Source organism: Mizuhopecten yessoensis, unplaced genomic scaffold (assembly GCF_002113885.1).
Source record: "Mizuhopecten yessoensis strain PY_sf001 unplaced genomic scaffold, ASM211388v2 scaffold11183, whole genome shotgun sequence".
Taxonomy (NCBI): Eukaryota; Metazoa; Mollusca; class Bivalvia; order Pectinida; family Pectinidae; genus Mizuhopecten; species Mizuhopecten yessoensis.
Window position 1 is genome coordinate 1 of NW_018408921.1, and position 208,375 is coordinate 208,375.

Here is a 208,375-nt window from a genome sequence, read left to right on the forward strand (position 1 = left end):
ATTTTATGGGGGTGGATAGGTATTTTATGACTATAGTATAGGGTAAATGGTTATTTTATGGGGTTGGATAGGTATTTTATAACTATAGTATAGGCTAGGTGGTTATTTTATGGGGGTGGATAGATATTTAATGGCTATAGTATAGGGTTTTAAAGGAAAAGTTGACGGACGACGAACGCTGCGGTATGGCATAAGCCCACCATGGTCCTTCAGACCTGGTGAGCTAAACATCATTAGTATGACAGACAGCAATGAATCGCAATGACTATTCTGGTCAGCTGAGCTAAAAAGTTAGAGCCTGACAGACAACAAATGGACAATAGATGGAGCAAAAACATATAATCTTACTTGGGTTTTTTGGCAAGGCTAAAAATGTTGACGCCCGACAGAACTGATAAGCTAGACTGAACCCAAACACCGCACCATGGCATAGGAATACTTGCCTGAAGGGGAAGTGAGCTTATGCCATGGATCAGTGTTTGGTCTTTGCCTGAAGGGGAAGTGAGCTAAACATCAATATTATATAAACAACCATAACGTTTATTAGTGAAGTCCTTTGGATAATTGTCACTGAAACAATGGCTCTCCCACTTTAAAGGGTCATTCCTCTTAGTGTACTCTTTCAATCAATCTTTCTCACTATTGTATCAAATGAATATTACTTTATTTTTCCTGATCTATTCATTTAGATTTAAAATTTTGTTTAAAGAAAACATTTTCTTACCATATTCCATGATTGTCTGTCCAGCTCCTATGGGTTTCAGATTAGCGTCTACCGGGCACACCACAGCATACGCATTTGTCTCTGCGATGCTTTCCGAGACCAACATCAAGCATGGAGAGTTCTTGATCACCCAAGTATGTGATGGACAGGGTTTCAAAATTACCCTTTCCTTTCTCTTTGATAAATAACAATTGTTAGCCATCTCAAATTTCATTTTTTTGTTTTCATCTTCCAGAACTTCAGGAAGAAACTTCATTCTCAGACTTTCGTTCACTATGTCAACAACTCTCTTTTCCAAAGTAGATTTCACAATGGGAAGACTTTTCTCTGGTCCAGTAAGTTTTAGTTTCCTTTTGTTTTCAGATGATTCAAGATGCACATCATACTTCTCTTTCAGACTTCTTCGAAATATGAGCTGATTCTCCAGGTATTCACAGGCTCCTTCAGGCATTTCAAGACAGACTGATGTTTCAGTGTAAATCCATTTATCACAGTGTCTCATCACTGTTAGGATTTCCTCACAAGCATCAGCTGTTGCCACTAATGGTACCTCATCGCTTGTCAGGGATAAAATTTCAGCTTTCCCATGATACCTCTGCAGTACATTTTTGCAGGCTTCTTCTTGCAAAACCTTTTCCACTTGGTTGAACTCTACTCTTAGGGATATAACTGATATCATTGCAGAAACACTCTTCCCAGCATTCACTGCTTCTCTCTTGGTCTGTGCAAATATTTCAACAGTAGCACCATCATTTCCGAGCTTCCAGAAATATCTATGTTTTTTCTTTTGCAGTTCTCTTGTAATGTAGTCTTTGGTTTCCTGATGTTTAAGAAGAACTGCACAATCCTCAGTTAGACAGCAGGCTTCTCTATTTTCCTTGATCCCGGAAAGGATTCTTTTGATTTCTTCACGAACTTTGTAAGCATCACCTTCCGATGCCACTATCACAATTTCACCATTTCCAGTAGTACATTGTTTAAACTCATCAACAAACCCCAAAGTATTCCACAGACACATGTCAAGTTCAGAAACTTCCAAATGTACCTCATCTGTCTTTGAAGATTGTGACGGCTGGTGTTTCTGTACATCTACAGAACGCTGTTGACTTCTACTGGGTTCTGATTGTCCTGGATCTTCAGAGTGTACCCATTGTATAATACGCTGCATCACATCTCTGGTAGCAGCCACACGGACCTCGTCATCTGTTTTCTCTATGACAACTCTCTCAATTTTTGTTGGACTCAGACCTACTTCCCCGAATGACATCTCTTTTACACGTGGATACAGCTGTACAAGGAAAACCTCTTCTACAATGTTTTCCTTTATTTTGTGACGAACTTTCTTCAAATATTTTTTTTGACCAATCAGTAGAAGTTTTCCCTGCTTCTGAACATTTAATACACCTGAAATGTTGTCTGTCCTCAACAAATTGTTGATATATCTGCCTGTCTCAGGGTTTGAAAGCAGCTCTGTCTGAAGCGATGTCATTTCAAGTGGTTCTGTATGCAAAGTACTGAAAAAAGTTGCAATCTTTCTTCTGCATTCTCCAACTTCATCTCGTTTTCCTCTGTATGTGACTTTTGTGTTACAGTCGTGAAGATGAACTTCAACATCTGGAAAATCCTGCTTCAACTCCTTAAGAAAACTGAGAGATCTAAGCATCATTCCATGTGATTCAGACTCAATGGGGCATTCCATTGTCAACAGTTCATCATTTCTCATGTTAGCTTTCACTTTATAAAGAACTTCATCCACCTCTTGTTTAAATCCCACAATGTATAAACAGTCTTTGGCCTTGTCATAAAAAACATCAGCCTCACCATTTCTCCTATTAATAGCTGAAACGAGACGGGAAAGATATCTTTGAAGGGAACTCTTAGTACTGAAGGATGATAACTCGAACTTCTTTTCCTTCAGAGAAGGTCGATATTTTGCAATCCATTTTTGAACAATTGTTCTACTTTGTTCAAATGTATAATCAGTTGAAATCAAAACTTTCCGTATTCCAGTACATTCTGAATATTTCCAGCAATGCGCATCCAGCAAATCTCGTTTCTTGTGTTTGAACAAGAACTGCGTGAAATGAACATTATCTTCAAGGTCACATGAGAATGTGCCATCACTCCCTGTTTTCTGGATGTAGACTTTGTTTGTTGTCCAAACTTCATCAACAGCTTTGTTCCCATCAGCCTTCTTGGACAAATCTGGAAAATAAACATTTTATTTATAAAACTAATAAAATAAATGAACAACATATTCTGAAACATGAGAGCCACATAGGTAATATACTGTATACATCTATCACCAGGGGTAGCTTACAACTTAACAAGATATAATATTGTGAGCAACCCATAGAGTACCCCACCTCTGGACATACATGTAGTCTGTTTAAGAAAAAGAACAAAGGGCTGTACCAACTCTGCTATTGTCTGCAGACAATTGTGGGGTTGCACAACATAACACGATGTGTGCACAATCTGTGCATGATGTGGAAATTATGAACATCATTTGCCAAGGTTAACTTACCTAGGTCGTTTGTCATTTCTACATATTTCATAAAGTATGTTTGTATTTACCGTGAGTGAGTGGGTATGTGTGGTACTGGTTATATGTATTATTCTTAGGTAATTAAATTATACCGTGAACTCAGTATCTTTGTTGACTTTATACATTATCAGACACCATGACCACAGTCCTTCGTGACAAAGACATCATAACCTTGAACTTGACGGTTCTTCCATTATGGCATCAGGTACGTGAAATAAGGTGTAAGACAGAAATTTCTTACATCCAAGTCCTACCCTGGACAGTTCTATCATATAGGCACAGGACTGAAGAAGGTTTCGTGACCTTTATATAATGCCCAAAATATCTGTCATAGTGACCTAATTATGGTGCTAAGGTGCACTGAAAATGTCCCGAAATATCCGGTTTGGAGTTCTGACATGAAACAGTACATAAGACCGGGACAGTCAGGAGTCAAGGGTAATAAGTGGCCTAGAATGTTGCCCTAAGTCCAGAGTTTGCTTTTGCACAAAGATTCATTTTGATCTTGAACTTTTTAACCCAGAAATTATGTCTGAATTTTCTTAGTTTGCTATACCCTGTTAGTATTGTCACCTTGGTAGGATACTAGCTGCTTTCTACCGACTCAGCTAGGGAAAATTTCATTCGGTAGAGTGTAACACTAATAAACCAGAGGTCCCAGTGACTCCTAGAAGAGACATTAAACAAGAGATCCCAGAGGGATCTTGGCGCCCACCTTTGTACCATCTTCATTAGTTCTTTGTCAGTTCGATCTTTTCTCTTCTCACCTCTAATCTGTTTGATCGAGTCATGTTAACAGTAAATGCACCTTGAGGTAACTTTTGATCTAAACTTAATACTGATGTGTATGAAAGCCAACCTTCAAAGTGAGTTTGTCATTTCACATATTTACTAGTACAGTTCTTAATGTGAAAGAAATAGAATCGATCATTGCAATATGAGAAAGATCTGTTTAGTTCTTCTTTTAATCCATTTTGTTTTTATGATCAGTCTCAAAATATAACATACACAACGAGGGATCAAGGGGAACCTACATTTAAAATTTGAGAAAGATCCCTCCCGTACTTCCCGAGAAATAGCGATAACAAACTTTCACTATCAAAATCCAAGATGGCTGCCTGTCGGCCATGTTGTTTATCCGATCAGTCTCAAAAATTGCCCTGCACAGCTAAGGACCAAGGGGAACCTACATATAAAATTTGAGAAAGATCCCTCTGGTACTTCTTGAGAAATAGCGATAACAAACTTTCACTATCAAAATCCAAGATGGCTGCCTGTCGGCCATGTTGTTTATCCGATCAGTCTCAAAAGTTGCCCTGCACAGCTAAGGACCAAGGGGAACCTACATATAAAATTTGAGAAAGATCCCTCTGGTACTTCTTGAGAAATAGCGATAACAAACTTTCACTATCAAAATCCAAGATGGCTGCCTGTCGGCCATGTTGTTTATCCGATCAGTCTCAAAAGTTGCCCTGCACAGCTAAGGACCAAGGGGAACCTACATATAAAATTTGAGAAAGATCCCTCTGGTACTTCTTGAGAAATAGCGATAACAAACTTTCACTATCAAAATCCAAGATGGCTGCCTGTCGGCCATGTTGTTTATCCGATCAGTCTCAAAAGTTGCCCTGCACAGCTAAGGACCAAGGGGAACCTACATATAAAATTTGAGAAAGATCCCTCTGGTACTTCTTGAGAAATACCGATAACAAGAATTGTTTACGGACGGACCACGGACGGACCACGGACCACTGACGCAGGGTGATTTGAATAGCCCACCATCAGATGATGGTGGGCTAAAAAATAAGGACATATCTGTTACATTGGTGCTCACGTGATACTCGGGAAATATTGACAAAAATTCTAGTAATACTTTCACAAGAATCGCTATGACCCCTGGAAAATTCAGGACAGTTCTTTCCTGGAGTGTGAGTATGCCACCATGTTAGGAAACGCTGCTTCCTATTAACTTGGCTAGGGAGAATTTCTCTTCAGCTCATTCAGTAGAGTGAAAGACTAGTAAACAAGAGGTCCCGTGTTAGACTCCTTGCGGAGGCATTGAGAAAAAAAAGACCTCTGTTTCAGTATTGGTGTGAATATGCACTTGTACAGTGGCCGAGCCGATTTCTCTGTATGCTCACTGAGCAGGTCGACTCGCCTGTAGTTGATGAGCTGTCGTGCGAGACAATATCGAATGTAGTCTATACTTGGTCAAGCCGCTATATGGACGTTTTTTATCAAATTCAGTATCAAATGTAAATTTTCTTTTTCTAGTTCAGAAACAGGTTACTCACAGCACTGTGAATTTAACCTTTGTCATGTAAACAAAAACACATATTAAATGTGTTTCTCTTCACCCCATTTATAAGTAGTCTCCCTGTGCGGTCCCAGTTGGAAAGATATTCTAATTAGTAAAGAAAAACTATGTGACCTTGCATTACAGAGGCTTTATAGGAAAACACAAAATTACCTGTAATTCTTGATGGGTGTCGTTTGAATCCTTGGGAGACGTTATATAAAGGTTTCCACGCATCCCCATCTGCCTTTTTAAGTACAAATCTCTCTTTACCTTCAGCCATGACTAGTACAGTTCTTTAGAGTGCTGTAATACCACAATTCATCTTCACATCATGAAGAAATCTAAGCAAAGAAAATCTAACAAATGAAACCAAAAATGAATATAATTATAACATGGCTTTAGATATAAATTGGGGTGGTAGAGATAATGGAGGACAATATATATATCTGCATTTTCTTAACAAGATTGACTGGTATATCATTTACATGTTTTGGTTGATTAAATATAACATCTGTATCAGGATACATAGAGAGTAGTGTGCTTCCATAGGGGACAATAAAGTGTTTAAGCTCAGGTGACCTAAACAAATATAGTATGCTTAAATTTGTTTAAGCACATTATAGGTGGTATTTATTAACTTTTGACATAATTTCAGACTCCTATGGATGATTTATAGGATAATACAATATACCAGACACAAAAATATTTGTTTTTGTCACCGTTTTTATCATAAAACGAAATACATACGACAAAATATCATTAAAGAAAATAATAACTTCAACTCTGTCAAGTCTACTTTCGGTTTGAAAATAGAATTTGGGTGACGTGGTTGTGAAAATCCACGGAGCAGGAGTCTTTCGCTCTCTGCATTGTACCAGAAAAATACAAATTGTTTGGTCAGAACATATGAAACGATCACGTGTTTCAATTATTCCAACGGCTCACCATGAATTTGCACAGAAATATAGCGGTCACATCTTCGTCTTCGACTGAAACGAAACTAGAAATACCAGGGGCCTGTTCGTTTATGTGGAACAACCGGTACGGCCGTTTTAAATGTCACATTTCCGGGTATAAATCCTGGCAAACCAGCAAAAGTTTATGAAGGCCTTGTAAGGCTTTGTAAATGTTTGTCTGTAAGCAGCATCAGTTTACTAGGTCCGACCTTATTCCATTTACAAACTATCCTGATCAAACCGGTTCAACCGTTTGTACTGGTGTAACGTTAACTGGTACACACTCCCGGTCTGTACGCATGCGCATCTACTGGTGTACCCGGTCTGTACCTCCCGATCTGTAGCATATATGCGGGGCTACATTTGCCTGGGTGTTCCTTCCATGCGCGGTTAGGTCTTGATTTAAAAGAGTTTACAACTTCTGGTGCTAGATTGTTCCACAGATACACTGTGTGTACACCAAAGACTCGCATGTCCAATGTGAATCTCGACACATTAATTAAGTCCAATTTATCAAAGTACACATAGGAATCAATTAAAGCGAAGAAAGCTACATGTATATATATGTATAACCACGAAATTTATTTATTTTAGATATGAAATGTTTCAGTAAAAGAATAGCTATATAACAAGTGCAGAGCGTTGCTCGTCATGCTGGACTTGTCTGCTACATTTGACGACACCTGGAGTACTCAGTGTGTTGCCATTGGATCTACCACCTCGCATGCCGTATTTGGCGCAAAGCTTACTTTTTGCTCCGACGTAATCCAAACAGCGAGTATTACTCTGACGTAAGCGAAATACAAATGTAGCGAGTATCTGGATTACCCCCCGTGTGACCAGGGACGTGTAGTCCACTACACGTCCCTGGTGTGACCAGAGACCTAAAGTAATTTAGGTCTATGGTGTGACTAAGTACTAGATTCCGGGTTTCCTCAAGGGTCGGTGTTAGGACCACGACAATATTGCCTGTACTCCAATCTGATCGGAGAGATTTGTCGTCGCCATAGCCTTCGCTATTTTATGTACATGGTCATCAAACCACAGGACAGTTGGGATACAATTTCAGAAAATCGGGAAGCTTGTCTGAAAGACATCAGCAACTGGATGAACGCCAACATGCTAAAGCTTAATCAGGAAAAGACGAAACTAATCGTCTTTTCCCCAAAGTGTCAGCAAACAATGGCTCTCCAGCTCAATGTCGGTGCCAGAACTATTGAGAATGTCCCAGCTGTTAAAAACCTAGGAGTATACTGTGATAGTTCACTGAACATGGAGAAACAAGTGAACGCTATTGCCAAATCCTGTAACTACCTGATCAGGAACATAGGCTGTATCCGGCAGTTTATACCGGAAGATGCATGCAAGATTTTGGTGCATTCACTTGTTACCACTCGGTTGGGTTATGGTAACGCCCTGCTCTGTGGTATATCTGACAAACTAACTAGTCGTCTGCAGAGGGTCCAGAACAGTGCAGCACGGCTGGTTACTCGTACTCGAAAGAGAGAGCACATCACACCTATGCTTTATTCATTGCACTGGCATGGTTACCTGTACGATACAGGTCGCAGTACAAAGTTTTGGAGTACATATATACAAGCCACTGAATGGAACAGCTCCCCAGTACCAACAGGAGCGTGTTACCCTGTATCAGCCGTCACGACCACTGCGGTCGGAGTAAGAATCAGTTTTGTGTGTCCCAAAATCTCGTACTGTGACCTAACTTATAGATGAACCGGTGCTTTGGGAGGGTTTCGGTCACGTTGTGGAATAGCTTACCATCTGCCATTAGAAAGTCAAATATCCTGGCCAAATTCAAGATGGACATCAAAACTCATCTATTCACGTCTGCATTTTAGGCCCTTTGCAAAGACGTCATGTAAATACCACCCTTTATATATTCATTTATGTGCACATTACGATGATTATCTGCTTGCTTAATGTATAAAAGTGATTGTAAGCCTTTGTTTTTGTTTTACAATTATAACTAATACTTTTATCCATATATTGTAAAGCGCTTTAGAGATTTTTTACAAATCATATAGGGCGCTATATAAATGTTGTATATTATTATTATTATCATTGTCTTATAACGGGTGAAAAATCAAATTTTTACTTGATATACAATGAACGTATTAAAACACGTACCCGGAAAATAAAAACCACTGTCGATGACATATACCTCGGTATTGACAGCTTTTTGTTTTTGTTCTCCTAGCATCATCTGGTCGTTTATCATAATAAATTATATCTTCGTCTTCATCTGATTGACTTCCTCCGTCGATACCGACGATTACGGAAGTAGGGTCATTGTGCTATCGTGCGTTAATTATGTGCAGTGATTATTTTTTTTGGATTTTTTTGTTATTTGCTATAGGATAAAAACAGGTTAAAAGCATTGAGTAAGTGTTAGTTATGTTGTAGGTTTTGTATATGTTCGATTATGTTGTATGTGGTGCATGTCCTTAATTCTGCTCATGTATTTGATTGAATTATTGTTGTGGGTAGGAGGTTCCATTATGGTGTATGGAAAGAATGAGTGTCTGTATGTGTCTTTGGATGTGTAGATATGTTTGTAACTAAGGTCGTGTCCTTGACGTGTTCTGGTGTCTGCCGGGATGAGATTGTTAGTGTGTATTGCTACTTGTTGGTGTATTATTTTGTAGAGAAGAATAATACGTGTTCTCGTTCTGCGTGTGTGTAGTGTTGGCCATTGCAAGTTGTGTATCATAACTGTGACTGAGCTTGTGTTATGGTATTTGTTTAGGACATATCGTGCTGCTCTTCGTTGTACTTTTTCTAATTGGTTTACGTTATTTGTATAACGTGGGTCCCAAACTGAAGAGCAGTATTCGAGTTTTGGTCTTACAATGGCCTTGTATGCATGTTCTTTTATGTGTCTTTTATATAATGAACCAATATTGACTTTATTTGCTCACTGAAAATTATGTTTTCTTTCCTACAAAGTGACATTTAAGTCTGATATATTATCATTTTAATCGATTCAATAAGTGTGTAAACATTTTTTTAACTTTTATCTCGCGCACAATAAAAATATTTCTTACCGCACCGAAATGTCACATCGATGTTGTCGGCGCGGTTAGCGGGTATTTGGTTATATCGGCCCAAGGTAATATCGTCCAGGCCTAATTTACCCAAGTGAAATCGGCCCAAGTTAAAATCGGCCCTACTATGTATCTATATGTTAAATACATGGGATTTATACATTTATTATACATTAAAGGATTTATTTAATTACGTACTGTTGTTGTTGTTTTGTTTTTATTGCCTTACACAAACAATGATGTTCGCCTACCAGACTGTTGGTAGCTCATAATTAACTCTTGAGTACCTCAGACCAAATATGGAACAAATCCTTTCATTCCTACAGAAGAAGAAGGACTTTATAAATTCACTAAAATCCTTCTTCTTCGGTAGGAATGAAAGGATTTGTTCCATATTTGGTCTGAAGCATCCTTGGGGGAAGGGGAACCAATTTTGTATAAACCGTGTGTCTGGCCCCACAGGGGCCTGAGGGGCGGAGTCCAATAGGGGAAACATAGCAAATTCTTTAAAATCCTTCTTCTGTAGGAATGAAAGGATTTGTTCCATATTTGGTCTGAAGCATCCTTGGGTAAAAGGGAACCTATTTTGTATAAAACGGGGATCTGGCAGGGGAAATATAGCAAATTCTTTAAAATCCTTCTTCTTCTGTAGGAATGAAAGGATTTGTTCCATATTTGGTCTGAAGCATCCTTGGGGGAAGGGGAACCAATTTTGTATAAACCGTGTGTCTGGCCCCACAGGGGCCTGAGGGGCGGAGTCCAATAGGGGAAACATAGCAAATTCTTCAAAATCCTTCTTCTGTAGGAATGAAAGGATTTTTTCCATATTTGGTCTGAAGCATCCTTGGGTAAAGGGGAACCAATTCTGTATAAATAGTGGGTCTGGCCCGAGAGGGGCCTGAGCAGCGCGGCCCAATAGGGGAAACATAGCAAATTCTTTAAAATCCTTCTTCTTCTGTAGGAATGAAAGGATTTGTTCCATATTTGGTCTGAAGCATCTTTGGGTAAAGAGAAACCAATTTTGTATAAACAGTGGGTCTGGCCCCAGAGGGGCCTGAGCAGCGCGGCCCAATAGGGGAAACATAGCAAATTCTTTAAAATCCTTCTTCTTCTGTAGGAATGAAAGGATTTGTTACATATTTGGTCTGAAGCATCTTTGGGTAAAGAGAAACAAATTTTGTTTAAACAGTGGGTCTGGCCCCAGATGGGCCTGAGCAGCGCGGCCCAATAGGGGATACATAGCAAATTCTTTAAAATCATTCTTCTTCTGTAGGAATGAAAGGATTCGTTCCATATTTGGTCTGAAGCATCGTTGGGTGAAGGGGAATCAATTTTGTATAAACCCCTGGGACCTGAGGGGTGGGGCCGAAAGGGGTCAATTTGGCTATATTGATTTAAGGTTGTTGGAGTGTATTGATAAACGGAAATAGGAAGTACATCCCTAGTTGAAAATCCAATGAAGGGAGACAGTATCACAATTTCCGCATATTATAAAGTTTAATATTAAACTGGTGAATATTATATGTTTAGTATTGACAGAACATTGTGTTCTTTCATATGTGTATATGATTTTATTAAAAAATGTCAATTTTTAATCGTTTATAGATCATTTATTTTACACAATTTCAGCATTTATTAAATTGCTATACATTACTGCAATACTAATCTATGGCAGTATTATTTTTATTGACATTATATTGCAAACAATTGTGTCTTTCATTTTTGTGTCGCCTGCGAAAAGCTGATGACACATGCATAGGCATTGCTATGACGGCGTCGGCGACGTCGTCCGAACAGAGATTTTCGTGCGATAACTTGAGTTTCCTTGGGCCGATCAAACTCAAACTACATGTAATGCTTCCTTACCAAAAGTGCTTGCTTGGGATTTCTTTTCAGGTCCGAAGGTCAAAGGTCAAGGTCACTGTTACTATAAATAGAAAATCTGTTTTCGTGCGATAACTTGAGTTTCCTTGGGCCAATCAAACTCAAACTTCATGCAGTGCTTCCTTACCAAAAGTGCTTGCTTGGGATTGCTTTTCAGGTCCGAAGGTCAAAGGTCAAGGGCACTGTAACTATAAATAGAAAATCTGTTTTCATACCATAACTTGAGTTTCCTTGGGCCGATCAAACTCAAACTTCATGCAGTGCTTCCTTACCAAAAGTGCTTGCTTGGGATTGCTTTTCAGGTCCGAAGGGCAAAGGTCAAGGTCACTGTAACTATAAATAGAAAATCTGTTTTCATACCATAACTTGAGTTTCCTTGGGACGATCAAACTCAAACTTCATGCAGTGCTTCCTTACCAAAAGTGCTTGCTTCGGATTGCTTTGCAGGTCCGAAGGTCAAAGGTCAAGGTCACTGTTACTATAAATAGAAACTTCACTAAAACTGTATACTGGACGGCTTCGATCTACATGTACCACTTGACCCACCGTGTATACCTCTGAAATGCTGTCTTACTCCAAATGTTATTGACAACACTAACTGTTTAACATCATAATCCACAAGTTTATTCATTTATTTATGGGAAACCATCCGACAAATCATACAAATTAAACTTGGAATTGAGACAATGAGTATCCATAGCAAGTTCCTTAAAACGTAGAGTATTCTTCCCAGAATAACAGATTATATAACAAAATGATGCCATACAGAAACATAATCTATGATTATTGCTTACTTTTAACATTATTTCTTGAAATGAAAAGTGTACCTATTTCTTCGTAATCTCCAGCTTCCTGCGCAGGCAGGCGACACATCCACTTCCGTGGAATTCTTGTTTTTTTTCAAAATTCACTCTTTTTTACATAAATTTCCATTTAAAATCCTTAAAATTCTAACAACCTATTTTTTTTTGTGGCAGATAAAATTTTCTTTCCTTCAAAGCAATATAACTACAAAATTTGAAGAAATTCTACTGAGAAATGGTGACACAATCCTATTACCTTAAGGGACTCTGGAACTAAGAGATGAATATCAACCATATGTGACTGGAAGCATCCCTCGGTAGTGGAGATTCAAAATTGTACAAATGGAGGGGCTGACCCCCCCCACCCCCCCTCCCATACTAAGGGGTGGGGCCAAAAAAAGTTAATTACTTGGAAATGGTTGAGACCCCAACAGTATAACCATATATACAATTGTTTAGTATAAAGAGTAGCATGCACATTTGCTTCCAGGATGGCCTATGGTCTAGCCCCACCCTTTGAGACATAGTCCCTGGGTCATAACTTTGAAACGATTGAGATCCCCATCCCAGAACTATATATACAAATGCTTGGCATAAAGAGACAAAAGTAGTCATGGCATTAGAATAGACCCTGGGGTCTGACCGAACCCCTAGGGACCTAGTTTCTGAGTCACAGCTTGGAAACAGTTAAGATCCCCACCCCATAACCATACATTAAATTGCTGGGCATGAAAAATCTAATAGACATACTACAAGAATTGGCATTGGGGTCTGGTATATTCCCATGGATCTTATTTGGAGAATATTTTGTCATGATTGCTTAGATATCCAGGTGAGCGATACAGGCCATATGGGCCTCTTGTTAAAATGTGAACTAACCTGTAGTATTGAACTCGTAAAAAAGAAAAATGTGAAATTACAAAACAAATGGAAATGTCCAGAAATCACCAGAGACATTCTCTAGGTTGACAGTTTTCATAATAATTCTATGAACTTCATTTACTATTTGCAGGTAAGGATTCTGAACCACATTACATGGAAGACTGTGGCAGAGCTGGACCACTCACTTGTCCTGGAGACAAATAATGATGTTGTAAGTAGGAACATGATTGATTGATTGATTGATTGTACGTCCTTGTTCTGGGTTATAACTGACCCTAGGGCAATTGGTAGGAACAATGGATTGACACGGCACAAATAGGTCACACAGTCATACATGTGATGTCTCCTGATAGGACCGAGAGTATGACCTTCACCCATATTCAAGGTCACAGGGGTCAAATATGTTAAAAACTATAAACAACTTCTTCTCAATAACCAAAATGCCCAGGGTGATGATATTTGGCCAGTAGCATGCTGAGATGAAGGGCTACAAAGTTTGTTCGAATGAATGACCTTCACCCATATTCAAGGTCACAGGGGTGAAATATGTTAATAACTTTAAACAACTTCTTCTCAATAACCAAATTGCCCAGGGTGATGATATTTGGCCAGTAGCATGCTGAGATAAAGGGCTACTATGTTTGTTAAAGTGAATGACTTTGACTTATATTCAAGGTCACAGGGGTTAAATTTGTTTAAAATCCCTAAACAACCTCTTCTGAATAACCATGGGTCCCAGGATGTTGATACTTGCAAGTTGCATCCTGAGATGAAAGGCTATAAAATTTGTTCAACATAATGACTTTATTCGACTTTCAATCACAGGGGTGAAATGTTTTTAAAAAAATAACAGGGTCTTTTGAATGAATTTTAATCATAAATACTGATATTTTACCTGTAGCTTTATTTTAGATCACTTTTAAGGTTACAAGTGTGAGATTTATACCAAGTGAGCGATGCAGGCCCATTGGGCCTCTTGTTTTCACATACAAATTTAGCCCTTCATTTAAAATTGAAAGAACTTTCAAGGAAGTCTTTGTCGTTATGTTTCATTTTCAGCATTTTCAGCTGTTTAAATAACTGGAAAAAAACACATTTTTGAATTTTTTTCAGTCAAAATTTGTTTTAATTATTTTTTTTTATCATATTTTCATTTGCAGTTTTGGTTTGGGGCAATTTGTTATACCCTACCTATACCTGCTGGAGTGTTTGTGCCTGTATTCACCGTGGGAGCAGCTTTTGGGTGCCTTGTTGGGGAGGGCATGACAGCCTGGTTTCCAGAGGGTATTCCATCAGGAAATGTGATCAGAAAAATTGTCCCTGGCGGATATGCTGTCGTTGGTAAGTGTAACGTTTTCCTTTGTGGGTAGACTCTTGTGGTAAATGTTAGTGCCATAGGGAAATTTTACTTCCCTTTGTGGGTAAACTCTTGGGTTAATGTTAGTGCCATAGGTAAATTTTACTTCCCTTTGTGGGTAAACTCTTGGGTTAATGTTAGTGCCATAGGTAAATTTTACTTCCCTTCGTGGGTAAACTCTTGTGGTAAATGTTAGTGCCATAGGTAAATTTTACTTTCCGTTGTGGGTAAACTCTTGTGGTAAATGTAAGTGCCATAAGTAAATTTTACTTCCCTTTGTGGGTAAACTCTTGTGTTAATGTTAGTGCCATAGGTAAATTTTACTTTCCTTTGTGGGTAAACTCTTGTGGTAAATGTTAGTGCCATAGGTAAATTTTACTTTCCGTTGTGGGTAAACTCTTGTCGTAAATGTAAGTGCCATAAGTAAATTTTACTTCCCTTTGTGGGTAAACTCTTGTGGTAAATGTTAGTGCCAAAGGTAAATTTTACCTCGCAAGTGCAATTGCCCGAGAAAGGGGAGAAATCTACTTAGACAGCAATTATAATTGGACTGGTAAGCAGGATGGATTTCAATGCAGTTTGAAAACATTTTACATAACATATAACTTGTATGTGTGACTGTAACCATGTGTATAGAAGTGTTGTCCTTTATGTAAGTAGGGTATTCATTTATGCAAAAACGTCTTCACGTTAAGTTAGTATCATTTATTTCATGAAGATAATTAGCAGCATATCATTACACTCTGAATACCCAGTTCAAATATTAATTTGAAAGAAGGACAATCAGGGCATCATGGACACTAGCTTTTAGGTGGAGATGGTCATTTTTGGGGTCCACTTGCCTGATACATTATATATTTCACATTTGAACCCCCTGTAATTTAATGGGAACATATCTAATAGCCTTGCATCCCAGCAAGCTTCAGGCAAAATCCCATGACTAGGCATTGTTTTTTTTTTTTACCGAGGTTGTGTAGTTAAAATTTTAATCTTGAATGAAGGTGCACGTGGAAGTAATTTATTTGGAGAACTTGAACCATTCAATCTTACTAGCCACAGGCTAAATATCACGACAAGGTATTGCAGTTCCCAAGATATCCTTCAATTTTTTTACATAATTTTGACCCATGACATTAAATATGGATCATGAACAACTTCACTGAAGCAAGTCACTGGTCAGATATTAACATATAGGGACTTACAGTTCTTCAAAGGAATAATTAGATGTTGCATGAGTAGACGGCAAAAGCCACAAAGTAATTTTGATCAAACAGAATTTGCACACTTCAATTCAATTTCATCATTAATAATTTATATCACAATCCTCTTTTGCAATTTTATTTTCAATGAAAAATCATGCCTTTGGTTATAGAACAATTTATTATATCATAATAAGACACTGATTGGATTTAAGATTTGACTAGATACAATTTTTGAATGCCCAAAACGATTGCACTTTCATAGCATGTATGAAAAATTCTATGGATATATATATTTATTTATATATACAACATTTGATATAGCACCCTCTCTAGCTAACATAAGCCACTCTAAAGCGTTTTACAGTACATAGATAGACAATTTATACAATTAGGATATACAATTTTTGAGGAATTCGCAGGAGCTGCCTTATCAGGCGCTAACTACTAGTCCTATGCCACCTGGCTAATATCTCCCTATGCTTGTATGCCTGCATATGTGCTGGAGATGTATTGTGTTCTGTTTGTAGTGGGACCTTGCTTCCAACGGGATCTTTTATAGTGCCACCTCACTTGAATGCTACATCACAGATACCGCAACATCCACCCCAGACCATTTTATACTCCACCTGGGTTGTTGGAGTTGTGTGGGCAGGAGAAAAACACTTTCTCTGATATTACATGTGTGCGACGACTTTGGGGATCAAACCCTGGCCGCCTGCGTGGAAGGCCGAAGTGTTAACCACTCAACCAATCCGCCCATAAAGAGGTTCAAGTCCAAATCTTTTTCTCCCACAACATTCAGATAATGTATTTAGAAAACAATGTTTAAAGCAGTTTTGATTGAAATGAAAAAAGAAAACGAGGTTTCCGGGCAGTGAAACACGAGGACACAATCACTGATGATGATATGAAGAAACTGTTCGGTAACCTGATTGTTAATTTCAACATTTCAATTGTTATAACGGCCATGATATTGTGCAGTGTTAAAAACACTACCTTTATTGTTAAAGCTTGAATAGTTCACCTGTTACATTTGTTGATGAAAATACAATTTACATGTATTTGTTACTTTGAAAACTTTGTTAATTAAGGACTTTCGGTATAATAAAATAAATACTACACTCATTAGAGTGTGACAGTGCCTAGAGTCACCCCTCGGCTACACCTTGGGTGACGGGGATACTCTTGGGGTGACCCTAGGCACTGTCATACTCTAATTCATGAGTGTAGTATTTATATATCACTTGGGAATACATCATTCCTCAGTGTCCGCTCGGAGAAACAATTGCTTTGAACTATGACGTCACAATGGAAGATGACGTTGCAAAGCATTGTTACTCTACGCCAGTAAAGAGAAACACACACAACCACGGTGAGAGATCAAATGTTTAATGGCGGAAAACGTCAGAGCGGCACATACGTGTAACACAGAAAACGAAGCCCGGTCCGGGATCTCCGGAACCATAATAACTAACATACATTACACTGGCGCTACCCTCTTTTTCTTTGTAAATGACTTATGGCTAAGTTATTATGAATGATAAGGAAACATTAACCGCAATGTTGCAAACAACTATAAATGAACGTTACTAAATATGGTGACACAACAGTTCTATATGACTCACAGAGGCTGGCGGATCCCCACAGCTTTGTTCCTGAAGAAACTTGAGTGCGTTGCACAGGGCGGCACACTGGTGGCAACCATCGGTGGTGCGTTTGATTGCGGACTCTAGGTCAAGTGCGTAAAAATGGCGTTGGATGGCGCACCTGAGGTGGTGGTTTGAAGGATGGTCAAGTTTTAGATGTAAGGCTGTCAATAGACCATCGACGACCTGTCTGGGAATAATAATGCAGTCGGTTGAACTGGCAAACAGTGCGTCACATTTGACGACAAGGAGGCCGTCCCTAGAAAGAGAAGCAACGTTTAGGTAGCGTTTGACATCCTTGATCGTAGTTTGTTTCTTGGAGGGCCGGGTGCCCTGACACAGATGCGCGTGTGTTCTACGAAGGTCTGTACAATTGGATTGTATAGACAACCATTCGGACCGACTGGTGTACGGCAACTTGGACGATCCTGCTAGGATGTCATCGACGGACACTTGACCAACAACGCTAGCGACAAACGTGTTGACGAATGAGCAAATTTGACATGTAGGCTCATTGCACACGGGGGCGTTGCGGCTCGCGAAGTCGGATGGAAGTATAGCAGAGCCTGACACGTGTCGTAGCGACACTTGGAAGCGGCTCGCTGTGGACAGGAATGTTGAGGTTCGAGGGCTAGCAGAAAATTCTCCTCTGCATAATTTCTCAAAAGCTTGCACACATGGTTTGCTGTCAGTTAACACACAAGCCTTTGTAGTTGACTGGATGATGTATGGACTGAAATGTTTTATGGCGGACGCGATGGACAGAGCCTCGATTTCACACGGAATCCAATTGGTCTGGTTCTTACGCAGTTTGGCACTGAAATAGCCTGCAAGACAGACTTTGTTGTTACGAGTGACGTACAGTGTTGCCCCTAGTCCAGGGTCTCTGACTGCACCGTCTGTCACTATCCATAGTTGGTCAGTAGACGTGGGTAGAGTGATGGTGCGGTTAGAAGATAACGCCTTCTGGGCATTTGTAAAGTTATGGAGGAGTTCGTCGGTCCATTGGATGGTCTCCTTTGATTCGCGTCCACCTGCGACAACACTATCAAGCGGAGAGAGGAGTGATGAACAGCCTTGCACAACTCTCGCAAGTACTTTGTATGCTCCGATGAACGCACGTAAACCGTAAACGGTGTTTGGTGGGGGGCAAGAGGAAAGTGTCGCGACATGGTGGGGAGCTACATTTCTGTAAGGCCTGAAGGACGGATTTAAAGTTTTGTAGTAGTTCTTCAAAAGTCTGGCCACCGCAGTACAAGTCGTCAGCAAGTTTCGCTATGCATCAAGCTTCTATCAGGTCTCCGAGGACACGGCAAGTTATTTCCTCTAGCGCAGTTTCTGAGCCTGGCATACCCATCGCGGTACGGGCATACACCCGGGTGCCTTTGAAGGGGGTTACAACACCGCAGTACTTCATGGATTCCTTAGCAAGGAGAATCTGATAAAAAGCCTTTGTGAGGTCAGTGGCAATCAGATACTGCCACTGGGCGACTTGACGGAGGGTTGAGTCTACATCGGGCATCAGTGATGGCTGGGGCTTACTGTATCGCCCTACGTCAGCAAATGCTGTGACTAGTCGAAAACCTCCGTTAGGCTTTTTGACAAGGAATGATGGGTTTACGTATTCGACAGATATGCCAATGTCCTCTGGTCGACGAAACACACCTACAGACTCAAGTTCATCAAATTTGGCTTGGAGCTCTGAAAGTTGGTTCCTCGAATATTGAGGTGAGCGGTCTTTGCGCTGAGGGGGTTGAACTGGACCCATGTTAACGTTGGCTTTGAAGGGACCTACAGCGTCATTGTAACCTGTGAATTCTGGGTTGAACACTTCGTCAAACTCTGATAGTAGACTCTGGAACTTGGGCTTGATATTGGTCGGCATGAGTCCATCGTGGTCAAGGTTGACATTGTATAGGTCTTATGAAGGCGAAAGTTCGTAGAGCAGGCTGCCACCACGCCTAGAGAGAAACACACACAACCACGGTGAGAGATCGAACGTTTAAAGGCGGAAAACATCAGAGCGGCACATACGTGTAACACACAAAACGGAGCCCGGTCTGGGATCTCCGGAACCATAATAACTAACATACATTACACTGGCGCTAATAACGTCCTATTTAGAAGATTGACCTATGAAATCATATCCAGCACGTTACTCACTAGTGGGTAACCAAATATGTAATGAGTTGGGAGTGAGGAAATCTATAGTGTTTGTGGGAGATTTTTTTTTATTGTAAAACTGACTTTTATTGCAATGGGAGAATTATAGAAAAAAAACGTTGAACCAAGTGCAAAACATTTGATGCTTCTACCAAAGTTCAATTGTGTCATTTTAGTTTGTACAGTATTGCCCTTTATTTAGAAATAAACAACCCCCTTGCATATCTGTGACATGTCTTTAACTGAATGTCCATAGAAACCATCCTTAGCTATCACTTGTTTCCTCTTCCTTATTTAGCCATGTGAAAAACTGGACAGTTTGTCGCATAGCAACGCCCTTGCCCTCCTGCTCGTCGGGATCCTCAATCTTCTCCCACTGTTGAAAAGTATCCTCCGATACTATGTCCTCATCATATAGTGTTTCAAACAGTGTTCGTAAAACACCTGTAATGCAAAGTTTTTGAACCTATAGTGAATTTGAATTAGGTTTTAGATCTAAAGGGACCATTTGGTAGGCACTCTCAAACTGGGAAGTTTACTTGGTTTATAATTATGTTAAAGGGACAATTTAGTGAAGTAAGCTTTAATTTTTTATAATCTTGTTACAAAATTCTTCATGATAATCTAGTTTGAACCTCCTTATGAACAATTCATGTCAAGAAATTGACTAGACAATATTTTCTTGGCGTTTTTAATCAGTAATGAAGAAATCCTTAACTGTACAGCCGCACGTTTTAGCGGCAGCTGTTGGGGAATTTCTAGCTAAATGAATGTCTTTCCAGCCTAGGAAAGAATGAAATTCTCACTTTATCCACTTAGCCATTTTGGAGTACAAGTACATGCATGCATTGATTCTGAATCAAAAGCATCCTCCAACAACATCTCAAACATGGTTATTAATAGGTAGTCTCTATTACGTTTAAACCTATTATTATCATACTCTCTGCAGTTTGAAATTCTCCCCGCGGCACCCTCTCAGTGCGTGCATACTCTAATTGAACAGAAAATCTTATTAGAGGTATATAACATGATACTTATAATTCTTGCTTGCGATGTATTGTGTAAATTCAAGAATGCATTATGTGTGAACTCAAGACTCATAGCTGACACTGTGTTGTCGGTCGACAGGATAGTGCTGTACATGTTTACTTCTCACTGAGAGGCCCAGATATTGCGCTATTTCAGTCGTAGCTATTTTTAACATCGGCTTTTCCAAAAGTTGAAACTGACCACACTGGATGTTGGCTTCAGGACATGTCATTATTAACTACGTAAACTTTCGTTAGAAGATATATATTTTCAGTATCAACACGATTTTCAGGTTGTCATTTGACAAAATAGCCCCTTTAACACCTTTCTCATGCATAAAGTCATCATATCCTATGTATCTTACGCATGGCATTTCTGACAACGGTTACTATATATGCAAAATTGAGTCCCCTTGCCCCAAGGATGCTCCAAACCAAATTGGGATAAAACCCCTTAATCCCTACAGTAGAAGCAGGATTTTAAATGTTTTTCCTCTATTTCCCCACTACCCCCAGGGGGGTCACACCCACCCTTCATACAAAATTGAGTCCCCTTTGCCCAAGGATGCTCCAGACTAAATTAGGATAAAATCTCTACGGTAGAAGAAGGATTTTAAAGGTTTTACATCTATTTGCCCTATTGGGCCCCACCCCTCTGCCCCGAGGAGGACCACACCCACCAGCTATACAAAATTGAGTCCCCTTGGCCCAAGGGTACTCCAGACTAAATAAGGATAAAATCCTGTCATTCCTACAGAAGAAGAAGGATTTTGAAGAATTTGCTCTATTTGCCCTTATCATGCCCCGCCCCTCTGCCCCCCACCAGGTGGGCCAGAAGAAGGACTTTAAAGGTTTTACCTCTATTTCCATTATTTGGCCTCGTCCCTCTACCCCCAGGGGGCTACACCCACTGTTTATACAAAATTGAGTCCCCTTGGCCCAAGGATGCTTGAGAATAAATTAGAATAAAATCCTTTTATTCCTACGGTAGAAGAAGGACTTTACAGGTTTTACCTCTATATCCATTATTTGGCCCAGCCCGTCTGCCCCCAGGGGGGCCACACCCACCATTAATACAAAATTGTGTCCCCTTGGCCCAAGAATTCTCCAGACTTATTAAGGATAAAATCCTTTAATTCCTAAGGTAGAAGAAGGATTTTAAAGGTTTTACCTCTATTTTCACTATTTTCCCCCACCCATCTGCCCCCAGGGGGGACACACCCATCATTTATACAAAATTGAGTCCCCTTGGCCTAAGGATGCTCCAGACCAAATTTTGTCAAAATCTATTTTGCCATTCAGGACTAGTAGCGTTTTAAAGGAAAAGTTGACGGACCGACAACGCGGTATGGCATAAGCTCACCATGGTCCTTCGGAAGCACCCCTGCCCCACCCTCATTTTATTCTACCCCGGACTTAATTTTTGTTATTTTCATATTCAGGACATCAAATTGATGTAAATTAAACAAATTTGGTTTAAAAAAGTCAAGTAGGAAAAAAAATTGCTGAAACCCTTCATTTCATCATTATGGTAAAAGTGAAGCTCCCCTGCCCCACCCTTATTTTTTCTACCCCAGACTTAATTTTTGTGATTTTCATATTCAGGACATCAAACTGATGTAAACTAAAACAGATTTGGTTTAAAAAAGTCAAATACAAACAAGAAGCTCAGAGGGCCTGAATTGCTTACCTGGATATTTGAGCAATCATGGGAAAATATTCTCAATAAAAGTACTTTTGTAAATCTTTTCATATATTGAGTCTCCTTGGCTTAAGAATGTTCCAGACTAAATGAAACTTTATACTACTCTATCCCAGCATGCTACTGGTCAAATATCCTCCTGATATTGCGGAAGAAGTTGTTCAAAGATATTTACATATTTGACCCCTAGCCCTGTGACCGTGAGAGTAGGCCAAGGTAATTTATTTGAGGAAAGTTTAAAGCACTTCATGCCAGGTACCTACTGGCCAAATATCATTACTCTGGGTCTCTTTGTTATTTAGAAGAAGATATTTAAAGGTTTTAAACACATTTGACCCTTGTGATTATTAAAGTTGGTCAAGGTCATTTATTTGAGGAAAGTTTGTAGCACTTTATGCCAGGTACCTAGTGGCCAAGTATTTTTACTCTGGGCCTCCTGGTTATTCAGAAGAAGTTGTTTAAAGGTTTTTACATATTTAACCCCTGTGACCTTGAAAGTAGGTCAATGTCATTTATTTGAGGAAATTTTATAGCACTTAATGCCAGGTACCTACTGGACAAATACATGGCCCTAGGTCCTCCAGTTCTTAAGAAGAAGTCATTCAAAGAAAAAATTGATGGACAATGGACAACACGCCATATCAATTGGCACTTTGTGCCAGGTGAGCTAAAAAATATAAAAAAATATTGAAAAATAAATATAAAATGTTCTTTTGTCTATTTAAATAGGTTTTCTCTGCAAAATACAAGTATGATTATCACACACAACCAAGATGAGAGAAATGTGTGATATATTTTGAATACATGCAATAAACTTGTTTTGATGGAGCTTGGGTTTATTTATAGGTAGTGTATGTCTATAATACTGCACAATTCTTCTTAAACATGTACATCTTATGCACATTACAACTAATATGTGTATAACTTGGAAAATAATATGGTTAACATATATATACCCTTATGTCAATTGAATCAACCTCATATGATATTCTATATTATAGTTCAGCCCATCCTCGATACTCTAGGGGTTATGCTCACTTTCACTCTCTGCACCCCTGGGATATGTCTGTGTCATACCAAAATTGAAGGCAAGCAGCTAGTTATTTGTGAGGTTGATACCTGTCTTTTGTCATATTACAAAGGAGCGACACCAGTCAATTTTACCGTTATGTGATTTGAGAGATTCTTTTGAGAAAAAGATCAAACTAGTCTTCTTGTCTCATCCACAAGGTGGTGCTCACTAGTACCGAGCCTTCCATTTTGCTATGACATAATCATGGGGTGCACTAGAGCGAAAGTGAGCATAACCCCTGGAGTATCGAGAAAAAGTTCAACCTTCAAGAAAACAATATTACTACTGTCCTACATTATTCCATGTCATTGTAATAACAAGAGGCCCAGAGGGCCTGAATCGCTCACCTGGATATCTAAGCAATCATGGCAAAATATTCTGCAAATGAGATCCAAGGGAATATGCCAGACCCCAATGCCAATTCTTGTAGTATGTCTGTATTAGATTTTTCATGCCCAGCAATTTAATGTATGATTATGGGGTGGGGATCTCAGCTGTTTCCAAGCTGTGACTCAGAAACTAGATCCCTAGGGTTGTGGCCAGACCCCAGGATCAATTCTAATATCATGACTGCATTCGTCTCTTTTTGTCCAGCATTTGTATTTATAGTCTTGGGGTGGGGAGCTCAACCGTTTTAAAGTTATGACCCAGGGTTTAAGTCTGCAAGGGTGGGGCAGACCCAAAGGCCATCCTGGAAGCATATGTGCATTCATCTCTTTATACTCAGCAATTGCATATATGTATGGTTATAGCCCCACTATTTGTACAATTTTGAATCTCCACTACCGAGGGATGCTCCCAGTCAAATATGGTTGATATCTATCCCTAAGTTCCAGAGAAGAAGAGAAGTAGCTTAAATCAATATAGCACAATTGCCCCCTTTTGGCACTGCCCCTCAGGTCCCTGGGGGGCCGAACCCACGGTTTATATAAAATTGGTTCCCCTTCACCCAAGGATGCTTCAGACCAAATATGTAACAAGTCCTTTCATTCCTACAGAATAAGAAGGATTTTAAAGAATTAACTATGTTACCCATATTTGGCCCCACCACTCAGGCCCCTCGGGGGCCAGACCCACAGTTTATTCAAAATTGGTTCCCCTTTACCCAAGGATGCATCAGACTAAATATGGAACAAATCTATTCGTTCCTACAGAAGAAGAAGGATTTTAAAGAATTTGCTATGTTTCCTCTATTGGGCCCCTACCCTCAGGGGCAAGACACACAGTTAATACAAAATTGGTTCCCCTTTACCCAAGGATGCTTCAGACCAAATATGGAACAAATCCTTTCATTCCTACAGAAAAAGATGGATTTTAAAGAATTTGCAATGTTTCCCCTTTTGGGCCCCGTCGCTCAGGCCCCTATGGGGCCAGACCCACCATTTATACAAAATTGGTTTCCCTTCACCGAAGGATACTGAATACCAAATATGGAACAAATCCTTTCATTCCTACAGAAGAAGGATTTTAAAGAATATACTATGTGTTCCCTATTGGGCCCCGTCCCTCAGGGGCCAGACCCACGGTTTATAAAAAATCACTTCCCCTTCCCCCAAGGATACTTCAGACCAAATATGGAACAAATCCTTTCATTCCTACAGAAGAAGAAGGATTTTAAAGAATTTACTATGTGTTCCCTATTGGGCCCCTTCCCTCAGGCCCCTAAGGGGCCAGACCCCTTGTTTATACAAAATTAGTTCCCCTTCACCGAAGGATGCTGCAGACCAAATATGAAACGAATCCTTTTATTCCTACAGAAGAAGAAGGATTTTAAAGAATTTACTATGTGTTCCCTATTGGGCCCCGTCCCTCAGGGGCCAGACCCACGGTTTATAAAAAATCACTTCCCCTTCCCCCAAGGATACTTCAGACCAAATATGGAACAAATCCTTTCATTCCTACAAAAGAAGAAGTATTTTAAAGAATTTACTATGTGTTCCCTATTGGGCCCCGCCCCTCAGGCCCCTCAGGTGCCAGACCCCCGGTTTATACAAAATTGGTTCCCCTTCTCCCAAGGATGCTTCAGACCAAATATGGAACAAATCCTTTCATTCCTGCAAAAGAAGAAGGATTTTAAAGAATTTGCTATATTTCCCCTATTGTGCCCCGCCCCATTAGCCCCCAGGAGGGCCAGACCCACCATTTATATAAAATTTGTTCCCCTTTCCCTAAGGATGATTCTGACCAAATTTGGTCAAAATCTGCTCAGTCGTTTATGACTAGTAGCCGGACGACGTACGCCGCGCCATGGCAGGTGAGCTAATAATAAAAGAAAACATTAATTGTGTATTCAATCTTCCTTATTCAAATGCAAGAAGAGGAAAAAAATTGCTTTTAAACAACAAAAGACAATAAAGGTAACAGATTAATTTTGATTTTTATTACAAACAAATTTATGTGATAAAGATGACAGCACTTTAATGTACAGAATGGTATCCATTTATTGATAAAATCTTCTATCTTATGTTAGAGCACTTTGACATAGCATCACACTGATGTGTCCTCCACACGAAACACTTGTTCTTACAATGCTCCACTTCACACTTTCTTCTATGATGATCGCCAACCATTGATCATGCTCCGTTTTCACACACTGCTGATATTAGAGATTGATGGCTCGGAGCTCGGTTCATTGAAGTATGTCTACCTGACCTCAGTCACTGATATACAGGTAAGATCGAGCAAGCATGGTTTCTCACAAAAAGTGATGAATGAACTTTGTCCCATATTGAGGTTTGGTCTATGCTAAATTTCCGCAGGTTGTGCATGGTTTTAACATTGGCAGTTCCTGGACACCGTCTTTGTTAACAAGTCGCACTTTAAATGCTCGCTGGCTTATGATTAATCTCTTTTTTATCTGTGGACGTAAATCATTGAAAATGTTATTCATAAATTTCATAAACATACTAGCACTTTTCCTGATTTGGATTGGACAAAATCCTGTCATTCCTAAAGTAAACGGAGGGTTTCATAGAATTTGCTATGTTTCCCCTATAGGGCCCCGCCCCTCTGCCCCATGGGCATTCATTCCAACGGAAGAAGGATATTAAAGCTATTCCTCTATATCCCTTGTTGGGCCCTGCCTCTCTGCCCCCAGGGGGGTCATACCCACCATTCATACAAAATTAGTTCCCCTTCACCCAAGGGTGCTTCATATTAAATTTGGACAAAATCTTGTCATTCTTACAGAAAAAGAAGGATTTTGAAGAAAATGCTATGTTACCCCTATTGGGCACAGCTCCTCTACCCCCAGAGGGGCCACACTCACTGTTTATACAAAATTGAGTGTCCTTGGCCCAAGGTTACTCCCGACTAAATTAGAATAAAATCCCTTTATCTCTACGTGAGTAGAAGGGTTTTAAAGGTTTAACCACTATTTCTCCTATTGGGCCCAGCCCCTCTGCCCCAGGGTGCCCACACCCACCATTTATACTTATTGAGTCAATCATGCTCCAGACTAAATTAGAACAAGAGGCCCAGAGGGCCTGTATTGCTCACCTGAATATGTTTAAAATATTTGGTATGAAGTAAAGATATAGCACTCCATATGGTAGGTGCTGTAAGTACATATGAAATTTCAGAAAGATCCATCCAGTAGTTGAGATATAGCGAGAACAAACTTCAAACAGAGCCCCACCCCTATGCCCCTAGGGAGGCCATACCAACCAATTATACAAAATTAGGTCCCCATGGTCTAAGGATGCTACAGATTAAATAAGGATAAAATCACTTTATCCCTACGATAGAAGAAGGATTTTGAAGGTTTTACCTCTATTTCTCCTATTGGGCCCTGCCTCTCAGGCCCCTGGTGGGGCCTCATCCACCATTTAAACAAACTTAGTTCCCATTCACCCAAGAATACTTCAGACCAAATATGGACCAAATCCTTTCATTCCTACAGAATAAGAAGGATTTTTAAGAAAAATTTGCTATGTTTCCCCTATTGGGCCCCACCCCTCAGGCCCCTCGGGGGCCAGACCCACGGTTTATACAAAATCACTTCCCCTTCTCCCAAGGATGCTTCAGACCAAATATGGAACAAATCCTTTCATTCCTACAGAAGAAGGATTTTAAAGAATTTGCTATATTTCCCCTATTGGGCCCCGACCCTCAGCCCCCAGAGAGGCCACACCCACCATTTTTACAAAGTTTAGTCCCCTTCGCCTAAGGATGCTCCACCGACCAAATTTCCTGGTAGTCAAAATCTACTTGGCCATTCAGGACTAATAGAGTTATAAAGGAGTCCCCTTGGCCCAAGGATGCTTCAGTCTAAATTAGAATAAAATCCTAAAATCCCTACGGTAGAAGAAGGATTTTAAAGCTTTTACCTCTATTTCCCCTTTTGGACCCGCCCCTCTGCCCCCAGGAGGGCCACACCCACCATTTATACAAAATTGAGTCCCCTTGGCCCAAGGATGCTCCAGACTAAAAGAATACAAGAGATCCAAGAGGGATCTTGGCGCCCACCATTGTACCAGTTCTTTGTCAGTTCGATCTTTTCTCTTCTTTTCTCTTATCTGTCTGATCCAGTCATATTAACAGTAAATGCACCTTTAGGTAATTTTTGATCTAAACTTAATACTGATGTGTATGGAAGACAGCCTTCAAAGTGAGTTTGACAATTCACATATTTACTAGTACAGTACTTAATGTGAAAGAAATAGAATCGATCATTACATTGTTTAGTTCTTTTAGTTTAGTTTAGATTCAGAGCAAATTTGGTAAAAATCGTCGGTTTAAGAGGAGATGTGTTTTAAAGCAAATTTTGCTAAGTTCCCCTTCAGGGCCCCACCCCCCTGGCCACAGGGGTCGAACCGACCTCATTTATTTAAGAAATGATTGCACTCCCTTACTGATGCTTAAGAGTGAATTTGGTTGAAATCCTCTCTGGTGTTTAGGAGGAGATGCATTTTAAAGCAAATTTCGCTAAGTTCCCCTTGAGGGCCCCGCCCCCCTGGCCTCAGGGGTCGAACCAACCTCTTTTATTAAAGAAATTATTGCCATTCCTTTCTGATGCTTCAGACTAAATTTGGTTGAAATCCTCTCTGGCCTTAAGCAGGAGATGCATTTTAATGCAAATTTCGCTAAGTTCCCCTTCAGGGCCCCCGCCACCCTGGCCTCAGGGGTCGTACCAACCTCATTTATTTAAGAAATGATTGTCTTCCCCTAATGATGCTTCAGACTAAATTTTGTTGAAATCCTCTTTGGCGTTTAGGAGGAGATAGGTTTTAAAGAAAAAGTTGACTACGGACAATGACGGACGCTGCGCCAAGGCATAAGCTCACTATGGTCCTTCAAACCAAGTGAGCTAACAATAAAGGATAGTGGGGAACCTACATATAGAATTTGAGAAAGAATCCTCCAGTACTACCTGGAAAATAGCACTAACAAACTAACTGTCAAAATCAAAGATTTGTATATCCGATCAGTTTCATAAGGAAATATGCATAAATTCATAACAAGGGGAACCTACATAAAAAATTTAAGAAAGATCTCTCCAGTATTTCCTGAGTAATAGCCATAACAAAACTTCACTGTCGAAATCCAACATGGCTGCCTGTCTGCCATTTTGTTTATCTGATCAGTCTCAAAAGTTAATATACACGAGTTAGGACCTAGGGGAACCTTCATATAAGATGTGAGAAAGATCTCTGCACTACTTCCTGAGAAATAGCGATAAAAATCCAAGATGGCTACCTGTCAGCCATGTTGTTTATCCAATCAATCTCAAAAGTTGCCCTAAGGAACTAGGGACCAAGGGGAACATACATATACAATTTGCGAAAGATCCCTCAGGCACTTCCAGCGAAATAGTGATAACAAACCTTCACTATGAAAATTCAAGATGGCTGCCTGACGGACCACGAACGCAGGGTGATTTGAATAGCCCATCATCAGATGATGTTGGGCTAAAAATCCCTTTAGCCCTACAGAAGAAGAACGATTTTAAAGGTTTTACCTCTATTTCTCCTATTGGGCCCTGCCCCTCTGCCTCCAGGAGGGCCACACCCACCATTTATACAAAATGTAGTGCCCTTGGCCCAAAGATGCTCCAGACCCACCATTTATACAAAATTGATTTCCCTTCCCAAAAGGATGCTACTGTTCAAATTTGGTCAAAATACCTTCATCCTAATGGAACAATAAGGATATTAAAGCTATTCCTCTATATCCATTATTGGGCCCCCATCTCTGCCCCCAGTGGGTCAGGCTCACCATTTATAGAATATTGGTTCCCCTTCACCGAACGATGCTTCATACCAAACTTGGACAAAATCCTGTCATTCGTTTCCACTATTGGGCCCCGCCCCTCTGTTCCCTGGGGGGCCACACTTACTGCTTATACAAAATTGAGTCCCTTTGGCCCAAGGATGCTTCCGACTAAATTAGGATAAATTCCCCTAATCCCTACAGTAGAAGACGGATTTTAAAGGTTTTACCTCTGTTTCCCCTATTTGGCCCCAACCCTCTGCCCCAAGGGGGGCCACACCCACCGTTTATACAAAATTGAGTCACCTTGGTCCAAAGATGCTCCAGACTAAATTAGGATAAAATCCCTTAATCCCTACTGTAGGAGAATGATTTTAAAGGTTTTACCTCTATTTCCCCTATTTGGCCCCAACCCTCTGCCCCGAGGGAGGCCACACCCACCCTTTATACAAAATTGAGTCACCTTGGCCCAAGGATGCTCCTGACTAAATTCAGATCAAATATTTTAATCCCTACGGTAGAAGAAGGATTTTAAAGGTTTTATCTTTATTTCCCCTATTGGGCCCTGCCTTTCTGTCCCAAGGAGGGCCACAACAACAATTTATACAAAATTGTGTCCCCTTGACACATGGATGCTCCAGACTATATAAGGATAAAACCCCTTAATCCCTTCCAAATATGATGCTCCTGGTCAAATTTGGTCAAAATACCTTCATCCCAACGGAAGAAGAAGGAATTAAAGCTATTCCTCCATATCCCTTATTTGGCCCCGCCTCTCTGCCTCTAGGGGGGTCAGACCCACCATTCATACCAAATTTGGACAAAATCCTGTCATTCCTACAGTGGGGCCACACCCACCATTTATACAAAATTGAGTCCCCTTGGCCCAAAGATGCTCCAGACTAAATTAGGATAAAATTCCTTAATCCCTATGGTAGAAGAAGGATTTTTTAAGGTTAACCTCTATTTCCCTATTGGGACCCGCCCCTCTGGTCCCAGGAGACCACACCCATTGTTTATACAAAATTGAGTCCTCTCGGCCTAAGGATGCTCCAGACCAAGTTTAGTCAAAATCTACTTGGCCGTTCAGGACTAGTAGCGTTTTATAGGGAAAGGTGAGCTTAAAACAAGAGGCCCAGAGGGCCCGTATCCCTCACCTGGAAATGATTGCAAAATTGAAGTTGAAATAGAAAGATGTTGCTGTACATGTATTACATGGTTAGTCAAGGTTTATATTTATATGCAATTTTGGACAAAATCCTGTCATTCCTACAGAAAAAGGAGGAATTTGAAATTTTGCTATGTTTCCAATATTGGGCCCGGCCCCTCTGCCCCAGGGTGGTCATACCCACGGTTATATGGACATAATCCTGTCATTCCTACGGACGAAGGAAGATTTTAAAGCTATTTTTCTATTTTCCCTATTTGGCCCTGCCCCTCTGCCTCAGGGGGTTAAAACCCACAGTTTATACAAAATTGGTCCTCCTTCACCTAGGGAAGCTTTGTCCCAAATTTGGATAGAATCCCTTCATTCCTACAGAAGAAGAATTTTAAAGAATTTGCCAAATTACCCCTATTGGGCCCAACCCCTCAGGCCCAAGGGGGGGGAGGGGGGATTTCCCTTCCCAATAGGATGCTACTGTTCAAATTTGGTCAAAATACCTTCATCCTAATGGAACAATAAGGATATCAAAGCTATTACTCTATATCCGTTATTGCGTTATTGGGCCCCCATCTCTGCCCCCAGTGGGTCAGGCTCACTGTTTATAGAATATTGGTTCACCTTCACCGAATGATGCTTCATACCAAACTTGGACAAAATCCTGTCATTCCTACAACAGAAGAAGGATTTTGATGAATTTGCTATGTTTCCACTATTGGGCCCCGTCCCTCTGTTCCCAAGGGGGGCCACACTCACTGTTTATACACAATTGAGTCCCCTTGGCCCAAGGATGCTTCCGACTAAATTAGGATAAATTCCCTTAATCCCTACAGTAGAAGACGGATTTTAAAGGTTTTACCTCTATTTCTCCTATTTGGCCCCAACCCTCTGCCCCCAGGGGGCCACACCCACCGTTTATACAAAATTGAGTCCCCTTGGCCTAAAGATGCTCCAGACTAAATTAGGATAAAATCCCTTAATCCCTATCGAAGGAAAATGATTTTAAAGGTTTTACCTCTATTTCCCCTATTTGGCCCCAACCCTCTGCCCCGAGGGAGGCCACACCCACCCTTTATACAAAATTGAGTCGCCTTGGCCCATGGATGCTCCCGACTAAATTAGAATCAAATCTTTTAATCCCTACGGTAGAAGAAGGATTTTTAAGGTTTTATCTCTATTTCCCCTATTGGGCCCTGCCTCTCTGCCCCAAGGAGGGCCACACCAACAATTTATACAAAATTGTGTCCCCTTGGCACAAGGATGCTCCAGACTATATAAGGATAATATCCCTTAATCCCTTCCAAATATGATGCTCCTGGTCAAATTTGGTCAAAATACCTTCATCCCAACGGAAGAAGAAGGAAATTAAAGGTATTCCTCTATATCCCTTATTGGGCCCTGCCTCTGCCTCTAGTTGGTCAGACCCACCATTTATACAAAATTGCTTTTCCTTCACCCAAGGATGCTTCATATCAAATTTGGACAAAATCCTGTCATTCCTACAGTGGGGCCACACCCACCCTTTATACAAAATTGAGTCCCCTTGGCCCAAGGAAGCTCCAGACTAAATTTGGATAAAAACCTTTAATCCCTACGGTACAATTTCTCTGCCCCGAGGAGGGCCACACCCACGATTTATACAAAATTGAGTCCCCTTTGCCTAAGGATGCTCCAGACCAAATTTAGTCAAAATATACTTGGCCGTTCAGGATCAGTAGTGTTTTAAAGGAAAAGTTGACGGACACTATTGGCCCTCGCTATTCTGCCCCTGGGGGGTGCATATCCGCCATTTATAAATATTAAATTCCCTTTGCCCAAAGATGATCTAGAACAAGTTTAGTTAAAATCCCTTCATCGGTACAAAAGGAGAAGGATCTTTAATATTTTCCTCTATTTCCCCTAATGGGCCTAACCCATCTGCCACAAAGAAGGGGTCCCAAACACCTCATTTTATACAAAATTGATTTTTTTGTCCCTAAGCATGCGTCAGGCTGCATTTGGTTTTAAATCCCTTCACTTATATAGAATTAGAAAAAAAATCCTCTATTTCCCCTATTGGGCCCCGTCCCTCTGCCCCGAGAGGGGCCACACCCTCCGTTTATACAAACTTGAGGCTCCATTGTCCAAAGATGCTCTAGAACAAATTTGGTCAAAATCCTTCTATTGGTTAAGAAGAAGAAGATTTTTAAAGATTTACCTTTTTGGCCCTGCCCCTCTGCCCCGAGGGGGGCCATACCCTCTGTTTATACAAAACTAACAACCTGTTGGCCAATGATGCTCTAAACCAGATTTGGTTAAAATCCCTTCATCTGTCCCAAAGGAGGGGGTCCACACACCTCAGTTTATACAAAATTGATTCTTTTGTCCCGGAGCATGATTCAGACTGCATTTGGTTTATATCCCTTCACTTGTATAGTAGGAGAAAAAAAATCCTCTATTTCCCCTATTGGGCCCCACCCCTCTGCCCCCAAAACAAATTTGGTCAAAATCCTTCGATTGGTGGAGAAGAAGAAGATTTTTAAAAATTACCAATTTTCCCCCTATTTGGCCTCACCCCTCTGCCCCCAGGGGGGAATTAGTTTGACCAAAATCCATGAAAGAATGAATTGCTAAGTGTTTAAATTGAATCAGTTAATGATTTTCTATATATAGCCAGTGACCTTGGCCTTGACCTTGGAACCCTGAAACACAAGGATGTCAGAGGTATACCCATATTTGACCTTTGTATAAAGTTTTACCAAAATCTGTGAAAGAATGAATTTGCAAAATGTTTAAATTGAATCAGTTGATGATTTTCTATATAAGCAACAGTGACCTTGGCCTTGACCTTGGGACCCTGAAACACAAGGATGTCAGAGGTAAACCCATATTTGACCTTTGTATATAGTTTGACCAAAATCCGTGAAAGAATGAAGTTCAAAATGTTTAATATTAATCAGTTGATGATTTTCAATATATAGCAACAGCGACCTTGGCCTTGACCTTGGAACCCTGAAACACAACAATGTCCGAAGCATACTCATACTTGACCTTTGCATAAAGATTGACCGAAATCAATGAAAGAATGAAGTTGCTAAATGTTTAAATTGAATCAGTTGATGATTTTCTATATATAGCAAGTGTTACCTTTACCTTGACCTTGGATTACTGGCACACACTGCTGACCTTGGCCTTGACCTTGGAACCCTGAAACACAACAATGTCCGAAGTATACTCATACTTGACCTTTGCATAACGTTTGACCAAAAATCCATGAACGAATGAAGTTGCTAAGTGTTTAAATTGAATCAGTTGATGATTTTCTATATATAGCAACAGTGACCTTGGCCTTGACCTTGAAACCCTGAAACACAAGTATGTCAGAGATATACCTATGTTTGACCTTTATATAAAGTTTGACCAAAATACGTAAAAGAATAGAGTTGCAAAATGTTTAAATTGAATCAGTTGATGATTTTCTATATTGAGCAAGTGTGATCTTGGCCTTGACCGTGGATCCCTGAAACACAACAATGTCCGAAGTATACTCATACTTGACCTTTGCATAAAGTTTTATCAAAATCCATGAAAGAATGAAGTTGCTAAGTGTTTAAATTGAATCAGTTGATGATTTTCTACATATAGCAACAGTGACTTTGGCCTTGACCTTGGAACCCTGAAACACAAGGATGTCAGAGGAATACCCATATTTGACCTTTGTATATAGTTTGACCAAAATCCGTGAAAGAATGAAGTTGCAAAATGTTTAAATTGAATCAGTTGATGATTTTTCTATATATAGTAACAGTGACCTTGGCCTTGACCTTGGAACTCTGAAACACAACAATGTCAGAAGTATACTCATACTTGACCTTTGCATAAAGTTTGACTGAAATCAATGAGAGAATCAGTTGATGATTTTCTACATATAGCAAGTGTTACCTTGACCTTGACCTCAGATTCCTGGCACACAACTATGTCTGAATTATACTGATACTTGACCTTTGCAAAAAGTTTGACCAAAATCCATGAAAGAATGAAGTTGCTAAGTGTTTAAATTGAATCAGTTGATGATTTTCTATATATAGCAACAGTGACCTTGGCCTTGAAACCCTGAAACACTAGGATGTCAGAGGTATACCCATATTTGACCTTTGTATAAACTTTTACCAAAATCTGTGAAAGAATGAAATTGCAAAATGTTTAAATTGAATCAGTTGATGATTTTCTATATATAGCAACAGTGACAATGGCCTTGACCTTGGAACCCTGAAACACAAAGATGTCCGAAGTATACTCATATTTGACCTTTGTATAAAGTTTGACCGAAATCTGTCAAAGAATGAAGTTGCTAAGTGTTTACATTGAATCGGGAAAGTTTCAAAAAAAGTTTTTAATGAACAGAAACTTTGAATTTCTATCTTAAAAAAAAGCAATTCTGCTTTTAAATGTAGGTTTCTGTAAAGAAGTTCCATTTTTCATTGGCTAGTTTGATGTTATTTAGTGACACTAACATGAAGACTTACCTTTGGTGGCTGGTCCTGAGATTTAGGGTTATTGTGTTCATCTTTCCTTGGAACCCAGCGATTCTAAACAAGATTGCAATCAGTATTACAAACTTAAGGAAGGAAAGTGTCCCTACCAGTCAGTAATTGAATTTAAGGATCCCTTTATCTCTGCCATAAACTGTATTATACATTGTGCTTACATTGTCATTAAACTACGATAGAAAGAAGCAATCATGATGATGTTTTTATGATGACACGACAAAGCGCTCAAAAAATAAATTCCAATGGGGGTATGTTTCTCATGACGAAGTATTCACATGGTAAACATTCAACCTACTTTTATTTGTCAAAAATGTCAACTTAGCGCTTTGATGTGTCATCATAAAAACATCATATCAGTGACACAGGATTGATTGTACCGTGTTGTTGACAGGTTTGTTATAAGTGTCAAGTACATAATGTGATAGCTTCTCCCTACCATAGTTTAATGATGATGTTAAAAGCATAATGGATATTAAATACTCAAAGTGATAATTAAACAATTATGCACGTTATTTCTGTAGTTTAAATGTTTTTGTTGTAAGCAAATTTTGATGAGCAAGACTTGGAACATTTTCTGTAGTCCATTTCATGCCAGTCCCTAATGGAGCCCATGCTGTTTTTCCGAACAGTGTAAGGTTCTTTCTAACTATTTTGATGTTTCAAATCAAAGATTATAAATCTGGAAAAATCAACTGTAAAATAATTCTGATGCCTTTTTTGCAACTTACCATTCTTAATTCAATCACGTCCATTAATAAGAATCTCTCTTTGGGAGATCTCTTCTTATCTCTGGCGATCTTATTCATTACTTGAAAGTACTGCTCCATCCGTGGCTGTAAACAATAGCATCATGTTGACTTTGAATATGATTTATACAAGCTGAACATTCACAAAGATATTTTTTCAACATTATATTGTGCCATTTTAGTAAAACATCGGTAAAACTATGAATTTCCAATGAAATGTTTTTGTAGACACATGTCTGAAATGATAAAACATATAGAAAGGACTACATGTACGTATATATAGTTTGGGTCGTTTTTGGCCGCCAAATCCATCAAAATTAAAAATCTTGAATAAAACTTTCTTTAACTTTGAATACTTCCCCGGTCCTTTTATGTAAACATTTATTTGTGTTTTCAATAATGGCTACCATTGTAACCAGTTAATTTGCATAAATCAATGAAATTTGAATATTTAGTCAATTTTGACAAGTTTTCCCCTAGTGTTTCTCTTAGCTACCATAGAGGGCACTTTTGAACAAACTTTATATTTCTCCTATCTAATACAGGTGCCTACCAATTATTCTTTGATATTAAGTTTGTTCAAGCATGCGCTCTATAGTTTCCAGGAGAAAAACTATGCAAAATATGACAATATTCACTGAATATTCAAATTTATCTAATGTATGCAAATTTAAACTTGTTACCATGGTAACAATAATTAAAAATACAAATAAATATTTTCATGATAGTATCTGGTAATTGGAAAGTATTCAAAATCAGTCGTCTGAAAGTTCATTTAAAGCTTTTGAATTTTGATGCATTTGGGGGACAAAACATGCCCAAACCATACATCCTCTGGAAATTTATTCATGAAAAAATCATAGTTTTACCAAGGTTCTACTAAGGTTTGCTAATGTCCTGAATTTATAGACAGGGTCAGACTAAATAATTATACGTAAGAAAGATTATTCATCATTACAAGCTAGCTCATGTTCAACATTCATTATTTCCATACGCTCATTATCTATGAAAAATAGTTTCTGTTAATTTCAGAACATAGACAAGACAATGTCAATAAATTTGTTTATTACAATTTTACAGGTTATTTATAAGATGTGAGTTTTTATTACATTTCCATGCATATAAGATAGAGCTGTCCAGGGTAAGAAAGGGGTGTAAGAAAGGTGAGGTCAACATTTGGCCCTCGCTTCGATTTCTTTTGTTTTTTTCCCCCATATGTAGATACAAAAAAAATGAACAATAACTGAATAAATGATTATTCATTATTACTACACATAACCATAGTGAACCTCTTTACATAACACCAGGTTGAGTGACAAAATGACAGATAAATGTCACAGGCGAATGTTATTTTGAAAATTAATTATGATAACTTGTACAGTGTATAAAATTACTGTTATTTTGATACTAAACATGGCATATTGGTATACATGCAGGCTATTACCCAGCCACCTGTCTGCCTGTCTTTTGGAAGGGCAGTTTCTTAAAAAGGCCTATTTAGACGGGCAACTTCTCACTATATATCCTTACTATTGTACTTAATTTTGGACAGGCAGTTTTGTAAAAATGGACTAAATATCAGCTTTTTGGATAGGGTGGTTTGAAATCCTGGCTAAAAGCCTGTATACATGAAATAAGCGTAGTGATACTTTTAATTAGAAAAACATGCAAAATTTTCACAAAATTAAAAATAAAACCAACACTGTCAATTTGCCTATACATACTGTAGTTTCAATGGAAGTTTATATTTTATACTTCTTTAAAAACTTTCTATATGTATATATTCTGTCTACAGAATCATTTTTATGTAATATCAAAACCAATAAAGTACTTTTTTAGCATGCCAAACATGATCAATGCCTAATTTCACATAATCATGGAGATTTTACTATCAATGTTTATGATGGCAAATACTGATACATTTTCTGTTTTTGTATCATACTAAAACACTTTATTATATTATGCATTTTTTAAAGTTATGTCCAGCAGTAATAACTCATTAAATGGTATTCTGCCAAAGTAATCTTTCCTCTGGAGAACTACTTAGGTTGAGACTGTGTTAAATACAAAGATATGCATATAACTAAAGGCAATAAAATGATCTTAATAGTAAAAGTAATATACACTTTATTATTATTTCAGTTTGCCTATTACCCATTTATTAAACAAAATATGAAAGAACATTACATTATTTTATATCTTTAACTCAAAACAGATAGGGCAAGGAAATATATCCTTGTCTGACTCCCCAAACAAAAATCTTAATTTAGCATATTTGATTTTTGTGACTTTGAACGTAGGTCGAGGTCACCAATGCCCAAGCACCATTGGTAATGAAGAAACACAAGTTAAAGGAAAAGTGGAAAGAAAGAAATGTTTTTCGTTTTTTAAATCTAAAGTGTCATGTGACAAATTTACTGGTTGTCAATTTGTTTTAAATTCCCGATGTTGAAAGATATTACTAATAGCCAACTTTTAAGCAAGTATGAAGCCAACTTTTAAGCAGGTATGAAAAATAGACTCGTTTTAGAACTACACTGTACAATGTTTGTATTACTGCACCTTTAACACTCACACAGGTGTTAGTCAATGAGGTCCCATTTGTCATAAAATGAATTCTGAAACTAACTGTTCTTGATTTAAGATTCCTATACCTATACTTTTTTGTATTTATCATGTTTTGAAATTCCAAGCGGGGGACGACGCTAATGTTAAATCTTTATAGGCGTTGACCCTATCTTTCTATCTTACACCCTACTTCATGTGACGTGATGTCAGAATTGCTCAACAATGATGTGGCATCACGAACTTGGAAAACTATCAACAATGTATTTATCGTACACATTAGAAAGATGAGATTAATTTTCTGCGCAAAGTTTGTTTGTAAATATGGGGTATGCTTAATCTCGCTGACAGATTCGATCATTTTTGTCAAAAACGCTCTGGGGAAAATTGATATTTTCAAAATGGTGGCCAATCAAACCGCATTTTCATTGTTTCTGAGCTTATTTTGTTAGTTGGAATGAGAGAAAATACTCTTTCATGCCCAATGGTGTGGAATAGGGAAATTCCCTATTTCCCTATGTAGGTTAGGGAAATTCCACCCTTCAAATTTGAAAACCCCTCGGGTGGAATTTCCCTATCTTACACCCCTGGACATGAAAAAGTTTTCCTGCTGAATATTTAAACATTTTTCACAGAATATATCGATATTTTCACTTGTTCTTCACACTTGATAAAAAATATCTATATTCTGCTGTACTCGTAAAATAGTCCAGGTATATGGTATTCAACAGTTGGAAGTCATTAAATATCCTTATGTATTTTTGGTACTTCCAGTTGATGTTTATTTAAGAAATGTGTTTTTTACCTTGGCTTTATCCGTGTCCAATTCTTTTCCGATGGTAGTTAAAAGGACACAAAGGTTTTCTAGGCTTACTGAATCTTTAACTTTGAGCATTTTAAGCACACAATAATGCATAATGTTCTCAGTTAACATTTTCAATTTAAATAATTCCCCAATGAACCTGAAATAAGACACAGAACACATGGTTAATTGCAAAACATTTATTTTTTAATATCACATGTCATTTGTCAGAGGAAAATGTGATATAAAGTGAGATGAAATATTAACAGATATGACATTAACAGGAACTCTAGTTTCTATAAAAATACTCCAGAAAATACACACAATGCCAGGAGATTTCTTGAACAGCTAGGTACTTTTTTTTTTACTATTTTATACAAAGCCAATGTATTAAAAGGCACCTGAAGGGCATTGAGCAAAACAAACTACCATTGTTTTCATAGATTTAAGTCTGTGATTTGCTGGGCAAGTGGCATTATAAACATGACATTAAGAGGAGTTGATATAAAACAAGCTTTATATCATAGCACAGATTTAAGATTTTAGCTAATCCAACCTTTGATTATGAAATTTCAACTGTTATAACCTGTTTATAGTTATATGCATATCTGTTAGAATGTGAGTACATGTAATTTGGAAAGTTGTTAAATATAGCATTCATATTAAATAGCATTGTGACAAACATTGCAATACAGCAATATTTCATTTCTGTATTTCGATATTATATAAAGTATATTATATGTCTGTGTATTGTGATATACTGGCTTTCAGATATTTTATGACAGCCCTTCATGAAACATACTCTGAAACCCTATAGCATACAACTAAAACACTGACAGGTCAGTAAGGGCCCCGTCTTGTGGCAATATATCCCACATAATCATCAAGAAGCAAACTGCCCATATAGTTGAGCTTGACGTTTGACATTTGGACTTCAAAAAGAATCGCAAGGAAGCAAAATATACATTTTACATGTATTATGATGTGAGTCTTGTTTCCTTCCACCTCCATATTTGCTGGGCTAACAGAAATGTAAATACCGGTGCAATACTCAATTGTTAGCTTTGATTTGTTTTATTTCACCTTATATACCTCCTCCATCAAGAGCCAGGGTCAAAGTCAGAGATCCACTTTGTCTTTGACCTTTGTACCCAAATGACCTTGACCATTAACCCAGTGACCCTGATCTTTGGTCAGTTGACTTATTATTCAATTCCGACCAACTTTGCTTCTTAATATCATAACAAAATGTTAATCAGTAAAAAATACAAAACTTGACCTTGACCCTTTGGACCCCGTAACCTGGACCTAAGGTCAGTTGACTCTGTGTTAAGTTCTGAACAACATTGCTTCATGATGTCATAACAAAATGTTCATCAGGGAAAAGGTACAAAATTTAACCTTGACCTTTGACCCAATGACCTTGACCTTTGGTCAGTTGACTCCTTGTTTAATTCTCAACAACTTTGCTTCATCATGTCATAACAAAATGTTCATCAGTGAAAAGATGCAAAATTTGACCTTGACCTTTGAATCTAATGACCTTGACCTTTGACCTCGACTTTTTACCTCAATGTGTATTTTTGTAAACTGAACATCCTGACCAAGTTTCATGTACATCGGTCAATAAATAATAAAGTTATCAGCCAGGAACAAAATTTGTGGACGGACAGACAGACAGACAAAGTGATTACTATAGGGCACCCGTATCTCCGATACGGGGCCCTAATAAGAGGCCAAATGGACCTGCATCGATTGTTCACCTGGTATTAATCTCTCACTTGTAACCTTAAGGTGGAATAAAATCTATGAGTGTAAGTCATTCAAAAGAACATGTTAAAATATTTAAACATATTTGATCTCTGTGACCTTGAAAGAACTGTATAGCTCTTCGCATCTCAGCATGTAATTTGCCAAATATCACCACCCTAGATCATTTGTTTATTGAGATAAAGGTTTATACACTTTTGGCCATATGTGACCTTGAAATTAAGGTGGGTCAAGATCATCCACATGAACAAACTTGAGAGCTTAGCATCTGAACAAGCTACTGGCAAAATATCACCAACCTATGCTTTTTGGTCGTTCAGAAGAAGTTGTCAGAAAGTTTTCAACACATTTGATCCCGATCATCTGGAATTCATAAGAGCAATCTTCAAAATTTCTTATCTAAGCATGTTACTGTCCGAATATCATCACCCTGGGCCTTTTGATTATTCAGAAGAAGTTGTTTAAAGGTTTTGAACATATTTGATCCCTGTGACCTTGAATACAAATCAACGTCATTTATTTAAACGATGTTGGTAGCCCTTCATCCAAGCATTTTACTGGTCAAATAAGATGATCCTGGACCTTCACATTATTCAGAAGAAGTTGTTAAAAGGTTTAAAAAATATTTGACCCATGTGACCTTGACTATAGGTCAAGGTAATTCATTTGAACAACTTGGTAACCCTTTATCCCAGCATGTTACTGGCCAAATATCATCACCCTAGGCCTTCTGATTATTCAGAAGAAGTTGTTTAAAGGGTTTGAACATATTTGATATCTGTGACCTTGAATACAAATCAACGTCATTCATTATATCAAAGTTGGTAGCCCTTCATCCAAGCATGTTACTGGTCAAATATCATCAGTCTGGGCCTTTTGGTTATTCAGAAGAAGTTGTTTATAGATTTATACACTGGGTAGAGGTCATTCATCCCAGCATGCTATTGGCCAAATATTATCATCCTAGGCCTTCTGGTCACTGAGAAGAAGTCGTTTAAAGTAAAAAGTTGACGCCGGAAGACAAACGACGGACGCACGACGGACGCCGCACCACAGCATAAGCTCACTTAAGCTTGCCCTTATCTTCACTGGAATGTTGGTATATTTGATATTTTGTTAAAAGTGATTGTACTTGTGAAAATTGTTCATCCTCTTGTTTATATACAACTAAAACATGATAAACAGTTTATCTGTTTATTACACATGTTAGCGAAAAACATGAATAAGATACACGAAGAAGTACATGTATACATTATTAACATTTGGCATATCAGGGGCTACTCACTCTACTTGCTTAACATACCCTTAATACAACTTAAACTTAAAATTTAACATCAAGACTCCAAACAGACACCTAGAGAAGAGGCTTGACTCTGCCGAACTCCAGAGAAGCAACTTGACTCTTAAGTGTTTATGGAGAAGATGAGAAATAGAATACTCTAACCTAGAGAATAAGCTTGACTCTACTGAAACTGCAGAGAAGCAACTTGACTCTTAAGTATTTATGGAGAAGATGAGAAATAGAATACTCTTACCTAGAGAAGAAGCTTGACTCTACTGAAACTGCAGAGAAGCGACTTGACTCTAAGACTTGAAATCGAATAGACCTAGAGAAGAAGCTTGACTCTACTGAGCTGCAGAGAAGCGACTTGACTCTAAGTATTCCTGGAGATGATGAAACATAATATATAGAAGCTACTGACATAGTAAATGAATAGTATTTCAATTAATAAAGTATTGGGGGTAAAATTTAACGAAGTAAGTAATACAAATGAATATTGATTACTAATGAGTTGGAGCCCCCAATATGGGGTACATGGACCCACAGTTTTGTGAGCTCCTAAAGGAATACAGAGGTTGAAGAACACTGACAAAAACCACTGCATGGTGGCTGTCGCATCGACAAATGCTGGTTCTATGACTTGGAAATAATCTAAGAGATGTAAAATGTTAGCAATACTGTAGTTGGTTCTGGCAATCCAACAAACTGCTAACTTGGGGCTTGAACAGCTACCAAAAACTAGTCGTGTGAAAAAATAGAATTTATTTGCCCAACGAATACCATGATATGGCCACAGCTCTGGTTTGATCGGCAGTAGCTTAAAAGTGTCTGTAATGTCGGTTTTCTTTAACCAAGCATATTTACCCGCGGATTTGATAAGACGAACAGCATCATCAATAGTAACATAATGTAAAGAACAGGTAGTTTTATCGATCAGGCTATTGAGGCTAGGGTTATTCGCATCTTCGTTTGGCGCAGACAAATCAACATTAAGACGTTTCTTTTTTGAGTATTTGTGCTCTGCTAGTCCAATTGGGTTGATGCGGTATTCTGGGTAAGGTACAGAGCCAAAAGAACCGATTAGATAGCCATTATTTAGCTCTTTTTCGACAAGATCTGTCACACATCCCAGATCTTCTGTAGCTGACTTCAGATTCCTGTATATGATGGAGTTGACAGGTAATGACTGAAATCCAGTATCAAATCCGAAAGTTAATCCGTCGAGCAAATGATTTACAAAAGTTCTATCCAGATGATATCGAAGTTCAAATTCTAAGGCTGAGATGTTAATTGGTGTAGTGGCTACTGAGGAGCGAGTCAAGACTACTTTCTCTTTGCTGGAGGCTTCGGGCCATCTAAAGGGCAAGCAGACTTTGGGTGGCCTCCCTTACAGATCAGGCAAACATGGTAGAAATAACACACAGGCCTGCTGCAACCATTCTGTCCATTGAAATTGGTGTCAGACAGAAGCTGGTGGTGTGAAGGTACTGTTGCACACTTGGCAAGAAACTGGTCGTTGATTGGCAAATATGTTACAAAAGAAGGTATTGTCCCGAACAGACAAATCAATTGGGGTGTTGTTAAATCGAAGTTTGGCCGCTGCTCTCAAAGAAAATTGTCTGTGGTAATCACAAAATCCCACTGAGTATCATGTGCCCATTTCAACAATGTCCCTTTCGTACAAGCTCTATACGCCGAGAAGGGTGAGCAGTACACATAACGTGTTTATACACTCCGAAGGCCAAAATAAATTCACTCAGAGTTAAAGTCCTACTGAGCCTAGCGCCTGGTTTGTCAGAATTGTAACAACTTGGGTCACTCTGGTCGGTAAAGTAGGGAATAAGCAGAGCGGCCAAGTTGACATCCCTTCCTGAAATGATTAGCTGTTGTAATGAAGGGAAACCCGTTTCTACTAGCGGTAGTGATTCTGCTGAAAAGCCATATCTTGTTCTTTTAAGAAAACTCTCACCTTGTGATGCGTTTGTTTCTAGACTCCTGTATGCGGTCTCTACAGTGTACTCTGCTTGAGGTGGATTAAGGATCCCCGATTCCATGGCAAGTTGATTTTCGCTGCTGCAGGAGAAACTTGTCGCCTCGAAGAATTTGTCACGGAACTCAGCGTTGTGGCGTCAACAGCAACGGAATCACTTATTCGTCTTTCCAGTCTGACATAACTGTCCTGTAGTGTAGAAACACTCTCCAACAAACTAGTGACGATGTCGACCAACGTTGGCGTATGCAAACCATCCTCACGATTCAGAGTAACCTGGTCGCCATCTTCTTCTTCTTTAGTTATTCCCTCCGTTAATCTCTGGTATATATATACAGTATGTTTCCTACATTATTATTGCTGACCTATGTTCAATTATTACAGTTAGAGAGTATGCTACGGTCCAGTGATCGCAAGAACATTCATGCCTATGTACAGGTATATGCCACCACCTCAATAGCTATACACTTGTAAGCCGACATATAATATATATACACTTTCGGGAATGGGGAGAGAATTAGACAGTGTTGATTATATCAGTCAGCATGAAACAACGGCAACCGTGTAGTGTAGAGGCCTAAGCACATTGTCTATGCGCACAATTATAGCAACTTCACTTAGAGCAGTTGGTGCATAATCAGACATAGTAGGTCAGCTGTCCTGTGCTGCCAGTAGACTAGATCTTGCCAGATGAAGGTCATATAGCAAACTCCTACTAATTTTCTCAAAGGTAAGTCTCTGGTGTGAGTTCAGTTGTAGGTCATGGGCTGTGCTAGTAGATGTACATGTGTAGTCCATTATACACTGGAGCAGGATAGGATCACTGTGGGGGATCTTAGCTGCACCAATACTACCTGACCTATATGTGGAATTTATGATTAGCTTAATCTTAGGGATATATTTTATGTGCTTATGTTGGAGAATTGTACAGTGGAGAATAAAATGTTCTCTAGTTTCAGCTTCCTGTTTGCACGGAATTGTGGGATCGCGCACCTCTTGACCTCACATCTCTCAATTTTTTCATCAAAACCGCTTCTCGTTGGCCCTGAACGGTACCGTCGATCTTGTCAATTCTTCTCGCAAACGAGCTATTGTCCAATTTTCCAGCATTTCCGGATCGTACGGAACAACTCTAGTATTTCGCTTGCTATAATGTATAGGAAGTGCATCACGTCCTTAAACATGAAGTTGTAAGGTGGTATTATACCTAAAACAGTATACGCTTAGTAGGCTGCCTTACTCCCAGTGTGTAGCGTAGCCACATGCCACCTCAAGTCCAACAATCACGCAAAAGTAAACAAACGTTTCTCCTCGTACTGATCCACGTTTACAACGTAACAAACTGGCGAAAGTTAAATCCTACGGCGATGACTGTCACTGAGTAATCGTGGTGTAGTTCAAGTTAAATCCATTAGTGTAGTAAACACTTGAAAAGTCGAGAAAAGATGCATAAAATAAACGATGATAATCCGCCAAAAACAAAGAATGAATAGGATGCTGTCAATACTAATACCCCTCTAGGGGATAATGCTGATTGATCAAAATCTACCCCACTCATTAGCATAAATATATCAACAACTTGCATAGAGATGCATATGACGTACTAGCTACGATATCAAGATTGACACAACACAGGAAATAGACCTTCCAAAGCACATATATATATTCTTGTAATAAGCAACAAAGAAAAGATACAAAATGTACATGAACATTTAAGTGCATTTTTTAAACATAACAAATTCATGACTAAACAAAACATACACTATAAACAAGCCATGCATGTAGAGGTACATATACATGTAGTCGTATACAAACTATAATTTAACATTTAACATGTCAAATTATCATTGTAAGCAGAATACCATACCTACAATTTCCTAAAGATCGTTTCCTGACTTGACGTTCTTTATATTCTAAATCAGCCATCAGCTTTTCTTTGTCTTCCACCTGCAACTGAACAAGTGTCAATGCATTACTGTGGGGGAAATGTTTGCGGTATTGCAATTTTCACGCCTTTCACAGAAAGATTTAACCACAACTTCAACAATGCAAAGAGAATTTCCAGTTTCAAGAATTATTGTAAGATCTAGTTTGAGAATAAGATCATGCACTGACTAGTACTTTCTGAGAAATAGCCCTGATAAACGATATGTAACTCTCAAAACTCAACATGACTGCCTGTCAGCCATCTTGGTTTACCTATCAGTCCAAACAATTTATATGCATAACTAGGAACTATGGGAAACCAACATGTGAAATTTGAAAAAGATTTTTCCTATACTTTGTGAGAAATAGCAACAACAAATTTTGACTTTCAAAATTCAAAATGTCCACCTGTCAGCCATCTTGGGTTTTCCGATTGGTCCCAAGATTGGATATGCACAACTAGGAACCATTGGTAACTTTTGTTTGATATTTGTGAAAGAACCCTTAAGTACTTTCTGAGAAAAAGCTCTAAAAGTAACTGTTTAAGGACATGCAGGCGTTATGACAGACGGATTGACAGATTGATGGATGACGGAACAAGAGAAATTTGAATAGCCAACAATCTCATCATGGTGGCTAAAAAAGTTCCCTGTAGAAAATAAAATGACAACATAAGGCCATCTTGGTGAGTAATTGATCATTACAATCTTTTCTGTGTCCCAGTGGATTTTTTAGGCAAAGAGTTGATTGAAGCTCAGCCATCCTCAACCAAATTTACTGATTTATTTGTCAAACTGTCAAAACACAGGGCCAGATTTAACACTTCCTTTGATTTCAAGAGCTTACTAACATCAAGCATCTATTTGACCGAGTCAGGTTAATATATATATTTTGGAATGAGCTCAACAAAACAAACAGACAAAAAAGATTATCAACATTGGACAAAAATCGAAGTTTCTGGTGAAATATCTGAAATGCTTTCCCTCAAAAGCAGAAGAAAATCATGTCAGATTAATACATGTACACAAAGATATATTCAAGTCTTTATCCATTATATAGTATGGATCAGATTGGCAGATATTTCTCTACGAAATCATCTTATTGTGGAACAAAATAATGATAACAAACCTTGGCCTCCTTGATTTCTTTCTGCCTTCTTTCCATTTCCTTTTTGGTGTCTTCGTCTTTCTCAAACGCCTTCTGACATTTGGTTAAGAGAATTACACGGAAATTGACAAATTCACCTGGCTTTGTTTTGCTGGGTACTTTGATCTACAGGTATCAAAAAATATTTCTTATAATAATTGAATGAAGACTTATTTAATACTTGTGTTAATAATTATTTACATTATGTTTGTGTTAATAAGAAAGTACAAGTGATTTTAGTGTGCAGATATAGTTAGCATTTGAGTTACTTCCCTTTGTCTGGCAGACTTTCGACTATAGAGTTATCTCCTCTTATTGGTGTCTTATGGGAGAGGAATAAAACCAGATATTGAACCTTATATTACTTGCGTTTGTCTTCTATTTGATAAATAGTACATAAAACACATTAACACCATCTGAATGTTATAAAAGTTGCTTATTTTCATATTTCCTTTCCTTATTTCAATTCCTTTTTCCTCTGAAATCAAGTTGAATTGTACATGTCTGTTTTCTGTTTATAACCCAAAATATCAATTTGCTCTCATTGACCTTGATATTATGATGTCACAATCAGATGGCTTACGTTATCACATCATAATGGGTTTTTAAGTTGGTAAACTAAGGCAACATCATAAACATAATAACAACTGCACAAGCCTTCCTTTAATGTTTTTTTTCTTTTTTTTTCTTCCTTAAATGTCTTTAAAAGTCAGGTATACCATTCTTTTTCTAGTTTTCTCAAATGACCTTTGTGTTTATATCATCTAGAAATTGTGCATTCATCTTGTCTACATCATTTTTTTTACCCATGTTTAGGGTAAGAGGGCCTGTATCGCTCACCTGGATAGCAAGCAACCATGGGAAAATATTCTCATTAAATATGACACTGCAACTATTTCCAAATATTGTCTCTGTCTCTAAGCAACACCTGTCCCTCATATTCCGTCCCTAATTGCTGCCCCGCTGAAGCGTTGAAAAGAGGTTGAACTACCTAAATGATGGCTACAGAAAAAGGGACGCAGTGTTACAACAAAGTGAGTGTCCCAGATTGATGTACTAGAGGATATATGGGTGCCAATAAGAAATGACATTTCTGTTTTTGTGAACTACATGCTCATTTCATACATACCATTGCAAGATATCTGCACATGCTTGCGTAAGCTACTACAAATCTTGGGTCACCAACAGCCTAAAAGTACAAAATACAAATTACAACTAATTTGAACCTTGCCCCAGGAACGTAAAAGTTATTCCACAAGCCTGCCTGAGGCTCTTGAATCAGAATGGTTCTTTAAATTCAAGGTACACGGTTGGTATACCATACTTTTTTCTGCTTTTTCCATATATGGCTTTATTCATGTAAACGTTATCTAGAAATATTGCTATATTTGGTGTTGCATTTGCATTGCCCATGTCATATGTTTTACCGAAATTTCAGAGGTGGAAGAAAATGAGTCAATCATTTTTGGAGGGTGGTTGGCTAGTGACTGCAGATGGTCAGATGCCATAACTACTTGGCCACCCTGGCACCTGGACTACATATATAGGTGATGGGGTCTAAAATAACTACCAATACATATACAGTCAAGAATCCATGTCCTACTGCAGGCAAAACTCTAGAGCTTTCCAATATAGTTTTCCGTACATACTACTGTTGACCAGGTAGCTAAGTTGGTTAGAGTGACAGTATAATGATCTGAGGTGCAGGGTTCGAATCCTTGTCTAGTCCCATAGCATTTTTCACTCTGATCTTTAATATTTAATATTTTTTCATGAAAGGTCTGAACGCTACAGTTTTCTTTTCAGAAATGATTTACTGAATGCATAATCATGCCAAAAAAAGGGTTTCTTATGTATGGTGACAGTTTTCTGGCAGTGGTACAGGGATCTTCAAAAGACCACCAATGGAAGTCCAAACAGTGATTTCTTAACTCATTCACCCCTGAAATTACAGAATGAACTATTCAAACCTTTGAATTGGAAGAGTTCAAATGTGTCTTCAATGTAGAACAAAATTGTACTCTTAAATGGAGATGTAAGTTTGAGCAGGTTCAACTGTATTTATAAGGGTCCCTAGAAAACAAATGTTGTGGGGGTGAAGTGGTTGTGGGGGTTGGGGGCACCATAAAGACCTCTCTGCTCCCCTCAAATACTTATATTTGGAATTGCACTCAGGAAGTAATAACAGCTATTCATGAAATATTACCAAAACGTAAACTTGGTTTACGACTCCAAACAGCCTCTCCTCTGTGTCAATCTCCAGCTCACTCATCTGTTTAACCAGAGTTTGAAAATTTTGTCGAGACAACTTGTTCAAGATACCACGTACCTTTTTATACAAGACCTACAACAACAAGATGTGGATTAAGCTTATTTCTCACCACTCCATGTGGGTAACCCTTCATTTATACAACTATTAGTACATTTCTTCTAAGGGAGGATCCTTGTCTGCATTGCTTTAGCTCTGCAGGATTATAGGTTTTTTTTTAAATGAAAATTAAATTATGGATGTTGGAGGAACTAAAATAAATCTTTCAATTGTAAGCAGCTTAACAAAATCTTGTTAATCCTTTATGAATTACTTCTGTTTTCTTCTCTTCTGGATCATGTATCTTTTCTATGCTCTTCCTTGGTTTCCATGCGTCATCTGCCTTGTATAGTTTGTCGTTCTGTCCAGTGGTGTGTTTAATAATCGTATCACAAGGTCCACCTGTCTTGTGTCCACCCTTGGTCATCCTGCCCCCACCATCATGTTCAGTACCACCATCCTGCATTACAAAAAAAACATCACCCAATTCTATGTCACTGAATCATAGTCCAAAAAAAAGTTGGCACAAAAAATGTCCTGCATCAAGATAAGTTCATAACTGTCATATAACTATAATAGCATTATTGTGATATCACATTGCAGAGGGAAAATATGGGCTAGGGGATGGATTATTAGTATACTTTTCTTCAAAATTTCATATTTCTTGAATATATCCTTAGGGTGTTACATATTACAGGTAAAAACCACCAAATTGCCATTAGATGATTTTTCCTTGATGCCTTAAATTTGAATCACTTTTTGCCCATTAATGAACACCTGAAGGGCTGGGACAGCCCCCCCTCCCTCTATTGTTTTTCAATTCTCAATCAATGTCACATAGGGATACTCTCTGCTTAATATATTTGGTTGCAATCAGTCAAATGATGCTTGAGAAAAGCTGATAGAAGGTGTGGCTATAGACTTGTGCTTTGCTGTCTGTAGCTGACCGTGGGATTGAGCCATTAAATGGACCATGCTGTGTTTATCTTTTTCAAGTTGATAGCAGAAAACCACATCAACAGACTTATGAATCTGTTCGATAGTTCCTTTGACTTTTGGTTCCTCAGCTGGCGTGAAGGAGATGACATCTTTGTTCTTTACTTCTATGTGCTTAAACTTGCTATCAATACCAATTTGCATAGCCTAATCTTATCACTTCTTTCATTGCAAGATACCTGAAACATGCCGTCTCTGTAATTTAGAGCTTGTTGATACATTAAAGAGCCAGAAAGTCTTCCTCTGACATAACAACACTGATATCTGGTACATGTTCAAAGTCTTCCTGTGGAGAGCTGAAATAATCTCTAGTGTCATCAACTCTGAAGTATCAACTTTGTTCAGGTCACTGTCCTTCTACATATCTAAATGCTTTTGTATTTGTGTCTTCTACTAGGTAAAGTATTAAAACATAGTCAGATTCAAAATATTCTTCTTTCCTATGCCCCTTTTTGCCCTTTTTAGTTCTAGCATACACACAACAAACGAGAGAAAGACTCATTGTAATTCCATGGGACAACATTGCACCACAAAGGGTATATTTATCACACATTTCCAAAGGTAAAATAAAATGCATCTCAACAAGAATACATAAGCACTGTAAAACAGAAAATTATTACTGCTTTTGCATTTACTACATATGCATCAAACCTTGACACAAAATGTAATATGTTTGCAGCACAAAAGCCAATGACTGCAGTACCATAGCCAATGATTGTGGCATCAGCACCATAGCCAATGATTGTGGCATCACCACCATTGCCAACTGTTGCAGCACCATAGCCAATTATTGCAGTGCCAATGCCAATTTTCCATACTGTGAATAGTTTGACAATTGAATTCAAAATGCATATATTTCAACTTTTTATACTTTTTAATGACTTGTATGTTTGGAGTATTACTTTGTCACAGCTGCTAACTAAGGTCATGTGACAGTGACATGGCTAATGGAGGGCTGTTATTGTTTTAAGAAACCATTACACTGATATGTTAACTTTGACTTAGATAGTTGACCTTGAGGACCTAATAACAGTGCACTGCACATCGTCTTTGGATGATGCAGATATACTGCACGTTTCATATAAAGAAGAACCGGAAAAAGTGGAAGAAGAACCAGTACCAAAACAATGTGTCAACGTTCAAGGTCGAGTAAGGTCCAAACATTTTAGATATCTTGATGAAACTTGCTGTATACATGCATCACCTACAGACAATGTGTTGCTAAAGATCTCAAGAGAGAGCAGCATACTAGTTTTACAAAATCCCGAAGACATCTGGAAGGAGCTCCCCATTGTGTGGAAAAGTGTTGCGAACAATCACACCTAACAATTAAGCATCTTGTAGCCTGCAAGGGGGACAGACATAGAAATCTCAAACTAGTAAACATTTCTGCAGTAAATATAAATGTTACCTGATTCATTGTCATCTAAATAAACAAACCTTCGCTGAAGAGTCTTTTGTTGATCCCGCGACATCTGGGGATGTCACGACAACTTGAGCTTTTAAATCCTGCATCACCAATAAAAAAAATCAGTCACAAGTTTTCAAACAATCTCAGGTATCGCAATTAATACATATGAATAGGATGTTAATTATGAATTGTAAGTATACACTATATTTATAACTGCAGCAGAATATAAAAGAAATGTTCAAATGTATGGTTCAAAAGAGCAATAATAAGTATTTTTCTATTTAGAAAAGTGTTGACCATGCCCATCTCACCTGGAACATAAACTTGTTCAATTATCATACTTTGAATAAAAGTTGTTCAAATTGTTAAAGATATATCTCTTAGATAAATAAAGTCACTACAATTGATGACAAAGTTTTCAACATGAGATCCGAAAAGGATTTTAGCGTCCACCTAAAAAATGTCACATGACTGAACTACAGAAGAAGATTCATTTTGCATATGGCATCCGGAGACTTGTCTTAATAATGTTGTTATAATTAAGTATTTTACTGGGGAAAAAATGTGGAGTTTGATTTCCAACACCTTGAACTTAACCAGCATCATTAAAGGACACTTGGGGAAACTGGTAAATTTCTTCAATATTGTTTTATAATATTGTTATACAATGTTTGCTGTTAAAAAGATATCAAATGACCTTTATCACCTTGACTTTTGCGTCTTGACCATGGCACCTTCACTACTGATGCACTAATGGGTCATTTGTCTGGTGACATGAATATTTGCTTATAAGAACAAAACTTCCACAGGAGTTGGTGTGTCACCTTCAGTCAGAGTGAAGTTTTGAGGTTGATCGTCCTAAGGAAACTGGACTTATCGCACAGATACAGTTTTTCTTTTAATAGTAAAGGGGGACATTGATCTTTAACCTTCAGACCTGAAAATCAATCTCAAGCAAGCACTATTGGTAAAAAAACACTGTATGAAGTCTGAGCTTGATCAAATTTAAGATACTCAAGTTATCACATGGGAACAGATTTTCTATTTATAGTAACGGAGACTTCGACCTTCGGACCTGAAAAGCAAACCGAAGTAAGCACCATTGGTAAGAAAGCACCGAATGAATCCTGAGTTTGATCGACCAAAAGAAACTCAAGTTATCACATGGGAACAGATTTTTAACAAGGGGAACATACATATATAAGAAATCCCAGAGGGATCTTGGTGCCCACTTTTGTGCCATCTTCATTTGTTCTGTGTCAGTTTAATCTTTTCTCTTCTTTTCTCTTATCTGTTTGACCAAGTCATGTATACAGTAAATGCACCTTGAGGTAACTTTTGATCTAAACTTCATACTGCTGTGTATAAAAGACAACCTTCAAAGTGAGTTTGTCATTTCACATATTTACTAGTTCAGTACTTAATGATTAAGAAATAGAACTGATCATTGCAATATGAGAAAGATCTGTCAAGTTCTTCCTGCAGCGATCTTTTTTTAGGATCACTCTAAAAATAAAACATGCACAGCTAAGGACCAAGGGAACATACATATAAAAGTTAAGAAATCTATCCAGTTCTTCTGAGAAATAGCAATAACAAATATACTGTCAAAGTCCAAGATGGCTGTCTGTCGGCCATTTTGCTTCTCTGATCAGTCTCAAAATAAAACATACACAACTATAGACCAAGGGAAGTTACATATCATAATTGAGAAAAACCCTCCAGTAATTTCTGAGAAATAGTGCTAAAAAATGTTAACTCTAAAAATTCAAAATGGCACAAATAGCCACATCTTGGTTTACCTATCAGTCCCAAAATTTGATATGCACAACAAGGGATCATGCAGAACCTTTATGCTATATATGAGAAAGATCCATCTAGTAATTTCTGAAATAGTGCTAACTAACTTTTACTCAATAAATTCAAGATGGCGCCTATCTGCCATCTTGGTTTTCCGATCAGTCACAAAACTTGATATGCAAGAATGTCCAAGCAATTTCCTTGAATAAATCGAGTATGCTTGAGCTTTCTTCCTAAAGACATAACTGTTATAATTTAAATTTCAACTCCTTTTTAGTTTTTAAATATCAGTGTACTTACCCGTGCCTTAGCCAGAAAATTGCTCAGAATATTTCGAACCACCTCCTCCCAGGAAATGACAAGCCTATTGCTGTCCACCACATCCTCTGTTAACAGGCACTCCAGCTTCAGGTGCCCAGGAATGTCTCCTGGCCAATGTAGTTTTGTGTGATGGTCATTTAACTGTTTTTCCAGTTTTGTCATGTCAGATGACATGAGGTGCTGGACTTTATTTTGGTCAGCATCTTTAATAACCAAGGGGCAAGGAACCTTAAAGGTCGGTCCTGTGTGGCTGACCCTGTGGCCCAGCATTTCATGGTAAGTCTGCACAGTGAGCGTTTTCCCATCCAATTTGTGTGTTCTCTGGCAGACTCTGTCTATCACTGTAAGGAAAAGATGCATGGATATTGATTTTGTTTGGCAAACACTCACGCAAAACACACCACAACAGAAATGTTCCTTTTCTATGGTATACAACTCAGCTTAGAATCCTTACTTTTGTTACAATCCTTTGAATCTTTGCAGTAAGGTGTAAGTCACTATCAATAGCTAGCAGCAAAACGGTTTAGCAATGCAAACTAAAGGAACTTTTGGCGAGCTCACAAGATATACTCCTCGCTTGTGCTTAAATTTTAAGGGCCATAACTTTAAGAAATGAGATCCCAGAGGGATCTTGGCGCCCACAATTGTACCCTCTTAATTACTTTTATGTCAAATCGGTCTTTTCTGTTCTTTACTCATATCTGTTTGATCAGTTTGCCTGGGAACCATCTTGTTCTTCTGATCAGTCCCAAAACTTAACATGCACAACTACGGACCAAGAGAACCTTTATGTACATATCAAATTTGAAAAAGATCCGTCCAGTCCTTTCTGAGAAATAACGATAACAAACTTAAACTGTAACAAGATAGTTGCCTTGGTTTTCAGATCAGTCCAAAACTTTGATATGCATATCTAAGGACCAAGAGGAACCTTCATATAATAATTGAGAAAGACCCCTCCTGTACATTCTGAGACATAGTGCTCACAAACTTTAACTCTCCTATTCAAGAAGGCTGCCTGTGGGCCTCTTTGTTTTACAAGGGACCATGCATGGGGAACCCTCAGCTGAACTTTGAGATAGATATCTCTAGTATTTTCTGAAAAGTAGCACTTACAAGCTTTAACTCTCATATTCAAGATGGCTGCCCGTCAACCAATTTTCCACTTTGGCCAGCCCCTGGGATAGGTCAGGATATTTTGTTTTCTGATACTATTTGATTTCAATTTCATTATAACTATTCCAAGCAAATTTGAATAAAATGGACAAGATATAGTAAGAACTGTTATTCCCTATATAAACTAAGGAGAACAGATGACCAAAGGGTAATTTAACTAACAGGTTATATAATGCACCTAAGGGCATTTCCATCACAAATAGAAATTTGAATCTTGTACCATCCGAGTACAGATTTTTTTTTAAAATATCAGCCATTTTCCCCTTTTTGGCCCAACCCCTCCAGACCCTGGGGCAAGGACGATCTTATTTTTTCATACCGATAATGTACCGAAGAACCTTTTTATCCATGAAGAGTATTTGTTTGTAACACGTATGAGTCTGATGAAGAAGACTTTTAAAATATTGGTTTATTTTCCCTTTGGGACCCCGCCCTGGCCACTAGGTTTGGGGCAGGAATCCCAATTTTACAATTTGATACCATCTTCCTCCAAGGATTATTCTCATCAACAAAGAATAATTTCCAATTGAAAATTGACAAAATATACCCAAAAGTGTTATTTCCCTATATAAGCTATAGTAAACTTTACCCCCTACCCAAGGGAGAACGGATAGCCCAGGGGTACTGAAATTTACAATTTACATAAAGTCCCTGATGATCTTTCGATCCATGCAGAGAAATTGACTGAAGTACCTCTAAGTCTGGAGAAGAAGATTTTTGAAATATTGAATAATTTTCCCTTTGGGACCCCACCCTTGCCCCTTAGGTACCGTAGGAATCCTAATTTTACACTTTTGTAGCCACAGACATCTACCAAGGATAATTCTGGCCAAGTTTAAAAAGATTTGATCTTCTGGTTCTTGAGAAGAAGTCAAAAATGTAAAAAGTTTACACAAGACAGAAGACGGCAGATGGAAAGCGAACAGAATAGGTCACTCGAGCAAAGCTCAGGTGACCTAAAAACTGGTTCAGACAGGAGTTATGTTTAGATAACCAAAATTCAAAAGGCTGCTTGGCAGCCATCTTGTTTTTTCTATTAGTCTCAAAATGAAACATGCATAATGACAAAACAAACTCCTAGCTTTAGCAAGTTGCAATGAGGAAATCAAACCACAGAACAAGGTATTAATGAAACCAACATAATCTTTCAATTTTACATAAAATGTGATAAATTTGATAAAGTGTAAGACTCCTTTCTACATCATATTCTTACATGAATATGAGAAACAGTGGGTTCCATAGAGGAAACAAAGTGATTATCATGTTGCATGTCAATATACTACAAGAAGTCAGTGTTTATCTCTTGCAGGTTACAAAAGAAAAACCTGGCCTAGATGGTTTCATTTCTCTACTTTGTTGACCCAGGCGCTGATAGGGAGTTTTCTATTTAGAGGGGTTTAAGAGTACACATGTTCAAACAAAAGTGTCCTATCAAATCTGACCCATATTTGGGTACTCCGGCTCTCACTTATAGCCCTAAATAAAACAGGCATAACAAAGATTTGTTTGAGGTATCAAAAGTAAATTACAGGTATTATAAAGGATAGGACACTCCGACAAGAAAAAAAGTAGGGGATGCTTACTAGGCCAAATATAATACATTTGATCTACATTGTGTTTAGTAATGTTACCTTCAGGATCTTTAAAGATGGCGAGAAAGTATCCGTCAGATATCTCCTTGACCTCAGTGACATCACTATCACCGCTTCTGCGGCTATTCTCAAAATAAAATTTCAAGGTGTTCAGACTTGTACGTTTTCCGACCCCACTGACAAGGACACTCTGAGATACTGGAACCCTCTTTGCCTCCAGCAGACAGTTTTCTAGTGGTGAATTCTGACAGGCATTCTTCAATTTTTCAAAATCTAAAAAGAATTTAGTCGGAATTATTTCAGTCTATTAAAACATAAAAGAAGGAAAAGAAAAAGGCATGTACCGTCGTCTATTTTGATTTTTTATCTGAAAATTATGTTTGGATAGATCTATATCTTAAAGGAAAGCTTCTTATAACAAGGTAATCAACTTATAAACAAGAGGCATGTATCAGTCACCTTGTATTGTATATAAGTCCCCAGGGGCATGACGGGACCACAGATCCAGTCCTGGTAGCATAACTGTCATTCCCAGCAATTTTAGCAATGCTTGTATAGTGGGGTTCTTAAAGCTGTGACTCACAGACTCAGTCGCTAGGAGAGGGGACATACCCCAGGGTCAAATTTGATAGCACAATTATGATCCTATCTTGTACAAATATTGAAGGGGTTGAAATATCAACTGGTTCAAAGCTATTACACAGGGAATTATCACTATGGCCAAATAACCATTTTTGATCCTGTGCCTCATCACCCCACCATCCCCATCACCCCCTTGAGGATTCAGCCTAGGAACAATTATCACCTGACAATGCTTGCAACCAAGAATGGTTGATAGCATTTTTTTCAGTCTCAAGAAAAAAGAGCTTTACTGTTGAAGTTGAAAGCAATATGTCAAAATTACTCTTGCCATCTTACGACCCCTAGTTGATCAGCCAATTTATTTGAATTTGCTTCAAACCAAATTTGGTTGAGATCCATATCATATTGTTCCAGAAGAGAAGTCTGAAGTTTAAGTATTATGCCAAATTACCCAAATTAATCAGTCCTTCCATTTGTAAAAGGGTGAATGCACACTACCTCAGAATGTTTTTCAACCAAATATGGTTAATACCCATCTTATAGCTCCTGCAGAGAAGTCCCTTGAAGCAATNACCACCACCACCACCACCACCACCACCACCACACAATGGTAAAAATATATGTATGATACGTTCAGTTAAATTTAATAATTTGGCGTAATGCCATTCAGCAGTTCATCAGAAGAAGTTTAAGATTAAAGAAATTGTTGATGAGAGGGTGACAGAAGCTTCATAATATGACATCTCAACTCGTCGATAGACAGTTAGAGTCTCTTTGAACATCTGACCAATCCTTTTGTTCCAGGAGAGTATTTCATTGAATTATTTAACATAATATCTTGCTAATGTATTAAACATGATCACATTACCTGCAGAACCATCAAATGTAACCAAGACTGCACCCTCCTCTTCTCCATATAAAAATTCTATTGGAAACACATTGACCTTTGATTTCAGAAAATTCTCGAGCATTTTTTGTGTTGTGTTTGAATTCATATTCCTGAAGAAAACCTTCTCCTGGTAAAATAAAGGATCAGGTACAGGTTCCAGGGCCTCAAACAATCTCACAGTCAAGGAGGACTTGTCCAAGGTGTGCTGTCTCCCAAGAACAAGTTGTGCATCTGAAATAGACAAGACATGTTATTGAAGCAAAAGACACCCATTCCAAATGCCTTGCCTTGGCAAACAGTGGCCATAAATTACAAATCGAGTGCTCTAAAGCCCAATATTTAATTTTCTTGTTATTAAGCATTATAAGACTTCATCTCTACACAGAATGCAGTTTAATACTTAATTTTATTTAGTGAAGTGACCATGGCCATAAGGCCCTAGAGCGAATGTGTGTTTGGCCCTTACATGTCAGTAACATAATTGTGAAGTTTAGAAGGAGAAGGTGAAAAATACACCAAAATTGGACCTGTATAAGAATGCATATTTAAGTACATTGACCTTTGAACCAAAAAACGTGGTAAAGGTGTATCTACCTTTGCTTGGTAAAGTGGTTTACAAGTGAAGGAAAAAAAGACACCTGAGACGAAAATGCCTACAGACAGAATAACGGATGGTTATTTAGTATGAGTCCCATGACTCACCTTAAGTTTATCAGTAAAAATAGCTTATTCGTAATATTTCATTTTTGAACATAAAAAAGCATACGTTTTTGTTTTGATTTTAAATGGCAGGAGTAAGGGTGAAGCCTGCTGTATAGATTACTTGTCCACAGATATATTACCTTCCTCATTTTCATATGTAATGAAGATGACGCCGTCTTTCTCTCTTTTTGATGCATCAAAGTTTTCAATGTCAACTGGACGACCCACTGCTCTTTTACTTTCAAAGTAGAGTTCTACAGTGTCGTTTGATGTTAGTTTGTCCATCCCTCGTACTTCTATAGTACAGCCACTTGTTGTCTTCTCTGAGTTATCTCCCTCTAGGAAGTTAATAAGAGTGGTCAGCATTAAGAAATGACATTTTTTGTGTTCAAAGTCAATCGGAACAGTATTTTAATTTTAGGAAATAAAAATATATCTCAAATTTGAAACACGAGTGTGTCATAGTTGTGAGAATTATAGAAATGTAAAAGTACACCAAAAATTTGACCCCTCATCATTGCCCTGATGGTATCAAAGTCATACCATTGAGTGAGAGTTATGAGAAAACTATTCAAAACTGTAACTGTAAAACAAGCAGTACTTGAATGAAAAGTTTGAATTGGTTGTTATTAGGTGGCTTTTTATATCTATACATTTTTTGCACATTTATTTGATGTAAGGGATCTGTGTTCCAAGTATCAATTAAACCAGTGGAAAATGTAAGAAGGTGGAGTTGGAACAGTTTTAAATGAAGGGACATAACTCCATACAAAAGTGATGTAACTTTAAGTTCTATATTTTATTGACATTTCTCCAATACTAGTGTTATATGAAACCAGTATCACTGGAATTGAAACAGTACTGTAGGAGAAGTGCCAACTATGTTTTTAAACAAAGGGACATAACTTCACAAATAAGGGAAGCAACTCCAATTCACAATATTTAATAAACACCACCTCAATGTAAGGGTTGTGTGTACAAAGTATCATTCAAATCTGTGCAGTACTTTTGAAGGGGGAATGATTAACTCAACAAGTAAGGAAGGTAATTCCAAGTTGTAAACTCCATTCACATCCCCGTGATGTAAGAGTTCTGTGTATCATATACAAATGTATCATTCGAATAAGTGCTTTGGGAAGAGTAGCCAAAACATTTTTTTAAACAAAGAGACATTACTCCATAAATAAGGGAGGTAACTCCAATTTACATACTTCATTCATATCCTCTAGATGTAAGAGTTGTGTGTACCAAGTACTGGTCCAGTACTTTTGGAGGAGTAAATCCCAAGAGTTAAAATCCCAAGCTAACTCTAACATACTAAGATATATGCAGCTGGTCACTATTTGTCACACAGACCAGTTCGGTACACGCCTTCACCTATTTTGCCCTCAAAGACAACATTTTTTAAAACCTGGATTCATACACACATCACTGCAACAGTGACAGGCCTAGATTTGAACCCTGGACCAATTAAGCTACCTACATGGTCACCAGTAATCACCCAGGCAAGACCTGCTACAATGTGTAAGATATAGCTAACTCTTTTTTCTTAATTGCTTTAATACATCCAAGAGGTATTGAAACAAACAGGAATGAGTCATCCATTTTTAGATGATTTTCTGTTCTTATGTTACCTTGGTTGACTGATGGCTGTTTTCCAGGAGTTGGTTGATCCTCCAAATCTTGCAAATACTGGTAAATCTTCTGCATGGTACCAGACTTTGCAGCTACGTGGACTGTGTCCGAGGTCTCTTCCACTGAAAAATGATTCATATCTGCGGTACCAAGACCAAAGCCTAATTTTGAAAGCTTTGAAATTAAAGGAAAGTCCTTTACCAAGAATGCCTCTTCTTTGAAATTTTCTCTAATTTTGAGCCCAACACGCTTGGAAGATGAAGCCTGCATTGACCAAACTTGAACTTGTCTGGTTTCAGTAACCTGCCATACACAAGTGATACCGTCCCTCTGTAGTACATTATCAATGTAGTGTTTTATCTCTGGTGTCAACAGCAGCTTCTTCATCACCTTAGAAACATGGAATGTGTTCGCTTTAATTTCTCTAACAAACTTCTCCATCTCTTCTCGACCACCTCTGATGTTCTCTTCAGTTCCTGTCCATGTCACTTTTGTGTTGCAATCCTGTACAACCACTGTGAGACCATGATACTGACCTCTCAGTTTATCAATGACCCTAAATGTCCTCAACAAACATCCATGTGATGGAGACTCTAAAACTGTCTCCATGGTAACACTGTACAACTTGACCTTTGCCTCCATGTGTAACTGTTTGACAGTTTCTGTAGGGCCTGTTATGATCAGACAATTCAAATCCTTGTCATACAGAACATCAGCCTGATTTTGACCAGCTTTGATCAATGGAACAAGACAAGCAAGAGCTTGTTGTAGCGGACCCTTGTTATCTAATTCTCTGTCGCTAGGTTCCTTGTTGCTCAGAGATGAAAGGTCACATTTCTCTTGATGTAAGTTGGGAAGAGCCTTTACAATTAACTCTCTGACTTTATCTCTACAGTTCTCAATCGGGACTTCTTTTTTAATCAGGAGTTTAGGAAGAAGTTTTTGGTCCATCTTTTCCAGAATGAGTTTCCAGCCCTGTTCCGTAGCTAGATTTGCTAAATCATGCTTACAAAGATAATGTATAAGGTTGCTATTCCCTTTTGGATAGAAGCTCATTTTCTCTTTTTCCTCATCTTCCAGTTTCACTATCTTCACCTTTACCGCTGTGCAAATACTTTCCACAGAGAAATCTTCAGCAACTACAATTGTAACACAGATGATTTGAAGAATAGTATACATGTACATGAACAATAAACAGAATCCTTATTCAGCTAAAAACTCTGTCATTATTACCAGGTATGGTTGAAAATGGAATATATATAATCTTACCCTGCTTTTCAGGAGATCCAAGATCTTCTCTATTTTTTCTAGAACTTTTACCCTGCTTGCTGCAGATCGGTGGTGAAGACCATTCGTCTGCCATAATGGCTGCCACAATTCCGCTCTGGAAAAAAATCCAATAAAAGTTATTATAGTTCACTCCAGCTTTAAAGTCTGCCACTCTCAATAGTGATTAAGCTAAAGGAAACTTCCCTCTAGGGTGAAGCTACAGCTGTAGATAGCAACCAAAAACTCATGTACAATTACAACCTGCCACACTTCTCACCTCCCTTTTTAGATGTCTTCATTGTCACCACAACAACCCCAGTGTTAACTCCCTGTCATGTACCTCAACAGTGGCAGAGCTGGAACCAGGAGTCAATCTCGGTACAGAGCTATACCATAAGGGTAGCTTGATAGTCTGAGAATGATGAAATCTCCAGCTGGACTAGTAGTTCTAAAAACCGCTAGCCTGATTGGGTTAGAGGAATTTTCACATGGACTAGTAAAATCATTTTAAGTTTGCCTTGTCCAAAGGAACGTGAGCTTATGCTGTACCATGGTGTCTGTCATCAGATGTCCGTCTGTCCACATATTCTTAAAACAATTTCTTCTCCTAAACCACTGATTGGAATTTGACCAAATTTGATATCGTGATTGGGACACAAATGGAGGGGCTGATCCTCAAGGCAGTTATAGGGAGAGGCATACCAGAGATGGTGTCAAAGCCACCAAATGCTTGCCTGTTTAAAAATGTATCGACTTTAAATCTTATTTTGTTTATTGGAGTTTAGCGTTCCTTTAACTCATGTATAGGTCATATTGAGATGGTGTCTGCTTGTGACAGGTAGATTTATGGTGACTTTATAGTGCTGTCTCACTGAAATATCATGCCGCACACACATTGACATGATACTTCACTCGGTCACATTATCCTTAGCAGGGAGTGAGAAGATTGCCTTATTTTAAAGTCTGGATTTGATCCTGTGACTGTGGATTCTAGCACCAGTCTACCAGCATTTTCTATAGATATGATATTGCCATCAGTAAATGATATATGAGTAGATAAAAAAACATAAGAAAGAAAATATTGTTTGTGATGCTGATTTGCTCTTAAAATGTTAAGATTAAACCTTTTTAAAACTCAAAAAACTATTTAAAAGTGATTTTTTAATTGTGCCTTTGCTGCATCAAAAGTATAGCCCAAAGGAACCTTCATCAACATGAAAAATATCAGCATCCTTGTAAGCATATTTAATGAATGACAAGCTTCTAAATAACTTGCAGGTAAAACATTAACGTTGATGTGATTAAAAAAAGTTAGGTACAAAATGGGTCGAAAATTTCCAAAAATTTTAAATTATTTATAAATTTTAACCTCCCTACATCAATATAGTATACCCCATAAGAACTTCCATCACAAATATCAGCATCCTAATACACATATTTAATGAATGACAAGCTTTTAAATAACTTGCAGGTAAAACTTTAACGTTGATGTGATTCAAAATAGTTAAGTACAATAAAAACAGGTCTAAAGAATTCTCAGAATTTGGTGAAATTATATTTTAATTTTCACTTCACTACATCAATTTGATACCCCACAGGAACCTCCATGCCAAATATCAGCATCCTAGTATACATATTTAATGAATGACAAGCTTCTAAATAACTTGCAGGTAAAACTTTAACATTTTCACGCCGGGGCTTTCGCTATAGCTCCTTGTTCTACGAACAGGCGAGCTAAAAAGGAGTAATTTGGCCATATTGCTTTAAGATACTTCTTCACTGGAACTGACAGATAGATATCAACCCTATTCGTTTGGAAGGATTTTTATTGATTGTAAGATCAGGAAAGCAAACAGAATACAATCAGGAAGGTAAAATCAATGGCTGCAGTCATCAAAAGAAGCTTCCAACACCTGGACGAAGAAACGTTCAAACCACCGTATAAGAGTCTGATATGTACACATCTAGATTTTTCATTTTTCTCTATATAAAGCCAAGTACATATAAAAAATAGGAGGGGTACAGAAAAGAACCACCAAACAGCTTCCTGGTTACAAAACCTATCCTTCCAAGAAAGACTAAGTTACCTACACTAGCGTATAGACGACACTGATATGATTGAAACCTTCAAGGTAATACAATTGTACAGGAAATATATGACAGCAAGGCATGTACCTTCATCAAAATGTGGAACAATGTAACGGAAGAAACAGTAACCCACAACAAACCTTAATATCTAAAAGAAAGGACTGTTTTACAATCAGAGTGGTGAACATTTGAAATAATTTACCGTCGGAAGCGGTAAATGCACGAACCTTAAATTCATTTAAGAATAGATTAAATAGGGGAAAGTCGGATAACTTCAATCACGCCGGTAAATTCGATCACTTTATATCTTGCACGCCTATGTCACTCACTCATGACATTGAAACACTGAGATTGGTGAATAAACAAAATAAAATTCCACTTACTAAAAATATCTTAGTTGCGTTTTGATGTACGTGTGCGTTTAAGAACTGAATTTGATTGGTTGATTATCTGCGTTAACGTGACACACCCATCTAGAGCGGCAACTAATATGGTCGGCATAGAAAAGGGTAAAGATCCGCTTACTGTGAAGAAAAATTTATATTTATTTAATCTATGAATATTTTATAAGGACAGCATATTCATTACAAAAAATTGAAGATATTTCTTTGTAACAAAACTAATTTCATCAATAAAAGACACAAATAGTGATCTTTATTAATGTTGGAGGGTAGATTTGATAAGTCAAAAAAGAAGTGGACTTCATAATGATCAATGAATGAAAAACAGACAAATCCTTATATCCATACAAAGTTATCAATGTGGAAAATAAGTCCAATAATTATGTGAATCTACATTGAACGTTGAGAGATTTAGGGTGCCTTTTAAAAGAGAGAGACATTGGGAGGGAAGGGGGAGATAGACTGTCGATTGTCGGAAGGGGCAGGAGTAAGGGGTTGTCTGAGAGTCTACATCTTACATAAGAAGAAGAGCACAATATCGACACATTGGAATCTCCAAGATATTAATCTGATATATAATCACATATTTTGATTACGAAAATAGAAATAGAAAAAAAGACCTATAAATATATTCTTTGAATTTTGACTAAATTTCGTAAATGAAAAAAAAAAGGAAAATGTTGAAGTGAGAAACTAATCAATGTGTAAACCAATTTTTGCACGAAAATATTTAAATGATGAAAAAGACAAAACACTGTCCAATGGCCGACGCAAACCCCTTTCCTTGTGACTCCTGTACCAATGACAGGTCTACCTGACATGAAATAGAACAATACTCTCTGTATACATGTATGTGCTTCTCAAGGACGAGCAACATGTAATGATTTGATTATGGTTCATGTTTAATCTCTGTTGAATTGGGTCGGTTTACATGTGGATACGTATTACACAGAACTCATGACGTCTGTAGATGTGTACAAACAATAGTCGTTCGTCCTGTGTTGGATGTTTTGGCTATAAATGATAAAACGAACCTGTAGCCATGCAGACATCGGAATTATCCTTGACAGATGGTCATTTTTGTTTTTAAATATTTCATTGGATATAATAAAAACAAGAGGCCCAGAGTGCCTGTATCGCTCACCTGAAAATGTTAGCAAAATTGAAGTTGAAATAGCGTGATGTCACTGGAAGTGTACATGTATTACTTGGTTAGTCAGGGGTTATATGTATATACAATTGGACAAAATCTTGTCATTCCTTAAATAAAAGATTTTGAAGAATTTGCTATGTTACCCTTTTTGGTCCCGCCCTTTTGTCCCCAGGGGGGTCAGACCCATCGTTGATACAAAATTAGGTCCCCTTCACCCGAAGATGCTTTAGACCAAATATGGAGATAATCCTGTCATTCCTACAGAAGAAAAGGGATTTAAAAGCTATTTTTCCTCTTTGGCCCTGCCTCTCTGCCAAAAGGGGGGTCAGACCCACCGTTTATACAAAATGGGTTCCCCTTCTACCAAGGGTGCTTCATCCCAAATTTAACCGAATCCTGTCATTCCTACAGAAGAAGAAGGATTTTGAAGAATTTGCTGTTTCCCTTATTGGGCCCTGCCCCTCAGGCCCAAGGGGGTCCAAACCAACCATTTATACAAAATTATTTCCCTTCCAAATATCATGCTACTATTCAAATTTTGTCAAAATATACCTTCATCCGCAAGGAAGAAGAAAGAAATTAAAGCTATTCCTCTATATCCCTTATTGGGCCCCGCCTCTCTGCCCCCAAGGTGTCAGACCTACAGTTTATTCAAAATTGCTTCCCCTTAACACAAGGATGCTTCATACCAAATTTGGACAAAATCCTGTCATTCCTACAGAAGAAGAAGGATTTTGAAGAATTTGCTATGTTTCCCCTATTGGGCCCCACTCCTCAGCCTCCAGGCGGGCCACACTCACTGTTTATACAAAATTGAGTCTCTTTTGCCCAAGGATGCTTCAGACCAAATTGGGATCCCTATCATAGAAGAAGGATTTTAAAGGTTTTACCTCCATTTCCCCTATTGGGCCCCAACCCTCTGCCCCAAGGAGGGTCACACTCACCGTTTATGCAAAATTGAGTCCCCTTAGCCCAAGGATGTTCCAGACTAAATTAGGATAAAATCCCTTAATCCCTACGGTAGAAGAAGGATTTTAAAGGTTTCCCCTATTGGGCCCTGCCCCTCTAGATCTGCCCTCAGGGGGGCCACACCCATCATTTATACAAAATTGAGTCCCCTTGGCCAAAGGATGCTCTAGACCAAATTTAGTCAAAATCTACTTGGCCGTTCAGGACTATAGTAGCGTTTTAAAGGAAAAGTTGACGGACAACGGACACTGCGGTATGGCAAGAGTTCACCATGGTCCGTTGGATCAGGTCAGCTAGAAATGGACACATCTTATAACATCTGATAAGATGCTTCTTACTTATAACACGGAAATACATTATCTAATATATAATGTTGTTATAATGGCAGCAAATACATAGAGGTCGGCATCTCAACATTAAATCAGAAACAATCATCTGATTAACAGTTTAGACCAAATGATTCTTTTTGTAACAGTACCCAGAAGTTGAAAGACTTATGTCAGTTAACAATATACAACATTCTTGAACAATGAGGCAGAAATCTGCGTTATTTTCTTGACTCAGTAGATCAGAACTATCCAATGAGTGAAATATCAGTATCAATCAAATATTACTTAAACAAGTATCATACGAGAATCGTCATGGTCACAATCCATGAAAAATGTCATTGGATATAAGAGGTTCCCCAATGAGAGGTGGATGGTTTTGATGTTTATCTCACTCACGTTAGTTAAGTTTCAAATTGTATAAAGACACAAGGTTTATAATTACTTGCATATCAGTGTACAGGTATGTTCAGTGTTTAACAGCATTTTCAACATTGGACATTTCACTTGTGATGTTGATGAATTATATATCTTTCATTGCACCACCCATTAAAATAATGCCAAAATAGCATTGTTGTCTTAGCAACCGTCCTTTATGTTTAGACAGTCGTATGAGGGAGATAAGGTTTGGGGCTTGTACAAGACTATAACAGGTCTGTGCGACTTTTAACAAAAAAAGCTTCTTGTATCTTGTATTTGGAAGCTAAACATTTGCATTCCCCCAAACTGAACCTACCCTATCAAAGTTCGATGTTTGGTCGTGGAGAAAGCATGAAGAATCGTTCTACGACATGAGTGATCGAAGTTACCCGATACTGTGATCAAATTTATCCGACGTGTGATCGAATTTACCCGAATAGTTATTTAGACCCATTTACTTCGTTTAAAGCTGTTAATTAAAAAGGGGAACACCAAACATGTTGAATTTTTTGAGTTTTCAGACGTTTTCATACGTCCATTACTGAATACGGGACCAAAAACAGTCATGTGACCATCCAGAACGAGAGGAAAACTAGAGTGATCGAAGTTACCAGACTTTCCCCTAAATGCTAGAAAAATCAGGAAAAATTATACAAGTTTAGAGCACCAATTGAAAGCAGACTTTAAGTTCGGTGCGATACAATGATCGAGTCCAGTGGAGAGGACCTATACAGGTCCTGTACTGGAAACTAACTCTAAGTAAATGGAGGGCTATGCACGGGAATTTTTTTTTAACTTCGGACATTATCAAGATCCCAACCCTATAATCATGTATACAGTTGCTAGGCATCAAGGGCCAAACACAATCATGATATAAGAATTGTCCCTGGGATCCAGTTCCACCTCTAGGAACTTAATTTCTCGGCCATATCTTTGAAATGGTTGAAATCCCAGCCACATATAACCATATATACCAAGAGACGACCACAAATATGATATAAGGATTGTTCCTGAGGTCTGGCCCTACCCCTAGGAAATTTACTGGATTTCATTATGTTTTTATACAGAACTGTTTCTGATACATTTTATTAACATTATACATTTGTATTGACAATAATAATTCAGGTATATCACGTGCCGTATGAAATAATTTATATATGTGTTGAACTTTGTATCCAATCTCTTTGATCAATATAATCTATGAATTATTATCTAATAACTATGTAACGTACTCCACAACTGTTGCAAAAAATTGTCATATATTTCTGATTCAGGGAACGAGTCAAAATCTTCCCATCCTCGAGGGGATATCGAGGGGTTAGTTATGCTCACCTCCGCTCTCTACACCCCTGGAATATGTCATAGCAAAATTGAAGGCACGCGGCTAGCTATTTGATTGGTCTTGGGTAAAAAAACAACCCTGACCAATCACAAGGCTGATTCCTGTCCTTTAAAGATAACAAAGGAGAGACGCCCGACTTCATAGCCAGTAAGTTTTACTGTTACCCGACCGCGAGATTCTTTTGATGTTCATCAAAGGATCAAACTAGTCTTCTTGTCTCATCCACAAGGTGGCGCACACTGAGCCTTCAATTTTGCTGTGTCATATTCCAGGGGTGCATAGAGCGAAAGTGGATGTATCACCTGGATATCGAGGTGGCAATCTTGCTTGCCAAAACATATGTGGAGTGGGTACATTGTATGTCACAATAATCACCAGAACCCTAGCCTGTGGTGATACTGCCGCAAGTGCACCAGAATGTTCTGGCTTCACGTGACTCGACAAGTACGCCAGAAGGGCTTTCATGGCATTGCATATAGTATGTCACAATATCACCACAAACTGGTTGTGATATTGCTATGTATGTGACAGAACATTCTGGCGATATTCTGAAACCCAAGTTTTACATACTAAAATTTGAACATGCAACAATGTGGCTGCAAGCTAAGAATGCAGCACTTTCAAGCAATAGTATGTTACAGACTCAGTATTTCTGTGATGGACTCTTTAGAAGGAGTAGAATACCCTAAATTCATGATTTAAGCTTTACCCCTCTGGGCCACAACGGGAACAACACTTTATGCTTACAATTACATAATAATAATGTTAATTCAGGTAAAAGATGCATGGCAAACATAACATTACATTACACAAGCAATGAGATCACAGAATGGTATTTGATGAAAGACTAACCTTCAGATATCACAAAATGCGTATGACTAAAAATTATATTATTTCAATTAAAAAGCATATATTCAGCACTCGGTAGAAGTATTATCACAGTTTGTATGAATATCACATTAAATATTGGAGGTACAGACAGTGAATAATATTCTTGAACTGGTAATCTAGGATGGCACATGGAAGTTTTGAACAAAACTTATTTCCAATGGGGTCCTTTACACTGTATACCAGGAAAAAGAATAGCATACACCCACTCATGGTATCCAATGACGCCAAGTTGAGCTCACTCTAGCGCAAAAGTTGAAGGCGTCCATAATCATTTAAACAATTTGTCAATTAAAGCTTGCCAAACATTTAATTGGCCTAAGTCTTTATTCATAGCACTTATAACATTATATAGTTAAATAGTATATATAACTATAGTATAGGTGTGTTGACGGACGAGGCTACAATATGAAGTGTGCCTATTTTACTTTCGGTTTATCGATATCGATTGGTACAAACACGTTCTGTGTATACACTGTAATGTGTTGATCTATATAAAAATAATCAAATTGTCCAGTTAATAACATGATTATTACTCATATGAACAAAAACTCACCTTAACCGAAGACGGATCTTGTAGGCGTGAAGGGATCGATTCCAGTCCAAGCAGAAGCTGCAACCTACTTTCGCTTTCGCAAATGGTATTTTGGGAAGTAATCAGGGTTATCTCGCCCCAAATCCCGTTTCAGATAAAAAAAAAAAGTGTGATAGGCATTGTAGTAAGTTGGTCCACGTCACAGGCTTACAAACAAAAATGGTATCCAATCAGATTGCTTGTTTTAAAATATGTTCAGGTGGCCTACGATGGTTTTTTTTGAGGCAAGCACTGTACATGTATTGTACGTACATTGTATGACCATGCATTGTAAGATAATATATGAACAACGGGACGGTTTTTTTTGTGCAATTAAGCAAAATATATTGGCCATGAGAGCATTATTTTACCAATGGTCAGAAGTTGAAAAGAAGTTCATGCACGTAACAGCTGGCCAAGTTTAAACATTTATTTTTTTTAAGCATATTTGGTGGTTTTTTGTATTAGAATCTACTGGGGATTTTATTATTAATTTCAGACTCCTGTGGGTGATATATAGGATAATATACCAGACACAAAAATATTGTTTTTGTCAACGCTTTTATCATAAAACGAAATACATACGACAAAATATCATTAAAGAAAATAAAAATTCAACTCTCTCAAGTCTACTTTCGGTTTGAAAATATAATTTGGGGGCGTGGTTGTGAAAATCCACGGAGCAGGAGTCTTTCCCTCTCTGCATTGTACCAGAAAAATATAAATTGTTCGGTGTTGGTTACTCCCTCTCTTCCCCTTAAAAGTGAATTCTAGGAGCTTTTTGATGTTGTATATTTTCTTTCATCTCTGATTGTACATTTGTTGATTATCCTAAACGATATCCCCGTATTATATTATTGGTCCTATAAAAGCAAAAAATTCATTTGTTTAGAGTGTTTGGCGGTCGACATGGTATTTCAAATTTTTTAAGTAAGTTAATTTAGCTTAAGTGATGCCTTTTTGATAATACAGTCTAAATAACATTGCCATCCGCCATTACAAGAGAAAGATACACCCAGGTGTTTATGCGAACTTACAGTGTTAAAAAGAATGCCATTTATTGTAAAAAGGGGGGTAGAGAGGGTTGTTTAACTTTTTAATGATACACAATGTTTCGGTTTTAAGCACTTAGATTAAAATTTACAAACCATTTCTTCGATTAAATTTTGTCTAAATCCATATTCAAAAGATCGGCACTGATTGCAGGTGCATCAACAGTTACATATAATGAGTTATCATCGATAGAATTTGTATGATAACTCTATCATATATGAACACTAAAACTAATAGTGGCCCTAAGATTGAACCTTGCGAGACGCCGGTTTAAATAGAAGTTAAAAAGTGCACTCGAGGATTTTAATAGGCAGCTACGCGACTGCTGGCAACTTTGATACATGTACCAACGAAATGTAATATATCTGTGTAATACTTTGGGATGTATTTAATTAAATATGTTCGTAAAATGACCATTCAAAGACAAACGACTCGCCGTTAACTCACTGTTGTTGACGTCATACCATTAGTCTACGACGCATCTAGATCTACTGTCAGTACCGGTGTAACTGGTACACACTCCCGGTCTGTACCTCCCGATCTGTAGCATGCGGGGCTAAATTTGCCTGGGTGTTCCTTCCATGCGCGGTTAAGTCTTGATTTAAAACTTCAGGTGTTAGATTGTTCCACAGATACACTGTGTGTACACCAAAGACTAGCATGTCCAATGTGAATCTCGACACATTAATTAAGTCCAATTTATCAAAGTACACATAGGAATCAAATCAATTAAAGCGAAGAAAGCTACATGAATATAGATGTTTAACCACGAAATTTATTTATTTTAGATATGAAATATTTCAGTAAAAGAACAGTTATATAACAAGTGTAGAGCGTTGCTTGTCATCTGTACTTGTCTGCTGCATTTGACGTCATCGACCATGACATACTTTATAAACACCTGGAGTACTCAGTGTGTTGCCATCGGATCTACCACCTCACATGACAAGAATTTGTCTCTGTCGTAAGCCGTATTTGGCGCAAAACTAACTTTTTGCTCCGACGTAATCCAAACAGTGAGTATTACTCTGCAACGTACGCGAAATAGCGAGTATCGGGATTACCCCCGTGTGACTAAGTACTCGATTCCGGGATTCCTCAAGGGTCGGTGCTAGGACCACGAAAATATTGCCTGTACTCCAATCCGATCGGAGAGATTTGTCGTCGCCATAGCCTTCGTCATCAACCCACAGGACAGTTGGGATACAATTTCGGAAAATCTGGAAGCTTGTCTGACAGATATCAGTATCTGGATGAACGCCAACATGCTTAAACTTAAGAATCTGTTAGAGTCACGAATGTATTGCTGAGTATGCATGAATATCGTTATGTTTTCCTGTTCCGAAAGAGATGTATCTCCAAATAAAAGTAGATTTAAATTAAGAGGCATGTATTCATTCAGTTCACGATAAAGCTTAATTCTTTGTTCGTTATATTTATCACAGGTAAAAAAGAAATGGTGTGTGTCTTCAATAGGGAAGCCACATATACAACGTTGGTAATCAATAAGGTTAACACGAAACAGGTCACTTTTCAAAGTACTAGAACGGTTTCTTAATTTTGTATGCAAAATATTATTTTTCCTATCACCATAGAAAAAGGGGTTTGGTACAAGCGGCAAGTTTACGTCTTGAATGGCGTTTCTAAATGATGAGAACGTGGCACTACGTCGTATACTAGTAGGTAACTGGTTCCACAGTCTAACAGTAGAAGGAAAAAAGGATACGTTAGATAATTCAAGTCTGTTGTTAGGTAGGTTGTAGTTTTCAACGTTTCGAAGATTATAGTGAGAGTTATCGACAAGGGAAGGGAGTAGAGTGTTGAGATAGTTAGGAGCTATATTATTGTGGATTTTAAAAAATAATTGAAGTTTTCGACGGGATCTCCGATGGGCTAGAGAATCCCATCCAGTTTCATTATATATAGATTGTCTACTAGTAAACGACGGTAAACCAGTGACAATACGTCCAGCTTCAAGTTGTAATTTTTCTAATTTGTCTTGATCAGTAATAGAACAACCATCCCGAAGTTCACAAGAATATTCTAGAATAGGAAGTATAAATGTTCTATATATTTTATTCAGTGTACGTCGGTTCAGGGTATATTTCAATTTACGGAGGACACTTAATTGTTTAACTACTTTTTTTACATATATTATCAATGTGATAGGTCCATTTACAGTTAGCATTGATGAATACTCCCAGATGCTTATGGTTTTCAACAAATTCAATACTTACATTATTAAAGTTAATTTCAATGAGGTGATCAAGATCAATATTAGAAATAAGTAAAGCCTCTGTTTTTGCAGGATTGAATTTGACAAGCCAGAACTATCGAGACTGTCCCAGCTCTTAAAAACCTAGGGGTATACTTTGACAGTTCACTGAACATGGAGAAACAAGTGAACGCTATTGCCAAATTCTGTTACTACCAGATCAGGAACATCGGCTGTATCCGGCAGTTTATAACTGCAGATGCATGCAAGATTTTGGTGCATTCACTTGTTACCTCTCGGTTGGATTATTAACACCCTGCTCTGTGGTATATCTGACAGACAAACTAGTCGTCTGCAGAGGGTCCAGAACAGTGCAGCACGGCTGGTTACTCGTACTCGAAAGAGACCACATCACACCTACAAGATAATGTATGCTAGATACAGGTCGCAGTACAAAGTTTTGGTGTACACATACATGGCACTGAATGGAACAGCTCCCCAGTACCAACAGGAGCGTGTTACCCTGTATCAGCCGTCACGACCACTGCGGTCGGAGTCAGAATCAGTTTTGTGTGTCCCAAAATCTCGTACTGTGACCTAACTTATAGATGGACCGATGCTTGGGGTGGGGGTGGGGTGTGGGGTGTGGGTGGGGTCGGCCATTAGAAAGTCAAATATCCTGGCCAAATTCAAGATGGACATCGAAACTCACCTATTCACGTCTGCAAAAGCGCTTTAGAGTATTTTTTACAAATTATATAGCTAGGGCGCTATATAAATGTTGTAATTATAATAATTATTATTATTATTGTCTTATAACGGGGTGAAAAATCAAATTTTTACTTGATATACAATGAACGTATTAAAACACGTACCCAGAAAATAAAAACCACTGTCGATGACATTTGTTCTCCTTGCATCATCTGGTCGTTTATCCAGAGACGTATTTAACACATATATGGCTTTATACGTCTCTGGTTTATCATAATAAATTATATAATGAACCATTATTGACTTTATTTGCTCACTGAAAATTATGTTTTATTTCTACAAAGTGATATTTAAATCTGATAAATTATAATTTCAATCGATTCAATAAGTGTGTAAACATTTTTTTAACAGCTATCGCGCACAATAAATATATTTCTTACCACGCCGAAATGTCACATCGATGTTGCCGGCGCGGTTAGCGGTCTAAGGGATATAACTCTCCCCAAAATTCACTACATATTTCATTTAAAATCTTAAAAACTTATTTTTAATCATTATTTTGGCTTAATTTGTAAATGAAAAATATTTGATATTATTAACGCTTCCAAGATAGGTCCAGTTAGTAGATAAATTACAAAATTGTGTTAGATCCTTTCGTTGTATGGACATGCGTTTCGTCTATGGTCTTTAATCTTCTATGGTCTCTATAATCTGCAATATATATTTACCCGGAAGTAACTGTCCTACCAACGAGACGCTAAGCACTCGTAAACAACTTGGAATGGCATGTGTCGGTGCTTGCTAGTAGGAAAACAACGTCGCAGACACTGCACACACTGTCTCATTTGTAAGTACATATACATTTCACAGTTATTTTACCTAAACGAAAACAATTTGAGCGCGAATCCATGGTGCACTAAAACCTTCTGTACATCATATTCACAGGTATGATAATGGCAGGTGCCCGTGCATACAATCGATATAACAACAACATTTTGCTGGCCTATGTCCAGGCTAGCGTTTAGTGACCAGCTTCGGAGCATCTTAGACGGAAATTACTGAATAACGTGCGTGTACCCCAAATGGAACGGTATTCAAAAGGGAACAGTTATTAAATATATGAAGCAGTAGAGATTTTTTCTGTCTGCATATTTCTACCATTCCACGAAAAGTCACAGATTTTTAACATCTTAATTACCAACCTTTAAGATATCATTCAACTTGAATCTTAGCGTTTTAGGAAACTCCTACTAATAATTTGTTACGGTGAGCCCAATTAATTAGAAGGCAAGTTAAAAGGAGTTATAAATGCCCACATAACTTAAAAGAGAAATCCACAGGTATTTAAATATGAATCACCTTTGATTTCTATCAGAGAATAATAGAAAAGTAAATATGTGTGTCTATCTGTATGAATATTTGCTTTGTCATGTCAGCCTTTGATCCCTGGGGGGAAAACCACTTGCTGTAACAATGCAGTGTTGCCAATACCCCAGCTGTTATACCCTAGTGTTTATTGATTAGTAATTGTATTGATTTTGTACAATAACTCCATAAGTCGGTGTTGTTGTTTTCACTGTTGACCATCGCAGTAACTGGTTATTTGGTAATTATCTTTATTACATATGTAGAGGTCATAGACTGGGTTGATAGCTACATAACGTGTAATTTTTATACAATTTTGACATAAACATGACGCACACATTCAAAAGCATACAAAACAAAAACACATTGTTTTCATCTAAGTCATCGTCATCAATTTTTTGCATTCCTTTATTGCTATATTAAAGAAAACAACAGATACTGACATACACAAAATCCACACAGGCATAGACCAGGCATGGGGTAATGGTAATGTGTAATGGTAATTAATTGCAATTAATTACATTTTGTTAAGTAATTGGATGTAATGTGTGTAATTGGATTTTTTCAATTACATGTAATAGTAATTTAATTAATAACATTGAAAAAGGTGTGTAATGCCCAATTACTTTTAATTACTTTGTTGTTGAGTGTTGAAGTTTCATGCATCCTTTTTACAATTTAATCAAACAGAAAGTTTCCAAAGTAAATCTTGAATGATGTAAGGACACAGGTTATAAGAGGCTATACCTTCGGTAGCAGTATACAGTAGAGGGTTTTATTTATTTTATTTTTTTTATTTTTTTTTAAATTTTATTTATGAAAACTACAAACCTATTCAAGTTTTCATTTTTTCAGATTACCTCCTTTTGTTGGTAGTTTGAGAGCAGAATTGGTAAATAAACCTGTCAGGAGAATTCATATTACTCGGTCACTATTAAAGTGAGAAAGGAATAGGATACATCGTTGTGTTCATTGTCTCATTTTCCAGACATTTAAAAGGTTTTGATTAAATTTTGGGGAAAAAAAGTGATGTATTACTATAAGGTAGCAGTATACAGTAGAGGGTTGTGGCCATGGGTGATATTTTTGTTAAATGGCTAACCCCTGTATGATGATATGTAAAAAAAATTATAAAAATAAAACTGTACTAAAATTGGTATAAGCATGATGAAGTGGGCTATGTGAGCTTCACATTTGTAAAAAAGAAAGAAGTCTTTTTTGGTTCGAGAATAAAATTTTGGCCATAATCCGAAAAGGTGCGTACACATAAAAAGCTAGCTTTACACAGGGACAGTATACGTCCCTGCTTTACAGGAGGTAAAATTTTGACAACAGCACACGACACAAAATTGCCAAAAAATCAAGTTTTACAACTTTACTGGGACCCAGATAATTCTGCAACCAGGTAGGTAATCTTTAATTTCAGACAGAGCTTAGGAAAAAAAATACTAGTTGCGGGGGTCAAATTTTGGGTTAAAAATAGCAATTTTTGGTAATTTTTGATGTGGTAACCATGGTTTTAACACAAGTGACATACATAGAAAAAAGAGGTTTATACACTTCTCAGTACTTTATATGTATTGTAAATGTAATGCAGTTTACAAATATATATTCATGTATACATGTGTTGTGTAGGGTAAATCCGCTGTGTTAATATTTCCTCGACATGTGCCTTGTTTATCAGAGTCGGGCCATTTCTACTGTATACTGCTACCTGTATTGATCCTAATCCCCTATTCCTAGCTTAGCTATTGTCCTCCTTCCCAGAGACCAGGTAACTTGTGATTTTGATAACAAAAGAATGCCACACAGTGAGTACATGTATCATAACAGGGTAGACCATTCAGAACATTCTATCTTTGTAAGGGTGAACTTATAGTGAACAGTACGTACTAATACTGAATTACACATTCACTTGAAAACTTGAATAACCACATTTGAGCCATTTTTAAATTCCCAAACACACAAAAGGGTATTTCAAGGCAAGATGGACTTTACTTCAGTTGTCTGCCAGCTACCCCAAGGAAAAGACACCAATCTTGGTTGGCACCAAAGGAAGCAGAAAAATATCTCGAAAACCTTGGTATTGACATGGAGGATATCCCTTTGTCATTTTGGCAAACAAACTCTGTCCAATATCCTGTTCTGCTAAAACTTGCTATCAAGTATTTGACTATCCCATCAGCTTCAGTCGAGAGAATATTCAGTTTAGCTAGGAAGATATTCCGCCCAGACAGATGCCGTCTAAATGACAAAACTTTGGAACATCTGATGATAAATTTACATGTTTACATATGTAGTGTAAGCTGTATGAGCAGAACATCTTCCCAGAGATGAGTACATGTACATACCATGCGAGTGTATACCTACATTTTGTATATATATGTAGTGATGTAAATTCCCTGTATGAATCACAAACAACAGGTTAATTACAAATAAAGGTACATTTGTCATTTAAACTTGTATTTTTATTGGCTTGGATTAAAAATAATATACCCAGAATATTAAATAAAAGTAATGTGTAATGGTAATTAATTACATTAAGAAAACCATGAAATGGTAATGCTACTTTTACAATGTAATGTGCAATTTAATTAATTACATTACCAATGTAATTGCCCTATGCCTGGCATAGACAGGAAGAGAGATAGAGAGACAGACACACAGACAGAAAGATAAGAGATATCAGACTTTCCGAGTAAAGGTCCGAGTGATATATGTTATACTTATGATAATTATATATAATATAAAGATAATTCATAGCAAAATGTAAGTGGTTCATGGCAATTAACAATTTAAGGACTGTATTTAGTATTTAAGACAGAAGGAAAACAAAATATATCAATGTTTAGTCAAGTTCAACTACTTTTATCTATTTTCGCCATTCATTAGTAAACCTATTGAGATATTGTTCCCCTTTACCATAAGCAATAAATTCTGAACATTGTAATATTCTTTAATCAAATTTACTAGAGCCATAACATTAAGTGAGCTGTGCAAACATCTAGTTTTGTACATATACTGCTTAATAAAAAGAATAGTTTCATTTTCAATTCTATTATAAACTCCTGCTTGCTCGATACATCAAAAAATAATATTTTCTTTATTTGTTGAAAAGGAAATGGCAAGTGCATTTAATAGATTTTCAAAATTTGTCAAAAAGCTTTGTACTTCAGTGCACTCCCATAGGATATAAACAATTGTCTCCCTTTCCATTAAACATAAAACACACAGAGGGTTATTTATTAATCCAATCTTAAATAAATATGAATTTGTTGTTCAAATATATAACGCTTTATTCTAAATTGTAACCATTATAACTTTGTGTTATTTGTTACCCTGAATGGAACAGCATATTTTTTTTCCATGTTTCCTTATTATAATCAAAAACAGTTCCCCATTTTTTTTCCTGTTACAGTGATATAGTATTTTGAATAAGAACTTTATAGAAGTCCTGTGACCCTTTTTTATTTCTTAATATAACTTCAAGACTTAATGGTATGATCGTGTAACTCATCATCTTGTTGGGTACATTGTGATTATTAAGTTATTTCTTTATGCTCATTATCACTCCTTGATACTGAAGATAATTAGTTATTGAACCATGAGTAGCACAAAATTCATTGAAAGAGAAAAAGGAACAAGTTCTAATATCTTTAACTAAATCAATGATTATCGCAATCCCCTTATTGAACCAATTTCTATAGAAAATGTAATTATTTCCAATAGTTATGTTTTTGTTATACCATTAGCATATGGGTGTCTTAAATAAGGAATGATCCTCCTTTCTATACATTTCTAATTTAGTGCTTAGTCTATGCCATGCCTTAAAAACATCCTTTCAAAAAATATTTTTACAATTAGTCCCAATCTTAATTAAATACTCACTACCACAATTTGCTAAGACATTAAAAGTTAACTTGGTTTTTGAAAATCATACGCCATTTTCCCTCAGACCAAAATATCCCTCTGATCCAACTGATTTTTAAAGATTCAATAAAACTCAATATGTTTACCATTTTAAGCCCCCCCCCCCCCTTTAAATAATTCTGTATAATTACCTCGTGCTTAACTTTTACCATATTCCATAAAAAAATGAAAAGAATTGAGTTTAGCTGTTTTATGAAACTTTGATCTGGATTTGGAAAGGAGATAAAAAGATGATTCAACTGTGAAATTAATAAAGACTTAATTATGTTAATTCTCCCAATAGGAGTAAGCTTTCTTTTACTCCATCCCATGATTAAAGATTTAAGTTTAACTAGATTTTTTATCAAAATCAATTTTAGGAATTCTGTTTAAATCCACATTAAATTCAATACCAAGAAGTGTAAACTTATCAACCCTCCATTGAAAATTCATATTTGGAAGAAGTACATCACTGCTATTCTTTTTGCTACCTTTCCAAACAACTTGGGTTTTACCTGTATTTACTTTTAGACCAGAAATTTTAGCATACAAATTTAGTTCCTCAACAGATCCCTTCAAAGATTTATCTGTTCCAATTAGTATTAAAGAAGTGTCGTCTGCATATTGAGAATTCAGAATCTGTCAGTCATCAATATTGTTACCAGTAATATTTCTATTATTTCTTATCCGAATTGCCAATATCTCGACACAAAGTATAAAAATGTAAGGTGCGATTGGATCGTCTTAGCGACAGCTGCGTTTTATATTAAAGAACAATGATAAGTTACCCCTGATTAATTGCAGAACAAGGATTAGAATGGAATATTTTTACCCAATTTCTCAAGTCATTCCCAAATTTGAAGTACTTAGGAAATGTATCTTTAAATTTCCAAGAGACAGAATCAAATGCTTTTTCAAAATCAATTAATAATAGCATTCCAGGGATTTTTTCTTCTTCAGCATATTGCATGATGTCTTGTTTTGTTATTAATTTCCCATTTTCCCTCTGCAGCGTTGGAACAATTTTTGATGTGAAATTTCTATTTTCTAAACTAAAAAAACAATTTGTTGGTTTTTCTCCAACTTTTGCTCAGATTATACTTCCCTTCACCCTATGCATCCTAATAATTTCGAATTCCTTTTTTTTCTATCAAACTTCCAAATTTGTATCATTTTGATTTTAATGCTTCTGGATTTCATTGATTAGATTATTTTCTCTTAAGTTTTTTTTTTTTTTTGATAGGATGAGCAAGAAATTGTTTTGCCTCTTATTTTCATTAACAAAGTTTCTAAAAATAATTGGTCATCTATTACTAACTGTAAATCTGTATCAGGAATATTATCGATGAATTCAGGATTATAGATGGGGATACAGTATTGAGCTTTTATAGTTGCTATAGTATTATTTACAAGGTGAAGATATTCCTGGTCATGTAACAAAGAGTTATTAAATTTCCATAATCCTTTACCTTTTTGAATTTGCTGAACTTTAATGTAATTTTTGGGAAGGCAGATTGTTCATCTGTTTGTAATTTTTATCGTAATCTAAATCAGGATTAAGAACCAAGTACATAACATATGCTTTACTGTGGCAATGAAGAGTGGAACAAGTAAACCAGATAGAAACAACACTATAATTGTGATATTACCAAAATTAATACAAGTTTCAAGATACAGAAGGGTTATACCCAACCTGATTTGTGTCAGCTAAAAAAACGATTTAAAGAAACAAAACTTTTAGGTCATTTTATGCATTTTTATTAAAAAAATCTTGGTCACTTGACCTGCTGTGGATTGTTGACATCAGCAACATTTGAATTGAAGTGGAATTACATTGACCTTTCAAATTGCCAAATAGAATTTCAGGTTTTCTTGATAGACTACCAGGGTAAATTGGTAAATTACTGATGTAGTCTATATCATTCTTTTTGGGTCAATGTGAGATTTGGTATACAATGTAAAAACAAATATTAAAACATAATTTTAATAATTTCTTGACTTGTCTGTCTTATCTTTTCTTTGCAGGTGAGAAACAGCGAACTAATGTTAGAGTGATGCCTTGGTTGTAGCATCATACGAAGACACATCCGTTTTAACTTCAACGGCCAAAATGAAAAAGGGTAAAAAGTCCAAGGCGAGTACGGCCATGAAGCCGGTCGATTCTGATGATTCGGGATCAGGACCAGTAATGAAACCCAGATCTCTTCCTAACCAAGCATTTGGTAACATGTCTAACCCGTAAGTAATGTTTTTTTTACAAAATATGTGCAATATTGTATTTTGGAAAAAACAAAAACAAATTCAACGATTTGATCATATGTATTTTTATTTATAATGATAAAACTGATGCTACTATAATGCCAGCTATATATGGCCAACTCTGCATGAAGTGTCTGGTTTGGCGCAGCATATCTTCAGATGTTAATTTTGTTTGAAACAAGTTCTCCATAAGAACCATAAGACCTATGGCAGTGATATGTGGTATTTAGCTTGCTAGGGCGATTTGAAATGACTTAGACATATATATTCATCTAAGTCATGAATTGTCCACTTGAATATATATATATACATATATGGCTAATTAATTCTTTAAGAATATTTGCAAGGTACATGTAGCAGCCTCTCGTTTTTAGACATTACCTATTTTGCCTGGTAGTCCACAGGACTAGTTGAATAGATTATTTTCTAGTCCTATACCAATTTAGCAAGTCCAAGATTTCCTTAAGGAAATATATCCGGCACAAAACTTAATTAAAAACTATTTTATGTAAGGAACATAAAATAACTACTGCCATAAAGATATCAATGATTGAATTTAGGAAATTGTGACAATCTCTGTTTCTCTCATTCCCGTGTATATAAGATAGAACTGTCCATGGTAAGAAGGGTTGTAAGAAATATCTATCTTACACCCCATTTCATGGATGTGACGTCACAATGGCTCAACAATGACGATTTTGGAAAACTCTGATGCCGCATTGCAGAAAAGTTGAAGTGATAAAATTAAAACCTTTTCTCATATTTTTACTGTACAAGTTAGAAAGGGGGAGATGAGATTTTTTTTCTGTGCAAACTCTGCCTCAGGCTTTACCAAATTTGAAAACCCATTGGGTAGAATTTCTCTATCCTACAACACCCTTTGGCATGAAAGAGTCTTATAATCTATAGCCGTTTTCCAAAAGGAATATACATATTTTATGATCTACATGCACTACCGGTATATATTTATCAAATGATACTGTTACAACACTTAGGACCAGTTTAGCTAGGTGATTTAATAGTCCTTGCTGAAATGTACTTGTCTATGGGACTAGAGGACTACATGTATATAAAGCTAAGTGTTAGCTGAAGTTGAATCCTGTCGCTTGCAAGGGTCAAAAGCTAAATTACAGTTTTGTATAAACTATATTAATTACCTTGATCTTTCAGCGACCTTCATTCAGGTCAATTGGGGTCAAATATGTTAAAATCTTCAAAGCATACTTTTCTTTAAGAACCATGAGGCCTAGAGTAATGATAATTGGCTTTTAAAAAACTTTAGGATAAGGGGCTTGTCAAAAATATTTCTGTGAATAGACATTGTCTCACATTCAAAAGCACATCAATCATATGTGCCAAACTTTCAAAGACACTGAAACCACTGTGGACTGGAGCCATTCAAGCTTGCTGTATTTAAGTTCTATTTACATTGTCCAAATAAATGATATTGGGCATTTTGTTTTAAGGTAACAGGGGTCATTTGTGTTTTTGCAAGCATCACAACAGTAGATATATTTTGCCAACATCATTAAATAAAAAGTGAACAATACAGGCCCCTTTTGCCTCTTGATGTTTTGAGTTCTCTGTATTAATTATGACTTTCAAATTATCATTTATTAAAAATTGGATTAAGTTAGATCCTGTAAAAAATATGAACACAATTCATTGTTTTCAGGAAAGGAATACCCGGCATGAATAAATTGCTTGAAAAGGCTTCTAAGGATAATGAAAAGCTCACGGAAGAATATGCAGCTGGAAGTATGACGACAAAGGCACGGACTCCTTCACCAAAAACCACGGTCATTGACAAAGCCAAAATGCTGAAATTGTTTGAGGAGGAGAAAATTACAACTCACTTTCCACTGGAGAAAATACAGGTACATGCATAATTAAAATTGTATTTATAGTCATAGATTCAATCACAACAGGCGAAGGAGCAGGTAGTTCTTGTAGTTTGTTAGAACTTAAGAAGTGTCGAATTTGTAGAATCTATGACCTTATGTTACCCGTTTTATGCAATCACCCTGCATACTTTCCATCAATGTCAACCCTTCCTCATTAGGAGGGACACTTCCTCATTTTGACAAAAAAAATAACCAATCTCCCTCAAAACTCCCTCATTCATGTCCAAACTCATACCAAATCAGAATCTACGAAATAGGGCCAATCAGAGTTTGAACTATCACTAGCTAGAAAATTATTGTTTTTATTGAAAAAAATATGTGTTCGAAATTTCCGCCGATTCGAACTGACCGGCTGTTTACCGTACATCCTGTGGTCAAATGATCTCCTAGTTAGTGCAGGGTGTGTGAGTCAAATGATCTCCTAGTTAGTGCAGGGCGTGTGAGTCAAATGATCTCCTAGTTAGTGCAGGGTGTGTGAGTCAAATGTTTTTTGGATCATTTTGATGCATAAAAAGGGAAAGATAAATTAAGCAAATCAGTATCAGTCACATTTCAAGCACTTTCTCCCTCATTTGAAATGTGGAATGGGGGAGATCTCCCGCATAGGAGGTTTCAGAGGTTGACACGTATGACTTTGGGGTATGCAGATGAGGGGCAGAGGACCAGATTATTCTACAATTGAAGCCCTTAACCTTCTTAAAATTCTCTTTGATACATTTTTTATTCAGAATTATAAATTTTATATTGTTTACATTTTATTTTGGGACTTTGATGTTCCAATTATCATATTTGGTGTCCATAGTTCACTGGTATGGTAAGGATGTATTTGAATCCAGGGGTGTATACTGTGCAATTCCACCAGCCCAATGCCGAGGGCTAGTAGATTTTATATCTGGCTAGGAAAAATACCATGTAGTAGAATATATACATGGGGATGAAATTTTTGCGATTTCGTGGGTCAATAATGTGATCGATACCATGTAGTAGGATATATACATGGGGATGATATTTTTGCGATTTAATGGGTCAATAATGTGATCGAGAAAATATTAACCGGCGAAATAATATGACAAGCATAAAAATGAGCCGTGACAGCAAACTTCGTATCTGTAATATTATTAATGTTGTCCTGTCAGAGCGAGCATGTAGTTGTCACGATTCATACATATACTTAGGGAGTATTACAGAATGTTTGAAAATAAATTCTATTACGTACATTTAATAGCTGAATTTATTGATGATTTGTTAAACAAAACACATGTGATTGTTGTTGTTCAATATGGTGTAATTAAGCCTATTCATTTGACTTTATCACCTTTATCTGGTGGTCTAGTGTCTGGCCATCTCTGTTCTAAACATCCCGCACAAATCTAGTTCCTACACATGTCTAGATTGTGAAATTATAATATGTGCATCTTCAATTTTCTAAATTTCGGTCAAAAATGCAAAAATTTAAGCCCACATTTAATAACTATAAAATTCAATATTCCCCATGAAAACATGGATCTGGTTATTTCTAAACATTTTCTTAGGGTTGGTAAGTATCGATTATGAGAAGTTCCTTTTACACAACCAATACAATTTTCTATGTGACGTTTCGATGACTAGTACGATATGTACACTGTCACCTTCATCAGACAAATGACCAGACTGAAGCGTATACACAGAGGTGTAAAATGTGTATGCTTACAGCGTAGCGGAATCGACTCGATTTGGTGGACAACTTGTACACATTTTACACCTTTGTGTATACGCTTCACTGGACATCTGTCTGATGAAGGTGACTGTGTACATATCGTACTAGTCATCGATACGTCACATCGAACATTTTATTGGTTGTGTTAAAAAACCTTCTCATAATGGATCTGGTTAGTAGTACTTCTCAAAATCAAACTCCAGGCAAATATTCTATGAGATTGTGCGCTCATGGAATCTTCCTTTCCAAACTAAATTTCAGGGTGGTCGGATGGTGCAGTGGATAGCACACTTGCCTTTCAACACCTGCCCGACCACATGTTTTTTTCTCCGGGTATTCCGGTTTCCTCCCACAATAAGACCCCTCAGACGCTAACAAGGGTGATTCAAATAAGTTGAAATAACTTGTTTCATTATTGTTATGAAATAAATAAAGCTTTTTTTATTTATTATTTCATTTTCTCAAAATCTTCAGTGATTTAGTGTGTTTTTTTATGGAACCTTTCCGATTACATTGGTAAAACCTGTTGCTCCACTAAGTGAAATCTGTTTCCAGGGAATCAATGTAGCTTATCTTATCTCAGAGTCTGAAAATATATTTTCACTTTTTTCACAACTTACAACTGGGATCAAATGGTTTTTGGTTTCTTTTGTAATTTTTTCTTGTGAAACTCTTACAGAGGTGTACTGATATTGGAATAATTCAAGGGCTGTCAGTTCTTCAAATAAAGGAAAATAATTACCGAAGTCAAATCGGAAGGCTGTTCCTCAGCATTTTTAGCTGTTTATTTACAGTATGTAATGACATCATATAGGTAATATGCAAATTATCAAATTATTACATAAACACCCAACCAGCTGTTGGCAGTTTTCATTGGCATTTCTTTGCTGTTTTGCCATCTAAGCATTATTTAGCTGTTTTAAAGGCCATTATTTTTAATCAGTTTGCAGTCAACTGCTAAGGATGGTTAACAGATAATTTATATATATATTGTAAAGGAGTGTCAGGAGAAACTGCCAGGTAACGCTATAAACAGCTTATCTTTATATGAGCCTCACCATATATAGAAGTATCAAACTGCTTAGGAATGCTTAAAACAGCTTAGTACTGACAATATCTAAATGAGATTATCTCCATATATAGAAACATCAAGCTGAATAAAGAATGCTTAAGTCAGCTTTGGACTGCCAATATGCATGTGTTAATTACTAAATTAGTTTCTCCATATATATATGACAGATGATCAGAATGCTTAGATGGTAACAGAAAAAAGCATTTCCAAAAACTGCAATTGTGTGAAATTTGTAACAACTGACTACATGTATTATATATGAACATCCACATTTAATCTGACACGAATATAATAGAACCCTGAAAACTAAAAAACTGAACACTTCATTGTATTAAAAGGGTATATGTGACAACACACTTACTTTGACATTGAAAGGCTTTCCAATCTTGTAAATGATTCTATTATATCCAATACCCTGGCCAAATTTAAGAAGGACATCGAAACTCATTTCTTCACGCCTGCATTTTAGATTCTTTGCAAAGACATCATGTAAATACCACCCTTTAGATATTATTTATGTGCACATTGCGATGATTATCTGCTTGCTTAATGTATAAGAGTGATTGTAAGCCTTTGTTTTTGTTTCGCAATTATAAATAATACTATTATCCATATGTTGTAAAGCGCTTTAGAGTAATTTTACAAATTTAGCGAGGTGATTTAATAGTCCTTGCTGAAATGTACTTGTCTATGGGACTAGAGGACTACATGTATATAAAGCTAAGTGTTAGCTGAAGTTGAATCCTGTCGCTTGCAAGGGTCAAAAGCTAAATTACAGTTTTGTATAAACTATATTAATTACCTTGATCTTTCAGCGACCTACATTCAGGTCAATTGGGGTCAAATATGTTAAAATCTTCAAAGTATACTTCTCCTTAAGAACCATGAGGCCTAGAGTAATGATAACTGGCTTTTAAACATCTTTAGGATAAGGGGCTTGTCAAAAATATTTCTGTGAATAGACATGTCTCACATTCAAAATCACATAAATCATATGTGCCAAACTTTCAAAGACAACTTTTCAGGAGCTACTATGGACTGGAGCCATTCCAGCTTGCTGTATTTAAGTTCTATTTACATTTTCCAAATAAATGATATTGGGCATTTTGTTTTAAGGTAACAGGGGACATTTGTGTTGTTGCAAGCATCACAACAGTAGATATATTTTGCCAACATCATTAAATAAAAAGTGAATAATACAGGCCCCCTTTGCCTCTTGATGTTTTGAGTTCTCTGTATTAATTATGACTTTCAAATTATCATTTATTAAAAATTGGATTAAGTTAGATCCTGTAAAAAATATGCTATAAACAGCTTATCTTTATATGAGCCTCACCATATATAGAAGTATCAAACTGCTTAGGAATGCTTAAAACAGCTTAGTACTGACAATATCTAAATGAGATTATCTCCATATATAGAAACATCAAGCTGATGAATAAAGAATGCTAAAGTCAGCTTTGGACTGCCAATATGCATGTGTTAATTACTAAATTAGTTTCTCCATATATATATGACAGATGATCAGAATGCTTAGATGGTAACAGAAAAAAGCATTTCCAAAAACTGCAATTGTGTGAAATTTGTAACAACTGACTACATGTATTATATATGAACATCCACATTTAATCTGACACGAATATAATAGAACCCTGAAAACTAAAAAACTGAACACTTCATTGTATTAAAAGGGTATATGTGACAACACACTTACTTTGACATTGAAAGGCTTTCCAATCTTGTAAATGATTCTATTATATCCAATACCCTGGCCAAATTTAAGAAGGACATCGAAACTCATTTCTTCACGCCTGCATTTTAGATTCTTTGCAAAGACATCATGTAAATACCACCCTTTAGATATTATTTATGTGCACATTGCGATGATTATCTGCTTGCTTAATGTATAAGAGTGATTGTAAGCCTTTGTTTTTGTTTCGCAATTAAAAATAATACTATTATCCATATGTTGTAAAGCGCTTTAGAGTAATTTTACAAATTTAGCGAGGTGATTTAATAGTCCTTGCTGAAATGTACTTGTCTATGGGACTAGAGGACTACATGTATATAAAGCTAAGTGTTAGCTGAAGTTGAATCCTGTCGCTTGCAAGGGTCAAAAGCTAAATTACAGTTTTGTATAAACTATATTAATTACCTTGATCTTTCAGCGACCTACATTCAGGTCAATTGGGGTCAAATATGTTAAAATCTTCAAAGTATACTTCTCCTTAAGAACCATGAGGCCTAGAGTAATGATAACTGGCTTTTAAACATCTTTAGGATAAGGGGCTTGTCAAAAATATTTCTGTGAATAGACATGTCTCACATTCAAAATCACATAAATCATATGTGCCAAACTTTCAAAGACAACTTTTCAGGAGCTACTATGGACTGGAGCCATTCCAGCTTGCTGTATTTAAGTTCTATTTACATTTTCCAAATAAATGATATTGGGCATTTTGTTTTAAGGTAACAGGGGACATTTGTGTTGTTGCAAGCATCACAACAGTAGATATATTTTGCCAACATCATTAAATAAAAAGTGAATAATACAGGCCCCCTTTGCCTCTTGATGTTTTGAGTTCTCTGTATTAATTATGACTTTCAAATTATCATTTATTAAAAATTGGATTAAGTTAGATCCTGTAAAAAATATGCTATAAACAGCTTATCTTTATATGAGCCTCACCATATATAGAAGTATCAAACTGCTTAGGAATGCTTAAAACAGCTTAGTACTGACAATATCTAAATGAGATTATCTCCATATATAGAAACATCAAGCTGATGAATAAAGAATGCTAAAGTCAGCTTTGGACTGCCAATATGCATGTGTTAATTACTAAATTAGTTTCTCCATATATATATGATAGATGATCAGAATGCTTAGATGGTAACAGAAAAAAGCATTTCCAAAAACTGCAATTGTGTGAAATTTGTAACAACTGACTACATGTATTATATATGAACATCCACATTTAATCTGACACGAATATAATAGAACCCTGAAAACTAAAAAACTGAACACTTCATTGTATTAAAAGGGTATATGTGGCAACACACTTACCTGGACATTGAAAGGCTTTCCAATCTTGTAAATGATTCTATTATATCCAATACCCTGGCCAAATTCAAGAAGGACATCAAAACTCACCTCTTCACGTCTGCATTTTAGGCTCTTTGCAAAGACATCATGTAAATACCACCCTTTATTTAGTATTTATGTGCACATTGCGACGATTATCTGCTTGCTTAATGTATAAGAGTGATTGTACGCCTTTGTTATTGTTTCGCAATTATAAATAATACTATTATCCATATGTTGTAAAGCGCTTTAGAGTAATTTTACAAATTATATAGGGCGCTATATAAATGTTGCATATTATATTATATTATATTATCTTTGCATCAATTTATTATTATGCATGGCCAGGTATTTTTGACAAAGAAAATAAAACTTGTTGGATCCTACTTTTAATATACATGCATATATACAATTTACTCATGGGTTGCAATGCTACAATATTTGAATCAATTGTGATGCCAACATCACTCTAAAATATAAGTAGCATATTGTTGAGGAGAAGAGACATGTAAACATTATTTACTATAAAGAATGTAATATGGTAAAAAGTATACATGTACAATGTGTGTACATTTGTATGTAAGCACCATTGTACATTTCTAAAATCTTTCTTAAACAAATAACACATTCCGACCGAAGAGATTATTTGTCTTAAAGGTAATGTAGGGGTACACGGCTGTACAAATGAAACATTTTTCAAATAATCTAGATTTGATGATCATCCTATGATATTTGTGTGAAGTTGCGCCTTTATAACAGAACAATTCTATTTTCAGGGGATCATGGCCATGGTGACAGCAGGGGGTGCATTTACCCTAGATTTCAGCGGAATTGAACAGGTCTGCGATGCTGTTTTTGCTACAATGGTCATGAACAAAGCCGTTAAAAGTGTGAAGGTAATCAAGCTGAATGGCTGCTGTCATGTGACTGATCTGGGCGTAATGTGGATGGCGTCCTGTTTCCCGGAACTCGTGGAAGTACGTACATTAGTTATATGGATCATTAACAATTTCATTGAATGTCTGTAAAACATAAAAAAAAGTATTTATCTCACAAAAGCCTTACTTTATGGTAATAAGTCAACCCATATCTAGCAATAGGTCCACCATGTCTGGTAATAAGCCCACCAATGTCTGGTAATAAGCCAACCCATGTCTGGTAATAAGCCAACCCATGTCTGGTAATAAACCCACCATGTCTGATAATAAACCCACCATATCTGGTAATAAGCCAACACATGTCTGGTTATAAGCCCACCATGTCTGGTAATAAGCCCACCCATATCCGGTAATAAGCCCACCATGTCTGGTAATAAGTCCACTCATGTTTGGTAATAAGACCAACCATATCTGGTAATAAGCCCACTCATGTCTGGTAATAAGCCCACCCATATCTGGTAATAAGCCAATCAATGTCTGGTAATAAGCCCAATCATCTCTTGTAATAAGCTTATCCATTTCTGGTAATAAACCCACCCATCTCTGGTAATAAGCCCACCCATATCTGGTAAGAAGCCAACTCATGTCTGGTAATAAGCCCACCATGTCTGGTTATAAGCCCACCCATATCTGGTTATAAGCTCACCATGTCTGGTAATAAGCCCACCATGTCTGGTAATAAGTCCACTTATGTTTGGTAATAAGCCAACCCATATCTGGTAATAAGTCCAATCATCTCTTGTAATAAGCCACCCATGACAACTACAGTTAAGTAGATAAACTGACTATAATTGTACTATATCATTGTTCTGCAACCTTTCTTAGAGTCATAGTTTGTGTGGGCTCCCCCTGGGCTTGGTGCAGAGTAGATCAAGTATTAGCTGTTAGTTTGTAGATACAATAACAATAAGGCTGTTTCATGTTCATCTCTGTTTGTTTGTAGGTTTCATTGTCCGGATGTGTTTTAGTCACTGAGTCTGGACTCCATGCTTTAGTAACCAAGTGTAAAAAACTGACTGACCTTGACCTCACTGGAACAAATGTGTCCATACTGGTTTCTGGATGTGCAGACAAGAACATTGTCATCAATGGATGTCCTGTCATCTCACCTGATAAAAAAACCATGGCTAACCAAGACCTCAGTTCCATACTTAAAGGTTTGTATTTAGGATTACCATAATATTGTGTAATTTCAGTAATAATTGAAAGCAGACTGTTTAATTAATTATTGCATATTTCATTTTAAGAGTTCATTTTTGGGGGGTCCAAGTATCAATATACCAGTGACGCACTCCTGGAAAATAACTTAACTCATTCATCCCTGAAGACACATTTGAACTCTTCCAAATCAAAGGTTGGACTAATTCATTATGAAGTTTCAGGGGTGAACGAGTTTATATAATTGTTTAGTCTGTTTCCACCTTCCCCACACTCCCCTTCCTCATCCGTCCAGCCCCCTTAATAATTAGGTATGTAATGTGACTCATGTCCATCCTGTTGTGTCTCTAGCAGTTGTCTTGCGTCACATCGTGTTATCATTCGCATTATCATGAGTCTACTGACTTCAATTCTTAGCAGATTTACATAAATTTTGAATAAAGAATGTCAAGTGTGATAAGTATACCCTGGATAAGTTCTTGTTTCAGGGTCCCAATTAATGTCAGCGCCAAGGTCATTTCTTTAGAAGTAAATCATTGTCATCAATATACTGACTTAACCCTAATTTCACCCCTATGTAACTGGAGTAAACTCTACCATTCATTGTTCTGGATAAGTCCATTATGGTCTTAAGTGGTGAAAGGGTTAAGGGGCAAGGGGCATTCATGTCTTACCAACGTGTTCTAAAGTTTTAGATGCTTTTACATATTACCTAATTCAGCGGCCAAAACTGAGTAAAGTTCAAAAGTCACACATGAGCCAAGAACACTATACATTTTGGAGTTCAAAGAATTTTGTATAATTTTACAGTATATTTCTGTGATGTTTTCAATGTAAATGATATTTTATGTGCAAATTTGATATTGACGTTCTTTTGTTTTATTCATTTAGGCTTAAAGAGTAAGTTTTTTCCACATTATTCCCATTTTCCTTTCTTTTCTAAATCTTATTTCTCTTTTCAATTAAGTGGTTTTATGCTATTTCTGACACAGTTAATTGTTCCAGTACATTTCTCTTATTGTCACCTAGTTTCACTTATTGTCATGTTGTTCCATTTATTATCATGTAGTTCTATATTTATCATCATGTTATTTATTATTTTGCTATCTGGGACTTTTTTTCCATTTAAAATATTTGTTGCAATTTATGAAATTTCATTGAGGTATTTTCAATGCAGTGTGTGCATGATGACTGCACATCGTATTTACATGACATGAACAAATTTATTTTTGTACGTATGACTCCCAGTATATTAATAGAGTATTGCATTCTCGTTCTTTCATCTGTTTTCCAAAGCACTAACTTTTTCTCATCAAAGTTCTTCCTTATAATTCATTTATCGGGTACTTTCCACTGTTTCTATAGAACTTTTCTAAATTCATAAAATAGAGTATTACTAGTGTAGCAGTTGGCTCTTCTCTATCTTCTATTAACATACCTGCTATTCTATTATCAAAGTGTTCCTTTCTACACAAACAATATATGTATTAAACATATTACAATGTTTCAAAACGGACTGGTCCCTTTGTCCAGCATTACTGAGTGTGCAATTTTTTTTTTTTTTTATCTGTACAACGATGCGACGAAATTGAATATTTTGTATGTCACTCGACCCAGTACATTTCGCCTATCGATAGGGAGCATACCAGGTATACACACTGAATACCTGTAATTTTCCCCCAGTAGGTATATACATTTTATTTTGTTTTTAATTCTAAATGAATGGAATCTCCCCAATGGAAATTATAAAAAGTATGTGATCAACTTGTGATTCTATTATCTTTTTTTTATTCCGTTATTATGACTCGGCGTCCTAACATAAATGATGATTTGCTTACACTTTTACAGAAAACAAGTCACACTTAATATAATCAATTTTATGTTTATATGATTCCATGGATATTTCCAACATTTTCAGCACCTGGATTCATGAAGTCGGATAAAACTGATATGGTGAAGGTGATTGTTAGCAAGCCGCTCAACTCAACCTCCAGCTTTGTGGCTTATCTCACAAAGGACAGCATTAAGGAAGCCAAGATGTTTCGAATCAAGATGGCACACAGCCTTGCTCCGGGATTCACCGCAAATATGCTTGAATGCGATATGGTAAAATATATCAATACAAAATTTTCTAGAGTTTCTAATTATTGAATAGAATATTTTGCATACAAACAAATATAAAAAAGTATTCAAATTATTGGAAGTTCCTCTTTGGCAATGAAGAATTCTTGAAAAGGAAAGATATATGTATCTACAATTATTTATATATGGGGCAAGGAAGTAATTCAATTTTAAGTAATTTGTATCCTACAAACATACATTTGCAAAGATCCAGTGTTATTTGGGAAGTGACCATTGGTATTACTTCTTTGACCATATGTAATTATATATATATAGAGCTAATATCATGAGTGACCACAGCAATGTGTACCATGTCCATCCTTGCATATTCTCATCAGGACCTCCACTTCATAATTGCTGTTTTTTTAATTTTTTTTAGAAAATTCTCCGTTGTGATCATGACATAGCTATAGAGTGATGAAACTTTTTTCAAAAGGGCTAAGTTGTGAACATCTGTTCATGCGCATTCAATGGGATATAAGGATATTCCCCAGTTTTGATTTCTGAAGGCAGTATAATGATTATTGACTTGTTGAGATTTTATGTATTATGTAACTGTTCATATGAAATTTGTGTACCTGGAAAATGTTTTCAAGGCCGTATTAGAACATTATAAACACAAAGTTATAATTACCTGATAACACAATGCTTGGTTGTTTTTTTATCTCCGGTGTGTTAGAGGAATATAGATGACAGTATAATGATGGTTGTTTTTTTATTCTCCGGTGTGTTAGAGGAATAGGAATATAGATGATAGTATAATGATGGTTGTTTTTTATTCTCCGGTGTGTTAGAGGAATCTAGATGATAGTATAATGATGGATGTTTTTTATTCTCCGGTGTGACAGAGGAATATAGATGATAGTATAATGATGGTTGTTTTTTATTCTCCGGTGTGACAGAGGAATATAGATGATAGTATAATGATGGTTGTTTTTTATTCTCCGGTGTGTCATAGGAATATAGATGATAGTATAATGATGGTTGTTTTTTTATCTCCGGTGTGTTAGAGGAATATAGATGATAGTATAATGATGGATGTTTTTTATTCTCCGGTGTGTCAGAGGAATATAGATGATAGTATAATGATGGTTGTTTTTTATCTCCGGTGTGTTAGAGGAATATAGATGATAGTATAATGATGGATGTTTTGTTTCAGGGCGTCATGGATCATTTTATCACCAAGAGATCGTTGTGCGTGCTTCCATATGGTGCAGATGCTGACATGTCTGCTGATGCCATAGCAACCCGTCTATACGCAGTTGTCTCCCATGCCCTGTCGGTGGTAAGTTAGTGTAGAGGAATCATACTGATGCTGCCAATGTGTAGTTTAAGGACAGCAATGGATTATAATACTGTCATCCTTTTATCGTTCACTATGCAGCAAAAACCAAAACACTTTTTCACCCGTAACTTCTATACTGTGTTATCCAGCAATAAGCCCATGCCTGGTAATAAGCCCATCAATATCTATTGAAACATAGTGGAAATGCCAAGTAGTGCTATTTCAATATTCTGTGATAAGATAACTCCCTAATTTGTGTCGGTGATCATGTACTTGCTGACCTTGGGCTTAAAGCCAGATAAATTACTACACAAATCATGCATATGAATCATGTAACATATGCGCTTAACATGTAATTTATTTACAGGATTCTGGCATTCCCTTCATCATTGCTGGTATGAGTAATGGCGGGAAGAAGTGCGTCAGCCCTGATGCTGTCAAGACTGCCATGGATAAACTCATTAGTAAATCTAAAGACAGTCTCAAAGCTGAAACGCAAATGTGCCAGAAGCCACAGTAAGTTTGATGTTCTTCACAGAACTGAAATGTGTCATGGTTGGCTCTGATATACTTAACATGCATTGCTTATCTAGTTAAAAATGACATTTAGTACTTAATTGATCCAACTGATAAGTATAAGTAGATATAAGCTGACTTTGGCTGCAGACTGATCAGGGGGTCCCCTACTAAATTTTTACTGTGTTCAGTGTCCACTAGAATTGGAAAATGTATTGCTGGAATGTAGGGAGGGGTCTTGGAATATTTAGATAACACACCAAATTATTCACAGCTGGATAGTCATAAATGTATTATTTTTCAACCACACAGATCAGTTGACGTTTATCTTTTATTGACAATTTTAGCAGAGATAAAGAGAAATTTTGCTTAGATGAAAGAAGGAATTAATGGGTCTGATTTTTGCTGGTAGAAATTAAAACAAAGTAGTAATAATTTGTTGTTGCATTTTTGGTCATACTGTATATTTTCTGCATGCCCTATATGTATGCATTTCCTCTGTGTTTTCTGCATGTAGCATTCACAATTATAGGAATTTCATTTCGTAATAAAATGTCTTTAAAGTGGTCTTGTGTTTATAACCCCTGCAAACAAAGTTTGGGGGTATATATATATATAGGAATCACCCTGTGCGTCCTTCTATGTCCGTCCATCCATTCTTCTGTCCACAATCCTTGTAATCACAACTTCTCCTTAACACTTCATTGGAACTTTTTGCAACTTGGGACAGAAACACTACATCGCATGTAGATGTGCATGAAGTAAGGAATTTGTGATTCGACTAGTCTTCTTGGAGTTATGGCCCTTGAAACTTTAATTTCTGCTCCAGAAACCTTGTTAGCTCAAGCAGGGGTACGATCTTTGAGTGCTTGCTCACTGTTTCTCATTATAATAATAATAATAAGTAATATACAGCATTTATATAGCGCCCTATATAATTTGTAAAATTACTCTAAGGCGCTTTACAACATATGGATAATAGTAATGGTTATAATTTTGAAAACAAACAACAAAGGCTTGCAATCACTTTCATACATTTGACAAGCAATGTGCACATAATTGAACAAATAAAAGGGTGGTATTTACATGATGTCTTTGCAAAGATTCTAAAACGCAGACGTGAAGAGGTGAGTTTTTATGTCCCTCTTGAACTTGGCCAGGGTATTCGACTTTCTGATAGCAGATGGTAAGCTATTCCACAACGTAGCCGAAACCCTCCCAAAGCATCTGTTTCCGTAGGTCACAGTACGAGATTTTGGGACACACAACAAAGATTCTGACTCCGACCGCATTGTTATTTGTCATTTAATGTTATTTAACTGTAGGTTGAAGGATTGTCATTGGATTGAACAGCAACAACTCTGTCGAGCGTTAAACCTGCTGTCAGGTCTGGAGAACATCAAAATTTCTACACTCACTTTGGATCTGAATGCTGCTGGCCAGGTACTGTTTGAACTTAATATCATGAGAATTTTGTGAACTGAGTTTTTAAGGATTTCCATGAATTTCATATGATTTTATTTGGAAAATTTGATTTAGTAACACTATACTCATTGATTAAGTGGATATTTTAATAGCCAAAGAATATGAGGGGAAAATATTGCCTTACTTCCAAACTAGTTTTTCAACTGCTTTGCAGTATAACCCTGGGATGTGCTTGCTGGTTCAGCAACGTCGAGTGTGGTCGAGGCTGGATGGGCATCATTAACACTGCGATATTAAAAGATTTTTCAATATTTAGTTATCTCTGTCATATTTGGGAAAAAATTGTCAAGCTATGCACTCCGTTTTGATGAAATACAACTAAAAATGTACTGTAATTCATCAAGAAAAGAAAGAATTTAATTTCTCTTTTTCCTTTACTCACTCAGGCTGATGTGAATGCCAAGCTAATGGGGGGAGTCAAACAGGTATCTGCTGCATATCCAGAATATCAGGAAATGTACGCTGCTGTGTTTTCGTATATAACATCGGATGCCATTGACACCATGCTGAAGGATGGGATAGTCTCCATTAAGTCATCTGCTAAGTCAAATCAACGGGTATTGACCATTATGGAGTACTTTGTAAGTTTATAAATAGGTTTCAACAACCAATTGAAATACTTTTCATCATAATATAAGTATCTTCAATAATTGTTTATGTTATTTTAATCTTCATTTATTTCAACAATTTGAGAATGTATTCCATAGTGTTACAGGAAAGAGAATGTATTCCATAGTGTTACAGGAAAGAGATGTTGCTTATTTATCAACCTTTGACCCTTGACATAGGCATCAGGGGTCAAATTAATATTAGGTAAATTAAGTGATAACTATAGATATGTTTAATAACTTAAGACAAATGTTGTGTATTTCAGGGACGTGCCAAATGCTTACAGCTATCCAATCAGGATACGGCCATGGCATCAATACAGTGCATGGCAGACATAATATCCACTGCTTTCGATGGTAACCATGGCAACAACGACGGTTCCACATCTCTCGTCAGTAACGGAGTACCGTTGTATGTTAGGGAAGAGATGAAAAAGACACTTACCAAAGTTTTCAAAGGAGACGAAGAGGTACTTTGAATTAATTATTGAAAGCAAATGGGCTGTTTACTATTTCTCCAGTTTTTTGGCCATATTATCATTCAGTCACTTATTTTCAGTTTTACAAAATGTGTATTTTTTTATTAGTTTGCAATAATTGCTTGTCAAATAATTTCTTATTCAGTTTACAAAAAAAAAAAAAAAAAAAAAAAAAGGCAAAAATAGTTTCATTTTCTTAGTTAGTTACAGTTTTTTGAAGTGGGTCATGGACCCTTAATGACTGTATCATTGTCTAGTTAGAAGTATTGTAACATCATTTCCTATGATAAACACAAACATGTAGCAGTACAGATGTGACAGTTGCTATTCAGGCAGTGCTATTAGCTCACTGATGTACTGGTGTACAGCCATCAGATGTAAAATACATAGATTTTACATTTTTTCATAATACCCAAGTACTTACAATTAGTCGTGATGTTCTGCTGATTTTACAGCAAGGGGCCAATGGTGTGACTCTGTACTCTGAGCTGGGATTGAGCTGTGCCGTGTCAGCAACAGCCAATGTGCTACTTAATCAACTTACAGATACAGTTCCCGCTGCTGTGGTATGTATCTTCATCTCTGAACTACCACAACATGACGTAGTGAATTCAATCATAATCATTTATTATTACAACTGTCATAATAAAGCAAGCACACATGATGTCATGACATTGTGTTGTCGTATTGAACACAATATACATGACTACTATACACATGACGTCATCATATTATGTCGTCATGTTGAAGACAAAACATGTGACATAATTATATTGTTGTCATGTTTAAGCAAGTGCACATGATGTCATTATATCATTTTGTCATGTTTAAGACAATACACATGATGCCATTATATTGTGTTATCACGCTGAAGACAACTTCATGACGTCATTACAGTGTGTGCCACATTGAAAACTACTATGCATGACATCCTTGTAATAGTCTTTTCAAATTTATCAATCAGTTGAAAGAATAAACATTAAACAAATATCATAAAATGAATAGAGAAAAGTTATTAATAAAACAATATAAATTTACATTTTGGCTTTAGGAAATAATAACAGTATTTATTTTCCTTTGGTATGTACTCCAGCATTTTTTTCTAGAGATGGTAACAGACATTTTACTTCATTAACAGGTTTAAGTGACGTTATGGTTATTTTTCCTATCCTTTTTTTCAGAATCTGATAAGAAAGACCGACAGGAAGGATATCATTTATGCTGAGTACACCTTTGAATTTTCTCACCCAGTATCAAACGGCTTACTCCACAGAATCATAAACATGGCTGCACTTATTCGAAAGCCACTCTTCATTTGGCAGACGGGCTGTGTACAACAGGAGGGCTTGGTTGAAGTTATATTAGAAATGCAGCATAATGGTGGTAGGAACATTTCAAATTACCTTAGAATTAATAGAATTTGTCACCCCCATGGACTTGAGATTAATAGAATCTTTCATCCCCATGGGGTTGAGATTAATAGAATCTTTCATCCCCATGGACTTGAGATTAATAGAATCCCTCATCCCCATGGTCTTGAGATTAATAGAATCTTTCATCCCCATGGGGTTGAGATTAATAGAATCTTTCATCCCCATGGGGTTGGGATTAATAGAATCTTTCATCCCCATGGGGTTGGGATTAATAGAATCTTTCATCCCCATGGGGTTGAGATTAATAGAATCTTTCATCCCCATGGGTGTGAGATTAATAGAATCTTTCATCCCCATGGGGTTGGGATTAATAGAATCTTTCATCCCCATGGGGGTGAGATTAATAGAATCCCTCATCCCCATGGGGGTGAGATTAATAGAATCCCTCACCCCCATGGGAGTGAGATTAATAGAATCTTTCACCCCCATGGGGGTGAGATTAATAGAATCTTTCATCCCCATGGACTTGAGATTAATAGAATCCCTCATCCCCATGGGCTTGAGATTAATAGAATCTTTCATCCCCATGGGGTTGGGATTAATAGAATCTTTCATCCCCATGGGGTTTAGATTAATAGAATCTTTCATCCCCATTGGGTTGAGATTAATAGAATCTTTCATCCCATGGGGTTGAGATTAATAGAATCTTTCATCCCCATGGGTGTGAGATTAATAGAATCTTTCATCCCTTTTGGGGCGACATAGGGGATTCCCAACCTGAGGAGGAAGGTTCTTTAGTTGCCAAACACAGTTTGTCGAGTGTTTGGCAAATTAAAAATCTTTTTCCGAGGGTTGAGATTCTCCATCACACCTCAAGGGGGTGAACAATTCTTTTTTTTCTTACTCTGATGACTCGCTCATGTTCATTATGCAATGCTGAAGTTACAGGCTTGGTGCATTGTTGATGTGACATTTATGCATCGTTGACGTGACATCATTGTATTGTTTGCGTGATGTCATACAATTGTTCTGACTAGGGAGACCCCTCTCCCTCTCAACCCTAGGGTGTGACAAGAATTTCTCTTACCATGGACAGGTGTATCCGCACTTTTACTGGTGTGAGAATAATAGAATCCATCCCTGATGTGAGGTATGGATAAGGTTATTGAAACCCAAGGGATAAAATATTGAGCAGGAGCCCCGAGGCTTTGCCGAGGGTCTTTTGCTCAATATTTTATCCCGAGGGTTTGAATAACCTTATCCCTACCTTATATCAGGGATGGATTCTATTTCTTGCTTATTACCTAAAACAGCTGCTCTTCTAGTAAAGTTGTAAACTGTCTGCACATTTCTCATTTGCATATGAAGCCCGAATGGCAAGGATGACAATTGTTAATGACGTCAATGACTCTGACTGACCCCAAAAATGTCATAAAATGATGTCATGAACAATAGCATGACCCCAAAAGGTCACTATAATTCATACGCCAGTCTGCGGGTGTAAGCGATCTAGACCCGTGGGTCAGATAGAATTTTCCAGCACCGCCGGAAATGCGGATATCTCGTTCTAGTATGCAAGAATTCCTTGTCTTGCCCTAGGGTTGAGACGGGTGGTCCATTCCCGTATTCATAACAATGGTATGACGTCACTTAAACAATCCATCAACTTCATGTCAAAAATCCATCAACGTCATGTCAAGCCTGAGTTTAGTCTGTAACGTTAACATTTCATTGTGTATATGATACAAGGTAGGAGAAAAAGAATCATTCACCCCGGGGGCCCCTTGTGGGTGAGATAGGGGAATCTTCCCCCTCAGGTTGAGATCCCCTATCCCACCCCCAACGGGGTGAGAGATTCTATCGATCTCGCATCCGAAAGAGGTATCTCAAATCAAGGGGGGAGGTACTGATGAGGTGAGGGAGGTGAGGGATTCTTGTTCTCTTACCCTGTTGACAGGGGTCAATGCATTATAGACATGGCTTCATGTAATTGTAATGACTGGGGAACCATCTGGTCCAACACCTAGAGTGAGAAAAATGTATCTAACACCATGAAAAGTGTGAATACTGACTTCATTGCCAAGGTCCTAAGGTAAATGCCAAGGTCACTTTTGCTATTGTTAGGTCAGTCATTTGCAATTTTGTAGAAAGATTTACTGTCATCAGTTACCCACAATGACAGCAAGCATTATCGGACTTAAATGTGTTGCTGTATATTTGATACTGAAGTTATATTTAGCTAGGAGCGAGCTTCTGTACTATCCTACATTCACCAAACTTGCTATAGTTATCTACCTTTGGAACACAAAGTATCATTTACTGAAAACAGATTTTTTTCCCCAATAAGAAAATGTTTTAATTTAAAATGATCATACATAAAAGATATTCAAAATTGCAGAAAATTGAAGGGAAAAAAAAAATCAGCAGTACATGGCATGCCACAGACACAAATTTGTATTTGAAAATCACCAATTTAGCAAAGGCATGCTGCTAAAACAATTTGGTAAGTGTGAAAATTTGTATTTCCTCGACAGCTGTAAGTAAACTACGCGTGAAGAGTCAGACTCCACAAGAAAACTCACTATTCCCAGCGAAGACCAAGATTACTGTCGATCGAGCGAACATGCGCATCTGGCAACTCCTCGAACAGTACAGTCAGCTGGCCTTGAAAGTCATCAAACAAATGGGACTTTTTGCCAAGGTAAGTCTGGAACGATGTTATCATTCAACAAAAATGTCATCAAGGGACTTTGTGTCATGATCAGTGTACCTGTAAGTTTGGATGGGTTTTGGTTTTTATTGGATTTAGCATTCTATGAACAGCTAAGGTCATCTAAGTACATGCCGAGATCCATGTTTGTGTAGGTTGAAGGCTCATACCCATTGGAGGGTCATATTTTTGTGTGTGTGCATGTGGACATTAAGGCAACTATTGGCTCCTTGCATTAGCATGCATCAGATGCCAACTTTAATTTAGAGTGCTACTTCATTGAAATACCATGCCGGGGGCACCCAGCTGTATATTGTATTCCACCTGGTCACATTATACTGACAATGAGTTTACCATTTGTTGCCTTAACCAAAAATGCTGAATCTTAAGTAGGGAATAATAAGTACTATTTTCGTCTCGCTGCCACGAAGTGGAAGCGAGACTTATCATTGTGAAATAAACACTTTTTTTTAAACGAACGTACAGTGATTCACATTAATTAGGTGGTACTTTTCTAGTGACGGCATCAACATTAAGTTTTTGTGTTTAAGTAATTTGTTTCACTGAAAGTGCTAGACCAACCTAACTTGGACCATAGATGCATCTTAGGTAGTACATCTCAAGTTCTCAACCCATGCATCATATGCTGGATGTGGCCTTCCTTTCATGGTCCATTGACTTTGTCAGCATCTCCATCACCATTAAGTTTTTGCATTTAAGTTAGTGTCTCTAAAATGTGCATTGATGGTCAAAGCGGGGCATTGGTGAGACATGTTAACCTGAATGGCTTGTCAAGGGATTTAGTAGGTCTGGTACAGCACAGTCACATTGTAAAGAAAAGCATCTAACAATGGAGGCTGTCTAGGTCATCTTGGTTCAATCTATTAAATGAAAAGATTAATCATCAAACAAGTAGGAGAGGTAATATTGTAAGAGTATTAACCCTATCACCCCTAGGTAACTTGAGTAGACTTGACCATACATTCATCTGGATGAGTCCATGATATTCTACAGCAGCGACAGGGTTAATTATTCCTCGAATGATAGTTATATTTAAAGACAAGTCAAAAAGTTGTCAACAGAGTTTGTTTTGTGTAGAATTAACACGAGTCCGATTTGTGAACACTTCAAAAAATTCATTTGAAGTTTTCAACATTAGACATCAATTTTCTAGCACCGTTTTGATTAACAACTGAGAGGTACAGGCTTCAGAGGCATTTTGTTGTTTTATGCATAAGAATCATATTTTGACGGAGAATATATTTTATAAAAAGCTGTCATTTAACAGTATCGGTAAAGGTAATTGGTGGGAAATTGTTGTTATTTGTACCAGTATAATAATAATTGTGGTTTTATGGAGGGGGGACATATATTGTTTTCTAAAAAATTTGAGAATCGTTATTCTATTTTTACTCTCTTCATACATGAAGCTTGGAGTGACTCCAAATTTTAGAATGAATCAAATCATGTGTTGATGTGTTTACATTTGTTATTTAAATGTTTTTATTTTAGATCGAAAGGAAAAGCACAGATCCCAAACCAAGTAAGTCATTTAGATACTTATTAATACTATGTATGTATTCTGCAGTGAAAATGTTTTAAAAGTTTTTCAAAAGATATTTTCAACCATAGCAGATTAAATCATGATTTTAGTACCATATTGAATAGGTATATGATATAAATAGAAATTTTATATCATTTAGATGTTTTTGAGGTTCAAGGAAATTGTATTTAGCACCTGTCACACCAGATTTTGTCACATCAGATATTTCAGCTCATTTAATACAAGATCTGGTCATTGTTTTCAGTAAACATTTTTTTAAATTAAACCGATAGGATGACATGAAGTGAAGATTTCCGAAATTACCTAGTACCAGGGTTATAGGCATAAGAGTAGACTGAAAGCCTACATCCTTGATACTCCAGGGGTTATGCTCGCTTTATGGCACTGTAGATATGTTGACCTGTATATCTTTGAAAATGTGTTAATCTAGGGCCTCTTTTCTTGTCATAGCTGTGGAAACCATAGCTCAAAGGTCAAATCAACCCTTTTTTATATATAAAGATTTCGGATATAAGTCCTTTATGTAAAATTGAAAAAAAATAAAAATTGATGGGACCTAACTTTTAGCTAGTGGGTTCCCCTGGCTATTTTTTCAGGGCAGCTGACTGTATGTGAATTGTTCAAATACATAATTATAGTTATTGAAGCCTAAAAATAAATAATCTTTCTACAATATTTTTTTTTATTATCTTTTGTAAAACCTTTTTTAGTTGTGCAGTTATTTGAACATATAAAAAGTCTGCTTTTGTAGTCATTGTAGTTGTTGTGTTTTTTCATAACAGGTAATGTGTTTGCCTGTATATCGGATCACAAAATCCCGGTTCCGACGGAAGTGGAGGAAAAGATGACATCTCAGTCACTACTCTGTTCTATCTGTGGTATCTCCACCAACCACTATGAGTTACAAACGGTAGTGTATGCTACAACCCTGTTGTGAAGGTTCTTGTAGCACAACCGGTGAACTTTTTATGTGCAATGTTTCAATAACTTTATGTAATAACTATTTTTTAACAACAATTATGATACAAGTTCAATCGACTTATAGTTATTAGCCTGGATGTTAGATATATAATGAGCAGGGGTCTTAATGTGGAAGAAAACAGGAGAAAAAAGGGGGCTGGTATCAGAAGGCAATAAGCATTTTATAATCAATTTAAGACGTCTTAAATGGAAGAATTTTTACACAATTTTTGCAGAGGGTACAAAGAAAAATAACAACTAGTTTTCTGGCCTCTTCACAAATGATGTTCCCTCCGGATACAGACAAAGTCACACAGAGTGGAAACCTCCTCAGTTTCCTTCCAGGAAGCGAGAGCTCTCATGTCCTCTTCAAGACCATCATGGACCCTTACGAACAGAACTCATGGAAAATTACTTTTCTTGAGGGAAAACCATCCAACATTTCTATATCCTTATTGTAAGCTATAGGTTTAAATTGAAATGGTGATTTGAAAACCATTCAATGTATTTTTTTTTTTTTTATAAGCAAGGTTTCTTTTGCAGTGTACTTAACCCTTTCACCACTGTAGACTATAATGGACTCATCCAGATCAATGCATGGTAGAGTCTACTAAAGTTACATAGGGGTGAAAGGGTTAAACAATATTGTTCAGGCAAACTGCCCTGTAGTTTTAGATTATTACAAAATTGTTGATATGGGAGTAAGATTTCCTCTGAGAGTGTATGAATCTGTTGTCATTATTACATTGATGGCAGTGTTGGGAATTAGAAGATGAATTGTAATTGATTATCGGAAGACCTTTAATGAGTGATTATCAATTAAAGTTGCAAAAAATCAACTTTTGTAATATCTTTTCAAACATGTGTAATATTGAAGTATAGTGTTAGAATATGTAATGAAATTTTGAAATGTAAAATCAAGCGTTATCCAATTTTATACACTTCAACTTCTCACTTTTGGTTTAAAATTTATAAGAAATCTATTAACCCTTTCACCACTGTAGACCATACTGGTATCATCCATATCAATGTATGGTAGAGTCTACTGAAGTTACATAGGGGTGAAAGGGTTAATGAATATGTTGTGTACTTCATAACCATTGGCAAAGTTTTATTTTAGGCGGATGATCAGTAGAAATTTACAGAAAAATTATCAAAAATTGGAATAACACTAATCGATGGAATATTTTCCTAAACTTTTAGGCTAGGAGGAGAGGGAGAGATGTTCTATAACTTAGACCTGAACGCGAAGGAGTTTGTTGCCGGCAATGGAACAGAAAAAAAGGTGCTGATGAAAGTCCCCCCTGTGGAGCTCGGAGACACGCTGGTCCTCCAGTTGAGCCCTGGTCCCGTTCTCCAGGGAAAGCCGGAATACTCCTTCAGTCTCATTATCCAGGAACAGCTTATCATGACTTTCAGTGTTCCGGCCAAAAAGATAAAAGTCCGGATCACAGGAAGGCATGTTGCGGATTCAACTAGTACAGTGATGGTACATGGACTTCTACCTGTGGTAAGTGTCTTCTGTCCTGAGGTTACTTTCGACTATGTTGCAACAATTAACTCATTCACCCCTGAAATTTCATCATGAACTATACCAACCTTTGAATTGGAAGAGTTCAAAAGTGTTTTCAAGGGTGAATGAGTTAAACAAATGATACATAGATACAAAGATATGTAGATTTTATTCTGACAAAATTAGGATGTTATACAATCCTTTGACAGTCAGCTCTGAAATAAAAGATTATAAAATAAAAACAATTTTCAGAAGTTGCGTTGTTTAGATTTTATTTTTTTCTTTAAAACTGCATTCCTGCATTTGGTTTTGCCAGTGTTCATCTAATTTATACTCAAATTGTTTTACTGTGCTTGAATTTACAACATAATTAGATGGAAAATTGTTCCATAAATTCACAGTTCTCTATGTATTACATTGTAAACGACTTGTATCATGTCGCCAGGGGATCTTTTATATGCTAGTGTTAGTATTTTCTCTAATCGCTCCATATTGGATAAATCTTTTAGGCCAGGTACCAGCTTTGTTGCTCCACGTTGAACATTTTCACGGAGAGAACAAACTCCCGAATCTAGGTTTCTGTAACTGTATTGATACTGCCCGTGTCTGTTGTATGACCGTACCTATTATCTACGTCATAATATAAACTAAACCTTGAAAAAAGTATTTCAGGGGGAAAAATTGTTGTTTAACTCATTCACCCGTGAAGACACATTTTAACTCTTCCAGTTCAAAGGCTGGAATAGTTCATAATGAAATTTCATGAGTTAAAAGTGTCCTGATGAAGTCGCGCACCAAGAGGCGAAACTAGTGAAAAATTGTAAAAAAATGTTCTACAAACAACATGCAGGCATCTAGTTTTTTGACATATTTTTCAGATGCATGTTTGCTATTACACTTGATCATAATTTGTTTAATATTACAAAAACCTGTTACACCAGATCAAAACGAGACTTGAACATGATTTAAACCTCAGAAGAGTACATCCTTAACTCATTCACCCCTGAAATTTTATAATGAACTATTCCAACCCTTGAATTGGAAGAGTTCAAATGCGTCTTCAGGGGTGAATGAGTTAAATCTAATTCAGGTTTACACAGACAATGTCAATAAAACCAGTGTGTCAAACCTTCAGATTTTCACAAGTATGTTATTTTGCATTAAGATGAATCTGTGAAACCAAAATGACTGTAAACATTTGCAATATTTATTATTATGAGACTGAGAGCTTAGATCAGCTTGAGAATGAAGATTCAATACTCATGCAGTCAAAGATATTTCTTGCAGAAATTTTAAAATTGTGGTGTACGAATGAAAGATGTGTGCTAGCTAAGTAATGCATACTCCTTCCATGCTACATATATAGCGATTTACAACAATTCCTAATGCCCAAAATATCAATCAAATACTAATAACATAAATGTTGATCTCACAATAGTTTTGTTAGAGAACTGTACAAAGTTTGAATTATTATGATAACTAATTTATTCATGCATTATCTTTGCAGCCTTCAAAGTCGACAGAAGTTGTTGAAGGAATGCGACTTGAAGCTTTGGACCGCTTGAATCCTTCACTTGTTTGTGTGGCATCAGTGGGTAAGTTAGCATCGTATAGAATGTACCATAGATTGACATTTCTTGTCCAGACTCCCTATATTTATTGGGACTTTTCCTCTTCAATTCAGATTCAATCTACACATGTTTTGTCATATTTTCTTAAAGAGGTTTCTAATTGGTTAATGATTTTACAGAATTTGATGATTGATTGAAAGGCAGACTCTAAGGTCGCATTCTCGTATCCCAGTTGAATCAGTTCAGGTGGTGCAGAAATATTCCACGATAAACAAACGCACTTCGACCGAACTGTAAGCAGAGCTAAAATATGGACAGTTTCGGAGTTAATAACAATATATGAAGAATAACATGTCCACTAAATTATATAACGTATCTTAAAATCTGCATGTAGATTGACCTGGTTTTAAAAAGGAAAAACACAAAGTAGCAATAGTCAGCATTTTAGTTTCGGTCAGGTACGTCTGGCCCCCTCAACCTACATGTGCCAGATAATCCTGACGTAAGCCTCAGTTCAGACCTGCGCCTGTCATTTTCTTTAAGATTCAACTGGGTGAAATTACCTTTTTTTTCATTAAGGCCCCTTTCATGTGAAAGGGGCCTTAGGGGCCTCAGTGAAAAAAAGTCTATGCAAAATGATGTTTAACCATAGACAAGATGTCATTTTGTCTGTAGTAAATATCCTACAATCACCCAGACTGAAGTTACCTGGGTATAGAAATCAGAAATTTGATAAGAGAGAGACAAAGTGATCTGAATCAAGTCTTTGAAAGTAAGAAACTTTTATAGCAGTTAAATTAAACAAAATTTGAAAATAAGTTTGTTGCACTTTTGTTGAGTGAAGTGTATGCAATGTAAAATTTGCACAGGACTTCTTGTCTTAGCGTTACACATTGGATAAATATAAACTCAACCATGTGGGCATTGTAACATTGTTTTTCATTGGTCAACAATCATGTGTTATTGGACAGTATACCACAGACATGCCTCATAAATACAGCACTGTTCCAAAGTCGACCCTCATATCTATGTCACATAGCCTTAATAGGGCCCCGTAGCGGTGATACGGGTGCCCTATAGTAATCACTCTGTCTGTCTGTCTGTCTGTCTGTCCATCCACAAATTTTGTTCCTGGCTGATAACTTTGATATTTATTGACCGATGTACATGAAACTTTGTCAAGATGTTCAGTTCACAAAAATACACATTGAGGTAAAAAGTCAAGGTCAAAGGTCAAGGTCATTAGGTTCAAAGGTCAAGGTCACATTTTACATCTTTTCACTGATAAACATTTTGTTATGACATTATGGAGCAAAGTTGATCAGAATTAAACAAGGAGTCAACTGACCAAAGGTTAAGGTCAGCGGGTCAGGGGTCAAGGTCAAATTGTGTAGCTTTTCACTGGTGAACATTTCGCTATGATTTTATGAAGCAAAATTGTTCGGAATTAAACAAAGAGACACAATGAGGTCAAAGGTCAAGGTCATTAGATTCGAAGGTCAAGGTCAAATTTTGCATCTTTTCCCTGATGAACATTTTGTTATGACATTATGAAGCAAAATTGATCAAAATTAAACAAGGAGTCAACTGACCAAAGGTCAAGGTCATCAGGTCAGAGGTCAAGGTCAAATTATGTAGCTTTTCACTGGTGAACATTTTGCTATGACATTATGAAGGAAAGTTGTTCTGAATTAAACAAAGAGACACACTGAGGTAAAAAAAAAATGAGGTCAAAGGTCAAGGTCATTAGATTCAAAGGTCAAGGTCAAATTTTGCATCTTTTCACTGATGAACATTTTGTTATGACATGATGAAGCAAAGTTGATCAGAATTAAACAAGGAGTTAACTGACCAAGGGTCAAGGTCATTGGGTCAAAGGTCATGGTTACATTTTGTATCTTTTCACTGGTGAACATTTCGCTATGACACTTTGATGCAATGTTGCTCAGAATTAAACAAGGAGTCAGTTGACCAAAGGTCACGGTCACTGGGTCAAAGGTGAAGGTTAAATTGTGTACCTTTTCCCTGATGAACATTTTGTTATGACATTATGAAGCAATGTTGTTCAGAACTTAACACAGAGTCAACTGACGTTAGGTCCAGGTTACGGGGTCCAAAGGGTCGAGGTCAAATTTTCCATCTTTTCACTGATGAACATTTTCTTATGACATGATAAAGCAGAGGTGATCAGAATTAAACAAGGAGTCAACTGACCAAAGGTCAAGGTCATTGGGTCAAAGGTCATGATTACATTTTGTATCTTTTCACTGGTGAACATTTCACTATGACACTTTGATGCAATGTTGCTCAGAATTAAACAAGGAGTCAGTTGACCGGAGGTCAAGGTCACTGGGTCAAAGGTGAAGGTTAAATTGTGTACCTTTTCCCTGATGAACATTTTGTTATGACATTACGAAGCAATGTTGTTCAGAACTTAACACAGAGTCAACTGACGTTAGGTCCAGGTTACGGGGTCCAAAGGGTCAAAGTCAAGTTTTGTATTTTTCACTGAAGAACATTTTGTTATGATATTAAGAAGCAAAGTTGGTCGGAATTAAAGAATAAGTCAACTGACCAAAGATCAGGGTCACTGGGTTAATGGTCAAGGTCATTTGGGTCCAAAGGTCAAAGACAAAGTGGATCTCTGACTTTGACCCTGCCTTTAATGGAGAAGGTATATAAGGTGAAATAAAACAAATCAAAGCTCACAGATGAGTATTGCAACGGTATTTACATTTCTGTTAGCCCAGCAAATATGGAGGTGGAAGGAAACAAGACTCACATCATAGTACATGTAAAATGTATATTTTGGTTCCTTGCGATTCTTTTTGAAGTCCAAATGTCAAACGTCAAGCTCAGCTATATGGGCAGATTGCTTCTTGATGATTATGGAGGATATATTGCCACAAGACGGGGCCCTTACTGACCTGTCAGTGTTCTAGTTTATTCTGACAATATACTGTTTGTTACATTTGACAGAGTAGAAAAAGAAGTTAAAAAGTTAACACATGTATTTGTGTGAATGGTAGAATATTATTATTTAGAAATTAAAAAAAAATGAAAATAATCGACTCAGGCCTATTGGCATTTGTGTTTTTTCAATTATAGTTACATGGTATTTATTCCACTATTAATACATGTACACATTATGGTCCTTTAAATACCCATGTAAATGTGTTGTCCTTAAATACATGTTTTGCATTACAAATCAATTAATGAGGGGATTGTATTTTGCAGGGAAAATTGATGAGACAGATGGCCGACTGTTGATCCATTTTGATGGCTGGACAAAACGTTACGACTACTGGACAGAACCGGAATCCAAGGATATACATCCGATCGGCTACATGGCTTTAAATGCAAACTCAAGCAACCATAACTACACTGTGGAACTACAAAGACCCAAAGGTAAAAGATGGAGTATTAAGGATCCTCGTACCACTTCCAAAAACTATAACAAAGGATGTACTGGAAACTGTTTGTCACCTGCATGATTATAGCTTTGATAAATCATTTCTGGAAAGAAAATCATACCTTGTGAGAGTTTTATGAAAAACTAATGAAGATAACACTTATTTAATCATGTTAATACAATATAATCAACAAGAGTGTTCTGAAGGAAAATTTAGCACTTCGGAAATATTGACAGAAACAACATTTGCTCCACAAGTTCCTTGTTACCCCTGGAAACCTTTGGACATGTTCTTTCCTGGTTTGATCCCTAATAGATGCATTGAAGAAAATAAATGACCTTATTGTGAATTTCAAATTAAGTTTACAGGTCAAGGTCACTTCTTTGAAGGTCAAGGTCACTGTTACTAATAATAGAAACATATCACAAAAAAAATGTAAGAGACACTAACTTGCTTGGGATAGGGGGCATTCCTGTATTGTATTTTCTACACTATTTCTAGCTTTATACTCATGTGTCTTAAAAGGATTTTATTAAATTCTGAGTCTTTTTTTACTCAGGGAGGGCTCAGGAATTTGAGTGGTTTGACTATCTGCAAGAAATAGGACAGCTGCCTGTTCCTTATGAGTTCTTTAACGAGGTAATTATAAACATGATGACTTGATTAACCTAACCATGGTGCTGATATATCTTGTTAACCCTTTCACCACTACAGACCATAGTGGACTTGTCCAGATCAATGCATGGATGAGTTTACTAAAGTTACTTAGGATTGAAAGGGTTAATTTCTAAAAACTTAACATCACTAGTCCTGGTGGTACCACAATAAGACAACCATAATTAAGGCATTCAACGGCCCATCTGGACAAAATTTCATACAGATCGTCTTTGTTTCATGTCTCAGTGCACTGGTCAACATAGCATTTCGACATACTAATTAAGACAGACAAATCCTGTATAAAGTAGTATCAACTTCAGCTCCTCATAATTGCATTAATAAGATACTGTATGCCAGGAAATTATCGCCACCTCAAAGTTTTGCCCTTAACTGGTAGAACCTGTTTTTGCACAATGTTAATTTCTCCCTTGAAATGTTATTCTTATGTATAGCATATGTCATGTTCTTATTTTCACTATTGTGATTTTGCCCTCATTACCTCATTACGGACGGCAAAAACACTGCAACTTAAACTGCAACGAAAATTTCCCGGTATACAGTAAATGTGACAGGTTTTATAGATCCAATTTTGAATGGAATTTTTAGGCTTTTTCTTGCATTGTTGCAATGTACATCATACAAGGTATTGACTACAGTAAATCAGTTATGATTTTGATTGTCTGTTGTTATAACAGGCCCAGTGTGAGGGAACTCAACCAGACGTTGAGAATGAAGTTCTTACGAAGCTTGGCTACGCTTCGGATGTTAGCAACCAGCAAGTGATGTCATGTGTGTCCGCCAAAGACACTGAGAGACGTAAGTAGCAAAAAGGAAGTGATGTCATGTTTTATTTCAAAAACCACTGTGAGATGTATGTAACAAACAGGATGGTCGGGTGGTACAGTGGATAGTGCACTTGCCTTTCACCAAGGCGACCAGGGTTCGATTCCCCGATCGGACCTGAAAAGTTCGAGGTCACCTGCCCGACTACGTGGGTTTTCTCTGGGTGCTCCGTTTCCAAAACTACTGTGATCCGTAAATAGGGAACAAGAAGTGATGTTTATGCGCCTGTTTTTTTCTATGAATCTTTTTTTAAGAAATAACTGCAAAAGGAAAGAACAAATGGGAAATAACAGTTTGAGAGAATTTAAAAAATATCTCAGTCTATATAAGATTGTTTGGAGCTAGTTTGTACCCCAAATTCAAGAGGTGTCAGTGATATTTTGTGCCTCTTTCCTGTGCTTCCTGTTGGGATTTTCATGAAAATTTCTTGATATTTTTATTTCCTGTAAACACCAACAAATGTCATACAACAAATTTATTTGAAGCACTGTTTGTAAAGTTTAAATTTGGAAAATGAAAAAAAACCAAACCATTTTACAGGTTTGGAGTTTGCAACCATGAAGAAGTGTACATTAACTCCGGCTGTTGTTGACTTCTTCAACAACAAATTCAAGTTTTTCTGTCTGCTGCCTGCCAACCTCAATGAAGACATGCTGATGTACCCATCACTACAGCAAATCATCAATCAGGCGGACCAGATGATCCACCTCCTGTGTCCTGGCAACAGTAAGTGATGGACAAAAGATCCACTTCCTGTGTCCTGGCATCAGTAAGTGATACACACATGATCCATTTCCTGTGTCCTGGCAACAGTAAGTGATACACAGATGATCCACTTCCTGTGTCCTTGCAACAGTAAGTGATACACACATGATCCACTTCCTGTGTCCTGGCAACAGTTAGTGATACACACATGATCCACTTCCTTTGTCCTGGCAACAGTAAGTGATACACACATGATCCACTTCCTGTGTTCTGGCAACAGTAACTGATACACACATGATCCACTTCCTGTGTCCTGGCAACAGTTAGTGATGCACACATGATCCACTTCCTATGTCCTGGCAACAGTAAGTGATACAAACATGATCCACTTTCTGTACATGTCCTGGCAACAGTAAGTGATACACAGATGATCCATTTCCTGTGTCCTGGCAACAGTAAGTGATACACAGATGATCCATTTCCTATGTGTTCTGGCAACAGTAAGTGATACACACATGATCCACTTCCTGTACATGTCCTGGCAACAGTAAGTGATACACAGATGATCCATTTCCTGTGTCCTGGCAACAGTAAGTGATACACACATGATCCACTTCCTGTGTCCTTGCAACAGTAAGTGATACACACATGATCCACTTCCTGTACATGTCCTGGCAACAGTAAGTGATACACAGATGATCCATTTCCTGTGTCCTGGCAACAGTTAGTGATACACACATGATCCACTTCCTTTGTCCTGGCAACAGTAAGTGTTACACACATGATCCACTTTCTGTGTCCTGGCAACAGTCAGTGTTACACACATGATCCACTTCCTGTGTTCTGGCAACAGTAAGTGATACACACATGATCAACTTCCTTTGTCCTGGCAACAGTAAGTGTTACACACATGATCCACTTCCTGTGTCCTGGCAACAGTAAGTGTTGGACAAATAACCCAACTCCCTGTGTCCTGATATTTTATGTACTATCAATATACACATTAATACATAATGAAGCATATCATTTTTGTGAGGAATTACAGTATTTGACTATGTTCCTGTTCTTTTATAGGAATGGAGCTGCTCCACTTTTTGGATCATCCTGGACTGAGCCTAGCCACATACAACAAGGATACTCAGTTCCAGCAAATTGCCTCCTACCTCTCCAACTGTTATATAGGGCTCCTCATACAAAAGGTACCACAGAGCATCTACATGTTATATATAGGGCTCCTAATACAAAAGGTACCACAGAGCATGTAGGTGTTATATAGTGCTCCTCATACAAAAGGTACTACAGAGCATCTACATGTTATACAGGGCTCCTCATACAAAACGGACCACAGAGCATCTACATGTTATACAGGGCTCCTCATACAAAACGGACCACAGAGCATCTACATGTGATATAGGGCTCCTCGTACAAGTGGTACCACAGAGCATCTAAGTGTTATATAGGGCCCCTCATACATAAGGTACCACAGAGCATCTAGGTTTTATATAGGGCTCCTCGTACAAGTGGTACCACAGAGCATCTAGGTTTTATATAGGGCTCCTCGTACAAAAGGTACCACAGATCATCTACATGTTATATAGGGCCCCTCAAACAAAAGGTACCACAGATCATCTAGGTGTTATATAGGGCTTCTCATACAAATGTTACCACAGAGCATCTACATGTGATATAGGGCTCCTCGTAAAAATGGTACCACAGAGCATATACATGTTATATATAGGGCTCCTAATACAAAAGGCACCACAGAACATCTACGTGTTATATAGGAGCATGGTACCACAGAACATCTACGTGTTATATATGGCTCCTCATACAAAAGGTACCACAGAGCATCTACATGTTATATATAGGGCTCCTAATACAAAAGGTACCACAGACCATCTACATGTTATATAGGGCTCCTCGTACAAATGGTACCACAGAGCATCTACATGTTATATAGGGCTCCTCATACAAAAGGTACCACAGAGCATCTACATGTTATATATAGGGCTCCTAATACAAAAGGTACCACAGACCATCTACATGTTATATAGGGCTCCTCGTACAAATGGTACCACAGAGCATCTACATGTTATATAGGGCTCCTCATACAAAAGGTACCACAGAGCATCTACGTGTTATATAGGGCTCCTCATACAAAAGGTACCACAGAGCATCTACATGTTATATAGGGCTCCTCATACAAAAGGTACCACAGAGCATCTACATGTTATATAGGGCTCCTCATACAAAAGGTACCACAGAGCATCTACATGTTATATAGGGCTCCTCATACAAAAGGTACCACAGAGCATCTACATGTTATATAGGGCTCCTCATACAAAAGGTACCACAGAGCATCTACATGTTATATAGGGCTCCTCATACAAAAGGTACCACAGAGCATCTACATGTTATATAGGGCTCCTCATACAAAAGGTACCACAGAGCATCTACATGTTATATAGGGCTCCTCATACAAAAGGTACCACAGAGCATCTACATGTTATATAGGGCTCCTCATACAAAAGGTACCACAGAGCATCTACATGTTATATAGGGCTCCTCATACAAAAGGTACCACAGAGCATCTACATGTTATATAGGGCTCCTCATACAAAAGGTACCACAGAGCATCTACATGTTATATAGGGCTCCTCATACAAAAGGTACCACAGAGCATCTACATGTTATATAGGGCTCCTCATACAAAAGGTACCACAGAGCATCTACATGTTATATAGGGCTCCTCATACAAAAGGTACCACAGAGCATCTACATGTTATATAGGGCTCCTCATACAAAAGGTACCACAGAGCATCTACATGTTATATAGGGCTCCTCATACAAAAGGTACCACAGAGCATCTACATGTTATATAGGGCTCCTCATACAAAAGGTACCACAGAGCATCTACATGTTATATAGGGCTCCTCATACAAAAGGTACCACAGAGCATCTACATGTTATATAGGGCTCCTCATACAAAAGGTACCACAGAGCATCTACATGTTATATAGGGCTCCTCATACAAAAGGTACCACAGAGCATCTACATGTTATATAGGGCTCCTCATACAAAAGGTACCACAGAGCATCTACATGTTATATAGGGCTCCTCATACAAAAGGTACCACAGAGCATCTACATGTTATATAGGGCTCCTCATACAAAAGGTACCACAGAGCATCTACATGTTATATAGGGCTCCTCATACAAAAGGTACCACAGAGCATCTACATGTTATATAGGGCTCCTCATACAAAAGGTACCACAGAGCATCTACATGTTATATAGGGCTCCTCATACAAAAGGTACCACAGAGCATCTACATGTTATATAGGGCTCCTCATACAAAAGGTACCACAGAGCATCTACATGTTATATAGGGCTCCTCATACAAAAGGTACCACAGAGCATCTACATGTTATATAGGGCTCCTCATACAAAAGGTACCACAGAGCATCTACATGTTATATAGGGCTCCTCATACAAAAGGTACCACAGAGCATCTACATGTTATATAGGGCTCCTCATACAAAAGGTACCACAGAGCATCTACATGTTATATAGGGCTCCTCATACAAAAGGTACCACAGAGCATCTACGTGTTATATAGGGCTCCTCATACAAAAGGTACCACAGAGCATCTAGGTGTTATATAGGGCTCCTAATACAAAAGGTACCACATAGCATCTATGTGTTATATAGGGCTCCTCATACAAAAGGTACCACAGAACATCTACGTGTTATATAGGGCTCCTAATACAAAAAGTACCACAGAGCATCTAGGTGTTATATAGGGCTCCTAATAAAAAAGGTACCACAGAGCATCTAGGTGTTATATAGGGCTCCTCATACAAAAGGTACCACAGAACATCTACGTGTTATTTAGGGCTCCTAATACAAAAAGTACCACAGAGAATCTAGGTTTTATATAGGGCTCCTAATAAAAAAGTTACAACAGAGCATCTAGGTGTTACATAGGGCTCCTCATACAAAAGGGACCACAGAACATCTACGTGTTATATAGGGCTGCTAATACAAAAAGTACCACAGAGCATCTAGGCGTTATATAGGGCTCCTCATACAAATGGTACCACAGAGCATCTACCTGTTATATAGGGCTCCTCATACAAAAGGTACCACAGACCATCTACGTGTCAACCACCTAGACATCGGAATTTCCTTGATCTCTTTCCTGTACTTTGATAATCCTTCAACAAGCCCAGGGCCTCTTTTCATAAATTTGTTTTCATGCTTAAACTCAGAGTCTGTGTTAAATAATATCATATCAAGGATGGAAACATTTCAGGATTCCATTTCAGTGGAAGGTAATAGACATAATTGACATTGATCACACCAGGATTAAATATAGTTTGGATGTAGATAATAAATGTTGACTTTGAAAATATAACGTAACAATCATACAGTGTGGTAATATGAATGTCATTTTTTTTTTGTATCATAGACTTATAATAAATCGTTTGACTTTTAAGGACATTTTACCAAACCCTCCGATGAAAATGATTGGTGGCATTGAGGGGACCCTCACACCCGACACGGTAAGAACATATATCATTTATTCTTAATACAATTACTTCAATTATACAGGCTTAAATTCCTTTCACTTCACTATCACAGCCATTCGCTTGGTAGTAGTCTCAACAATCTTCTTCAACAGTAACAGATAAGTCAAAAAGCTATATTTATATACATATGTTTGATATATATGCAGTTATATCAACTCTTTCACCACTGTAGACCATAATGGACTCAGCGGAGTCTACTAAAGTTGCATAGGCCGATGAAAGGGTTATAGAAGGTTTGAGAATATGGTATGTTTCTGGTTCCCTGGGACCAGGTTTTTTCTCTGGGGGAAATAGGTCTGAATTGTGTGGAATCAGAAGAACTGCTATATCCATAAAAGTTAAACTCATACTTTAATTGTTAAATGGTACGAAGATATTTTTAAGCAGAAATAGTTCAAGCTGTAAGTTCACTAAACTTGTTACTCTTTCAGTATTTTCCATGACCAGCTGAGTCTTAGAAATGATAACAAGAAGGGTTCAGGGTCAACATAAGGTCTACATACCTTGCACCTGTTAAGTTTATTAGTTTGGTCATTTCTGTGAGGTACATATGTAGTTATGGAAACAGGAAGTTAAGCTGCACAGGTGCTTTAGTTTTCAGGCTAACACATGACTGATATGGAGAACTAATTCCCTGAACAGCAAAATCTGAGGGATATAGTTCATTATTTAACAAGGAATTTTGATGCAGAACAAGAAAAGTAAAGTTATCTAAATTTCAGGTTATTTTATTTCCTCTTTGACTTTTAGTTTTTGATAAAATTTATAAAATTTTATAACTTGGATATTTCCAGTTTTTAATGACTTATTGGTAATATCTTACCACAGTATTTTGTTTACTTTTAATATTTGACATTATTATTTTTACGATATCTTCTCAAAAAATTAAAGTTAGAAAAAGTATCTTTCAAATGTGATCTACATTAAAGTGACCATAACAATTGTTTTTGTTATTCTGTCAAAATATTTTTTTTATTTTTTTTTTATTCAGAATATTGAATTAAAATATTCATTAATGATGTCACATTGTGCTCACAGCTTGATCTGATGGAGACAAGGTTACGCCGCATTTTCTACCTCTACTTGTTATGGATTGGTCAAGTAGAACTGCTTAACAAAGAACTGGGAATGACCGTAGACATCCACATGGTAAGTCATATTGACCACACATCTGTATACAGACTGACCACACACTTTCCTGATAAAATTGACCACACACATCCATAACAAATGGCCACACGCAATCCTATTAACACTGTCCACATGCATCTATGTTTAGGCTAACCGCACACATATAGACTGACCACACACATCCATATATAGACTGACCACACAAATCCATGTATAGACTGACCACACACATCCATTTATAATATTTGACTAATCCTTTTGCTTAACAGGCAGAAAATATGTTTAAACTGAAAACACATTTCCAATGTGTGTTTGTCACTTTAACTATACAAATATATAGTACAATTAGAATTTTAGTATGTCATGTTTCAGAGAGATAAAAACTGCTATAGATCTGTTAATTTGCAAAACTTTGTGTGAAATTATTTAGTCTGAATCTGTGGACATGTAATGCTATATATATGATGCTGTCATATTTAAAATCTGAAATCATTAAGATCTTCCTGATTTTCATTTTTATCGCACTCCTCTATTGGTGCTCTAAACTTATATCAGATTTCCTGATTTTTCCAGCATCACTTAAATCTATTCTTACATGAAATTAAGGTTCGAGCATTTATCACCTCCGACGGTAAATTATACCAAATGTTCATCACTCTGACTGTAAAAAAGTTCTTTCTTTTAGATAATAAAGTCTGTTGTGGGTATATCTTAGCTGAGTGGCCTTTAATTTTGTTGCTGTTTCTTTCCGTTACATTGTTCCACATTTTTATAAACATACAGGCCTCGCTGTCGTATATGCCCTGTATTGTCTTGAATGTTTCGATCATATCCGTGATGCATGTGTCGTATGTGAGGACTCATTCAACTGTCATCTCATCTCTCCTGATCTGTACTTACTTTTGATTTTGTTACAGACCATTCTCACGAATATCCAGGGTAACAAGGCAGCTTGTTCGGAACTAAACAAGGTGTTTGACCTTTCGCATGGCTTTAAAACGACCGGCATCAACAGTTGTTTAGCACACAGCCTGGCACTGTCGGCTGGACAAGATATGAAGACGATCAGCATGGACAGATTCCAAATGATGTACCAATTCTTACAAAAGCTGGACTTCAGGAAAAACGGTCTCAAAGAACTCTCCAATGATTTCCTGGGGAGATTCACCAAGTTGGAAGAATTGGATCTGAGCGAAAATCAACTTCAGGTTTTACCAAAAGGTTTTTCAAACACAATATGGCTATCTCATCTCAACATCAGTAAAAATCAAATCTCTCAACTTCCTGATGATCTGTCCGCCCTGAAGGATGTTCTAACTTTCCTGGACATTTCCGATAATCCCTTCAAAGAAATTCCCAAAGTGGTTTGGACTCTTGTATCCCTCAAAACACTCCATGCAGACAATATCGGGAAAATTGGAAATCTTGAAGCCATCGTCAACATGAAGGATTTGACCGAGCTCTCCTTGGCATCCAATTTGATCACCACTATCCCAGAATCCTTTGGACAACTGGCCTTGACATATCTCAACCTCTCTGGAATTCCCTGGTTTCCAGATCTTGTAACTGGAAAGTCTCGACCAACATTCAAGACGTTCAAGTCTATTCTGAACCAGTACACAGTGTTTGGAGCTATGCTAGATGAAAAGGTATGTTAACTCGGATCCCACAGCTGGTGTATCGTGGCGTCCCTCATCTGTTGTATCATAGCTATATATATATAGTCTGTCTGTCAAAACTGTCTTTAAACAAATTCTTCTTCTGAATGACTGATTATGACCGGAAGCTCCCTAGGTGGTGGGGATTAAAAATTGTACAAATGGTTGGGCTGACAACACAGGGGAATAAGGGGCAAGGCCAAAAGGAGATAATTTGGCCATATTGCTTTAAACATCTTCTTCAGAACTATGTGAGATGTATATTTGGTTGGAAGCATTCTTAGAAGGTGTGGATTCAAAATTGAACAAAAGGGACTGACAGCTCTGCCTTTGAGACCCTGGGATCTGAGGGATGTGGCAAAATAGGGTCTTTTTCATTTAATACTGTTAATTTCTTTAAATTCAGGAACAAAACTTCAAGCTTTTCTTTTGAATACAGGAACAGTTTGAGTTGTTCAGTAAGGTGGACAAAGACGCTTCGGGGACCCTGGAGAAGGAGGAACTTCTGGAGATGAACACACTCCTGTTTAGCATGTACCCGAGGTTCGGAGTCAAGGATCTGGCTTACCCTGCCAGTAAGTCGATGCTGAGGGAAAACATCAGTACACCTGGGCCTGTATTCATGAAACCATTCTCATGTTAAAGCATGGATTTTGTCCTCAAGTCTAATTTCTTGTTTCGGTTATATATTTTTTTGAAGATATATTTTTTTGTCAATGATTTTGAAATAATTTGAAGAGACTTAAAGCCGAAACTGTTTTCAATGTGTACACCTGACTTTTTGAACTCTGACATGATTTAAGCGAGGTACAAAAAAAAGGTTAGAGCACAGAATCCTGCTTGAACATAATCATGGTTTCATGAATACCAGCCCTAGACCTGCAATATTAAATCCTACAAAGGGTTCAACGAAATTCAAATAGCATTTAAATCACCATTTTGTTTGTGAATAATTACTGAATCCAGGAGATATTCACTGCAGTTTTAACTTTTGCCTCTTCTTTGCCCACCTGAATGAAGATGAATTGTAGAAAATGAATAGTAACATTTAATGGGCAAATTTATCAACATCGGATAAATAAATATTTTCACAATGAAATGTGAACAATTGACTTCGGCAAAAGCTTCCGAATGTACAGTGTTTTCACAACTGTTATTCAGGCAGTTAATATTTATGAGGATTTCAGTTCATTATTAACTTCTTTAAGTTATCAACATTCACTTTTGCTGTGTATTTGAAATCCATGAAGGGTGCCACATCTATTTCAATAATATACTGTGAAATCACTAGTTTTCATGGGTTTATCCACTAATTCAAAGGTCCACAAAGTAATTACAAGTTTGAGTTAAAGCTACTCTCTGTTTATGGGGGTACTCATAATCCACAAATTCATGTAACCTACAAAATGGTGTTTTTTCAGGAAACCACAAAATTTGGGCCCTCCCAAAAAATATCTGATTTAACAGTATGCACAATACTCCGTATATTCACAATGGTGTACCATAATTTCTTTGTTTGCTCTGTTATGTTGCTTGGACACCATACAATAGAGACTAAGGTGTTGCTTTTCTGGCAACATCAACATTCAGTTTTTGCATTTAAGTTAGTTTTGAAAGTATAAGTAAAAATGTACTTGACCAACCAAACTAGGGCCATAGATGCATCATCAAATGCTGGATGCGGCCTACATGTACCTTGTCAGCATCTCCATCAACATTAAGTTTTTGCGTTTAAGTTAGTTTCTCTGCAACTATAGGTGCTAAACCAACCAAACTTGACATGTGAAATTGAATTGATTGTCAAAGCGGAGCACAGGCGAGACATGTCAATCTGAATGGCTTGTTATGAGGTATAGCTTTAGTGTGCTCACATTTGCTCACTCCCAAAGAATGCCCATTAGTTATATGCTGGTATATAATAGCTACTTGAGAGAACCAAACTTTGAACTTGATCTTTAACTCATTCACCCTGAAATTTCATAATGAACTATTCCAACTTTTGAATTGGAAGAGTTCAAATGTGTCTTCAGGGGTCAATGAGTTTTGTTTATAGTTGAAATGTATACAGTTATATTTACATTCTGTATGCTTAGACCCATTGACAAAAATTACATTCATAAATGCATAACACAGGTGTTCATAGAATCTCAGCACGTGGGAACTGATAGTAACCTGATCACACTGCGTAGTAATACACTACAAAAACTACTCACTCGGAACGACCGACCTAGATGCTTAATTCTTACATCTTAAAATATTATTGAACTGTGCTTTGTGAAATATCCACGTATTCACGTGTCCTGTGCTACAAATAAACATTGAATATGGAACTACATTTTGTTGTGTTATTGTTGTTGACGGTTGCTAAGATCTCTCACGATAGTGTCACATTTCCCCGCGAAAAAACACTGTTCTCGCCACTGCGTTGCACCCGTGTATAAGCAGGAACAAACCCTGTTTATTTGTTTTATTCGTTGTTATATCGATCCACTGAAAGGATTCGTCAATGTAAATATAAGGAATGATATTTATTTTTTCAACATTTATGAGGTCATAACAACAATGGGTTTTTGGACATATTTTACATGAATCGCTAACGCGATTCATTCAATATGTCCATAAACCCATTGTTGTTATGACCTCATAAATGTTGAAAAAATAAAAATCATTCCTTAAATACAATCTTTGATTTCACATTTATCATAAAGTATTCTTCAAATCTTATAGTTTTATTTAAATACTTTGCCATATTGCTCGACCACTGTATCAGATCGTCCACAGAGGGCAAATTTAAATGAAATAAATGTATAGCCTACAGGCAATATGCAAGAAATTACAGTTACCATAGAAATATTTCATCAGAAGTATCCATGAATGTAAAATTTACATATAAAAGATTTTGTATAATATATAGAGTGATCTGGTTTGCAGCTGGAGGTGTTCCTGGTGTCATTTGTAAGCTGACTAGTCTGGAGCGACTGGAGTTGTCCTTCCATGGCTTGAAGCAGGTGCCTGACGAGATCAAGAACTTAAAAGCTCTGACGAGTCTGGATGTGTCCAATAATCCCTACCTGGAGAGCATCAGCAGCAGTGTGGGAGAACTCCCTATGAAAGGTTATTCAAATTAAATTGAAAGTGAAAGTAATTCAGGCCTTCATNCACCCCCACCCCCACAACCCCTTCCCAAAAGAAAATACAAAAACACTAAAGAAATTCAGTTATGGCCTGCTCATCTCTTCAAGCGACATTCTGGTTTTGAATACTATTTAAATTAACATTGATATATAACCATGGCTCCTGAACATTTTTATTTGTCTCCCTAAGGTAAGGGTCAGCTGTCCTGTTGATTCATCCTCAGTTTAATCTATTTTCAAGTAGCTTTGATGGCTGCTAACATTTCTCTATCTAGCAATGCATTGTTTGAAACAAAATTATTTTCAGCCTAGTTGTATAAAAATGGTTATGAATCTTTCAGGCACGGTAGTCGGTAGGACGACAGGCTCGTGACCGAAGGAAGGGTTGAGGGTTTGAGTCACGGCACAGTTGTGTGTTGTATCTTTGAGCAAGATACTTTACTCCGCTTGTTCCAGTCCATTTAGCTGTAAATGAGTACATGGTTGGGCAGTGCTAGCATTGTAGAATGCTAGCTGTGAGCGCTGAAATGGCAACACCGGCTGTAATGCTCCCTAGGGAGTTGAGAAAGATATTGGCTGGTTGCAAAGGCCCTATAACCACAAATAATAATTTGTAAACCACTTTGAGATGACCTACAAACTGGGTTGTGATAAAGCGGTAGATAAGAACCTCAAATTATTATTATTATTATTATTTATTATTTTCAGAAATCAACCTCAAATACTGTCCAACTTTGAAGACACCACCAAAGGAAGTTGTGGCTCGGGGTTTCAACGCCGTATTCGGATACCTTAAACGCCTGTTGTCTGGTTCTGTCCAATGCAGACGAACTAAGCTCATGATGGTTGGGCTTGGTGGGGCAGGAAAAACAAGGTAAAGATATTTATATGTTAATATAAGATTTAACTGTCCTTATCTTGAATTGTTAATTTATACATCGTTTTAACTTTCCATGGCCTTCCGACCATTTATAATATTTTGCTGTTTGTTTCCAGTCTGGTACGCTCTTTGACAGCTTCTAGAGCCGTTTATAACCAGGACTACGGAGAACAAATCACAGACGGCATCAGTATCACAGATTGGACAGTCGACACGAAAAACAAGGACGAATCGCTGACGTTTAACGTGTGGGATTTCGCAGGACAGACCGTCTACTACAACACTCATCAGGTGCGTCCTTTATCGTAAATTTAATCAAGGTCATAAACCAAGTCAAAAGATTTTTCAAGTAACAGAAGATGACTTTTTTTCTGGTTTGGAAACCCTGATGTATATCTTTTTATTTCAATACAGATTTTTTTTTTACAAGGCTTATAATAATTACTTTCCATATTTGAAGAACTATTAATAGAGCTTACCATATATAAGTGTGGGGGATATGGAAATTACACCCAAAGTTGTAGAATAAGGGTAAGAACTTGGGGATACCATTTTTTAGTTTTATGCCCTAGATTAAAAAAAATGACTTTTCCCCCCCTACATTTTACCTGGGATTTTGATAAAACTGGCAATGCATGACATGGTGAATTCGAAATTAAAAACAGTAAAATTTCTTTATAACAATCAAATTGCTAAAGATTCACTGTTCGTTGCCATTATTTTAACCTTTTTAATCATTAAACATGCAGTTGATATATTTTGAAATAAAATTTTGTGAGGGCGAGTTTTCTCTGGCCCTACTCTATACCATATCCACTGATGAACCTTTTGAAAAACCCTAATCAAATTCAAATATGCAAAACAAGAATGTTTAAGAATGGCTTATTTCCAGGAGGCTATGTTTGTTGATGATTGTATTTTGTAGTTAAATATTTTTGTGTAAGATATATTTTTTTGTTGTTCAAAATGGTAATTTAATGATGTCACATGTCAAGTTTAAATGACAACATTTTTCATCACACTAGCCAACAGAGTACCAAACGAATTGGGCAGATTGTACTGAACAGCCAATCTTATGTTGATAGAAATAAATGTGGCTGTTGATTAGGAGACACGGTAGTCTTGTGGTAGGACGCCATGCTCATGAGCGAAGGGTTGCGAGTTCGCATCACGGCTCGGCACTGTGTTGTATCTTTGAGTAAGATACTTAACTCCGCTTGTTCCAGTCTACTCAGCTGTAAATGAAGACATGGATGGGCAGTGCTAGAATTGTAGAATGCTATAGCTAGCTGTGAGTGCCGAATGGCACCACCGGCTGTATGCTCCCCAGGAAGTTGAGAAAAATATTCGCTGGTTGCAAAGGCCGTTTAACCATGGATAATAATTTGTGTACCGCTTTGAGACGACCTACAAACTAGGTTGTGATAAAGCAGTATATAAGAACCTTGAATTATTATTATTATCCTTTAAACTCTTTAATATACCCTAATCATTATATTTTGTTGGGATTTTAATTTTGACAAGGTAATTTTTATCACTTATTCATAGGTCCACAAAGTGATTACAAGACATAGTTCGACTGAAAGCTTTTCTTAATTTGAATTGGTACATGTAATCCACAAATTCATGTACCTGCGAAATGGTATTTTTCCTGAAACAACAAAATTTGGGTCCCAAGAAAATATCTTACTTCACAGTAATCCCTTTATTTTATTTCTTTTTTACAGTTTTTCCTGTCTAATCGGGCAGTGTATCTGCTCTTGTGGAACATTCGACTCGGATTTGAGCATGCAGGATTGGATTTCTGGCTTAACTCAGTCGTTTGTCACGCTCCGAAAGCTCCCATCATTATTGTCGGAACACACTGTGATAAGGTATGGGTTCAACATTTGATAATTGTTTGCTATAGAGCTCGGGTATAGCAGTTACTAAATTCATAAATTTTTGTTTCCATCAACATTTTATTGATATCCAAGTGAAATATTTATTTGCAGATTAAATTTTTTGGATGGAAAATTTTCTATCTTGTACAATAATAATCTTAAGCAATTAAATTACCAGATGTTACTGTATTTATTCTGCAATAAGCCCAGTGGGCCAACCCAAATCTAAATCAAATCCAGGGGGCTTGTTAATGCACAATGAAATTATATTTGCTTGCATTTTTGCTGCATTTTTTTTTTTTTGTCATATATATGGTTGGGCGGGCTTATTACCAGGCATGGGCTTATTAGCTGATAAATGCGAATATGCCATTACACCGTGCAAAGCAATTATATTTAATGATGGTCTTTGTTTCACTATTTCGTCTTTGCGTATTGCAGAGTTATCTTCTCTTGTGAGCAGGTATTGATTGTTACGTCACTTGTTTGTGAGAGTAACGTCTTCAATTTTTGAGAAAACGACGTAATTTTCTCACTCAAACCAATGCCGTAACAATCAATACCTGCTCCCAAGAGAGGATAACTCTGCAATACGCAAAGACAGAATAATGTCAATCTGAACATATTCTGTGAAGTCATGTTATTTGTTTTTCTATGTGAAAAGTACAAAAATATACCTGGTAAATGAAATTGGATAAAAATGCTGAAAAATTGATCAAGGTTTTACCTGACATAAGCATTTAATTATTATGCAGAATTAGTGACAAAACTGTAAATCTTTATATTTCAGTTTAACTTGTACAATTATTTTGATATACATGTATTAAAAACTATACTATTATTTTTAAAGGTTGAGAAGTCAAAGATTCCTCAGGATGAACTGAAGCGGAAATATCCTCAAATTGCCGGCTTCTTTTTTGTCAGCTCCTTCACAGGAGAGGTAAGTTAATAGGTATAAAATTCAAGGGAGACAATTGAAGAAGAGATAAGTTATTGTACATACTATCCAACCTAAATATGTGTTTAAAAATGCTGTTCTGTAAGTCAATAATTGATAACATTGTGATGACTGTTTTACATAGATTCAAATATACTGTAAGTTGGGATAGTTTCATCGCAGTTCAATTTCTGCATTTCTCACCCTCTGTTATGGGGGCAAAGGATGAGTGTCTATAAGGCCCTTTTTTTGAAACCCACTTTGTTGATGACGAGTGCACTAACCAATGTACCAACCGAACCAATCACGAGCGCCCTCAATGCAACAGATCATTCTTTTTAACCCTTTCACCACCGTAGACCATAATGAACTAATTCCCATAAATGCATGGTAGAGTCTACTAAAGTTATACCTAGGGGTGAAATGGTTAATTATGTTCTTATAAAGTGATACTGATTTTTTACGGTTTCAGGGTATTCAAGATTTGAAGACATTCCTCGTAAATTTGACCCTGCAGCAGAAGTACATGGGAGAAAGGATCCCAGAGGCCTGGCTGACACTAGAGCAAAGGGTCATTCAGTATGTACCTGTATTGACTGTAAGAAAATAATGTAAAGCTGGAATGCATGATGGACTGTTTAGGACAGATAACCATCTATAAGAAAACATTTGATTACCACCTTATTTTCAGCGACAGAACATGTTCAATGGTTCCAACTGTACTTCCAATGTAAGAGTGCCTCTTTAAGAAGTGAAACCTAATTCTACTCTGACACAGGCCAGCTTCAGCCAAATCCTGTAATATGCAGTAAAACTTAATTTTACTCTGACACAGGCCAGCTTCAACCAAATCCTGTAATATACAGTAAAACCCAATTTTACTCTGACACAGGGCAGCTTCAACCAAATCCTGTAATATACAGTGAAACCTTTTTTTACTCTGACACAGGTCAGCTTCAACCAAATCCTGTAATATACAGTAAAACCTAATCTTACTCTGACACAGGCCAGCTTCAACCAAATCCTGTAATATACAGTGAAACCTAATTTTACTCTGACACAGACCAGCTTTATCCAAATCCTATAATATACAGTGAAACCTTATTTTACTCTGACACAGGCCAGCTTCAACCAAATCCTGTAATATACAGTAAAACCTAATCTTACTCTGACACAGGCCAGCTTCAATCAAATCCCGTAATATACAGTAAAACTTAATTTTACTCTGACACAGGCCAGCTTCTACCAAATCCTGTAATATACAGTAAAACCTAATTTTCTGACACCTGATTAAAGCAACATCCTTTAACTTGCTATGAAACCTGACTTTATGGACACCTGCTTTTATTGACTTCTCCAACATATCCAGTAATATTCAACATGATCTGGCTAGCTTTAAATGTCCTACATTGTAGTTTAACCCTGATTAAGCTGAAACCTAATCCTGTAATTATCAAACTATATTATTTAGCCCACTTGGAACATGTAGCTCTAAAATCAGCATTTATTTTAATAACATTTTTAGCCAAATTTTTAATAAAGTCTTTTCTTTGTAGAAAAAGGAAAGAAGAGAAAATAGATTTGATGAAGTGGAAAGGGGTAGAGGATGTTGCTTCGCATTGTGGAATTGTGGATGGCCAAGAGGTATAAATGTCAAGATGAAAACTTCCTTTTAGGTGTCATTGATCTCCTTCTATACTTACTTTTAGTTTACATGCTTATATGTCAACACAAATCAATTTGGTGACAAGCAGAAAATGCACCAAGCATTGCCCTAAGATAAACAATTAATATCTATACAATTCTTATAATGGCCTTAAAAAATAAGGTCTGAAACATATTATTTCTGACAATGCTGTCAGTCAGAATTCAACATGGCAGCTAGCTATGTATAAAGGAGTTCAAATACAGTTCAACACTTTAGAACTTGTGACAAATGGTGATTGTTTAAAATCATTAATATAGAATTATTTTGATTTGAAGTATTTTGTATTTGTTGTCAAAAGTTGTTTTTTCCTTGATTTTTATTTTTGGTGTTAAACAGCTTGTACAAGCTGTGCATTTCCTTCATGACCTCGGGTCACTACAGTTCTTCAACACTGAATTCCTGCGTGGCTATGTCGTCATCTATCCCCAGTGGATTGTCGACGTCATGGCGTGTATTGTGACTGTCCATGCAGGACCCACACAGGTATTTTCAACCTTAACTTTGTTTGTAAAGTATGTCCATAAAATTCATTACATACTTAAATGAACATAATTCCAAAATATTAAATATATATATATTCTTTTAAATCACTTGAATATTGTATAAAAAATAATGCGTAGGCAAATACTCACTTGTATAACAATGGGATTATGAAATAAAATGCAAAAAAAAATCCAACAAATATTTTTCACATTGTGTTAACTTCCAAAGCATAGAGTTACCTCCCTTAGCATAGAGTCCTATTACTTTTTAATCACTTTAATTTGTTGAATACAAAATAATGCATAGGCATATACTTACTTGTATAAAATTGGGATTATGAAATAAAATGAAAAAGAATTTCCAACATTGATTATCTTCCTTTACATAATGTTAACTTCCTAAGCATAGAGTTACCTCCGGATCCCCTAGCATATATTTACCTACCTGGTATAGAGTTACCTCCCTTGGTATAGAGTTATCTCCCTTGTTATAGGATGGAAAGCTGTTCCATAAGGACATGGCTGAGATTTGGAAGGCATATCCTGAAGAATTCCACCCATGGCTGCTGCGACTCACGGAGGAGTTTGACTTGACATTTCCTCTGGTGGATGAGCCAGCTAATCTCGTCCCCTGTCTGTTGCCAAACACCGAACAGAAGGTATTCTTATTCATTCCTCTTTGCAAGGCACATATTCACACAAATAGTTTATGACTTCAGCATGTTTTGTAGATTAGCTTTACATATGTTCTACATGTTTCACTTTTATACCGATCAGTTATGTCGTTTTGTTTTTGTTTTTTTATTTTTTGTAATTTTCGTTTTATTATTGCTGGAAGTGGATATCCCTACAAGATTGATTGTTGGTTATCGTGTTTATGTAACTCTTGTTAGCATTGTAACATGGCGTCATAATTGGAAGATTGACCATTGAAATAGCATCCAGGATGTTACCCACTAGTGGGTAACCAAAACAATGTTCCAACTTCTAGCCGGTTGATCCAATGATGATGATTCAGGAGCCAGGAAACATATGGTGGCTGTGGACGATAAAAATATCCAAGATTTTAAAAAGTTCCAGGTGTGCTAGCTGTCATAGCTATTATAGTGACCTTTCAACCATATCATACAGTTATGATTACTCATTATCAAGGATTAATGTTTAAATGCATATTGTAAACATGAGATGAACTACAATGGTATAGATCATGTTTAGGAGTTATAAAACGAAAAACCCTGAACAGCCTTTTATGCCCCTGCCACAAAATGGGGGGGGGGGCAATATAATGTTGCCCATGTCCGTCGCATCCTGTCCTGTCGCGTCACCTACCGTCCCATCCATGAGCGGGGCATTTATGTCTTGCAGACATTTTCTAGTTTAAAATAATATTTTAACTCATTCACCCCTGAAATTTCTTGAATGGACTATTCCAACCTTTGAATTGGAAGAGTTCAAATGTGTCTTCAATAGTGAATGAGTTAAGAGCCTTATGTATTCAGTATCAGTAATGTCCCACCCTAGGGCTTCAGGTTTTGTTAGGATTACCACCAACAGAACTTAATTAAAACTTAAAAAGAAAATTTTAAGGCTGGGAATTTTATGGATAGACAAAGGGATTTTTTTCTGAGCCTGGCATCCATTAGACTTGTTTTCCTTAAAAAGTCATAATGAAAATATAATCATCATCAGTAAAGCTGAATTCACAAAAACAGGAATAATAATAATTTGAGGTTCTTATATACCGCTTTATCACAACCTAGTTTGTAGGTCGTCTCAAAGCGGTTCACAAATTATTATCCGTGGTTATAGGGCCTTTGCAACGAGCCAATATATTTTATCAACTTCCTGGGGAGCATACAGCCGGTGCTGCCATTTCGGCACTCACAGCTAGCATTCAACAATTCTAGCACTGCCCAACCACGTACTCATTTACAGCTGAGTAGACTGGAACAAGCGGAGTAAAGTATCTTGCATAAATATAAAATACAGTGCCATGCTGTGACTCGTATCCACAACCCTGCGGTCACGAGACCGGCATCCTACCACTAGACTACATGACAATATGCTATTTTATTTTCTGTTTTCAGTACAATTGGCCTGTTATTGAGGAAGGATCTAACATCAAGGAGGGAAAGATGATCTATAGCTTTGAGTACCTGCCTGCTGGTCTCTTCAACAGGGCCCAGGTGAGATAAGGCTATTTTTAAATGCTCTGTAAATCTTATATTCATAAAAGCAATGGAATAAAATACATTAAAGTTTAATCATTGCCACAATATGCAAATCAAAAAATTTATGAAAAGAAAGAAACAGTTTTAACATCACAGATTAATTTACATAGTAATGATTTACATGAATGTAATTTTACTATAGGTGAGACTGCATCAGTTTGCTGAGAATGGAATTCTTTGGAAGAAAGGCATGTTTCTAAAGAAGAATGACCACATCGCTGTGGTGCTTCAGGACAGGTAAGTGATCTCTTAATCTGAGGAGGCCAGCACTGAACACATAATCTCAAAGTAGGGGCTGGGATGGGGTTCTTACAGGACAATGATATAGCTTGCATATATTGGCAATTCTTCAGAACTGTGACAGATATGGGTGGGCTTATTACCATGTATGAGCTCTTTGCAGGATGAATCGTATAGCAGGCCCATGACTTCAAGCTGACTGGTCACATCAAAGTTTCTATCGGAATTCAAGGAACCAAAAAGAGTCTTGTCACCTCAACGTTTTAAGAGGAGTTCATGGATCTGGACCCCCTTAATATAAGAGACGGATCTCTTTTAGGCCTTGAATTCCTCTCAAAACTTTGAGGTGACTGGTCTCTTTTGGGTCTCTGAATTCTCTTTAAAATGTTTTAGGTGACCAGTATCTTTTGAGTCAATGAATTCCCCTTAAAACTTTGAGGTGACTGGTCTCTTTGGGTCCTTGAATTCCCCTTAACACTTTTTAGGTGACCAGTGTCTTTTCAGTCAATGAATTCCCCTCCAAATACTTTGGTTACTGATCTCTTTAGGTCAATTAATTGCTCTAGGTGCCTGGTCTCTTTTAGGTCAATGAATTGCTCTTAAAACTTTGAGGTGACTGGTCTCTTTTAGGTCAATGAATTGCTCTTAAAACATTGAGGTTCCTGGTCTATTTTAGGTCAATGAATTGCTCTAGGCGCCTGGTCTCTTATAGGTCAATGAATTGCTCTTAAAACTTTGAGGTGACTGGTCTCTTTTAGGTAAATGAATTGCTCTTAAAACTTTGAGGTGCCTGGTCTCTTTAGGTCAATTAATTGCTCTAGGTGCCTGGTCTCTTTTAGGTCAATTAATTGCTCTTAAAACTTTGAGGTGCCTGGTCTCTTTAGGTCAATTAATTGCTCTTAAAACTTTGAGGTGCCTGGTCTCTTTTAGGTCAATGAATTGCTCTTAAAACATTGAGGTGCCTGGTCTATTTTAGGTCAATGAATTGCTCTAGGTGCCTGGTCTCTTATAGGTCAATGAATTGCTCTTAAAACTTTGAGGTGCCTGGTCTCTTTAGGTCAATTAATTGCTCTTAAAACTTTTAGGTGACCAGTGTCTTTTGAGTCAATGAATTCCCCTCAAAATACTTTGGTTACTGATCTCTTTAGGTCAATGTATTGCTCTTAAAACGTTGAGGTGCCTGATCTCTTTTAGGTCAATGAAGTGCTCTTAAAACTTTGAGGTGCCTGATCTCTTTTAGGTCAACAAAGTGCTCTTAAAACTTTGAGGTGCCTGATCTCTTTTAGGTCAATGAATTGCTCTTAAAACTTTGAGGTGCCTGATCTCTTTTAGGTCAATGAAGTGCTCTTAAAACTTTTAGGTGCCTGATCTCTTTTAGGTCAATGTATTGCTCTTAAAACTTTGAGGTGCCTGATCTCTTTTAGGTCAATGAATTGCTCTTAAAACTTTGAGGTGCCTGATCTCTTTTAGGTCAATGAAGTGCTCTTTAAACTTTGAGGTGCCTGATCTCTTTAGGTCAATTAATTGCTCTAGGTGCCTGGTCTCTTTTAGGTCAATGAAGTGCTCTTAAAACTTTGAGGTGCCTGGTCTCTTTAGGTCAATTAATTGCTCTAGGTGCCTGGTCTCTTTTAGGTCAATGAATTGCTCTTAAAACTTTGAGGTGCCTGATCTCTTTTAGGTCAATGAATTGCTCTTAAAACATTGAGGTGCCTGGTCTCTTTTAGGTCAATGAATTGCTCTAGGTGCCTGGTCTCTTTTAGGTCAATGAATTGCTCTTAAAACTTTGAGGTGCCTGATCTCTTTTAGGTCAATGTATTGCTCTTAAAACATTGAGGTGATCAGTATCTATAAGGTCAATGAATTCCTTTTTAAAACTTTCAAGTTACTGGCCTCTTTTAGGTCAATGCATTCCTGTTTAGACTTTAAGCTGACTTAATCTGTCTCCTTTGGGTCCAGTAGAAACTTTGAGGATTGCCTATAATATGCTTTTGTTAAATGGCAAAGGATTACTAATGTAAAGTTGTATGAACTAGCTGTAACTTGTGTTTATATGTAAATTGTGATGATATATTTTTTTTTACTCAGTGCTGGTAGTGTCCTGGTCAAGGCCCAAGGGTTCCGTCCCGAGAACATAATCTTCCTGGTCCACGAAGTGTTCGAGACGCTGATTACAGATGCCTATAGTGGAGTCCAGTATGACTTTCGCATCCCTTGTATGGAGTGTATGAACATGGTGAGCTGATTGGTTGCTGGCTTCAGAATATGTGATTCACACAATATTTGATTAACTCCTTCAAAAAGACGCAAACCTTGAAAAGCCCCTTGCACTACGTACTTGTGATGCCAAATTAGCCTTCGGAATCTTTGAAATATCTGATGGAAGCCTTCGAAAAAACGTAGTTTTGAGTAGTAGTTTGCATATATAATGCAAACCTCAATGATAAAAACCTTGAATTTGTGATTGATTTAGCATTAATATCCCTTGAATTTCTGTTGAAAGCCTTGAAAATAAAACATTGACAATTATTTTTAATGATTGTTGGTATAGATATATCTATATATATAACACAAGAGACTATAGAAATGGCACAATTATTGTTACAAAAGCATTAGTGGTACATTGTATAATGTTTCCTGATATTTTGTCTTGCCACCACAAAGTAGCGGAAGCGAAACTAAGGTGTTGCTTTTCAGGCGACGGTGTCAATATTAAGTTTTTGCGTTTAAATAAGTTTCACTGAAAGTATAAGTGCTTAAGACCAACCAAACTTGGACCATAGATGAATCTTAGGTAGTACATCTCAACCCATGCATCAAATGCTGTATGCGGCCTACCTTTTATGGTCCATTGACTTTGTCAGCATCTCCATCAACATTAAGTTTTTGTGTTTATGTTAGTTTCTCTGATATGTGCATTGATGGTCAATGATGTACATTATCAATATACACATATACACGATTCAATAGTTGAAACTTTATTTATTTTTCAACAATTATGAAACAAAATCTATAAACTTGTATTATAATCATGCTTTTTGACCCAAATGGTAGCCCCGGAGTACTGTAAACTCATTAGTTTGGGGCGATGACCCCTTACATATACCTTTTCATATTCGATCCGGAAATCAAACCCTGGCAATCTTGGTTAAAAGGGAATGCATCACTCATCATACTGTCATATATTTCCCCATCCCAAGTCCTAATTATCATCTTTTACATGCATTAAGAAACAACAAGTTATCTTAAATATTACTAAAAAAACGCATTGGTGAAAAATGTTGATGAAATTTTGGAAAAGACTTCATTTCATCATGACCTTATAGCAATAATTTTTAATTGCATATGTTTAATTTATCCTGGGAAAATTTTTGTCCAGCCATTGTACATGACGTTGTGAAGGAATGCTAGACTTAATTATTGACGACTTTTCTCTAACAGCATCTCAGCGAGCCGAGTATGTTTTCCGCAACCAAGATACATCGAGCGGCCGAGCTTAAGGCACCGTTCCTGCAGTGCGACAATCTCTTTCATGTCTTGTCCATCTCAGAACTACAGAGTAAGTACATTTAGGCCAAACAAAAATATGTATGTTTCAGGTACCCCCACCAACCCTTTAACTTTTTACCTCTGACCTAACAATTTTATCTCACTCGAATACACTCCGTCCAGTGTTGGGATACCTTATCCTCCGGATGCAAAGAAATTGATGGACAAACAAACAAGGCAATTATATATAAATTCTCTCTACTTCATAGGCAGGTATCGAAACCATTTTTAAATACCACATTGTTATTCAAAAGATCTAAAAAAATGTTTGATACTTTTTGTAATGTTTTAAATCAGCCCCAATCCCTCAAAAAAAAGTATAAAAATAAATCCCAACCTGCCTACCCTCTTTTTCTCAGTCATGTTACCCGAAACATACCTTTTTTGGCCTAGAATAATTAAACATCAATCATTATTTTTAATAATAGGCATCTGAGTGTAACACATTTAACTCATATATGTCCGTCCTGTCTTCTTCCAATTCAGTGTCAACACTTCTTGAATACCTTAATATCTGAATGGAATTGGATCAGACTTCATACAAATCTCAAGTATAAGAATACCCTAATTGAGTTCATATTTTAGACTTCAAAGGTCAAGGCCAAGGTCAAAATTATTCTTTTTAGAAATTTGGCAAACAGTGACACTAATTTGCATGGAAATAGGAAAAATTATGTCTTACAGACATTTTGTAGTTTTACTTGAATCTGCATCTGAAAATACAATGCATAGTATGATCCTGTCTTAAAAACCAGACACAGAATTAGCAGAAAACCTGTATTAGACAGATATATGTGTAGATGACAGTAATTTTTAAACTTCATCTGAAAAAAAAATTAAAAAAAAAATCTTACCTTCTTGTTTCATTTTTTCATCATTTCGTCATTGTTTGTCTTCTTAAAATTATCTTTTGAACTTCAAAATAGTAAATAATTGTGCATTTAGTTTGGTTATTTGATCTTTTTAATAGATGCCCTGCCCCCAGACAGAAATGTTGACCTTGACAATCACTTGCGTCGAAGTGTCCAGGAGCTCCAAGACCTTGGAGAAGGAGTCAAAGTCAACATGCTTTTCTGCTACAGCAAGAGAAACATCCCGTCCCTGCAGGACGAGGGCAAATGTGTCCATCCGGGGACCATCATGGAAGACTTGAGAGCCGCTGGATATAATGTGTAAGTTTGATCAAGCAACTCGGTGTAAGATATAGGACAGGTCCAGTATTTATGGATGGGATAATTTTCCTGAGTATGCATAAATCCTAATATATATCTTGATGATGACACAGGTCCAGTATAAAAAAAAAAATCTATCAGACCAAAAATAGGTTATGGATAGACTTTTAAATGCATTCTAAATTAAAGATTCACAGGGGCTAAAAAGTTTTAAAAATTTCTGGCAAGTTTTTCTTAAGAACTACAAGGCCTGGAGTCATGATATTTGGCATAAAACTTAATTTTAGCCTTTAAAAAAACCTGATTTTAAATATCGGGATCCACACAACATTAGACTAAGTCTTTGCGTCCCCTCAAGGTTGAATCTGTGGCTTATTGATGCTAATATATTTTTATCACATAATGTACTGTTATCCAGTGAACATACCCATGTCATATCTTTTTGCGTATTAACCCATGTAATATGACCTATGCAGCCCTGTGATTGGTTGTAAGTTTTAATTGTTTCGATTGTGACTTCACGCCTTGGACAAGTACATGACGTCACAGACTTACGCACTGGAGTCAAAATGGCGGCTCATTTTACATTTCAAGGCCAATGGCTCGCTAAATTGAAAAATTCTAAGACTTGTTTCATAAATCTCATATGAAATGGATTCTCATGTAAGATCCTATATATATTATCTATCTTCCATCATTGCTGTTAAATAGAAATAGTTGTTTTCATTTTCTTGTGTTAAAGAGGGCATTTATATATTCATTTAATACATGTTTAGGTGTTGCTTGGAAATATGAAGCCCACTGAAATAAGACCGGTAATTTGAAGCTGAACCCTTGTTATTACCTCCATAATACCAGTTTAGTTAATAATATGGTACAAGTATCAGTAAGTGTTTGTGTCTATTTTCAGGGCTTTCTGTGATAATCCGGAGACTGCGGACATGTCAGCACTTACTCTCACCATGAAATCAGCAAAGGTTTGTGATTGATTTTAAAGTTAAATTCAGTCATTTTAAGTGAATTTATCGATAAAGGATCTATGAAGATCCTCTTTACGGGACTCAAAATCATAACACTGAAATATTGAACAATATAGTTGAATGTGACTTTTCCTGGATCATTAATGTATCTCAGATCTATAATTATATCTATTAGGTGTTCCAGGTTCTCCCAATCAAGTGTTAACAGTCAATGCTAATACCATTTTCCAGAAGATTGTTCCATATTCTTACAATTTGATGCTCAACAAGTTTGGTTGTTCTTTTAGTCAGGAAAGATTAGCTTGTTAATTACCCCGTAACGGAGGTCGATCAGCCATAAGCTTGTTAATTACCCCGTAACGGAGGTCGATCAGCCATAAGCTTGTTAATTACCCCGTAACGGAGGTCGATCAGCCATAAGCTTGCGCAAACTGATCAGGTGCTATTCAAATGCCACATGTGCTTTTGTTTACAAACATACCAGACTTACTGTCGGTGGAGTTGTGACTGAAATAATAGGATGGGAGAAAGTAATCATCCCTGCATTGAGGTAGTCCAAATTATTCTAACGTTTTATCGACTTTTTTCATATCTGTCTGTCTTTAATCGACGACAGACCGATATGAAAAAGTCGATAAAGCGTCAGAATAATTCGGACTAGCCTTGAGGGTGTAACATAGAAATCTCCAACTATAACCATTTCAAAGACTAAATAGACTATACAGCCTTAAGTATCATCCCTGAGGTTGGAGATTTGTTGTCACACCATCAAGGTATAGGAGAAGATTATATTAGTCAATTCCAGATGTACAGTAAGCAAACTCAGGAAATCTATCTCATCCATAAATGCTGACACAAATGACTTGACCTTAAGGACTTGAAATCTAGTGTTCAATTTTTTTTTTACTGTATGTTTTTGTTTTCTGATTCTGAAACTGATAATGCTTTGTCTTGATAAATTTCATAAGCTTAATCATGCCACCAAATATGAGCTGTTTATGTCAAAGTGCTTTCAGAGACTTCTTCAAATATATTTTTTCGATATGTTATAGGTGGTTTTGATTGGAATGTCCGATGAACTGTGTGAAACAGAGGCCTGTCGCAACATCATTATCTTTGTGAAGGAAACCCTGCGTAAACCCATTGTGCTTGTAGCTCTCGGCAAAGGGCTGAAGTGGAAGGATTCAAACATTTACATCACCTTGAATGATGAGGTAATGGTTATTGAAAGCTAGCTTTTAAATTAAAAAATATCTAATAATAATGAACCATATTTACTTTACAACAATTATGAAACAAGTTCTATCAACTTAAATTAATGTTGGCCTAGATGTTAGCGTTGGGGAGGGGGGGGAGAGTCTTATATTAGATGAAACCAGGATACCTGGATAAAACTCACATTGTAGGGCAGCTGACCCTATTCCTTTCACCTCTAATTGGGGAATTGAACCAAGTTATTGCTGTTGAAATTAAAATTTGTCAAATCTGCTAAATAAATAGTATGAAGGAAAAGAATTCTTAATACGTGAAAACTTTAGCCCTTTTTAAAGGTTTTAAAACTCATTTTCATGCACATCGGAGTGGCCTCGCTGGCCAAGTGGTTAAAGCATCTGACATTCTGCTATCATTAGCCCTCCACCACTGAATCGCTAGTTCGAGGCCTACGTGGGGCAGTCGCCAGATACTGGCCGTATGTCGGTAGTTTTTCTCCAGGAACTCCGGCTTTCCTCTACCACCAAATCCTGTCACGTCCTTAAATGACCATAGTTGTTGATAGGACGTAAACCACAAACAAACCAAACCTAACAATTAAAGCATGCACATCTGTTCTGTTTCTAGATGTAAGTAGTCGTAGAAAATATTTGAACCATTTTGTTATGACTTTCAATTTAACAGGTATACATAAAAATGACGGACCCAAAACTCTACCAAAACAAGTTTGCTGAATTGAAAGAAGCCATACAGAGGAAAGTCCTTAAAAAGGCAGTGGTATGTATTCAAAGCCACAGATTTTTAGTTCCAGTAGCAGATTCATTAAAGCAAATACTAAAAGTGGTTTTGTTTGTACATTTTCGGTATATTCACATGTGCAATTATTAGAATTACATTCACATGAAAATTATTGCAAGCATATCGTACAAAAAAAATAGTAGCAGAAAAATATGGATTTGCATTGAGTTATTCATTCAAAATGACACAAAGCCTTGGTGTCAAGCGTGACATCGTTAGAACAATTCTATTTCAAAATACGTTACCACAGTCATTATAATGCATATTTCAACCCTACTTGGCTCTTTACATATGTAAAATAAAGATTTTTTCCCCCCTGGAGAACCCCTGGAGAAATCCACCAATCAGACGGCAGTATTCACACACGTGATCAGAAACGAAGCCATGCTTCCCACTTCATAATTCCTTCAGCCTTCCGTGTTAATGGACGTGTTACTGGTTCATACTACGCTCTTTGGGGTTACAACTGCTACTGGCGTTTTTTGTCCTGAGATAATACTGTATCCCTTATATACTATTACTTATTTTTGTTTTAATTTGAGCATTTTGCTAAATGTTGCGCCGCTTTGCGACCAGGCTCCGGCCACGTGTTCGGGTTGTTTACGTTTTCGTTGAGATGGAGACTCCTCCTTCTCAAAGGCTCTGTCCCGGGGGTCATTTTTTTGAGGCTTCCGACCCCCACCCTTCCTGTCTGAGCTGTCGGTCTTGCTCTCTGGAGCAGCCCTGCAACATTTGCCATCCCTGGCAGCCGACACCTGTCGGTGGTTCTCCCCGCCCGTGTGGGCGTGCAGGTAAGTCGGGTAGCAGGGGTAGGGGTGGGGTGAGGGCTAAGGCTAAGCCTAAGTCCTCGGATAATACCAGGGGGAATTCAACCTCTATTGGCGAGTCTTCCCTGGGGTTTGTTTCTGCAGGTTCGGCCCGTACTGGGGCCGTTGTTTAGCAGTTTGTTTCATTGGACCCGGACCTTTCTCTCATCCCCCCTTCTGTTTTGTCGGTCACCACGGTGGCTAGGGGACAAGGGGGCGGCCTTCTCTCCCCATTTGTGTTGGGAGGCAGGTGGCCCAACATTCCATTTGTAATGTTAAACAGGCCAGCCATGTTGTGTCTGCGGACGCTTCTTTCGGTAGCCTCCTGCCGGTCCGCTCCACTCCTGAGGGTGTTGTTGTCTGAGACCGGCCCCCAGCAGTTTTGTCTGCTCCCGGGGTTCCCTGCATCCCTGATGTAGCCCCTGGCATGGTGATAGCGTCTAGCATGCCGTCCACCACTGTGCAGCAATTGCTGCCCGGTCTGGTGGTTAGTGATGCCTTGGCCTCTCTAGCCTCAATTTTACAGTGGTGTGAGCACTGGTGTAAAACCTATGCTCCCAGCTCTATTCCTTGTGCCTCCTCCCCAGGTTTCCTATGGTAGTTGCAGCGCGGCTGCGTTTCGCTTTGCCGGTGCACGCTGCTACCCTGGTGGGGCTGGTTTTACTGGTCCTACAGGTTTTGGCCCTGCTGTATGTCAGTCTGGGTGGAGTTGGTCAGGTCAGCCAGGTGTGGCTTATGGCGGCGGGTGTGTAGGTGGCACTAGGTTCCCTACCCTGCCCCCCCCCCTCCCAAACCGGTCCTGCCTCCAGTTTCGGGCATCCGGTTTGTGGCTCTGTTCCAGGGCCCTCCCTGGTTTATCCCACCTATTCGCAGGGTGGGAATGGAGCGCATTGGGGTCAACAGGCTCCTTTTTATGCGGCGCCCCAACCACCGACCGCCTATGGGCAGTCTTGGGGTTTCTCCCATCAGGGGGCTTTTCCGTGCGCTCCGCCTCCACCCCAGGGTGGTATGCGGTTCCAGCCTGGATACCCACCTCCATCCGCCACCGAGCCGTTCTCATATGCGTTCGCGCTCCCGACCAGCTTCTGCTGCCGGTTCTGTCAGGCAGAGACCGCGCGATGCTAAGGCTGCTGGTTGTGCTGGGTTGTCTCGAGCTCCTATTTTGGAGTTCAAGTCTACCAGTAACTTCCGGTGTCCTGCGTCGACACCTATCTTGCAGCAGGTTCCAGGGTCTCTTGATCCTGCTCCTGCTTGCTCTCGGGAACTATCGCTTACTCCGATAGTTTCTTCGGGTAGGTCACAGTCTCTCCCCTCCTCGCACCCCTCCCCTGAGGGTTATGTTGATGGAGGTGGATTTGGCGGGTGCCTCTCCTGGTGATGAGAGGGATGTTCTTCGGGGCTCTCCCGGTTGCTCCAATTTCATGGAGACTCGGGATGGGGATAGAGTCGGCAATTTTTCTGACTCTGACTTGGAGTCGTTGGAATCGTCTGGGTTGGACTTGGAAGGCCCTTCTGATGTTTCCCAATCCCGGCCCCGAGATGCTGATTTGTTGCCTCCAGAGGTTTCTGCTTTGTTTCACACTCTACATGCGGAAGTTATGAAGCTTCTGGGGGATGGGGTTTGCCCACTCCCTTCCACGGATTCGGCCGTCCCGGAGCGCGGTTTGCCCCTTCAGAGCATGTTGCCTCCCCTAGCATCTGCCTCCTCGGCCTCTGCTAGGTCTCTTGTGGAGGGACGAAGCTCAGGTCAACGCATTGTTAAAGCAGAAGGTGAGCAAGGCTCGCAAGCTTTTTTCCATTCTGCTTTACAGGTCGTGGTTGCTGATATCACAGATTTAGCTGCAGATACGTACCGCATCCATGACCTACTCTTAGCCCCTAATTCTGTTTCCCTTGAGAGGGATCTGGATAAGTGGCCGAGATGCTGTGTTGACCAGGTTGTGATGGGGCCTAGAGAGCACTCCAAGTTGGAGCATCTTCTTAGGCTGGCTCTCCATGTTCTGTCCTATGCAGACTGGTTTACTTCTGCGTTGCTTGCTGCGAGTTGCAAGTCGGTGGAGCAGCTCCCCACCAAGGTTGGACTGATGGAGCGCCTTAGCCAGGCAATTTGCAAGGCACATCTTGATGCGATGGCCTTACTGTCAGCGGCCATGTCACACCTTGTTGTTGCCCGCCAGTCAGCGATTCCTATCGGGCTACCCTTTTGGAGGCTCCCTTGACTGGCGAGGGGTTCCCATAGGGGTCGTGGGAAAGCGAAATGTTCCAGAGGTAGGAAGGGTTCCTGACTCTTCCTTGCCCTTGGTAACTCCTTGTCCACTGTCTGTCGCGGCTTCCATGCACTTAAGCGCCGGAGGCTCCGCTGGTGTGGTTTGGGAAGGGCTAGATTGGCCTTCTGGACTTGCCAGTCGGCGGTCGGCTGTCCAATTTCGTCCCTCAGTGGAAGGAAATCACATCAGACAGTTGGGCCCTTGGGGTTGTGTCCAAGGGTCTCTGCATCCTGCTTCTTCGGGATCCTCCTCTGGCGCGAGAGCCCATCGTTTTCCCTTCTCCTTCCGATCCGGGAAAGGTGGACGCTCTCAGGTCAGAGGTTCAGGCCATGATCGCGAAGGGCGCGAACAAGGAACTTACACCGGACCGGTGGTCTACAGGGTTTTACTCCCGGGTCTTCCTCGTGAAGAAGAAGTCCGGTGCCTGGAGGCCTATTATCAACCTCAGTACGTTCAACACGTACGTCGATTCCCTGCACTTCCAGATGGAAATGCCACGAAGCATCATTGTGTCCGTGCGTCCAGGGATGTGGGCTACGTCCATCAATCTGAAGGATGCTTACTTTCACATCCCTGTCAGGAGGTCGGCCAGGAAGTTCCTCAGGTTCACTTACGAGCAGAAGGTTTACCAGTTTCGCGCTATGCCTTTCGACTTCACTACGGCCCCCAAGTTGTTGCAGGTGGTGGTGGGGCACCTCCACAGTCTCGGGGCATATGCACACATCTACTTGGACGACTCTCGTTGCTGCAAGTGGATCCAGTTATCCTGTCCCGGAGCACAAGGTCGGTTCTTGGCGTTCTGTGCCGCCTAGGGTTCATCCCTTCCAGGGAGAAGTCAGAGGTTCTCCCCTCCCAGGATTTTGTTTTCCTCGGTTATCAGTTCAGAACCAGCTTCCAAGTTCAAGAAGGCCTCTCTGTTGGTATCCGTTCTGGTCAGCGGGGAGCGGATTCAGGTTCGATGGTTCCTTCGGTTCCTCTGTTACCTGAATTCACTGGCGGATGTGGTTTCTTTGGGTCGGCTTCACATCCGCCCGCTCCAGCTGTTCCTTCTGTAAGTTTAGTCTCCGGTGTCTCGGCAGTGGGATGTGTACATTCCTCTGCTGGAGTCGGTGAAGGAATCAGCTCAGTGGTGGACTCTCGAGAGCATTGTCTTGGCAGGAGTTCCTCTGGTTCGAGCATCTCCTTCTATGAGCCTTTACACCGACGCGTCCATGACCGGATGGGGTGCATACCTTTCCGGTCAGACATCAGCGGGGGTGTGGTCGGGGGAGCAGCTTTCAGAACACATCAATGTTCTGGAGATGTGGGCTGTTCTGTTGGCCCTTTGGGGCCTCCGACCTCACGGTGAGGCACCTTCCAGGTCGTCTAAATGTTCTGGCCGAAACTCTGTCACGGTCTCGGAGCCCGGTTCTCACCGAATGGACCCTCAAGCGTTCGGTGTTCCGGTCTATTTGCCTGGTTTGCGACAGACCCCATGTGGATCTGTTTGCCACGGCCCTGAACTTTCGACTCCCTACGTTTGTGTCTGAGTGTTGGAGAAGTTTCTTCTACACCCTTGTACTGTGTTGCTGGTTGCACTGCTTTGGCCTTGAAAACCTTGGTTTCCTCTATTGCTTCGGCTTTCTGTGGACTTCCCACGCAGCAACCGAGGTCCCGGCAGTTCTACTTGGGACCAGAACGGCTCCACCTTCACGGTTGGATGCTATCTCGGGAAGGCTCACTCAGACGGGCTTTTCTCGAGAAGTTGCAACTCGCATCGCAGGATCACTTAGACCTTTGTCTTCCGCCGTCTACCAATCTTGATGGTCCGCCTTCGGTGATTGGTGTGTCGGACGGTCGATTGATCCAGTCTCTGTCTCTGTTCCTATTGTAGCCAACTTTCTTTTGTCTCTGTTCCAGGACAAAGGTCTGTCTCCTGGAACTATTGCAGGCTATTGTTCAACCATTGCTAGTGTGCTGGCTTTCTATGGTAGCAAGTCTGTGGGCTCGGACGCTTCATTGTCTGCTCTCATTAGGGGCTTTTACATTGAGAAGCCAATTGGTCCCTTGGTGGAATTTAGCACTTGTGCTAGATTCCTTGTTGAGGGCGCCATTCGAGCCCCTCCAGTCGACGGATCGGAAGTTTCTTACTTTCAAGACTGTGTTCTTGATAGCCTTTGCTTCCGGTCGCCGCAGAAGCGAGATTCATGCTTTCAGCAGATCTCCTTCTTGCCTTCGTTTTTCGGCTGGCCATTCTTTTGGTCTCAGTGACAACTGATCCTTCCTTTATAGCTAAGAACCAGGTTCCCGGTTTCACTCCAGGGCTTGTGGTTATCCCTTCTTTGGCTTCAACTCTGAATGGGGATTGTCCTGATCGCCTGCTCTGCCCAGTTCGGGGGAACAGTCCTTGCGGGTGTCGGGGGTTTAGGGCTCATGAGGTTCGCGCTTTAGCTACTTTGTGGGCCTTATTTAATGGTTCTTCTTATGCTGAGGTCATGACAGCTGCTGTTTGGAGGGGTCATTCTATGTTCACGGAGTTCTATCTCCGATCTTTGTCGGGACAGTCTGACGGGTTGTATTCTATGGGCCCTCTTGTGGCTGCCCAGTCCGTTGTCTGTCCTCCATCTTCTTTTGCATGAGCCTCATTATGTCTTCTTCCGCGTGATCCGGAACGCTGGTTGTAATCAGGCTCTGCGTCACAAAAGAAAAGATATTATGAATTTTCCTCTGGGGGTATGGGTCCTATTGTTGGAACCCTTCATCGTCCACGGAGACACCACTGCGGTAAGTCGAATTCGCATTATAATGACTGTGGTAATGTATTTTGAAATAGTATTGAGGTTTCTCTTGTGAAACCAATATCTGTTATAAATACTTACCACAGTCATAAGGTGAGTTCCCTCCCATCCTCCCCTTGTCTCCTTGGCTCTCAGTTTTTTGGGCTTTGGAATTATGAAGTGGGAAGCATGGCTTCGTGTCTGATCACGTGCGTGAATACTGCTGTCTGATTGTTAGATTTCTCCAGGGGTTCTCCAGGGGGGGAAAATTCTTTATTTTACGTATGTAAAGAGCCAAGTAGGGTTGAAATATGCATTATAATGACTGTGGTAAGTATAATAGAAATTGGTTTCACAATAGAAACCTCAAAATGGGCATCAAAGAATACGTTAGTATAAATCCCACAGTTTTGCTGATGTGTCCAATCACTTATAATGTTGACAATAATGCATCTTCACACAGCCTTAGCTGCTGCAAGGAGACAAAACCAAAAATAGTAAAAAAGGAAAAATAGATCGACTTTCATCACTGAATGTTCTGTCACAGGTTGAAGACCAACCAGCATGTTTTGTGAGCTACTGCTGGTCAAACTCCCATGATGCAATTAGCAAGGGAAGTCGCAAGAAGGAAGGCGCACTCGGCTATGGTGATCCAAGAAAAGTCAAGAACTACTTAGAAAGCAAAGGCATCCCCTGTTGGCTGGATATAGAAAGAGTTGGAGGGGTGAGATTAAGCTTCATGATATTTGAGGATCCGAAAAACTATAACTACGACTAGAAAATAGTTTTGATTTTATCATTTTTGAAGAAAAAAATCATACCTTGCAGGTCTTTTATGAAATTTACACAAAATTATAATTATCAACAGTGTTCCCAGAGTAAAACAACAATGTTGCCAACCGGGGTTCGAACCCTAGACCTCAAATAAAAAAGCCTTCAACATATTATTTGTGTTCTGTGGTTCAGAAAAAAAATTGATACAGTATTTATTTTAGCAAGTACATTTGTAAATTAAAAAACAATTTATATAGAAAAACAATTGAAAATCTGACTCAAGGAGTCCAGCTAATTCCTGCAACATATATTTGATAGTACTGACATTCCTTAAATGCGAAGGCTCATTAAGCAATCAGATCATAAAATGTGCTATTCCCTCAGTAATTGACCTGCTGTTTCTCATGGTGGATGACTGGATAAGTAGTATTATGCGTATTTTTGTTGGACAGGGTGGCTTGTTCGAGGACATTGCTGGCGGTTTGAGGAAAGCTCAGGTTGTTGTGGCGTGTGTGTCCAATGAGGTAATTTAATCACAAGTCATAATGGATACAGCTTGCTTACATAGGCATCCGATCGCAAACTTAAGGATAAAAACCTGCAAAATTACATTACCTACATACTCCTCCTTACATTGAATAATGGTTATCCTTATTGTACAAACGATTTTTCTTACTAAAGTGAAAACAAATATAAATTATAAGTTCATGTTTGGTAAGTTACTCTTTTATGTATTTATGGACTTTAAATTTTCAGTACGCCAATTCAAATAACTGTCAGATGGAGTTCCGCTTTGCTTTGTGCCAGCTCCGCCTGCCGATCATACTTGCAGTGGTTGGCACAGGTTACCAGTGGGAGAGGTCAGAGGTCAGTAAATAAATGATGTGTAAATGATGCAGATCTGAGGTCATGGGATAAGATTAATGTTCACAAAGGTCATAGGTCATTGAATAAACTGTGTATTGGTGAAGGTCAGAGGTGACAGTGAATAAAATGACAATGTAGGTCAAAGGTCATTGCATAAATTGTATATGAGTGCAAGTTCTAGGTCATTGTAAAAACTCTGACCTATGCTATTGAAAGTTAGAGGTCATGGTATAATCTGTACATTACTAAATGTTAGAGTCAATAAAAAATATGCTAATGAAGGTCAGAGGTCATTGAATAAACCGTATGTTAGTGAAAGGTTATTTGATAAATTTTATGTTAAAAATGAAGGTCAGGGTCAAGGAATAAATTGCATGTTAATAAGTGAAGTTCAAATACGATTTTAATTTGTTGAAACTTAATAAATAAGCATGAATGATGAGGGAAATTCTTGCATAACTATATATAATACAGCCTTACTGTGGTCTGATCTGTCAGTGTCTGCATTTTAATCCCACAAGATAACTTGCTTAAATATAGTTTGATTTTGAGGAAGATCGATTGATCCCCATATAAAAAAACAAAGGCTAAGGGTCAGTTCAAACTTGAGCAAAATATGTGCATAATTAATAAGCATACTGTGCTCTCATTGTTTAGCGGTTCAACACAATAATCTAATTAAATATGACCAGATTCTGATGAAATGTGTCCATTATATTATATAAGAAAAATGTGCATGCTTCAGTCTTAAATGAGGGAGCTAAGTGATACAATTTTTATTCAATGAAATCTAGAGATTCTTTCTTGTTTTGGTCAGATTGGAATGCTTGCTGTTGGACACCAGAGTGTAAAAGTGAACTTCCAGCATGAAACTGGTGATGCGTTTGATGCACTACTTAAGGAGGTCAAAGCTAAGATCAAGGTCAATACTGACGAGGACGAGAGCAAGAATGGAAAAGACCAACAGAAAGTTGCATTCCAGGTACAGTAGATTCAGCTTAAGGATCCCCGCACCACTGCCAGGAACTGTGACTACACATTTGAAACTGACTTTTCTGGAATAACCATACATATAAGCTTCTTGAAATCATTTCTAAAAAGAAAACTATACGTTGCAGGACTTTTATAAAAAAAAGTATAATATATAGATGAAATAAAACTAAAAAAAATATATAATCAAAAGAATTGTGTTATATCCGCAAGGAAAATTATGTAATAATAATAATAATAATTATATACAACATTTGGTATGGCGCTCTATATAGCTAAAATAAGCCACTTTAAAGTGCTTTACAGTACAAAGATATACAATTTAATATACGATCAATACAATTAGCTTATACATTAATCAATACAGTTTTGAGGAATTCGCAGAGGCTGCCTCATCAGGCGCTAACTACGTACTAGTCCTATGCCACCTGGCTGATATCTCCCTATGTGTGTGTGCTTGAGATGTATGTAGGAAATCAAAATTTATGGAATTCTCTAGTTATTGTCCGCTTAGGGACAGAGATCCTGAATCTGTAATTTATGCTGCAGGAGGTTCTCGAGTTGTCACAACGACAGTTCTTGCGCCATCTTGTGGGCTACGCCGATTCCATGTACAGTGGCCATTACCCACGACTCATCGTTCTGGACTTGGTGGAGGAAGAAATACAACCAGCGGAGGAGAAAAAGGTTGAAGTAGTGATGACTGATGAAGAGAGGAAGGCTGCTGAGGCTGAGAATAAGGCGAAACATGCCGAGACACTGAATGCCAAGATGAAGCAGGCTTTGAAGAACATCAAGGACAAAGATGGAAAGGAAAAGTCTGAAGCTGAGGTTTGTTTGATTGCTTCCCACTGTTACTGGGGAATATAGGTCTTCGCTCCGTCCTCAATTTGTCCGTCAATCAGTCAGTCATTCTGTCCGTCGTTTCTTTAGTTCATCACATTGTCTGGAACATATCAATGTTTTCCGACTCTCACCTACCATTGCCAAATTTTGTATCTAAATACCAGTTGGGGTGGCAGGGGGTTGCATACTTAAGTGAGGTATTGTGTCTATGTGTATACACAGAGTTACTTCCCTTTGTTCAACTTTCTTCACTTTGTTTGAGGCATATATCTTATATTATCATACCTCATCTTATAACAGCCTGTCTGATTGGATGATACTGGTGACGTGATGGGGTAATAAAACATCATGTCACCCTCACACGCTCAATTTTCCCTAATCAAATTACCTTTTTTTGGAGCATCTCTAGAAAAATCGGCAAGAGCCACCACAACCTAGTTTATCAACCTGATCATTTCTACTATTGTGTTATTGTTTTTTATTTATTCATTTATTTGATAAAATATTTATTTCCCTTGGGATGAAATCACGATTCTTTGTTACTCCTCGATTAATCATGTTTCACTTGGGCTTCGCTTTACTGTATTTATAACTGTCACCCACCCTTTGCTTGCAGATCGATATATCTGTCAAGTTGTATTGCCTACCATTCAGAAAGCTAATAGGATAGGGAGATACAAAAATTTAAATATTTTATCTTCCATTATTTGCCTAATTTCCAACGTTAGTATGGTCATAAACACGCCGGAAGGTCCGACTCTACAGGCCAAACTGCAGACGGTAGACAGGGAATTTTACTACTGAGTATTAGTGTAAAGGTCTTCGATTTTACATGCTTGTACTGTTTCATTTAGTGATCGATAATTTGAAATTTCAGTTAATTCATAATTTTTACCACTAGTTACTATTTTCATTACTCTATTAATTATTTGAATAAAATAAACAGTTTAGGAATTGTGTTTTACTATTTAATGAGACGAGACCAAATATCACCATTGTTTTGTCATAACAACAGCTATGCTATACTGCTCTTAAGTATTTGGCCTTGTGTCAATGTACATGTACACCATCATAGGACTCAAATGAAATACATGTAGTTTGTCTGTCTCAATTTTAGAAAAAAGAAGAAGAGGAAGAAGATGAAGAGGAGGAAGAAGAGGAGGAAAATACGAAGTGGAAATCCAAATATTGTTACCGGCTACTTTGCGAACATGAGGAGGTGGGTTGGAAGTTTGGATAGCTATACTTCACCTGTTATTTAAGTGGAAACAAGGCATACAATCTAGTTTCACTATGTATTACTGGCAGATTCTACTTTCTTCATATTATTTTCTAGTAAAACAAAATTTGTCAAAATTATTTTCTTTGTTTTATTTTACAATAATTATAACATATGCATGTGTAATAAAATGGTGAGCTCCATTTTTCTTAAATATGAATATTTTATACATAAAGTTATAATAATTTGGATTAATTACTTCATATTGCATCCTGGATTACAGTTAGGGAATTTTCCTCACAAAAGTGGAAATAAGTACTACTTCTGAGGGTAGTTCCCAATGTAGAGTTATATTTCCCTAAAACATGATTATTTTTTTTTTTGTTAAATTTCCCCAATTCACTTAATTAAATTTCCCCTTTTCTCTGTAACTTTCCCTATAACCTGTTAAATATACCCCCAGACACAACCCTATTCGTAGTCACCAACATTCATCCTTACTGACCACCTATTTATCTAAATTTAAAGCTATTGGTTCTTAGTAGTTCTTAGTAGTTCCAAGAAACTATTCCAGCAGATACGTTCCAGCAAAAATAGAGGAACTATAACTTATATCGTTAATAAGGGCTTGAAAATTAAATGACTGATGCGATCTGGTGTATTACAGGGCTGGCATACTGTAGACTTAACCATCCCTTCCCCAGAACATGAAGGCAAGGAGGAAGAGGAGCAATGGCTGGCCTCAATGGCCCCTTACATGGCACGGATGTTTGCCATCCTCAAATACTCGAGCCTAAACATGGCCAGTCTGAACACCCCGGAAGGTCAGACTCTACAGGCCAAACTGCAGACGGTAGGCAGAACATTTTACTACTGAGTATTAGTGTAAATGTCTTCAATTTTACATGTTTGTACTGTTTAACTCATTCACCCCTGAAATTTCATTATGAACTATTCCAACCTTTGAATTGGAAGAGTCAAAATGTATCTTCAGGGGTGAATGAGACCACTTTGCAGTGTGGAAATACACACTTTTCTCACTTTGAGTAAAATAGTTTGAGAATATCCACATGCAAAAGTTTATTTATAGATTAGTAAAACTATAGATATATAGAATATATATATACTTCAGAACCATTTCAACTTGTACATCGCAATCTGTTTACAGCGTCACAGCGCAAACATTTCAACTTACAAGACCTTGCAACTTTACAGTAGTTTTCACAATAAGTTTTAATCACAGTCAAGTTTAACAAATGTTTCTGCAAAAATATTATCCCATGGTTGGTTACTGAATTATGTGTGCATGCTTTGCAATTTTTAGACCTGATCGTTATTATAAACAAAAACCTTTCCATCATGCAGCTGTTTTATAGAACATATAAAGTAATCGGTAAAACATGTATAATTATTTTAAATACATATACTGTAAAATCACTCATTTTCATGGGGTTTTTAATTTCGTAAATTTCGTTGGTAATCTTCATCCACGATTTCATAGATTCACAAACTAATTGCAAGTTTGATACAAAGCTTTTTTTTCTTTTGAGTTGGTGCTCATAATCCAAATTCTCTGTTTGAGTGGGGACTCATGTACCCATGAAGTGGTGTTTTGTCGGGAAACCACAAACTTTGAGCCCTACAAAAACATCTAATTTCACAGTATTTGTTTCATATTGACAAAGAAAGTTTGAATTTGATTGCAGATTGCCACAGATTTGAACAAGAATGAGTTCCAGGATGAGTATGTGGAGGTGAGGGCTAGTGTGATGGACATTGACAAACAGAAGACAGCAGCAGGTCTGAAGAGGTTAGTATTGACATACTGTATATCTATTTGGTAGTTCTAGAAAATTTAACTCAATTTTGCGAATTTAAATCATCTGTTAATTTTAGTTCACTGGTAGGTAGTTATTATCAACAATTTAAGTATTCATCGGTAAAACTTGCAAGCATTGTTAAAAAATTTTATACATGCTCCCAAAGTTACGATGGTATTAATGTCCACCCTTATTTGGTCCCAAACTACACATATGTATTGTACAATTTCCCATAAATCCTCCAAATCCTACCAGATTGGTTTTGGTTTTATTGTGTTTAACTGTTCTCTGTTTTAGCAGGTTACATTTAGCATTTTTGTTTCTAGAAGCAAAAAGTTCAAGATGATTAAATTTCAATAACACATAAATTGCTTCTTACAAAACCAAAAAAAACTAGATTTGATCAAGATCAAAACACGGGATTTCCAACAGGAAAATGATCAAAGATATGTTCTCGGACTGACAATCGCTTCCCTTCGCTTCCCTTCTTTGACAAACCTTGCCATAGGGTCAAGTTATTTCCAACAGTCAGCATTCATAGAAAGCTGTTTAGTGTTTCTTTCTTCTGTCTGCCTTACCTTTGTGGGAACCTTATTACCTTTGTGGGGATGTTATTTACGTGAGGTAGTTGTGAATGTCAGCTCTGTTATTTGGACCCAGCGACACCAAACCCCAGTACACACAGTGATAGTCATTGGGCAATGGTGAATGACAGCTCTATTATTTGGACACAGTACACCAAACAACAGTAGGTATGATGCTAGTTACACAGGCAATGGTGATTGACAGCTCTGTTAATTGGACCGAGCAACACCTAAGTCCAGGACGGACAATGTCTCATGATATTGTAGACAATTTGGTAAAAGAGGTTGAGTTTTCTGTGAGAGTTATTTCCCTTTGTACAGTTTGACGAAAGTATTTTGACCATTCTTTAAGAAATAATATGTTCTTTTATCTATTTATGTGCACTATGATGCTTTGACATTGAAACTTTAAAAATATCCTCATAAGAATGCACTCTTAAAAATGTGGTGTAAAAAAATAAATGAAATAATTTGAAAATTTAAGTTTTTTGATAATTTGACCCCTGTGACCTTGAATGAAGGTCAAGGTCAATGGTCAATTAGCCCCGACCAAGATCTACTGAAGTATGCAAGCGCACATTCAGTACAATGAACGGTTTTAAAGTTATGGACGTTTTCAAAAAGGTGAAATGAGATTGTAACAGATTCATGTTGATACGGATGTTTACCAAAGCGGCCGAGGAAGTGGTAGTATGAGTTAGCATAGATTGTATCTTCACTGGACGAATGACACAATGTTTTCCGTAACTAGATGATTTTACATGAGTATCCATGTCAAATTGAATTTATTAAACGAGTTCAATATTTGGATATGGCCCGAGCCTGTAAGCGAGTGTCGTTACAAATTATTGAACAAGTTTAATCAACTAAATACGGCATGGACACGAATGTAAGATTCAATTTATCAGATTACATTCATAATTTGAAGAAAACCTCAAACACAATTATTTTGTTCTCGGCTGACTTTTTATAGTTAAAACCAAAGTAGTCCAATCATAGTAGTGTTGTTCCGCGCAGTGCAAAGAAGTTCCATATATTTTTTCTCTTATTAAAGTAAAAAGAAGTTTTAAATGCAACGAAAATAAAACTAACGAAATAGACATTTCAAATTCATTTAAAAAAGTGTGATATGGTATAGTTAATAAAAATAATACCTGTAGTGTCATAGGGATATGTTCCCACGGTTTTGACCCATTAAGGTTTTATTACACATGTGTATTACCATATTTATGACATGACCGTATGACATAGTAAAATGGGTCAGTTTTATGATAAATATGAATATGATAGTACGTTTTTGCCAACGCTTTAAGCATGCTAGTGATAGCATTTCAGAAATTATTCATGCATTCATTGCAATCTTTATTGTGCAGGTACTTAAAGTAAATGTTTTAAAAATAAACAAGGTTTTTGTGGTGAATTTACAGATGTAGACCTTTTGTCATTTGAAATATACCTTTTTCATAATAAATCTTGGTGAGAGTGGGTTGACAAGATACCAAATACGTCAATGATTGAATTAATAAACATGTGATGTGCTAATCTATTGGATTGCTATCTTTATAATGTCATTGACTGTATTTAAATGTTAACAATACTTATTGCCAAAGTATACAAAGTAAACATTAACTGCACTCAGTTCAAAGAGTCAATCATAATGGATTTCAAGTTAAAATAGGAATTTTTGGCACGAATGCTCAATTTTCAATTTCCGATAGCCCCTGGAGGCTTCAATTGATAATTGCCACGAGTTTGATAATATTATATCCAGGTTGACGTACGCCCGAACGAGACAAGTATTATATTGTTCGGATGTTAATTGATATGTAGTTCCATTAAATTACATATTTGGCTTGAGGATAATATTTCGAACAAAACATTTCTTGTTCGCTTACAATTCTCTCACCATAAGATGGAATATGGATTGGCGTATATGGGTAGCAGAATACAGTAGAAATGGCCCGACTCTGATAAACAAGGCACATGTCGAGGAAATGTAAACACAGCGGATTTACCCTACACAACACATGTATACATGTATATATATTTGTAAACTGCATTACATTTACAATACATATAAAGTACTGAGAAGTGTATAAACCTCTTTTTTCTATGTATGTCACTTGTGTGAAAACCATGGTTACCACATCAAAAATTACCAAAAAATGCCAAAAATTGCTATTTTTAACCCAAAATTTGACCCCCGCAACTAGTAATTTTTTTCCTAAGCTCTGTCTGAAATTAAAGATTACCTACCTGGTTGCAGAATTATCTGGGTCCCAGTAAAGTTGTAAAACTTGATTTTTTGCAATTTTGCGTCGTGTGCTGTTGTCAAAATTTTACCTCCTGTAAAGCTAGCTTTTCATGTGTACGCACCCTTTCGTATTATGGCCAAAATTTTATTCTCGAACCAAAGAAATCTTCTTTCTTTTTTACAAATGTGAAGCTCACATAGCCCACTTCATCATGCTTATACCAATTTTAGTACAGTTTTATTTTTATATTTTTTTTTACATATCATTATACAGGGGTTAGCCATTTAACAAAAATATCACCCATGGCCACAACCCTCTACTGTACACTGCTACCTTATACATCACTTTCTTTTTCCCAAAATTTAATTAAAACCTTTTAAATGTCTGGAAAATGCGACAATGAACACAATGATGTATCCGTTGCCTTTCTCACTTTAATAGTGACCGAGTAATATGAATTCTCCTGACAGGTGTATTTACCAATTCTGCTCTCAAACTACCAACAAAGGGAGGTAATCTGAAAAATGAAAACTTGAATAGGTTTATAGTTTTCATGAATGAAATTTCTTTTTGGGAGAAATATGATGCTTTGAGATCATGTGAATGTGAAAAACAAACAGTACAGTGATACTATGATGTAACTGTCTTGTTTGATGATGTTATAGTAACTGTGATGTCATCATAACTATGACGTCATCAATGGGCATCTATGACATCATCGAGGATCACTGATATAAAAAAATTGAACACTAGGAAACCCATCTCAACAACAAACTAGCAACTGACACACTTCCCGTACCCGATGAACAGCACAGAAATGTCAGATATTCTGAAAAATCAGACAAGTGCCACCATATATAGCAACCGTTATTTACTTTCCTTGCCTAGAATTGACAGTGACCCTCAGAAATTGTTCATTTAACATATTTCACTAGAAAAAAAAGATTTTCTTCAGCTGTAATTATGGAAATAAAATTAATTAACATTACTGACTTTGCTTATTTCATCTGTATGCTGAATCAAGTGGAAAAAAACATCTAAAATAGTGTAATTAGAATGAAAACAGATATTTTACCCATTTTCAATAAATACAACTTCATGTATTAGTAACCATGGCTACCGGGTGCTGGACTGAGTGAAACAGACTGAAATCTAGTATGAATGCATCAGGAGATAGCCTGTGAACTATTTGATGTTTGGTATCAACTTTACCAATAACATAATTGACACATATGTGATGAATTGCAGAATTTCACAAGTGCCTGTGAATGTGCGAGTTACCCCTCTTTATACATCCACAGGTAACAGGCTAACGACCTATATATTGACCAATCTATGTAATGTTTTTTTTGGCGTTTTTGAGTAGTTTTAAGTATTAATGAATGAAAGTGAAGCTGAATCAAGCATAAAAAGGCATTTTTTCAGAAAAAATCAAGTTCTATGTGTATATGGTAGCAGAATACAGTAGAAATGGCCCGACTCTGATAAACAAGGCACATGTCGAGGAAATGTAAACACAGCGGATTTACCCTACACAAAACATGTATACATGTATATATATTTGTAAACTGCATTACATTTACAATACATATAAAATACTGAGAAGTGTATAAACCTCTTTTTTCTATGTATGTCACTTGTGTGAAAACCATGGTTACCACATCAAAAATTACCAAAAAATGCCAAAAAATGCTATTTTCAACCCAAAATTTGACCCCCACAACTAGTATTTTTTTTCCTAATCTCTGTCTGAAATTAAAGATTACCTACCTGGTTGCAGAATTATCTGGGTCCCAGTAAAGTTGTAAAACTTGATTTTTCGCAATTTTGCGTCGTGTGCTGTTGTCAAACTTTTACCTCCTGTAAAGATAAAATATATTCTACACTGTGAAATACGTTGTCTTCTATGTGAGGACGGACTAGCTTATTGTCTTTTGCAAAATTTAATAGATTTCTTTTCTAACTAAAAGGTGCACGAAAAAAAGATACCTGTAACTGAGCAAGATCGGGTTATCGCAGTCCCAGGCTAAGAATATGTAACATTCCAACCTCGGCTTGCGTCTCAGTTGGGTTTATGTTACAGAGTCTTAGCCCTTGACTGCGATAACCCCATCTGGCTCAGTTACAAGTAAAATATTTTATCTCATTTTAGATATAATTGTAATAAGAGAGGCCTAAGGTGTAAGAGAAAGCCGCGCTTCTTAGTTTGATAGGATGTCAGGGGTTATAGCGACTGATGATAGAAAGTAGTTCAGGGGTCATAGTGACTGGTGCTTGGAGGTCAGCGGTTATAGCGACTGATGATAGGAAGTAGTTCAGGGGTCATAGTGACTGGTGCTTGGAGGTCAGCGGTTATAGCGACTGATGATAGGATGTAGTTCAGGGGTCATAGTGACTGGTGCTTGGAGGTCAGCGGTTATAGCGACTGATGATAGAAAGTAGTTCAGGGGTCATAGTGACTGCTGCTTGGAGGTCAGCGGGCTTTGAATTTGACATATTCTCTGATAACATGTTATGGAAAAAAGTAAGCCCCGACCAAGATCTACCAGAAGTATGGAGCGGTCAAGCAGTACACCGAAAGCTTTCGAAGTTATGGTCGTTCAAAAAACCTTTTAAAATACTCTATTTATAGATCTGTGACCTTGACCTTTGATATTATGATCATGAATTTGTTCGCATACCATGTGTTCCTTGTCCTCTAATACATACTGAAATATGAACGATATATCTTTAATCGTTCTTGAGATCATTTGACCCCTGCGACCTTGAATGAAGGTCAAGGTCAAAAGGCTGAACTCTGAGTGACGCCGAACATACATACTATAGATGTGCCAAATATCAACTCTGTATGTGTCTTAATGAAGGAGAAGAAGCGTTTTTAGTAAAATTTTGGCGGGAAAATGAAATTTTCAAAGTGGCATATTTTCGTCATTTTTGATGCTATGACCTTGAAACTTTGGAAATACTTTCATTAGAACATGATCTTTGCAATGTGATAAAAAAATGAACTTATTTAGATTTTTTCATTTTTGACCTATATTTTACCCCATAGCGAGGCTTTTAACTTGAGATATTCTCTGAAAACATGTAATGGGAAAAAGTTAGCCCCGACCAAGGTCTACATGAAGTATCAGGCGTTAATGCAGTACAACGAACGGTTTTGAAGTTATAGACGTTCGAAAAAAGGTTCAATAATTCTCTATTTATAGATCTGTGACCTTGACCTTTGGAGTTACGATCATGATTTTGTTCGGGTATCATGTGATCGTTGTCCATTAACATGTACTGAAATATGAACGTAATATCTTTGTTTGTTCTTGAGATAAAGTGTTTACAAGATATGTGGAAATAATTGTAAGAAAAAACAGAAATGGAAATCCCTAATTACAAGTTTTCTATATCTGAGTAATTGCAAAAATTTTCACCCGAGACTTTTCTTATTATTATATTCCAATATTGATTAAGGTAACATCTTTCAAATCTTAATGCTTTAACTTTTAAAAACTGTGTAATTTAAATCAATAAAGTTCATCATCAAGATGTAAAATTCACTATTTTGAAAATTATAACTAATGATCTTTTATCATGGTAAAACAATCGCAATGAAATGAACGTATATGTACCATATGTCTATTTATGTCTTTGTGTTGAGCTTACTTGAATTGGCATTCATAGATTGATGAATGCAGACTGGACAAAGACAAATTCACACTATGAAGAATGTTAGCTCTCTGACTCTCTGGATTGTCTAATTGTTTCAATGCAACGATATATTTATTTTCAAGATGTCACATGCTGAACGGAAAGACGCTATGGTTATGCGACAAACACAGAGGCCAAAGTGGCAGCAAGACGGAAAAACTGTACCAGCAGCTACTTATGCCCCACGAGGATCCAGGAAAAGGTACGTTGAATCTTCAATTTCATTTACACAAATTCCATCATATAATTAATAGTGAATTATTTACTTGTTCATTCAAATTCTCAAGTTCCAAAGTTGTTTGGTTTTATTAGTTCCCACATGTTGTTAGGGTTGAAAGCGTGTAGCAGTATCTCTCCTGCACTTAATTACAATGTGTTATGCCACCAAAAGATTTACCAAATAAACTGAAATATTTCAATAATTTGATAAAATGAAGATATAAATACACTTTTATTTCATAATACAGAACAAATAAGTATGAACTTGAAATGTTTTCTGTGCTAAATAACTTGAAATATTTTGATAAATGATTTATTAAAATTAAGATGTAAACATCCATTTATTTCATTATACAGAACAAATTAGTTCATTGACTTTGAAATGTTGTCTAAAAAGTATTAAACATTAATCTAAATCAAGAAAGGTTTGAGGCAAAATAAAATTAATTAATAGTTCCTCAGTGAGGCAAACAGTGTGTAAAGTAGGTATTAGGTATGATATACTTGAGAAGGGATAGGATTTGTTAGACTTCATAAAAACTCTGTGTTCGACAATAAATTTAACCTTTCAGGATACAATTTAATACTATCCTGACCTATATACTGACATATCAGTCACAAATTCAGTATCTTTTCCGATTCCTATATATTTTTTTCAATTTCCAGAGTTCTTTCGTGTTGTCACTAATAAAACCAGTGTTCTTTAGTTTTGATTGATATCTTATTTGCATATTTTCCTTGTATCTGATTTCAGCTAAACATTCTAAACCTGAAGAAATAGGTTTGTTAAGGAACGCTTAGTTGTTGAAATTGTCGAGGTGTTGTTTTTCTGACATGATCTTACTATACTACTAACGATGCTAGTTATAATTACCATAGTAGATAAATTATAAATAGTTTAACTTACTTAAATATTCACATTATTAAGGTGAAGAGTTCCAGCCCTCTTTGTATTTCCTCCATCAAAGATTTCCAATTTGCTAAAAAAAGAATGTCTAACTTGGAGTTCAAATTCCTCACCCAAAGTCCTAAAACTATAGACATTTTATCTTTCGCTGAAAACTTTTTCGAAGTTTTTATATTAAGAATGATATTTTAGATTTTTTTATTTTTTTTGCCAAATTAAAAACACAAAATAAAAAATTCCATCTCTTTTTTCATGCACACCCTGTTTCATTAAAAACCATTTGTTTTCAGTTTTATTCGTACAGTTTAATCCTCTCCATCTTAGTCAATGTCACATTTTAACATGATATTCAAGTTGGTTTTATATATATATATCAACACTCAGATTTTTAGGGGTGATATGTTATGATGATTATTGAAGCCCTGAATATGATCCAGATTTCACCGTCTTGTGAATTTATAATTTATTTTCAAAGTTGGATATCTTTTAGTTGAAAACTACAAAATATGAGTTTTCCATATCCATACCATTCGGTAATTAGAAACATCTTTAGAGATTATAAAACACTTAATTTATCTGAATCGAGATACTGTCTTAGATTATAAAATTCAGCATGCAGTGAGTGATAATATTTACTAATGCTGGAAATTTCCCATAGCTGTGTTTCATCTACAAAAGGAGGATACTGGTAAGTCTTGTTGATTCATAGTGGTTACAGAATCAGATGCACATTTAAGCTGACAATGCAAGTTAAAACACAATAAAAAGTTGAATTTCAGCTCACCTGCCCGAAGGGTGTCATGGTGGGGGTCCGTCATCCGTCGTCGTCCGTCAACTTTTCCCTTAAACAACTTCTTCTAAAGAACAAACAGGCATATAGCCATGCTATTTGACTGAAAGCTTCGTTGGTAGGAGCTCGTCAAAGTTTAAGAACGAAAATGACTTCAGCTATTTTCAAGGTCACAGGGGTCAAATGTGTCAAACACTTCAAACGACTTCTTCTGAAGAACTGAAAGGTATAGAATCTTCAAATTTGGCTGGTGGATTTCTGGGATAGAGCCCAACAAAGTTTGAGAATGAAAATGACCTTGAACTACTTTCAAGGTCACAGGAGTCAAATATGTCAATCTCTTCAAACGTCTTCTGAAGAACTGAAAGTATAGAATCTTTATATTTGGCTGGTGGCTTCCTGTGATAGATCCCGACAAAGTTTGAGAATGAAAATGACCTTGACCTACTTTCAAGGTTACATGGGTCAAATATGTCAAATGCTTCAAACGACATCTTCTGAAGAACAAAAAGGTATAGATTCTTCATATTTGGCTGGTTGCTTTCTGTGATGGAGCCCGACGAAGTTTGAAAATGAAAACGATCTTGACTTACTTTCAAGGTTACAGCAGTTAAATATGTCAAACAACTTCTTCTTAAGAACTAAAAGGTATAGAACCTTCATATTTGGCTGCTAACTTCCTGAGATTGAGAATGACAAAGTACAGAATGAAAATGACCTTGACCTACTTTCAGGGTCACAGCGATCAAATATGTCAAAAAAATCAAACGACATCTGATGAATAATCGAAAGGCATAGAATCATAATATTCGGCTGGTGGCTTCTCACCAAAGTTTGAAAAAAAAATGAAAAGAACCTCAACCTACTTTGACGGTCAAAGAGGTCAACAACGTTTTAAACGATTTGTTCTAAAGAACCACAAGGAATGGATTCATAATATTTGGCTGGTAGCTTCTTTGGATAGAGCCAACAAAGTTTGAGAAGGAAAATGACCTTGACCTACTTATAAGATTACAGGGCAAAATATGTCAAACACTTCAAACAACTTCTGAAGAACCAAAAAGCGTAAAATCATATAATAATATTTGACTGGTAGTTTCAACTGATTTAGTCGACAAAGTTTGCGAGTGAAATATTTGTAGTACAGTATGATATTTAATGAGAATATTTTGATATGACTGCTTTAATATTCAGGTGAGCGATATAGGCCCACTGGGCCTCTTGTTTTTCTGGTTTTGAGATGTTCCCCAGTGACCACCACTTCCAGTTGTCGTATCTTAGGAAGGGCTGACATTTTACACGTAGAATGTACTTGCTTGGTAACGAGTAGGGGTCTCCCTGGGTTCACACATATATAAATACATATATATTAAATGTACATATGTAGAATTAATTATCTGTATGTACTAGCAGGCAATGCTTTTTGTTGCCTATGAATAAGAATTAGCTTTAAATAACTGGCCCCATTTTCAAAAATGTTCCTCAACCTAAGGAATTTCCAGACCTGTTTTTTCCCAATTAGAAAGCAATGCTGTTTTTTAATTTTCAATTCAAGAAATTTTCATGAACTTCAGCAATCAAATTTCCATTGAAAAAAGAAAATAATTTCTTCAGCTTAATGAAACATTCGTGTTCAACTGGTCTTCTTATGAATATATATGACGTATATAATAAATCATGTGTATAGAGCACCCCATGGTATCTACCGTTACAGCGTAAGTGATATGTTCTCCTGGCTCAGCTTTTATAAACCTAGATGAAATCCCTCCATGCTATAGTTTCATTTAACAATAAGCTGCATGTCACATGTCAAAACGCGTTCCACGATTATAGTAGTTAAGTGGTCTGTTGGTAACATGTTATGACATGTTGACTGTAAATTATGATGATTTGCCTTCAAGTTTGACATTTTTGGAAGCCTGCGACAGATTTTAATTGCCTACTTGCAGTGTCATTGTTCATAATAATATGATTTTTCAGTTTTTTGAGACAATATAAAAAATAATTATAATTTAACAGGTGATTGAGGTTATCATGTTGTTGCTGCTAGTTTCAATGATAATTAACACAGTGTTCAAACATTATCTTGAATTTTCCATTACAATGTATGTTACAGATGTTTATACCAACTGTTTTGTGTGTGTGGCATCTAGCACCACATTTACGATTTATTTTATGTATGTTAATTTGCATAGCTACTTGATATTATAAAGTATTATCAAAAGATTAAGTATTGATGTTAGAGTTCATATGGAACCTAATTGGATGTAATTTTATATTATGCAGAAATAGTCAATAAAATGATAGATTGTAGTACAGAGCGATATTTGATACATTCACGAAACGTTTAAATGGGGTTCAATTAGTCATTACCATTAAATTATCAATGGGTCATGAAACAAAACAAAACATAATATATTTTGAAATTTTCGTACAAAGAAAACATTGTTTTAGCCATGATAAACATTGAAAACATTTAGATGTTCCTTTTTAAAGTTATATTTACCTGGTTGCAATATTTTCCTCTTATTCCTTGTCGTGTCGGAAAGAGGACTTCCTTTGTGGTGTTGACTCCGTCTTTTCTGAGTTTATGGCCTATCTACTTCCATTCTGTGGTTTTGTTTCTGCCATGAAATCGTCATTGCCAGTTTATCTCCTTGCACTGATGTTGGTAGTCTTTTCTGGCAATCGTGCTTAAAGATGCAACGTCAGCATCTGCGACTGTAGACTCTTCTGAAATTTCTGGTTATTCTGCCCTGTTATCTAACTCCCATTTTGGACCATATATCAGACTGAGTTTAAATTGTTGCTGTAATATAAATGGTGGTATTTCTAAAAGTCTGTTTCATGTTGGCAAACACCCTTTTTGCTTTTCCCATTTTCAGTTTGATGTCTTCGTGTGTCTTCACTTATCAGACCGCCGAAACAGGTACAATTGTTATCCTCCATCATGTTAAGGTTGATTGCTGCTGTTAGTCCTATTTCCTGATTAAATAAAGTTGTTTTCAGACCTACACATCAATAGTTTCACTTTTGTAAATCCTGTCTCATCCCTTTCAAATGTTTGAATATGTGTGGAAAAGTCCTGTGTCATCTGCATGATTGTCAAGCCCCGTTTTTCGCTTCTGTTCTTAAATTTACGTGTCCGTTTTCATCACCCTTGCTATACTTATATGGTAACCAGTTATTACAGTCAGTCCTGATTTCCTCCTTCAGCAACTTTACCACTTGGTCCCTTTCCCACTCATCCTGGGGAATCTCGTCCCTCCATGTTCGTTAAAACAGGAATGACACTATTGCGTTTGCAGTTTCTAGGTCCATTCTACTTTTCCTTCCAATATTTTCTTTCGCTTTTAAGGGCGGCCAGTAGGAGTAAATACTAATAGTCAGTACCATGTACCGGATACAGGGATAATGCTGCGTTACCTCTTGTAATATCTATTAAGCTCGTTTGATATGTTGGCATTGCTATTATTGCTTAATCCTGTAATGTCCCTACACTTATGTCCTGAATTATTTTGGTCTTCACAGCTGTTTTGGCTCAACAGGAGCCCGAGTCAACGCCAAGTCAAGCGACCAGTCGGAGGGAGCCAAAAGAACCATCGAAACCCAAACTTTTCCGCATGAGAGAGACTGGCGGTTCCAAGTCAGGCAAACTGAAGCGACAGACAAGTCAAGCGTGTAGTGTGATGTAAACCAAAATAATTGAGAAATGTGTTATGTAGAAAAATACCTATGTTTAAGACTTCTGTCTTTTCTTCTACTTTGTGTTTTGGATAAATTACGGTACAACTGTACCTGGACATCTAAACTTTGTAGTAGCAGCTACGATTGAAGAACTATCTACATCTTTTTGTTCACAACATGACAAAAATTTACGCAGTTTTATCAGAATTGGTCATTGGATAACCCCAAGGTTTATATGGAGCAGAGTATGCATACCTTGGTTACATTGGGAAATACTCCTTATCGTATATCTGGTTCTAGTCCAGTAGCCCTAATATTTGTAAGCAATCCCTTTTTTCGGCCGATTACATGCACGCTTAATTGCAAAAGCTGATGTTCTTCCTTCCTTTTGACAAGGAATCTTGTATGTGTACCGTAATTGTGAGCATAGTGCCTGCATTCGAAATGGATGCTAATCGCGAACATATCACACGAACTTACCTACTTGTAAGCAATCTGCGATATACTATATGACATGTACGGATAAAAAAATTACGGTAAATTTATTTGTATTGGAAGACAATCGCATGCTCAATTTGAAAAAGAAATATTAATTTATTTTGTAATATAATATTTAATATCTTGTGTAGTTTAAGCTGTGGTGACTTTTGATTCTATAACTGTATACCTGAAAATGTTTCATCGACAATTAAGCTTTTAAGCTATTTTTATAATAAGAACTTAAACGATTCCTATTGTATTTCAAATGTGAAGGGTAAAATGAATGGTTAATGAATATTTTAATGGAGAAACTATTTTCCGGTATACAGGTATTTGGACGGTGTTAAATATGTGATATCATGAAATTATGTTTTGTATACCTTAACACATGCATCTTCTATTTATTCACTTTATATAAGTTGTGGGAGAAAGTCAATTTCCTGAAATTGAACACTTTCTCATAATACCTTTGAACGTTATGAGTTAAGAGATTGAATTCCAAAATTTACATATACATACATTTAGTCTGTTGTATGTGGAAAAGGATATGGTGAACCTGTTGTTTTTTGTTTCGAGAAAATAAAAATGTATCAAGACGAGCATGTTCCAATTGCCCATATTTGATTATATTTTAGAGAAAGTATCAGATACGAGTAAATTTTACAGAAAACACTATTAAAAATGCCAATTTCTTTACATGCCTTTAATTAATGTGGAAGGCACGTTTTAGTAAGATTTTTGAATATTTTGCTTTGTACATATACATGGCTTCATGAAGTGTATTTATTTCAATTTATATTGTACATTTTAACCATATACGTATACATTTGTTTTTTACATGATGATGCAGAAAGTGTTATGTTTTTATACTTGTGATAATGAACGTCATTTGCTCTTTTTATTTTTAACTTTGTTATTCATATACATGATTACAATGTTGATTCAGGATATACATATATAAATTTGACAACGTGACACTCTTTATTAGTCACAACCATGATTAATCACTGATTGATTTAATATTTCAATATGTTGTATACTCACGACATCCTTTGTGACATTGTAAGCAAACACCGTTGATATTAACCTTCTAATAACCTTGTCTTGCCTTATGAACTCACCTTGTTGAAGGCCACGTGATTTAGGCTATGGTCGTGTATTCGATGCCGTCCGCTGTCGACTGTTCAATAAAATGCCATTTCAACTAGTCAAGAAAGACAACCAGAGATTTGAACAAAATTTTATATGATCCATTCCTCGTTCAATCAAATTAAATTTTGTATAAATGAAGGATGTTGCCCTCTTTGACACAGATGAATAGAATGAGACCAGTATTCTCTGTGATGACAGGCAAGTAGGGGAAAAGTGTATTTTAAAAGACTACTCCTAATGAAAGGTTGACTAATTCATATGTTAACCGTGAAAGTATATAAAAATGCGAAGTCGAATTATTTTATTATCTAATTTGTATGCTCTAAGGTATTGGCCGAAGGGTTGCGGGTTCGAGTCAGGGCACGGCACTGTGTTGTATCTTTGATCAAGATACTTTACTCCGCTTGTTGCAGTCTACTCAGCTGTAAATGAGTACGTAGTTGGGCAGTGCTGGAACTTTTGGATGCTAGCTGTGAGCGCCGAAATGGTAGCACCGGCTGTATGCTTCCCAGGGAGTTGAGAAAGATATGGGCTGGTTGCAAACGCCCTTAAACCACGGATGATAATTTGTGAACCGCTTTGAGACGACTTACGAACTAGGTTGTGATAAAGCGGTACATAAGAACCTCGAATTATTGTTATTATTATAAGTCGATTAACGTTTTGTTATAGTATATGAACACACTTTACTCACTCCACTATTTCTTATTTGTAACAATTCCACACGACAATCAGTAGTAGCACAAGGTGAATACGACCTGAAATGCAGGTATGCAAGAACTAAAGTTCTTTGTTAGATCACATTGGAAATTGATATAAGTTAAACCTTTTTCCTGCAATCGACGTCCTATTTCACAGTGTCGTTTGCATGAGATATATGGCACAAAACTAGAGCCTGTTAAGCTAAGTGGCATGATTTTTTTTTAGATGTTGTATACTCGATAATAGTCTGGTTTGTGTAACGACCCACAAACGTGACTAATTAGGTTCATGACAAATACCAGATTTAGAAACACCGTTCCATAAACATTTTACGATTTAATTAATGCAACTAAAGATCGTGAAGATTTGAAAGAGCGTTTCATTATCTGTGTGATTCTTAGTTCGAAAGAATCTTTACCCATGAACGAGCCTCAATTACATACGAATTAATGATACCGTCCTGTTAAATATATCGTTATATTGTTTGAATGTGAAGCAGTACTCCTGTCCAGGTTTTACTACAATATGTAAGAATAAATATTTTACTTCCAATGCGTTAAGTGTTTCAACCTTTATTCTCAATGTCATCATACAAATATATATCATTGCAAACCAAATCCGTCCAATCAAATATATACAACTTGATTCGTGATCCAATTTAGGTAGCACTTCTGTAGTCGTAGTTTTGTTATTGTAGTCTCTAATGCTCAGTCTACGCTGGATCAGATTCAACCTTTCCTTAAGGAAAAAAAACCCCTATGGGACACCCATTAAAACCCCATATTGCTATCAAGTTAAGAGGTCTGGTTTACGATGTTTTTTTTTAAAGTGAGAAATTATACTGTAACCTCAAAAGGGACAGTTTTCCCGTCTCATACATTTTTTAATAAAAAGACATTCTTATAATCATTTACAGGTATCATTTGTTTCCATTAGTGACAAGTTTCACAGTATGTTATACGATTTTATTAAATATCTGTATCTTCAATGTTCTTGTAGTCTTTGAGCGTTGCAATCAAACTTTTTTTATAATAAATGCAGGGAGATGTTGGTTTCCTAGACGCGAAAGCAGCTTTCAGGAACAGTACTGTTGAAACTCGAAATGACATTCCAGATTAATAAATAAACGCACAATCACGTGTGTTTTATTTTATATGTAGTTTAAAAATAGTTTAAAGTAAAAATGCTTAGGCTAAGGCAAAAAGAAAGAAAACCATGTAAAGCAATTTCTTTTCCTATATTATGATACCAATTTGTTTTCCATACTTTTAAACAAATGCATGTATCTGTTTTCCAACATTAATTCTTGGAATAAAGTTCTTGATTTCCTGACTGTTTTGTTTATATATTTGATCAATGCTGGGTAAGTTTAATCGTCTACAAGATACAAGTCATACATAAAGAATAATTCAGAATAGCTATTCTTGTAGTATACGAGTGTACCAAGATATAAGAATGCTAAATTATGATGATAAAACGCATAGACCTATGGCATAACTGGGAAAATATCAAAAGATCTGCCGCTTCACTATTTAAATCAGTATCATTATTGAATTGATATCAACATTTGGCAACATAAAAGATAAAAATGTAGCCATGTTTACAATAATACTGTAATAACAAAAATGTGACAACTCAATCCTGTTCCCTTATTATTTCGCTCATCCGGTCCAAAGTATTGCTATTTTTGGGCGATATAAAATTAAAAGATAGCGGCATGGCTCATGTTTCATTAAAGTTCGTAAGTCTACACGTAGACGCAAAAGTAATCGTAAAGCTTGCTTACGTTTAAATCCATGTTCTCTAAGACAATTAAATGTACACGTAAGTCACGTCTGCTTTTAAGTGCACGCAAGAGGTTATGGTAGCTTTAAACAACAGAATGGCTCTTGATTTGTTTGTTTTAAGAGAGAACGCATATTTTTGGGATAGAATTTGGTTTGACTCTGATTAGCTAAGTTATTTTTGACTTCATATCGAATCTCTCCAGAATAAATTTAATTTCAGTACTCGGTTTACGTAGCTAACACATAATCTCGATGTAGAAGAATTCGAAATAACTTTTCTTTTGTTAAAAAGACCTTATGGAATTTCACACGTGATACTGAATTAAAGGTTAGTGATAAAATCGGTTTTATGAGAATACAATTAACATGAATAAACACATAGACAAGAATTAAATGCGAAATGATTTAATTTAATTTTGATATAACATATACTGGAACTTTATGCTTCAGTTGAAAGTATACTATATCCGGTAAAAGGTTAAATCAGATATAGTGAAATCTGTAAAAAAAACATTTTTTTTTTTATTAAAACGAAAAGAACAGTAAGAAACACTTAACCTGTTATATATTCATCCTGTATAATTGTTCATGTATTTTATCCATCAATACAAATACCCTACTATATATTTCGCTATATATCAAATATATTATATTACTAAGTTGAAAGTGGGGGCCCCACACCAGACATCTGTCTCAGTTTGTTATCAGGGCCAGAGGAAACTCGGGCTAAGTCGGAAGAAGACTTCTGCTGGGGCCATATTGCTGTAATCGTTTACCAATGAGCTGTTTAAATGATTTTTGCAGTACTTCATGTTTTTGCGTGCAGCTTAATGTTGCAACCAGCTGGTTTCATTGTGTAAACTAATTTTGGATGTGCATCGATAGAATTTAATTATCAAATCAATACATATAAGTTGCTAGCTAAAAGATGGCTGTAATATTCCCTAGAAGAAAAAACAACATTCGATATATTTGAATATAGACTAAAAGGGCATTAAGAAAGTCGATATATGTTTATTTATCACGTACCTGGTGAATTCTACTTAAGTGATACAGTCATTTTAAATTGATTCGTCTGTTGCACATGTGTCATAGAAGGCAATTACATTACCCTAGTGGTCTGAACTTGTTTTCTCACTAGATTTATCAGTTTTCTATTGAACAAGTCGACAGTTTAAACAAAACAAATAATAAAAAAGATCACGAAAATTTTAGCGCAATTTTACCGTATGGTAACATGATATCTGTCTTCTTAAATTATTTCATCAAACATGAAAACAAAATGTATATAAAGAACAAGTTTAGTAATGTAATAAAAACAACATCTCATTTTTTTATCTGACGTCACAGCTGGCACGATTTGAGATTTTAAATACAACGAATGGTTTTATATTTGCTAAAAATAAATAAATCAACTAATGATCTTCACATTATACAGAAGGTTACGTTAGTTCAGGCGCTCGTACCGTAGTGCCACGTCGTAACAAATGTCAACAGTTTGGGTGCGTTTAGATAAATCTGCCTTACAGCTTAAGTGTGATGTCATATACATATACCGTAATGCAAACGTTGGATGCCGGAGGATTAAAACCTAATTATAACATGTGTCCTCATTTACGTAAATCTAAAACGTGATGTTATTTCAATAGACTCTTATGCTTACTTTGATATCGAATAAACAGGCGTTGGCTAACAGGAAGTAATCGATTATCATACTAAAACACCAAAGGGTAACAAATAAATAGTTATGATAATGTAGTGGGTATTTAAAGGCGCAATACAGACAATGGGGTATCATATGATATGATGAAATATGAAACAATATTTCATTTGAAAATGTAAGTAAGATTTTGAGAGGTCAATCTCCAGATACAGCAGCGTGGTCAGATTCGTCTTCAAAATATAAGACTGAATAGGTATAAACAAACGATCGCTTAAGATAATCGGTTCTTGCTAATGAAACATAAGCTTGAAATAGAAGTGCATGTCGTGAAATATGATTAATCGCAGGAAATAATAAGACACGTGTTTTCATACTATTGGCAGACTGGTCGAGTGGTTAACACTCATGATTTCCACGCAGGCGGCCGGGGTTCGATCCCCGAAATCGTCGTTTGCGTGTAATGTTCAGAGAAAGTGGTTAGTCCACAAAACCCAGGTGGAGTATAAATCGGTCTGGGGTGGATGTTGCGGTATCTGTACTGTAGCATTCAAGTGAGACCGTTAAATAAATGATACCGTTGGAAGCACAGTCTCATTAGAAACAGAACACAATAAATCTCCAGCACACACGCACGTAGGCATACACAAATAAGAATATATCTACCAGGTGGCATAGGACTAGTAGTTATTGCCTGACAAGGCAGCTGCTGCGAATTCCTCAATATTGATTAATGCATATGCTAATTGTATTTATTGTATCTTTGTAATGTAAAGCGCTTTAGAGTGGCTAATTATAACTAGCTATGGCGCTATATAAAATATTGTATATTATTATTAGTGTATATAACGTGCAGATATTCTATGTCATAAACCACATTGTATACACCATCAGGTGTCATGGAAGTGCATATACACTTTTACCAGAAACCATAATATACACACATCATCATATCCCAATGAAGAGCAAATATTCAAATCATACATGTATTTTGCACACACAAATATGTCTCGTTGAAGTGTATATACTACTTCTATCATAATAAACACACACTGTTTGACGATCTTTATCATAATATGTATGTTACTGCTGTCATAAGTAATAAAAAAATATGAATGTAAATATAATTAATGTAAGTATATGTACACGTCGCTACGCAACAAATACCCCTTCTGACACATAGGTAAACACTTATTCATCAGAGTCACTTATATGATAACCAACTAGATACGGATGCATACAACTTATGCTGTGCAGAATTACAGAATTTTACACTGCTTATTTAGCATAATCAACAAAGAAACTGTAAATACCGTATGATGAGTGTTGCTTTCTTTGATGAAGTAACATGTCATACTAGGGTTCGATTGTGTCTCATAATAGTTTAAAATAAACAAAGTTTATATCTATTAGTAATTAAGTATTATACAAAACCATGTCGTCGAGTGAAAGTATTCGAAAGGGTAAGAATGTATAAAGCAAAACGATGCGGCACCTTTTAATTAATGTGTAGGACTCACAAGTGACTTAAACGGGAAAACCGACTAAGATCTACATACAGCTACAAAACAACAGCGGATACCTTCTTTTATATAATGTTTATTTGTCATCAGAAACATTCCACCAACGTAACCATCATGCCTAAGTTGCTAAATAGACTACTTCTCAATGGGGTATCAGTAATCAAAATCGAGATATATTTTTCTCGTTTTGACACCAGATGTCGCTTAAGCCAATTAGTTTAAATACATGAAACATCAGCAAGAATCATTTATTAATTCAGCGAGAATAAAGACAAATATATCATTACTTAAAAGCCTTGCCTTTTGCACTTATGAAAATTAAGTACCAATACATGATTTTAAGCGAGAACCATGTCAATCAGCAAATTTGGCTTTCGTTAAAATGATATTTGAACAATTTCCTGATTTAAGTGAAAACAACGAAATATTGAAAACATCTTGTTTTAGTTTATAAATGAACACCAACATTTCATATGGCTAAGTCAATGAGCAGTGAGGCTTTTTTAATATAATTAAATTCACTCCACCACATCTCATCTTTAGGTTTTTGGCATATCAAAGTACTTAATTGTCTGCTTATTTATGAAGGGGTTTGTAACATACTTCAGTTTTGAGGTAAAAAAATAACCATATAATAATTATTTAAGAACTTCTTTGGTAAGTGTTTGATTGATTAATTATTTTTGCTAATTTTCACATGTTTCTAACAAGCAGATAGTTCTGCAAACGTTCATCTTATGAATTATAAATTGCACGTAATACTTTGACCCCACCCATCGTCTATATACCATTGTCGACATAGGCCTGTAATCATGACTCCGTTCTCATGCTCAAACTCAGATTCTGTACTCATGTCTAATATTTAGTTTAGTTTAATAAAAAAATCACAATTTATCAAATGTGTAGAAGATTTTTGAAAATAAAATAAAGTTACATAGCGTTTTCAATGCTAACACTGGACTTTTTGTTACTGTGTCGTTTGATTTAAGCTTGAGCATGAAATCCATTCGTGAGCTTCAGTCTCAATGTATATGCTAACAACAACTCATCTCAATCTTACCCGCATCATGAATAACAAACTCTTAACACAACTACGTTTCGATTTCGTGATTGTAGGCTTGCTTCCCCACCTTCGGTATTTATACGTTCAGCTGATTGTCTACTAGCAGGTATTGGGATTTATTTTAAATCCTCAAGGGGGAAAATGCAGCACATGAGTTTGAGAGATACAGGAGGATGAAGACTATGAACAGATTACATAATCGCTATCATTATCGCATTTGGAATACTTATTCCCTTTGCAATATGACTATTGACGTTTTAATAATAGTCATAAGTGTTTTATCACAATTCGGTAATTTGAAATTGACAGATTTTTTATGCGGAGGGTGTTGACAATGAAACAGAAGACGCCTTAAGCTACTTAGAGCTACTGGTTCCAGGTTTTTCTTTTTTTATTCTTAAACATTGTAAACCCACCAACGTTATCAATACCAAATCATGTTTCTTTAACCATGAATCTATCATCCATGTAATTTTTCAGAGGTAAAGGTATATTAATCTCTATTTTACTAAGTTTTATTGATTCCGTTGTGTTGATAACTTGATTTTTTTCTGTTGATTCCCAGCAGATGCCTTAATCATATATAAATGTTTATGAAAGAAATTGTACTTAATATAGATGTAAATATAATAGTTGAATTATATTGTGGTGAGGTTAATGGGGTTTAAATCTCAGCACAATTTGAAAAGGTAAAAACAGGCACCAGAATAAGAACCTTTAAAACCTATCAAAACTAAATGATTTACAGCAATGATTTTATACAAAACCAATTTAATGTGAACAGATAGTTTTCACTTTTACGTTTGGTAAAGTTTGGTAAGCTTTGGTTTGTTTGTGTTTTACGTCCTATTAACAGCTATGGTCATTTCAGGACGTACCAGATTTGATGGTGGAGGAAAAAGGAAAAATCTCCGGAGAAAAAACCAGTACCTGGCGACTGCCCCACGTAGGTCTCGAGCCCGCGACCCAGTGGTGGTGGGCTAGTGGTAGTAGAATGTTAGACGCCTTATCCACTTGGCCACCGCGGTCCTCAGTTATTCCTTTACTTCTCGGAGTATATTTAGGAACTGAAAAAGATTATATGGTTTTAACTTAGAATTCTTTCATTTATGTATGACATTAGAAAATGATCCATATATACACTGTTATATAGCAGGTTACTTCAACTTGTATCACTACATGTGCCTGTTTTTACCTTTTTATTTTTAAATCAATTTGTGGTTTTAAACAGTGATGGGACAACATACCGGTACGCTATCAATGATGTAATTGTTTCCTAATAAGGATGTTCATATATACATTGAACAGAAAGTTTAAAATACATCAGCATTAGTATGTATTGAAACAGATCTGGCCTTTTATTAGAAACAAAGATATACAAAATATAGAATATCTGCCATATGATTGTAACCATTATTAGTTTTTGTAGCTTTTTTTCATGATAAGCCAGTGAATTTATAAGGGTTTGATGACCCATATTAGTATTGGTTCGTACAACATAATGGATCGAAAGAATTAATTATATTGTACGAACATATTCTTCATGGAGCGCTAACGCACATCATAGAATATGTTCGTTGCCAACTGCGGTCATATTACCGTATACGCCGTCAAATTGAAGGTTAATCCTTACAAAGTTTAGCTCTGCTAGATTAAATAAATGCTTTTGTTTCAAAAGGACTTCAGATTCAATAAATGAATGTGTTGATGAATGCTGATTTCATCCTTTTTCTTCTTGAAATTTACATTATCTACTATACAAACATATTTTTCATAACGATACTAAACAATTTTGAAACACTTTAATATTTTAACCCGGGATTTTAAATACCATTGCTGTACTTGAACTGAATCATAAAGGCTAAGTTTGTTTTGAACCGAACAGGAATTGAAAACTTATTTTGCGACCATTCGAAAACGTCTGTTTCCTTTGTGAAGCAAATAGTGTAAATGACCGGTGTCTCGACTCTAAAGCGCTGTAAACAACTCACTAAGCCACAGTGTGCAGAATCAGTAAAGTCAGCTCTCAAAAATCACAGAGAAAAACAAATACAATAAAACAGCCATTACATACAATGCTAACACACACAAGCACATCATAGACTGGAACAACTCGAAAGTGTTTGAAAGGGGGAAAAAATATGACGTACTTATATTTTTCTATCTTTCTTTTTATATATAGATCAGATGTATATATATACTAGTATATATGTCTGATTGCACATGAATATACAATGCAGACAGCAATTTATTGTAGTATATTTATCAATCTTTACACATAAAGTAGAATAATAAACCAAAGCACGCCTTTGCATTTGAAGCATATTAGTAGCAGGCTAACAGTTAGGGGACTAGGGGTCGCTAGAATTGCTTCAATGCGAAGGGATATAAGTTGTGATTGAACAATTCGATTCAATGGAAAAAGCAAGTTTAAGGTCAAAAAGTGTGTTTGGTGTCCTAGAGGTGAGCTGATGAAGACGGGGAGGGAGCATCGAGCAAAGTTAAAATTGAGTTTTTTCAGTTCAATAATTAGCTCACTTCCCATAAATCAGCCCGTGCTGTATTGCATCTTTCTACGTGTATATTGCCCCGACATTGTTTTAGATGACAACAGTTAAGAAGATCTCGTTAAGAACCATGCGAAACGATCCAGCTATTAATCATGCACACCGAGTTTCAATCAGTCTAATGGAATATTGTCCAATCGGCTGATCTCGCTGTCTAGAACACCAAACAAACAACTATTTATATACAGTTCTGAACACGTAAAGGAATAGCATAACACCGTATGCTACGAAGAACGTGTGCATGATATTAAGTCTACAGATTTGGTAGTGTAACATTAACATATTTATTCATATGTGTGTAACAAAACACCATGGTTGACAGTTTTATAAGTAAGATGTGCATTACATTGACGACAAAGTGGGCCCGTATTTTGATAATATTGGTGATTACTTAAGTATTACTTGGACTTATTGTTCTGGACAAATATGCAGGTAAGTTTTTCTTTTGCGTTTTGTATCGAAAATGTAGTCAAGCTGTAGTCAAGCAACGTCTTTCAAGGACGTGTTACACCACACGTTAAGGCTGTCTTTTTGATTAATATGCAGTAAAAAATCTTCAGAGACATTTTGTTTTGAAATCGATTTTTATTATTTGTGTCTTTTTGTTTTTTTCATTTATCATAAATTCTATTAAAATCGAGAGTTTTAAAGTTAATTCTTCACACCATTGGTTACTTCAGAGAGATAGTCTCTAGATTTGGTTTATTAGTATACATGTTAATGTTATTTTCATGTATACAAGGTTTTATTTAATCAACGGTGATGCAGGTTGACATTTCAAGGTAGTATGATACACAAATTAATGTTCCCAAAACACTTTTCTATTGTTTACAAAAATGTCAATCTGTTTATTTCAAATTGATTTATCCGTGATTTTCAGATACATTTGAACAACGCAAAGTGGTGTACCCATTGATCAGGAATACGTCCTATAGCTTACAAGCACAAGAAAAAATCTTGCCAGGTATTGCGCATTTCTCCTCTACAACTATTATCGTCTTATATCAAAGTAATCCCAAGATACATTGCAGATCATATTTGATTATCTTTATGACCGGATGTCACATAAACCAAACATCTCATAGACATCAAAATTATTACTACTGCTCCCCTTTCGACTACAGATGTATAACCATTACTTAATAACCTCTACCGCCAATCCCGCGGGATTTTGTTATTCTTATCATTATGCTTCCATTTTTTGTCAAGAATACCAGTAGTAAGTTAACATAAATTTAGCACATATTTAAAAGAATGTTGATGAAACACATCGATTGTTTTAAAAGCTGTACATAGGTAGCTGTACATAGGTATAATAAATATTCTAAAAATCTACTATGAAGTTAAGTAATACAAATATACCGCGTCGACACAAGGGCAAGATGTTGACTTGATATCAACTCCGACAGATAATTACAGTTAGTGAGGGAATATTTAAACAAACAAAAAGACACGATGATCTCGTCAAAACAACCGGAAGTAGATATATTTATTTATTGAGGACTCATGGGTGATGCTTTAGGACAAGAGAATAAAAATACTTGTCATTAATATTCCAACATAGAATTAGAAATACAGAAAAAGGGAGAAAGGTGTCTAAAATCCTTTAGAATATGATAAATTAACAAATAAAACTGATTACATGTACTTATTAAAAAACAAAAATTTCTTGGAAACCGTGCCAGAGTAAATTTACGGTCACGGTCAGCCTCTCGGAACGATTGTCCACTGGCAGAACAATAATCTTGCTACGTAAGAAAATTACTTGATAAACGAAGTAATAAAGCATCTTTTTAAAAACTGAATTCGTCGATTTTGAAACCCATACAAAGGGAACACCATATAAGTACTGCGACAATATTTCAGTTGATTCAGTATACTTCAAACCGAGGTTGGGAATTGATAGTAGGATGAAGTAAAACAAGTTTGTTTTAACACTCAGTCCTTCTCATATTCTTTTGTTGAATCTTCATAATAACTTTTTTTTCTTCTTTATACCTGTGTTATGACGTAATTGATATTTTGTATACATTTAAACAAACACCTTAATGTAAGGTTGACATTTCCGAAATAGAGCTTTTTTAATATTTGTCAAATACATTAAGATTTAAGCTTTGGGCTACATACATGCAGATTCAAACCGCTATCCTAGTATGACGTATTTTTTCCCCGCAAATGATTAAACATTTTATTGCATGTTTGGATCTACTTTGGTTCTTCTTCATTTCAAGCAACACATATCACTTTTCATGCTACAGTTCCAAAAAAAAATGAATATCATATTGAACGGTTTTTTTTATCTGTTTATATATAAATTTAAAATTCCTGTCTCTGTTTACAATAATTTTTATTTCCATCTACATACATGTATATATACATGTTATTGTTGATTTACACTTTGATATATAAAGTTTGAAAACAAGGAGCCTTATTTGTGATTAAAAGAATACTTTTTGCCGCCAATACTGTTTTGTCTATTTGATACAAATATTTTAGAACTATATCGCATTTACCCTGAAATGTCATTTTAGATAAAACAAACTGTATAAACGTCATAATAAAAATGTCAAATAATTACATTTAGAGCTAAGGCATAGCTATACCTGTTAAATTGTTAGTTATTTAGAATAAAGCGTCCTTTATTTTAATATTCCTTTTATGAATGAAATAAAAAAATGTTTAGTAAAATGAAACCATGTATGATACTCAGTTTTGTAGTTTGGTTACGATTTTCTGAGATAGAGACCCACATTTATTTTTTTGCTATATAACTTTCGTAAACATCAAACATTACACAACTCCGTCTGTTAAGTACCAAAGGCAGGAAGTTCATTCTGGACGATCGTTTTTCTGATATTGCAACAGCAACGACCAGCAGAAGAAGTCTTTTTATTCCCGAGGTACACATTTCACAATATCGGCAACAATCGTGGTTCACGTCGACCACCGAAAGACTCGTCATTAAATGTAATTGTTTCACGCGACCCGCACGCGAGACTGTTTTCAGGCTTTATCGATAATGTGTTCCTAGCTGGGTGGAAAGTGTCAAACGAGTTGAAACAGGTTCCCACTCTGAAATATGTAGTGAACGATTTTGTATGTGGCTATAACACATCTTTCGCCGATTTTCTTGATATTATAACGATTAAAGCTTTAAATGGTGGGGGCATTAATCGACATTTGGCACCAGTGTATCTGCTATGTAATGTTTGCGATATAAGGTATCAAGCTGTGTCGCATACAGAAACGTTAACAGCAGATACAGAATATATCGTGGACAAACTACAAGTTACTGATAGTGAGAGAATGTCCCTGCAACAAATGTTCCAGAGGGAAGAAATGAACAAAACTCTCAGAGGATTACTAGCAAGTGAAGTACGTCCATTGAGATTACCAAAGGAAACTTGTCCAGATCAACTAGCATATCTATATAAACTCTGGCGGTCCCTTCAGATACAAGGGTATCTGCACATACAAAGTACTTTTCCCTGGGACTTTTTTGAAAACCAAAAAAAAGAGGATTCCATTGTTAAGCTAATACTGGACACAATAGCGGGGCGTCCACTGTCAAACAAAGACAGGAAGTTACAAAGACGTGATGTCTTGGTATCTGCGTACAAAAATGTAGGGAAAAAACTATCAAAAGAATACAGAAAATGTTTATGATGGATTTTCGTTTATTTGGCTATGATATTAACCCACCATCGTGAATGGTGTTTGCACTCAATGTATTTACATAGATCTTGCTCTCCGATTGGTGGTTTGATAGTTTATTTTCTAGCTAATTATACTAAAAATATATGCAAAGATGGGGTTTAAAATTTCATCATGATTGTTTGTTATTCTTTGAAACTATTACTTCTTACGTTCTGATCCTGACAGAAAGCACATCAATATACTGGAAGCACTGGTTCTCGCCTGCCTGATTTTCCGTGATATGATACTAGTCGATATAACTTCGTTAGAGGATGCAAAAGGTGAAATCAACCACTATGGGTAATTAACATTAGCGGATGGTCCCTGTTAGAATATCAACGTATAGTCAATACAATAAGGCATCATTATGTTTTGGTATTTAATAACAAAATAAAAGTATATTAAAATTGACATCAGTGTCCCTATTTAAAATGACACTATCTTAGTGTTGTCTATCTCTGTACTGTAGTTTATTTATATAGATATATATATACTCTCATAATTGTTTAGATTGTTTATTGTCTTTTTAAGATGTTTCAGATTGAATAAATATGTATTTATGTGCTACAGTTTTTATAGGGATTGAATGGATTTTTTTCATGTACATTGCGGCAATGAATAGCAGTAGCTGATCTACATATCCGGTGGAGCGCGTTAGCACAATTCATTTATTTACGTTACGATGAACTACAGTAAAAAAAAGTTTTAACCATTTTAGTAAATTCATTATTTTTTATGAGTATCGGACAGAAAACCATAAAAAAGGAACAGCCAGAACTCCAGCCTACACATAAAATTCAAATGTTCAACTTCCGCCGATCAGCGGATTTTGTTGACAAATATATATCTGTAATCTAATAATAACCAACACTTGATATTCCTTTCACTTTTGAAAGTTGATCTTATGTTTTTTTGTTGTTGCATTAAACACCGCATATTATAAAGTCTATTTCAAAAAGTTTATGTCCTCACTTTTTCAAATCATCGGTCACCATAGTAACCATACAGGACACCCATCGGCAGTAGGCATCTAGAGCTCATTTGAAGGTAAATGTACAGCCGTTGAATATTTGACAAAATAAAACTGCAGATGTAAATGGTGATAAATTGATGGATGAGGTGCCCTGTGCCATAACAAAGTTCTCTGGGTTTAATGTGCAAGTTGAGGTCACGGGGATTACCAAGCCGGACGTTTGGGTGTTAGAAACCACGAGGAGCCGATTGCGGGTCGAAAGTCAGTATTTAATATGACAATGTTATAAAAAAATAAAAAATAAAATAAAAAAGAATAATTTTAATTATATTATGGTCGCCATTTATGATTTTTGTAATTTTTATTATTATTCGCCTCTATCTTATCTCATAGAAGGAGAGATGACTCTTCTCATAAACTATACTCTGCGTAGTAATATGATTTGTCGTTGTGTGTGAAATCAGCTAACCGGTTGCACGATAATCGTTGTATTCATAGTGTAATCATGGTCTAATGGTAGTTGTTTTCAGTTGGTAGATTTATGCACAGAACAAACATCAATAATGTAAGTATAATGTTGTAATCAATACGAAGCAGCTATCATATGTGTGACGTCGAGGCATGATCTTTCAGGGATTATAAAAAAATATTTCAAATTTGCTCTGAATGTAAATTATAAAAGATTCTGTTCTGTTGATGTGTATGGGGTAAAAACCTCAATGGGTCTGGAGAAAATGATATTTCATATGAAATGCTCTGCAGTTTATTGAATTCCTGTCAATACGCATTGATGTTTATAAACTCCATAAACCTCACAAGAACTTGATTCTCTTTAGGTAAACATATACTAGCATGCTATATATCTCGTCGGAGTACACAACATTCCCTTAAAATAGAAAGCATATCACATGTATCATTCACTCTACAAAACAAATGAACCTTTAAAGCGTACGCAATTGATCTACTCAATTTACAAGGAGGATATCATTAGCAATCGTAAACATCTACATCGTATTGCATTATATTTATAATCACCTTAGGGCAATTTTTCAACATACAGCTACCATACGCTTCAAATTAATAGCCTGTAAGAGTTGTCAGATAACAAGAGGCCCTATGGGCCTGAATTGCTCACCTGGTTTTAATCTCACACTTGTAATCTTAAAAGTGGACTAAAATAAACTACAGTCAGAATAGCAGTGTTTGATTCATAAAAACGTATTAAAAGATTTAAACATATGAAGCCTGTGACCTTGAATGTCGAACAAGGACATTAGGGTGAACAGAATTTATAGTCTTCAAACCCAGCATGCTTCTAGCAAAATATCATTATCCTGCACCTTTTGGTACAGAACAAATCATTTAAAGATGTAAACATATATTGACCACTGTAACCTTGAGTATTGGCGAAGGTCATTCATTTGAACAAACTTGGTAGCACTTCATACCAGCATGTTAATGGCCAAATGTCATCACCGTTTGCCTTTTGCTTATTAAGAAGAAGTCATTTAAAGGTTTTTGAACATATTTGACCCCTGTGACCTTGAATATTTGTCAAGGTCATTTATTTGAACAAACTTGGTATTCCTTCATCCTAGCATGTTAATGGCAAACTATCATCACCCTAGGCCTCTCGGGTATTCAGAAGAGGTTGTTTAAAGGTTTTAAACATATTTGACCCCTGTGACCGTGAATTTAGTTCAAAGTAATTTATTTGAACAAACTTGGTAGCCCTTCATTCCTATTTGCTTCTGGCCAAATATCATCACCCTAGGCCTCTTGGTTATAAAGAAGAAGTTGTTTAAAGTAAAATATTGACGCCGCACAACGGCATAAGCTCACTTGGCCCTTCTGGCCAGGTGAGCTAATAATCGATATGACATTTTTTGTGAAACAATCGCATAATATAAGTAATCTATTAAGATATTTGTACACATTTTAACAATAAGGCTACACAAATGTTACAAAGAAATGTTATAAAAAATAATTGGAATCGGGGTATCAATCGTCTAGAATATTTTGTGAGGATAACAAAAACAGCTTAAAGACAGTACATTTATCTCTATATATTGAATTTTATCCCACCTGGATTATCTAATTTTATTTTCTTGGAATTTTACGAAGAAAATACTATCTTTTTTGGTAGGAAAAAAGGTTTGATTGCCAACTTTTGATAATTGATATCAAACCCAAAATTAAAAGTATTTGACTACCGGATGTGGTATTCAATACGAGATCCAACTTATGAATTACAGAATCAGCAGAAATAAGTGAAACATAGTTTATTTATTCCCGTTGCTAACAACTGTTGCTTACATCTTTTTAATTCCATTTCTTTTGCTTTATTGAGTTCTACAGTATATAACCGTAATTAATGATATTTTCCATGGCGCAAAAGCCATAATTCATCTCACATTTGATTATTTTCTCTTCTCCCGTTTTTATTGGAGCGCATTTTTATCAGGGATATGAGTTTCCTTGTAAACATCATAAGTTGATGACGTCTTATACATGTGTACTGCAACAGATATGGTATAGATAATACGTCATATACCAATAACGCTCATTTTTAATGTTTACATGTTGACATATGAAACCTTTATTTATTATCAAATGTTTATTTTCAATTACGAAACAAGAAATGTTACAACATGTACAAGTTAATTTCACATTTTATAGTCATTCACGGTCCATTCATAGTTTCACTTCGAGAACATGTCTCGAAGGCATTTTGGTAAGTAATCCAATTATATATCTACGAAATGATTCGAACTACTTTGGCCACCTGAAGCGAGTTATGACGCTGATCAATAACCTATTGTAAGTATTTATGTTAAGGTGAGTCCATGCAATAAGTAAGGGTAAAATCAAACGAAAGTGGCGTTAACAAATCAACCCTATTTAGCCACTTGAATTTATGTCGTTAAATCACGCCTGCCTATGAGCATGCGCATACAAATAAAGCAAATGAGAACCTCACCTATTGCCAAAAGTCCATTCGACCTCTTTGTAGTTTCCTCCGACCTTCAAATCTCGTAAGGATGGAAAAACAGTAACCAAAAACTAAAGACTGTCTTCTCTACTATTTCACAGGTGAGTCTTTTTAATATTTGTCTTAATTGACATGTTCCTCCATATTTGTTGTAAATGTTATTCATCATAATATTTTGATTTATAATCATTTATAATATTAATTAAGTGTACGTTTTATGACCTTTGGCATGCTACATGTATACAAACTATCACAAATCATACATTTTTTGATTTTCAACACAGTGCATTTACGTCAAAAATGTGTTATATGTTTATTCAATGTTTAAACATTTATTGCTTATAATCATGTGTGCTGTGAAATACAGGAAATTCTTATTACTTTTAAATCTCATGTTTGCAAATTTTGGTGTGTTATGTGGCTAGGCATTATTTAATAATTTCTTAGTACAAAACATCAATTCGTCAATTTGGCGTCCGAATATCATTTTTTTTCACAACCCCAGAGTACGTCGCATCATTTGACTCGTTTTCTAAAGTACATGTACCTATCTTGTACATGTTTATTAATATCATTCTGCTTTAACGAGTCTGCCATTTGTATTAAAAACAATGGCTGGGGTGATTACAGACATCAACCCCCTAACAAATTGTTTACAGCGTTTTTATTATTTCTTTCTTAATTAAAAAAGAATAACCTAGAAAGTGCGTAGGTTCTGATGATTTGTGATATATAATGATTCATAATTTTGTACCATAGATAACTAGTATTCACAACATAAGTTTGTGCATCATAGACCACCTTTTTGGTAACAGTGGAAATTTACAGTATTAACATTATAGCTTATATCGTTATAGTGCCATCATTTAGAGTAACTCTTTCTTTGACATGTTTAATTCATAAAATGACTTAGCGATATGGATGGTCGGTTGGCGCAGTGGAAATCGCATTCGCCTTTCACCAATAGGAACGGGGCATGCTTCTCAAACAGTCACCTGCCCGACCACGTTCGTCTTCGTGTAGTTTCTTTTTTCCTCACATTAAAAGTTAGAGCCTTAGTGTATTAAGGGAGAATTTAAACAGTTTTTGTTATGTTTACAATACATTTACTTAAATCATTTTGTATTTTTAGCCAAACTGTTTGTGACCGAATTATTTTCCAATTTTGATCCAATGTATGCTTAAACTGGAATTAATATCATACCGGAAGCATACTTGCTTAAATGGAAAAAACGATGTTTTTTTATTATTATTAATATTAAACTAGTTTTTACGTGTTTTTTATTTAGTGTTTTCAATAAGGTTTCTTTTGATTATAAACAACAGCCAAACATGGTGTTCGGATATCCATCTTGATGTTGATCTTCTTTGATAGTGCCATTAATTTAAATCTATTCATTTACTATTATCATATACATTACGGTTCTATATTTTAAAACTTTCTGGGATGGAATAAAACTACAGTAATTACAGTAGAATTGTTATTACTTTATGAACATTCACTCATATGGTGTTTGAAAAAAATGAAAAACAAACAAACTGATTTGGAAAACAAAAATCGGCTCAGAAATAGCTTGGTGAACTCAAAAGCACAAGACTCATTTTTAACTAGACGACATTGAATATGTCCCCTTGTATTCTGAATGGAAAACTATCAAGATTCGAATGTATACCGTAAAGTATAAACGGAAACACAAATTTGTTGAAATTTAAGCATCAAACAATGAACTTAAGCAAAGTAAAATATATCAATATGGCTACATCGGTATGTGGCGTGAATACTCCTTTGTTGGTGATACAAAGAAGGGACTGACAGAATGCCTGATGTACTCCTCCCTTCATGGGGGTGTTTGAAAGGGATTCCATATTTGTAAGATAGTTTCCGGATTACAAATAATACCTCATGTCTTACATACATAATTTCGAAAATAATCCTTTTCGGACAGCCGAGTCGGTGATAATTTCCTCTGATGTCAGCTGTTGTTTCTCCACTGTTCCAGATAAATAATCCATTCAAAACTTGTATATTTATCAACATAGCGTGTTGAGCTGGCACCTTGTGTTCATGTTAAGGTGATTTTAATAAGCCTACAGTGAAATAATAATTACATATATCAGCAGAGCACCGTGGTGGACAGCGGTCTGTGTACGATGTACTATGGTGTATTGACTCAGAGATGGAAACTATCCAACTGATACTTTTAGCTTACTCAATAACACTTGGAATCACTGTGCTGTGTTTTTACAGAGGTATGTTTGTTTTATTATTTCGCGTTTGTTTTAAACGACAACACAATAAGCCCGCGGTAAAATTACGGCTTACTAAAATAATTCAAATATCAAATTATCTACGTCAACAACCATATTCGAGTGGATTGATAGAGAATAATATAGAGTCTGCGTCGCATCAGGCGAATTGATAGACAGACAAATTTGCATTCAGAGTCTGATTGTAAGGTTCTCTTTCAAAATACAAGGAGGTTTACTGCTCGAGTATGGTTTAGTCCCGGAGGTTTGCCATAAACTTGGTGACCACACTTATCTCTTTTCCAAAGTAGCACGCGCCATAATATACACACTTTAATCATTGCTAATTTGAAATTAACCCGCATTTCATTATGTTTTAAGATTGATATCATTAAGGGTTTTATGCAAGTCCCAATCTGTTTCAACAATATTAAAAACTAATTCGAACTGCCATCGTTTTGGCCCCGACCATCACCGATCGCGATGAGTCCTACTTTTGAACACCATATTTATTTCTAAAATACATAGCTGCAATTATATGTGTGTTTCTAACGTTCATCTTTTATCTTTATAAATATTCAATGCAAAATATTTTCAAAGTTCATACTTGATTTACCAAATATGTAATTAAAAAAAAAGAAAATGTAGAAATTTTTTAAATTTCTACTTTACAATACGAAAGTCAGAAAACCAGATTATTTATATATTCTATGGATTATCTTTTCCATAATGTATGAACACACAAATTGTTAATTACTTTTCCCTAATTTCAGCCTTTTCAGTCAAATTATACTCATTTTAATACATTGTATAATAGGGTCAAGTCATGTGGAACATGTAAAGACACCATGCGAAGCAGCATCAGGAAATGTGGAATATGTAAAACCACAAAGCGAAGCAGTATCAAGAAATAAAGAACATAGAAAGCTACAAAGCAAAGCAACATCAAATGATATGATACCTGTAAAGCAACAATCAAAAGAAGCATTCACCATTGAGCCCTGGAAAAGCAGAATGGACGCCTTGAAGAGGGGCTGTGCATCAGGACGTAAACAATACCAACTTACCACTTCACAAGTTTCACAGCTGTACTACAGTTCTAGTCGGGCAGGTTTCTCTGTCTGTAAAGTACCAAAGGCGGGGAGTACATTTTGGACGATCATGTTTCTGATTCTGCAACACCAAAAACCTCCGGAAAAAGTATTTTTGATACCAAGGAACAAACTTCACAATAAGGCCAAAGGCCGTGAATCACGTCAACCCCCAAACGACTCGTCATTAAATATAATCGTTTCACGCGACCCTTACACACGCCTTTTTTCAGGTTTTATCGATAAGGTCTTCTTAGCAGGACGGAAATTGGAAGAAAATCAAGACACCAGCAATGCATATATCATAAACGATTTAGTATGTGGCTATAATACAACTTTTGCTGATTTCCTAGATGTCATCACCAAAAACGCTTTAAATGGAGGGAAAATTAATCAGCACTTGGCACCGGTTTATTTGCTGTGCAGTGCTTGCAATATCAAATATCAAGCAGTGTCGCATGCGGAAACGTTAACAGCCGACACAGAATACATTGTGGACAAATTACAAGTTTCCGATAGTGAGAAAAGGTCTTTGAAGCAAATGTTCCACAGGGAGGAAATTAACAAAACTCTCAGAGGATTACTAGCAAGTGAAGTACGTCCATTGAGATTACCAAAGGAAATTTGTCCAGATCAACTAGCATATCTATATAAACTCTGGCAGTCCCTTCAGATACAAGGCTATCTGCACATACAAAGTACTTTTCCCTGGGACTTTTTCGAGAACGAAAATAATTTTGAAGAGAGCTCCATTGTTAAGCTAATACTGGACACAATGGCGAGGCGTCCACTGTCAAACAAAGACAGGAAGTTACAAAGACGTGATGCCTTGGTATCTGCGTACAAAAATGTAGGAAAAGAAACTATCAAAAGAATCCAGAAAATGTTTATGATGGATTTTCGTTTATTTGGTTATGATATTAACCCACCAACGTGAATGGTGTTTGCACTCAGTGTATTTACATAGATCTTGCTCTCCGATTGGTTGTTTGGCAGTCTATTTTATACATGTAGCTAATTATACTAAAAAGATATGAAAAGATGGGGTTTAAATCTCGTCCAGGTTGTTTGTTATTCTTTGAAAATATTACTTATTACGTTCTTATTCTGACAGCAGGCACATCAACATACTGGAAACACTGGTTTTGGTATTCAATAACAAAATAAAAGTATATTAAAATTGACATCATTGTTCCTATTTTAAATGATGCTATCTAAGTGTATATCCGGTCAAATTTTACACTTTGTAATAATAGCTTTTTTTGATGTTACACTGTCATAGTGCTAACCTTCAGCTAGCAATACCTGTGTAACATACTAGTATTCATTATTTAACTCCACTTTATAAAAGAATTGTTAAAATACTGATTTTGACGATCATTTTTTTTCTTAGTAACAGAATAAACTTATATATGTAACATTTGATACCTTTGTTTTTTCTAGTTGATATTATTTTCATCTCAGTTTTTCAAATGCATTTCTATTGAGAATTTCATTTCTACAGTATCGAATGGTATCTTAAAGTAGTAATGCATGGCACATAAAACAACAACTGTAATCGCATATTTTAATAAAATCACTTCCTCCTCAATTTTTAATATAATTCATTATTGCTCATTAATGTACTTTAATTACAGTGTACATGTATGAAGTTAGAATAATAAAAACAAACTTTTGATCCTATGAATTGACGAAGTACTCTGTATTAGATTTTATTTATATAGATATATATATATATACTCCCATAATTGTTTAGATCATTTACTGTCTTTTTAGGATGTTTCAGATTGAATAAATATGTATTGATGTGCTACAGTTTTTATGTAGGGATTAAATGGATTTTTTTCCCATATACATTGCGGCAATGAATAGCAGTAGCTAATCTACATTTCCTGTGGAGCGCGTTAATTCAATTCATATATTAACGTTAAGATGAACTACAATCAAAAAACGTTATAACCATTTTAGTAAATTCATTATTTTTTTTATTAGTATCGGACAGAAAACCATAAAAAAAGGAACAGCCTGAACTCAAGCCTAAACACAAAATTCAAATATTCAATTTCCGCCGATCAGCGAATTTTGTTGAAAAATATATATTTGTAATCTAATAATAATCAACACTTGATATTCCTGTCATTTTTTAAAGTTGATCTTATAGTTTTTTTGTTGCATTAAACACCGCATATTATAACGTCTATTTCAAAAAGTTTACGTCCTCACTATTTCAAATCATCGGTCACCATAGTAACCATACAGGACACCCATCGGCAGTAGGCATCTAGAGCTCATTTGAAGTTAAATGTACAACTGTTGAATATGCGGTTTGCCAAAACACCTGCAGATGTAAATGATGATAAATTCATGGATGAAGTGCCCTGTGCCATAACAAAGTTCTCTGGGTTTTATGTGCAACTTGATGTCACGGGGATTACCAACCCGGACGTTTGGGTGTTAGAAAGTTCGTTACCACGAGGAACCGTTTGCGGTTCGAAAGTCAGTTTCTAATATGACAATGTTATAAAAAAAATGATCAAAATGAATAATATTGATTGTATTATGGTCGCTATTTGTGATTTTTGTAATTGCTCGGAGAAGGGGAGATAACTCTTCTCAGAAACTGTACTCTGCGAAGTAATATGATATGTCATTGCGTGTGAAATCAGCTGACCGGTTGCACGATAATCGTTGTATTCATAGTGTAATCATGGTCTAATGGTAGTTGTTTTCAGTTGGTAGATTTATGTACAGAACAAACATCAAGAATGTAAGTATAATGTTGTAATCAATACGAAACAGCTATCATATGTGTGACGTCGAGGCATGAACTTTCAGGGATTATAAAAAAATATTTCAAATTTGCTCTGAATGTAAATTATAAAAGATTCTGTTCTGTTGATGTGTATGGGGTAAAAACCTCAATGGGTGTGGAGAAAATGATATTTCATATGAACTGCTTTGCAGTTTATTGAATTCCTGTCAATACGCATTGATGTTTATAAACTCCATAAATCTCACAAGAACTTGATTCTCTTTAGGAACAAATATATTAGCATGCTATATATCTCATCGGAGCACACACCATTCCCTTAAAATATAAAGCATATCATATATAACATACACTCTACAAAACAAATGAACCATTAAAGCGTACGCAATTGATCTACTCAATTTACAAGGAGGATATCATTAGCAACGTAAACATCCACATCGTATTGCATTATATATATAATCACCTAAGGGCAATTTTTTCAACATACAGCTACCATACGCTTCAAATTAATAGCCTGTAAGAGTTGTCAGATAACAAGAGGCCCAATGGGCCTGAATTGCTCGCCTGGTTTTAATCTCACACTTGTAATCTTAAAAGTGGACTAAAATAAATTACAGTCAGAATAGCAGTGTTTGATTCATAAAACTTATTAAAAGATTTACACATATGAAGCCTGTGACCTTGAATGTCTAACAAAGACATTAGGGTGAACAGAATTTATAGTCTTCAAACCCAGCATGCTTCTAGCAAAATATCATTACCCTGGACCTTTTGGTACAGAACAAATCATTTAAAGATGTAAACATATATTGACCACTGTAACCTTGAGTATTGGCGAAGGTCATTCATTTGAACAAACTTGGTAGCACTTCATACCAGCATGTTAATGGCCAAATGTCATCACCGTTTGCCTTTTGCTTATTAAGAAGAAGTCATTTAAAGGTTTTTGAACATATTTGACCCCTGTGACCTTGAATATTTGTGAAGGTCATTTATTTGAACAAACTTGGTATTTCTTCATCCTAGCATGTTAATGGCAAACTATCATCACCCTAGGCCTCTCGGGTATTCAGAAGAGGTTGTTTAAAGGTTTTAAACATATTTGACACCTGTGACCTTGAATTTAAGTCATGGGCATTCATTTGAACAAACTTGGTAGTCCTTCATCCCAGCATTTTCTTGGCCAAATATCATCACCCTAGGCCTCTTGGTTATTCAGAAGAAGTTGTTTAAATGTTTTGTACATATTTGACCCCTGTGACCGTGAATTTAGTTCAAGGTAATCTATTTGAACAAACTTGGTAGCCCTTCATTCCTATTTGCTTCTGGCCAAATATCATCACCCTAGGCCTCTTGGTTATAAAGAAGAAGTTGTTTAAAGTAAAATATTGACGCCGCACAACGGCATAAGCTCACTTGGCCCTTCTGGCCAGGTGAGCTAATAATCGATATGACATTTTTTTGTGAAACAATCGCATAATATAAGTAATCTATCAAGATATTTGTACACATTTTAACAATAAGGCTACACAAATGTTACAAAGAAATATTATAAAAAAGAATTGGAATCGGGGTATCAATTGTCTAGAATATTTTGTGAGGATAACAAAAACAGCTTAAAGACAGTACATTTATCTCTATATATTGAATTTTATCCCCCCTGGATTATCTAATTTTATTTTCTTGGAATTTTACGAAGAAAATACTATCTTTTTTGGTAGGAAAAAAGGTTTGATTGCCAACTTTTGATAATTGATATCAAACCCAAAATTAAAAGTATTTGACTACCGGATGTGGTATTCAATACGAGATCCAACTTTATGAATTACAGAATCAGCAGAAATAAGTGAAACATAGTTTATTTATTCCCGTTGCTCACAACTGTTGCTAACATCTTTTTAATTCCATTTCTGTTGCTTTATTGAGTTCTACAGTATATAACCGTAATTTATTATATTTTCCATGGCGCAAAAGCCATAATTCATCTCACATTTGATTATTTTCTCTTCTCCCGTTTTTATTGGAGCGCATTTTTATCATGGATATGAGTTTCCTTGTAAACATCATAAACTGATGACGTCTTATACATGTGTACTGTTTATCATTGACGTCATAACAGCATTTAGTTGCGCGATGAAGCTATATATATACGTATGTTAAAAATAAATATCTTGTTAAGAAAAAAAAATCCACTATATATAATATATCTAGCAACAAACACGAAGTGGATATAAAGCAATATTCGTAAGAATGTGCTCACTGTTATTTAACTATTTTCAATAAGATTGAAGAACAAATAATATAATGAAAAATATAAATAATATGATCACGAAGAACACAAAAAATCATGAAAACTACAAACACCTGTACGATATGAAATGGCAGGCGAGCAACAGATATGGTATAGACAATACGTCAAATACCAGAAACGCTCGTTTTTAATGTTTACATGTTGATTTATGAAACCTTTATTTATTATCAAATGTTTATTTTCAAGTACGAAACAAGAAATGTTACAACATGTACAAGTTAATTTCACATTTTATAGTCATTCACGGTCCATTCATAGTTTCACTTCGAGAACATGTCTCGAAGGCATTTTGGTAAGTAATCCAATTGTATATCTACGAAATGATTCGAACTACTTTGGCCGCCTGAAGCGAGTTATGACACTGATCAATAACCTATTGTAAGTATTTATGTTAAGGTGAGTCCATGCAATAAGTAAGGGTAAAATCAAACGAAAGTGGCGTGAACAAATCAACCCTATTTAGCCACTTGAATTTATGTCGTTAAATCACGCTTGCCTATGAGCATGCGCATACAAATAAAGCAAATGAGAACCTCACCTATTGCCAAAAGTCCATTCGACCTCTTTGTAGTTTCCTCCGACCTTCAAATCTCGTAAGGATGGAATAACAGTAACCCAAAACTAAAGAATGTCTTCTCTACTATTTCACAGGTGAGTCTTTTTAATATTTGTCTTAATTGACATGTTCCTCGGTATTTGTTGTAAATGTTATTCACCATAATATTTTGATTTACAATCATTTATAATATTAATAAGTGTACGTTTTATGACCTTTAGCATGCTACATGTATACAAACTATCACAAATCATACATTTTTTTTATTTCAACACAGTGCATTTACGTCAAAAATGTGTTATATGTTTATTCAATGTTTAAACATTTATTGCTTATAATCATGTGTGCTGTGAAATACAGGAAATTCTTATTACTTTTAAATCTCATGTTTGAAAATTCTGGTGTGTTATGTAGCTAGGCATTATTTAATAAGTTCTTTATACAAAACGTCAATTCGTCAATTTGGCGTCAGAATATCATTTTTTTTCACAACCCCAGAGTACGTCGATTCATTTCACTCGTTTTCTAAAGTACATGTATCTATCTGGTACATGTTAATTAATATCATTCTGCTTTAACGAATCTGCCATTTATATTAAAAACAATGGCTGGGGTGATGACAGACATCAACCCCCTAACAAATTGTTTACAGCGTTTTTATTATTTATTTATTTCTTGATTAAAAAAGAATAACCTAGAAAGAGCGTAGGTTTTGCTGATTTGTGATATATACCGATTCATAATTTTGCACGATAGATAACTAGTATTCACAACATAAGTTTGTGCATCATAGACCATCTTTTTGGTAACAGTGGAAATTTACAGTATTAACATTATAGCTTATATCGTTATAGTGCCATCATTTAGAGTAACTCTTTCTTTGACATGTTTAATTCATAAAATGACTTAGCAATATGGATGGTCGGTTTGCGCAGTGGAAATCGCATTCGCCTTTCACCAATAGGAACGGGGCATGCTTCTCAAACAGTCACCTGCCCGACCACGTTCGTCTTCGTGTAATTTGTTTTTTCCTCACCTTAAAAGTTCGAGCCTTAGTGTATTAAGGGAGAATTTAAACAGTTTTTGTTATGTTTACAATACATATACTTAAAACTGCTGATGTTGTCTTTTTGAGCTGTGTATTTTGTATTTTTAGCCAAACTGTTTGTGACCGAATTATTTTCCAATTGTTATATCCAATGTATGCTCAAACTGGAATTAATAACATACCGGAAGCATACTTGCCTAAATGGAAAAAACGATGTTTTTTTATCATTATTATTAATATTAAACTTGTTTTTACGTGTTTTTTATTTAGTGTTTTCAATAAGGTTTCTTTTGATTATAAACAACAGCCAAACATGGTGTTCGGATATCCATCTTGATGTTGATCTTGTTTGATAGTGCCATTAATTTAAATCTATTCATTTACTATTATCATATACATTACGGTTTTATATTTTAAAACTTTCTGGGATGGAAAAAAACTACAGTAATTACAGTAGAATTGTTATTACTTTATGAACATTCACTCATATGCTGTTTGAAAAAAATGAAAAACAAACAAACTGATTTGGAAAACAAAAATCGGCTCAGAAATAGCTTGGTGAACTCAAAAGCTCAAGACTCATTTCAAACTAGACGACATTGAATATGTCCCCTTTTATTCTGAATGGAAAACTATCAAGATTCGAATGTATACCGTAAAGTAAAAACGGAAACACAAATTTGTTGAAATTTAAGCATCAAACAATCAACTTAAGCAAAGTAAAATATATCAATATGGCTATATCGCTATGTGGCGTGAATATTCCTTTGTTGGCGATACAAAGAAGGGACCGACAGAATGCCTGATGTACTCCTCCCTTCATTGAGGTGTTTGAAAGGGATTCCATATTTGTAAGATAGTTTCCGGATTACAAATAATACCTCATGTCTTATATACATAATTTCGAAAATAATCCTTTTCGGACAGCCGAGTCGGTGGTAATTTCCTCTGACCTCAGCTGTAGTTTCTCCACTGTTCCAGATAAACAATCCATTCAAAACTTCTTTATGTATCAATATTGCGTGATGAGCTGGCACCTTGTGTTCATGTTAAGGTGATTTTAATGAGCCTACAGTGAAATAATAATTACATATATCAGCAGAGCACCGTGGTGGACAGCGGTCTGTGTACGATGTACTATGGTGTATTGACTCATAGATGGAAACTTATCCAACTGATACTTTTAGCTTACTCAATAACACTTGGAATCACTGTGCTGTGTTTTTACAGAGGTATGTTTGTTTTATTATTTCGCGTTTGTTTTAAACGACAACACAATTAGCCTGCGGTAAAATTACGGCTTACTAAAATAATTCAAATATCAAATTATCTACGCCAACAACCATATTCGAGTGGATTGATAGAGAATAATATAGAGTCTGCGTCGCATCAGGCGAATTGATAGACAGACACATTTGCATTCAGAGTCTGATTGTAAGGTTTTCTTTCAAAATACAAGGAGGTTTACTGCTCGAGTATGGTTTAGTCCCGGAGGTTTGCCATAAACTTGGTGACCACACTTATCTCTTTTCCAAAGTAGCACGCTCCATAATATACACACTTTACTCATTGTTAATTTGAAATTAACCCGCATTTCATTATTTGTTTTAAGATTGATATCATTCCGGGTTTTATGCAAGTCCCAATCTGTTTCAACAATATTAAAAACTAATTCGAACTGCCATCGTTTTGGCCCCTACCATCACCGATCGCGATGAGTTCTACTTTTGAACACCATATTTATTTCTAAAATACATAGCTGCAATTATATGTGTTTCTAACGTTCATCTTTTATCTTTATAAATATTCAATGCAAAATATTTTCAAAGCTCATACTTGATTTACCAAATATGTAATTAAAAAAAAATATGTAGAAAAATTTTAAATTTCTACTTTACAAAACCAAAGTCAGAAAACCAGATTATTTATATATTCTATGGATTATCTTTTCCATAATGTATGAACACACAAATTGTTAATTACTTTTCCCTAATTTCATCCTTTTCAGACTAATTATACTCATTTTAATACATTGTATAATAGGGTCAAGTAATGTGGAACATGTAAAGACACCATGCGAAGCAGCATCAGGAAATGTGGAATATGTAAAACCACAAAGCGAAGCAGTATCAAGAAATAAAGAACATAGAAAGCTACAAAGCAAAGCAACATCAAATGATATGATACCTGTAAAGCAACCATCAAAAGAAGCATTCACCATTGAGCCCTGGAAAAGTAGAATGGACGCCTTGAAGAGGGGCTGTGCATCAGGACGTAAACAATACCAACTTACCACTTCACAAGTTTCACAGCTGTACTACAGTTCTAGTCGGGCAGGTTTCTCTGTCTGTAAAGTACCAAAGGCGGGGAGTACATTCTGGACGATCATGTTTCTGATTCTGCAACAGCAAAAACCACCGGAAAAAGTATTTTTGATACCAAGGAACAAACTTCACAATAAGGCCAAAGGCCGTGAATCACGTCAACCCCCAAACGACTCGTCATTAAATATAATCGTTTCACGCGACCCTTACACACGCCTTTTTTCAGGTTTTATCGATAAGGTCTTCTTAGCAGGACGGAAATTGGAAGAAAATCAAGACACCAGCAATGCATATATCATAAACGATTTAGTATGTGGCTATAATACAACTTTTGCTGATTTCCTAGATGTCATCACCAAAAACGCTTTAAATGGAGGGAAAATTAATCAGCACTTGGCACCGGTTTATTTGCTGTGCAGTGCTTGCAATATCAAATATCAAGCAGTGTCGCATGCGGAAACGTTAACAGCCGACACAGAATACATTGTGGACAAATTACAAGTTTCCGATAGTGAGAAAAGGTCTTTGAAGCAAATGTTCCACAGGGAGGAAATTAACAAAACTCTCAGAGGATTACTAGCAAGTGAAGTACGTCCATTGAGATTACCAAAGGAAATTTGTCCAGATCAACTAGCATATCTATATAAACTCTGGCAGTCCCTTCAGATACAAGGCTATCTGCACATACAAAGTACTTTTCCCTGGGACTTTTTCGAGAACGAAAATAATTTTGAAGAGAGCTCCATTGTTAAGCTAATACTGGACACAATGGCGAGGCGTCCACTGTCAAACAAAGACAGGAAGTTACAAAGACGTGATGCCTTGGTATCTGCGTACAAAAATGTAGGAAAAGAAACTATCAAAAGAATACAAAAAATGTTTATGATGGATTTTCGTTTATTTGGTTATGATATTAACCCACCAACGTGAATGGTGTTTGCACTCAGTGTATTTACATAGATCTTGCTCTCCGATTGGTTGTTTGGCAGTCTATTTTATACATGTAGCTAATTATACTAAAAAGATATGAAAAGATGGGGTTTAAATCTCGTCCAGGTTGTTTGTTATTCTTTGAAAATATTACTTATTACGTTCTTATTCTGACAGCAGGCACATCAACATACTGGAAACACTGGTTTTGGTATTCAATAACAAAATAAAAGTATATTAAAATTGACATCATTGTTCCTATTTTAAATGACGCTATCTAAGTGTATATCAGGTCAAATTTTACACTTTGTAATAATAGCTTTTTTTGATGTTACACTGTCATAGTGCTAACCTTCAGCTAGCAATACCTGTGTAACATACTAGTATTCATTATTTAACTCCACTTTATAAAAAAAATGTTAAATTACTGATTTTGACGATCATTTTTTTTCTTAGCAACAGAATAAACTTATATATGTAACATTTGATACCTTTGTTTTTTCTAGTTGATATTATTTTCATCTCAGTTTTTCAAATGCATTTCTATTGAGAATTTCATTTCTACAGTATCGAATGGTATCTTAAAGTAGTAATGCATGGCACATAAAACAACAACTGTACTCGCATATTTTAACAAAATCACTTCCTCCTCAATTTTTAATATAATTCATTATTGCTCATTAATGTACTTTAATTACAGTGTACATGTATGAAGTTAGAATAATAAAAACAAACTTTTGAACCTATGAATTGACGAAGTACTCTGTATTAGATTTTATTTATATAGATATATATATATATATACTCCCATAATTGTTTAGATCATTTACTGTCTTTTTAGGATGTTTCAGATTGAATAAATATGTATTGATGTGCTACAGTTTTTATGTAGGGATTAAATGGATTTTTTCCAATATACATTGCGGCAATGAATAGCAGTAGCTAATCTACATTTCCTGTGGAGCGCGTTAATTCAATTCATATATTAACGTTACGATGAACTGCAATCAAAAAACGTTATAAACATTTTAGTAAATTCATTATTTTTTTTATTAGTATCGGACAGAAAACCATAAAAAAGGAACAGCCCGAACTCAAGCCTACACACAAAATTCAAATATTCAATTTCCGCCGATCAGCGAATTTTGTTGAAAAATATATATTTGTAATCTAATAATAATCAACACTTGATATTCCTTTCATTTTTTAAAGTTGATCTTATAGGTTTTTTTGTTGCATTAAACACCGCATATTATAACGTCTATTTCAGAAAGTTTATGTCCTCACTATTTCAAATCATCGGTCACCATAGTAACCATACAGGACACCCATCGGCAGTAGGCATCTAGAGCTCATTTGAAGTTAAATGTACAACTGTTGAATATGCGGTTTGCCAAAACACCTGCAGATGTAAATGATGATAAATTCATGGATGAAGTGCCCTGTGCCATAACAAAGTTCTCTGGGTTTTATGTGCAACCTGATGTCACGGGGATTACCAACCCTGACGTTTGGGTGTTAGAAAGTTCGTGACCACGAGGAACCGTTTGCGGTTCGAAAGTCAGTATTTAATATGACAATGTTATAAAAAAAAAAATATATCAAAAGGAATAATATTGATTGTATTATGGTCGCTATTTGTGATTTTTGTAATTTCTCGGAGAAGGGGAGATAACTCTTCTCAGAAACTGTACTCTGCGAAGTAATATGATATGTCATTGTGTGTGAAATCAGCTGACCGGTTGCACGATAATCGTTGTATTCATAGTGTAATCATGGTCTAATGGTAGTTGTTTTCAGTTGGTAGATTTATGTACAGAACAAACATCAAGAATGTAAGTATAATGTTGTAATCAATACGAAACAGCTATCATATGTGTGACGTCGAGGCATGAACTTTCAGGGATTATAAAAAAATATTTCAAATTTGCTCTGAATGTAAATTATAAAAGATTCTGTTCTGTTGATGTGTATGGGGTAAAAACCTCAATGGGTGTGGAGAAAATGATATTTCATATGAAATGCTTTGCAGTTTATTGAATTCCTGTCAATACGCATTGATGTTTATAAACTCCATAAACCTCACAAGAACTTGATTCTCTTTAGGTAAACATATACTAGCGTTCTATATATCTCGTCGGAGTACACAACATTCCCTTAAAATAGAAAGCATATCACATGTATCATTCACTCTACAAAACAAATGAACCATTAAAGCGTACGCAATTGATCTACTCAATTTACAAGGAGGATATCATTAGCAACGTAAACGTCTACATCGTATTGCATTATATATATAATCACCTTAGGGCAATTTTTCAACATACAGCTACCATACGCTTCAAATTAATAGCCTGTAAGAGTTGTCAGATAACAAGAGGCCCAATGGGCCTGAATTGCTCACCTGGTTTTAATCTCACACTTGTAATCTTAAAAGTGGACTAAAATAAACTACAGGCAGAATAGCAGTGTTTGATTCATAAAAACGTATTAAAAGATTTAAACATATGAAGCCTGTGACCTTGAATGTCGAACAAGGACATTAGGATGAACAGAGTTTATAGTCTTCAAACCCAGCATGATTCTAGCAAAATATCATTACCCTGGACCTTTTGGTTATACAGAACAAATCATTTAAAGATGTAAACATTTATTGACCACTGTAACCTTGAGTATGGGCGAAGGTCATTCATTTGAACAAACTTGTTAGCCCTTCATACCAGCATGTTAATGGCCAAATATCATCACCCTTTGCCTTTTGGTTATTCAGAAGAAATTGTTTAAATATTTTAACATATTTGACCCCTGTGACCTTGAAAATAAGTCAAGGTCATTTATTTGAACAAAATTGGTAGCCCTTTATCCCAGAATGTGACTGGCCAACTATCATCACCCTAGGCCTTTCGGGTATTCAGAAGAGGTTGTTTAAAGGTTTTAAACATATTTGACACCTGTGACCTTGAATAAGTGTCAAGGTCATTCATTTTAACAAAATTGGTAGTCCTTCTTCCTATCATGTTAATGGTCAAATATCATTATCCTAGGCCTCTTAGTTATTCAGAAGAAGTTGTTTAAAGGTTTTAAACATATTTGACCCCTGTGACCTTGAATATAAGTCATGGGCATTTATTTGAACAAACTTGGTAGTCCTTCATCCCAGTTTGCTTCTGGCCAAATATCATCACCCTAGGCCTCTTGGTATTAAGAAGAAGTTGTTTAAAGTAAAATATTGACGCCGGACGACAGACGGACGGACGGACGACGGACGCCGCACAACGGCATAAGCTCACTTGGCCCTTCTGGCCAGGTGAGCTAATAATCGATATGACATTTTTTGCCAAACAATCGCATAATATAAGTAATCTATCAAGATATTTGTACACATTTAACAATAAGGCTACACAAATGTTACAAAGAAATATTATAAAAAATAATTGGAATCAGGGTATCAATTGTCTAGAATATTTTGTGAGGATAAAAAAACAGCTTAAAGACAGTACATTTCTCTATATATTGCATTTTATCCCACCTGGATTATCTAATGAATATTTATTTGATTTACTTGGAATTTTACGAAGAAAATACTATCCTTTTGGTAGGAAAAAAAAGTTTGATTGTCAATTTTTGATAATTGATATCAAACTCAAATTAAAAGGAATAACTCTTGTAATGTATGTTTATTTGACTATCGGATGTGGTATTCAATATGAGATCCAACTTTATGAATTACAGAATCAGCAGAAATAAGTGAAACAGTTTATGTATTCCCGTTGCTAACAACTCTTGCTAACATCTTTTTAATTACATTTCTGTTGCTTTATTGAGTTCTACAGTATATAACGGTAATTTATGATATTTTCCATGGCGCAAAAGCCATTATTCATCTCACATTTGATTATTTTCTCTTCTCCCGTTTTTATTGGAGCGCATTTTTATCATGGATATGAGTTTCCTTGTAAACATCATAAATTGATGACGTCTTATACATGTGTACTGTTTATCATTGACGTCATAACAGCATTTAGTTGCGCGATGAAGCTATATATATATACGTATAAGCAATATTCGTTAGAATGTGCTCACTGTTATTTAACTATTTTCAATAAGATTGAAGAACAAATAATATAATGAAAAATATAAATATGATCACGAAGAACACAAAAAATCATGAAAACTACAAACACCTGTACGATATGAAATGGCAGGCGAGCAACAGATATGGTATAGATAATACGTCAAATACCAGAAACGCTCATTTTTAATGTTTACATGTTGATATATGAAACCTTTATTTATTATCAAATGTTTATTTTCAAGTACGAAACAAGAAATGTTACAACATGTACAAGTTAATTTCACATTTTATAGTGATTCACGGTCCATTCATAGTTTCACTTCGAGAACATGTCTCGAAGGCATTTTGGTAAGTAATCCAATTGTATATCTACGAAATGATTCGAACTACTTTGGCCACCTGAAGCGAGTTATGACACTGATCAATAACCTATTGTACGTATTTATGTTAAGGCGAGTCCATGCAATAAGTAAGGGTAAAATCAAACGAAAGTGGCGTTAACAAATCAACCCTATTTAGCCACTTGAATTTATGTCGTTAAATCACGCTTGCCTATGAGCATGCGCATACAAATAAAGCAAATGAGAACCTCACCTATTGCCAAAATTCCATTCGACCTCTTTGTAGTTTCCTCCGACCTTCAAATCTCGTAAGGATGGAATAACAGTAACCCAAAACTAAAGACTGTCTTCTCTACTATTTCACAGGTGAGTCTTTTTAATATTTGTCTTAATTGACATGTTCCTCCATATTTGTTGTAAATGTTATTCACCATAATATTTTGATTTACAATCATTTATAATATTAATAAGTGTACGTTTTATGACCTTTAGCATGCTACATGTACACAAACTATCACAAATCATACATTTTTTTTTTTATTTCAACACAGTGCATTTACGTCAAAAATGTGTTATATGTTTATTCAATGTTTAAACATTTATTGCTTATAATCATGTGTGCTGTGAAATACAGGAAATTCTTATTACTTTTAAATCTCATGTTTGCAAATTTGGGTGTGTTATGAAGCTAGGCATTATTTAATAATTTCTTCGTACAAAACATCAATTCGTCAATTTGGCGTCCAAATATCATTTTTTTTCACAACCCCAGAGTACGTCGCATCATTTCACTCGTTTTCTAAAGTACATGTATCTATCTGGTACATGTTAATTAATATCATTCTGCTTTAACGAATCTGCCATTTGTATTAAAAACAATGGCTGGGGTGATGACAGACATCAACCCCCTAACAAATTGTTTACAGCGTTTTTATTATTTCTTTCTTAATCAAAAAAGAATAACCTAGAAAGTGCGTAGGTTTTGCTGATTTGTGATATATAGCGATTCATAATTTTGCACCATAGATAACTAGTATTCACAACATAAGTTTGTGCAACATAGACCACCTTTTTGGTAACAGTGGAAATTTACAGTATTAACATTATAGCTTATATCGTTATAGTGCCATCATTTAGAGTAACTCTTTCTTTGACATGTTTAATTCATAAAATGACTTAGCGATATGGATGGTCGGTTGGCGCAGTGGAAATCGCATTCGCCTTTCACCAATAGGAACGGGGCATGCTTCTCAAACAGTCACCTGCCCGACCACGTTCGTCTTCGTGTAATTTGTTTTTTCCTCACCTTAAAAGTTAGAGCCTTAGTGTATTAAGGGAGAATTTAAACAGTTTTTGTTATGTTTACAATACATATACTTAAAACTGCTGATGTTGTCTTTTTGAGCTGTGTATTTTGTATTTTTAGCCAAACTGTTTGTGACCGAATTATTTTCCAATTGTTATATCCAATGTATGCTCAAACTGGAATTAATAACATACCGGAAGCATACTTGCCTAAATGGAAAAAACGATGTTTTTTTATCATTATTATTAATATTAAACTTGTTTTTACGTGTTTTTTATTTAGTGTTTTCAATAAGGTTTCTTTTGATTATAAACAACAGCCAAACATGGTGTTCGGATATCCATCTTGATGTTGATCTTGTTTGATAGTGCCATTAATTTAAATCTATTCATTTACTATTATCATATACATTACGGTTCTATATTTTAAAACTTTCTGGGATGGAATAAAACTACAGTAATTACAGTAGAATTGTTATTACTTTATGACCATTCACTCATATGCTGTTTGAAAAAAATGAAAAACAACACAAACTGATTTGGAAAACAAAAATCGGCTCAGAAATAGCTTGGTGAACTCAAAAGCTCAAGACTCATTTCAAACTAGACGACATTGAATATGTCCCCTTTTATTCTGAATGGAAAACTATCAAGATTCGAATGTATACCGTAAAGTAAAAACGGAAACACAAATTTGTTGAAATTTAAGCATCAAACAATGAACTTAAGCAAAGTAAAATATATCAATATGGCTACATCGGTATGTGGCGTGAATACTCCTTTGTTGGCGATACAAAGAAGGGACCGACAGAATGCCTGATATACTCCTCCCTTCATTGGGGTGTTTGAAAGGGATTCCATATTTGTAAGATAGTTTCCGGATTACAAATAATACCTCATGTCTTATATACATAATTTCGAAAATAATCCTTTTCGGACAGCCGAGTCGGTGATAATTTCCTCTGACCTCAGCTGTAGTTTCTCCACTGTTCCAGATAAATAATCCATTCAAAACTTCTTTATTTATCAATATTGCGTGCTGAGCTGGCACCTTGTGTTCATGTTAAGGTGATTTTAATGAGCCTACAGTGAAATAATAATTACATATATCAGCAGAGCACCGTGGTGGACAGCGGTCTGTGTACGATGTACTATGGTGTATTGACTCAGAGATGGAAACTATCCAACTGATACTTTTAGCTTACTCAATAACACTTGGAATCACTGTGCTGTGTTTTTACAGAGGTATGTTTGTTTTATTATTTCGCGTTTGTTTTAAACGACAACACAATAAGCCCGCGGTAAAATTACGGCTTACTAAAATAATTCAAATATCAAATTATCTACGTCAACAACCATATTCGAGTGGATTGATAGAGAATAATATAGAGTCTGCGTCGCATCAGGCGAATTGATAGACAGACACATTTGCATTCAGAGTCTGATTGTAAGGTTCTCTTTCAAAATACAAGGAGGTTTACTGCTCGAGTATGGTTTAGTCCCGGAGGTTTGCCATAAACTTGGTGACCACACTTATCTCTTTTCCAAAGTAGCACGCTCCATAATATACACACTTTACTCATTGTTAATTTGAAATTAACCCGCATTTCATTATGTTTTAAGATTGAAATCATTAAGGGTTTTATGCAAGTCCCAATCTGTTTCAACAATAGTAAAAACTAATTCGAACTGCCATCGTTTTGGCCCCTACCATCACCGATGAGTCCTACTTTTGAATACCATATCTATTTCTAAAATACTAGCTGCAATTTTATGTGTGTTTCTAGCGTTCATCTTTTATCGTTATAAATATTCAATGCAAAACATTTTCAAAGTTCATACTTGATTTACTAAATATGTAATTAAAAAAAAAATATGCAGAAAAAATTTAAATGACTACTTTACAAAACCAAAATCAGAAAACCAGATTATTTATATATTCTATGATTATCTTTTCCATAATGTATAAACATAAAAATTGTTAATTACTTTCCCCTAATTTCAGCCTTTTTAGTCTAATTATACACATTTTAATGCATTGTATAATAGGGTCAAGTAATGTGGAACATGTAAAGACACCATGCGAAGCAGAATCAGGAAATGTGGAATATGTAAAACCACAAAGCAAAGCAGTATCAAGAAATAAAGAACATAGAAAGCTACAAAGCAAAGCAACATCAAATGATATGATACCTGTAAAGCAACAATCAAAAGAAGCATTTACCATTGAGCCCTGGAAAAGTAGAATGGACGCCTTGAAGAGAGGCTGTGCATCAGGACGTAAACGATACCAACTTACCACTTCACAAGTTTCACAGCTGTACTACAGTTCTAGTCGGGCAGGTTTCTCTGTCTGTAAAGTACCAAAGGCGGGGAGTACATTCTGGACGATCATGTTTCTGATTCTGCAACACCAAAAACCTCCGGAAAAAGTATTTTTGATCCCAAGGTACAAACTTCACAATAAGGTCAGTGGCCGTGAATCACGTCAACCCCCAAACGACTCGTCATTAAATATTATCGTTTCACGCGACCCGTACACACGCCTGTTTTCAGGTTTTATCGATAAGGTCTTCTTAGCAGGACGGAAAATGGAAGAAAATCAAGACACCAGCAATGCATACATCATAAACGATTTAGTATGTGGCTATAATACAACTTTTGCCGATTTCCTAGATGTCATTACCAAAAACGCTTTAAATGGAGGGAAAATTAATCGACACTTAGCACCGGTTTATTTGCTGTGCAGTGCTTGCAATATCAAATATCAAGTGGTGTCGCATGTGGAAACGTTAACAGCCGACACAGAATACATTGTGGACAAATTACAAGTTTCTGATAGTAAGAAAAGGTCTTTGAAGCAGGTGTTCCACAGGGAGGAAATTAACAAAACTCTCGGAGGATTACTAGCAAGTGAACTACGTCCATTGAGATTACCAAAGGAAAAATGTCCAGATCAGCTAGCATATCTATATAAACTCTGGCAGTCCCTTCAGATACAAGGCTATCTGCACATACAAAGTACTTTTCCCTGGGACTTTTTCGAGAAGGAAAATAATTTTGAAGAGAGCTCCATTGTTAAGCTAATACTGGACACAATGGCGGGTCGTCCACTGTCAAACAAAGACAGGAAGTTACAAAGACGCGATGCCTTGGTATCTGCGTACAAAAATGTAGGAATAGAAACTATCAAAAGAATACAGAAAATGTTTATGTTGGATTTTCGTTTATTTGGTTATGATATTAACCCACCATCGTGAATGATGTTCGTCCTAAAGTAATGGACTGTATATAAATAGAATGACCATAGTTAATTATATTGATGATATTTGAAAAGACGAGGTTAAAATCTGGCCAGACCAGATATCCTTTTGAAATTTAGCAAAAATGGTTATCTACGGTACCAAAATAAGACTGCTTCATTGCTGAATATAGGAAAGTATTGTAGTCAGTGTTTTTATACCCTGAAGTTAGGTAGAATCGGCCATAATGGGCTAACAACTTAAGCAGCAGACTCCTCTTAGAATTTCAAAGTATAGTGAATACAAAAAGTTATAATTATTGGAGGTTTAAATCAGTTTCAGTACCAATTTGATGGAAAATTGGACCTTATTGAAAATGACCTGTCCCAGGTCCTCTAACAAATTTGTATCAATTTCCTTTATATGAAAAATACCTTTCACAATTTAGTGAATTTTGGAAAAAGTTTCTTGAATGATTTAATTAATTAATAACGGGCTTATATCGTCGTTGTCTTTTTTTAACTATTTTATTGTATTCATATTGGTCTGTATGTTGTTGATTGAAACGCTTATTCATTTAGTAAACTTTGCCGTGACTACCTGTATTCATAGTCACTAGTGTCATAGTGTCAAATGTATGAAATTTGTTTTTAAAAATGAAATTACCATTCACGAAAAGGAAGGCAGAATGACTCATAAGACATTTTCAAATAATTTGAATGTATGAAATTATCCATGCAGTTTAAATGTTTAAATGACGTAAAAATAAAAATAAATAGATAATCTATTGAATGAACAAAATGAAAGACGGTGCATGTGAACGTCAACTCTTTAAATGTAAAAAAAATATTACTTAGCGTATTCTTTCTATAAATATTTAACGACAATGCTTACTTTTGCAGGGAAGTAATTAGCATAACTGCTGCATAGCGTTTAGTATAGTAAACATAGTGGGGAAATATGCGTTATAATTATAAGAGACAGTGGCAATTCAATCTTCATTACTTTTGGAAATCTAACATTTACTATATTTGACATAATCCAAAAGCATTATGCTGGTTTTTAAATGAAACAAAAATATCTTTAGATTATGGAATTGCATTTTTAATGGAAATATATAATATAGACCGAAGTTGTAACTTTAAAGCTTTTATATAATTCTTATTGCGCTTAATAAATTACATATTTATTTTATTTTCCTATAATTTTCATGGTTTTAAAGTGTTTTAAGTGTTTTGACAAAAAGGTTGGTTTTTTTGCAAATTTGAATGTCTTAAATATGGTAAATAGCTGTTGTAACATTTTTTGGTTATCACACGTTAACAAGAGTACTATTTTGGATAAGACTTTATTAATTGTTTGTCATCTCTGAAGTTTCATTTCTGCTGAGTAGCATTAATGCTTTTCAAAATATATTATTTTGCTCCCATATTTTATGTTTATAAAGGTCGTTAATTTTCACAGTATATTTTCTTTTGGTGACGTCCTGAATATGTATTCTATGACGTTGCAATAAATTCAGTTGCCGAATGAACCCATAAACGGGCAAAAATTCATGTAGCTCTGTGTTAAACTTTGTTTATATAATTATATATCAATAACAGGAGGCACGGTAGTTTAATGGTAGGACGCCGGGCTCGTGACCGAAGGGTTGCAGGTTCAAGTCATGTCACGACACTGTGCTGTATCTTTGAACAAAATACTTTCCTCCGCTTGTTCCAGTCTACTCAGCTGTAATTGAGTACGTGGTTGGACAGTGCTGAGAAAGATATTGACTTGTTGCAAAGGCCCAATAACCACTGATAATAATTTGTGAACCGCTTTGAGACGACCTCCTACACACCATTCCCGTATCATACAAAACATCGTCATGCATTTACCACGTAGGTAATATATTCATATACTATCAATTAAATACAAGTATATCAGTAGCAAACATCTACTTTGTTGCAGCGTTATATGATATCAGTATTCAAGGGCATTAATAACAATTCAAACATACCGCCACGATACGTTTAAGATAGCCTACGGGTTGCCATATAAACACCATGTGGGCGACAGAGATACGATATTCTTACATCAGGATAGAATGATAAGATAGGTACATGTATGAAATTGAATATTTGTATATACTCATTGACAAAACATAATAACAAAAATAATGTAATACAAATTTAATTATCTTTTGGTCTGGGTATAATAGAAATAGGATGCGAGGTGCCGTATATCCTCTCTGTTTACTTCTTCTTAACAAGTGTAAGGTAGTATATTAGTACAATGATTTTAGTTTTACAAAACAGTACATGTATTAGGTAATCAATGGTCATCGAAAACATTTGTCAATATCATCTTTTAATTTGACTAATAATTTCAAACCTTATAAAAATTTTAAAATGTACCAAAAGTCCATATCAAAATAAACAATAGTCACAGAAAAATTGGTTGAATAATATTCTTCTTGAAGGAATTTGCATCATAATGCAGATTTGTTTTTATTAATAAAATCAATAAATCGAAAAGCAAATTTTGACACACAATTACTTGCTGAAACTTGCCTACATGTTAACAACGCATATATGTTATTTTCAAAAATGAAATTATTTTCTGATGGTATGATAGAAAGGATTCATATATAATACAAGTTTGACAAGCCCCTGTTTATATTAAACGCAGAAAAAACTGTCGGCTATGCTGAAAGTCGAAGTGTCTCTTCATTGGGGACCCTAGCAGATTTTTGTAAGATAGCCATCTAGGCCTGAATTTATTTTTTTATGCACAAATTGATTTTAACCAGTACTATTGTTCAATAAAGTTGCTTCAGTACAAAAGCTTCCACCGCAGTAAACTGAAATATCAGGATTTTTAATCACTTTCGTAAAAAATAGCACGATCATGATTATATTTGTTCTCTATTGCACTGTTCACTATACCAGAAGGCTAACAAAAGATTAAAGTATAATATGAAATATTAAGCAGGTTTTTTTTTTTTTTTTTTT

At 36.5% G+C, this 208,375-nt stretch overlaps 6 protein-coding genes across 10 annotated transcripts; 4 read left to right on the forward strand and 2 right to left on the reverse strand.

The window, feature by feature from the left end:
- Nucleotides 1–724: 724 nt before the first annotated feature.
- On the reverse strand, nucleotides 725–6,586 carry LOC110440513 (the record flags this gene model as incomplete). The annotated part of the gene is made up of 3 exons (XM_021483635.1): nucleotides 6,517–6,586; nucleotides 5,743–5,912; nucleotides 725–2,929 (listed from the first exon to the last, which is right to left on the reverse strand). Coding segments are annotated over exons 2-3 (2,314 nt in total), but the record flags the coding sequence as incomplete, so codon positions are not given.
- A 19,110-nt stretch (nucleotides 6,587–25,696) lies between these two features.
- On the reverse strand, nucleotides 25,697–70,394 carry LOC110440505. Its single transcript, XM_021483623.1, has 17 exons — nucleotides 70,284–70,394; nucleotides 62,141–62,255; nucleotides 60,871–62,010; nucleotides 59,377–59,574; nucleotides 58,514–58,765; nucleotides 57,103–57,336; nucleotides 54,275–54,636; nucleotides 52,204–52,272; nucleotides 50,042–50,227; nucleotides 49,666–49,803; nucleotides 48,589–48,648; nucleotides 47,442–47,585; nucleotides 46,255–46,340; nucleotides 39,349–39,505; nucleotides 35,961–36,065; nucleotides 35,209–35,271; nucleotides 25,697–26,188 (listed from the first exon to the last, which is right to left on the reverse strand). Exons 2-17 carry the CDS (start codon nucleotides 62,232–62,234, stop codon nucleotides 26,072–26,074), a joined length of 3,405 nt encoding a protein of 1,134 aa, XP_021339298.1. The 5' UTR covers nucleotides 62,235–62,255; nucleotides 70,284–70,394; the 3' UTR covers nucleotides 25,697–26,071.
- A 4,632-nt stretch (nucleotides 70,395–75,026) lies between these two features.
- LOC110440494 lies at nucleotides 75,027–166,579 on the forward strand. Of its 4 annotated transcripts, XM_021483607.1 has the most exons (57): nucleotides 75,027–75,127; nucleotides 81,580–81,792; nucleotides 83,489–83,690; nucleotides 90,347–90,547; nucleotides 91,452–91,665; nucleotides 92,558–92,566; nucleotides 93,585–93,772; nucleotides 94,947–95,072; nucleotides 95,440–95,588; nucleotides 96,914–97,031; nucleotides 97,460–97,654; nucleotides 97,948–98,151; nucleotides 98,616–98,726; nucleotides 99,342–99,543; nucleotides 102,068–102,234; nucleotides 103,756–103,786; nucleotides 104,590–104,717; nucleotides 105,004–105,224; nucleotides 105,971–106,277; nucleotides 107,788–107,875; nucleotides 111,089–111,259; nucleotides 111,824–111,903; nucleotides 112,617–112,737; nucleotides 113,305–113,490; nucleotides 114,544–114,668; nucleotides 117,968–118,033; nucleotides 119,099–119,209; nucleotides 120,109–120,840; nucleotides 121,289–121,424; nucleotides 123,781–123,963; nucleotides 124,692–124,857; nucleotides 124,980–125,154; nucleotides 126,591–126,737; nucleotides 127,597–127,686; nucleotides 128,156–128,262; nucleotides 129,240–129,327; nucleotides 129,728–129,874; nucleotides 130,368–130,532; nucleotides 131,961–132,059; nucleotides 132,247–132,341; nucleotides 134,430–134,577; nucleotides 135,783–135,900; nucleotides 136,861–137,062; nucleotides 137,973–138,039; nucleotides 139,095–139,256; nucleotides 139,939–140,031; nucleotides 146,429–146,605; nucleotides 147,108–147,179; nucleotides 147,412–147,522; nucleotides 148,340–148,504; nucleotides 149,062–149,343; nucleotides 150,476–150,577; nucleotides 151,245–151,430; nucleotides 152,284–152,387; nucleotides 159,022–159,140; nucleotides 159,912–159,938; nucleotides 164,386–166,579. In XM_021483607.1, the coding sequence occupies exons 2-57, from the start codon at nucleotides 81,665–81,667 to the stop codon at nucleotides 164,547–164,549; spliced, it is 8,478 nt and encodes a 2,825-aa protein (XP_021339282.1). In that variant the 5' UTR covers nucleotides 75,027–75,127; nucleotides 81,580–81,664; the 3' UTR covers nucleotides 164,550–166,579. The 4 variants fall into 4 exon arrangements, with proteins under 4 accessions (XP_021339282.1, XP_021339284.1, XP_021339283.1 ...); XM_021483609.1 differs by lacking the exon at nucleotides 159,912–159,938; XM_021483608.1 differs by lacking the exon at nucleotides 92,558–92,566.
- An 18,652-nt stretch (nucleotides 166,580–185,231) lies between these two features.
- Nucleotides 185,232–187,892, forward strand: LOC110440534 (carbohydrate sulfotransferase 10-like). Its single transcript, XM_021483670.1, has 2 exons — nucleotides 185,232–185,386; nucleotides 186,201–187,892. The coding sequence occupies exons 1-2, from the start codon at nucleotides 185,314–185,316 to the stop codon at nucleotides 187,409–187,411; spliced, it is 1,284 nt and encodes a 427-aa protein (XP_021339345.1). The 5' UTR covers nucleotides 185,232–185,313; the 3' UTR covers nucleotides 187,412–187,892.
- A 3,925-nt stretch (nucleotides 187,893–191,817) lies between these two features.
- LOC110440458 (carbohydrate sulfotransferase 10-like) lies at nucleotides 191,818–196,891 on the forward strand. Its single transcript, XM_021483559.1, has 3 exons — nucleotides 191,818–192,209; nucleotides 194,265–194,394; nucleotides 195,206–196,891. Exons 2-3 carry the CDS (start codon nucleotides 194,295–194,297, stop codon nucleotides 196,414–196,416), a joined length of 1,311 nt encoding a protein of 436 aa, XP_021339234.1. The 5' UTR covers nucleotides 191,818–192,209; nucleotides 194,265–194,294; the 3' UTR covers nucleotides 196,417–196,891.
- Nucleotides 196,892–200,794: 3,903 nt separating this feature from the next.
- LOC110440459 lies at nucleotides 200,795–206,132 on the forward strand. Of its 2 annotated transcripts, none has more exons than XM_021483560.1 (3): nucleotides 200,795–201,198; nucleotides 203,251–203,382; nucleotides 204,187–206,132. In XM_021483560.1, exons 2-3 carry the CDS (start codon nucleotides 203,310–203,312, stop codon nucleotides 205,395–205,397), a joined length of 1,284 nt encoding a protein of 427 aa, XP_021339235.1. In that variant the 5' UTR covers nucleotides 200,795–201,198; nucleotides 203,251–203,309; the 3' UTR covers nucleotides 205,398–206,132. The 2 variants fall into 2 exon arrangements, with proteins under 2 accessions (XP_021339235.1, XP_021339236.1); XM_021483561.1 differs by having other exon boundaries at nucleotides 203,254–203,382.
- Nucleotides 206,133–208,375: the final 2,243 nt, after the last annotated feature.

What these genes read in the sequence shown, in the direction of transcription:
- LOC110440505 (XM_021483623.1), bottom strand. Translation starts at nt 62,234, where the DNA reads ATGGCAGACGAATGGTCTTCACCACCGATCTGCAGCAAGCAGGGTAAA. An exon ending in TACATATGAAAATGAGGAAG is followed by an intron (nt 58,766 to 59,376) that starts GTAATATATCTG and finishes TGTCTATTTCAG; the next exon opens with ATGCACAACTTGTTCTTGGG. An exon ending in TGGACACGGATAAAGCCAAG is followed by an intron (nt 36,066 to 39,348) that starts GTAAAAAACACA and finishes TATTGTTTACAG; the next exon opens with CCACGGATGGAGCAGTACTT.
- LOC110440494 (XM_021483607.1), top strand. Translation starts at nt 81,665, where the DNA reads ATGAAAAAGGGTAAAAAGTCCAAGGCGAGTACGGCCATGAAGCCGGTC. An exon ending in TGACCATTATGGAGTACTTT is followed by an intron (nt 97,655 to 97,947) that starts GTAAGTTTATAA and finishes TGTGTATTTCAG; the next exon opens with GGACGTGCCAAATGCTTACA. An exon ending in ATACAGTTCCCGCTGCTGTG is followed by an intron (nt 98,727 to 99,341) that starts GTATGTATCTTC and finishes CCTTTTTTTCAG; the next exon opens with AATCTGATAAGAAAGACCGA.
- LOC110440534 (XM_021483670.1), top strand. Translation starts at nt 185,314, where the DNA reads ATGGAAACTATCCAACTGATACTTTTAGCTTACTCAATAACACTTGGA. An exon ending in TGTGCTGTGTTTTTACAGAG is followed by an intron (nt 185,387 to 186,200) that starts GTATGTTTGTTT and finishes ATTGTATAATAG; the next exon opens with GGTCAAGTCATGTGGAACAT.
- LOC110440458 (XM_021483559.1), top strand. Translation starts at nt 194,295, where the DNA reads ATGTACTATGGTGTATTGACTCATAGATGGAAACTTATCCAACTGATA. An exon ending in TGTGCTGTGTTTTTACAGAG is followed by an intron (nt 194,395 to 195,205) that starts GTATGTTTGTTT and finishes ATTGTATAATAG; the next exon opens with GGTCAAGTAATGTGGAACAT.
- LOC110440459 (XM_021483560.1), top strand. Translation starts at nt 203,310, where the DNA reads ATGGAAACTATCCAACTGATACTTTTAGCTTACTCAATAACACTTGGA. An exon ending in TGTGCTGTGTTTTTACAGAG is followed by an intron (nt 203,383 to 204,186) that starts GTATGTTTGTTT and finishes ATTGTATAATAG; the next exon opens with GGTCAAGTAATGTGGAACAT.